Raw genomic sequence first — 288,358 nt, 5'->3', positions numbered from 1 at the left:
TTATACTACAACGGCATAACATAAAGAAATAGGTATCAATAAAAAAATTAAAACAAAAATTATTTTTTATTCAAACTAAATTAACAGTCAAACTTCAAACATATTATACATATTAAATAAACTTATAACTAATATTAATATATTATTTATATTTTATATGAAGGTAATAATTATAAATTATGACTTTTGTGAACGTTGTGAACTCAAAAACTGTTATTAACCTAATCTAATAATGATTAATGATAAACGACAAAACCATATTCGTGTTTTCGCAAAGCCGCAAAGGTAACGAAAGCAAAGTTAACGAAAGCAAAGTTAACGGTCTGTTGACTGTTTACTGATAGTTGATACCTCCCTGATACGGCATATCACGGTACATGCGAGTAAGCCAATAAAGAACGAGCGCCCTCTATACTTCAATAGGAGTAAACATTTTTGTTAACAGTAAACATTTTGACAAAAATTAAAAAATAAAAATATCGCCAAAACGATTTTTAGTAAACTGTTTGCTCATTTATATTTTTAGTTTTTACTCAGCCCAAGGGGGGGGCGGTCCACCTATCGCCCCCCCCGTAAAACCGCCACTGCCATGTAGTAATAATAATATGATACGTCCTACTATCCTAGACTAATCTTATAGGTATTTTTAAAACAGTTATTGGAACAATACGTGCATAGACTTATTTGACTAATTATGTTGGTATCGTCAGTATGACAATAATTAACACTGTTATTGTTTATAGTACCTATTAACCATGGTTATCTTCTACCGTGCTACTAACCTATGTCATTTAAGTTTATTTCAACACGATATGATAAACGAATATACATAATAATCTCGGTAACGATCAATTTTTGTATTTTGTTACAAAAAAAAAGAAAAAGAAATAGAATAATATCTTGTCTGACTTGTCTTATAACTTGTTTGTTACATATATTGTATGTGTAATCTATTATATAGACAGGTGGTATAATTTATGGACATGGAATAATATTATGGTACCAATTTATAAATCTTTATATTTGATCTTTATCAAACGACGTGCCATGTTGAGCTTGCGTATGTGTTATCAGTTATGTATACATTTTAACTAACTTTTCACTGGTGGACTGCAATATTATTTCTATGGACTAGTCCGAACTTTTTTTAGTCTAGTCCAACATTATTAGCACATTTCTGTATGGCAACTTATAAACATAAATTTATCACAAAACCTTAAGAAATCAGAATTACAGTATTTTGTCTGTAAAACGTAATAAAATTTAGGTTAGCGCGAGTCCGTGATAATTGTGTCGTTGTAATATTATAGGTTTTTCCGTACTAACATTATTAATCTTAATATTTTAAAATTAAAATAAATATTAAAATAATGAATAATATTGCGACGCAGAGAATCAAAAGGGAATTTAAAGAAGTCATTAAGAGCGAAGAGGTAATTACTTAATTTACAATTATTTTTGACAAAAATATGTTTTTTTAAATATTTATTAATTTTTAAAACAGTTATATTTAGATCCAACATTATTATTCGATTTTGTTGTGTAGAACGATCTTGTGAAATTATTCTTGCATAACAAAGAACTTATTTTAAATTATAAATTACTTAATTAATCATCATTTTCCATTTGGCATCAGAATATATAATTAATTAATGTTTTATTTATCACATATATTATTTAATTTCTCTATTTTTTTGTCATTTATTTATCTATTTAAGAAAAATATACTCTTTAGTATTATCTGATTTTTATTAGAAACCAAAATATAATAGATTTATATATTTTTATTTAGCTTGCTAAATGTTCAATCAAAGTTGACTTAATTGGTGATAGCTATACTGAATTAAAAGGCGAAATTGCTGGCCCACCTGATACACCATATGAAGGCGGTACATTCTTTTTAGAAATTAAAGTGCCAGAAACGTATCCTTTTAATCCACCTAAAGTAAGTAGATATTTCTTTTAATTTATCATACAGTTATTTGATAAATAATTTATAGGTTCGATTCATGACTAAAATATGGCATCCAAATATTTCATCTGTCACTGGAGCTATCTGTTTAGACATTTTAAAAGATCAATGGTAAGTATAAACATTTTAAAACTTGTTTATTTAAGTAATTTAATTAGCATATACTTCCTATAACTATACTAAATAAATTATGTATCCTAAATCAGATTTACTTATTTTCACAATTTTAAAATTGATTTTTAAATTATCAGTCGTATTTAAAAATGTTTACTTTTGTAAATTAGTTCAATAAATTATTTATTTTAATATACTTTAATAGGGCTGCAGCCATGACTTTACGCACTGTACTGTTGTCTTTACAAGCACTTATGGCTGCTGCTGAACCAGATGACCCACAAGATGCTGTTGTTGCTAAACAATATAAAGAGTATCCAGAAATATTTGCTAAGACAGCTAGCCACTGGACTAATGTTTATGCTGGAGGTATAATATACAGTTTAAGTAAACAACACATTTTTTAGTGATTATGATTTAATATAAAAAAATAAAACTAATCAAAATTATATTTTATAGAACTATATTTATTTAACCTAAAGAATATATTTTTTTACATATAAAATCAATCATGTATTTTTGTCTGTTTTAATAATATGTATAATTTTAGTTGTAATTGGTGTTGTAGGTCCAAATAAAAATTCAGACTTTGATACAAAAATTCAGCGCCTTATAGATATGGGAATAGAACGTGATCAAGCACGTGGAGCATTATCTACTTACAATTGGGATTTGGAACGAGCTACAGAACAACTGTTTAGTTAGAATGGACTAATTGTTTCGGATTATGATTTAAACTTTAAATTTATCATTAAATCAATGTAAAATATTGAAAATTATAAAGAGTTTTTTTAAACACTGTGTTATTTAAAATTTTGTTTTACACAAATTTGGTCGCATAAGTAATATTAATAGTATATTTTTCAATTAATTATTTTTTTATTTATTTTTAGCTAAGATATATTCCTCAATTCATTGTTTCATTTGTATTGTATAATTTGTGTGTTTATATATTCTACACATATATATATATATATATATATATATATATGATATAATATAATATGTATAGGTATCACATATAAGGAATAAAGACACTTAAAGTCATTAATAATACTAAAAATACATAAGATTAATTAGTATTGATTTTTTAAAATGCATGTCTGATACAATAATATGTCTTATATTCTATTGAATTAAAAATAACCGATTTTGAGTTTCATTTATATTTAATTTCTTGTAAGTAGAAATTTGGAATATAGTTACCCAAAAAGTAAAAAAGCATAGTTCAATAATAAATAGTACTCAAAAAATAGTATAGGTTTCTTACACCACTGATAAAATTATTCTTAGCTCGTTATAGATGTTAATAATATTATACTGCCAGTAAACCACAATTGAGGAACAATTTTGTCTGAAATTTTAATTTAATTATTAATAACATTTTCTTTATATTAATTTAACATTATATATTTATGTTCACCGGCAAATTACTTGGAATGATTTTTCCGATTAGCGATAATAATAGACGCCAAATACTTACATCGCAAATTCGCACGTCGTGTATACCATTTCTTTATACAAATCTATTTTGTTTTGATGTTTACAATGTTTACATAACCTGTTATTGTTGTCATTATGAAATATTAACGTAGCTACATTCTAATTTTACTATAAATTTACAATACAAATTTCACTCAAGAACTTTATAATCGTTCACATAACACTTCGACCTCTCGGATATCTTGTTAAGAAATAACAGTGTACTTTTGTACTCTCGATTACCCGCGGAATAGGGTGACAGGGCATCTACGGATAATCTGCAAAATTAAAATTATGAAAATATTTTAAATTTTATAATAAAAAATATATTGGAAATTGATTTTTTTTTTATTTCCATAAATAAAAATTATTATTATTATTAAAAAAAAATACTTGTTTATAATGAAAAATTATTTACATAATATATGCAAAAATCTCTCGTTATCGAGTAATCGGCTATCATAACCCAATTAAACCGATAATGATGTATATTGTATTTCAAAAATCTATTGGGTGCTTATACCAATGTCAAGTAATCGTGAGGGGCTTTTCCCCTCTCACTACCTATATCTATAAATATTTTCAATGGGTGCTCAAGCACCCGAGCACCCATGTACTTGGCGCCTATGCATATAAGCTTACTTACACATTGCTTGATTTCATGAGAGCGGTCTTTCTCATTGTTGAAGATTTGTTCATATTTGTATAAAAATATAATTAGTTCACCCAACGCGAGACGCTGGCTAATTTTTATTATAAAAATTTATTTTTATTTTTTATCTAACCCCCAATTATCAAGTTTTGCCTATATGCCCTTGAGCCTTGGAGCCTTAAGACTTAGATAAAGGGTGGTTAGAACCCTAATATGTGACAAAGATAATGATGTATAAACTATAAACATAAATAATAATATAATTATATAATTCTCTGTATTCTAGTCTTCATGACATTCATGATATTAATATTTGCATTTTGAATATTTCAATATTTGTGATCTATGATCATACACTTGTGACTTTGTGATGGTGTGTTGTGTGCCGTCTGCCCGTCCAAACGCAATTGAAAATGGAAAATAATGATAATATGAAAAATAGATAATAAGGTAATATCAATTATCAGCACATATCAGTCAGCATGTCTTGATAAACTACTATATAACAGTTTTTGTTTAGAAGAGTCAAGTATACAACGAATGTCAACTATCAATTACTACTAATTAATTTGGTGTATTAATCGTGTACCGGTGTACCTATTCTAAAGTTTATAAGAATCATTGATTGGGATTGTAATATATGATATAAGGTAAAATTATTATTTAATATTTATCGTAATTCAACTTGTGTTTAATTGAGTCTTCAGACAAGATGGAAAAGTTTTTTGCTTACCAAAAAGATAGTAGAGTACCATGTAAATATGGGAGAAAATGTTTCCAAACAAATAAAGAGCATACAGATAAATATAAACATCCACCTACCAAAGTAAGACATCTTAAATTTATTTATTTTATATTAAGTATTTATAGTGTGCTCTATGTTTGTAGGATGATATTGAAGAGGACAATAAAAAAACGACAAGAAAAAGAGACTCAAAAGGAAAAGTAAAATCATCTAACAAAACTGATGGAGAATCATCGAATAGCAATCATATGAATAATCCAGATGAAGAAAGTTTCAACAGTGGTGGTATGTATGATCTTTAAATCCTAGACCTAGACCATTCTTTCGAAATAATAATAATTGGTTATACCTACCTATCCTTTAAAGTAGTATCTAATTTTTAAAATGTTTTAAGTACCTAGATGTTTTAAAAATTGGAAATATATATTATTTAATTCTGTAATAATTAATGAACCAAACTTATTTTTAATAAAAAAAATAAAAAAAATAGAAGTTAAAATTTAAAATGCTGTATTGGTAAAATGGTGACACAGTTTTTATTGATTTCTTAAAAGTCAACTTATTTTTATTCAAATTAATTTAATTTTCAAAAGGTTTTATTTTTTTTTTATTTTTGATAGAAATAAATGACATGGAAGTACCTGAACGTCCCGAACAAACAATAAGCACTTCCAGCAGTGAACCTAATAGTATTCCTTCTACAAGTAACCAACAAAACTCAACCGAATATACAGTGCCATCAATGAGACATCATTCTCAACAACAACAACAATTGTTATTTGTAAATAAAAAAAATACTCAGATTAATTTAATTTTTAATATATAATGTTATAGCATTGATTAAATATACTATATTTAATCAATGTTTATAGTAATAAAAGTTTTTGTTTTGTAATTATTTTTTAAATTAAAAATGTATGAAATATGGTTATTGAATATTTTTAGACCAATAGTACATTAGAAGATTGCAGTATTGATGATGGTATTGTTCCATCTACACCAACATTATTTACACCACGACGTTTAGATGGAGAAACTGTTAGTTCACCTCATGTACCATCTAGCAATCAAATACAAAGATTTACATTTGTCGGTGAATCTCAGCCATCTCAAATTCCAGGTAATTTTTTCAAATATAATCGTACAACAATATAAATTAACATAAAATTCAGTTTTTGTATAAAAGTCTTATTATTGATGAACTGATGTTTGATTTTATTAAATTGATTGAAATATTTTTTAATACATATTTAGACTTAAATGATAGAGAACAGCCAGACCCACCTGTACAAAATGTTACTGATTCTGACTATTTGAAAACAAAAATTTCTGAATTATTCCTTGTAGAAGAAATGCCAAAAGAGTTTTATGATCTTTGGTCTTTTTGTAAAAGACAAAGTCCTAGTCATCCGGAAGGTTTGATATTATTATTTACCTAATTAAATTTAACTAATTAAAATTGTAACAATATTATATAAATTTAGATGCATTGTTATCGGTTGGATTGAAATTGGTTGGACCTTATGATGTATTAGCAGGACATATGAATGGGTTTAATGCTAATGATGTTGAAAAGACAGTTTTACATTGGCGTTATTATTATGATCCTCCAGAATTTCAAGTATGTGTGGTTTAACTAAAACGTTACTTGCTTTAAGAAAATAATCTTAAATTGCTTAAATTTATCACATCTGAGTGTTACTGCTGGCCGCTGGGTAGCTACTCTTCTCATGATTTCAGGACATGTATATTATTTATTTTTGTTTACGCTCATATACTTATTGTAACTTTTAATTACGCATTGTATATATTCTAATAAATGTTAAAAAAATATATATTGTTTAAAATACTCTGGTTATTCTGTTGATTGTTTAAATCTTACTTTTTTTTTTTAGACGATTTTAGCTAGTACTGGTTCAGAATTTCATATTGGTTATTTTAGGGATGTGCCATTAGGATCCCCTGTTTTTGTTGTTTCTAATGATTCAAGTGAAAACTGTGTAATTAAAAAATTAGGAAAGAGTTTATTTAAGGCTTTAAGGTAAATTTAAATTAAATGCAATATATTTTGTTTTATGTTAAATCTTTATAACTTTTTCATTTTTTTTTTCAGGAAGCACCTTCATAGCATGGATAGTAAAGAAGCTAATACACTTCAAAAAAAATTACTCGCTTATGAAATACGAAAAGTTACTGAAGTATTAGAAGGTCGAAAATGTCATCCAGTGACAAAAACATTTCATAAAGCTGGAATTGTAGTTCCGTATGATAGTAGAACTGATATTGGTTATCGACCTTTATCAGAAAGTGAATGTATGTTGTTAAAATATTCAAAAATTGTGTTTACTTTGTATATTAAATAATTTACAATATTATTTATTTAGATTGTCTACAACAAATTCTAAAATCCTACCTTGAAGCAAGTGAAAGTAAAAAAATGGAAGCAATGGATAAATTACAACCAATTATAAATTATGCCAATATAGCAAGTGATGAGTGTGATTTTGGTACTGCGTTTGAATTAGGCATTGATTTTTTTTGCAACGGAAATCCTGATCTTCATCGTATTTGTAGACAGCTCTTGGTAACTGCTTACAACTTACTAAGAAGACCTCAATTTGCAACTATTATTAAGGTAATTTAAAAAAATTTAATGAAACTAGTAACTTTTCATACTAAACTTAAGACAACTAAAATTTTTTTTTTAACAAGAAGAAAAATACACGTAGCTCACATTATACAATATGAATTGATATTTTAAAATTAAATTAAACTTTGTTATTTTATTATATTATACAGTTATAAATTTTAATATGTTAAATTATGTCAAAAACTATAAAAATATAAGTAATAGAAGAATCGCTTTCTTTAGTGCCTACTTAAGTAAAAGAGAGTACCACTATACCAGTGCTTATGTCAGTAATCTCTGGTCTAATTAAACTACATTTATTTTAAACCTAATTAAATCTGTTTGTGTTATTTTCAGGCTCATCTCAATAACAGAAGAAAAGGTCCAAACATGAGTATATTATAAATGCTTTAATACCTATTATAAATCCTATTTTACTGTCAAGTTTATATTTTAAGTTTATACAATTATTTTTTTTTACGTGATTTCTCTAATTTAAGTAACACAATAAAACTATACTACAAATTATATAATAAGTTATTCAATTTCTTTTCTTTTTTTTTAATTTAAATTATGTAAATAATCTTCAATTTATACATGTTTAGAATTATAATTTTTAATAATTATTACTTAAAATGTTTATAACTATCTTATTATCTCATATTTATTTCAAAGTATTTCGTATCCAAAGTAAAAATGATAAGTTCAATCTACACTACTATTTTATAATCTTTCCAAGTCTCTATAAGAATCAGCAGATTTTTTTTTTTATGTCAGATACCAATCTTAAAACAGTTAAAACTAGTGTAATGATGTGTTGGAACTTGGAACATCCATCTTGACAATTAAAGTTTGTGGTTCTGGCATGTTACAACTCATTTATACTATTGTATATTTAATCAATGGGTTATTTTAAAAATTATTGGAAATTTTAAATTTTGACTTCTCTTTAGTACAAATTAAACACAATTTTCTATCAGAAATTACCCTTAAAATTGAATTTGAAATATTTTCAATTACCTACTTGTGTATATAAGTACTATATATTATACAAAAAAAATTAACATGTTTATCGCTCCGCTTAAAATCTAATTACAAGAATATGGGGAAAGAGGTCTATAGCACTATAGCAAAGCTTGATTTAGCCATTTAAGTAGAGAGACTGGTGCCAGAATAATGGATAATAATTATCTAGATAATGTTAGTAAATCTTAGGGCAAGATAGAAAATTTGACAATTTGACCTCTATAGTATTTAACAGTAGCATGTCTACGCCCTCGCCCCTCCCTCATGGGTTGAAATGCAAATTTTTATTTTGTAATTGACAACATGGACACATTCAATCTTATTCTAATGCTGAATATTTTTTTGAGAACTAAATAAAAGATAAATTTTAAAGTTCAAACGAAAAGTTTGAGAAGTATAATCTCTTTTCTATGGAGTATGGTCATCGGTCACAGCACAGAACATGACAAAGATCAAAATAGATTTTGTCATGGCATATAAAGAAATCACATGAATTCACGAAGTCCGTGAATGAAATACAATGAATAATAAAATGTATTAAATTTAATCTATTTTGTTCTAAGTTATTACAAAAATATTATTTAAAGACACCAATTCGTGTATTATTATTTAACAGTAACAGAGAAGTATTCAAAATATTATGTAGATTAGTTTTAAGCTATTTATGCCATAAATTTATTAACACCTGCAGTGGCGGCTCGTCATGGGTCTTTGAGATGGCGGACTCACCATAAAAAAAGGTAGTAAAGCAATAAAAAAGTTTGAAGAAAATTGTAGTACCTATAATTTAATATTTTTGCCTATTTGGAAAATAATTATGATGGTTTTCGATATTAATATTGATTATTGATAATATTATAATATTTTTACATTAATAATGAGAAGACGGGTGTCATTCAATAATAATACGGGCTAAAAATATCGATAACAACAACTAATTACTAATTTATGCGATGCCAATGGCAGAAACTTTGAATGAGTCTAGTCTCAATGTCCTGAACAACATCAATACAATCTACCCCGCCCTCCGCTATGTCATGCATATAAAATTTGTATAAGTACACAATTGAGTCTCTCGAACGGCAGATTCCCGAATAAATTTAAATGTCTGGCTAATAATAATATTACAACATAATAATACAGTATACAATCTATGGATATGGATCTATCAAATAATCTATTATCTATGGTAATCATCAATCTTCGCTATTCGTCGGAGACGATTGACGGTTATAATAATTTTAACGGAGAAAAAAATAGACGTACAAATCTTTAAACCGTACTTTAATATATATAACATTTTACACGCAAATGCCGTTCTGTTCAACTTATTTTTATGAAATATCTCAATATCTGCAATTCGAAACGTGGTAAAGACGGACGAGGAAAGATGTTCCTACGTCGGCGATGTGGTTACTGAACATGTGGACATCAAATATGACACAACTAAGTTTCACAAAAAAAATCGATGTTTACGTGAGTTTGATTTTCTATACTTTTAGAGCTTTAATTTACTTTTTTAGACATAAAATAAATACATACTTATTGCACCGGACAATCTGCTACACGCCGGGTGACGTATACGTATGCATATTTTATTTCCGAACGCACGGTGCATAAAATACGTGAGACCAAAAATACATAATCGTCATATTAATATATTACCGGACCCATTTTATATAATAATTTATATTTATATTAATTGTATGAATAGAATTTTTCATTTTTAACTGGCCGAGTACTTGACTATATAATATAAGTTTTTTTTATCCCTAACAAAAATAAAAAGTTTTCTGAAAAGACGCATTAATATTTTTTTATAATTGTCTGAATTTTGAATTTTATGACATTATTAGATATTCATTTCATATTTCTGTGATAACTATTTCTGCTCAACCGATTTTTGTTTTTTTGTAGTAATTTAAAAACGAATAACTGTAGTTATTTGAAAATTTCACCAAATGTTAATGTTTGCATTTCTTATACATATTATAATTTTCAAAATATTTTGACTATACACTTATAGGATAAAATAATAATAGCATAATACCATAAATAGATGCATTTATTATATATATATATATATTAATATCGCAAATTATCTGAACATATTAACATTAGAACCTATATAAATAGTATGAGTAGGTATGTATTATTCCTAAACAGGACGGTACCGAAACGGGAATGATATAGTCACATGTGTATATAACGAGTCGAATGTGAATAACTACTTGTACTTAGAAATTAATTGTATTGATTTTGTAAGTCCTTCTTTATTATACGTAGATCATAATCTAGTAACTATTTAGTATGTAATAATGTAATATTAATTGAATGATTCAACTTTTAAATATTTTTAAAATTATTAATCATTTAGTACAGCCCACCCGTAAACTGCTGTATAGCTACTATAGTAGGTGACTACAATACTACATGTAGACTAGGTTAAGTATGTCACTATAACGAATTTGTATAATTTGAATCCAATTTTCAATGTATATTGCATTAATACATTGTGTACAATGTAAAATTATGCTGGTCGAAGATGGTCTTATTTGTTGGTGAAAAATTTTACCAAACAACTATTGAAATAATAAAATTATAATTTAAAAAAAAATTCAGGATATACAATTATTATGGTTTTACGTATGAAATTAATTAGATACCAAAAGTTTCGTATGCAAGACAGCTGAAATATAAAAATGAATCCTATAATATCACAAAGAGTTCTATAAAAAAAAACATATGATCTATCATATTATTATAATATTTGTCATCCATGGCAAACATCAATCGTCGTCATTTGTAGGAGACGATTAACCATTCTAATATTTTATTGAACAGTCGTCAAACAACAGCCTTCAGTACATGACAAGTGCTCTCATTTTCATAAAAAATTTCAATAATTTCATTCTGAAGCGCAAAGAAGATGAATGAAGAAATAAGAGCTAGCTGTTTCTTCGGTGGCTGATGTACACGTTTAAACTTTAATATGGCACAGCTTGATTTCGTCGAAAAGCGTCGAAGGATACTTACGTAGGTTAATTTTCTTATAATTTTAGGGTAGTAATAAATTAGTTTTTATACTTTAAATAAATATTTATTGACTTGTACAAGCTGCCACCCTGATTACTTGACCTATATTCTATTTCCGATGGTCGGCAACCGGCGGGTTATTGTATACGACCCGTTTTAAATTCTTAAACGATGAAATCTTTTTTTTAATATTTTATTATTTTAAAGTTCTAGATAATATTTTTTTTCATAGTAAATTATTTAAGAATATAAAGTTTTTATTTTTGTCTGGTCCGCAAACTGTTTTTAATTTGTGAATATGGCATGAGAGTTCTAAAAGGTTAAAGTTAAAAAATAGCCAAGAATAAAATAAATTCGTCAATATTACTTTGGATCCTGGACGTAGCAATGAATCTATATTGATTTTAAAATTTTCTATCTGTTATGATTTCTTGTAGCAAATATGATATATTTAGTACTTTGAGTGGTTAATAGTAAAATAACATAAACAATTTTAGATCTTGTCATAATATCGAAAAAACTGGAATCATTACGCTATATACTTGTATAATTTCGACAAAATTAATTAATTTAATAAGTTTTAGTTCAAAAATTCTAATCATAGAATGTTGAAAATTTTACCAACTGTCTACATTATGATTTCCTATACATTGTATGATTATAAAAACATTTTAACAATTTTAAATAATTAAATTTTTTTTTTTAAGCCGATAAAAATTATTGATAGCAAATATGATTTAAAATTTAATACAGTGTTCCTCATCAGTCACTAAATTACTGCAATAAAAAATGTATAGTCACGATATTATATTTTTATAAACGTTTAAAATCAAAATTTTGTCTAAATCTATACAATTTTCAAATTATTTTTTCATCAGATATTTATATAATATTGTCTTTTTATATACAAATTTGATATAGTAATTCTCATTAGTTCTTTTAAATATAACAAATATAAAAGGTTTACTGGAAAGTCACATTATTTTTTACGACTGAAGTTCAATATTTTATGACTTATTGTGTATTAATTTTTCATCCCCAAAAAAAACTATTTCTTGTAAAACGATTTTTATATTGTGTTATAGACTATAATACTATACATAGTTTAAAAACAAATAATCTTATACACCGATAACTTAAAGTCTTAACTAATTTTTTATGAGAGTATTGCTTATTTATGTTATTATTTTAAAAATATTTTCAAACTATATATATATAAACAATGTTCTTTATTTTTTTATTATTACAAATTTTTAAAATTTTTTAAATGTTCAAATTATTTTATTCATTAGTATTCATATAAATATTTTCTTTTTATATCTACAATTTTAAAATGTTTTATAGAAATTCTCATTAGTTTTTTTAATGCAAAAAAAAAAAATTAAATGGTCACTGGAAACTTATATTATGACTGTTTGAAGTTCAATATTATATAATTTATATATAAATTAACAAAATATGCGTTTACATCGATTATATCATCCGGGTAGCGGATTTTTCATAAAAATGAATATATTTTATTTTAAGTTTAAAAAGTAAATTGATTAGCATTGACTAGTGACTAGGTACTATTTGTTACAAGAAACCACAATAAACGAAATGTATGAATTTTTTCTATTATGATAGGTGCCTTCAGACACAATATCTACAGACAGAGGTAATTGCATCTAATGTAATAGATAAGTAAGATTAAGTTAAAACACTGCGCGTGATTAGAATCAAAATAATGCAGAAATAATAACTTAGAAACATAACGATATTGATCATAATTCTTTTTTGTAAATACTTAAAAATATAATTATTTTTATTTAGTTCACTATTTTCATAGATTAAATTAAATAATTTGTTATCATCTTCATTAGAATAAAATATTAATACTTTGCAATATCTATAAAGATTTGGTATAGTTTATATGTTTCAATTTTACGTATGTCAAAGAGCTAAAATATAATAATAAATCCTATAAAATCACAAAGAGTTCTATAAAAAAAAAAAAAATTATAATATTTATCATCCGACATCCATGGCAAACGACATTTGTCATTTGTAGAAAACGATTAACAATTCTAATAATTTTATTGAACAGTCGTCAAACAATAGCCTTCAGTACATCACAAGTACTCTCATTTTCATAAAATATTTCAATAATTCTATTCCGAAACGTAAAGAAGACGAATGAAGAAATAAACTACCTATACAACTATTTCTTCGGTGACGGTGCACGTTTGAACTTTAATATGGCACAGCTTTATTTCGTCGAAAAGCGTCGAAGGATACTTACGTAGGTTAATTTTCTTATAATTTTAGGGTAGTAATAAATTAGTTTTTATACTTTAAATAAATATTTATTGACTTGTACAAGCTGCCACCCCGATTACTTAGACCTATATTCTATTTCCGATAGTCGGCAACCGGCGGGTTATTGTATACGACCCATTTTAAATTCTTAAACGATGAAATCTTTTTTTTAATATTTTATTATTTTAAAGTTCTAGATAATAATTTTTTTCATAGTAAATAATTTAAGAATATAAAATTTTTATTTTTGTCTGGTCCGCAAACTGTTTTTAATTTGTGAATATGGCATGAGAGTTCTAAAAGGTTAAAGTTAAAAAATAGCCAAGAATAAAATAAATTCGTCAATTATACCTTGGATCCTGGACGTAGCAATGAATCTATATTGATTTTAAATTTATTTAGTTTTTTTTTTATCTGTTATGAATTCTTGTAGCAAATATGATATATTTAGTAGTTTGGGTGGTTAATAGTAAAATAACATAAACAATTTTAGATCTTGTCATAATATCGGAAAAACTGGAATCATTACGCTATATATACTTGTATAATTTCGACAAAATTAATTAATTTAATAAGTTTTAGTTCAAATTTCTAACCATAGAATGTTGAAAATTTTACCAACTGTCTACATTATGATTTCCTATACATTGTATAATTATAAAAACATTTTAACAATTTTAAATAATTAATTATTTTTTTTTTTTAAGCCGATAAAAATTATTGATAGCAAATATGATTTAAAATTTAATACAATGTTCCTCATCAGTCACTAAATTACTGCAATAAAAAATGTATAGTCACGGTATTATATTTTTATAAACGTTTAAAATCAAAATTTTGACAAATTTTGTCTAAATCTAAACAATTTTCAAATTATTTTTTCATCAGATATTTATATAATATTGTCTTTTAATATACTAATTCTCATTAAATTTTTTTAACCTAAAACAAAAATAAAATGTTTACTGGAAAGTCACATTATTTTTTATGACTATTTGAAGTTCAGTATTATACATATAACTTATTAAATGTTTATTATACAACCACTCTAAAAATAAATATTTTTTCTCAAATAATTTTTATATTTTGTTATAGTTAAAAACGAATAATCTTAGATACTTAAAACTTTAATTAAATTCTTATGAGAATATTTCTTACAAATAGTATTTTTCCAAAATATTTTGAAATTATGTATATTTACGATATTTTGTTATTATTTAAAACATTATTTGTATAAAAGTTTTTTTTACATGTTATACTATACGGACACTATGACATTTTTGACATACGTATAGATTAATCTTAAGATATTATTTATTTAAATTATTTTACGAAAGGGTTGTACCTATTAACTCAAAAGTATATAACAATAATATAATACGGTATAAATTATATTTATTATTTATACAATATTATAATAATAATTATGATAAATGCAATGTTTTCGGAAAAAATGTAGCTTGTCAAACTTTACACAAAAAAAAAAAATAAAATACTTAGCAATATCAATCAACATATAATATTATATCAAAATTATACTTATTAATGAAGGTTGACTGACTGTCTCTTTCAAATTCAAATTTCACACACTAATTACAGTAATAAACTTAATCACTAATGTATAAAGCAACACTGTAATATAATTACTTCTTTATCTTTAATTTAATGTAATTTTTGATTATTTTGTAAAATGGTACTGAAAATTGAATTCCTCAAAGCATTGACTAGGTACTATTTGTTACATGAAACCATAATAAAGGAAATGTATGAATTTGTTTCTATTATGATAGGTGTCTTTAGATATATATATGTAAGTTTAAATGTAATAATATGTAATATTAAGTTAAAGCACTGCGTGATTAAAACCAAAAGTATGCAGAAATAATAACTCAGAAACATAACTATATTAATCATAAATCATAATTCTTTTTTTTAAATATATATAATAATATAATTATTTTTGTTTAGTTTACTATTTTTATAGATTAAATTAAATAATTTGTAATCATTTTCATTAGAATAAAATATTAATACTTTGCAATATCTACAAAGATTTGGTCTATAGTTTAAATGTTTCAATTTTACGTTCATATGTCAAACAGCTAAAATAGAAAAAAAAAAAAGATCGTATAATATCACAAAGAGTTCTATAAAAGGGGGGACGGGGTGGTCGAGCGGTTTAATTCGTCGGCTGCGGCGCAGCCGGCTCCGGTTCGATCCTCGGCCACTGGGTGGCATTTTTCTCCGGGCAAGTCACGGTGTCCGGAGAACAAGTGCTGCCATCCCCCCACCCCGGGGCATGGCAGAAACCTACGGGTGCCCCATTAAAAATTCTGCCAAATACACTCACGTGTAACACCCCTACTGTTTCAACCCTACTGTACCAACCCTACCAACCTACAGGCTAATGACCTAAGTTGTCGAAGCCTTAAAAAAATAAAAAAAAAAAAAAAAAAAAAGTTCTATAAAAAAAAAAAACCATAGATTTATCATATTATATTATTCGTCATCTGTGGTATACGACAATCGATGACATTCGTCGAAGATGATTAACAATTCTATAATAGTCTTAATGAACAGTACTGAAGTACATGACAAGTACTCTCATTTTAATTTCGTGCTGTTTATTTTCATAAAAATGAATTTTTATTCTCATTTAGAATCACGATTGAAGAACGATATGAAGAAAATTTGCAGTTTCTTCGGCGGCGGTGCACTACTACGTATAGTCTGAAGATTGACACAACTCGGTTTCACGGGAACAGTCGACGCTTAAGTAAGTTTTTTTTTATTTTATTTTTTGGGATTAAAATTATTTTTTAAACTTAAAATAAAATATACAAATTTATATGAACAATCCGCGCTAGTCGGACGATGTAGTTGATGTAGACGCATATTTTATTCTCCAGGGTCCAATGAAAAAATAGTACACAATGCCTACTTATTTTACTCATTAGTTATAGTAGAAAAAAATTGTGAGAAATAACAACCATGTATTATTTGTATTATTCGCGATTATATTATATTAGAATAGTAGTAGAATAGTACACCTTAGATCCTGGACGTGAACGTAGCGAAAAATGTATAATGATCTTACAATTATGTAGTTTATTTTTTGTTTGTCATGAATTCTTGTAGCAAATATGGATCTATTTGGTACTTTGGGTGGTAAATAGTAAAATAAAACAAAAAATTTCAGATCTTGCCATAATATCGGAAAAACAAAAAAAGTGAAATAATTACGCTATAACCCGGAGGACGATTGGCAGTATCATTAAGAAGCTCATCTGAATAACACAAATAAGTGTCGCAAGGCTGTGTTTGTTTAATAATATAATTTTTTGAACAGTAGTACAGTATATTATGAATATTTACTTAAATTATATTTAATTTTTATGGTTTTTTTTTCAGATAATATACTGTACTACGGTTTTAGGTGTTCTTTTTATTTTAATAATACGTTGATAAATTACCAATTTTTTCAATTTTTTTTTCTTATCACAAAGCTAGTTCGTCTTTGTGTATGTTTAAATTTATATTTTTTTATAGTTATTGTGCTGTTTAACTTTCTTACAAAAGAGAGTGAGGAATTAAAAAGGTGGCCACCGAACAGAAAGTTAAACTGCAATATACTATAATCTTTTTAGTTCTTGTTTACATTTTTAACTAATAAATTATGAATATAAAATTTCAAATTAATTTAAATTCAAAAATAAAAGAACACCAACATAGATTTCTTAAACATTAAAATTTTACTATAAGTTTAAATTTAATTTAATTAGCACATTAGTTGAAGTTTTATAGGAACCGAACATTTGGCTGGATCATGGACTATCCACCGACGGAGAATTTGTCATTGAGCTGATGGGAAATGTGTCGGCACTCGGCTTCATTTCAACTTGGAGGAAGATTGGCAGCAGCAAAAAGAAATTCAACTGATAATCAACTGTCCAAAGTATTTGTTTGTATTATATTATAACTTTTAGAACCGTAGTAGGTACAGACGGTACAGTATACTATATATAATTATTTAATATTTATTAGTGAAGAAGAATTTGTCACAAAGCTGATGGGAAATGTGTCAGCACTCGGCTTCGTTTCAAACCGGAGGAAGATTGGCAGCAGCAAAAAGAAATTCAACTGATAATCAACTGTCCAAAGTATTTGTTTGTATTATATTATAACTTTTGGAATCGTAGTAGGTACAGACGGTACAGTATACTATATATAATTATTTAATATTTATTAGTGAAGAAGAATTTGTCACAAAGCTGATGGGAAATGTGTCGGCACTCAGCTTCGTTTCAACCCGGAGGAAGATTGGCAGCATCAATAAGAAGCTCATCTTAATTTAGTTGTCCCCCCTTTACGCATTAGCGCTCATCTCTCATCCACTCATCCAACACATTCACTATCGCCGGCCGGCAACACACATATATTATACACATTACCCGTTTTATATTATATAATTTTATTAATACCTACATAGTTTAAGTTATTGTATATTTTTTTTTTATTATTTGAATGCATTCATATGATCAGTTGTGTATTTAGGAATTTTAGGATAAGGGCAACACATATTTTGCCGCATTCCCCCCATTAAAAAAAAATTAAAAAACTTCTACGCCGCGCAATAGTGGTCAAACTGTTAATACCATAGAATACCATGTTATATAAATACTGTATAGTATTTTATACCTCTATGGCACACATGTGTTGTGAAAATTATTAATGATTGACGTCACTGCGCCAGTACGAAATAAAAATTTACCGCCCCTCTAAATCTTTAAAATTTTGCCGTTCTGGACAACTGAACCCAAAACCCCTACCTAAATACGCACCTGCATATGATGCGTTCTCGTTTACGATGTGGATTAGGCCTACTGGGGACACCACAATAAAAAAACGCGCCTCGTGTAATACCTCATAAAGTTATTAAACAATACGGACAATGTTATTGTACGTCGTTTAATAATAAAGGTGGTGTGGAAAATTACCTAACACTGTTATTCTTATCTTATAGTTACCTTGCATACATTTTTTTTTATTAAATACCAATTAAATAATTATTTATATTAAGAAACGAGAAATATTATAAACTTATAAATAAGTCCAATATAAATTTAACATTAAAGGAATAAGTGGTCATACAATGCTTGTAAATAAGTATAGTCACCCTGTTAGGTTAATGGTTAGGTTTTAATGTACTTACCTATTATAATATGTAGGGATTTGAGCAAGTTCTTTTAAAAATTATATATAAGTTCTACATTAACATAATCGATAATTCATATATCGTGTATATTAGAATATAATGAAACGTTACTACTTATTTAAAACATCGAATCTAATATCATAATTAATGGAATTAGAGATTTTACTAACGCCATGTAACTTCTTATACTTCATACTATTTCATAATATTTTTAAAATTTAAATTGTTATTTAAGTATTTTTTTTAGACAAGTTTTTTAAATTACCGCTGATTTCTGGGTACCTAAATGACGTGGGAGATTATAGTTAATATGAAATCTAAATTGTCTTTGAGGTTCTAAATGTCCAATGGGATCCAGTTGACGTACCTGGATCTACTTGTCGCGGGATCTAGGTGATACGTTACCTATTTATCAATGGGTTGTTCCCCGAATCTGTACCATGGTTGTAGATAGTACCAATAATATTATATTTTTATTTTATGATAATAATATTATCTATCCACGACCGTGATAGTGAGCACAATATTTTAATCCATTTTAAGGTTATTTTAAAGATTCTTCTAATTCTAATCGTAGCGGTAGAGATTTGTGAAACTAAATTTTGCTGGTCGTCTGATTGACGAATTGTATTTAAATATTGTTTTATCGATTTATTTGAAACCTAATATTAAACTTCAACATGTCTGTTTTAATACAGTGCTCTAAGCACATACGTACTGCTTACAATTTAAGCCGTCATAGGATTAGCAACACACTAATATCAAATACGAATTCTCATATTCCTCATAAGAAATTTTCAGAAACCAATAATGCTAGTATTACATATTGCAATACCAATATACTTCCAAATCGGTAAGTTTCCTTCGGTTCTATTCAAAAAATGGAGTATTTTTAAATTTTATATTATTTTATGTACTTAGGTCATTTTTCTCATCAGCTATTCATCAAAATACCTCAACCAACAAAATCGATGATTATATTAAAAAACTTGATTTTGATTTAAGACGAATGGGTCGTATATCGAAAAGAGAAATTGAAGAGATTTTAAATGAAATTCTGATTTCTAGTGAGTTGTTTTATTTTTTTTTTACCTTAAGAATTTTTTCACATATATATCTTTTTTTATAGAAACTGCCACTCCATCGCAGTCATTAATGGTTCTTCGATGTTGTGGTAGCTTGGTGCCTGATGAATTACCTCAAAATCGAACAATACTTGTTCAAAAAATATGGCGAGCTATAAATGATATTGGTATGCACTTATTTGTTTATTACAAATAAATATAAATAATATATTTATTTTATATTTTATTTATAGGTGTTCCTCTGGACATAAGTCATTACAACACATTGCTGAAAGTATATTTGGAAAATAATTATGCATTCTCTCCAACTGAATTTTTAGAAGATTTGGAAAAAAAAGGTATTACACCTAATCGTGTAACTTTTCAACACTTAATAACAGGCTATTGTCAAAATGGTGATATTGCTGGTGCTAGTCGTATATTAGAGTATATGCGTGATAAAGAGCTACCAATAAACAAAATAGTTTTCAATGCCTTAGTCATGGGTCATTCACAAAATAGGTATTTTATAGTGCTCATTATATATAATTTGTTTTATTTTTAATTTTTAACTTTTTACATGTATAAAATATTTATGTTTTATTCATATAATTAACATTAATGTGTAATTACTGTACTGTACACAGTGTATACAATCATGATTTATAACTAATTATTATTCATATTTTAGTGATATGGAGAGTGCTGAAGGTGTTTTAAATGTTATGAAAGAATCAAATCTGGAACCCACATCAGATACATATACATTATTAGCTTCAGGGTATGCCAAAAATGGCGATATTGCTAAAGTAGTCGACGTTTTGGACATTTGTGATAATAAAGAAATCTATTTAAGTGATAAAGAATATCTTGATATTGTATATTCATTGGCTGTCAATGGTCATGGTGATAAAATCGAACAAGTATGCTTATTTTAATATTTTTTTACATTTTTAAAAGTACTTATTTACAAATATTTTCTTATTAACTATAGATAATGACTAGAATTTCAAAATCGTCTGGGTATAATCAAGATGCTATTAATTGTATTTATAAATTAGTGACTACTGGCCAAGAAGAAATTGCATTTAAAATATTTGATACAATGACAAAACCACTAAAGGCTGATGGAACTTCCCCACCAATTGGTCGTTTCTTGATTGGCCATCTTACAAAAGTTAATAGTGTAAGAACAGTTTTAAAATGTTATTTTTTTTTAATTGTAGTCATATATTTCACATGTGATTACATATACTTTATTATTTTATGGTTTATGTGTTATCATAGAATAAGTAATAACCAGAATTAAAACATCCAATAAATCAAAAATCTTAAATTTCTAGGCAAATTAGTGTATCCACTAATTTGTAATAAATAACATTTTCTTTTTACTGAAAAAATTCAAAAATTTATTTTACACATTTTATTACTTACATTTTTTTTAAATTTAGTAATTAGAAGATTAAAATAATGAGAACTATTATTATGATAGCAGTATTGATTTACCAATAGGTGTAACAAGTCTGTTCTTCATAAAAATCTATGTAAAAAATGAAAAGTGTCTTTTCTGGTTATTTTATGGTTTTATATTCAAATGTTTTTTTTAGTCTCTGGATAATGTGATTGGGTTTTGCAAGAAATTAGTATCCGAAGGGTCAAATTCTAAAGCATTTGAAGTTGCAACTGAATTGGCGCTGAAGAATGGATCAATTGATATAGCATTAGGCATGTTCAAGTATCTGAAAGAAAATGATCATCCTATTAGACAACATTATTTTTGGCCAATTTTTGTTGCTAAAAATAAACAAAATGATTTGCAAGGTAATTACTTTTTTTTATATATTAATTTTTAGTCGAGTATCTTAAAAAATTATCATTTAAATTATTTTTTTGTTGTAGGATTAAAAGATGTGCTGAGCATTATGGTTAATGAGTATGAATTAAACCCTAATATTGATACCCTCCGGTTTTATATTTTACCAGCAATGTTTAAAAATGACAATGATGGAGCAAAAATCATTAATGAATTACAAATGTTAGGTATACCAACAGGCACAACTACACATTCAGTAGTTTTGTATTTACTGTCTGAAAAGAAGATTCGTCTAGCAGCAGACATTGGTATATAATTTTTCATAGATTCAATTATAAAATTATAATAATCTTATTAATTTTTATTTATTAACAGCTGCTACCAGTCGTGCATTCTACGTCCCTTCTTTAATTCGTCGTCCATTAGTTAATGCATTTTTGGCTGGTAATGATATAACATCATTCATTGTATTACTCCAACAAATATGCAATGGATTTTCGAGATATTCCCTTGTTACTGCCCCAGAATTGTCAAAACAAGAAAAATTTGATAAAAATTCTATTCATACAGAAGAACAAATAACTGAAATGCGAGAATTCATTAGTCAAGTTCTAATTGACATTGTTCGAAACTTAAAACTGACTCCAGGGGTTGTGGAAATCGTTCATGAATTATTAGAAGTAAATTTTATATAATTATTTAGTTAATTGCGATTGAAATGTATCTATAACAAATTCAATTTTTATTGAAAAAATATTAGAACATGTATGGTAAAGGCTTGGGAATTAATGCTTACGCATCAGAACAAATACAAAATCATCTACAAGGAAAATTAACTTTTGAAATAACAAGTTTATTAGAAAACTTAACAGATTCTAATTTAGTAATTAAATCAGGATTGAGTGTCAAGCCAGGTGGTTATACATCATCTAATGTAGTAAGTGTAAATAATTTATAATTTTTTTATATTAACTCCATTTTTTTTTACAAAATTGGTTTAATATTTTCATATTGAAAAAATGTATTTTTTTTATTGTAGGATGAAAATACATTGGAAAAAATAATTAATAAAGCAGAAGCCTCAGGTGAATCTAAAAACGGAACTAAAAGACAATTGTTAAATTTGTATTGTAAAAATAACAATTTAGAAAAAGCTTCTGCATTTAAAGATGTAAATATTCAGTTCATAATTTAATAATATATGTATCTATATTATATTTTATTATTCAGTTTAAATTTAAATTTATTTTACATTTAGAAATTAGTAGCTGAAGGATTTAGTATTCCACCTGGGTCAATGTTTTTACTGATTGATCTGTATTTAAATCACAATAAACTGGCCGAAGCAAAACAAATTTTTCATGAAATAAAAACTAATAATCCTGAATTTACTCTGGACAAATTTAAGGTTATTAAAATGGCCGAAGTAATAGCTAAATCGGATGGTGTTGAAGGTAAGTCTGTGATTTATATTAAAAGCTTATTATTTTGAATTTTATTAATAAATGAAAATAATATTAAATTTATTGTATTTAGATGCTATAGATTTTCTATCTTCATTTAAACAATTTGATGATAATACTGAATTTACATCATTTCAACATGCCAATATTTGTTGGAAGTTATTAAATACTGTAGCTGAAACTGGCAACGTAGAAAATCTTCAAAAAGTATTTGATTTAATTATCAATAACAACATTATATCTGTATCAAATATACTTTTAGGACCATTAATAAAAGTTCATATTGTCAAGTAATAAGTTTATATTATATTAATTTATGATTTAAATTTAATATTGTATTGTGTATGTGTATGTGTTTAGCAATAATATTAAAGGAGCTTTGGAGAAATTTGAATGGTGTTGTAAAACATACAGATGTACTCCATGGAAAAATGAATTAGCTTTGAAATTTATTCAAGCGGAAGATGCTATTTCCTTGCAAGTGTTAACTGATTTGAGTACTACTGTACACGGTGAAGTAAATTCGTTGTATGATCTTATGTTTGCATTTATTGAATGTGACCGTGTAAAACAAGCTCGTAAAATTTTAGAGGTATGTAATATATTAATATTTAATTTTTTTAATTAATGATTATTGTGGTTTAAGTTAAAGATTATTTTTAAGGATAAATCTCACCAAATCAATATAAAAAAATTAATTTTAAATAATTATTTCTTTAGGTGTTTAATTAAATAAGTTCTTTTATATGTTCTTATTAAAACAGTTTTAAGAGTTACTCTTGTGCACATTTTAAATATTTTTTACTCACATTGGTAAATAAAAATATAAACAATCGAAATTTTTAATTTTTATAGTTCAATATTTTATCTAATTAAATAGAAAATATCCATCTATAATATTTAATTTTGGTTAAAAATAGAAATTTAATATTTTGATAATATTTAAAAAAATTATGCTAAAGAAAATCCTCAATAAACATGAATATTGAATTATATTATTTAGACTCCAGGATTACGAACTAGACAAGATCGTATTAATTCTGCTTGTGCTAAATATGGATCTGAGAATGCCGAAGAATCTCTCATTCGTTTGCTGGAGGTTACAAAAAACATTGGTCAATTTGACAGGACTAATATATTTAATGAACTTCTACAGATGTACAGTTAAGTTGCTTCATTGTAATATATTATGATTAATAATAACAAGTTTTATTTAATATTTGTATTAGGTAAAAATAATAAAGTCGAAGAAGCTATGGCTCTTTGGACTCAAATGCAGGAAGAAGATTGCCAACCATCAGAACATTTCATGTGGTCTTTAAGCGAGCTTTTAAAGAAAAATGAACTTGAAGTTCCTTTCACAGTTAAGAAACCAAAAGAAAAATCTTTAGTTGTCCCTAGTGATGTTAATAAAAGTTTATCTTCTGAACTTGAGTTATGTATAAAAAATAATAACATTACTCAAGCTCTTGAGTTGCGCAAAACTATATATTCTAAAGGATCTAGTATTAACACATCAAGTGAATCTAAAATCATTGAGTTGTTAGTACGTGAAAAAAGATTAAAAGAAGCATTTGAAATTGCAAAAGGCATGTTAGAAAGTAGTAGGCCAATAACAAAAAGTATATTAGCTTTCTTGGTAAAAAACCTTTCAGAAGCTGGCCATATAGAAAGTTTAGAATATCTAAGTTCAAAAGTTACTAAGGTAAAATAATCTTGTTTAATGTGTACTTAAAACTGATCTCAATAATTTACATTAATCCAACAGTACTTATTTATAAAAACATTATGGTTAATGTATAATTATGTTTAAAGTAAATTTTGTTATTTGTTTTATTGAGTTATTGAGATTTTACTGTTTCTAATCAATATATTATACTAATGAATTTAATTAATTTTTTTTAAGGTTATGAGCAATAAATTGAATTTGAATAACAAAATATTTAACGCTTATCAATCAAATGGTAATGTTAACGATCTAATAGCTCGTTTAGAAGCTGGTATTGATGAAAATATAAATGATACAGAAAAATTATCTGAATTTATAAAGAATGTTCCAGGTGGTAATTTAGTGAACATATTAAATAGTGACTCATCATTCATACCAATAAGTTAGTATAATTTATTAAAATCAATACAATTTATTTGTATTGTAAACTGATGATACAATAAAATAAATATTATGTTATGATTTAATTTTTTTTAATTAACATGATTTTATTTTATTTTTAGTTGAAAGATTACATACCAAAGTCTCACCACTTGGTTATAAGGTCTTTGCAAATAGTTTGTGGTCTCATTTCATGTTGAATAAAAAGTTTGATGAAGCTATTACCATTACCAAAGAATTTGAAAATTTGAAGTTTGTTCAGTATCGACAATTATTATCAGATATTCGTACAAATAACAATATTGAGTTGGGTTATAAACTCTTAGAAATATTACCCAATTTTAAGGAAGTCAATCACAGTGCAAATCTTGGAATAGTTTATAGTGCTATTATAGACTCTTATGGTTAGTTGAGAAAAATAAAAGTATTTCAATTTCATAATTTAGCTTATTATTTAATGTTTTAATTTAGTTAATCAAGGCAATGTCATTGAAGCTAGCAAAGTATTAGACAAGGCTTTAGAGAAAATTACACTTGGAGACATTAATAAGTCAGCTATAATTAGAGTTAAAAAAAATCTTGAGTCCCAGGGAGAAACATTTAAATACAATATTGATAATATAGAAAAAAAGGTGAGTGAAATATTAGTTTACAATGTAATGAATATAGTCTATAATTTTTAGTGTGAGAATACCTATTTTGTTATCATTTATATTTGTTATATTTAATATTCATATTAAATTATTATTCTCATTCAACTTAAACATTACTTAAATGTGATGAATCATACAGAACATTATAGCTCTAATGTTACTGTTTGCCAATGTCTTATAGTTTTTCATATAATATAAAAATATGTTAAATATCCAATAAAAAATTTTAATGTCATGGATGTTCCTATTTTTATTTATAGACAAACTTCAAGAATTCAAATATTCATAGTGATGATTCCAGTGATTCATCTGACGATGAAAAAGTAGCAAAAGTCTAAACAAATTATTTTTAAGTTTACAAAGTAGTATATTCCTTCAATATTGTGTTATTGTATTTTTTTTTTATGTAAATATATTTTAATTAAAAATCATAAAATGTGTTATTTTAAATCCTGAACGGAGTGATGAATGTATTGATTTTACTATGATGTGTGTTTTAATTTTTTTTTTGTGTCTGTCATCACTTTTTGGAGTAGTAATAATGTTTCGATTTTTGACTTCAGCCTCTCTTTGAAAAGGAAAAGTACTTTGGGGGGGGGGGGGGGTAAAAAATTTCCAATAGTTTTCAAAAGCGTCGGGAAAAACCCCGAAAAAATTACAGAAAAACGGGAATTTTTACGCATAACCACTTTTTGACAAAATCGATTTTTTGATTTTGCTGTAACTCAAAAACAAATCATTATAAATACTTGAAATTTTCACCAAATGTTTATATTAGCGTTATCTATTTACGATTAAATTTTCAAAATATTTAGAATTTTTTTAAGTTAGTTATAGACAATTGAAATTTTTGAATTTTTTAAGTTTTTTTTCTTAAAATGCCGATAAATAAAATTTGACTATTCAAAAAATCTTTAAAATTTAATACAAGGTTTATTATAAGTTGAACTTATCGTAGTAAAAAAAAATCAAAAATCATGACTAACGATTATTGTTTATAAGCATTTAAAGTTCAAATATTTACAAAATATATCAAAATCGCGAAGATTTACAAGGAATTTTGAAGTTGAAAATTCATAACATTTTTGTGATTTATACTTAAGGTTCAAAAATCCAATACAAGGTTATTCATAAGTTTTCCTTTAAGTAATTGTAAAAAAAATTCTAGCGTCGATAAAGAAAAAATGTTATGAGCTTAAGAAATTTAATTTTTTACGAAATCGCGTAAAATAACGATATATTACAATTTAAATATAGGTAATAATATGATATATCCTGCTAATTACCATTTACTGACAAATCATCTCCGTTCAGAATCGTTTTTCGTATACAATGATATCAGTCGTTGGATTCAAATTTAACACATCTATTATAGTGACCTACTCTGCATCACTACTATACAGCAGAGCGATACCCACTTGCCCACTTTTTTTATTTTGACTTGAATAGACGTCAAATCTATATATTATATATGTATATATACTACAGAGATAGTTTTAGAGACAGTATTACTGTGAACTAAATGTGTAATGTAAGATTTGTGACATAGAAAGATCCCAAATTGGTATGAAATTATGATATAATTTGTGAACCAGTGGCGTGTTTGCAGGGTAGGCCGACTAGGCCCGGGCCTACCCAATTTTTATTCGACTGTTTGGTTTTTTTTTTATCAAAAATAAAAATGTTACTATTAATATTATTAATATAGGTATTTTATTATTGAATATTATTATTATCATACCTATATTCCATATGATAGGACAAATCTTCCCTAGGATAAATCTTAGTTATAAACAATATAAACACGCTTACACGCTACAGAACAAAACTGGGCTAGGTAGGTAACCAATTATTTTGTGCTGGACACGCCACTGGTCTTGGTATGTAATTTGCATTGCCATCATAAATATACCGGTTGTCCGTGCGTCGGCCTCGTGTATTATCGTTTTTTTTTTTGCTTTTTTCAACGGTTTTTTAAAAAGATGCCTGTTTCCAGTTTTTGTGATTATTTTTGATTTTTGACCAGTTTTTCTACTTTTTATAATTTTTTCAGAAAATCCCTCGGAAAATCTATAAACAATAAGGCAAAATGTCTCGAAAGTGAAATTGGATTTTTTATAATATAAAGATTTTTTTACTTCTTTTGATTTTTTAGTTAGAAACTATATAAACTATGTAATTAATATAATACATGAATCTCGTTCAGTACCATCGCAACTTAGTCGTCGTCGTCATTGCACCACTCAAAGATATGCTGACCATTGTTTGTGCGAGTTTCCGTAATCCCGCACACGGGTGCACATGGTTTGCGGACATTTACTAAAATTGCATCTCATTTTCGCACATTTTACAACTCGTTTGCGTACAGATTGTTTCTAGTGCAACCACCCGTTTGCGCACACGTTTTCTTTCCACTTATACAGACTTAAGACTGCAGTCAGTGAATATTTTAACTAATATTATAGCATTTTATTATTGTGTTAATAAGGTTAACGATACGTGCGCAATCGAGTGGTTCCTTCCTACAATATATTATGTTGTGCGCAAACGAGTTACAGGTTTTAACGGGGAAATTTTAAAATTCCCATGGTATTTAATTTATATTTATTTTTTTTTTGCTTTTATAATATCTCGGCGAGACGTCTCCGACACCGACATAGTACGATTTCGTACGATCGCAAAATACCATTTGCGATATATTTGGATCGGCTTCTTTATTATCGGTCGCCATATTATTTTTATGCGTCCCCTGGATTGCGTTAGGCCGTTCGTCAGCCTCTGCTCGCGTTGTGACGCGTAAACGTCGTATACCGGGCCGTTTTTATAACATTGACGTGCGTCCGAGTGCACACTAGGTACTTCATAATGGTAACCCACTCGGTGTAAAACGCTTTAGTACGTTTATAATATTTGTAATATTATAATATTTTCATTGTTGTCCGCGGCTTTTTCGCCGAATGTTCCATCGCCGCATCACGCCAACTTCTCTACCGTTTGTCGTTACCTTTGTACGTGCAACGCAGTATACATGATGCAGTCTCGCTCTAACTATATCGTTATATTATATAATATGACTTTCGTATCCATCGAGCAGTCGCGTCGCATTGTTCCTTAACGATTAATTGTCGACGTCTCGTAAATTAGAAACAAAATTGCCATAAGTGTGCTATTGGTGTCATTAAGGCAGCATCGTTGTTCACTCCGGTACCGCTGGCCACCGTGTCGCCGTCGTCGCCGAGCTGTGCGATGGTAAAAGGCGGGTGTCCGAAGTGCCTCCTCTTTTACGTTTACCCCTAATTTTATTAAAAATATGAGTAATAATAATTTTTTATTAATTTATACAAATACATTTCTTGTTGAGGTGATGTGAAATTTGTGGTGCTCAATGTGCAGTAGCATATTCAGTGTTTGAGATTGTCCGGCAAATGCTGATACAATGCCTAGAGCATGTAAGCTTATTTTGCCCGAGCACATGTCGATGCAAATTAATGTGCCCCATTTAGTCAGTGACACGATATCAGTGATGTAATTATATGTCACTACAATATTTTGATATATAATAAATAAATATTTATCGCCACCATAGCCACAGTCAGGATATATGTATAATATATATGGATCTAAAGTATACCTAGCCACCTAGGGCCATTAAAACCCACTTTTTTGAAAAAAGTTTTTGAGATAAAGGATTTATTTTTGTATTCTAAAACTTTACACGCATCGTTACAATCGTTAGATGTTAAATTTTATTACATATAGCCTAAAGGCATAAAGTATAAAGGTATTACATAATATCTACCTACATATACTATATATAGTAAGTAAGAGTAAATTTAAAGAATTTCAATTTCTAAACATTTAAAATTTGAATTTAGTACATTTCAACATGATAAATTACCGGGAAAAATCCAATGAAATGTACACTCATATAGGTAAACGTTACAGTTGAAAGTTAAATTTAGTTAATTTAAACTGATACTAATTCTTAAATTTACGAATTGAGTTTATAAATTGAAGAATTATTCACAGTTGAAATTCACTAGTTTTTAACTTCTACATTTAACTATTAACCAGTAACTAATATAATTACAAAATACAAATCACAAATGTTGGTAACTTTTAACCCATATTAATAGTTCAATGTACAAATAATAATTCACGCCAAGGAAGGTTTATCAATTCGCCGTATTATAATTAGTGCTTCATTTGGAAAAAAACTAGAAGGGGGACTCAGTGGATGTTGGATGAACGAGCGTTCCACACAAAATTCAATATCACATTACTGTGCGGAGCAAAGCCTCCCTCATCACCTTCAGCCACCCATAATCCCCAAAAATTATTAAATTTATTATATAAAAATATTTTAAAATAAAGAAAATCTTATTTATTTATTACACATCATCCAATGACATTATCATTTAAATTACGATTTATGAAGATATACCTATAACATGTTATTATAATAACTCATCAATACACCTATAAAAAACTTATCATGTATTACATATATACACCAATTACACCCATATACATGAATACAGTATTGTGCGACACAAACGTCGTGTAGTACATAATAGATAATTGTTTAATATTTTAACTTTAAATTTTTTGTCCGAGAGGGGGGATTTTTCCGTTCGGTGTGGGAGGGATGCACGGATAAGGTTCTAGATTCTTCTTTTCCTTTTTATTATTCTTATTCCTAATCTTATTATTATTATTAATATTACTATTTTTATTATTATTATAATTATTTTATTCTTAAAATAACTTTTATTTAAATTGTGCGATTATCGGCGATTGCACTATTGGGGTTTCTACGGTTTCTTGTTATCTATCACAGAACACGATACCGGTCCTGTGTAATCGCTAATGAACCGGGTATAAAAGGCCCAGCGAAACGACCAGCATTGACATTCACTGTCTGTCCTCCGTCGTAGCAAGACCCACCCCGGGCAGACTTGCGCGATGAGGGAAGACATCTGGTATCTATATTTTTTGATCTTTAACATATTATGATGCCTGCACATTACAGTGACTTTATTCATACCTATTCGCAGCTCTAACATTTCCTTAGCTCAAGCTCTGGTATGCAGCACAAACAAAATTCGACCTTGGCTTTGTTCCGTGGCTTATATAAGTCTGGCACAGTTCGGGCGCAAGACTGCCAGTGCTTGGTGAGTTGCGGTTGCGGGAACACTGATCGTCACGTCTGTATTAAATATTTGTGTATTTTATTTATTTATTTTTGTATTCCCGTATCACGCGATAAACAGTCATTTGTAGGAATACATTATTCGTGAGTGTTCAAGTAAGTTTCCCAAACAGAACGTATATTCGTAAAAACCCCGTTTCCCTGTGCGTTATCGACATTTTCGACACGCGCAGAGCTACGGCAGGTTACGTTCCGCAGAAATGACGATTCGCGCGTACGTCGGATCTAGTGAGCAGATGGCACAGTTCCAGTGACTCGTCAGAGTTCCGCGTTACGGGTGTATCGCTCTCGTTTGAGCTGCCCGTCTCGTGTGCCACTGTAATGATCTGACAACGCGTGCGATTCGATTCTGATCCGATTATTCGGTGGCTGCGACGTCGTTGAATGACATACCACTCTGTTCGAAACATTGTACACATTACGAAAACGTTAATTTTTCTTTGGTGTTTGTAAAATTTTAACCTTTAATAATTATCCATTATAAACATTTTTTTTTTTTTAGATATCCCAAGTACATTAATAGAACGGTGGCGATGTACACATGAATCAGTTTGGATTTCCGCGTCTTTTAGATTGGACAATGTTACCATTACGGTTCATGTTGCTATCACGGTGGACAACGCAGCGTGACGGACCAAACAGCGCATATTAGTACTGACGTGGACCACGACTCGGACCCAATAGTGATGACTGCGTTAGCAACGACGTATTGACGGCAAAGACGGTACGGGGTGTGTTGTTTGCAATAAAAATGTCAGCAATGTTGAATCAGCTGCGGTTTCCCGGTACGGAACAGCCGATGCGGGTACGCGAAATAGGCGGTGACAGGATACAGACAGCATTACCGACAGGACGATGATCCGCAGACCAACTGTAACTCTTTTACGTCTTCGAATCCCGACGGTAGAGTCCTATCCACAGTTTTACACACGCATTCGCCTTCGTCGCAAACTATATAGTATATACGTACATCCGTTCGCGTACCTGCACGTTAAGGTCAAAACGCAAGTATAATTAAACTCGCTCGTGGCGATTTTCAGTCAAGGAGAAAAATATATGTATATAATTATATACCAATCTGACAGTGGCAGTATGATTTGAACAAAATCTCATCTGTGTTCCACAATATGTCAATGTCAGGTGATTGTTTTTTTTTTAAAACTATATTATTATTATTCATTTCTGCCACTAAAAACGTTGTAGCGTGTTTATAGGTAAGAAATAATCGAGATTTTTATTTTATATATTTTTTTTTTTTTAAATTAACACGTCCGAGATCTTTCACGTTTATGATATAATAATGTGTATATTAAAATACACATGAGTGAAACAGTTTTTAAAATAAACTTTATATTAAATTATTATTATAATATACTATTTATGTTGAATATCTTGAACGTCGAGAATGTTACGTTCAATTACAAATACTTATTGATTTTCTAAGGTCATAAGATCAATGTAAATTGTTGAATATGAAAAATAATAATTATTAAATATTCTTAAGAAGAGACTAAAATAGTAAAAATCAATAAATTTAATATATTGATAAAATCGTAACTATTTCCGAGTACTAAGATGGACTGTATTATTAAAATTGTAATATTTCTAGTAATAATATACGAATCGGAAAGGTCATTAAATTATTACTATAAATATTTGATGTAATGAATTTATTGATAATATTTAAAATATATATGATATATTATATTATTGTAAACACTAAACATATCACTAATAAGATTTAATAAACAAATAATAATCTAAACAGTTAACAGATAATCAAAAACCTCATACTAATCACATATTCACTTAATCTTATATCTATCAGAATTTAATTAGAAATATGATGTTTAAAGCAATAATCCGTGACCTTCAATTTCTTTAAAAAGTCTCCGGTCAGTCCATCAGTCCATTTATATAATTCTTATTCTTTTTTTTTATAGTGAAGCTTTTTAAAATCACAACTCTTTACAAACCAAAAAATGTTTATAACACAATTTATAATTCAAATCAAATCAATAAGGTGGCGGAGAGGATGTTTAAACTTTGAGCATCCTTAGACCATCCCTTATGTACTCCCTATTCCCTCATATAGTCGTCGTACGTATAATATATATTTATACTGCATGTAAACTAATGAGTAATATAAGGATAAAAAATATGTAAATATACATATTATAGGTTTATAATTTACATGATAATATTATATAGGTATTTATTTATATTTATTAGTGTAGTTCTAATGCGCTATTTAACATATATATTTATCCAACATTACAGTATAGTATATTAATATATTATACATTTTTTTATGATTTATTTTTATTTTTAAACCAAAAAATACAACACGATTTTGGGATAGCTTATGAAAAAAAAAAAAAATAATAATCAATTGTTATAAAATAACAAACAATATTCATAACCAATATTGTATTATCAATACAGACGTTTCGGCATAACCGCAGGAACACAATTATTATTATATTTCGTTAGTACGTTTCTGATATTTAATGTACCTAATGCTTTTTACTCTACAAAAATCATGTATATTCTTTTGTATTTAAGTTGTTTATGTCTTTATTAGTTCCCACAAAATTACATCGCTTTTCATAATAATAATAATAATAATATATATATATTATATATCGTTAAAAAATTACACGAATGACTTTCGTTTTCACTTCAACATGGGTAAAAAGTAATGTAAAACGTAACATTGGTTTAAAATGTTTGCGTTCGAACTTTGGGCTTTTTTTTAACTTATATAATATATTATATGTATGTATATATATATGCATGCATGCATAATAATATATATTATGGTATATATAGTATATTATAATGGCAACATTTTTAAAGCGATGAAAACGTCATTTTGGCTGGTCAATGTTTTACCGTCCCGTTTGGCGAACACCTACACAGGTACTGTCGTACTGATTATAGTGGGCATTATATTATAATATAAAAAATTTCGACGTTTATAGAGAAAAAAATCATAAAGAAAATTGAAATACGTTAGGTATCCTTTTGAAATAGGCAGGCACCGATAATATTATTATTGTTGAACAGTTTACCTATCGCTCTAAAATATAATGTTTTTCGCTACCAATATTAAAATAAGAGGAAATGCGAGCACAGTATAATAATATTATTTTAATAACAGACAAAATCTCGGGCCTTGCGACCGAAACGTAGGTATCTTATTCCCGCTCTACGCGTTTTTATTCTTTTATATAATATAGACTTACTCATTTATTTCGTTTTTAATATATAATATTAATTAAGTACCTAATAATATTATTCGAATATAATACAATATTTTACATAAATAAGTAACAATAACAAGATAAACAGTACATTTCTTTACGAATATAATTTAATAGGTATATTTTGTTTGACTATAATAATATTATGTTGTGTTATTGTTATCATTGGTTTTATTTTTTTTATTTATTATTATTCGAAATAATGATAAATTATAATTTAGAGAATAAGTATAAACGAGATTGACAAGAAACATGCGTCTATTAAAAAATGTCGAAGTAACGTTTTTCTAAGATATAATAATATAATATTATGTAGAATTGTGTTATCGTAATATCGTTTTGACTAGGAATGAGGTTGATGAGGTATTTTTTGTATAGAATATAATTTTTGTTCTGATGATTCATTAATAAACGCATTTCTCCGGTCTTTCTGAGGATAACAATATTATTACAATTAAATAACGAAGACTATTTTATAATAACGTGTTAAATCTATCCGATTAAACAAAACGTAATGATAATAATACAAATAATAATAATAATAATAATAATGGTGGTAAAATAGTATTTACACAGAGAACTTAATATAATTTAATATAATATATATATTTATTAATAATAATAATAATAATAATAATAATACGATGGTATTATTTTCTGAACTAGGTATAGGTAGGTAGGTGTATTAAAACTAAATAATGTTTACATGAAGCGAATAACAGTGGCTTAGTATAGAACAACACCCGCGGAGGGTTAACGAAGATAATATTATAATTTATATAATATAATATATATAATATATTTATTAATGTAATATTATTTTTAATTTTTTTTTTTAAGTAGGTATATAATTTCCGCCAAGACAAGAAGAGAAGAAAAAATAAAACGATAAAAAGATGAGAGTACCTACCTATGTATAATATATTACCTGTTAGGGTGATGATATATAGGCAACATATTATATATTATTATTACCAGCAATATTACTACCTATATAATTATAATAACGCAGAGAAGACATCGGTGTATATTATAATATGACGTATTTTGTAATATTACAGTTATATTGTTAGTTTTTGTTTTTGTTCGGTATCGACAAGAATTTCGTATCGCTCTCAAGTAAAATATTTAATTACACGAAGGATTTGCTAGGATTTTGCTTTTTGAGGAGGGGGGCTGATGATTTGTCGTGTAGGGGATGCTTGACCGGGATATTTTGTGTGCTGATGCCGTGGGTATATGACAATTTTGACTTATGCAATACAAATTACAATTTTAATACTCGGTTACTCGTTATTTTTAGAAAAGCGTTTTAAATTTTCCGGAAATTTTGGGGAGGGATGCAGCGCCCTTAGCCTCCCCTGGCTATGCCACTGAATTATATGTTTTAATAATACGCACTACAACAAGACGGCGTTTTTTATCACGTAGAATAATATCTCTGTAGTCGGTGCCTGAACGATGAACGACGATCATTAAGTGTATTGGGGGTAGCGCGGACGCATGAATTAAAATATACCTACATATACCACATTACCACATACCTGTTACCTATTTAACATTGCATATTAATATACCTTAGTTCATGTTCGGTCTTATAAATTTTGTCTATGTACGTATAATATAGCGATGTAATGTCTACCGGTAAGTGGTATTAGTGGTAAGTGGCGTTTGCAGGTATTACGATTTATTACGAACGGATAACAGTTTTTCGGGGGATCGTGACGACGAGGAAGACGTCGATTGACGAATATTACGGATTGACGACAACTGTAATTATTAAATGATATTTAAATCGCTGTAGTTCATGTGAAAATAAGGAACGACGAGAATATCGATATGCTCACGCGCCGGACACGAAGTAAGTACGTATTATTATATTAATAATGTATGGCACGCCTGCGAAAATATACATAATATGATAATACACGAAATCGCGCGTTTTCTCGTTTAGACAGTCATCTATTTCGATATTATTTTATAGTGTACGCTGTAGTGCTGTACCTATGTTAGGCATGTTATAGGCGTCTGTTTGCAGTATTTCAGATTCCGAATTATTGTGTGTTGTTTTGAGGAATTATTTCTGTTATAATATTATGACGTCCGCGGTTGGGACGAGCGTGGTTAAGCGATGACGGCGACCGTCGGCGATGTTCTGTCGTCCGGTCGGTTCTTGTGTAATGTTCTTTTAGTTTTTCGCGTCGTCGTCCGGATCCTTCAGCGTGTGCCACTGCGCGATCGGACGTCTCGGCGACGCCAGCATGTCGGACCAGTGCCGTAGTTCGGTGCCGGTGGCGTTGTAACCCAACACCACTTTGCCGATGGGCTCAGACGTACCGATGCGATCGTAGTCGACCACCGTCACTACCAGATTGACTTTCTGCAAGTAATCGAAGTAATATTATATGATATATATTTTTACATATTTTATTTTACGATAATATTATATTATATTATATTATCAGAGCTGCGATTTGCGATTTATGTCATGCATGATAGGTATATGTTGTTTCGTGCCGTGTTATTTTTACAGATTTAGTTAGTATCTACCCGAACGTTCGCGGATCTCGCCTTATATTGATGTAAATTATCTAATTTTTATTTTGCATGTTTTTGCATATTTTTAGTATAATGGAAACCATCGAGTATTTTGATCACTGACATGAAAAATATAGGTAGTTTTTATGTATGTTCAAACGAAAATAGTGCAAATGGCTAGATTCGTAATTATTTAAATTTTATAAGACCAGATACTTTTTTTTGTGTTTAACGAAAAAGTGGATTGATGTAGAAGTACCCAAGGATAACAAAACTGAATTAATCTACATAAAAACTTACTTAATTCAATCTATTTTAAAATAATAAGATGCTTCTCGCTCACTCAATTTATAAGTAGACAGTTTGTTGTAAGTTACTATAGTTGGGAAATTATTGATAAATTCGTTGTATATTTCATTATATATACTTATATTGTATGCTCTATGCCGAGGGTGCACGAGTAATCACTAAAAATATTTTAATAAATCAGTAGTAAGCTATAATAGTCCCTTAAACATGATTTAGGGGCCCGTGATTGGCCCATTAAATTTTATTGAACCATTAATTTATCAATTTTTCAATAACATGATACATTATTTTAATAAAATCAAACATATATTTTACTATTTTATGTTGCATATAAATTCTGGTCCTGATTATTATATGATATTATATTATAAAAAAGGCATAATATTATAATAAACAAGTATAAGTAGTATAACCAGCACGAAAACGGTCCTTGCTGAAGAATGAGTTTATATTATAACTATCGATTGCATTCAAAAACGACAGATTTTTAATTTTGACTCCTCCGTGAGACGGTTAACAGACAAAATCCATACACTTTAATGAATTAAGCAATTCGTGGTAATAAGTACAGAAAAATACCACACATTTTTAGTGTTTTCATCTAAATAGGAGTTATCATATAGTTTAATACAATACTATTACTATCACCTAATTTAAAATTATTTACACAGTGCGTGGAATCTATAGAAATTTATATTAATACAGTGAAATATTATGTTGATATGTATTAAAAGGAAACAAATACAAAGTAAAAAAGTATTCATTTCATTAAGATATGAGCAATTTTAACTCAAAATACATATGTCAACTAACTTAACACGGAAAATAATTGCGTTCAATAGCAAATACTTGGACTAGGAAACGAATAATGTGGGATATTTTTATTTATTTTTTTTCATTTAGTTTTTAGGTTTGTCTGCAATCACTATCTTGGATAAAATTAGTGTCAAAAGTTTTTAAGCATAAATCGAGTTTTTTTTTGGTAAGTTACGGAGGTAATTTTATATTTTTAATTGTAAGGTGTTAATGACAGGACTACATGGGTATCTAATAAATTAATATAAATATATTTAAGGTATGATTTTAAGAGGATGTCAACGCACAATTAGTTCTCTGTCTTTGATTCACGCGTCACATAAACAATTTGTGTTAAGATGAACCAATCTTATGTTTTTAGCTTTCATTTATATCAAAATTATTGTAAAGAAGTTCAGATTGTATGTTAGATTTTTTACGATATTACAGTTTTTCTTCGATACATGAGCATTTTTAAATTGCAATATTTTATATACGCATAACGAATTTTTATATAAAAATTGAAGTAGGTATCTAAAAAAGCTAACATACAGATGTAGATGAAGTTTTAAACTTTAAGTTTGATAATAGATTAACTCACTCTAATATTAAATTTAAAAACTCTAAAATACCAAATTAGTTCTACTAAACGCAAATTTGCTGTATTATGCGTGTATTAGAAAGTATGAGATATAAAACAAATAGTGCACTGACGACTTAATGTTTTTTGTTTGCGATGGCTTATCACATTACTTTAAAATTTAATTTAAAAACACAAATGAAACACAAACAACTTAAAAGTCTCGTCTAATTCTTGTATGAATTTATATATTTTTTCCTTTATATTAGTATAGAAATATTCTAGTTGTGATGAATGGATTATGAGACAAAATTTTTATTTTCTAAAAATCAATAATTATTAATAATGTATTGTTTTTATACAGTTTCCGTCAATCAGTATGATAGAAATAATAATTTTGATTTCAAATCTTGAGAGTTAATTTACATTGGTTAAAGGTACTGCAATATTGTAATCAAATCAAGCTACTGTATGTCTGTATGCTGTATGTTAGGTACAACTCGTGCAAATTATCTACAACGGCGAGCGGCGCACACATAAAGTGGAATATAATATAGTCACGTAAAAGAGAAACGAGGAAACTTTTAAAGATGTATAGCCGTATAGGTGTATAATTAAATATTTTTATCATACAACTTTAGTTTATATTAATTAAAATTATAAAAGTTGGCTTACAAAATAATATAAACCACATCAAAATATTGTGTCCGTGACAAGGATAGTGAAACAGACCGTTGCATATATTATAAATTTATAATTTATACAAGATTATTGTTTTAAATGTAAACATCAATTTACTCGAAAAGTTTAACGGTTTTGGATTATTTTTTTTAGATAGATTGAAGTCATTACAAAACAAAATTTTGCTGTTAAAATGATAATTTATTTTTATACCAAAACGTTTTATGTTTTATTTTTTTAAAAGAGCATAAATATATAATTTTATATTCTGTAATATATATTTTTTAATTTCAATGTTTAAAATCCATTTTTGAACGAGTAATTAACATAACAAGTATTTAACGTTTAGATTAGTGGGGTGGAGCGGTCAGAATGGATATTCTGTTTAGGTTACATATAGCTAAAAAAGTTTATTTAATTTGACCTACTCTGCAAAATGTTGATTCACCTCCCTCGACTAAATTTTAAAATTTAAATATTTATAATTTATAAGTAATTAACCATTTGTTTGGTATTTCATTTTTTTATTTATTGAAATTTTCAGAAAAATATTCTGCTTCAGAATATGAAGTTAAAAATATATTACTACCATTAAAAAAATTTAAAAAAATATAACGGTACAACTTTTTTTTAAATGTTTTGTTTACTTTTTTGGGGTTTACAACTTATCTAAACAAGATATTTAAAAATTTTAGAAAATTACTAAATTACTAAATGTATTAATTTCTTACTTAAGAAACATAATACTAGTTTATTTTTATAATTGTATTTATTTGTAACAATTAAAAGATATTAAATTAGTAAGAGAACCCAAGCAGCTCAAAATTACCGATTAATAAAAATAATTGCCCATGTTACGTATTTATAATCTATATCAATACATAATAATTGAATTTTTATTATACTAACATTTTTAAACAATTCAAATAATTCATGGTGAAAACAGGGGTTTAATAAAATTAAGCGTATTACTATGTGTTCAATAAAGTTACATAAAAAAAATACACACGTAGGTACTTATACTTTCCATAATTTAAGAAATAATAAAAATATAATATAAATAATATAAATATGTCGATTTCGGTTTCATACTTTGAATTAAATATAATTGAGCTATTGCCTATTTTTATATAAATTACTAGGTATACAGTTGTATATATACAAACAATTTATGAATTGCTTGGACAGCGTCACCTTGAACTTTAAAAGTGAATTCGGAAATAATTAAAATGTATGCCTGCGTAGTTAAAATTACGATAGCGACTAAGAACGTCAACCGACTGTCACACTTTCTGTTTTTTCGGTTACTACATGATAAATTATTTAAATAACTTATTTTTTCTTTTGCTAAGTTTGAAATAAAAAAGTTTTATTATAAAATCGATTATACCAACAAAGTTTCAACATTTCAAATTAGGGGACAGTTAAAAATGACTGTTTTTAAGTTAGGTTACTGTTTTTTTTTAGCTTATTGAATATTAAATTATGTTGTAGAGCTCTAGACTAATTATCAACAAGATAATAATGTATCGTACAAATATTAACACATGATTTTTGCACGTTTAATTTTTTATACAATTCTAAAATGTAGAGGTATAAATCTATACCTAAAACTATATTACTATAATTTTTAAAAACATAAATTTTATTTACTTGTATCTGTTCGAATGGCACTTCGAATGTGAACGACTCGTTGTAGTATGGATTGAGGGTACACTTTTTTATACTCGTTTTCTTTTTCTTTAATCTTTTCCCGTTTTGCATTAATGCGATCTTCACGTACGGATCTACAATGTAACGATATTATATTATACGCCATGTAATGATTGGCGAATACAACGCGAGTGTAGGAAACGATGGTTTTTGTCGTATTTTTACCTGAGAGTCCACCAACGTCCATTTTCTTTAAGTTCTTAGCTTCCAATATCACTACTGTAAGTTTTCCGGCAGTGGGCACGTAACGCAATGAGAAGCAAATGTCTCCCAGCTTATTATCCTGAAAAAGGGCAAAACAAATAATTTTAATGTCAAGATACGTTTGTAGGCATAATCTTTCGAATCGGTACAAAAAAAAAACAATCCAATTTTCTAAAAAAAAAAACAAATTGATTTTTTACATGGGAACTTGTACTAGGTAATACAGCATGTTCCAAATGATTTGTGCCACTAGATGTGAATTTTGAATCTAATGATGTTATATTATTTTTATTGTAGGTCTTAAATATACGCTTTGGAATATTCAAATTCTAAGTAACCACTATACCTAAGTGTTTTGACATTCTACGCTATATAAGGTCTAGCACCCACTGCTCTATATAATATAATAATAAAAACAGTAATTTTAGTATAACAACAATAAAATGTAATATTTACTATAGGTCAATATAATATGTATTATAGGCTATTCCTTATAGAACATATAATAGTACGTTTATTATACTATCCACCCTTTATTGTGCCTGGGTGTTATGTGTCCAGGTTTTGTCAATATATTATGGTGTTTCGTAATAAAATATTAAGAATGTTTTTAAATTTATTTTAAATTCCGATTAACGATATACGCTGTCGATTTAAAAAATAGATACATAACGTAATATTCTGAAATTGAATTGTTGAAAAAAAATTGTGTTTTAATTTACTTTAAAAATTATTAATTACAGAAGAAATTTGAATTTAATTGGATGTCAAAAATTAATAAATTAAAAATTGATACACCTAGGTTTATTTTTTGGTTCTTTGTATGATTTAATTAATATTTTATCGTTAATGAAAACATCGTATTTATAAAAAATTAGCGTAATATAGTTATTATTATTATATTCAGCGCCAATAAATACCTACAACACAATTATACAAACTATATAATAATATATATGCTAATAATATTATTTATTACATTGATCCTAATTAAATCTAAAATAATATCATACCGTTGTTTTTGTACGTAAATGTTACTCAATGTCTATGTACAAAAACATAACCTTTAGATCATAACAATAATATATACGTGAAAATTTGCATGTTTCCAGAGAACTACTGTATAAAATAGTTTCGCCACACTTGATATTGGTATCAAAGGTCGAACTGTGTCGAAGGAAATAAATACCTTCATATTATAAGTAACACGTTGCACGATGTATAGTTTAAATTATTGGTTTTAATATAAATATTTGTTGGTTTTTGGTGAAAACCAAAAAAATATCGAACTATTGTATAAATTTAAACTTTGTTAATAAGAAATTAATGATTTAAATAAATGATTGATATGCTTGCATGATTCATATGCGTTTTGAATAATATAACAACTGAAATGGAAAATAATTGTTTCGTGTTATGTTGGGACAGAATACCACTGTCAGACGATATAACAGTATTATAATGTATTATTCAATAAGAATATAAGTTAAATAAAAAAAATAGCTAATGAAACTATAATATTCATCTTGTAGTTTAACATTGCAAAACGGTTGAAACGTAATACCATATATGCGTTACGCCAACAAAAATGGTCAAATATCAATATAAAGTTTTATTCATAGATATTAGTAATATTTTATACTTTTGTATGATTATTTAGTAGTTTATTATTAAGTACAATCTTGAGATTTTATTTTGGGTTTTCATTGAAATATTTCAACATATGCCATAACGTTCATAGTGATGCCTATAACTAGATAAGTTAGTAAATTATACAATTTTTATGTAAAAACGAAGAAATAATACAACTTTCTTAAAGATGATATGTTATTTGTTATAAATTAGAAATGCGTATTAATAATAATAATTTTTTTTTTTTAATTAGTACAAAATAATGAAAAAATATAAGTTATTACATCTTAGTTCAATAACTATGTTATCCTAATATATGGCATTATATTTTACTTTTAACCAAAAATATAATGGATATTTATCGTATTAGTGTTTATATGTGTAAAAAAAATATTTACAATTACCTATTCACGTAGATTACTTGTAAATTAAAATATGTGGCAAAACACACAACGGTTCGATAGGAATAATTATATTAACGGTGGCGAGTAGGTATGAATTGTATTAAGTTAATTCGCGTGTAGGAAAGGGGTTGGGGTTATTTAGATTTAGACCATTGATACCAATTCTGCGTCTGCGACACTTGATCACAACAACAATAAAATTAAATATAACGTCAACGCTAGCCGTCGACGAGGGAAAAAACCGTGAAAAAGTCACGTCCATTTTCTTTCAACGAGAAAAACTGTCAAACGCATGAATATCTAAAAAATATTCCTAGAACATCGAAAACAAAGGATTTAAATATAAAACTGATGTATATATATAATATTATATTTATATATAAAAAAAAAAAATCATAATAAATAAAAAATCATAATATTAGCAGAACACCACAAAAACACGAGACACAGCACACATTTTGGTATGACACAGGGCTATATTTCGGCTGAGGAGGCCGTCGTACTTACGTGAGTATATATTTTTTACATTGTTGGTTTTCGTGGTGCACCGTGTTCCAAAAAAATCGGGTCGATTTTTTGTATTCAAACCAAAACAATACAAACAGAAAAAATAACAAAATACAATGCTTGCGAACAACAATAGATAATAATATGAAAAAAATGTAGATGTAAAGAAGAAATAAAATATTGCAACAATATATATAGGTATATATAATGTAAATGTAAGTGTATATATAAATATAGGGTGTTTTTTTAAATAGAACATCACAATTGTATGTATAGTTTGTGAAATACTTGTATCTTAGTTTTATTTTACTGGAAACTTTTAACCATACACTATTCTAGCTTTAGTAGGTACTCTAAAAAAAATAGAATAATGCATAGTATAAAAAAAAAACAATAATAAAACAAAAATTACAAATATTCTTTGAAACACAGCCGGTTCACTTAAAAAAAACCCTATATATATATAAATACTACACACCATACACAGCCACACATATAATATATTATCTAATAAATAATAATTTATATTTGTACATATTATATGTGTGTGTGTGCGTGTAATAATATAATAATATATAGAATAGAAAAGTATTGCATGCTTGTTTTATACGAAAATCACTGATCCCAAAATTAACCAATGAATTAATTAAGTAGATAAAAATAAGGATTAAATTCAAACAATAGTTAAATATAAAATAAACATGAGATAGAGAATAAAACTAATATTATCTATATTATATGAAAATAGCCATGAAATAGTGTTTGTTCCTGTCCGCTGTAGATTTGAGAAATTACACATGAGTTTTACCTACTAGTTGGCTATCATGATCCGATTGACAGTGGAATAAAATATTATCGTAACAATATTATAATTTGTCTTTTAAAATGTTGTAGTTAGAAGTTAGTGTTTTATTCTGAAACGCTCAAAAACGGAGAAATACTTCATAGGATTTCGATGAAGTTTTCTTATCATGAAAAAATTCACAAGTTACTTTTGCGTGTATACAACCAGTACGACAAATTAATAATAATAATAACAATAATAATATGTTACTTATGGACAAGAACAATATAATAATATAGGAAAAGCTTATAATTAAAATATAATATAGACTCCCATAAAAAATTCGCCACGATCGCTTTTTATTACTGACCTGTCCTCCTTCTCCTTCGACCGACTGCAATTCTCTCCATTCTTCAATTGTCTGGGCCAAATCAATCTGACACAAGGGCACTTTCACTTCTCCTATTTGATCGTGCTTGGAGAACCGGTCAAAATCGAAAATTGCAAACACCAAAGTCTTGTTCATCGCATCTGCATAAGGTATCCCCTGTTGGACGATGAAAAGAATACAAATAAATATATGCAACTCAACTATATATGTACGCCATATATCGAACAACACTGTGCGCACTTTTACTATAAGCGGGTAGTAGTAAAAAGCGGAGTATTCTTTTTTTGTAGTTACAAATATAATGGGAGAGGAAGTGAAATTATTCTACCCCTTAAATAATTTACTAATAATATAAATGTATGAATGATAACATTATATAGCAGTCTAAGAATCTAGTACGGAATTGTTAAATTAGTAAAAATATATCAAGTTAGTATTATCATAAATTAGCAACATTTAAAGTTCACCTACCTTTATAATATAAATAATTAAACGATAAATTAATAATTATATACAATTAAAAATGAATATAGAAAAATAATATTAAAGCTCAATAATAACGATTTAAAAAAAGTATTTAATTGTAGTATTCAATAAAATAGAGCTTAAGACAAGATACGGGAGAAACGATATATATAAAATTATAACGGGCACCTTCCCCTTCCCTTCCTTTTCACTATTTTACTCTACAGATTATGTCTATTTAGGTATTTATTATTTGATTTTGAGTACGTTCATACGTGATACGTCATAAACTCATAATTGATAACGTTAAAAATAATAATAATTAAAAATACGTACTTTGAACTGGAATGTTTCGTTAAAGACAGGATTCAGCGTTTTTCTGTGCACTTTAGTTTCGAATTTTTTCTTTTTGTCCGGTAATAAATAAACTTTCACGTATGGATCCGAAGTACCTCCCATGTCCAGGGCCGGTAGGTCTTCCGCTTGGATCACAGTCACAGAGAGAGTATTTCCTTGGAAATCATATTCCATCTGTAACACGTATATAGTTTTTTTTCCCATGCCACACAATTAGAAAAAAAGTTGGATATATAGATATATTGTTACTGAGTAGTTATACCTTGAACTGTAACCTTCCCAATTTTTTCTCGTCCTTCGTACTGTCTCCTTCTTCCGCGATTTCTTCCGCATTATCAGCCAATTCTTCCATGTCTGGTTGTATCTGAAAAACAACAGAAATTGTACTTCCGACGATGTAAAATTCGTTTATTTCAATTAGTTTAAAGTTCTCCTGTTGTATTATGTGCTAACAGTAGAATTTTTATACATTTGTATAGATTAATCTATCTTTAATTATAGAATTCTATAAATAGTTTAATATATGTTTGAATGATTTAATTTTGTATTTCAGAGTATAATTGAATAGAGTTACAGCGTTAAAAATCGATACATTTGTATTTTTTTAAATTATTTTCTATAGACTGTATTAATTAATAGTTTATTTGTTTATTATTCAAATAATAATAATAATAATATATTATAATAAATTTGTTGTTCAACGTTAATTAAACATATAAGACTATAATGTACGTGGTTATTTTGTACAATAGTACCAAAAATAGGACGATTAAATAAAAATCGATTATCAGGATTATGCTGTTTAATTTGTTTAGAAATGCTTACCTTTTCTTTGTAGGCCGAGCCCAATAGTTGGACAGCTTTTAGATCGACAACGCCTTTTCCTTTTTTGCCATCTTTTGTTCTTCGTTTCCTGAAGAATCTGTGTATGCAAAAGCCCACAAATCCAACGGCTAGTAATACTACCGCTATATACATATAATATTATATAAGTTCAAATAATTAAATTATTAAAGTTATTGAACAAAATATGTAATTTTGTTGTAATTAATTTACAGAAAATTGTTGCTGACCTATTATTATAGACCAAGACGCCCATGGCGGCATTTCTGAACTATCCGTTGGAGTCAGAGTGTTTGGCGTGGACGTGATGAATGGTATGCTTGGCGTCCTCAAATCTTTGTCAGAGAGTTTAGTTTCTGCACATAAATACAATTTTAGTGAAATTAGTTAAATATAATATTGTTATTTTATAGCATATCTATTTATATATTCTATTCGTTTCGTCTAATTTACTATCTAACAATGCGATGTATTTTGTCTATTTCGCACTATAGCCACGGTGTCATGGGGGTGTTTGTGTTTGTGTTTGTGCGTGTGTGGAGGATGGTACCCTTAAAATCTCCCTCCCTTGGTTATAAAGGTGGCTTAAGGATCCACCAAGATATCAAGATACGCAATAAAAAATAGTAATTTCCGCAAAGGCCGTTCGTCGTGTATAAATTGACTTCTTCGATTATTGATCCGTCACAAAATGCAAGACATGTGCTTTAGCGACATTTTTAAAAATATTATATATTATGTGCGTGTATTATATAGGTATAACTATAAAACAAGTTCAATTATTTAAAAAATAATGTTTAGTTTTTTTATGGACCAATCGTGAATGAATGGAAGTATAATAAATTATAATATAGAAGGCAGTATACGGTATACGTGCAAGCGACAGGCGCTTTTTGAAAATATCAATAAATCATTTTTTGGTACATTTCTTAAACAGCCGCACATTTTGAAATTTGACGGGGTCGTAATGTAGTAATATAAATAATGCGAGATGAAAAATAACGGCTGAGACATTAGAAGAAATGTTATATTATCATTATTATTTTATTGCATACCAGCACAAATGCTGGTTGCATGGTTTTTTATAGAATGTATCGTGTAGGATGTGTTCGACGTATAGGTTGCTGTGTACTCACTTAAGACGTCTGCATTTTCTAGTTTGGAACTCATTGTCGTCTCGGCGTATCCGGCACCGTCGAGGACGGGCGTGCCCTGCCTGCCTGACTGGTCGAGTCCCTGGCCCGATGTGCCACCAATTGTCTTATTTTCGCCGATCGATGGTGGCGCCGTGCCCGATTTGTCGGCCGAATCGGATCCATCGGTCGACTTGTCAACGGGTGCCATATTTTATCCTGAAACGTAATACTGTTGTAGAAAAAAGAAAGTAAGAAGAATTTATCGTAATAATAACATTTAACTAGTATCCATATAATAAAGATTACACTTATAATATATATATATTATATTATATATTAAAATATATATATAGTAATACACTATATATCGAAAAACAAAAATCTATTTTATTATTGTTATAGTTATTCATAATAATTGTGATATTACGACGATGGTGGCAAGGCATAATCGATATTCGATATATATATACACAGTTTGACAATGATAATACGTATTAAATTTGACCTATATGACATTCTACGTTGAGTATTTACAAAATAAAAAACTTTAAATTATTCCAATAATTTTAATCCATACATTTTCGTCTCGGAGCTAACGATCTTTGGTTCATTAATAATCACGCGCTGCTCTACCACCTTCTCAAAATTCAAATAATACCTACTTATTCTCAAATCTGGTTACTATTAGTTAGTTATTAAAAATGTTCGCAATCCCACAAAATCTGTTATTTCTAATAAAACAAATTAGCAGGAGGCGGGTAATTTTAATCACTAGTTGTCGCAAAAGAAGTTGGCCACATGGTCTTTTCTTCGCAAAATAAAATTTAAACCAAACCCTGAGTACTATATCTGAACTCTGAAATAGTCACACTAGAGTCTCCCTTAATTTATACAACCATGTCTTGTATTTATTTTAACAACAAATGTGCTGCTTATTGTATATTCAAAATACAAATTGGTAGTAAATATATTTTACTTTTAATAAATAAAAACTTTGTGACGCTCAGTGTTTATCGGAGTTTTTTTTGTCAAATATGAAATAACTTATACCAGTTATACTCTCTCTTTTATAATATTTATATTCGATATGATTTATGTATAAAAAAGTATAGAAGATTATTTTTATTATAACCGACAGCTTATAATATGTGAAAGATACAAAAATACAAAAACTTTTAATGTAATAAAGAGATATCTCTATTATCTTAAGAACATTTTGAATATTTTTTACAGTTTATACAGTATAGAGAGCTACACAAAAAATATTAATAATTTCATGAATTAAAAAAACAACGCCTATTATAGAAATCAAGAAAATATTTAACTTCATAAACATAACAAAAAAAAAATTCACAGAAACTCGTTTATATAATTAATTAATTTTTATTTTCTATAAACAAACATTTAACAAGAAATTGAAAGTCACGTAAAATCATAAAAAAAAGAAAAATACAAATAGTGAACCATAAACATTATACATTTCTATAAGTACGTTATTTATTATTGGTTAAAACCTGTCAATCTTCAGAGTTACGTCATTTATGGCTTTCATTACATACACGAGTTCTATGACATTCTTATGACATTTTGTAGAACATATTGAACTTTAATAATGTATAACGGAGTTTACTATACTTTATAAAATAATGAACCAATAAATAACTCAGTAATTTAATTTCAAACACAGCTAAGAGGAGCGGCAGTTTTGCAAATATTTTTAAAATTTCATATTTTTTTTTACTCAGACTTTGTTGTTGAATCTAATCGATAAGTAATGATGATGGTGGCATAAAGTTATTAATAATAATTATACATGGTGTAAATGGTGTAATATATTTTTCGAGCAAATTTAGTATTATTTAATTAATGTATCTTATATTCTTATATACAACTATATAATAATTAATGTATAGTATAATATTATGTATAGTATTTTAACGAAATTTAACAAGCATGCTCCCTGCATTTTTCACTGTAATAATGAATTTATTTAAATGATTGTTTTTGAAATTTTAAAGTATACTTAAAGATCATATTTATAATTTTTTATATTATTTAAAGAGTGCTTCTGGTGATACAAACTTTTTTTTTACGAATGAAAACCATCCTTTTTGTTAATTTAATGATTTTTTTTTGAAAATATTGTTGAATTTAAATCGAAATTTTAACAAATAGTTTCTTAGTTATGTAGATTCAATATGTTTACATTTTATAATTATTTAAAAATATCAGTATTATTAGTAAAATTTAACGTACATTATTCTAATTAGTTAATGTTATTGTATGAAAATGAATTAAAAACATAATCTGTTAACAATAAATACGAGCTAAAATAATAAGATTAATTTATAAAAAAATAATTATAATCATTGACAGTTAGTAAAATAAAAAAAAAATTATGAAAAAAAAAAACAAAAAATTATTGCCGAAACCAGGGATCGAACCAGGGACCTTTAGATCTTCAGTCTAACGCTCTCCCAACTGAGCTATTTCGGCTTCATGCTAAAACATGTTTTTGAGACCCTTTTAACGGTTACACAACAAACAGTACAGTGTAGAATAAAATCGTTATACCTAAGTATTATAAGTGGTATCGAACTATCGTAAGATAGCAATGTAGATATGTAGTAAAGTTAACTTTAAATATACCATAGGGCATAGAATCATACATGAATATACAGGTATTAATAATAATTTATTATTATTTTATAATATTTAGTTAAATATATTAGGTAGGTAATGTACCTATACCGGCTATACCTATTATAATAGGTTTGATAATTAAATGCATAAACGTATTTGATAATTATATAAATAATAATAAAGCTATTCAAATATTATTTAGGTATATATTAAACAAAAGAACATTTAAAATATAATAGTCAATAATTCAGTTTGCTCGTATCTATATGACTATATATATCTGTTTAAATCGATAATTATTAAAATAATAACTAACTTTTTAGAGTTCCATAACGGGAAGTGCATTTTGAAGATTATTTTACCTTGTATGGGTATTATAATTCTTTATATTTACATAATAATAATTTAATAATTATAATAATGTCTTTATCTTGCAATAAAATATAAACAAAAAAAATGTTAAATCAAAGCTCAAAGGTATACCTAACTCATATAACCATATTATTAACTATTTGGTATCTAAAATTTACGTTTTGATGCATATTTTGTACATACATAGGAATAAAATAATAAGTATACCGTATTTACCATGTATAAAAAAATCAAAAAAAAAAAATCAGAAAAATTAAATAGGTAAATTGATGATTTTTCGTGGTTAGTTTAGATTTTTAGAGTATTATAAATCTTTAATATATTTATAAATTATAAATAAACAATATAATATAATATGATATAAATAGTCAATAAGTATATAATATGTATTACAGATACTAAATTTTAATGTAGGTATATAATTTAAAAATTTCTATACTCTATAGTTTGAGATAGAGTATGCATAATGAATAATCTAGTAATATAGGTAGGTATGACCTATTTTGAAGCAATAGTTGAAGCATTAGTATCTACCTAAGTATAATATTGAAATGGTGTCATCTCATAGTATTATTATTTTTATCATTTTAGTATTTTACCAATATATTAATATTAACTAGAGAAATTTAACTACTACTAAGTTACAATTTTTAAAAATCGAACGAATTTTGTTTGAATATATTTTTTATTGTTGATATTAAATTATATCAATAACGTTTGTTTAATTTAAAATTTAAACACTTATTTATTTGATTTTGGAGATTTATTGTAGTGGATGGATCTTGGAAATCTGAGAGTTTATTTTCCATTCATCTGAACATGCCCTTCCTAATCTGTATAATAGAGCCTTATGCCCATATACGTAGTCGGTACTTACTTTGTCATTACATTATTTGATACTATTATAGTATTATACTAACACATGTGATGTGTCACGGAAATAGCAAAGGTGTAGAGATAATTGTTTCATCATTCATATAATATACCTACCTAATACTATTACATACCATTACTGTTATATACTAATACAATATACATTTTATATAGGTCCATCTATTTACCTACGACTATACGAATATTATTTATTAGTGAATACTAAATATACCTATACAATGAATGACATAGCGTATAATATTATTAATATTATAAAATATATACCTGCCAGCTACCTACTATATGATTAAGTTATGATGGTGAAGAGTTTTCGTTGCAATGAAATGTATTGATCCCTGCAGATAACGATACAGTCGATACATATGTAACATGTGTACCTATGAATTATGATTACCATAATATACCTATACCATATATGGCATATATATAAAGTATGGAAGTAAAATGACGAATTAATTCTCATTGATATATTAGTATATTACTATTATGTGTACTTAACAGTTAACAATTTTATTCATCTCCGTGTCATTTCGATGTTATTTTGATTTGCTATGCAAATCTATAATACAATAATAAAAAAAAAAACGTGCGTGCAAATCCAAATTACTATTACCAATCCTGATTGACGGGTATAACGTGACAAATTAACAAAATAATATTACATAATAATACCGTGTTTTGACTGTTTAAATTTCTGCGGCCATTTTTTTCTCGCGGTCGATTATTATTCCAGTTCAACTATGGACTAATACATTTAGTATTGACCATTACAGTTAACACGCATAGCCCTAAATTTCTTGCGGAGGAATGAATCCTAAGATTCTCACACCCCTAAATGACTTTAAATTATGTATAAAATATATTATGTAACGTATGTGCCGAATTTAGAGTCTGACTAAAACTATATTGATATTATGTATTTGCTGACTTTTTACAATTGTGTTTTTGACAACGAAGTCGTTTTTTATATAAATAACATAGTATTTATATGGCTTATTAGTTCGAAACTGCCTTTTCTGAATGAATACATTCCATTATCTTCCTTTAATTACACTAATTGTATAAAATTGACACATTTTCACGGCAATGTCGATAATTTATTAATTATTATAAAAGTCATGAATGTGGATATGCCGCAGTTGATTGAAATTCTGGAACACAAGCAGATAACAAAAGTATCCACCTTAATTTTTGATTTTGATATGTAAAAAATTGTCTTCAGTAATTTAGTCATATAAAACTTAAGTCTTCAGCTGTGACTCTTATAAGTACTAGAATGTTTTTAACTTTATAGATTGGTTTTATACCAACCTAGATTTCTAACTATATGTTATAGATAAATAAGTATTAATTAAAAATACAAAATTAAATGATAAATATATATTGTGTGAAAATAAGTTTAGCAATAATAATATTGTGATTTTACCCATTTATGATAGGTAGATATATAAGTAAATGTTATATAGAAAACAGATCATATAATATACACGACTGTTTTGAATAAATATAAATAGTATCCTTTCGTAAAATTACACGTTTCATAAAACTTTCCATTAAATTGCTGTGTTTTTATATAATATTAGCTTCGTAATGTCGTGCGTAAATTTGAGCGATCCGTTAGTAATTATTTTGGAAAACATAAATGGACCAGTAAATTTACCAGGTTTACGTAAACCTCTAATAATAAATATATAATATATTGTACAACAATAACCTATATAATGTATAATGAAATTACACTAAATTTAATCATCCGGTGTGCATCATAGTTATAAATTTATAATAATAGTAAACACTATATAAATTCTACAGATTATGAGGTGTGAAGATTGTAAATCATTATAACACTGTTAAGGGATCAGAAACGGAACTCTCATTGTCAGGACTCGTCTGCTCGTAATTTTAAAACCAATCTCACAATATCACACAATATCAATATTAGGAATTTGTGATGATGTATCTATCTGCTATAATTCCTATTATAATATTTGAATTTTTTATAGGTACCTACACTAAATGTGTTTCAGTAAGTAATTATATTATGCATTGTCGTGTATAAACACATACACACACGTCACACACACACACACACACACACACACACAACACACATATATATGTATAATGTTAAAATGTAATACAGTTTAATATTTTGTTGTCAGCGATTCACTTTTAGCAATGTTAGTCATTTGTTATTTTTATTTTGATATATGTCGGTTATATTACAATTATTATCAATATTTTATTAGTATTAATGTATTAGTATATCATATATAACTAAGAATTATGTAAATCAATTTTAACGACCGATATTTACATATACTTATTCTATTTTTATTGTTATTTTCGTGTAGATTTACTGTACATTACGTTATTCTCTTGGATGTCACCTACACACTAAATATGTGTTACGGATTTTAAAAAAATGTGACGATTTTAATCAGATCTTTGATTCAGTACATGTTTCAGGCGATATGCACGTAACAATATATCTATTGAAACGTGGCTAAGTATAATATTACCTGTGATAGTACATTGTAGGCACACTTGCATAAATTACGTCTGAGGCGGATGTCCGGAAGATTAATAAAGTCCTATACATGTGTATTGTGTAGAGATAGGGACGTTTCCGGGTGACGTTGAAAAATCGTCCGTATAAACGCCAATTAGATCCAAACGGGCGGGGGATTTACTGCAAGGGTTAGAGAAACTCTTTTCTTCTATGAAATATGTACACGAATATTCTATCGGGACGCGCGTTCATATATTATGCAGCTACTATCGTTTTTTTTGCCGTTTTTAGTTAGTACATATATATTTTATACCTACCTAATATTATGTATAATTGTATACACGCGGGCATACTGCTACATTATATACAAACCGTTTATATATAATGTATAGGTACCTACGTGAGTGTAAAGTGCGTGCTTGTCGTCGTTTGGCGTGGTGGGTCGAAATCGATAAACCTCGTTGTATAATATTATATACCCGTGGCAGGGAGTACCAAAGTGCGTGCGCGTAATTTACGGACTGCAGTATGAATACAACAATGCTCGGGAGAGAGAGAGAAAGCATACAAGTCATAAAATTATAATAGATAGATAGAGGCTTAGTTGGCATTAATATTTTTCAATTGCATGAAGCTTATGTATTACCTACACATTATAAATATTATAATTTATGCACAAATTCACATAATTTGAGAATCGCTGCATTACCATACCCGTTCAGTATAATATTACAAACATATTTTTATTATAGCGAATATATGTGTGCAATGTATACTTGGTATAAAAGAGGGGAAGGAATTGTGAAATCTTAGGATCTGTCAATTGATCTCCTGTGCGATAGTGGTCCGTAGCCTGCTGTTGGTGCTGAGCTTAGATACAAAAGAATATTTATGTGCTTATAGAGGATGCTTTGAAAAATAACTTTCAAATCAACTTTAATTGATACACTATACATACATATCTATTGTGTGTCTGATATTTGTGAATTTGCAACGCTTTTAAATAATTTAGTTTCATGGATCCGGAAAAATATATGTTATAGAGCTTTAGGTTCCTTATAAACAATTAATAAATAAAATAATAGTAAATAGATATCAGTGGTTAGGGGGCTAATTTGAGTCATATAGTCTACCCCAGTGTCTAGTTCAATTTTCATGCTTGATACTTAAAACCACTGAACAAACACTATACTATTATCATATTATCAAATAAGTAAGTGCTATTTAGTGTTAAAACGTGTCTGTTTGTTTTTTTTGTATTTATTGAAAATATTAGGTTAACCAAATTTTTTTTTCAATATTTACGCCACTAAAACCTATCTATTACGCCCAATACACGTAAGACGTAATACATAAGTAGTTCGAAGAATAATCATAATCACAATAATTTAATTTCATATTTTAAAGTCAAATATTCATTTTTAACAGTACGATAATAAGCAGACACGCAACCGGCACGTACTCTCTAGCTCGAGTGTGTGTTGCCACGGCGACGACGGATTGATGGTCGGAAAGTGGTGACGGTGGAGCGGGTGGCTTGCTATTTCGCTCTCTTGGTTATTCTCTTTTTCACTCTCTATCCATCTATCTCTCTCGTAGTTTTACCTCCATTGATAAAAATCCTGACCGGTGGTGGTGTATTTTAAACCTTGACGTCATCCGCAAGCGCACTGAGTATTACACGTTTTGCAAACACGCCCTTCACAGAAGTAGTGACTACCGCCGACGACAATATTATAAATATTATTCGTTCGTAAAGACGACGACAGTTTGTATAATATATCTCGTGTCATCGTTAGTAGGGGATTTATAGAGCTGTATTTTATTTTTGGAACGGGGCGCAAAGGCCTGAACGCAATATTTACCAAGATGTATATTAGGTTTCCTTGGAAATCCCACTAAATCTTACGGCGTCAGTTCTTTTTCTACTCTAAAAAGTGTTTGCGAAAAAACGTTGGTTTTATTTTAACCTATCAGTAATAAAATATAAAACATTTTTTTTCATACGTATTAAATAATTGGTTACGCAATTATTTAAGATATATATTGTACTTGTCAATATCTTATTTAAGGATAATTCAATGAGTGTCAATATTTTTGAAGATTGATAAATTATTATCTTACATTTGCTGTAGGAAATATTTACGTACCAATACAGTTCTAAATTTTTTAAATATAGTTTTAAAGAAGAATATCATATTATTGTATAGAATAATCAGTGGTATTTTGCACAAGTGCACAATTTTTAAGAAATAAAATTATCAATAATTTCATAAATACAATATCAGCGATCATCTGATGATAAATATTATATAAAATAATGGATCCACCAACATGCATTATCGTTTATGGAATATATTATAGACGTATTACTATTTCGGCGATCGATGGTAGAAGCCGAAAAGTTGAACATTAAGTATTGAGGGCTACAACGATGTGGCAACCATATATTTCGGGAACTTTCGAAATATTTAGCAATTAATCAATAACTTATGAAAATAGGTCGTGGTGCAACATTCCTTCCAAACGCTCAATAAACAAGTGTGCCTAATGGTACACGTGTCTCACGAAGAAGTGTATAGTTTGACATTTTATAAACGATGCGCTGTTCTCAAGAATCGATCGCGGCATACGTAAGGAGAAAATTCGGTACAGCCATGTATTTAGTTTTTCATATTTGTCGTTAAAATACGCATACCCAGCTATAGTTTGACATGGTATTAAGTCACGTGCAGTCTTCGTTATAATGTTTAATTTATATTCATAATCAGCAAAACCATAACCTACTACGTATTATAATAATATTAAAATAAAATCATTAATTTTTATTAAGTTTATTCGTATTACCCATTGTGATACGATTTTATACGTTTTATATAATATATTCATGAAACACTCTTGATCAACCATAATGTGTGAATAAAATACAAACACATCGGTATCTACCATCTTCATCAAATATACTCGTATTATAAATAATTATATATTTTTTCAAAACGTTATAGTAGTTTTGCTCACAAAATTCAGGGCAGAAAAACATTAAAATTTCACGTGAAAGATTTTCTATCATTAATAGTTTAAAATACTTTATTATTTTTCAAAACGATAGTGTCTATATTAAGTAAAATATATTAGTGTATTAAAATTTACGTGAGTTTTGAAAATACATTATTTTAATTAGTACACTTTGAACTTTTGATATAATACGCATGTAGGTTATACGGTGACATGGTGTAATTGTCTTAATATAAATTTGTATTATGTAAATCATGATTTGACGAAACCCCGAAAAATGTTCTTTATAAAATTACCTTAAAACTTAAATGAAGTTAAACATGTATATTGGTTAATAGTAGTATAGTGATTTTATGTTAGCGCTTAAAATATCGAAAATTTTGTACCTGTAGAGCTTTAATCCCCACGCCCTTCTCAAATACTACCAGAAACAATTTATTTATCTTTTAAACTTATAAAAAATGTAATAAACATACAAGTCCATCGGGCTTTTAAAGTTTTTATAGAATTATAGACTAGTTAACCAATTTTATCAGTAAGAATTAATATATTTTAAGACAAATAATATACTTATAAGTTATAATTTGTAAGTTAGTTCAATATCGTTTGGGTTTACTATTCATCTTTTGGGATTTTTCTGGAAAAACTTTTCCAATCGATTCTCTACTTCAATCGATACTTTATCCTAGTTTAAACAGATATACTATATTAACATATAACCTAAAATAAACAACAATAATGTAAAGTTATTATTTATTGATCATTAATGATTCGGTATACATCAAAAAACATGATTAACACACCAAAATAGCTTTGGTAAAATGTTTGTCGTATGAAAATCTAATGGGCCTAGACAATTTTTATGTAAACCGAGCTGTGTACATCATCGTTTTTCAATTTATTATTACTCTCAATGGTAAAAATAGTAGATAACAGTTGCTCACTTTCTTGGCTAATTCTATTATAATTTACAGAATTTTAACTTTTTTTATATCTAGAAAATCGAAGTTTATATGATACATTTAAATTGTATTATGCATATTACGCACATTTATTATAACTTGTTATGTGCAGCTATATTATTGTACTGTAATAATTTTGATATTTGAGTATTTATATTTAATTTTTGTGTATAAATATATAGTAGAATAATTATAATAGAGAAAAATTTAGTAACTATGGCATTTTTGCGACTGAAAAAAATCCTTTCAAAAACATTACTTTGTAATGCTATTGTAATATTACACATGACCGAATGTTATAAATAGGTACGTTATGTGTATATTGTATACGCAGTATGGTAATTATTACGCTGTATGAATTAAGTCCACTCGAACGGTCGGGGTAATTACTTGAAAGACACGCTCGATTTCCATTACTGGTGGTGACAATTAATTTTATTTGCACTGCATATCTCGTCTTCAAGGTCAAGTTATGCAATTTTATACGTTTCTCGGATAAAGGGCGATATAAAAATTTATAAAACTTAAGTTATTGACTATATTATACTTATATTTGTATGTTGTGTTTGGATATTAAATAAATACAGTTATATCAATTATCAAGCATTATGCATAGGTTCTCAATTTTAGAAAAGTTTTTTTGTTTGCTACATAATGTTTGTATTAGTAAAAAAAATTAATTTAGATTTGTTATAATATGTTATACGATGGATGATAATCACTAGTGTATCATTTATCTATGAAATGGTGTTATTATGATCTCTCCCTCAATTCTATTGTATATATATAATTTTGTATTTTGTACTATACAAAAAAGGTTTAAAATCATATTTTAATTTGTTATTATTCCCCCCAAAAATATGGCATTATTTCGTAATAAAAATACTGTAACATTCCCCTATAGCTCTCTTTCAAAAATTGATCCCGGATACACGCAGGCTTATAATATCGAATATGTTTATGTCATAATATTTAATTAAAAAAAGTTTTTTTGCATACCATGTATATCATTATAATATATATATGACAATTTATTATGTAGCAATTGTTGAATAAAAGTCACGGTTCCATTTGTTTGAAAAATTGTTGGATTATTTCAATATTTTAACGGAAAACATATTTACTAGTGAACCCATTGTTATGATTTTATACAATATATATAATATACATCGTACCAATTAGTGTGTATAGTATAAAGCATATATTATAATATATAATCTCTTTTTATTTATATGTTTAACTGTGAACTGAGAGAAGATTGTTCTCATATTGTATCCCTTAGATGAATATAATACAACCTAATCAAATGAAATATGGTTTGATAAAAGTTATAATGTATAGACATAATATCATCAATTATTTGGATTCAATTAAGTGACCTATTACAATAAAAATGATATCGCCAATTTGTACTTTAATAAATAAAATTAATTGACTTTAATTTTTAATTTACTATGTGACTATTACATCATTATATATATATTGGTACGTGGGAGAGTGAATAGATGGTTAGGATCCGAAAATAACAAGCATTATTAAAACTAATGAATTTCGATTTTTAAACCATATTTTGAAATTATTGAATTGAATTCCTAAATTGCACTGCAATTTGATATTGACAATATCAAATTACTTTGAAATTCCTCAAGCATGTTATAAAAAATATTAAAATATAAAATAGAGAGGGGAAAATCATAGAAGTAAAATTATTTTTCAGTTAACTTCTAGGAAAACTTGTTAAGTTATACAGTTTTAAGAAAATATTAGAAAATTTCCCAAACAAAGTAATATATTAAATTACAATGTTATCGTACAATAATAAAACATGGATTAACGGTTGTTTGACTTAAGTGTTATTAAAAAAAAAGTAGTATATATGTAGAGCTCGTAAATACTTATGTGTTGTTAATGCACATCATCGAGTAATATGGACGTTAAAGAATTAGTTTGAGTAAATTCAATTTAAGGAAATATACTCAGTGCTTGTTAGTACCTAATAATTTTATAAGTGCCAATTTAAACATTTTATTTAAAGCAATCAAAGTAAGAGAATAATTTGTTGTTTACCTATATATATATACATTTTTTTCTATTGATGTCTTAGAAACACTCCATTAGAGAAAGTATACCTACTATAATTTACCCCTTCATCATCCTCATCTCTCACATCATTTTACCATGTTTAACTCGATTTTATAACCAATTGAGGGTTGAGCAAAGAAAAAATATTAAATTAAAAGGTAATCGTAACATTATTTATTTAGTTATGGAAGTAAAATTACATTATATTTTATACATTTTAATTTTTCTAATTATTATAATGGAAACAATTACTTATATTATCAATTATCCATCGATTCCATCGTAATTTCATGATGCTATATTTTTAAATATTTACTTAAATACAAAAAAAAATCATATAATTATGTAACTATGTAATTCAGAAGTTTGTTTGCGTTTTGAATTTGATGCTTGGAGTTTAATTTAAAGTATAACGTAAGTTCATTAAATATACATAAACTAATCAAATTCACTTATTACAGTTTTACAGTTTATTTAATCGTGTTTTGCATTACTATTAAAGTAAGTTGAAAAATTGATTTTTAGCAAGAAAGTAAAAAAATAATATTTATTTGAAAAGATTTTTTACTGTCAAACGATTAAGGTAGGTAATATATATTATATATAAATTATGTATGAGAATACAAAGTGATCATGAATTATTAACGTTGTGTGGGATCTTAAGTCGATTAAATTGTGTGCTCACTATACAGGAATATATATAAAACTATTCGTTTGTACGTCCAGGAGCGTTGTCGAGTAAAATAACGAAAAGAAACCTTGAGTAATGAGATTGTTGAACAAGTAAAGTATAGTTGCATATTATAAATATGTATAAAGTTCACAATATGTTCACAGCATACTTGCCCCATTTTTTCGTTTAATAAAAAATGTATCGAAATTCTGATTTTTGAAAATTGAATTTATAATATATTTAAGGTATATAGTTTTGAATACTTAAATTTGTTTAATACCATTGTGTCCTGTGGCAATACTATCATTTTTTTTTTATAAACGGGAATCACCTTTTTTTCTGAAAATTGTTAAGTAATTGATTATTATAAACATGTTAATGTATCTAAATCGAAATTCGAACGTATAGTTTTTGAGTTATTTAGTTGTGTACTAAGGATAATCAATAAGAAAAATATTGTGGGTATGCTGATATGTTAAAATTAAAATAATTAATACAAAACTGTTGACATTTTATATTTTATAAAATATGTTGTTTAAGCATATCAAGTACTAGATTATATTACAGTCAAAATGTCGACAAAAAAAATGTTTGCTTTATAATATACAGCAATAAAGGTTGGTACTCATTTGAGAAAAATAAGTTTGTATTATCATAGGACACTCCTTAATATGATAAAAAATATACAATTATAATTTGAAAATATGATCCTTAATTCCAAAGTTTCAGAATTATAAACTTATTAGGTACTTAAGAAAAAAATGAGGTTGAACATGCTTGGTGAATCACTCTGTGTATTATCGAATTGTACCGACATAATTGTAAAACAAATCGATAATACCGTACAGGTGGTATCAATTATATTATTTTATTTTATTGTTGACGGGGGTTTAGTGAAAAAAGAGACCTGTCTTTCAGAATCGTCATGTAAAAATAATACTTGATTTCCTGTTTAATCTCCGACGATTCACCTAAATATCAATCGACGCAGTAAATAGTAAAATATTTAGTTTTTTTTAAATAATAATAATAATAATAATCATATGCGTGCGCAATAATAATAATAATAATGCAGGGTATTATTAAAAATTATTGATTGTTTGAAATTCGATATTGTACATTAGTTCAGTAAGTATTTGGTTGCTTCTCGTAACGATCCTAATAATATTGACTATATCGTATAACGATATTGGAGAAAAATACGATACCGTACGCATAATTTAATTTGTGGAAAATATTATTGTTATACGGTTTATTATACAATAATAATAGCATGTCGAAGTTCTGTCGGATTTTATATAATAATGATAAAACAATAATAACTGTCCATTTCGCATTTCGTTTACACAGCATATATATATATTATAGCGTATCGCATTTCGCGTGGTCGTCGATTTTTTTCAACTGCACTGTTTTTCCTATGACAGACATCACAATAAAAAAATAAAATGTTAAATGGCAATGTATATTAAAAGACGCCTTCGTCGAGATATTAAAAAAAAATCCGTTCGATTTCCTATTATATATATATTTGTTATCATATAGTGCCGACGACTATATTACACGATATTACATGATTAATACGAGTATTATCGTTATTATTGTACACATGCTATACGCAGCAAAAAAACTTCACTAAAACCTAATTTTATTGGTAAAAAAAAATATCACCATCATATACCTCTTGGCTCCCATGTTTAAATTCGTATTAAATAGCAATAAGTAGCTGTTTGGGTGGTGGAAAGTATTGATTGTGTCATTCAAGTGCGCGTAATTCGCCCGGTTATTTTCGGTGGTAACGATTTTTTTTTCACCGAATACCTATAGACTAAGATGTTTTAAATCATTAATTTTTAGATCATCTGAGATTTAAATCTTGTTAATTTGATTTAATGTCATCGGTTATGTAGGATTTAAAAATGAAAGATTTGAGTTTTCAAAATACCTCTTATGACAAATTAGGATTAGTACCGTTTAAAAACCAGTTGTCTAAAGATGTATAGGACAGCTGTAGATACGGATATTTCTATTATATTATAGAGATTATGTACCTACTATACCTATATAAACGATATGTCACGTTGCCAGTGAGCAATGAGGACTTACGTCTCCGTAATTTCTATCCCTTTTTTTTCCTCCTAACACAGAAACGCGCAAATCGACGCACGCACTTTCGTTCTCTGCATCTAATATATATATAATAATATTATAACGGCGATTTTCTCGGTCGATTTTTCAATTAAACTCCCATCTGCAGCATTGCTGATGTAGACGCGCGCGCACGTGCAATACCACGCCCAGGGCCGCAGTAATCGTTCAGTCAAGAAAACGGGCTAGGAAACGACGATGCCGCCACCGGCCATGTGCACATATTATTCGCTTTCATAAACGAACGAATCGAGTAATATTATAATATGAACAGTCTATTGGAACCCTAAGGCGAGTATCTTGTATTTGACGTCTGCACTACCCTCCGTGGCATAAATCGAAATTTGTATAAAATATATTATCGCCATCGAATAATATTATTATAGGTACCTATATAGAGAGATGAATAATAATTATAATCTGACGTTTTAATTATATCTAATTTTGCTGTACATATTCTCACATATACTCTCAGTGCCGAAGGGGCTACCAATTAGTCACGAAATACGCCATATCGCTGTAACACACAAGTAAATACTAAATTTGATGCGTGTTTTTTAAGGGGATGGTATGGTTTGAAGTGTGATAGAATCAGTGTGTGTGTGTTGTTCTCATACCGCATGGTGAATATCACACTTGGACCCTCTTGTTGTAGCAGGCGATGTGAAATCCCATTGTTTTATAAACCTATATGTATTCTATATATTATGTGGTATACTCTCGCTTCGATGAGTGCCCTTTCGGCTTCAGATCCTTTTATCGAGCTGGTATTTATATATATGTCAGCACGTACAATCTGCATTATTCTGGTACTATAGACATTTTCGTATAGTGTGAAAAAAAATTTATCAAATTTTTTAATTTATTATCATGTAATACATAGTCTATCCAAATATCGGTGATTGGTGATTGATTTAAACGGAAATCTCTGAAATATGTTGTTTAGGTACTTATTATAATGCAACTTATTATAGCTGATTTGGCAGCTATCCACGTTTATATAACATTGTAAACTATTAGTGGCATATAAAGAGTAAGGATACGCGTGTCCATTTAAAGGGGTGAACATGTTTAATGTCATTTTAAATTTCGTGTACGCCATGCGTGTAATTCATAATATTTTGATTGCAACCAGCCGATAAAATGGTAATTGCGTATTTTTGTATTATACCGATTTTTGTTCATACCATATAATTAAATATTAAACGTCACATTTTCATCGGAATAATAAATCAGTAATAACATTGGCTTGTGTTTATTTGATCATGTGTCGTCGTATTCGTACTCTACGAATTACTGAACTAGTTAGGTACTGGTATTTTTGAATTTTAATGTACTCCTCATTCTTCGTGAAACATCATTAAATTAGTGCTTTCTTTTATGGATTCCCTCGGTTTTTTATTCAGTATTTTCTTATTTCTCAAATTAAATAATTAATTTTATTTTTTTATTATGCTAATAATATGCCAATTACTACAATCAATCTTAAAATAAATAGAAAAACCTATATATTGAAATTGATATTTCAATAAAAAAAAAGTATATAATTATATAATAATTAGAAATATATTATATATATCAGTACTCAATAATTGTCAATATAATATTATATTATGTATTTCGAATTCTGAGAAGATGATTTCCTAGTATGATAATATTAAAATTTTGCTGTTGCATTAAATTATATAATAATAATTTAAAATTTTAAAAATATCGTATTATTTAATGTACCTATGTATGCCAGCAGTTTGTGATATATTTTGACAATAATTGAAAATTATTGTCAGTTGTTAAATTATTGCTTACTGAATTAATAATTATACATTTCAGAAATGCACTAGATTAATAAGATTTCATATATATTAACAATTAAATACCTATGTATAATGCGGATTTAGTTGTATACACAATCAGTATTGTTAAGAATACTTTTCAAATGTATTCAGAATACGTATTTAAATACTTGGTGTCATTTGTATTTAAAATGCATATTCAAATACATTCTTTTAAAAGTATTTGAATATAAATAAAAATACTTTTATAAGTATTCAAAATACTTAAACAAATACTTTTTTTTAGTTCAATAAATTATATTATATTCAAATATTTATTTTTATTAATAATTAATATTTTATAATTAACATTATTTGCAAATAGATAGGTATTTAAACTTATTTACTAATGGTTGAGTTAATAAATATAATACTTTAATCGGTACAAGATATTAGATAAGTTCACTTCACGATTAAACATAAGATCTTATCTTTAATCGTGGTTCGCTTATACAGTATTTGTCTCAAGACCGTAACTGAAAAAAAAAAATTTGGGGTGGTCCGACATTTTTTAAATATTGGTAATTAGAATTTGAAGTGGAACAATAGAATTAAAAAAGGTATTTAGTATTCTAGAATAAAGATACAAATAAAAAGTAATTTTAAGTATTTAAAAAATACATTGGTCGAAAAGTATTTATAAAGTATTTAAACACATGTATTCGAATACTTAACAAGACTGTATACAATATAATATCTAATACGTTACTACAATACTACCTAGGTATAGACACTGCTCCGATTTTATACAACGCGGTATGCGTACAATATTAGAGGGCTTATAAAATATAAATTATTATAGCTGTGTATAGATACGTCACGCCAGAACACTAAATTATTATTGTTATACCTAAAGTGTACTGTAATATTATATACCTATATATATATATATATATATATATATATATATATATATATATATTATGCCTCGTGGTTACAGTATTTAAACATCACGTAGTGTCAACAACGAGAAACCCGCATAAGTACCGCGGTGTAGCGGTGTAGCCATTTCGTCTTCGGAAAACAAACAGTTTGCACGACCAATTTGTTTGAATCGTGTTTACTTATACTTACACTATATATATATATATATATATATATAATATTATAGGCGTGTGTGTGTGTTGTTCTCGTAATAGTGTACTTAGTATCAGGGCCGGGTTTGGTGAATTTCCGGACTTTGTGAAAAATGTTTTTGTTTTCTTATTCAGTATCGTGTTGAGACGTTACTTAGGCCCATCCATGAATCTTGGACGATTCAATGAAAACCATTCATTCAATAGCCAATTATAAACTAAAACTAAGACTAATTTATTAGTTTTATAATACAACTAAAAGAACACTACAATTAGTATGTTATTAATAATTATTTTGAAAATAAAACGAACGACAAATAATTTGTTATAGTTGACTGACAACGTGGCTTTTAAATACGGTGGGGGGTGATTTTTGCAAGGAAATAGATTCTACTGTCTCTAAGTCGACTCTGTTTATAGTATCTCGCGATCGTATGTCAAACCATGCACGATCGTTTATCTTGCCTCGATAAATTGCATAGGTACCTTACATTATTTTAGATTGATTTTGTACAGCCTAATTTTAGATTATACTATAATCTGACGTACATTTAATTTTCGATTAGTCGATTCTCTGCATCAGTACTCAGATTTAATTACCGTAGTCCGTAGGTTTAGGTTTCATAATTGTGTATATACCGTATGCATGGATTTGAAATATAATTACATTTTGTAAATCTACAACTCCACGTATTATTTAATGTCCGTTGACTTCAAATTTCATAAAAAAAAAAACGATTTTCAACAACGTTTGTCGAACATTATATTATAATATCTTATTAAAGCAGAGCTGGAGACTTAATTAAAATACAATAAAATATGTGCATACCTACATTATCTACTTACTCAAAAATGTAATGTTCTAATAAAATATTAAAACTGATTTTTTTTTATAATATGCATGAATAAGTATTTAGGTAGGGGAGTTTAAGGATTAAAATGTAAGCTACAAATATGCAAAAATATAAAAAATTACCATAATAATCAACATTAATGTATTTAATCTATTTTAGATACCTATTGGATTATGAAATTGATTTATTTTAATCGGTTTTAAAAAATAAAAGATCCTGAAAAAGGGACGAATAAAAAAATTATCAAAAAGTTACATGATGCAACTCCTCTTCACAGATTGATATATGAATATAATATGGTATCTTTAAAGGTTAGCTTATAAATTGTCCAGTAGTTGTGGAGAAGATGATAAAATACAGCAAGAAAAGAAGGTAAATTTTATATGAGTGAGTGTGGACATTTTTCCAGCATAATCATTCAAGTGAGCAACGTAAGCAAAAAATTGTTTTTCGAGTGCATTAAATATGTATGTAAGTATTGTATAGTGGGTATAACGACCGGATCATACTTTTTGTACGTTTTTAATTTATTAATATTAATTCAAATATTTTCGGATTTTTTTTTCTTAATTCATGAACAAAATGCTATAAAAGTATTTAAAAGATATTATAAAATATGCGCAAACGCTTAGAATGAGCGCATTTATGTAACAATATGTATTTGTTTTTATATTATGTATAATGAAATGATTACAAATTAAATTACATTTTGAATAGAAAATATATGTAAATACACCAATCCATGAGTACTGTAGGTAATGAATTATGTACCTAATAACTATTAAATAATAATACATTTGTATGTAGTATGGCGGTTTTGATATAAAGGTATCTACATAATAAAACTGAGTTTTATTTATATTATAATAGAAGAATACCATAATACTGTAATAAACATACTATGGCACTAATTGATGGCCGTGTAATTTAATGAATATTATAACAGTAGTTTGAGTAAAGAGGACTTATATTTGAATATAACTATTATGATAAATGCGTATAGTAAAATTGTGGCCTATTATCATTTGCCTCATTTGTTGTCTTTACGTCTATAATACGAATATATTCTCCTTAAATTTGTGCTTGGTAGTTGTTCGCTAGATATTAATTTTCCCAGGCAAGTTTAAAATTCCCATCTATCCCTGGGTATATATCATACATATTGCCAATAATCGCGGACTTCCGTTAGGTTAGGTAAATATAGTGAGGTTAGGTTTATTAATAGATAGTGTTATCGCAATACACTCATACAAACAGTCGTCTAAGTATAATAATCTATGTAGTATATATTATGTATTACTGTACGTCTGTACTTACTCAGTGGCGTATTTAGGATTTGTTTAAGGGGGAGATATAACTAAAATGTTCGATACAAAACGTCTTAGGATTTTATTAACTATTGATAAAGAGATAAATGGAAAAAATATAACTATAACTATATAAAAATAGCTAAAAAAAGAGGGGTAAAGGGGAGATATATCTTGCTATGTAAATACGCCACTGACTGTACTTAAAAGGCGCAAACCGTCAAAAAAGACGAAAAACCCCACAGTTCATTGGATTCGCGCGTTTACCTTTATATTTCTTAAATTCTTCGTCGCTCGCTCATCCGGTCGGTTTCTGTCAGCAAAAAATCGAATACACGCAGCGCGAAGCTTATCACTATATAATTATTTATATATTTTGCAGGTAAAGTTATTAATTGGTTAGTTTAAGTATGACTTTAATGTCATGTTATTATTAGTATTATTACGTTTATATTATATTTTAACTACTATAATTATGTTATAACGGCAAAACAATTTATAGTTGTATTTCACAGCATCTAATGCGACTAATGTAATAATATGATAATAACCGACCGCGGCGGCACAGCAATACCGACACCGTCTGGAACAACACTTCACTCGGTATATTGTAGCAATGGCAGAGGCGGCAGCGTCGGCGGCGGTAGCGACGACGACGGCGACGACGGCCGATCGATCGACATTTTGTGTTTTGCACACACGCGGCCGAGTCGCGGCGACAACAAACAAAAAAAAAAAGCGAAAAAAGCGAACATCACAATAATATATTATACATATACACTACACGGGCGGGTATATATAATGTATATATAGTATTTTATGCCCAACAGCTATCGCTACTGACTATGTGGCACGTCCATATTAGCGACGACCATAATCCACATATCATTATTATTATATTGTGACACACATATTTTGTAACGTGTTGGCGGAGAGGATTAATATAATTTGAGTGGAGGTTAAACAAAAACATTGTACCGCAGAGTTTAAGTTTTTATAGTTAGGTACCTAAGTACTGGTTTCTTTATAGTATATCAAAATAAAACTCGTCTTGCCTCTTCGTAAAAACATCCAGTACGACAAACGTTTAAAGCAATTTCTGTTTATGTACATTGTACATGTATTGTATAGGCATGAGTTGTGACTAGGCTTCTTCCATAAGAGCAGCGTAGATTTTAATATCAAATTTCATTCAATTTGTGAGCACCTTAACTTTTAAACCAGTTTAAGTGTTATAGTGTTATACCAGTGTTAAAATCACTGGTAGAAAGCGTTAGAAGGGGTTAAAAAGACTGATTTTCTAACTAAATTTTGGGGATACCCAATAGTAATAAGGTTTTTTCATTGACACATTTTCTTTCATTACTATTGTAAATATAATTATACTATTAAGTATATTATGGTCAAGTGTAATCATTTTTGGTGGAGCAATTGTTAGTATTTTTACTTTAATGGTAATACTAAATAAAACTTAATGGTATGCAATTAGAAAAATACGAAAACAGATAGTTGAAATCATTGAATATAGTATGTGTGTGTGTGTGTGTACTCTTAAAGTAGGTAAGAATATATTATTTGTAATAAAAGTGGATATGGTCAAAATAGAAAATTATCACCTAATGCGTTTGGATTTTGTAGCGCCAAATAAAATAATAGTACAGATGTAAAATCACAAATATCATAATGGGCCAGATTACCATAGAGTTAGGATCCTCATTATTAGCGAATAAGCTTAGTCCAAATTAACAGATTACCATATAAAATTTAAGCTAATAAATGAAGAATTAACGGTACAAAAAAAATATATATATACGTTTCAACATGTGGTATAACGTGTACATATATCATAATCATTATCGTCGCCCATTTAGGTTATGCGAATTTCATCGTTTCAACAAAAATGATGACATAAAAACTCGATACACGCAACTGATATTAATTACCTACACATGTATATTATGGTTATTGTGTTTTGACGCGGAAACGTTCTGATCACTACCACCAACACAGATTCAAACGCTCCTCGTGTACACGTATACAACCACTTTTCCACCCTTGCCACTTACGCATCATATCCACCGCCACCTACGCGCTATACCACCACCAAACTTTATAGCGCGTTTGACCCCGTGCGTGACCTACATTCTAGGGGTGTGCCTTACTCTAGCGTGGCGTGGCGCTACGGCATCGGCGGTCATGGTTGTGTCAACTGGACGATATTACACGACAACAATATTAATAAGAAGTAATGTAACAGTAGGTTACATATATCGTTATACGCATAGTATTTGTTAACAAGAGGGAAACTATTCCGTTTTTCTCGTTTATTATATATCGTATACCACTCTCAATGCACTCGTGAAAAATCAATAGATTTCGTCGTTCACTGCTCGCCCCTCCACGCGTCTCGCGTGGTTTCGTCGTCGTGGTCGGGCGACGAGGAAAGCGGTAAATGGGTCATACTCCGCGACTATACATAATATTATATTCGTGAGTAAACACGCGCGTCAGCACGCGCCTCCAAAACGACCATCACACACACACACACACACACACACACACACACATAGGCATACACCACGTCGCAGTATTATATATACGTACACACGATGACTATACATCACGGCAATCGCCGTCGTCGGGATGATGACTTACCCGCGTTGTCGTGTCCGATTTTCAAAAGTCGTGTGCGGCGTCGTCGGCTGAGCCGCTCGCTTCTTCCGCGTCGCGATGGACTCCTCTTCTCCCGAGGGGTCGGCGGTCCCGTGTGACTGTATATATATATATATAATAATATATAGCGGTAGGTTGTGACTCTAAAGTGTGTACGCACGTCGTATCGCCCTATCCGATCCGCACACACACACACACGCACCACCGCGGAACTGTGTCTCAATGACGAACCGCGCGCGCACGGTCCTCGCGAACACCAAAACCACTAACTACTAAATGGGTCCGTCCCTGCAGGACGTGCGCTGTGCACCTCTCTCGGTGTGCGGCGGCGTCCGTGCCGACGGCAATCCGTCCGTAAACCGTGACGACGTGTAGGCGGCGGCGGCGTGATAGCAGCGATGGTGTCTCCGCTCGCTCCGTTTTCAGTCCATTGCCGAGTCCAAGTCGGAGTCGTCGGAGTCGTCGGAGTCGGTGTGTGGCCGTCCACAGGGGTGGGGGGCACGTCGCGGTTTGACGGCGTGTAAAGCTCGTCGCAATATGGCGACGACCGTGAGAGACTGGACCAGCGGAGCGGTCGGCCGCCTGGCGCGCGCGCGATCGATAAAGGAAACGCCGCCGGTGTACGCGCAACGGTCGGCGCACGCGAGCTAGGCCTGCGCGCCCACCGCCGTAGAAAGTTGTACGCCCCCCCTGACCCCCACGCATTTTCACACTCCCGTCCGCCGACCGTCACGTCCCCCCCCTCACGACTACACCGTTCGTAAAACGTACCCCTCGCGGCGATCCACCCCAACCTGCACGCGTTCGCCTACGCATGCCGCCCTCGAGAACTCTGCGTGTGTGTTTGTGTGTGTGTGTGTGTATACGAGTTTTTCTTCTTCCCAGTCATGCCCAACCTCTTCCTCCCCTCGTGGCACGCCGATCCCGGTCCACACCACCGGCAATTGCGAGACGCTTAGTCTCTGGTCGTCGTAGTCGTCTCCCGCCGAGGCAGAGCGTCATCGGATGCGCACTCTCGAGGGGCTGCGAAATATAGCGTAGGTGGCCGATAAATGTCTTTTGCTAGATTCAACATCGAAGCCCAGTATTCCACAAAACACACTATACAAACGAATAAAAAAGGTCGGTTTGATAAAAAACAGACTAATATTTAAAAAAAAAAAAAACTATTTATTTGGATCGATTTCGTAGACCCGAGGTTCGGGGGACCAAATCATATTACGTTTCAGTCGTCATATTTTTGGTTAGATGCTTACTAATAATTTATATATACCATTTATTTGGAAAATTTTAGTTGGAAATCATCTGTGATGAATACTGATGGTCCTGAATAACCATATACTTCAAGTTTTGTGATTAGTTTATAACAACCATTACCTATATTTGATACGCATGCACATCGCACAATATAGGTAATTGGTGAGTAGTATGTACTTATAAACACATACAATTTAGTTAATACAAATATTATTGTTACTCGTTATTGATAATCTATATTGACGTAGTTTGCGTTGTAGAGTTATTCTGGGTGCGTGTCTCATTGATAAATACATTGTGTAACAAGAATACCCAAACATCTTTTAATTTCCATCAGAATACCGAAGACACTAGGTCGTGTATGACCTCTAATTAAATTTTAATGTTCCCAACTCGTTAGTTTCAAAATATTAAAAAATATTAAATTTCACTAATTTATTGATTATAATTAAAATTGTATCCATATAATACTATTGCGATCTGCAGTAATATGAATTTATACGTTTTATACAATTTTAAGGGTTGTACTCGTACATTTATAGTCAACACTGTGATATAATAAAAAATAGCAAATTTGTTTTTTTTATTATGAGATAATAGGTAATATTTTCATGTATTAATAGCTCTATATTCTTCGAGTATTTATACAGAGTATAAATCATTTTCCATTGGAATGAATTATGCTAATCGACTTTTTTTCTTTGGTAAAAATAAAAGAAAGTTTTTTTATTTAAAGTTTTAATTGTCTTTATATTTCAATTTATTTGTTTTTATCGCTTATATATTTATATTCAGTTTACATGTAATATGTATATGTATAACTATAATTAGGTAAAACTCTCGAGGTCGTGAACAACAATAAAAATAAAATAATTATGTGATTGGGAATCTAAATTTTAGTCGGATGTGGGGTAAATGTTTCACATAATATTCACCGACGGAAAATATTATGGTTACTCACTACTCAGTCACCACTAGTACACTCAGTGTACCGTAAACAAAATAGCTAAATAGCTTGCTGCAGTTGCCTCGGCTATTTATTGTTTGTACCGCAGTTGGACTGCATCACGGCTCACTGGTTTTGAAACTTACCAGATTCCGTTAGTAAATGTTTTGATAACCATTTTCTGAAAGTACTTCCTTCCTTGAATTATGTAGAGAGGTTCTAGAAATTCGTGGTGCTCCGTGTGCCATCAACTACGGTAAGCTTGATCGAAGCGGATTTTGTCTACATCGTGGTAAATTTATTAAGCCAAGTTCACAGCTGTCTTCTGTTGTGTTCAAAAGTTAAACTCGTCCTCAATACGGAAAGACTCAGGCACATCACGGTTAATGAATAATTGAATGATACCAAGATTACAAATTTAAAACGTCAATCAGAATACGATAAAATACATATGGGTAGTTGATTCATGTCAATTTTTACCGAACTATTTTCATATCTCACTTGAAATTTTTGTAAAAACTATTTTATTATAATATTATAGTTATAATAAGGCATATTATAAGACTAAACAAAAATATTAAAATATTATAAATTATTACATATTATTTATTATTTATTATGTTATTTCGTTTTTAATAAAAATGATTATTTTCTCAAGTAAATAATTAATTAGATATTCTTAAATCTAATTTTTTCAGTTGACCTAAACGTGTTTTAACTTTAAAATATCATCATCATCATCATCAATTATTGTTGAACCACTATGATTTTATTAAAAATGTAGATACCTATATGCCGTAAGTTATTTTAATTTGTTGGAAAATAAGAATAACCTTGGATCTTAAGTGTTTACACGCAATTTTAAAATGTAAAACTAACAGGAAATCCCAAACCTTTCCCGTTTCTAGTAAAACCATTATTCAATACCTATCATTACAACATAATAACGTACATGCCGTTTTTTACATACGTTTGTAAAATTTATCCATATAATAATTGTACCAACATAAATTAATTCTGGATCTGTTGAATATGTTAAAAAAAATTATTTTACTGTTTTTAGTGTACATAAATTATATGTTTATATTATATAGTTTTTATCTCAATATTTTTTTGTATACAAATAATAATAAAATATAACTGTATTCATAATCATCAAACAAAAAATGAATATGATACCGAAATGTAGAAAAAAATGTACATTAAATACATAGGGTGAATCATCAGGCATGTTTAATTTTTATTTATTCTTTAATGAAGCATTTATTTAGATTTTTGGAATAGTTAAGTTTACTTGAACACCATGTTTTTAAATAATTATTATCGATGCTATTTAAAGAGTGATTTTAATGAGAATTATTCTTTTTTTACTAAAATTTGTTAAATATATGGTTATTTGGGGTTTTTATTTTTGAAAATTGTATGCATCAAAATTGAAATTAGAACAAGTAATTTTTGTGTCATTAAAAATTTATACATGAAGTATAAAATATCTTATAACAGTGGTTTTATATAACATAATGAAATAGGTAGGTATAATATTTACGGAGAATCGCATAAAAAATTGATAAATTTATTATTTCACTAAAATAAAACGAATTGACAGACCATTAAATCATTTTTAAGGGACCATTAGCTGGCTATTTATTCATTAAATGTCCAGTAGTTGTTCATACAACCCAGAAATAGTCTATTAATTATTATACTCGAATGATTTTTCACTAATTATAACATTTTAATTGGTAACTTAACAATTTTCAAAACTTTATAGCCTTCATATTCTTTTAACCTATAGCATGGCCATTATCCATTCAAGTTCATCAACTTAGACAGTTACTGTTTAAATTCCGAATTATATACGTTAACAGAAAAAAAAATTAACTGCTTATTAACTCAATTTGTAATAAACATGGTGTTTTCCATTTGAAAAGTAGAATTTAGTATCACCACATCATGATTACAGGACATTTAAAGTGAATTAAAAATATAAATGTTAAAAAATATGGTTTTTAAGTATACTTGGAAATTTCAAAAATTGGTTTTGGAGTAAGTGGATTTTTAAAGAGAAACAGGAGGGGGGGTGAACATGCTCCACTCTGTATATTATATGATTAGTCTATTGAAAATGGCTCAAATGCTGCCTCTCTTGGGGTTCATTGAAAGTTATAATTTCATAATCATCACTCGTGTTCGTATTCAATGAACAGCCATGTTGACGTTTTTAAAATATCTATTTAGGTCAGACTTTCCGATAAAAAATAATTATCGGTCGATTTTCACCGAAAACTACACTCGATTTGTTGTTATAAATACAATATAGTATATATCAATAATTGTTTGCGTTTTTTACGTATAAACGGTAAAAAAATTTTTCAGGTATTCTCTACCGATTTTTGTTATATAGACGTAAGATTATGATGCAATATAATTCTTGGTATGCCCAGTCACGAGCAGATGGGTCGGCCATTACTTTAATAGCAAATAGTATAGTCGTATAGGTACGTAACTAGGTATAATATGTATATATATATAGATACTCGTATAGTAGTACTTTATTGTGCACGCGATATTTTTATAACACGCGTACGGCATACCTATACGTATATGTGAGCCTATGCGTCTGGCGATCGAAAATATCGTTTGTTCACGCATCTATGTAAATACGTAGGTATACAAATTATGAATACAAATTGTCCGATTATAAATTGCAAGAGAGCTAAGAAATAAACGATTTCACGTACAAAATGTAAAGGATTTATTTTATTGATGTACGTATTACGTATTGTGTGGTGTACGTGTGCGTGACCCATTTTACCAAGGGTGTATTATTTTATACAGTATCTAAATTATAATGGTTTTTTTTCGGCAATGTTATTGTGCGCAAAAAACAAATCATTAAAATATTTTTAAAGGCCTATATCTTGAAATTTGAAACCAGGCGCTCGGTAGATAGCCATCCTATATATATATATATATATAAATGATTATAATATTGATTTAATTTATTATTATTTTTCTAGAAATCGTGTAAAAAATTGAAAGGATTCAAAATCGAGATTTTGTTTGAGCCTTGAAGCATATTACTTGTTACATTTCTTTTTTTTTATAAAAACCATTACATAATACAATATTGACAATAAATAACACAATTGGTTTATATATCTCCTGTAAGCTAAGCTTTTATAAAAGGTAGAGAATCGCGGAGTAAAATATTATTTAGTTTAAATTAATTATTAAATTTATTTATATTAAGTAAAATAATTATACAATATTAATTACATGGTACTAAAAAATAAAAACAATAAAATAATTAACTAACAATATACCATTACTCAATGATAATGTATAAACTATAAACACAGTGAGATAAGTGCCCAATATAAATTATATAGAATATGTATACATGATATATGTTATAAATACTGTCTCCTTATTTTTAGTATATATGAATTGACGAAAATAATGATGTATAGTAATATGTTATAGCGTTTTTCGTTTAAGGTAAAACAAAAAAACATGTTTGGATATACTCTGTTCTGCAAAAACATCTCATTTTTATATTAGAAAGCTAATAAGAGATATATTTCGTTTTATAAATTAAATGTTTACCAATTAAGATTAGTACAAAACAAAAAATAAACAACGACAAAATATCAGTTTTGTGATTTAATGAAAATGTACTAAAATACTACCTTTTTCCACAAGTTAACTCATATATATATATATATACATATTATGTACAAAGAATCTCGGAATGAGGATACAAGAACACAATACACAACTAAAAACAACTTCAACAAGTAAGTTCATCCGTAAAATTCCAAAAACTAAAATTAAATGTAGAAGTAGGAATAAGAAAATACACATTTCACAATAATTGGCAACTTCACTATTGAGTTTAAATACTATATATACTGAAAAAGACAAAGAAACTACACATTTTGTTTTTAATAGAAGTTTTAACTTACAAAGGATGTACAATACAACAATTTAATTGCTCATGATTTTTTTTTGGACTTCTTGTCAATTCGAATTAAAATTTATTTTTAAATTCTACGCCATAAAAATATTTCCAGAGAAAGTAATAATAATAAATTGTATTGAAATTTGTTACGGTGGTGTCAGTCGTTGTCGTTACCATAGTCTTGTTACTTTGTAACTTGTAAAAATTTAAAGAAACACCAAAGAACATTTTATGTTATTTGTAGAAAACTGTAGATACTCGTAATATTGAACTATTTTTATGGAAGAATTTTAACTTGGTAGTTCTGAGGTATTTGATCTAAATTATAAATTATGTATAAAATGTAATTGAATATTTCAAAATAGGTTGGTATTTTTACAAGTTGTACTAACTTATCGATATTTTTATATTTTACTCATCGGTTCTATGTACTTCTTAAATTAGTGATATTTTAATATCAGTCATTTTTCAGAGTAAAATAATTATTAAAAAAGTAGTTTATTTTTTATTTAAAATATATGCTAAGTATTTGTATATCCCTTCAAATTTCAAATTAATACAAAATTTAAAATGACGTATTATTTATTATTATGTACGCAATTAGAATGATTGACGTTTTATAATTGATATTGGTTTAAGGTTTAATATTTAATATGGGTGATAGATACAATGGAATAAATTACTATTTTTATCATTATTTTATATTTTATGAGCAAACATAACATAATTCCCCATTATTTTGATTCGATGTGTGTACTTTTAAAATACTTTGTCTCTATTGCTATTTATTACAATATATTTTGTTACACATTGTTTTTATTTAAAGAAATATTTACAATTTATATTTAAATATGATATAATAAGTAATATTTATAATAGAATTAATATATTAGAAGATACTATACTCATAAATTGCATACTTGCATCTCTGAAAATAGTTGGCTTATACTATTTATTAATTATTACGATTAAATCTTTTTATTTTTTTTTTTAGAATAAAATAGAATAATGCAAAAGGTTTCGTATTGATTTAACGAGTATAAACTATAAAGTTATTTAATGGGTTGAAAAAACAACGAATACTGCGAGTAGCAGTAGGGAATTAAACGAGGTGCTAATGAGGAAAGCAGTTATCTAAATACTTTGAGTTTTTCTTCAAGTAATAATTTCGTGTACAGTCGTACAGAAACATGTAATCAGTTTTCTACTTTATTATATTTTTTTGTCTTCAGGTTGTCATTAAATATTAATACCTATTTAGTATTTTATAAAATAGTAGGTATTCTCTATTTATCGTCTTACATATTATTATTGTATATTATAATATTAATGCATATGTATTATGTGCAAGTGCAATAATAAGCTTACTCGCACAATCCATGTCATAAACATTAGAGTACATTATTTACACTTTAGAAATATTGGAAATTTCAAACTATGCCTATCTAGTTTATAAGTAATTTTGAAAGATGAAGTAGAGGACGTGACAAAAATAACTTGTACCTATATAGTTGTATATCTAAATAATATAATATGTATATACCTACATAGTGATATTTCTATTCGTATAGTAAATATAAATAATATAGAAATTGTATATACTTAATTTCCATATTCTAATATATATTTGGATTTACCGTCGCAAGTAATTGTCAATAAAATCTCTTACTCATGTTCAATTTTATTGGACTAACACAACCACAATGTTTCAAACAATATAAATAATAAAAGTAGTTTGTTCGACTGGCATCATACTATTAAAATATGCATGTACTTTACAATATAAAGTATCTTTAGTACAATTAGTTTTAAAAATAAATTTGAAAATGTTTACATTGAAAACAGAATTTATTTTTCTTTTGGCTTTTGTCACGATTCGTCTAGGCTAACTTTGTAAAGTTGTCTCTATGTCCTCAGTTCTAATTTTCAGAAAGTGTTTCGAGGATTCAAATCTTGCTGTGTTTAAGTAAGTGCGTATACATAAATCTATATAATATTATTAATATGGTTGTATTAAGTATTATAATTTCAAGTAAAATCATAGATTAATCTAAATCATTTAATCAATGATATGAATGCATATTATGTGTGAGTAATATTAGAATATCTTTTCAAAGATTAAGTAATCTTACAGTTTAGTTTCTGATCGATTTTAATGCATATCGAACATAAACTGGATTATTATTTGAATTAATTTAAGTTATAAAATACTTAAAAAATAGCGGAAATTTGAAACTTGTTACACCGTTGGTATTGCAATATTTTATTCAGCGGCATACATAGGAATTAGCAATGCAATTGGATTGTATTAAAGAATATAATATTAAAATAATAGTATTTATATTTTATAATTACATTTTCACGTTTTTGTACAGCGGAAAAAAGCCCTAGTTGAACATTATAACCACCAGGTGATAAAACATATACTAGGTATACTCGAGTAGTATATCCGCATAGGTACACTCCGCCAGTAAGATTGATAAGTGCTAATTATATTATAGGCACTTTTGATGAGATAAAATTTTCCACTTTTTGTTTGAAATACTTTATTACTAATTATGCTGTAATTTATTATACGTTCATTTTATTTTTAAATTATTAATTAGGTATATTATTATATATTCCTATTTTCATCGAACTTATATCAAACTAGGCTATTCGACAAGTTTCAAAAGTTTATTTCACTGAATATAATAATGTTCAGTGAAATAATCACTCAGTGTATTAATATTCAGTGTATAATAATACATAGTTTTAATAGAATTGAAATATGACATAATATTGCATTTTTCTAGACACGAATGAATTATTAAATTATTATTTTCCTAGTTAGACATTTGTATCAGACAAAACTTTATATTATTATTACTCATTGATAAATTAGTCTAAATAATCAACTATATCTATACCTAATATAATATCTATCATATTCTATATAGATTTGTTTTAAATTAATTGTATTACTGTTATGAGTTTTTAAATAATATTTTAATGGAGTCATACTTTAAAAGTTTGTTTATTTGTATAAATAATATATTATTTTATTTTATTTTATTTTATTATTATATAGAAATAACTTTTTAAATAAATCATACCAAATGTAATTTGAAAAATTAAATATTTAATTACAGTTAATGCATTTTATACCAAAGTTACAGTAAGTTGTACTTATAATATTATTAAAAATAATAAATTATTAAATTTTGATAATTTTGAAAATAAGCTTTTATCGTTATTAAATACTAAATATCATTTAACTTTTAAGTTAATTTTATTATTTTGTAAAACTATGATACTATTTCGCGAATTTTCGCCAAACAATATAAGATAAATAATCTTTGTTGAATAAACTTATAATGTGGGTGTATTATATGTAGTTATATACTCGTATATGCAAAAACTATTTCAGAACTATTATTATTTTAAGCAAATTTTAGTTAATAATAATATGTTTAACATGTAAGTTTGCTCTTAATCTGAAATTTATAAACTGTTAAATATTAAAACATAATATATGGTTTTCGAAAAATATAATAATTAAAAAAATAAAAATAAACTACAAGTCAATGTTTTTAAGTCTAATGGTCCAGTTAGGCTTTAACGCTAATGAAAAAAAAAAATATAAATCATTTTGAATCATTTTTTATAAATTTTGATGAGCTATTTGCTAAATATTTGCTTGAAAAAAGAAATAAAGAAAATTTATAATTCTGAGTGTATCAACAATGTTAGAACGATATAATTATTATTGGATCTTTTATGCTTTAAATGCATTTTGTATTTTTTTACCAAAAACATCACATTTATTATACTTAACTAAAATAAATCAAAATACTAATGAGTATTATAATTTATAATAAGCTACCTACATACCTTTGAATTGAAACTATACATTTTTTTTAAACAAATCAATGCATTTTTTAGGGAGTTCATTAAAATGCAATAAATAATTCAGTATAATAAAATTAAATTGTTAACTTTACAAAGCTTAAAATATCTATATAGTAGCCAGTTATTTTCAAATTATGATAATCCAATACTTTTTACTTAATCGTAATTGATTAAGTACTTATATATATATATATATATAGTACTAACTATATTATACAGTAAATAATAATATTATTAGTATTATAAGCTATTCTTAAAAATTAAAATTGTGTTTTATAGTAGTATTTTACACTAATATTATTTTAATGGTTAAAAAAATTTAAAATAAAACGTTTTATAAATCCTTGGAGGGATTATTGATTACCTAATGCATTTGAATAATAACGTGATCTATAATGTGTATAAATCATAATATTTAAAGCGATTAAATATTTTTTAGTGTTGTATATTAACATTTAAAAATATATTTTAATGTAATCCGTATAGTATTTATTATTATAATCTATTATCATGTTATATGTGAATGTAGCTAATATGTTTGAAAAAAACTACGTATGTTTTTAATTGTTTACAAATTTATCAACAACAAATTACGATTTGTTGATAATTTACGTAAGGGTGGGTAGTTTTTTCTGTTTTAATGTTTGAACTTAATAGAAAAAGTCGAAAACCTTAATACACAGTTATTCAATCTGTATTGTATACCTAAATATTTAAATTCTTATAACGTAGATTGTGCTCTGTTTTATTGATCTATATAGAGTTTGTCAGAATTTTAAATTTTGTTGGTACCTACGTTACCTATATACAATTTTAATGTGTAAGTATTTCACTAAGGTAAAAAAATAGAATATATATTTACAATTGGTAACAAATAGTAAATTGTAGAACAATATTATTTATATCTTTGACATATGGTATATAATATAACGAGTATAATAATGTATTAACTCAATTTAAAATTAGAAGGAATTTATTAGAAAAAGCTATGTATTCGTGTTTCATTTAGAAAAAAAATTTTTTGAAGTTAAAATAATTAATTTGAAATGTGAAATTGACAAAAAGAAAATCTTAGTTTATAAAATATTCAAAATTAAATTGAAAAACCATGAGTTTCCTAAATAAGATCAAAAATAAAATATGATTTTGAATAAAATAGAAGAAACAATTTAACAATTAAAAAACAGGTTTAAAGATTTAAAAAAAATTGAATATAATATTTAGTAGTTTTTATGCAAATAAATAGTTGTAAGTGTCTGAAGTGTTGATCAATGTCAGCATTTTAAAGATTGGTTTAAAAACAGTGGGAATTTTCTTTAGTAATATCACCAAATAATATTCATTCATTAGGCTATTAATCAGTGATTGAATTGTAAAAAATACTGAACAATATAATATGATAAATGATAATAGATAGACGATAATAAAATCAGAAAAAATAACTATATCTAATAATACTTAATTTTCCATGTAGAATTTACTACATTATCGAGACTTGCTGTGTTATAGTAATAACTAAAAGGAAGTTTTGTTAAAGACTAAATAAAGAAAAATTCATCTTAATGTATGAATAGGAACTCATGTGTAGATAGCGCAGTTTGATTCAATTCTCACCGATTGTAGTAACATATTAATATTATTTATCTATAATGTTATATTTTAAAGAACTCTATATGGCTATAAGTTGTAGCTATAATCGCTATAGATTTACAAAAATATGTTTAAATATTAATAATAATATTTTTAATGGAATTTCTAAGTGTTAAAATAATCAGAAAAAAAAATTTAAAAAAAAAGGAAAACATTATTATGTATTACGCCAGTTTTAACAAAATTTCGTTTTTATATTGTAATTTAAAAATAAATAACCGTATAGAGATTTGAAATGTTTACCAAATATTCATATTAATAGTATTTACTAGACGTGGTGTACTTGTAAAAAAACTTTAAAACATTTTCGATGATTATCAAGGGTGTTCCACAAATAATGGTCTAATTTTGAATATTTATAAATTTTTATTGGTAAAAGATATTATAAAAATGAAAATAGCACTAGGTTATAGTCTTAAAAGATACTTTTTGACAAAATATGTTCTGTGCCTTACCCCCATATAGGCGGAGACTTATTTGAATTTTAGGAGGTCATAAGCTTTCTCAATCCTCGCCTATGCTCTTTACCAACATATGAAAAATGTCGATTACAGATTTGTAAGCTTGAATTCATGCTCAAAACTAGTTCAAGTTTATGTTGTGTGACAGACGTTACTGTTGTTTCAAGTCACTTTTAAGGTGGAGTGAAAACAAAGTGATAACTGATAAAGTAAATATGATCTTATCAGTTTTTTCTAGAGTCATATTTTGCCATTTGTATGAAAGTGAGACAAGAATAAAACAGGTAATAAGTTTCAGTGTAATAAATTTTGAATAATTTCGGGATAAATTAAGTACAAAATATATGTTCGATAGCTTTAAGTTTATATGTATTTTTTTATTCTCATTATTTATAAATTAAAATAAATGTTAATAAAACCTACCTATATAGTTATGATACTTATTATAATTATTTATATTGCTGCTTTAATTTTTCAGAGTATATATTTAGATTTTAGACTCCTGAGCATTACTTTAATGTTTAATTAAAGCTTATTGGGTAATATGATAAAGCAGTGCACCTAAAAGGTGGATCCTGGGTCTGAAACCACCTGCTATCGGTAAGTGTCGAATGACAAGTTAATCAAAAATTAAAATTTTGGTTTGTTTCTATTATACAGATCACAAGTATATTAGATCTTGAACAATACGTTAAATGTATTGGTATTAAAATAATTGATATGCATTTTTTATTTTTGCGTCTCATCAATTGTTGGAATAGTAAAAATGTTTGCTTTTTTAACTTCAAAGGTGGTATTTGGTTGAAAATTTTAGATTCCCAACCACATATTATAAAATTACTGGTTTTCCATTGTAAAGATTATATGTGATTTCTTTCTCTTATATTATATATTGTTAGTATATTTAAATTATTATAAGTACTAAAGTACATAGATATAAGTAATGAAAACTTTTTATGTTAATCATTATCGGATTATCGCTAACAGTGGTCAGACCCACAAAGGCATTGAACTACTTTGGTAGTTTTCAACATTCTATCTCTTCTAGGTCATCGGTCGATGTATTTAAACATAAATATTTTATACTATGCATAAATATAATAGATATAGGAATCAGCCATAATATCTCAGAACTAAAGTCTTTAAGCTAGGTTGACTAGCAAGATAATACATTTTAAAATCATAATAGTTTTCCCTATACTTTATCAAATCAAATTAAACTATAGAGTACTTATTAGCATTATTGGAATGTAGTATATAAAAAAATATTCCTCTATATTCCAAAAACTATAAAACTCTTTGTGATATTCGTTTGATCAATTAGTTCACTTAATATTACAAAAAAATAATAAATAAATAAATTAAATGTCACTATACTAATAGTATTTTTTTTTATTTATAATAGTTATTAACAAGACTATATTTACATTCTATGAAAATATTATATTATTTTTACATTTATTAGGTAAGATAAGTAATAATTTACATTCATAGGATAATCTTTAATTAAAATAATGATATCGTAATATTAAGTTATTCCGTAACGATTATAGTATTTTTGAAAACATTTAACGTAGGAATAATATTATCTGTTTTTTAACATATAACTATTTAACATTCTAAATAATTATGTATAACAGTATTAACAATAAATTATAACTTAACGTATTATTACATATATTTATTATATAGGCACATAAGATATTGTACCCTCTTGGTTTACTCATGGCTTTTTTAATTTATTTATTCTGATGTTAATAGAGGACATTTGGCATAAATCCACTGGATGGGTCATCCTATACAACCGCATTCGCATATTGTAATAAACAATTCATTTTTGAAATATTTGTTAAAAAAAAAATATTCTTAGAAATATAAAACACATTTTAAATGTATGAGCATCTTTGTTATTATATTATATTTAATTGTTTGGATAACTTATTTATTATTAGTGGTTCAAATTTAAGTGTTACAAATATTATTTTAATGTGTACTAAAAATAATGTTTTCATAATAATATTCAAAAGTCGATTATTGTACTTTTTAAAAATAAATATTTAATTATTATCATTTAAAATGTTTGATAGGTTCATATAATATAAATTCAAAAATGCAAAATTAGAACACTAGTAGGATTTTAATGATTTTTATTGGTTTCAAATTTTTTTTTAAATAATCATTTTTTAGATTTTTTTATAGTTTTTAATAACGGAAATCTTTGAAATAATATTAGTAAAAAAAAAAAACTATTTGCCCTACCACGAAATCGAAATAATATTAATTGAAGCATTGCGAGTGAACAAATATTTATCATTTAATAATTTTGATATAAAATAATAAGTGATAACATAATATTATTATATACACGGCATGATGTTTGTTCACTTTTGTCATTTGAAATGTTATCTTTTCATACGGTTTAATTAAATTAACTCAATATAATTTGTATTAAATATTCAGATAGGTAAGAGAAACAATGTCTCCATATCAAAATATGGATGTTATTGTATTTTCATTTTGGTTTTAACCATTTTACAAACGTCATGGTTGGTTTACTTAACAAACTAATTAATATTTTATATTTTAATTATAAAACGAAACGCTTACAAAAAATGTCCTTTTGAGGACTGGATAAATTAGATCATCGACGGCGTTTTAAACATTGCTATATTATTATATGGGCGACCGTACTTTTTTTTATGTTCTCGCGGACAATTTGTGTTAAGGTCACTTCCGTTCCACCAACAACAAACTAGCTGCGGGCAACGGTAATAATTGTTAATACAATTACTAGGGCTACTCACTGAGTAGACCAGGATTCCTATTTTTTTTCCTTTTTTTTTTTGGGAAGGGTCATGGATGTCAACAGTTTTTGTTAACATGTGTTTGGGGTTAATGAATAAAATCTATACTAAGTGTGTATTATCGTTACAAGGTATAATGTCTGCAGGTTGCAGCCATCCTTCTTCTAGTTGCGCCATTGGAGTTAGAGAGTTAGATATCAACACACAGAAATTCACAAATACATAAACGATTATGTCGGTACAACGCGAGCATAATAATATGGTGTATTATACACGAATTTTATATTTTAACAAGAAAATAATAATAATAATAATATGTATTATAATGTGACGTTGGGCTTTCGGTTTGCCCGGCCAGCAGGACTACGAGGTTAACTCAGGTAAATGTCGTCGGGCGCCGGGTCCAGCTGGTGGTAACTGTTGCGCCGCTCGCCGCCCGACCGGTAGACGTAAGTGGCCTGGTTCTTGTTTTTGAGTATCGACTTGGGCGTGGTCCTCAACGACGAGGGGGCGGGGGCGGCGGACGGTTCCGGTTTGGACCGGTGGTCGACCATCATGTCCGGGACGGCCACCGAAGAGGCCAGCGAGGCGTTGGACAGTCTGAGGGTGTCGCACGTCCGCTGCATCTTGGTCAGCTCCTTCCGGAGGGTCTTGTACTCCTCCAGGAACATGTCCAACTGCGCCGTGTGATAGTCGTACGTGACGGACGCACCGTCGGACAGAGACAGTAGCGAATGGTTGCTGCCGGCCAACTGGTTGTGGTTGTGCATCTGGTTGCCACCGCCTCCGCCGTTGTGGTTGTGGTGATGGTGACCGCCCCCGCTCCCTCCACTGTAAGTTCGCCGCCTGGACGACAGCGGATCGAGTATGGGTGTCTCGGCGGTCGCGGTGGGCAGTCCAGCACCGCGACCCACCGGCGTGGCGGGCAACCGGCGTTCCCGGGCTGGCGACGACGGCAAGCTGGGCGGGGTCCAATAGTAAGAAGAGTGGTGTTGGTAATTATTGTATCCGCCGCCAGAAGACCCGCCGCCACAGCCAGTCGTGGACAGGTTCAAGTAACTGCTCGACTTCTGACCGGCCGTCAGTTGCCTGAAAAACAGTAAGTATGTAAATAGTACAGTATAGTTATAGTACATTCATTAATCGGTGAGATATTAAATTGTATTTTATAATTCATTGGTACGACTCATGTTTTTTTCTAATAAGTATAGTATATTATTGAAATTATTAACCGGTTCCGATCTGCTTCGTCCGTGGTTTGTTTTAAGGCGAGAAATATATTGTGTTTCATACTTTATTTTGTTTTGTATTCACAATTATAATAGGCTCATAAGGACAAGTTCACAATAACTGGGAGTGTTGCTAATTTTGTTAGGGTCCCCGACATAATAATGTCTACTTTGTTGATGACTAGTACGTGAAATATTTTTAATAAACGCCTTTAATCATTTATTTACTATATTTTATCCATTTTCATGAAGTTTAAAAATATAACGTAATAAACCGTGTAAGCTGATGAATTAAGTGGTAGATTTGTAATTGACTATGAAAAAATAACTGCCTTGTTTAAATAAAAACAACACAAGTGATGGCACAACAAAAGTTTACACGATTTCGCGTTCTATACTTTCCATTGAGCACACATACAACGGGTTTACAACGCGGTAGAAACTACAACAAAAAGTTTCAATTTGCTTATACAGCTCACTTCGATCTTGAGATTATGATAAAGTTCGCTTTGTTGAATATCCAAAATCAAACAATCCAACGAACATTGATGTTCGGTTTAGTTTGGCAAAACCACTATTAAACTTTACCGGTGTAAACATGGTATTTAGGAGTGGTGTAATGCAAATGTTGGTGCATAAGCTTGAAACCGCGGACAATAATTTTACTTGTGGCTTATGCATTTTCTTTGTGTAATAATACTTAGGTCGATTTGGTGTAGAATAATTGTATTAAACGTTATATCAAGTATGGTCTTAAAATTTATGATCGTGAGTCATGAAAACAATTTTACATATTTGTAATCTGTTAATTATTTTGCTTATAATGTCTATTTAATTATCGTTGTATATATTATTATGATTATTATTGTTCGGCATGAGATGAACCGTTTTTTGAGAAAACACATTTAGAGTAATTATTTACTTACTTAATTAATTAAATGTATAGTTTTTTTATAGGAACTCGTTTATACCTTTCTAATTTTCTATTTCCATCTTAAAGTACAAAATATGCTATTTGAGCTAAACTGATTAAAATGTAAATACACTTATTATTAATATTCTACCCAATGAAAGTTCAAAAACCTAGGGTTTAAAATAACTAAATGAACAATTGAAAACTGTAAATATGCGTAGAATATTTTATGAAGAGTAAATTAATAATTTTAAATCACCAAATTCGTTAAGTAAATTTTTCAGATCAACTTTTATTCTCAACTATTCTTTAAATTGTAATAATATTCTTAAAATTAATTTAAATTTGAAACAGATGGTATGCAATGTTAATTTTAGAATTTTGATAAAAATCTTAAATTATTATAATACTTATTTTTAGCTCTTTTATAATTATAAACGATTTTATAAAAGTTTCATATTTCACAAAATATTGATCGACGAAGTTTAAATATTTAACATCATTATTGAGTGACAAGTGAGTCAAGAAAATTATAATTATATAAATATATATTTTTTTAAATTTTATTAGAAATACTTGTTAAATATTACCTTGTTCTCTTTTTAATAAAAAATTAACTCAATTACCCTAAGAAGATTAAATTTCACAGTGATTTTAATTGATTTAATAGTTAGTACAAATTTGATACAGTAATTAATATAAAATAATTATACACAAAACAATAGCTTATGAGTGCTAAAAAATTAAAACTGTTAAAATATATTTTTTTAAATTTTAATCACTATCACATAAAAAAAATATAACGACCTAATTATGTACAATAAATCTGTATGGAAATTTATATTATTTCTCATGTTTCGATTTTAATAAATGTATAGCCATAATTTCAAATATAAAAGTTTAAATTAGTGATTTGTGATACTAATAAAAATGATACGTTTATATTCTTTAATTTTTAGTAAGTGTCCAACACTCATATTCAATTAAACTAATACAATTTCGATTTTGTAGATTATTTTATACGCATAATATTAATATTGTAACTTAGTGAATATTTGGGGTGATAATCTGATGAATATAATTATTGGAACAATAAATTATCTTTAATTTTAAACTCACCTTATTTTTAGAATAAATTCTTTTCGTTTTGTAATATTTATTATACACTTAATTAGTGTGTAATTAATATTATAATACAGTATTTTTGTCAATATTGTTATTGCATTTATTGCATTATATTAAAATATTCTATACTAAGTCATGTAGGTATTTTTTTTTTTGGACAATTTTACTAAAATAAAAATTCGTTTAAATTAGAAATACTTATTAAAACTATAGTATTAAAACTGAAACGAAAATTTAGGTCAACATAAATGATTAAAACTCGAATTTATCAAGGATATAATAAAATATTAAATCTACAAATGTAAAATATGCTTAAATACAGGTTCCTATAATATATGCGAACACTATTGTCTGAATGGATTACCTATAACTTATTTTATAGTAATGCATGTAATAGAGGAAAATATCTGATTTTTCAGATATCTTATTGAATTTGTCAATACATAATATATATACCTTGGATGATCAGATGATATGGACGAATCAAAGGATAGCTGGCTTTGACTGGTATTACTGCCACCACTGCCACGACTTCCTAGCAGTAAAGGCGATTGACTCTCAGATGGTCTCGGTGTGTACATGGTGTTCCTTCTGATATTTGAGCTTATACCCGATCTATTATCATGATTTCAAACAAAGAATCATGATAAAAATAAAATAAAACAATTTTTATTATCAAATAATAATATTTAGAATAATTCTTAATGTATACATTATATTTTTTATGAGTCGTGTTCATGTGTTCATCGAGCAAACATGCAGAAATCTTTATTTGTTTACAAAACATACAAAACATTAACACGTAAAAAGGTTTTCAAATTAAATCCTATGACACAAATTGCATTTTTAATAAATTAGTATAGTATAATACTAAATACTTGTAGGTTATAAGTTTATTTATATTACAAGTTACAACTCACCTAGGAAGTGTTTGCGAAATTCGGCGGCTTTTGGTTGGAAGTAATGTGTCCAATAGGTCAGGCACATTTTTCGTATTAAACAATTCCTGCCGCCCTGCTGCAGTAGTGTAAAGGTGGCCGGCGGGAAGAGATTCTTTATGTAGGACATGATGATGTAACGTTACTTCACCCAAGTTACATTCTAAATAAGTTTTTGGTTTTCCATTCGCTGGTTCATCCGGCAAAATACGTGGCCTATTGGGTAAAATAACAAAAGATAAAATATTGTACATTAGATGTTTTCAATAATAGGTAGTACAATACGTATGCAAAAGTAAATAATTATCCATTTGGATTGTATCGGATTTTATCAAATCTTTATTTTAATGTCACTAATATATTTTAATAAAACGTATGCTCCTCAAATTATAATTGAAAGTAGTGTTGATGGACGCTCCCTTCCATCACGTGTCTAGTTTATTCTATGTTATCTTATTTACTTATTATATATCTTGGTTGTAAATATCTTTGATAAATGATAAAAAAATTAAAAATAAAATAAATTGTAAAATTATTATTCTAATAAATAAATCATCAGTTACGTATTATTATCGAACCATTTATCAATAAACCGTTCATTAATTCGTAATAGTATGTTATTGTATATATTTTAAATATGAAAATTATGAATTTTAGATTTGACATTATTGTTATTCACTATTCGAAAATCATTATAGAAAATAGAAAATTAATAACCATATTGTTGATGCCAACAAAATAAACAACATCATTTTTATACGGTTTACTTATTTATTTTTAAAACCATTATTATTTTTTATGTGCCTTTGACCTTGTTATTTAAATAATAATGGACGGTTGTCGTCATTCAAACATGATGGAACCATATTATAATAATAGATAAATACGGTTAAAATCGGTTATAAGGAATTCACAGTATTTTTTTTTATTTTATATTTTGTTAGTTACCGAAACAAGGAAAAAATATAATCTTTAAACGTATGTTATAATTTGACAAACTACTTTTAGTGAATAAATTATTTATGGTAAAATACAAAAATTAACACAATCATATTTATCATTGTTATGAATATAATTAGTATAATATTTATTAAGTATTTAATTAAAATTAATTTTTCTAATAGTTTTTACTTGTGATAGATAGTATAAATGCAATTATATACAATTTACGAATACTACACGAATTTTGGGTTAAATTAAAAAAAAAAGATACGAGTATATTAAAACATTGGAAAACCTAACTTAATATTATTTAACTTCTACAGTAATTATTTTATATATCTACTAAATCAACTATATTTAAATATAATGTATAAAAAACACATTTTTATTGATAAAACAAAATTGATTTAAGAAACTATATTAATAACAGTTAAAAAAAATTGTTTTACTGAGTTATCCTTTTTAGGTGTATTTTTTTCAAATGAAATAATCATTATTGTATTTAATTTATTTTTAAGTTTTTTTTAGTTGAAATAATTAAATAATTTCTTGAATAACATTAATCTAAAATAACATATAACATTTATCTATTATTATATTACCTATATAGATTACAAATGTATAAAAATTGTGACAGTTGGGTAAAGGTACTATAAATAAATGGATTGCTTTAAAAAAAAAAGAATTAAAATGCTACATTTTAAATTCTTAGTGGAGCGATAAATTTTATTGGTCTTACGATAATATGTGTTTTTTTTTGTGTGATTTTATTTATCTTTTAGGAACAGTAATCTAGTTGCTTCTTTGTGCTACTAGTGAACATTTTAATTTGTATTAATACAACAATATTTTGGAATAAAGACGACCATTGATAATTGATGATATACTTGGACAGGTTACACAGATAACATATTATTTAAATTATTGAGTTAATTTTTTTTTTTGTATTTATTATTATAAATTAACAATAACAATAATTAACTACCTAGTAATAATTATATGATATTATTGGATTAATTTTTTCAATCCAGTTAAACGAAGGAATAAGAAGAAATTCTTTGTTGTTCGATTACAGACTCATTTGACTGATATTAGGAAAGAATTTTTCTATTTACTATAATTAAACATTAAATTTAACTATTGTTGGCTGTCCATGAACTATACTCAATTGTTTTATATGAAAGTTTCAATATTTTTTATAATTATTCTTTCCAACCTTAGGAATCGGTATTGCTCAGCACTTTTAAATACATATTTATTAATAAATAACTCATATTTTAATTTTTAATTTGTAATGTATTATTATAAATTTGCCTAATGCCCACATTAGAATAAATTTAATATAATAGAGTACAAAAATTAATTGGTGATGTTATAAAAAATATATTATGACAAACAATTCTGATTTTATTTATCGTCTAAGCATGAATCAGTACTCGTATTTTTGTTGGATTATCACCAGTTAAATATACCTTAGTAATAACCAAAGTTTATTTTGTACCTACGTTTCTTCACTGTCTTATTCTTTGTGTCTTAAACAAGACTTAATGGTAAAGATACGAGAAAACCAATAAGCCAATGGTACATTATCGCGTAAGGGTTTTGATCAAAGCCATATGCGACACATACAATATAAATGGTCGTTTTCTTATACAAATCCACTAAATGCCGTATTTTATCTTAATTAGCTTTTACTTAATTAAATATAACTAAAACTAATTTTTTATTTTAAATAAAAATATTATCCTTCGTGAATCAATAAATATGTACAAATACGTATAAAATACATTTTTTTTTCAACAATACGTAACTTTATGCATTATACAGTGGTCATATTAAGAATGTCTTTATATTACAACATTTAACAAAAATCAAAATTTCATAAAATATTAGTAGAATATAATCAATAATCATAGATGGTTTCTAAATATAATATATTTATATTTTAAACTGTACAAATATTTGCGAAAAATAGTTGTATTATTTTAAATTTTGTAATGTTTTAATTGTTTAATTACTCAAATTCGAAATTAATAAAAAACGATTTAATTTTTGTGAGTATGCTAAACATAAAGGTTAAATTTAAATAGTTGGTTAATATAACTTTTCTAAGAGACTGTTCTTAACTGAAGTAATGTTGAACAAATATTAAAACACGCTATCTGTTTTTGTCAAATCTTAGATTTGCGTGACATTATGAACTGAAATTGTGATTTTTGCATTATAAAAGTTGTCAACCTTGTTAAAGAAAGAAACATAATGTTTAACTTGAAACAAGAATAAGTTATCGATTATACTATAAAAGCTTACTTAAAAATATAATATTTTAGAGAAGATTCACTAAGAATATTTCTAGTCATAAAATAATAAGTACAATTTAAAACAAGTTAATACAACTTTTCACGAGTTATAAGTTTAAAATTAAAGACATTTTGATGTAATACATTATTATCTTGATTGATATACTTACTCAACGATAATGATATTTTAACCGTATAGACAATCGTTTTGTCGTCGTATACGGTATATGACATAATATGAAATGTTTAAAAATTATTCTAATTTATTAACAAATCTAATATTAAATTAATGTTTTATAATTATAAATATTATACTTGTATATAACATATAAGTTAACAGTAATGAGAATATTCGATGGTTTTATCTACAACAATATGGTGATTTTATTATTTACGTCATATTGTATTATTGTTTCTTAATCAAAATATAGCCAAACAGACACGTTGTACCACCAGGCTCCTACGTAAGGCGGTTAGCCTAGGATGGCAAGCTAATAAAAAACCCAGATTATATAATAGCTATCGTACATGGAGTGGGTGACCAATATTATAACAAATAAACTATTAATTTATGTGCACCGTCGTGCTATAAAAAATATATTGTGACACTCGTCATATAAAATACACAGACACAATATTATAATAAAAATACGGGCGCCCAAATAAAATAAATAGAAAAATAATAGAATTGACAATCAATAAATAATAATGAACGTGATCGATATCACTGTTATCACGGATAGTATATAAACAAAATTAACGATACCAATAATCTGCTAATCTCCGCCGACGACTGATACCCTCACAGTGTGACCACCAGACTTGCTGCGTTTAATTACTGGATCCGATATCACTTTATTTTGGGTGACAGGCGCCAGGTCATTGACACACTAATTTGCGAGATATTTTTATGACGTACTTCACGTACTCGTAATGGAGCAAGGGACGAGACGAAAATTAATGACGACGTCCCGCACAACGACACAATAATAATACCTTCTTAGACGATGCAGCGATCTTGCAATTAATAAATAAGTATTAATACGCGGTATCATGCATCAACGGCTCACACGGCCAAAATACGGCTAAATGCGCCCACGCACAACGCACAACAGTGGCGATATCCCGCACGACAGGATATAAAAAAGAGGTATAATTAAAGAAACGGTCCGCAAATGGTTTTTAATAAAACTACGTCAACGATACCGCGAATGACACAAAATGGCACAAAATGGCCCACAATGAAAAACGCCGCACACGCGACAAAGGCGACGTCTCGTACGACGGTCGCGGAAGAACAGTACGTACTGTGTGTAGGTGGATGTCCACGGTTGTCTTATAAGCAAGAGAGGAGGGGACGACTGTTGAACTTGCCGAGCTTAATCTATACAAAGGTCGTCGAACTTGGTCTCGGAATAACGCGATATATAATAAGTATATTATATCTTGAACATCCTCCCCCCTTGGAAGACGTAGGGGCGGCTTCCAAATTGTAGTGTATAGAGATGGTGAAGCAAGTATCGATTGATCAAGGTGGCTGTATGATAAGTTGATTGAAGAGATGACAATCCTATTTATACATAAGTGAAAAGTACATAATCCAAAAAATAAATAAATAAATAAATACATAAACAATATGTTGCCAAATATGACAAATCTATTCAATACAAATAAGGAAAAAATAAATAAAAATAAATTTAGTAAAATAACATAATAAATCATAATGTGAAATAAAAATTTTAATAAATATATTTATATGGTCACCCATGTAACTCTGGCAAAGGGCGCATAGTTTAAAAAATAATAATAGTAAAAAATTACAAAAGGCAATAATAATACACAAATACAATTGTCATGATTTGTGATAAATTCATGAATAAATAAGTTATATACATTTTTTTTTTTTTTTTTTTATACACAAAAATGGTAATAATAAATAATTAGTAGTTTATATCAATATAAAACTCCGTACGCCCCTTACACAAGTTGCCATCCCAGTGGAGCCCGCAGTAATTTCATGGTTCGAGCAAATTTACACGTGGTGATACGATAGTAATAGACAGCTAGGTAGTAAATAAGACATGATGTATTGCAGTCTATAATGATATAATATTATATAAGGTGGTTATAAATTTTAAGCGCTTGGTAATTTTACAATTTTAACGACTGGGCGCTTGAAAGTTCCCGTTGCGGTACGCAAACGAACTACACGCACTACTCCGTCCGCCCCGGGAAACACCTCTTGGACTCGCGCCATACGCCATCGTAACGGGGGAACGTTAGGTTCTTTAACAATAACCATATCGTTGATAGAAATGTTGGGCACATCGGTCGTCCAACGATTCCGTATTTGGAGAGTATTTAAATATTCATTGCGCCAGCGGTGCCAGAAAGACTGTGCGCATTTATTTATCAATTTCCAGCGTTGAGCTAAAGGGAGCGCCATATCAACTATATTCACTTCAGGGATCGAGAGTAGCGGGCGGCCTATTAAAAAATGCCCTGGGGTAAGACAATCGTATTCCGTCGGGTCATTAATCGACGATATATAATCCCAGTGACAGTCGGGTAGTAACGTTGTCACTTTGTGTATACGGTTTGAAACAAAAACCTTAAATTTTTCATGTGGTACCTTCAGCCAACTAAGTACAGTAGTCGAGTCTGACCATGCATATAAGTTAACTATTTTAACTTTGTTGTTTAACGCGGTCTTAATTCGAACCATCCACCGAGCGAGTAAGACCGCCGCACATAGTTCCAACCGTGGAATTGTCGACGCCTTGAGGGGAGCTGTTTTGGTTTTAGCACCTAACAATGACACTAATGGTGGTCCGGATTGGTTAGATAACCTTAAATAAACGACCGCAGAATAGCCCTTCTCGGACGCGTCACAGAAACCACATAGAACACCTTGTACGCTAAGCTGAGTACCAATGAAACGGGGAATAGTTACTTGTTGTAACACGGGGAGATCTGTAACGAACCTATTCCACACGTCGACTATTTCAGGGGGCAACGGGTCATCCCATGAAATACCAAGTTGCCATACTCGTTGCATTAATTGTTTTGCAAAAAATATCACGGGCGCTAATAGACCAAGCGGGTCGAATATGCGGGCAATTAGGGACAGCATACCCCGCTTAGTTGAAACTAAACGTTCAGGTTGAACAATATATAAAAATGTGTCATCGCGTTGTGACCACTGAAGCCCTAGTACCTTGGAACCGCTCCGAGTGTCATCGTCAAAAGACAACATCCCGCCGGCCCTATCTTCAGGGAGTACCCTATCTAACACCGCGACGGTATTGCTTGACCACTTTTTTAAGCTCATTCCTGCCCTTTGTAGTACGTTAATTAAATCGGTTTGGAGTGCGATTACTTCGTCTATTGTGTCTCCCCCAACGCAGATATCATCTACATAAGTGTTGAACATTAAAGCGTCACGGACAGCAGGAACGTCCGCACAATCGGACTCGGCAATTTTTCGAAGCACCCGTATAGCTAAAAACGGGGCACAATTTACCCCATACGTTACAGTGTTTAGTTCGTATGCTTTAAGTTCATCTTGCGGGGACGCACGCCATAGGATGTGTTGATAACAACGATGTTCGGGAACTAATAAAATCTGTCGGTACATTTTATTAATGTCCGCGGTGAATGCGTAACGCGGTAGACGAAACCGCATTAGTACATCAATAACGTCCTGTTGTAATTTTGGACCCGCGAATAAACATTGGTTTAATGATGTACTAGAAAACGATTGGGCGGACGCGTCAAATACGACACGGATTTTATCTTGTGGGTCGGAAGACTTGAACACAGCATGGTGAGGGATAAAATATGAACCTGTAGACGAAGCTGGGGACATGTGTCCTAAAGACAAGTATTCAGCCATAAATTTACAATACGCCTCGCGAAGTCGGCTGTCTGATGTGAGCTTTCGCTCAAGGGACTCGAAACGTTTGACCGCGACAGCGCGTGAGCCAGAAAAGGTATTGTCCGCGACCGTTTGGCGGAACAACAAGGGTACGACAAAACGCCCGGATTCGTCACGTGAACATTTATCACGGAACATCTCTTCACATTTTCCGTCACAAGTAAAGGTCTCTGGAACTGTTTCTGGTTCCTCAATCTGCCAGAACTTATCCATTAAGGATTCGATTGAAGAAACCAAAGAGATGTGATGTGAAGTGGAAACATAACTATTTGAAGAGGGGACGGGCCCGATTATTATCCAACCAAATATTGAACCGAATGCTACAGGATATGAGTCACCCACTGACACACGTTTACCGTTCAGAATACGCGCAAATATGTCTGCGCCGAGTAGTAAATCAACCTTACTTGGTATTGTGAACGAGGGATCTGCTAGGGCTAAATTTTTATACTTATCTGCTACCTGATTGGATATTGACTGGCTAGGCATATTAACGGTAATTGTGGGGAACACCCATGCGGTAAAATTTATAAATGGTTCGTTCGAAAATCGAGGTTGAATATCACAAGTTACCAATCCCTTAACGTTGGGTACCGACGCACCTGATAACCCAGATACAGGGGCGGTCCAACGGGTAACTTTCAAGCCCAATTGAGCGGAGCAATCTGCGGTGATCGCGCTTATTTGCGAAGCGGAGTCGACTAGAGCGCGTACAGTGTGCAACACACCACCACAGTCACGAATGTGGACTAAAACGGTCCCTAAAATAACCGATGACGATTGCTGACAACCACTACCAAGAAGGGACGATTGAGACGGCGGTTCATCGCACGGTACCTGATTGTCAGATGTTGAACCGTTATTTCTATCGCGCGAGTGTAATAACGGATGATGTTTATACGAGCACTTATCACATTGTACCGGTGACTTGCACTCTGGGGCCCAATGACCAGCGCGCAAGCAACGAAAACATCGCCTGTTTTCACGGACCCACGTTTCGCGAGTGCCGGCGGACCACCCGGTAAATTTTTGGCATGACGAAATTGCATGAGACCCTTTACAAATAGGGCACGGCCCTTTTGATTTCGACGATACGGTACTAGACACTAACGAAGTTGGTTGTTGCCGTTTATAGTTACTAGGGGCAGATGTATAACCTTTCGAAGTGTGAGATGACTTTTGCAATGGCTGCTTTACTATTTTATGGACCGCATCATTCGGTATGCATTCTAGAACGTTAACACGTGATTTTACGAACGTCAAAAGTTCCCTAACCGTTGGAAAGCTATTTGACAATTGCGCTTCAAAAAGCTTAACCGTATACGACGGCAAGCAACGCGACGCGACCGAAAATAAAATAAAATCACCAAGATTCGGGAGGTTCATTGAATCTAGTACGGAGACCCCCTCATCAAAAACCAATAAAAATTTATTCAATTCTGTTAGATTTTCGTTCGACGATTTCGGTGCTGTTAATAATTTGTCTAACAATGAAGACGCAACTAAGCGCGGCTTGTCAAAGCGCGCTGTTAACGTGGCCCAAGCGAGTGAATAATTGTCGCCACTTACCGGTATGCCAGCGATTGCCTCTAACGCCCTATCTCGCAAGCAACCCGTTAAATAATAAAATTTGTCGATGTCCGCGATGGTAGAATGTTGATCAACCATGGACATGAAACGATCTCGGAACATAAGCCACTTAAAAATATCACCATTAAATGTGGGTAGTGGTATCTCCGGCAACCGGGCCGGTTTTACGTGAGATGTAGTACGCGTAATTGTATGTCCGCTGCGGACGCTACCTCCCGGGACATTTACACCAAATGCTGTAGAGCTACGCGCCGCCCCGCTCTTAACCGAACCTACCTGACTTTCCCTGTCGTCGTTTATATTTAAATTATGCACCGATACCGGCTCCGGAACAGATATTAGGGATTCTCTACGGACCGACACGTTAATTTGGTCACTTTGAGTGTGACGATTGACTGTTGCACGGGAAATAGAAATCAAGTTACGAAGATCCGCGACCTGACCAATGGAATACTCTGATTCTCTACCTAAATCTATTAAGCAATCAATCACTGTATTACTCTCAGCCGTAAATTCTGACCATATAACGTCGACTTCGTCGACAAGAAATGATAGCTGAGTGATCAAACTTAACTCAGTTTCACATCGCACCGCGAGCTCGTGCATTGCGTTAAAACGCCTAATACATTCATCGCGTCTCATAGTCGCTCTTTTCAATACGCGGTTAATACGTGCTATCTCTTGTACGTCCATGGCGCAAAATTAATAACACAATAAAACTAATTAATTAAATATACGTAAAATAATATAAAATTGCGTATTTTGTGACGTATAAGTATAAACTAATAGAAACGCGTACCTAAATATATCTATATAATATATCAATATACCACGCAAAATAATAGCTGGAACACGTCACACCGATGTACGAACGTTGATATACAAAAAACAAATAAAATACCGTAAAAGCAACCACGCTCTGCTACCAGAAATGTACCACCAGGCTCCTACGTAAGGCGGTTAGCCTAGGATGGCAAGCTAATAAAAAACCCAGATTATATAATAGCTATCGTACATGGAGTGGGTGACCAATATTATAACAAATAAACTATTAATTTATGTGCACCGTCGTGCTATAAAAAATATATTGTGACACTCGTCATATAAAATACACAGACACAATATTATAATAAAAATACGGGCGCCCAAATAAAATAAATAGAAAAATAATAGAATTGACAATCAATAAATAATAATGAACGTGATCGATATCACTGTTATCACGGATAGTATATAAACAAAATTAACGATACCAATAATCTGCTAATCTCCGCCGACGACTGATACCCTCACAGTGTGACCACCAGACTTGCTGCGTTTAATTACTGGATCCGATATCACTTTATTTTGGGTGACAGGCGCCAGGTCATTGACACACTAATTTGCGAGATATTTTTATGACGTACTTCACGTACTCGTAATGGAGCAAGGGACGAGACGAAAATTAATGACGACGTCCCGCACAACGACACAATAATAATACCTTCTTAGACGATGCAGCGATCTTGCAATTAATAAATAAGTATTAATACGCGGTATCATGCATCAACGGCTCACACGGCCAAAATACGGCTAAATGCGCCCACGCACAACGCACAACAGTGGCGATATCCCGCACGACAGGATATAAAAAAGAGGTATAATTAAAGAAACGGTCCGCAAATGGTTTTTAATAAAACTACGTCAACGATACCGCGAATGACACAAAATGGCACAAAATGGCCCACAATGAAAAACGCCGCACACGCGACAAAGGCGACGTCTCGTACGACGGTCGCGGAAGAACAGTACGTACTGTGTGTAGGTGGATGTCCACGGTTGTCTTATAAGCAAGAGAGGAGGGGACGACTGTTGAACTTGCCGAGCTTAATCTATACAAAGGTCGTCGAACTTGGTCTCGGAATAACGCGATATATAATAAGTATATTATATCTTGAACACACGTTATCTTCAATATAACAGTATAACTAGTGTCTATATTAATTAAATATTTTCTAGTGTAATTTTATTGATTCTCGAATTCTCGATATTCATTTTGTATTGATTGTATTTAATATTTAAGGTGACGTTTGATAAAGTTTCATTGTTTATCATCCAAACATAGCAATTGGATTTAGAATCATCATTATATGACCTCGTGTCATTTTAATACATAAATTATTTCATCAATTTTGTAGTATAGATGTCAGATTTTTGAAATGAAAATAATAAAAAGTTTTAAATAAGGGAGATATTGGAACAGGAATTATAATGAATTATTCCATAGATTAACTTTTATTAGATATAGTATTTTTTAATATACATATTTTTACTTGCATTAATATTTTGTGCTTGTGTGCCACTTTTGAGTTGTTTTAGAATATAGTAGTTCTATATTACGAATACTTTAAGTAGTGGTAGTTTTTCATGCTAATATGATTGCTGAGAGTAATAATAATATAAATTAAGATTCAAATTGCATTATTTATAATTGTATTATTTATGAGTATACTCTGTAGTAATTAAGAAAATTAAAGTTTTTCTATTACATCTTAGCTAATCTAACATTCTATAAATATATATACTAATATTAGTAATATTAAAATCGTTGCATTGTTATTTCAGGTTTTTTTATGAAAGTATTTTAATTTATTAGTGTTGTTGTTAGTTTTTAATTAACTGTATGTTCTGTTTTATATAACAAATGGCATTGTAGATATAGTAAAAGCATTTAGTCAATTTAAGATTCTGAGTGGAACAAGAATTTCACAATATTCTATTTATTTTAGTTTTATATTTTTTTAATTTTATGTCTGAAGTCACATTTTTGAGAAAAAAATTTGCATCTATCTTTAATACGGACAGGTTAAAAATAGGAAATTCTCAGTATTTTAGCCTCTATAAAAAAAATACATAAATACTATATTTTTTACAACAAGTTCCATTATTGATAAATTTACGATATTTTAACGAAAATATATGACGATTTTAGTTATTTTGCAGTCATTTAAAAAATATAAATAGTAAAGTGTTAAAATATTTCATTAATAATGTAAATTATTATTATATAATTTTCATGATTAAATTAAAAAAAATATTCTGACTAATTGTATGCTATTTATAGAACAATCTTAATCACATTATTCTACGATATGTAGATATTAGATTGTACGTTATAAAAAACTTAGGTGATGCAATATTTTTAGTAAAAATTAGTTTGCTCTTTTGAATTTATATTGATAATATAAATATAATATAATATAGACATTATATTTAAAAATAAATGCTGATTGATTTGTCTCTTACGTTTAGAATCGTTTTTTATATACTAATAATTATTTATTGAATTTAAATTTAAAACATCCATTATAGTGACCTGTATAACGATGAAGTACACTTGGAAATTAAATTTTTTATACACATTTATTTTATTATATATATAAAAATGTTGGACTAATAGTAAGTAGTTCTATTTTTATTTGTTTCACGTTCTACTTTTTTTACATTTATGAAGGCAAAAAGCAAATTAATAACAATAAATCCATATATTGAATATTATATAAATTATAGTATATAATATCAAAATTAATAAATGAAGGTCAACAACTATCGATAATCAAAATAAATTATTCTTTTTATGTTATTTATAGGTATCTAAAATAACTTGCATCCGTATTTTTTTTACATAATATAATATACGCCATGGTTAACGCTATACCTGACTGTCCACGCAAATCCATGCTGTAAGATCACAAACAGTTTTATCTGTAAATCTCGGGTTTAATAAAAGACTAAGCAGGTATGTGTCACATATAACATGATTAACATTTTATAGAATTGTGGGTCTCATATACGAATTACTTCTAAAATATTACGGTACACTATACACATATTAAACTTTTGCGACTTTTGCGTAGAAGGCTATTAGTTAAATAACATATAGGTATAATATATTTAGGTATACAGAAAAACTTCCTTCATATAACTAAGTGGAAAATAAATTTTATAGTGTAGATATATTATTCTTAAAATTAGAAATTACTAATTAGTTTATACCGGCTTTTAGGGTTTTTATAAAAATGTTTAATTTTATAAATGTCATTAATTTTTTTTAATGTTTGTTGGTTAAAAAGAAGTTTTTTTATGTTAATTAGCATTTTTTTTTAAATAATTATTTTACAATTTTGATAATATTTATTATATTTTTAATTTCAAATCTTACATACTCTTGTCTAGTTAAATAGAAAATGTTGATTTATTAATTTTTTAATGTTAATGTTATATTGGGTAATAATTATATTATAGTACAGCGTTTACCAAACTGTGCGCCGCGGTGCCTAAGGGTATCGCGATCAATTTATGACGGCACCGTAACTTATAAAAAACTATAATTTATCGTAATTTTTTTTTAAATTGTTGTCAATATAATATTATTTTTATTGTTCAATATACTAATACACTTCTTATTAACAAAACAGAACTTGGTTAGCTAATAGCTAACTATCAATATAATTTATATATAAATATAAGTATAAAAGTTAATACTAGTAATTTAGTAATTATATTGACTAATAACCACATTGTAAATAACATGATAGTAAGAAAAAAAAATAGAATAATTATAAGATTTGATTTGATCATTTTATTTACATAGTAAAAAAAAACCTACTATAAATAATAGTAGGAATCTTCAGTCAGAACCGATTTTTGTAAACAAGTGAAAATGATGTATATTTAAATACATTCCACTGAAGTTTTTATGTTATATCCATAAAAGATTTATGTTTACTTATAATCTAATCGAAATTGTAACACGTCTGATCAATATTTTTCACTAATATTATATCATACTTATTGGATTTTAAAATTGTAATAAACTGTAATTTTTTTATACAAATATTCATTGCATATCGTAGATGCTAATATAATTTTAATTTAAAATAGTTAGTCATTAAGCATATGCAAGTGTGTATTAAGAGTCATTTGTCGTAATCAAGGCTGTAGCCAGAAAACAATTTTGGGGGGAGGGGCGGGTTTAGAGTATAAATATAAATAAATATATAATATAAAGTTTTAAATATAATAGGCATTTAAACCTATTCAATCTTATTTAAAGAAAAAATTTCGGGGGGTCCAAACCCTGAAGCCCCTCTGGCTACGCACTTTCACTTTTTGGTGCTCTGTTGAAAAAAGTTGCAAATATTTGATTCAGACCATTACATATAATCAATATGATTAAACTGTATAGATTAAAAATTGTCAATAATAAAAATACTAATACTAGCGTTATGATGTTACGATCATTGGATAAACAATGGGCAATAAACATAAAATAAAATAAAAAATAAATATCTAACATTTTCAATTTGTGTTCTACAACACGTAAGACACTGTTAGAAGTATAGTGTATTGAACACTATTGTAGTTAACGAAAAATGTGCTTAAATTATTGATGTAAGACAATGTTTCTACAATGATATATTGTATCGCTTAAAAAAGAACTTAAAATAATTATTGCAACAATTTTTTTTTTAGTTTATGCATTATTATTGTCTGAATGCAATAAAGTTTTTGCTTTCAGTCATAATAATATGTAGGTATATGTAAAATTATATGTTCAATGTATTGCAACATTTTTTACGGAGCTTCAAGTATTCTTTCGACATATTTGTATTATAAAAAGCTTTTGAAGTAACTTTATTATAAATAATGTTTTCTCATGTATAAAACTACATTAACCTGTCAATTATTTTTCCACGCTAACCCTATGAGTATTAACGATTTAATCTTGACATTATTTTTAAAGTAGGTTGCTATATTCTGGATTGGCATTATATGTTTGAAAAATATATAAACGAAATGCCAATTTGGAATTTAATGTATACATTTTTAAATAAAATATCAATACAGAACGTGTTTACTTTAAAAAAAATGTTAAGATTAAATCGTTAACGTACATAGAGTTAGCATGGGAAAATAATTGACAGGTTTATGTATATTTATATACATGAAAAAACGTAAAACTTTATTTTGGAATAAAAGAACTTGAAAAGCTTGTTCTTATTATTTTATACAGTGAGAGGAAAACTTTGCTGAATAAGATTAAAAATAAGGTACCTTAAGTCACAGGTTGTACTATCGTAAGTATGAAACGAATTTATTTTGTTAGAATTGATCTTGAACAGAAACTTTTGTATTCGTGGATATTTTTAGTAGAAAAAAATCATGACGGTTCACACGGTGAAATGATTATTATTTTTTAATACGTGATTTATATGTTTTCAAATGTTATCATAAATAACTCTGTAATAGAAACTTTGAGTGTATTTTAAAAGATTTGAAGAAAACGGTTACGACTATTTTTTATTGTTTTTTTTTCTACAGACAATGTTGTACTGTTAAATTTAAAAAACCAGGCTAATTTTTATAATAAACTAAAAGATTAAAATAATAATATTTTTGAATAATACATGTAGGGTGATTTGCCAAGCATGCTCATTCCTATATATATTTTAATAATTAAATTTCTGATTTTTAGAAATTTTATAATACTTAAGGACCATATTTTAAAATATTCTTTCAATGTTATTTTTTATGAATAAAGTAATATACAGTGATTATAAAAATTTCATTTTTTCCTGTAAATTATGAAGTAGATGATTTTTTTTTGAAGATGTTGATGTTTATAAATCAAATCCTTAACTAGAGATTTTTAAATTATTTAAATTCGTGCATTATGCACAATATAGGCCATAATAATATGGTTGAAGGTCATATGGGCCTTAAATGAAAATTATACTTATTTATATAATTCATAAACCTTTTTAATTTGTAAAATTGTTTGAATATAATAAGTACTTGACTAAGTATAACATCAATTTTATATCTTATGAAAAACAGTTATTAAGGACCATATCTTTTACCAGATCTTTAAATTTAGGTATGACATCGTATAAAAAAATAAAAGTCATCTGCATAAAAACTTATATAATAAAAAGAACATTTCCATTTATAAAAAAAAATGTAGACATATATATGTTGTAATAGAATATTCCTTATAAAGTTATAAGAAAATTTAAGTATTAGAAAGTATGATCATTAAGGTTTAAATATTTTAATAACTCTGAAAATCAAGTTTTGAATAAATAAAGAGCAATCATACTTATAGTGGATCTTTCTGATAGTACCTTCATATAATTTTAATTGTTCTGGATTCATTTGATATTTTTGATTATTTTCATAACAATTAAAATAAATGGAAATTATATTATCAATATAATAGTGGTTCTATAAGACATATTGATAACGTTCTAGTCATTCTAACGTTGTTCAATGTTTATCTTGTGTCTAAAGTGGAATAAAATAGTTTTGATTAACTATTTTATGGATATTAGCAAGTTTATTTGTTGTTATTATTATTGTATGTAACCATTTTTATTTGCTGCACGAAGAATGCGATTTGTACAAAACATTTTCTGAAAAGGAAAATACATTTTTTTTTTATTTGGTTAAATACATTATAGACATGAATTTGAATTATTAGTCTATAATATTATTTCGATTTTTGGCATAGTTATTACTCTAAATTAGGTGAAAATTTCACATTAATAAATTTAAACTGTAAAATATATAATCTTATTATTATTTTGAATATTAGCTTAACAAATAACCTATTTATGAATGAACAATTTGGTAATGATGTGGTTTTGACGTATTTAAGTGATTTAATCGTTTGGAATTATACTGTTAAATATACATATATATATACTTGTATACATATATTGTTGATATATTCATTAAAGACAATATAAATGTGTACTTAGGTATATTGTAAGATGCATATGGCAACACAAAATACGATAAATATGTAACAAATGATTTATTGATGGATGCAAAAAAAAACTTCGTGTTATTATTGTTCTTAAACAAAGACAATTCGCATAAAAGTTGTTGAGTAAACATAATAGACACGGTGGCGCTGTATTATTAAATACGTGTTTCTGATAAAACATTTTAATTATTATTATTATTATAGGTGCGCACATACTTTATAAGCAAATAAAATGTTCAAGAGAATGCCACTAAATACATAAAACTCGAATTGTGTTACAATAGTTAGATTTACATAAAAAAGCAATTCTGAAAATTCCCCGTTAAATTGACCTATATAATATATTTTAATAGATAAACGCACAATAATGTCTTAAGACTTTATTAAAGGTGAATACTAACCCAATCGAAAATTGATAATGTTAATAAACTCACGGCAGATTTGTTATTGAATCCTAACAGTTAGCACTCCACAGTAGTTGTGGATTAATAACGAGTTAAAAAGCATTTAGAGTAGGTATATTTCGTTTGTCCGTCTAAGATTATGATCATTGTTAATTTTTTTTTTCTTTGATTAACGTATCAGTAATTAATTATATTCTCGACTGTGATACCATCTCGGGGTAGAACGCAATTAAAATATACAATATATAAAAAAGTAATTAGGTAGTATAAATGAATGGAATTGATGACGAATTAGTAACTGTCAAATCCAAATCCGGATAGTCGTATACGAATTTATATCAACCAAAGTGCGCACATAACATAACGATGTAAATATTTTGAAATTCATTCGACAATATTATTGTGACAAGCATTTACCTGTGCGGGACGTTGGTTGTCGGATGGCTAGGACGAGCGGTCGGCCGGTCCGTGATTGACGGTGCCGTCGATGAGGGCGGCTCGTCGATTGGCGGCAGCCCGTCATAGTCCTCGTGCTCTTCGTGACGTCTGTGAAGCAGTCCACCGGAAGTCGTCGCGGACTTTGCGTAACCCGGCGGGTCCGGCCGACCGTTCTTGTCGGACGACGACGCCGGAAGTTGGTGCTGGTGATGCTGTACCGTCTTATTGTTGTCTTCTCGGATCATTTCGATCTTCTCGTACCGGTCGAACGGGTCGATGTCCGCATCCGCGGCGGCTGTGTCGAGTGGACCGGAAACGGGGATACCGTGGGAACCGGCCGGGCTGCCTTTGGACCGGATGGCCAGCCCGCACAGGAATATGAGGCAGAAGGACAGGACCAGTATGACGCCGACGATGAGTCCCGGCAGGGCGTACCGGTCGGCGCCCAGCACAAGTTCCGGCGACCGTTTGACCACGACCACGGTGACGTTGGACCTGGAGCTACCGGACCGGTTCTCCAGCTCGCACGCGTAACTGCCGCCGTCCTGGGCGACCACCGACACGATGGTGAGGTTCGTGTACCGGCCCTCGGTGACCGGCACGCTGCGGCTGGTCTGTCCCAGCGGCCGGTCATTGCGCGTCCACCGGGACGACGGTATGGGCACGCCGTACATGCGGCACGACACGGTGGCGTTGTCGCCCTCGGTGACCACCACCACGGCCGACACGGGCGCCGAGTGCGGTTCGCACGCGAAGTCGTCCAGCTCGAGCTTGTCCCATGGCGTCTGGGCCAGCCGGACGGGCGTCTTGCACACGGGCGGCGCGCCGTACGGCACGTTCCGCCGGGCCATCCACTCCCGCAGCGGCCGCAGCTTGCACGAACAGTTCCACGGGTTATCGTTGAGCTGGACGCCGTGCAGACGGGTCAGCGACACGACCGTGGACGGCTTGACGTCGCGCAGCTGATTGTTGTCCAGCCGGAGCCACTCGAGCGAGTTCTCGAGACCGGCGAACGCGGTGGACTCGAGCAAAGCGACGCGGCACCCGGACACGTCGAGCCGGACCAGCCGCGGGACGTGCGCGAACGCGCCGTTCGGCACCTTCATGATCGGGTTGCCGTTGAGCCGAAGCTCGCGGAGTTCGGGCACGGACTCGAGCACGGCCGACGGCACCACCGGTATGCTGTTGTGGCTCAGGTCCAGCTCGACGAGGTTGTTGAGCTTGCGGAACGCGTACCGGTCCAGCGACTTGATCCGGCACCGGGACATGTACAGCTTCTGCAGGTTGAGCAGGTCGGCGTCCGCGAACGCGTCCTTGCCCAGCCTGTACAGCGGGTTGTCGGTGAGGTCGAGCAGCTGCGTGCCGTAGTCCAAGTGCCGCGGCACGGCCGTCATGTTGGCCGACGCGCAGATGGCCGACTCTTTGCCGCTGCGCCACTTGCACTCGCACGCCGCCGGGCAGTCGGCCCGTGTACCGCACACCGCGCACGCCGACAGCACCAGCAGCACCGCGATCAGTCCGCCGCCGGCCATCGCCGCCGCCGACGACGGCGCCGGTGACGATAGCATTGGGCCGACGGGCGCCGACGGGATACGCCGCACCTCCGCCTCCTCCTCCGCGTCTCGTCGTCGTCGCTTACGACCGGAGTCGCCGCGCCGGTCATAATAACGCGATCCGCACGCCGCAATCGTACCTGCAACACGACAAAACCAAACCCGATGTGTTATTATTGTACCGCGTCACTGTGTAAAACTCGACCGCGATCGTTTTGTTCTGATATTATGTGAATGTGTCATTATTTTGGCCTAACTATATAGTAATGGCCGGCGAACACCGCGGCGAATATTATACGAAAATGATATTTTATTATTTTAGAACTGTCCGCGAGGCAATATCGAATCGTATTTTTTATTGAAATCAGCCGTGTCAGATACTATTTGTACGACACCTATTTTTTATTTTCCGATTCCGAATGACTTATTTTTTGAAAACTGTTGATCGATCAAGTTAGTTTATCATACGCAAACCCAATACGTAGTAGAATTTTTGCCATATTTTTTTGTACACATTATTAATTTTATTTATTGCGTTATTAGTTTATTATCGTGATACTAGATCGTTTAGATTCTTCGTATTCATTAAATTTTGTTTAATTATTCAGTGAACAGCGTTAAAAAAATATTATTTTTTTTATTTTGATTTTATCGAACAAAATTTAACGCGTCATCATCAAAAATTTAATATTTTCCGTATATCTGGCTGTTTATTAAATCAACTGTGTTAAAAATTAAAATTCTATTAATGATTTAATACAATTAATTATTGTAAAACCAAAATATTATATTATATAAATTAATATATTATTTTAAAGTAATTTTGTATTAAAACACTAATGAAAAAAAGATACTGCCTGATAATTGTAGATAAACAATGTAGTATAAAGGTGCAGGTGGGCGTATATATCTTATAGTTTACGTTTTTTTCTCAACTTTGTGTATTATTTCAGCTTAATAACGAAATATTAATAAATATTTTATTTGTTGTTTGTACACTTTGTCGGTAGTTTTCATTCGCTTTGATGAATTATTATATCAGTTTTTTTCGTTATGCGCTTGTATATGTTTCGCATTCTAATTTGATCATACTCCGTCGACAATAACGAAATGCAAAAGAACTATTATATTATAACTCCTCATCGTTAAATCAATATTGAGCTATATATTTTATTATTACGGTGTAGTATAATAATATATTTATGTACCGGTTAAATCAGGCGTGGATTCAGGATTTGTTCAAAGGATGAGGGAGAGGTGTAATTCCCGGGATATTTGAGGACACCCTTAATTTTAACCTTTTTTTTTATGGTATAAGCAATACTTCCTCCTGAAACTATCTGATAATTTTAATTTTTTTAGCATTTTATCACATATCAAAAATTGATTCATTGTTTTCACTATAACAGTTTTTTAAAAGTTATGCAGTAGTGATTATGTTTATTCAATACTAATTTTCACATACATAACATAACTGCAGTAGCTAAGTACTATTTGGTATTATTTTGTACCCCCTATGTCACCTGGGGCTCCAAGCTTGAGTTAAATATGTTATCGTATGCATCCCTTTCTACAAACGAACTCTCGTGTCCGTTAGTTGTCCAACTCGTGTGCGTTTCAGTCGACAACGACAGAGTGATTAAAATGTTAAGACATCGAAAGCTCTAAATGTTCATTCCATCACAAGTTCACCACTTTTAGCTCTTAATTCCTTCCCCCTAACAACGATAAATGAATAAAATGGTTCGTAATGTTTGTACAATGAAAAAGACATAATAAATTGTGTGACATTGAATACATCTCCGTCGATATATTATTATGCTTGGGTTCACACGCAATTGGAATTGTATGAAAGCCAAAATATTACTATCTTCGTTTTAAACAACAGGTTGGTGTTTATAAACGTATTTTAAAAATAGGTCGATGTCTCACAAACGTTAAACGGACAAAATAATATTGTCTACAATATTTTCTAAATAGGGCTTAAAAAAACATTTAATAATAAAAAAATCCTTAAAAATACTAAGACATAACTTAAACTATTCTATAGATATTAGAAATTTTCAAATTTTTTTAGTTTATTATTTTAGTGTTAAACATTTTTTAGTCATGGTCTATGCTTGAAAATCTAATACAACATCACACATAAGTTATTATTATTGTAATTCAGAATTATTAAAAATGTGTAGTCATGACATTTTTCTAGGTTAGGAATTAGGGTTTGAAGATTAAATTTTTAAATAACGTAAAAATAACAAATACTATACAATTATTTTGCACCTAGTTAAAAATCAAGCCATACGTTTGTATTGCTAAGGTTTGAAAATTTGATATACGATTCTTTATACGTTTTTCTTATTGTCATTAAAAAATATAAAATATTTTTAAAGAATTTTTTGAAATTTGAATTATAAATGTTGACGAATTAGAATATTTAAAGGGTGAACAACAGTTTTAGTTATTAGTTATTTAAAAACCACTAATCGTTACAGGGACTTGAAACTTTTTCCATTACGTAATATTATTGTTTTTTAAACACGGAGAAACTTTTAAAATATTTTGACTAATTTTAGGTTATTTATATTACTTAGTTAATTACTGCATTCGTAATTATATTGATTTATAAGACGTTATCATAGTCGATAATAATGATAATATATGATATAAAGTAATTAATTATATAGTATAATTGACTTTTCGAGTAGTTTTGAGTATTATGTAAATTTGTATGACAATATATAGTAACATTTATTTTGCCAAAGCTTAGCGTCAAGTCCATAGGAATGCGTTGAATTTATATATCGATTGCACGGTTTAAATGCATCAAAAGTGAGGATTTTTTTTTTCCAGAAAATTTCTCCTGTTCACATTTATCCCGTATTTTGTAATACAATACATAACATCAGAGGAACAATTTTCGGTCGACAGAACAGCGTATAAGTTTTATAATAATATTGTAGATAATATTGACTACCCAGAATATAAAATAGAATTGAAATCCGTGTTAGTCTGTACATGTGAAAATCACTAGTGTTAGAATTCCGTCGACCATAAAATGTCGAATAAAAGCGAAAAAGAGAGAGAGAGAGAGAGAGAGAGAGAGAGAGAAAGAGAAAGAGAATCTGTAGTATCTTACCTAGAAAAAATCTGAAAGATAAAAACAAAAATTCCGAGCTCAAAATGTAATTCCAGTGGATTGATTATTAAAGAAATCAATTAAGGGATACGCGGAATGGTCACGAGTATAGTCACTGTCACTTAGTAATTTGTCATTAGATTCACTATAAATATTTTCAAGTAGATCATTTGAGGACATTGTCCAGCCAATTTTGAGTATTCACACATTTTGAAATACGAAAATAAAATGTGATTTAGGTCGGAAAAACTTTATAAATATATATAGTTCAGAAATCCCACAATATCATGGATATACTGTTGTAGTTTAGTGTGAAAGTAAATCATGAAGTATTGCGAAAATAAAGAGTGAAGAAGTTTACTTAAAAAAAGAAATACATATTTAATATTTCAAATGATATACATTTAACAACTTCATGTTATTTATTTATATTATATTGTGGATACTGTTTGAGGAATTAAAAAAATTAAATTTTATAAGTACTTTGAAAAGGTTAATTTTTAATTTTATGAGTTGATTTCCTAAAAGTGTAAACTTTCAGTGTGTGTTCACGGTAAGAAGTACCACTAAATATTTTTGTTGAACAGGCATTGAAAAGGTTTTTGGAAAATTAAAGAGAATATACTGAAGTATACAGTACACATTTTTAGCAATTTTTAAATTGTTAATTATTTAGTAGGTACGTCAAAAATTTACTTATTCTTATTTGTAAGATAAGATAAAACATATTTTAAGGTAATGCGAATTATATATAAAAAAAAATTTACTAATTTGTTTATTTAAATTTTTTATTTACTAAGGATGTTTGTTTATTTACCTTTTTTCTACACGAAAACATTAATTAATTAGGATTAAGGATATCTCAAGTATAATAATAAACAAGGTTAAAATGTTATTAAAAAAATAAAAACAGATTATTCATAAACTTATTTTTACTTTGTCAATCTTTTAATTAAATTTTTTTTTACGAATTAGTTGAAAGAAATAGAGTTTACGTATCTAAATCTGTATAAAAAGCTTGACGGTGCTTGTGAAAAAAGTAAGTAAAGTTGTTTGCGTGTATCCAAAGGTTAATGATTTTAAATTGTTTCAGAATGTGTATTTTGAAATACATTAATTACTTTTACTTTCAATTTTAGTTTAATTCCAATATCATCCAGTCGAAATATCTAGCGGTACCTTTAAACCTAAACATGATATATGTTTATTATACGTGTTTTAGAGAAATTAAAAATTTAAAGAAAGCGCGATTTTATTGGATTTTAATTTAAATATAATGATTTATCCTTAAATGTATAATTATTATTAACGAATATTTTGAGTTTAGTCTGACGAATTGAGATGAGAAAGTACGAATTAAATTAATAAATAATTATAACGTGGATAGTAAATAAGGACTGTATTTTTTCGAATATGTATTGCACTGAAAGTGATAAGCGAACATACCTTATATTTTATTCGACCAATGGTATATAATCGATGTAGCCTTTCGGGGTTTGTGTGTAAAGCGATGAGATAACATGCGAAATTAAGTCGATAAACTACACGATCAGGTAAACAAGTATACGTACAATTATTTGGACCGAACGGCAAAGAGCAATTCAAGTGAAAATAATTTATAATACCTACATATACATGCATACAAAGTGATAAACAATTAATATTAAAATATAATATTATATTTACACAACATTTAACATTTTACAATGATAAATTTGATCACGACTCATATTTTATATCAATGTGGTCATATTTATTATTATTTTATTGATAAAATAAGGTAAACAGTATAAAGAATTGTTTGTCATATAAAAATGAAACGGTGCACATGCAACACTCGTCTTAGAGAATTTAATATTATTATTATTGTTTTTTTTTTTTATGAAAATGTTTTTATCTTAACCGATTTAAGTAAAAAACCTCGCACAGGGTTATCATTGTATACAATTGAGCATTGAAAAGATCACATAGATTTATGTTAAACGTCACGGAGTACAATTTATATGGATATGTAGTGTCAGGCATAAATCGTATTGTGATCAATCCACTTGCTACTATTTCTCAAGCGTCCATGTTTGAACGAAATGTCGTTACAGTGCAGGAAAACGGTTTTTCTTTACTCTATGTAAATTAATGTATCATGAACGGATTTGCAACAAGCGAATGGAATCATTCAATCGTTCAAAATAATCACAAATGTAATAAAATCATGTGTTAAAATAATCGTATAATATTTGGAATTCTTCTTTATTTTATTTTGTTGATTTAGAAAAAGTTCTACAAAAACGTAAATCAAAACCTTTTTCAATAAACTTTTCTCGGAAAAATGTAATTGAAATATCTTTAACTGGAATTTATAGTGTTTTAATATTAAGTGTATTTTTTTTTATAGTAATTCCTTAAATTTTTATTGTAATACTTTTAAAAATATTTATCTATATTGCATCTTTTTCCAAAAATACATAATTCAAAATGTTATTTTCCAATATTGAATAATAATAATAATAATAATTATATTTTAACTATGGAAGCCTAATTGTATGATATTTCACAAACTATGTAGAATTGTAGAACCACGTTTATGAAATATAATTAATTAAAAAGTATTTTGAGATACAACGTTACATTAATTTTACCAATGATAATTTAAAATAACAGTGTTTAGATGTAAGACTTTAGTGCTCCTTTTAGTTGTAAATATGATATTGCTTGTAAAATACATTTAATTACTCGTATTGTATTAATTATAGAATAGCAATTTACTTAATAATATCAAGTAGTCGTATTAGAGCAAATAATAACAATGAACAATAAGTTAGTTATAATGCACTTCGAGGTAATTAAATATCAATAAGGTATCTAAAAATAATTTTAATTTATAAACAACTTAAAATTGTATCTGTTTTAGTTCCACAGTAAAATAAACTAGGACTTCTGACAAGGTATACTTATGAATTTTGCAATCTAGATAAAGCGTAGAACCCAATGGTATAATAAAAATGAGTTATTAGTTTATTTGTTTAGGCTGCATTTACATTTTTATGCATACCACTATTTCTTATTCTTTATTGAGTTAAAATTACTAAAATAGTTAACCTATTTTCTATGGATATTTTTGAAAATGTATAGTATTCTCAATAAACTGTTTAAAACTGCGAAAAAACAAAAACTATTTTTAATATCTTATAGTATTTTATAAAATATAATATGCATAAAAATATAGATTTTATAGTACATGTAACATACTTCTGTATTTATTTTATAATCGATAAACACGATTGAATTTTAGTTATATTTAACCAGTTAAAAATAAAATAAAAGTATCTTTATTGGCTATATTGTAAATTGCAATAGATCAATAGTTAAAAAAATATTAATTTTGTTCATTTATTTCTGTTATTATTATTGTGTAACACAAATTATACATTTTATTATCTAGTATAATTTTTAGTATAAAATGTTTATTTTATTAACTGTTTTTAATACACATCATTTTGAATAAAAGTGATCAGCATTGTAACCTTTTTATATATCATTGTAAAAGTAATTTTCTCTATTTTATTACAACAGTATTATTCATGATCAGACATAATGATTGTGGTTTTGTAAATTTATACGTTTTTCAATATCCAAACACAATTTCAGACATTCTCGACAACGGAAAGCTTTTTATTATGGAAATTTAGTATTGTAACATAACATAACGAGATTTATACACTATACAACGTTACAATTTTCACGATTCTCTTAAAATTCAATAATACGAGATTTTCTATACTGATGTATTAAAATAGATAACATCAAGCATTTTTTTATGAAGTTGTTCCAAAATTATAAATTTAAGTATGAATAACAATATTTTTAACCGAACAATATTTATTTGTACAAAAGTATACCTACAGAATATGTAAAATTTTAAAGTAATACAAAGATACAATATACTAAATGCACAATACAAAATACATTCATCATTTTGGAAAAGTTACTATATATTTTATCATTATTATTTTTTTTATCTTTAGTTAATTTAGATATTGTGTGTATATAAGACACACGATTCATTTTATTCATATTATTTAATATGTAAAACCGATAAAATGTAAAATTCATACAAATTATTTATTTAACTTGGTATAGTTATAATTTATATATATTTACTTATAAGTTATAATACTAAAACATGAAGAGACGAGTGACGTTCAGCTTCTAAACGGCCTTACACAATTTACGACATTCTTTGAGTTCATGGTTTAGGTTTTTTTTTATGGTTACAAATTAAAAAACAATTTATTCATTGTTTTATGATTAATTCGATGATTCCGTCAACTAGTTATTGAAATAATATGAAACAAATTAAACTATTTATTTGAATACATTGTCAGTTTGTTTAATTTAATTATAAAAAAATGTACTTTGTATTTAACGAAAATAAAATATACAAGATATAAGGTACATGATGCTCAAAAGAAAAAAATATCTAGATATAACTAACAAGTTTCTAAAGATACAAGCGAGGAAATTTTATCATAGATTTATTTTTAATTTCTTTTTAAGCCTTAAAAATACTCCTTAAATGGTATATAAATCAAAGTACCCATATGAAAATTTGATCTTCAAGTAAATTTGTTAAAAAAGTTAAATCGTATTTAATGAAAAATATATATTTATAAACATGAACTCTACAAATTATATAGTTATCACTTTTTGCCACTAATAAATGTAGATAATAATATGATACATATTATGCTACCTATTGCAGGCTATATTATACACTAAACAGTTCTACTGCAGTGATATTCGTGTTTGTAAAATACACAGCACTAGGGTGTGTAACACAAAATGTATGGACGTTAATGATGGAATAATATTATGATATAAAATAATAATAATAATAATAATCTGGTGCACGACAATGCGACACAAGTAGCCGTTGCACGTGCAAGACAAAAAATACAATAATATTATAGCGTCACTCGTTCATCTATGATGGTCGAATAAAATAAACACTATATATATATATATATATTATGTAATATGACTAAAAATAAGATATTTAGTTTGCAGTGTACACCTTTTGTGTAGTCTAATTTTGATTTTTTATACAACGCACGATATCCTTCACCGACTAATCTCACTAATTTTACCGGCAAACTGGAAGCGTTGTATATATTATAAAATATTGACATGCAAAACATTACACGGAACTAGAATTTTTAAAAAAATAATGGAAATATCGTAAGTTTGTACAATTTTAATTTCATTATGAACACGAATCCTATTAAATATTTAGGTATACGATATATTGATATTATATATATTTTGGAGTTGGAAAACCGTAAAGCGAATTCACATTGCACATTAATAAGCCAAAGAGTGGAATACCCGCGAGGTTGTATAGTCCCGAGTGCAATTGGTGCCTCACCTGTTAGTAATTATTAACCAGTTACAAAACATTAATTATTTTAAATAATGGACTTACTCAGAAGTAATGAATAAGTGAAATAAGAAAAAATATTTTTATTACTGTAGTTGAAAATCATTAGAAATTATATATCATACGTTAGTAACAAATTAAAATTCAAATTCCTATAATCCGATTTACATTTTTATTTTGAAAAATTACGATAGCTACTAAATCTATTTAGTTTTACATATACAAATACATAATAATAGTATATATTTAAATCTGAGAAACGGTTAAAAAAATAAAAGTAACATAAATTATGAATATGGTATAAATTCTTTGAGAGCCATCATATATTGAAATTTTGAATAGCGTTAATTATGTAGACTAGCTGATAATTAAATATGAAGTACAGAATTAAAAATTCACGGAAGAAATTTAATAATCAAATTATCGAAACCTTTAGAATATTCTATCTTGTCCAACAGTCAGATTAGGTTATAATCAATACTTAATAGCGTGTAATGTATTTGAAATGAAAATTGCTGGTGTGTACCTACATAAATTAATATATCGGAAATGATCATCTCTATGTGTCAATTAGTTCGACACATTTTAAAATATTCATTTTACAAACTTAATACGAGAATCGTATATCTAAATAGATGGTCATGTTATATAATCTAACATAAATTTCTTCCTGTCGATTGACAGGTTAACTGCACAATTCTTTTGTTCTGTGTACGATTGAATCAACGAGATATTATGAAATAATTATTTATCAAATATTACGTGTATATTGTAAGTCTATAAAAATACCATAGATTTTTAAAAATTAAATGTCAATTCGTTTTAATCATCGTACTGTTTACAGTATATTTAATAAGTAAAGCGAGTGTCATGGGATCTTATGAGTATTGAGTAAGTTTTTGCTATTTTTTTTTTCTTCAAATTTAATATCGCGGTTTTCTTGAAGAGTTTCACTGCGGTAAAATATAAAAAGAAATAAAGAAAGAACGGAGACAATGAGGCTACAAAACAGACTTATGTGGAACGTATAATTTTTGTGTGGAGTTATAAAGAACAAAAGAGGTGGTGGCCCAATGCCATAGACAATCGAGTGAGAACCACGCTTCCAATGAGATAAGGATGTTCGGATGGACGGGGAAGTAATTGAAGTTTTGCCAAGTAACTATACCTATGTTTAGAGCCAATTTTGGTGGGCGTGAACGGGACCGCATCCCTACCCGTCGTACGGGGAATCCGGATAGCTGTCGCGCGGACAGGGAAAAAAATGTGTCACACACATGCAGCCTATGCGCCAACAAGTATATTATGGTATTCCGCACAGTCGAGAGGACGAGGTGAGGGTCGCAAAAAAAACCTAGCGAGCAATGTTCCGCAAGTTAATGACATGGTCTATCGGTTTCGTAAAAAATTCCTTGTGTGTTTAATTTTGTGGAAATATTTTCCGATAATTTGAAAAAAAACTTCTCGTGATTTTTCGAGTGGAATTTCGTTTGAATAATGAAGTAAATATACAATATATGTATATATATATATATATATATATAAATAAAAGACCATATATAGTATATGTATAATAATCAGAGGATTTTTAATGCCTTTTTCAAACATATTATGTGTAGTATCTGTATAATGCAAGCATATAGAAAATTGTCTATTCCATAATGGGTCACAACTCACAAGTCACTAGAATACGTTAATAAAACGAATGGCTGACAAAATGAAGTTTCATCAAACTAAACTTCAATTTACAAGAAATTATCTTTTATTTTCAAACTCCCTGAATACATTACGACCCTTTACAAAATATATTATACCAGCTGCAACAATGGAAACTTTATGATGATTTTTCTATATCATTGAAAATTAACAAATTAATTAAATTTTAAAACTCAAAATGTGTTCATATTTCACTAAACAACGAGTAACGGTTCTTTATGCCACTGCTGTTGGTCTTAAAGTTACAATATATATTATATATTTGGCTAATATATGCTATATGTCTATATAGTTATAGTATATACCTATATTTTTTGTAATGAAACATCATCGTTGTTTGATGCATAATATGATCGTTTTGACCCACTCTGCTGAAAACTTTTATGAGGTAGCTTTATTTATTTAGTTTAAAATAGTTTTAACATTTTTATCGTTTGATTAATATACGAGTATATTAATAATATTATTATTGATATTTACAAGTACATAACCTATATTTTGGGATTTTTATGAAATAAAAACTGTCACAATTCGTTATTAGCTTTATTTTAAATAGTTACATATTCAAATTTGTTTTGCAACAATCAATCCGTATAATATAAAGTATGTAAAAAAAAAGTAATTATTATTTTGTTTTGTTTCAGTTCTAATAATTGAAGAATTTAAATTGGTTAAATGAAAGCAACAATTATACAATGCCATACTATAATTAAATATATTACTTATTCTAGTGGGCTTGCTGTATACGGTAATTAGAAAACAAGTGGTTACATGTATAAAGGGGCATAAAATACAAGGTTTTGTAGTAGGGTCGAGTGTTGTTCCTTTGCCTTTAAAATTTCATCAAAGGATCGCTATTTTCCAGTGGCTCCTTGAATCTGGAACCACTAAACACAATCGAGCTAGTATAGAATAAGGTAAAGCAATGCTTTTAAAAAGATTATTGCTTCATTGTATGCAATTATAAATGTAAGGTCGTACATTTCACCAGTCATTGTTAACATTTCTACGAACATTGTAAAAAATAATGAATTTTCAGGTGAAAATAAAATATTTCAATACTAAACGTTACTACTTCCAAAGAGAACTGAGCAAAATTCAAAACGACAACGTGTTATTCGTGATATATGTACATGTAGAAATAAATTGAATACGAGCTTTGTCGTTTTATACCTCTGAGATGGCATTTAGATTATTTTAGCTTTGAATGTGATGCCACTTTTTGTATTTTGAGACAATATCTTCTTTTTTTTTCTTCAATTATTAGAAATTTTAATTTCGTATAGTAATGTATATATATATTAATTAGGTATTTAAATGGAGTTTAAGTTTATAAATAGTATTTTTTTTATAGATAAATTGTTAATTTTTAAGCAACTTGTAAGTCGATGTATGTAGATAAAAATTATAAATGTAATTGAACCATTCAAATGACATTCAAGTGTTGGGCATAAATTAATGTTTTATACATTTTTATAATATATTATACATATTATGTTGATATATGTTTACACAAGTGTGCTCTTATATTAGTTTTAAAATATTTCAGTTCTTCGAAATGTTAAAAAATGGCAAGTAGGTACCGCTCTATTATAAAGTAAGTGTAGAATGTATTTCAAAATTGAGTAAGCCACTATAATGGATGTGTTGAATTTAAATTCAATGATAAATACGAGTAATTGCACATGAAAAACAAATCTGAATAGAACGGTATATCAAAGCTATCTTACTAAGTATTTATTTATTATATGTATTTATACTGATATTATACTCGTAAATACGCAGCTCTTGTCGTTTTCATTGAGATTATTCCACATTCTTTTCATATAGTGAACAGTAATATCATAGTATAAATAACCAATACTTTAACATTAATCTAAATATTTTTAAAATTTGTTTTTACTTAGTAAAATATAATAATATTTGTGAGTATTTCAAGTCCTAGACTTGACTATTTATATTACGTTTTTCTTCATTAATTTGAAAAGTACCGAGAATTTTCAATTTTCTTAATCTATAACTTCTAAAAATACTAACAGAATCTCATTTGCTACCAAAAACCACACTCAAAATTTAAGATTGAAGCGAATTTTTTAAACTATAAATACGTACACATGCATAAAAAATAATAAAAAACATCATTGTAGAATATACATCTAAAAAAGTAGAAATAGAATACAGGACTATTGTAATGTTGCAGAGAGGAGGTTCTATTAACAGAGAGCATTTTTACGGGTTTAATTTTTCTTTTTTCTTTGTAACCTAGTGATTATAGTGTATACCTATAATTTAAATCCTACTGCACATTTCAATAGAACACGGAGAAAGATCAATCATATAGATTTGCACAAAAAAAAAAATAACTTTTAAGTAAAATTTAATTTAGCCAATTGCGAAAAACAAGTACAAAATACTTTGAAATAATATCGATTTATAGTAATAATTTTCTTTAATATGATATTATTTACATTCGAACTATTGATTGATAGTATTGTGTAGTGAAAGAACATCCATTGTTGAATGAATGTTATATGAAATACAGAAAAAAAAATATTTGTACATACAAAATATAATGTATGAAAAATCAGATGCAATTACCTAAATAATATATAATAAGTATATATATATATACTTTGAAATGCAATCTTACATCTAAATTAAATATTAAACGTAAATACATTTTTTATAAAATCGTAGATGATATCAATATTTATTTTAAAATACTCCTAGGAGACGACAAGTTATATAATATTATTGTAGGTTCATACAAGGAATTTTATAGAAGATAAATGTCCCTATAGCCATTTTTATAATCCTAATTAATTATTGTACTTTATAGATTGGAGTGTTTTCAATTTTAAATGCACTTATTGTAAGTAGGAAAAAATATAATGATAATCGATAAATTATTTTTGATTTTTTGTATTTTTATATATTTTTCTATTGCGTATGTTAACTAATAACCATGAGAAAAACTTGTTACAGTTTGCCTTAAATTAGGCATTCAAATTGTTATAGTGACCTAAAACAATCATAAATTATAGTATCATTCAATATTTTTCAATACTTACCATTTTAATAATTAAAGTATTTTGCATTAAATGAGTCCTGTATATGAATGTATTTATTTATTTATTTATTTATTTCAGCAAAATCAATATCATTATTTCAATACAATAATCAAATTACAATAGTTAAATTATTACAATAATAGTGATAAGAGCTGATACGTATACCAACTTAGCAAGCTCGTTTCTGGTATGTAACCTTAGTCAATGAAAAAAAAATCAGTTAAAAATCAGTATAAGATTAATAGGTATTTATTATTATTGTAGTTAAAATAAAAATAATTTGTATATAAATAATTAACATTAAAATAATAATTACTTTTAATATACCGAGTAAGTCATATAGTCTCTTAGACGGCCAAATAAATGACAAGATTTATTAACACTAAAAAACGCAGGCGGAATAACATTACGAAAAGTTATGTTCATCAAAGACCAAAGTATAGATAGTATTTACTGATAATATCATCGTTGGGAATACTGTTTTCGAATTCTACGAAGATAAATTAATTTTTAATATTAATAAACTAACAATTCGGCGTATTCAACTAATAGCCATTTTAGAAACTTTGACGTATGTCAACGTATTTAATGTTGGAAAGACTTAACACTAGTGGAGTTTCCACATACCCATTACAGGTAAGAAAATAAAACTGACGGAGTTTACATTAAGACCGTTTCATTACCTTTTATATAGTCACCATACACTGTTTATGAAGACTCCTGAGAGAATATTTCCATGTAGTAAGTAGTAAATGTATTAATGTTAGGTATTATAGTTTTAAATGTAATTCATTTATAGAAACATTTTCAGTGGCTTAACATCTTTGGCCATTTATAAAAAAAAAAAAAAAAAAAAATTGGATATTCTTATATAAATAAAACTTAGAATGTGTTTAAATGTATAAAACACGGGAAAAATCACATTTATTCAGATTTAAAATATATTACATTGTTATTGAGACGGAGGGGGAGCTACGACTTTGCGCGACAAACCTTACAATCAATTTTTCTATACACCCCTCCATTAAAAAATCTTGAGAACGCCGCTGTGTAGGTATATGTGTGTTATCAGTAAATCAGCAAAGAGGTAATACAAAAGCGAAGTGCCGGAGCTGTAAATCATCCCCGGAGTACGGTTCAATACATTTTGCGAACGTTTTCAGTTATGGAATTATATACATAATATATACATACATATAAAAGCGTGTGTATATATATATATACGTTTTGAACAGCGTGCGCCAAAAAGAAATACAGATGTTGATGCATAAAAAGTTTTTCATACCCATTATAATAATAATACATCACTGAACCCACGGCGTTTGCTAATTTAATGTATCAGATGTATCTCGTGTAATATAATAATGTCCCCCGAGTTCCCGATATGTACGGCTGCCGTAGTAGGTACATCGTGCAAAATTCTGTTTATTCTATACATTAATTACTATTGAAACGGTTCGTATCGACCTGTTAAACGAGAACGATGTAATAATAATATTATATAGGCACGCGATACAGTCGAACCGCGTGAAACGTCGATTTTACTTCATACGGAGAACGTATATGATGAGACCCACGACAATAATAACATCGGAGCCGCTCTAAAACATCATGTATTTGTATTTCGGTTTCAAATCGCGTAGCCCGCCGCGAATCTTTATTGAATTTGTGGCCGAAGAAATGATTGCATAACACGTATGCTCGCACGTTAATAGTGATGGATACAGTACAGCATTATAATAATATACTGGAGCATGTAGCCGGCCGTAAACGTCAAAGGTTTTTACCACCGTTGAGTGGCGAAATGTCATGTCATTTCGAGACAGTAAAGTCGATACAACCGAAATTACTATAATACCGCCATGGTACAGCGTGTGGAAAACGGAAACGTTAGTCCGAGCGAAATGTCATCATACAAATCACTAGTAGGTAGGTACCTAAAATACTAGCTCGACGCTGAGAGCAGTAATCGATATACTGTGAAATACTTCAGCCATTAACCATAATATTATTATTTTCCCTTGACTCTTGTTAATAGCGTTTTCTTGACGTTGATAATACAGACATTGTGAACATTTTCCTCTCGGTCGTTTTTCTGTTAAACCCTGGCGGGTGTCGTATTGTGTTCTCGAAAAATAGCAATTTCAAGCACATAACATAAAATCAAACAAGTATTATAATGTACAAACCCCCGACCTTACCTGTTATTATGTTATATTTTATTATCACTGTATCACAATATTTTAATAATTTTGAAAATTTAATAATAATATGTGCAGTTCATCGAATTATCGAAACTTTTGTCCGTTGATATTAAAGTTTTGGTATTTTTTTTCATTAATTACTGCAATATTGATATAATTATTATGTTGTTAACGTTGCATTTTCTGACTGAACAAAGTAATTGATTATTTAACGTTTACTTTGTATACATTAAGCCCATCAACATATCATATAGTTCAACAATTTAAACTCTTAAAACTTTAATACCTACTATGTTTAATTCATTTTTTACCGTACCTATTTTCTCATGTGTAGTGATTAATTATGATTCTTATTAAAATTTATATTTTAATGGGTTTGATTAAAAAAAAAAAATATTAAATTTATGTTCATGGTAATTTTATTATGAAATTTACTGCTAATGAAAATTAAAGTAAAAATTAAAAAATAAGAAAGTATACATATCCAACTGATTTAGAATTGAACCATGATTTTAAAAGTATCAAAATAATATAAAACGCTGAAAGTTTTTCAATCTTTAATTGATTAGGTTTTGATAAACTTACTCTTTTAAAATATTAGAAAAATCTTGTGTATAATTATACTCGTAAATAATTATACCTAAATTTATAATAAAGAGCTTGATTGACGTTTAGAACGCAAGCAATAAGCAAACAAACAAGGTTACTATTAAAGTTCCAATAACTAATTAACACATTTTAGTTGATATGTTAATTAAATACTTACTTGATAAATCTAGTCACTTTTAATAATTATATAGTTTATAATTTTAAATAATCTAATATGATAAATTAAAAATAATAAAATATGATTGAACTAAAGTCTATTTTTTAACAATCTAAAATTCATATTATGTGTTTTTATAAATAAATAAAATAAATAAACATTGATAACAAAAAAAAAAAATTTTTTATTAATTTAAGTTTTAAATTGTAAAATATTTCTTTCCATAATGTATCATATAATATGAAGCTATCAATTATAGTTGTAAACTCTTTATTCTATTCGATATTTTGGCAAGAACAATATAGTAGAGAATAGAGATATTAGAAATAATACAGTATTATACTGTATATACAAGCTTATGATAATATTTAAGTTCCGATTAAGTAAAACGTGTATATTTTATTAATTTTAGTCTATATTTTACACATTTAAATAATTGATTAATTGAATAATTGCATATGGAATTTAAGAAATACACTTTATCTTCGGTTTAATATTTCTACTTTTTTTTCAAATTTATGGGCATTTTGCAATATATTATGACTCAACAGTAAAAAATAACTGCGCTCAATAGATAATCTAAAGGGAAAATATTTTAAAACATTTGAAATACTTTTAATGCGCCGAAAAGTGTTTTAAAAAAAAATACATCATTGTATAGTCAATATACATTGGCTGACTATATTCTATAGTCAATAGCATTCTCGCTTTCTACTTAGAATCTAAAGACAAAAACATATTTTTATAATAGATCGATTATTGTTTTCAAGTTTTCTATAATATGTTTTTAATGTATTTTCACTATAATATGCCTTTGTTTGTATACTATCAGAATGCAAATGACAGATTTATTTTACTATGTGTGTATATATATTCCCTTCAGGTATTCTAATTAAATATGCCAACGTTTCATAATGCGTAGATACTATATTATATTAGTATAGTTATTAATTAAACATTTTTTTTTTTAATAATTTAAATTATGATAAAAGTTTGATCGTAACGGATTAATAAGCTATTTTTATCTTAAGATAATTGAACTAAAATATTTTATTCAATACAATATTATTTTTATTATTGTAATTTTATTTTTTCTGTTAATAAATAAATAGAAGTAATTTAAAATACTTTACAACTCGTACATTTTTAAAAAGGTTATACAATTTTCTATGTATTTTTATGCATAATATACATTTTAATGCATATCCTTTGCATACATATTTTTGAAATTAGTGATGCGTAAAGGTGTACATAATATTGTTGTTGTTATTTTTTTGCATACGCATACGAGTTCTGGCCTTACTTATAAGTCAATAACAGTAATAGCTAGTATATGGTATACTGTTATAGTCAATATTATGTGATACATGCAATTTGTTTTTGGCAAACATCAGTGTTTATGATTGTATCTATAATAGCAAAATTAATTAAGTACTAATATTAATATAAATAAATTATAAAATATCCTTAGACCTAACCTAAGTGTCTCTAGTGTTTTTACTCAGAATCGTTTTTCATATGCAATCGTTATAATTGAATTTAAATTCAACATATCCATGGCTATGGCTTGGAAGATACTAATATCTCAATAATAATGAATATACTTAAAACTATAGGTACTACACAGCAAAATGACTTCCGTGTTTTTTTTTCTGGTTGTACACCCAATATTCTTGTAAATTGATCGCTTCATTCGTAATTAAAAACTAAAAGATACATAAATTAATAAGGTATACGTACAAATAATCAGAAATCAACGTAACTAGTTGATAAGCTACCGATAGTTGTACAATATTATTATTATTATAAAATAATGGCAATTATCGATAAGCATTGCACGATTTAACTTATTTTTAGATCCTATAATACAACATTAAAATTTGACAATAATACTTTCTTTGTGATGGATTGCCATTTACCAAGACTGATAAGACTGTATTTATGTTCATACATTATATTATGTTATATGTCATATCCACTTATTGTAGTTCCTATCTGCTATCTCGTTTCACGAAGTGGCCGTCAAATTCACAAAATTAATCAATATCGTGAAAATAATATTATTTTTTACATTATATGGAGGACAATTATTGTTAAATATTTCATATTCGTAATAAGGATGAAATAATTTTTACTTTCATTTTGTAATTTATTATTATTTATTTTATACATATTTATTCCGTTTATTTCGTAACTGTTTATTACGATAATATTTCTTTTAAATACCACCATTATGATAGTTACAAGTATTGAACCATGACCCATCATAATCTTACCTTAAAACAAAGTCAAACATTTTGCGGTTTGCAGGCAGTTTTGACTTGAAAGAACGAGGACAAGAAAAACATTAACTACTTAATGTTGTAAACTGTGGCTGTTACTGTATTGAAAATACATAGTTAGTTACATAATGTATATATTATCTTAAACTAACCTATAACTTTTGGTCTTAGAAGTTTCATGCACTAGAAATACTTTTAACTGTTTTACGCTTGACTACAGTTATTATCTCATCAACTTAAATGTATACAATAATTTATCTAAAGGTTGTTGTAAAATAATATTTTTTTTCTTTTCGTTTAAATGTCATTAAATGATTAATGTTCCCCGTCGGTTGTACTCTATTTTCGTAATTTATTTTGATAAATTTTATCTTAAATTGCTGGAACCACAATAATAATTCATAGAACATGTATCTTTTATTCATACTATACTTTTGTCGTGCAATCTGTTACTTTATCTCCCGCAAATAAATTAAGTGTAATCTCAAAAAATAACCTAATCATCCGTATATTGTGTGTAAGGTGTAACAAGTATATTTATTTTATATAACAAAATAAATGTCTAAACATTCGCTATTTTTGTGTTTAATTACACTTTATATTATAATAATATACTTTTTGATTAGGTTGTAAGTAATTAATGTATTGTTTTTAAACAACTTTAAATAATACCATATTTATACGCGTTTGTACAAAACTAAAAATACTATATTGTATTCAATTAAATTTTTGGACGAAATCTTATTCTATGTTTAAAAAATATGATAGTTTAGAGAAACAGTAAACGTTTTATTACATTGTTTAATAAACTGTAGGTAAATAATCAAGAATTAAGCCCTTCTTAACAATCTAATTAATTTTAATTAAAAAGAAAAAAAATCGTACTCAACGTTTAATGAGAGAGTTAAGTTATAATTATTTTTAAATACATTTTAATTCTTAAAACAACCTAGTTAAAAAGTATTTATTTTTAATACAAATTTAAATTTTAAACTTGTTTATAAATATGTGAACTATATGTTTGTTCTTAATGTTCTTATTGTTTGTGATAAAATAATAAATAATAATATAGTGATAATTTATTAAAGCTTAAATTGTAAGACTATTAAAGCATTTGTATTTATTATCACGCAACAATAAATTATACATTTATTACAAAATAATAAAAAATTAAATTATTTATTTATTACTTATTCACTTATTGTACGATGATATACTTGCACAATGTAATTAGTATAGTGATTAATGAATAGAATTAATATGTTGGAATTCAGGCGATCATTATATTTATATAATAAAAGTGCGACGCTAATAAATATTATTTATTTTATTAATTCACATTAATGCCATAACAAGTTTTTAAATGTATCTATTTATGTTTTAAATATATTATAATTTATAGAAAAATCTGTTATATTTTCAATATTCAGTGTAGGTATATACTAACATGTCATAATATTAAAATTATTTATATTTTCATATTATATTTTGTTTTTAATAGATATTAGGTGAAAATAATATTATAATACTTTTTATCCTTTTTTTTTAGTTTAGAACGAATTACTTGCTATTTTGATTGTTGATTGTAATATTTAAGATAAAGTATCCGTTTAGGGCGTTTAAATTGGTTATTTATTTGCGTTTATATTTTGTAAAGTTGACTCTTTATTTTAGAAATTCGATATTATTTGGTTTGAAATTGAATGCTTGGTTATTAATGTTGTTAAATTGGTTTCAACGATAACCTATAAAATGTTATTGTGCGAGGCGTGGATGATGTTTTGTCGACGTTGACTAGTACAACGCAAAACTTGATAAAATCCAACAAAATATATTTACAAAATTTACTCTCTTTGATACACAATACAAATTAATACATTTTGAACAACGATGACTATTTTATAAACTAAAAAAAAATAATATTATTTCTAACTTAAAACAATGACAAAAACTCGTAAGCGGCGGTACTAGATTGTATTATATGTATTATAGTACAGCGTACTAGTAAGTAGTTGGCTAGGTTTTTGGACAAGATAAATCGAACAACACTTATATTTCGTATTTACTTTTCGTCGGGATCGACTCGTTTAAACGAACGTGTTTGTCCTCCTCGTTTTCGACTGTCGTCCAAGACCAGTAAATAATATCGGTATTGCTGCGTAGGTATATCAGAGGGCCGATGATCGACGAAAAATAACGAAAACCATCGGCGAGAAGAGTTTTTCGATTCGAACGGACTGTACAAAACAACCGTAAAATCTACCTGTCGCATACTCAAACGACGTATACCTACACCAATTACCTGTACATAAAATATATATATGTTGTAATTCAAATTCGTATATAATGACCATACTATATAATAACATAGTATACTCATAGTAGGTAAACGTATACGTATTATAATCTTATTTTTCTTATTATCGTCGTCGTCATCATCATCATCGTTATTATTGTTGTGTCTTTATAATGTGTCGCCCGGAGATTTTATTATTGTTTGGTTCGCGAGCGTGTTTTCGACAACAAACCGCGGCGGCGGAGAGGAGATCGATCGCGCGAATACACTTGAACGTCTCTCGCAGACCGTATAAAAGCAGTAATAGCACACGGGCAGCCTGCAGCAGTAGAATTAGTATCCACTAGGTAGGTAGTCACAGTAGCAGAAGCATAGAAATTGTAAGCACTAAAGTAGTAGTATATCAGTAATAGTGTAGGGCGACGGTGGCGGTTTCGTTCCCACTGTTATTTCGATACTGCTACGTCACAGACTATTTTTTGCTTGTCGATGCGCGAATAGTACCTACCCGTGTATATAGGTAGGTTCCTGCACGTAAACCGCGAGTATTATAGACGTATAATACCGTACACGGGTACACGTATCATACGACTTACGCGTATTTGTATGATGAGTATATATATTATATTATGTTTACAAACATAGTGCATGCCATGCTTTGGCGCGTGTAAAAATGATATAAATAACGGCTGTCGTCGTAGTCGTCGTAGTCGTAGTCGTAGTCGTCGTTGTTGTTATACGCTGCTTGTGCTGTAGAGTCTCGCGTGCTAAGAGCGGTAAGGGGTGGAAAGTAAAAATAAAAACGACAAGGAAAACGGTCATGGCGGCGAGCAAAAGGTCTGATTTTTAATGATCGCGTCGCGTGTACCCCATAAATTTATACGGAAAGAGAAAAATGCGGGCTCCGGATAGGGCGGTTGTCGTTAATTTTGCAGCAGCCGCCGTCGCCGTTGGTCCAAACTGTCAACTCGTCGAACCGCCGTAGTGTGTGTATACCGCTGCATCGGCGTCGTGCGTCAGTGGCGAGAACGGGTAAGGTGGTAGTGGGGGGGGGGGGGGGGGTAGCGGGGTATAGTGGTTGGTGTGACCCGGCGCGTTAGATTTATGCACGGGCGCCATTAACCTGACGTTTTTTAAAAAAACATTTTTTATTTTTTGTTTTTCCCTCCCTCAAACTGTCCACTAATTCCACGGTCTCTTTTTCTCTCGAATATTTCACCGATCGGAACACACTTTTAGCAAATTTACGGTACACACAACGTGATGGGTTATGTTTAATAATAATATAAGTATGGTGTTGCCGCACTACCGAGTCGTCATCGTCGCGCGCTCACATAAATCATAAACCGGAAAAGTTCAAAGAATATTATTGCTGTTGAGAACATTATACTTATATAGTATACTCTTCTTTAATATTAATCCCTAATATTCCTTCTCCAGCTCTCGACCATTCATAAACCGTCTCCTCTCCACCGCGACCGTTTTAAGAAACTAACAGATAGTATTCTCCACGTGACTCTCGAAAACTACATCAGTTGATCACCCATCATATAACAATAACGTACGATCACCAATACCGTGGACTTTAAAACGTACCAAACGTGATTATATACGCACATCATCTATAACTACTTTTTTATTTCACGATAATGCTGATTTGTTTTTAACATTTTCAGTGTACAGTGTACGGTGTACTCGCAGGGCTAGTAGTACGCGTAGTGCCAATAAAATATCGTCGTCGTCGTCGTCGTTGTCGCTCGTGAGCAGTATACTTACTCCATAAATCGAATGACGGAAGAAGGAAATTATTATTGTTAAGAATATTACTTCTACTTATTCTTCTTTAACATTACCTGACCTACTCCTCCTCCACCACCACCACCTCACCCATCCTTCAAAAACACCATTCCGACATGATTTTCAGAAACGAGCAGTGGTATATTTATTCTGTGCGTGACTCTCGAAAATTACCCTGTTGATTGTCCGTCTCGTTGCCGAACAATGGCGCGCGACGACGGGACCCGCGGACTTTTAAACGTACCAACCGCGATTATATTCGTCTAACTGTTGAAAAACGCTAAGATCTGCAACCACTGGCGATCTGCTTTTGTGTTTGGGCCCCTGGCATTCAGTTTTCGATCCTCTTATGCGCGCGTAATCTTTTTTAATCCTAAACACTCCGGCGTAAATAATGCACTTTGAGTAATACAACCAAACCTCTCCAAGACTATTAATGCCGACCGCGTATTTCTGCGGTTTACTAAATTTTAGATTGAGTTCAGCAGAGATCAATTATTATTATAGGCGTTGGCTGTATCTATGTATTCGTCGGACGAGCGGGTGAAAATACCCTTGGGCGAGAATGGTGATAAAACATCAACAGAAACGCTTTCGCTAAGTACGTACAGTGTTTAAAATAATATATTGTTATACGTTAACTATAATAAGTGTCATAATGAGAATTACTTTTTATTTTTGCAAATACTATAGATAACCGACAGTTACCTTTATAAAGCGTATGGTTTATTAATGGTCAAGCATTTAAGTATTAGACGTTTCTAAATTTTCTTTCAAACCTTAATTTCTAACTGCGTGTTACTAACCAAGCTGATATTGTTTTTTGATAATATTACATTTATTACATTTCGTTAATAAAAATAAAGCGAGACAAATTTCTAATAATGGAGAAATCTTAGTTTGTACAAATTGTGCATTAACTAATATATGATCACCTACACTTCTAAATATTTATTGTTTTTTAATCAAACCCAATCATCAAAGTGTATGAATGGTATTTACTGTTTTTATTGTCTAGTGGTTTTTGAATCTATAAATTATGATCATACACATATATTTAATAATATTAAATCGTTTATAATAATATAATAACTTTAATTTGTTTATGATTTATTGAGCCATATAGTTATAAGTTTATAACTTATAAGTTTATAACAATTGTAAAAGTAGTAATAAAAATAAAACACTTAAAATACTTAAAATATTATTTTACACGGGAAAAAACGTTTTATGTAATGTGTAATAAAATTAAACTTATAATATTTAGAAATACAATAGACTGAACATTATTTTAATATAGTTTGGTACCTAATTAAAAGTAGCTATATAATTCAGGACTATTTTATTTACTTGTATTGATACAATATAAATGTATGTAAATGATTTATACTAAAAATATGTTCTCATACATTTAATGCATTTCGTGTGGTTATTATTAAAAAGTATTTAATTTTTTTTTTCATTTTAGTGTACAAACGTACAACGTACGTATTTATAAAAAAATATTAAATACGTTTTCAATCACTTAGTGCACTGTATATATATATATATTAATGTCTAACTATTTAATAATTGACTTCCTTACTGTTAAAACAAAACGTACATTTAATAATAAAGGAGATATAATCCAATTATATGCATTGTATTAAAAACTATTTTTAGCAAAGTTTAAGTGAATGTTTGATTAAATATTTGTCTTAGTTACCGATTCTAAAAGCACGAAAACGGATACTGTTCTAAGATACCACTTGGTGTATACGTGGAATAGTATTTTAAACGTTTATTGTTAAATTTTACGATTTTTGAATTTAATAATTTGTAGTTTGCATTTTATATTGTGTACAAAGATGAGTATAGTTTTCATGCAATATTAACTCATAATAATTATTACGGTATCTTCGAAGGACGTTTTTTTTTACAGTTAATTTATTTTTATTATTATCGTAATAACAAATAACGTGTTTACTGTTTACAAGCAAATGAACATAATATATTATAATCTATAATAGTTTATTCGACAAAGAGTTTATATACTAAATTAAACATGAACACTTTTAACTATTACTTTATGTGCATGTGCATATATGAAATAAAAGTTTTTATTTTTTTTGTAATCAAAGTATTTTTGAATTTAGACTATAAATATTTAATGTATCGTAAAAAGGTATACTAACGAGTCACTGACCTGCAGTATAATATGAATGTCAATTTTTTAATTAAAGGTGTAATAATTCTTCTATAGTTGCTAAAAATGCTTTAATTATTTTCATTATTATTACTAGAATAAAATTACACGACATCCATATATTATCATATAGATTGATCACACGTACAAAAAATTTAAATTATTTCAAAAATCATTTATGTCTACTATTTTTGAGTTCTATAACATGACCTAGAGTTCAACCGGATACTTATGTAATAAATTATATTTTTCGCATATTCGAGTTTCGTATTGTACAATTTGTGGAAGTCACGCCATGTTTAAATAACTATAGCTCCATTACATAATTTCGATTGTATATTAAATAATATTTGGGATATCTAACTTCTGTAATTATAATTATATCGTTTAAACGATATTTTTGGCGTTAAACTAAGCTTTAAATTTATTGATTTCATTAGTTTAATTGTATAAATAACAATTAATACCCTTTTTGGAACAGAAATCATTGGTAATATTTATATTAATATTGAAAATATGTTTGAATACCATCAGTTTTACCAATGGTTCACGCAATTTAACTTTGAAATAACTTATTAAAAAGTTTTAGCTAAACAAAATCTCAACAAACTATCTTAAGAATTATGATGACGTTGATTTTTTGCAAAAATACTTATTTCGTTTTTAAATAAAAAAAATAGGCACTTTTTACATAAATATAAAATTATCAAACTATTGATGAAGGTAAATTTATATGTTGTAATACATGAAATGGCTAGTGTTTTCGACATGATTTGTAATTTGTACATAGAGAAATATTGACGATTCGGAAAACGATACAGTATATGGATCATGTCGTTATTGATACATCGAATTGTACATTATCTTAGAAGTTAGTTACTATAATTATTGTAAAATATTTTCTAAGCTCAATGTGCAAACAATGTAATGTATTATTTTCATATAAATTAAAACTAGTTCGTTGAAAAAATATAGTATACACCATAATATTATATAATTGAAACGTATAATAGATTTGCCCAATTCTTACAGGCATTGTAAAACGTCTAAAACAATTCGAGAGGTCGTGCAAATCCCAAACAAACAGACTCATTGACGACCTAATTGGAATCGTAACCGAAACCGTTTGTGTTTTTAATCGACGAAAACACAGCGCATCCTGTTGATGGCTGCCCCCTCCCGCCCAGTTAATCGCACTCAGTGGTTTTTCGAGTGGACGAGGGGAACCATGTCGATTTAGGCTCAGAATATGCGGGCGAAGGGCGGAAAACTCCCGCGAGAAAACTGAAACGACAGTGATATAATATCCTAGATACCTACTACATGACTGCGCGACGGCAGCAGGAGTAGATATTTTCCGGTCATCGGCCATTTAAATCGGTTAGGTCTGGTCGCGATTCCGGAAAAGCCATTTGTTACGCCCAACTATGAACTAACAAGACGCACCGTCGAATTTTCTCTCCATCTGGTCGGCATTTTTTCGTCTTTTTACATATTAATATATTGCACACGCATGCCGGTGCACGCTCGACCGCTCGACCATATTATCGATGGACGACCGTGAGGAGTTAAAACGACGGTTTTTTTTTTTTTTTTTTTTATCACGGATATGGGGAAACTAGCAATCGAATTTACGGATAAAACCGAAAAATAATACCTGTGTTCAAAATTTTGGTGAATATAATAATAAACGTAAATAAGAAAAATCGTTTAACAACCAAATAATGCAAATAACGTTTTATAAAAACGTATTTATTTTTTGGTAGGGTATCAGGAAAAGTTTTATGTCCGTTAAGTTTATTACAAACCGGATAAAGAGAACACATAGTTTCAAAGTAAATAAAGATATACGGGCTGTATTTCGGATAAACTATTGAAAGAACATTAGAAACCTTTTGAAATTATAATATAATATAATATAATTATGGTTTTTTAGATTTTATTAAACACATTTTCACATTTATAAGTTAATGTAATATTTTATACACGAATAGTTAAATTTAAATACTTTAGATGTATTCATAAATGTTGTATTCATAAAACACGAGTATATGCACGTATGTTAATTTTTCAAGTCCATAATGATAAACAATCGTGTGTCGATTTGTTCATTAAGCGTGTTAGGGCCAACGATATTTTAAGTTTAATAAAAAACAAAATTTAGAAATTCGTATACCTACATCCTTATAATAATATCATTATCGATGTTTAATACTTATTTTAATTCCACGAAAGCTTGTGATGATTTTTAGTCTATATCAATGCGATTGCGTGCTTACGCGGTAAATACTATTTTTGAGTATTTATTTTTATTTTTTATTTTCGACTTTTTCGACCTGCATTTCTGATTTACGTGCAGGCAAATCATAAATTACTTGTGGGAAGGAATAACGGGATCGAATTTTTTTACAACAGTTTAATGCGCTTATATATCACGTATTCTTATTGGATTTGGCTTTCCTTTATCAGGAGGTTCTTCGAGTGGTTTTTGTACCACTTTTTCCTTTTATTTTTTTTATCCTTGGTTTTTTCTTTCTCTTTTGCATCTCTCGTGTATTGCAAACGGCTTATCTTCATCCTTATTGCCCCACTGTAGATGATATTCCGGGCTATTGACTTCATTATAATGGAAGTGGGTGGGGGATAGATAGTATTTAAATGACAAGACTCCGCAATGGATGAAAACAAATAAGCGAAAAAACTCCAAATAAATTATATGTACATCGAAACAAAATTATACTTAATATTCAAAAATACAATATAATAGTTAGTATATTTTACTTAAATATTAATCTCTATATATACTGTATAATACCGGTACCTACCTACGCTATATCCATTACTATGTTTATTGATATTATTTAATGTATTTATGTATGTATTATTAATTACCTATTATAATATTTGATGTACAGTAGTGTACAACATAACGCTAATGGTATATTTAAGAGCGCGCTAAGCAGGCTAGAGCTTAGGTTTTTTTTTGTAGAATTAAGAGTTATATGGTATTTTTTTTATTTAAAACGTTATATATATATATATTATAATCATAATTAGAAACGTATTTAAAAAAGCTATATGTATACAAGAATTATGATTTTTATTACAAACAGTGGTGTAGCCAGTGGGACTGAGTCGGGCGGTAGTAGCTCTTCCCAAAATTGCATAAAAAATTAAAATTCTTGTAGCGTTTTGTACAGAACGCAATCACTTATTAAAATTTTAATTTTTATAATAATTGCAGCAAAAGTACATGATACCCAATACATCAGAATGTCAAACATAACGAATTTTAGTTAGCCTTTCTTATACAACAATGAACAAATTATCAGCTCTTTTCCCCGAGTAAAATCTTGTTCACGCCACAGATACGTATTATAATATTAGGTGTAGTATTGGATGCAAATACTTAAATCGATGTAACGTATTAGTTATTTTGCTGTGAATGCCAGTATTAATATAAAGTGTAAGAGTAATACTAAAAGTGTTTCGCTCTTTACAATTTATGTTATCTATCGTTTGTAAATCGAATCTATAGTTGATGATCTAAAAAGGTCTATATTTTGGATGTTCAGATTTCCTTACCATTCATCATTTTTATCATGTTTTTTAACGTAACATTTAATCATTTTTTTCAAGTTAATATATTTATATAATATACTCGTATATTCACAAGTTATTATATAGGTACTACTATCTCACGTTGAGGCGTGTGAAGCAAAACGTATGTTTTACAAGTCGCTATACATTTTGTTCATTTTTTTTTTAACCATTATATCACCTATTGGTTATATATTTATTTTAGTTTTTAATGTTGTAATCGTATATTTAATTATTTTTAACGATAAAATGTAATAGCCAATCATCATAAGAGATAGTATGCACTAAAGCCTAAAAATAATATTGGTAACAACTGACAAGAACTTAATTGATAGTTAAACTAAATGTGGGCATGTTGGTGGTTCCGTGTGTACTGCGTGGTTGTGTATATATTATATATTACGAACGAAGAGGATAAAAAAAAAGCCAGCCGAATTTTCTGTACCGGTATTTGCTTCTGAATGTATTCTGATCACGCAGTACGGCACTGGTAACCCCATTTCTTACCGTTCCAACGATGACGTTATAATTTATTGCATTTAATTATTATGTTCATATTTATTACTGTTTTTATTAAAACCACAAGTGAATGAAAATTCTATACACATTTTTATGAAAACCCACTAGTCACTATACACACCTCGATCAAACAGATAATAGGTAGGTATATAACATATTTTACTCACTTTTATATTGAATTTTATAAGTACCAGGTACTTATGCCAATTTAAATTTTATTAATTATTATAATCTTCATAAATTAATAATAATCATTATTTTATATTGATTTTACATGACTTATAATGAAAACATGTACATTATATTATTGTCCTTATTAAAGAATAAATTACTTTGTAATTACGTTTTAACAATTATATGTGTAAAATATTACTACTCAAGAACAAATTAATAAAATTCGTTTTACTACTTATTTATTTTTAAGTAATTTATGAAAGTTTCATTATTCTTAAGAGCCAATAACAAAATATAGTGATGTAAAGTCTCCGTAATTTTTAAAATGATTAAAAAATATAATTATTATTAGCTTAATGGCAAGATAATATTAAAGTAAGTTTTATCAACATTTATTATAAATATATTTTAAATTTAGTAAAATGTATAACATTTAAGAAATATCATAAGTAGATACTGTTTTTTTAAAAAGTATTTATGTGTATTAAAAAACTAAAATTAATTATAATTAAAACATTAATCTTATACTTTAAAATTTTTTATTTGATTATATATTTTACCAATTAGAGAATATGTACTTATTATATACATGATAAAAATATGTCACCTGATAAGATAAGCTTAGTTATCAGTTTATCTTCTTAGAAAATTTAGCAAGTATATAGTCACCTTATATAGAGTCGGACGGAGTGATAAATTTATTGATTTTAGAATGATGTAATTTTTTTCGGTCTGATATCACATTTTTGGTAAGAAAAATGATTTGTTTTTAAAAATTGTTATCTAATTGCTACTTTGGGAAGTAAAATATAATAAAGTTCTTAAAAGTAAATTTTTATAATCGTGAAAAACCAAAATAAAAATATGGAAAAACGTGAATTTTTACGCAAATAAAATTGTCTATAAAAATACCTTTTTTTTTGGTATAACATAAATAACTTGACTCCACTGAATGTTTATACACGTATTAACAGTTTTTATTTACGATAAAATATTTAAAATATATTAACTGTTTTTTTTTTAGTAATTTATTTTATAGGCACGATAAATTTGTATTTGTTTTTAGTTTTAAAATTTTTAACTATAAATGTTGATAAAAAATTATTTGCTAGATAAAAATTGTTGAAAATTTAGTATGCATTAAAATTTTATTTTATATCCATATAAAAACATTAAAAATATATAGACCTAATTTTTTTATATGAGTATGTGGTTAGATTTTTGATTAAATTCGTTAAAACCACCAAAAAGTTGCAGATTATTCATGAGAAATTCATAAAAACTTTTGTTTTTATATCTTAGTTTTGAAAATGTTATACAAGGTTCCTTATAAGTAGTAAACACTGAAACTAAAAAATCTGAAAAATATTTAAGGACAAATATACTTTATAAAAATTTTAAGTTCAAATTTTGACAAAATAAACGATAATTATTTTTTTTTATATATAATTTTAAAACAAACTTTTACGTTTATTACATAATTATGAATTTAACTATATGCAATGCCGTTATTGATTTATTTTAGGATATTAACTATTTATACGATAAACTTTTTTTTATTATTTTACGATATTATTTACTAGAAAAATGTTATTATATGTTAATTTATACGTTTAAGTTATTATATTAATTAAATATTAATAATATAATAAATCTAGTATTTGTAGTAGTTTGGAAAATAAAGTGAAATATAAAATTATTAAAAGCTAAAAAACATATCATGAAATATACTTAGTTACATAGGCTCAGAGTTGTTTTTCTTATACAATGATACATTATTGAATTCAAATTTAAAACACTCATAAAAGTGATCTACTCGACATCTTATATACAACAGAGTAGTCACCGCCTTCTTACCTTTTTAATTATTAAAGTAGAAGTGAAAGTAAAACCTTTTTTTTTTATTAAATATTTTTATTTTTCTCATAAAATGTGTCTTTTTTATAAGATAATATTATAATAAGAATATTTTTAGGAATAATTACGCCATGAATTTTGGATAATAGTATTGCTATTCGTATTATTAAAAAAAAGGAATGGGATTTAAATTTTGATATATATTTCCAGTATAAATAAATATAAATTTAAGTAAATTTTAGTAAGATAAATATTGTGCGAGATTAATTTTTACTTTAATTATTCATCTTCGTTGTTTAAATAACATCAGGGTCAATATAATCACTTCCACTCTGGTAGATTTTCGGAAACCCGATAAGTTCAAATAAACATAATGACAAAAATTTGTATATTCAAAATATAATATAACTCTACTCGTATTTTCTTATTTAATCGATGTAATAAAAGTTTATGATAGTTTTAATAGTGTTCATATAAACACTAATTTGTTCAAATTGTAATGATATTTTATTCAAAAAAGTTTTTTTAATTTACTTAACTTTTAGGAATAGTCAAAATTCTTTGATCTTCGACATTGAGGGTGATTTATGGTAGCGAATGTGATCTAGTTAGCATCTGTGGAGAGGGAGTAAAGCTAGTATTTAGTAACTGAGAAAAATTAACTAGAAACAGTGGAAAAATGGAAATATCTTAGTGACACTTGTTTGACAAAAAATACTTTTATTTTTTGTAACACTTAATTAAAAAATTAATAACTACAGAACTACAGAGACTTGACATTTTCACCGAGCATACATTAGAATATTTAAGACATAAAATAATTTTTTAAATATTTCGATTTTTTTTTTGGTAATTTATAAATATTGGAAATTGTCTAACTGTTAGTGTTTTTTTTTTTTAAATATTATGGGGATAAAATCTTGAACCAGTCAAACAGCTTAAAAATTTAATATAACTGAATTTTTAAGTTGTTACTATGAAAAAATTAAAAATATCAAAAATACATAGAAACATATTTTTTATATACATTTTAAGTTCAATTTGTTACTAAATTAGACAATATTTAAATGAAAAATAAGGTTTTATTTTGTTGAAATTTGAAAAATATTAACCATATAGACTTGAAACTGTTTGCCATTTTGAATGTTATTTTGTTTCTAACAATATACACACAATAGAAAAATAAGAAATATTTAGACTTATTTTAAGCTGTGTATATCACTAATCCATTTATACCGTTAATCATTTTGTAGGACGACAATATTGACTTATATTAAGTGAATTACAATAGTACCTATATGATGATACAATATTATGTTAATTTAAAAATAAAATTAATGAGATGTTTGTAGTAGAATTAAGTTTTAACTACTGTATTATTAATACTAATAAAAATAATTTTTCATTAGAAATAGATGCTGGCATTGCTTTTGTTTCGAATCATATTTTGTACATATTATGTAAATGTCCATTATCAAACTTAAATTTAACACATCTATTACAGCAATACAGTGACATACTGATGAGAAACGTATTACTTGGTTTTACAGCAATTTATTTTTATTATTTGTATTTTATTTTAATAATTTAGGTTTGTTTCGTTTTTCAGTTAAATATTTTGGTGCAAAAGTTTTGTGAGAGTAACGTTGAAATTCAGACACAGATGTTAACACTGTACGGGTGTGAATATTAAAAATGTCTAACAATTCATAATGTAATTGTAGAACAATTAAAATATAAGAATTGAAGAAATAGTATTTAGTGGTTTTATTTTTGGAATTAGCTTTTTGTTTTCAGTCGTATTTCAATTTCAAATAATGATACATCACAATTTTTATATTTCAATATGAGAAAAACCAGACAAGTGTTCAATAAATAAGGATTATGCTTTTTTTTATTGAAAAAAATGTTCTTTTATTCAAATTATTATCAACATCAATGGTCTACATTATTTTCAAGTTACAAATACTCTTATTGTAGAATATGATATTTGGATAATAATATCTTCTATTGTTTAATTGTGTCTGACTTTCAAAGAAAAAATAAAACTGATGGAATTCGCATAAAATCAGCGTCAAATCTAAATAACAGGCCTTGAATTACGATTCACGATTCATAATTCATTGATATGTGTACAATAATTATTTTAAAATCTCAAAATATTTAACAAATTAAATTTTATAAAATTTATTTTATTCAAATTAAAATAGTTAATTGTTTTTTTTTTCAAATGCGTGATTATGAAAAACAACAATATAATACGTATTAAAATATAATTTACTACATTTTAAAGAAAGAATAAGTAAGATATTATATAATATTGTACATATTTCTATGGATTTAGAAATATAATTATTTTTACCTTTATTTTTTTTCTACGCATTAATTTTAACCAAATTGTATAATAATTTAATATAAATAGGTACTCACAGTTTTAGTTACTGTACATTTTTTTTATCAATAAAATCGTTATAAGGTTATTATTTAATTATAAATATATAATATATTATATTATTATAATATTGATACTTATTATTATTTATTTTGTACTTTTTTAATTATACTTATTTTTGAATATTGCAATTTAATTTGGAAATATAGAAAAAAGAAAATCGAAATTAGTTTAAAATGGAATTTTAAAATAAAAATAATTAACTATTAATATTTGTATAATCACGAGACTTTTTTGTTTTAATTATTTTCTTTGCATATTATTTTATTATGTATATTAGTCATTTAATTAATTCTACATATTATAATATTAATAGAAAATGATTATATAATCATAGGACTTCAACTTAAAAATTCTTGTACATATTAATATCGAGTTTTTTCTTAATATTTGTAATACAAATTAATGAGAATAATTTTATTAAATTTTCAATTTTGTTAACTAACAAACATACATATTGTCATAAGAAAAACATTATAAAAATTCTGAAATTTCAAATATCTATAAATAGCAAAAATATTTTGAAAAATGTATTAAAAATATTTGGTGAAAATTTCAAGTTTCTTATGACATTGAATTATATGAAAAGATATTGGTTTTGTCAAAAACTGGTGTTTTTAAATATTGCCGTTTTTACGTAATTTCTTTTCCGTTCATTTTGACCATCCAAATCCAGTTTACTACTAGTAACTACACTAAGATAGAACATATTTTTTAAAATAACAAGTGTCTTTAGATACAAAAAAAAGTTTACACACATAATTGTAAAACTAATACATTCCATTTCCATTCACTACTCAGAATGTAAAACAATAGTATTTTTTTTAGTAAACATCGTTAAACGGCCCCTATTGTTGTACATAAAACTTTATTATTAAACAAAAAAATGTTGTATGATTTTTAACGTGTATTTCCAGTTTCCTTGAAAAGTGTACTTATCCGTTTTCCACTAAATAAAATATTGATTCATTCCTAGGTTAGATAAAAATTCTTATTTCCAAAACAATCTTTTATGTATTTTACGTTATCTTTTCCAATGTCCTCAAATATGTTATGAAATGGCTAATTGTGTTAATAATAGGATTTCATATTAATTCGCCCATATAGTTAAAATATAAATTTCCTAATTATCGCAGGTAACTAAAAAAAATAAGGTTCATAATATGTAATTTTATGTAATAATGGTATAGAACTGATTTTAGTTGAAACGAGAATCGATGGTTTTTAAGATATTGTGATATCACCTACCGATGATTTTAACGAGTGAACCAGCTTTTAATAGTTTTTGATAAATATTGAAATATTGTCGGAGAATAATTATTAATTAAGCAACGTATTAATCCTAACTGCGCAGTATCAGATTTTCAACAATGTAACAATTCCTCCCGAATCCGGTCGAAAACTAATTAAACACACCCGAAAACAAAACCGTTGTACTTGACAAAGTTTGCGCATACCATTTATCTGTAATACACGGCGGATGAAGTCGACAAAGAACTGAACTATATTTGTGTGTGCCCTAAGGAATGAGCGAGACGGGGAAGCACTGTACCGAATGTCACGGTCTATGGTGGCCGCCGGGTGCCATCTCGTTTTTGCACGACTCGAGGAGAAACGCATGAATTATGTATGCGACCGGATGTAGGTGAGGAGACAGTGGAGGTAAATGTTGTATATAATGCGGAAGTGGCCGTTGGGGTATTGTGTGTACTGTGTTTACATACAAATACACACACACACACATACACACACACACACACACACACACACATACACATACCGATGAAACGGCAGCTTCCGGTTTTGGCCAGAGGCTTCAAAAAAGGTACACGCAGAAAAAAATGTAATATAGCAATAACATTTTGAATTCAATTGTGACATAGTAAATGTCCTTTAAAGGTGATTCAGCTATTTACCAGCCGGTAATTATGGTGTAAACGCAAAGATAAAGAAAAGAATAGGGTGTGTAAATAAAATGAGAAAATCGAGTTTATAATTACTTTTAGAAACTAAAAAAAAAAAAAATGATATAGAGTTTTTTATGAATAATTTTTATGTAAAATAATTTTAAAGGAAAGTTTGAATTTTAATATAGAAATATAAATTTTTTAATGTGTCTAATTATTACAAAACCAATTGCCTAAATGTCTAAAAAAGTGAAGTATAAAATCGACGGTTAAATACTGTGCGATTTCTTCTGTATGATATTTCATAATAATATCATATTAAGTAAATTGTAAATTTTAATGTATTAAAAATGGATTTGCAATCAAAAATGAAGAAATTTAATATAATATTTATTTATTTCTAATTCAAATGCTTTTAAATATCTAAATAATATCAGGTAATATTAGGAACCAAATAAATGTGTGGTACTATCTTGGTTATAAATTGTAACAGTTAATAAATAATACAATAACTGAATTATTGATGAGCAAAAGTAACAAAATCTGAATGTTAAAAAATTCAATTTAGTTTTAAATTTTTTTTGTAGAAATAATTTATTTAATAAAAATTTAAACAAATAAAATATTATAAACTTGTTTTATTATTGCGTCCTATTTTTACGCATTATGTAGTTTAATACGTGCCCAGAAGTAGATAACAGTGTATAAACCATGGTTTAAGATATAGTTTATAGGTTTATCTTAAACCGTGGTCTAAACGGATAAACTCAACAACAATATTGCATTATTAACGTTCAGTCTTTTGGCTTGATGATTTTTTTTTTCATAGAACTAACACTCCTCTATTATAAGTACTTAGTATAAGGTCTATATTTTTTTTTTTTAATGTAATTTTTCGTCGTACACTATGAATCAATGACATTTATAGTTACACCATTTGGAGGTCGATATTGTATAATAATATGGTAAGGTCGATTTATATTTTAAATAAAACATTTCATATAGATACAACTTTATTTTTTTACGCAAACCATTATAATAAAGTGAAAATATCAAATGGTCGACAAAAAATACACATTTTTTTTACACCATATATATTTAAAAATCTACTTCTGTATAATCAATAAAATAATTGGGTTTCGTATATTTCTAAATTGCATTTTGTTTCCTTTATATTCTATTATAATAACGTTGACTTCCTCTTACAAAATACCTGTCTAATTAATTTTTTGCAATTCCCGGCGCAGACTCTATATCATTTCATCTATAATATCAGTCAGGTCAATTGTTTTGCTATTGAATGTATATACTATATATGTATAATTATTTTTACCTAAGATAACTTGCTGTTATAGTAAAATATTCGGCACATACTTTATAGTTAGGTATATATTATATAAATAGGTCGAATTAATTGTAATTTAGATGAATTGAAATTAAAAGTTTGGCGATTACTTGCAAAACTCGCCGTATTACTTTGACTTCCGATTTATTATTGTTTTCTAACTTTAGTACAAAAGGACGATTTATCGCTCGTCCCGCAGAATGGAGGTTTGGAGGGCGTTTTATTCCAACGTTGCACCACGTACGTTTGTATAATATTATTATGCTGTGCGGCGTGGAAACGAGGACGACGCGACGTTCTCCGCGAAAATCACGAGTGTGCGTGCGCCCCCGACCGCGGCTTTTTCGGTAACTCTTAGTTTTTGCCGGGTAACGACGCAGTTCTGAGTTTCGAATAAACATCGTGAAACCCGACCGAGAACCGTTTTATTTTCCACGCGCGTCTGCTGCAATGGGTTTGTGTGAACAATATAAAAATGTATATTAATATGCGGTACATGTGTGCATTATTATAGTGCATCACGACTATTATAACACTTATTTCTACGATGATGAAACCGAAGACATCTCGCCAAATAAATAATATTGTTTTAATGTGTCAGCCATCAGAAACGACACTGATACCGCGAGTGCACCTATACCTATATAACATTATATAATATACACTGTATATATAATATATAGTGGTTTATCGAAGCGGTGCGACGCGTAACGGTCTCTGCGCGTGGTGTGTATATTAATGCAATTATAAACGTCCCGTCGTCGCAGTCGCCTCTGCGGACGGATGGGGACCTGCACAAAAACCGTATGTGGTGGAATATTCGGCCCGAAACCTTTTACAACCGACCCCGCCGATCGATATACTGCTAGTCCCAAGGCATCGTTCGGTCTCTCTTGCTCTCTATTTTTCCATCTCTCTCTCTCTCTGTCTCTCTCTCTCTCTCTTGGAGTTTAAATGCACAAGCACTGCACTTACGTATATAATATATACGCGAATGCACGTGTGAGTGCGTATAATATACTCGTACGGTGTACACGAGTGTGCGCCGCGCGCGTGTGTGTGTGTAGTGTACAACGCACATCACATGCCGCCGTCAAACGTCCATTCACGTCATTGAGTTCCGAAACGGCGGTCAAAACCCTTCCGGTCGCACTTACACTCACGCACGCATACACAGCCGTCCACTTACAATTATGTGGGTGGGTGTGATATCCGGTAGTGGTTTGGAGAGGGGTGGAGGTTTCGGCCGACCAGACTAAAGAAACCCCACCGACCCTCGTGTCCTTGTCGCCATCGACGCACATCACGATTAGAACTCGATTCCGTCAGTCAGTCAGTCACCAGTATAAAATAATACACACAGCACATAATAACATTAAATTATACGTATATAGTATAGACGTATTTAGTTCACTCTACTAATTTATGGCTAAAGACAGCATTAGTGGGTTGACCCTCTAATGTGGTCCACTGGACGTTGTTTTTTATTTGCTTGCCGTTCGAAAAACTCAATAAATCTTTGAGTCTATAGCGTACACGCTTTTTAGACGGAAACCGAATGTCTTGTCAGCTACGACGTGTTTGCGATATGCGTTTCTAGAATAATTTTTCCGGTTAGAAACTTTGATCAATACTCACTGCTCATGCATTGCGCGTGCGGTGACAGGTGTCATCGTTCACAGTAATGAAGATAAATTACAATTTTTTGTTGTTTCAAAAACTCATTTTTAATAACAGTATTTTACATTTAATTATTTTTATAACTTTATTGTTTGCGAATAATAAAAATATATCACATCGAACTTTTGAAAGGATAAGATAAAAATATTTCGATCAACAGAAATTCAAAATGGACAACGAAATTCAAAATACCACTATTATATTTTATAATAAATGGTACGGTTTTAAAAAATGTTAACCTTTGATAAAATTGTATGCTCTTTAATTGAAATATTTTTAAACTTCGTCTGTGTTTTTACTTATAATGAAAATAAATAATATACAAATCCAATGGTTTTATTTTTATTTTTATTATTCTTAAAATCTTTATTTGAGATACATTGCACAAGATATAATATATAACTACCGTAAAATATACGTTTTTGCATTAATTTAATTAAAACGCATCAATAATAATATGATTTAAATATATTCTACATCTACAATTTTTGTTATTGTTATTAATATCATACATTTGATTTATTTTATTCTCATAATATTATATAGTGCCATATAATTACGTATAAAATGTTTACAAAATAGTTACATTTCTATTGATAAATTAATTTCTCAAAAAAACATGTTGTCTTGTTACTTTGAGAAATAATATAAACATGAATACGTCATTTATATATTTTAGTTGATCTATTCAAATAAAATGATATAGTTGACTTCATATTACGATTTTTGAACATAGCTAGGATATACGAAACGCTACATTCTAATTATAATGATTTATTGTTCTCAGAAGAACTGTTTCAGCTAGACAGTATATAGTACGTGTGTGTATAACATGTAATAAAAGTTAACATCCGACTGAAATGTCAGAAACTCCAACAAAGATGATGTTAATGAATTGCACGCGTCTGTAACAAAATAATAAATTCCGACAAAGATTTCTTGTTTTTTATTTTTAAATAATAAAAAAAAAAAACAAAAATTTTAAGATTGAATATTCAGTACAAAATTAACCTGATCAAAATCTTTAGTTTTATAACAAAACACTTATTTACATCTAAAATAATTAATTTTTGTTTTTATAATATATACGTTAATAAAATATGATCTATGATCTATCTGTGTTTCATATAGATTTGAATTATTTATTAGTAAGCAAGTTATTAGTTCACGCTTTTTAGTTATGAATCTATTGTTTATGTCGACCAAACATGATTAGCATTTACATACAAAAATAAAAAATTGTAAAATAATAATCAATATTTCCCAAAAGTTTATTGAACAAATATTAAATAATTGTTATGGAAAAATAAATTGTAATTTAAAAAAAAAATCAACATAAAATCGATGAATTTTAATCATTTGACTAATTAAATGGCTTTGGAAAAAAATTAATTAATTTATGGATATTATATGCATATATATATATATTATAAATCAAAGGAAAAAATACAAAATTAAGTACAATAATGACGATTAGTATGTTAAATGAATAATGAAAAGAAAACTATATATTTTAGAAAAGCACCACAATTGAAGTGATATTTGAATATTCCTTTACTGTCAACAGTGTCAACAAAGGAATCAAAATCAATCACGTATTCCATTTCCATTAATGTAAATCCAGTTTATACCATAATGAAATAACTATTTCAAACTGAGTAGAAGTGTCGTTGGGACATAGTAAATGACTTCTTCGTATTATAATTTGTTAAGTGAATAATAATATTCTACTGAGACTCCCTAAAATTATTTATGTGGGTACTTATACCTATCCATGTCGGTACTATTTATAACTGTAAACTATATACTTAAAGTTAATGCACTTAAAGTTTAAATTGTTTATTTCGCTTTATATTTTATAAAACTTAATAAATAAACATTTTGTTGATATTTTAAAAATCTGATAGCTTTCAAAATATATTAAAATAAACTAAAATTAGTCTTAACGAAATAAAATATTAATTTTTCGTGGTAATTTTAATACAAAATTACTAAAAATATTATATTAAATGCTTATAGATATTCACATGTAAAAAAAAATTTTACATTTTATATAAAATATAAAAATATTTCTAAACTAGGTAACTAATTTATCTCAAAATGACGTATTATTAATATTTATTGGATTTATTTTTGAATTTTCAAACTGTTTTGGTATTCTGTAGATTGTATTACTCTCGCCAGTTAGGTTTGTATGATTTGATTAGAAAATAATAATTTAAACTATATATTAGTATATAAATAATATATATATGGGATGTTTTACTAATCATATTCGTCCCTCTTTTAGCCATTAATAATACGTTATTAAAATTCATATATACCTATTGGAATATTTTAATATACCTTAAGTCTTCAAGACCATATTATATATTCTTATACTACATAGATTCTTGTTTATAGAAACTTCGTAATAAAAATGTATTTATTTCTTAAATAAATGGTATTTTTTTTAATTGTAAATTATTTTTTGAAAACGTTGACGGATTCAAAAGGAAATTTTAATAAATGGTTAGTTTTTAGACTTTATATTATATTTAGTATACACGCAATATGGATATATATAATTCTCAATAGTTATTAATGCTTTTACACCAAATATAAACATATAAATAAAGTATTTAAAAATTGCAAGAATTCTATTTTAATATATATTTTTTTAATCTCTATAATTTTTTTAAATAATCACAACGGTAAAAAAATGTAAGTAAAAAGTGGTATTTAAGTTTATATTAAATATTCAAAAATCAGAATTTGAATGAAAATGCATTATCAAAGAAAATATAAATTGTTGATGTATATGCCAGGTGAAACATTCTGTATCATAATATTCATTTTTCTGATAAATAATCGTTTATTTTATAACTTTGACTACTAAATATTGTCAATAAGAGTATTAATTGTTTAATATATTTAACACTAACCAAGATATGTATGCCATATGATGAGTATATTATTATTTAGTTAATGTCTGTCCATCGTAGATTATATGTCACATAGGTAACATGTTCTATGTTATGATTTATGATATAAAAGCTAAATCAATAACAATAATACTAACGTATAATATTCTTGTGTGGTTATATAATAAAATAATTATTGTTCTCTCCCCGGTACAATTACAATTGGTAAAATACATCGATTTTTATTGTGCTTTAAGACGAAAGATACAATGCACTTACATTGAACCATTTATTAATAAACACTTTGGCATGATTACCTAAAGTAATCGCACAGCAATTGAACTGAACTTAAAATCGTATTTTTCACTTTTCGTTCAATTATGCAAGTATGTAGTCTATAATAATGGCACCGCAATGTTCTATACGTGATGGATTATAGAATTCCTAAGGACGACAACGTAATAATACTTGAAATACATTTTTTAGTCAAATATTTGAAATGTTGATAGCAAAAACATAATGAACCTACACATAACCATTATTATATTACATATATGTATTAACAAATGATAGATAGCACTGGAAGAGTCGTTAATCATATTTTCTTTATTAAAAATACCATAAAATCAATTTAGTATATTTATGATTAATATCAACAGGGTGATTTCGGTTAAAATTGTAATGTTTTTAAATGAATGTCAGATATTTTAAATACAGTCAACTCAGTGGAATGTGGAATTAGTTTTTATATATATTTTTTTTTTATTGTAGGAAATGGACATCGAAAAATAAAAATAATACTTTAATTTAAAATGTAATAGTTGTTTTAATTAAATATATAAAGTTAATACAGCTGTAAGAGTAATAGCTACAAAGTTAGGTATTTAATTTAAAACCTAATTATAATTATAATTTATAATAATGGGTAAAATAAATCATAGGTTATTCATATTATATGCATTTTACGACTAGTTTTAATATCATAAAGATATACTTATTAATTTAACATTCCTGATAAATAAATTGATTTATTTTGCTTTAAATAATATTTTAATTTATTGGATGAATTTAAACAGTTAAAATTAATTATTATAATCAATGCATCATAATATTATGTATTATTTATATTATAATTTTCTAAATATTTAAGTGCATTTAAGACATAGAACGAAAAAAATCTATACGTTTTGTAATATATGTAAATATTTATATGATTAACGCATTGCATAATAATACTATGTATGTATATAATATTTTAATGCCTTGTATGGTTTTAGAAACATATTTTAAAAATTAATATTTCAAAAATACTCTGATAAATACTGTTTTAAAGTATAATTATCCATTTTATGGTGTTATTGTAGGTTAGGATCGTTCTACATTTGATTTTTATACACTATTATGTTATACATTTAATCATTTTCAAATATGCTAATTGATAAAGACAATATTAATTAATATTTCTATAGCGACTGATTTAATTACATATTTTTTAAAAATTCATTGATTTAATTTATTTTGTTATTGTAAACATTTTATTTCAAATATAATTTGTATTGATTTTGAATTAATATAAGAGACAGTTATATTGTATTTGTTTGTGATGAATAATGGCCATATAAAAATCAGTTAATTTTTCTGTACACATATTTTATTTTGAAAGCATCGAAATAAAAATAAACTATAGACCATTTAAAAAAGTGATTATTTTTTTCGCCTTACACGCCTTATTAAATTAATGTTAACGTATTACATTAAAATCTATTAATATTTAATATTATGGTAATTTTATTCTACATAAATAATATTTTAGTTCTAACAATAATGTATTTTTTCACTTACTTCTAGGAAAGCTATATTTTGTATTTAATTTAATTTCGAATACATTATTTTACTTTAAGAAAATACTAAAGTGCATATTATATACCTCCTAGTTTTATTTTTTTTTTGTTATATATATATATAATTTAGAAAATGACAAATATTTCTTAGAAGAGCTATTGACATTTAAGCCTAGTGCAGTGCTCGTTCTCTCTATCTCTTTTTTATATAAGCATTTCATTCTCATTGGTTTATGTCACGAGACATTTTATCTTTCAATGAACGCCGTTTGTATTTTTCCGTGGTTTTCTTTAGAAATATATTTTTGACTAGGAAAAGAAAAATACGTGCCAAACTCTACTCTGTATATATTATTATGACCATTGGTTCCTCGGGGGATTCAGTGCTCGGGAAACGATAAAATATAAGAAGAAAAAAGAAATAAAAAGAAAGACATCCCAAGAATGCAATATAACGTTGGCGATCAATCTATTTCCAGGGCTCGTAATAGCAGGACATCCGAAATTAATGGGAATATTCGATTATTTTCGATTATTGTTAATTAATGCGGGGTTCCTCTTCGTTTTCTGCAGAAGTTCGTCCCTTCCGCATAGCTCAGGGACGGGCATTTAATTGGACTGAAGGGGGTAACCACGACCATTTATCAACCGGCTGCACGACGGCCGTGAATCCCCGGGCCACACTGGTAAGTAGTGTCGTTGAGAAAAACCCTTTTCCAGATTCAAACCACTTCTCTTACTCTGTTTTCAGCAGCCGCATTTTGTTCGGTGTACGATGAATCGCATCGTCGTCGTCGTACTGTTATTTTGAAAGCCCGCGAAGAGATTGATTGATGAGCTCTCCAAAGTAGTGTAGTTACCTGTGTATAGGTCGGACTCGACGTACAATCGATACAGAAACGTAAGATTTGCACAAAAGAAACGGACCTACTTACGGCTCTTAATTTTTCCTTTCGTTTTCTTTCTCGATAGAAAAAAAAGTCTGGAATGAATGTGAACAAAAAAAAAAAAAAAAATGCTAACATAGTATACAGCGTGTGCGAAGTGTTAATATCATAGTATCGTACCTAGTTATTTTTGACTTTTATTTTTTAACATAACTAAATCTTCAAAAGTTTGGACACTGATGATTTGCATGGTATATTATAATTTCTTAGTTTTTTCCACCAATACCTTCATACAGATTATAATTTTAATGCAAAGTTAAGAATTCATTAATACGTTTTTAAAACATTGAGATCGTTTCTAAGTTTTGGAATGAAACACAGTCCAATCGCAACGTTTTCAGATAAATTTTGATAAAAAAAAAATAGGTAAACATTTATTTTAGTTATTATCTTGGCATAAACTAAAGGTGTATACTACAAAAAATAAAACATAAATCTAGAACATATAAGTTAAGTACGATGTTTTTTTTTTTTTTTAACAAGGTTAACAAGGTTTTTGAGATATCATTTGTTTATAGACACATAGTTTGGAGAAAAAATGGAAAATTTACGTTTTCCATTCTAAGGAAAATTCTTTAAATTTAGTTGTTTTTAAATTAAACTTTTAACCAGATATATTTGAACTATAAAAATCTAATTTTAAATCTAGTTACAAATTATGAATTAAATTTAACCATATAATGTAATTTTTAATTTCTATATGTAATTACCAAAATAACAATGTTTTCAGACTATATAATTGTTTAATTTTATGTTTTTAAATATATATGTATTTTGATACGAGTTTTAATTTTATTTATTAATAAATATTGATTCCAGACCAACATAATATAGCATTAGCAAAGAATTATTTTTAAATCATCTGGATTTCACAGTTTAAAAGCTTATAAAAATTTAAGTATGATATTCTTTGATTAAATTAACTCGATTTTTTAATAACATAAATTCGGTTAAATATGTAAAAAGTTAGTGTTTTTTTTATTTAAAATAGTTCACTAATTTATTAATATGATTTTTTTTAATACAAACAGGATATAAATAATTTTAATAAAATAACTTAAATTAAGCCTTTGGGTTAATATTATTATATTAAATGAGACAACAAGTAATTTGTTGAAAAATATATTAAAGTTAATAATTTACCAGTATAAAATTAATAATATATAATATATATTTATTAAGTTTAAAAATGTGAGTTTATTTCTTTGATTGTTATATGAAGTAAAAATAAATCATATTTATTTAAAATTAAGATGAGTACACAACTATCTTGGGTTTTAGTTTTCATGACATTAATAAATATAGCTAAAAAATATTGTGATTATGAAAGTTTCTTTAATAATTTATAAGAAACTTGTAATATTTTAAATAAAATGTATTGCATGTTTAATAAAACGGACTTATATTATTGTCGATGAAATTATTTAAAGAATAAACTTTCCTCCGTGCACTTATTCAGTTTGAGAAACATTTAATGGAATAATTTTTAAAATTTTTCTATTTTAATAATTTCTGGAAAGTTTCTAACCGTTATTTATGTATACTTTGTTTAAATACCTTTATTTATAATATTCATAATCGTGAATTATAACGCACTGGTGCACTGTGATAAATACCGATTTAACATTTTATATTCATAATCAATATATTAAATCATACGGTTAATAATCAAAAAAATATTCTTTGAAATTTTATTTTATAAATATTATTTTATGTATATGTTGTAAATAGGGAACTGAGAAAAGTTTAGTTCTGTTTTGTAATACAAATATGGAGTTAATTATTATTTTAAATATAGCCACATATTTAATATTGATATATATTTTATATTATAATAATTTATTAAAATAATTAAAATAAATTTCAGTGTGCTACATCTTTTTTTTTTTTATAAATATATTTTATTATGAATTGTTTCAAATATAAACGTATTCTATATTATATTATTAAACGTTAAACATTTGAACGCGTTGGTGGAAAACTATTGTTATTAGTAAACTAATATATAAATTAACTATGTTATTAATTAGATAATGACATCAAACAATAAACTTATAAATACATTATTATGAGTGCTTACATAATATTGAATTACAACTAATATAAATATCTAAATTTAAATTAAATTGTATTAAAATTGGGCATATTACGTTCTATTAATTAGTACATTTATGACGAACAGAAAACCATTTAATTTAACGTTAAATTAATTTTATGATAAAGTTTGTCATATTAGTACAAAAAAGATAAATGTTTCAGCATTTCCGAGAATTAATCTAACCTAGTTAAATATTGTAAAATACGCTTTAATATAACATAATGTACTTTTATTGTCGTGGGTTTCAAAAATATCGAAACATTTTAAACAAAATAGGCGTAATCATGACAGTTTTAGAAGATTACAATTTATTGGATGTTGCGAGATGTGTTAAAAAAAATTATGGATAATTCCTAATACTACAGTTATTAAGCAATTTAAATGGCAGAACTTTATTATGTATAATCAGACTATTCAAAGACAAAACAAAAAATGTATCTAGAGGGCAAAGAATGTGTTATGATAGGAATTTTCATAAAGTCATAAAAAAAAATGTTTGATAGAATTAAAAACAAAAATTTCAATAATCAACAATAATATACAAATTAATTTTCCATGCGAAAAATGATCAACAATGGGAAATTATAAGCATTCATTCCAGCATGTTTCCAGTGAACCAGATATAATATCGAATATAATTGAATATTTTTCAAAAGTTTGGCGAAATATCAACAAACGTTTTCTATTGTATTCAATACATCAATCCTGTTTTACATTTACAGTACTTACTCGTTATTTTAATAGTTATATACTTACGGCGATTTGAATCATCGATTTTGAACTTGTTGAAAGTTAACTTTGGTACTTTAATTGTTTAATATTAAGTACAAAACATAATATTATAAAATAGAGCTAATAAAAAAAGATTAGAAGTTATAAATTATGGCCATGTTGTGGAAAGATGAATTTTTGAAAAAGAAGCAGCTACAACTAAAAATACATAAATACATTATGTATAATAATAATTTTTTTTTTAAACTATAATTATATTTTTCTTTTTTTTAAAATATTAAGTGTAGGTAATTAACGAAATTGAATCTATGAATGACAAATATACAATTTTGTTAATATTTTAGTTATAATAAGTACCTTATACTTCAATTTTGTTCTCAGAAATCGTTTAAATTTACATACGCAAAAAAAATATAAACCATTTTTGAAATAAATAATGAATTAATAATTATGTAAATATTTTATTATATTTTGTACCAATATATTTCTATATCATAATTTTATCCTAATTAGTTTGCCGCTGTAAAGTGTTAACATATACATTTTATTGTATTACGTACTTGAAATATTTTTAAATAAAGGCTGAAAATGAGAGAATATAAAAAAAAGGTTGCTATAATTACACAGATACAAGACTTATACAATTGCTGTACAGATGAATTTCATATACTTTTTTCTTTAGCTAAACTTATATATATGTATACAGTATACATTTGTTCGACTAGTTAAATTATTGTAGTATAACAATGGTAGGTGAACATAGTTATAAGATGATTTATTTAGTGTTCTATATAATAATTCAAACAAATCAGCTGCGAGAATAAATTATTTTTCATTCAATTATTAATAACCTTATATACACATAATTAGAAGTGCACCATACACCTTTCATGTATTTGTAGTAATCCCCGAGATTTAATAATGAGAAATTTCCATCCATCATCCAAGTAAACGTTCGTGAAATATGTATAAGTTATTTATAAGACAATAGAAATAACAACCGACTTATGATAAATTATACTTTTTAGAGTTAAACTATTTTTGCTATAATATATCATAATAATTCCTTAGATTGTGATAGGAGACATGAATGTATTGATTTCAAAATGATGTGTGTGTCTTTGTTGTAGAAACAATTTTTTAGCGTCTAAAAAAATGTTTTACAATAGAAAAAATGCTTCGATTTTCAAATCAAATATATTTTCTGATAGATAAGTGCGCACCTAGTTGGTTATTTTATGGAGCTAAAAGTTGAAAATTCTCAGTAAATTCCTCATTAGTTGGGAAAGCAAAAAAAAAAAATAGTAAAAGACGATTATCGTTAGCAGTAAATACTCAACTATTTGTATCAAATGTTCATAATATAAGTATTTTATATACAACGTATGATTTTATCAGAATATTATGTCTTTATTTAGATACGTATGATATTTTGGTTTTCTTTTAATTTTAATATTTGATTAAAGTATTATTAAAAATGTTTAAGGCTCGCGTAAAAACTTGAAAATGATATACAATGTTATTCTTAAATATTTATAATTGAAATTTAAAAAAAAAGTTGAACGTATATTGATAATAATTTTGAGCGTTTCAAACTAAAATTTTTATCAAGATCAAAATTACTTAAAATTTGAAATTATATAAGTTTTAATATAATTTTTACTTAAAACAATTATTGAAAAGTTAAAAGCGAATCTACAAATTAATGGATTATTTGGAAAACGGAACATACCCATAATTTTGACATCTTCAGATTTTTTCAGAAATATGATATTTGTATCAAAATACATTATTTGGTGTGCAAACGAAACATCCACGTGTTCCTATACTATGTTATCTTCATTTCATTTTTTTCAAAAAGGGAACATCTACCGTAAAAGCACAATAACTTTTTTGTTTCTCCTATAAAAATTGAATTTTTGGAGATGTTCCCTTTTCCAAATAACCCATTATACTGTTTCTTTAGCATTTTAAATTTAAATAAAAAAAAAAAATACACATGAAATGAATGGTTTTAGTTTTTTTTTTATGTAATTCAAATTATTAACCATAGAACCTTGAAATATTCTACTCTAACATAAATTACTATTTTTATATTAGATGAAGTTTTCAAAATATTTAGAAAAATTTAATTATTTATAACTTTATAAGCATATGAATTTTTTTTATTTCTTTATTTCTTATTTTTAATTAAAATGTTGTTATACATTTTTAGTCTTAATCAATAAACTTAAAAATGTAATATAAAATCTCATATAAGATGCTTTAACTGCAATTAAAATTATTAAAATTACTTTCACAAACATTTTTTTTTTATAGAAGTTCAAAATAATGCAAAATTAGGTACAAAAAATAACGATCTTAGTTATTTTATTGTAATTCAAAAATATTATTCGTAGGGATTTAAAACTTTTCACCACTACATATATTATTATTTACTACTACACTATGCGATTTTCAGAATATTTAGATTCATTTTAAGCTATTTATACCACAAACCTATTCACGCCGTTTTATAGTAAGTCGGTATTAACTCAAAAGTTAATAAAAGTAGTATATGATATAAATATACATTGTATAATATTAAATATTATAAAAAATATGATGTGTTTGGCAAAAATTATTTTTATCAACCGTATTATCTATAGTAAAATAAATTACTATAATAGTTAATAATTAGCATTATAAATATAAAATATACTCAGTAAAAGTTAAAGGATGATGGTCCATCTCTGGTAAAATTAATGTTTGTTTATCAATTATTTTACACATCCATTACAGTGAAATACTCAATAACCAATATTCTACACCTTCTTTACAATAGAGCTTTAATATATTTGTGTTGTTATTTAACTGAACTACTAAAAAATATCTAAGGTAACTACATATTAATAAAACGTGTTATTAATTTAAATTATTAACATAGATGTTTGTATACACCTGAAAATGCACAACAGTTTTTGGTTATTGCTTATTTCTAATATTACATTTTTCCGGTCTGTGTTTTATTCACTTGTATATTATATTTACTATTATAATAGCATTATTAACAACAATTTATAATTTAGAGCGAAACACCCTTGTCTCGTCCCAGCAAGGTCTGTGGTATCAGGTTACCGATAAAGCAAATCCTAACTGAATTCTAAAAGTTCCATAAGCATCAACTCAGTGTCAAAGTTCCCAAATAACTTGACTAAACTCAGATAAAAACAATTTAATTATTAAGTTTATAAAATCAAATGTTAAATTATATAATACAATTCCTGTTCAAATAATATAAAAATCATTCCACTGTTTTAATTTTTTAATTTTTAGTTGTTGAGTATATTTTCCGTAACATGTTTAGCTTTAAATTACAGTAATAATATGGTAGTACAATGTGTAATGTAACTAATGGACATTTCAAAGAAAGTTGTTAATAGAGATCAAAGATTAATAAAAAAATATTATCCACAACATTCTCAGTTTATTTGTTTTAGTTATTTATGTATTGTGTAAATCAAAACGTATTTATATTAACTTAAAAAAACCATTAAATCAACCATTCATATATATACTTATTACTGGAAAATATGAGTTTAAATTATCGACAATTATGTATGAATATAATATGTATATTTTTTAAGTAAGTAATATAATACATATCCAAATTTAATCGTAATAGAATGGGTCGATTAAATATGATCTCGTTACACACATACACGTCAAAAACGTAGCGAAATATAATTATTATATTGTCGTATAGACTAAAGGACTAAAGAGTAAACTAACAATGTAAGATAAAATATTTTTTTTCAACAAGAAACAGTAAGAAAAACTTATCAAAACGAAATTAATATGCACTACAAAAAAAAAATATTTGTAATCGAAATTATAATTTTTATTATCATTGGCGTCTACGTTTTTATTTCTCACGGTATCAAATCGACTTTTGAAAACTGTTCAATCACATTTATAAAGTGATTGGAGAAATGCATACAATTCTTGGATACTATTGTTTCTCTTCGATTAACAAGACTACGCTGCGTTCAAATCGTATAACCTATAATGTTTGACAATGTCTACAGAGAATAATACGTTTTCATGAAAATTGTATTTGTTACGTCGCAGCTTTCATTATTATCGTCCTAATTCGTTTTAAATGTAAAATCCGTGACTCTATACATGTATAGATGCATTTTAAAAGTTGTTATTTATATTTTATTCAACAACAAACTTTAAAACTCACATTGCATTTCGAGCACAAATCGTTATCATCGCACGCTTTTTTTTTCGTGGTTTGCAAAAATATGTGTCCATGTATATGCGTTTATATATATATATGTGTGTGTGTGTGTGTGTGTGTGTGTATAAATATATTATTACATACCTCGTGGTTGTCACAACCAAATTAATGTTTTCGTATTCATTTACACGGGTCAACGATGAGTTTTATGAGGGAAGAGGCCATAAGTTGTCCAGGACGGATGGCAGATGTAATTCATTAAGAAGATGGATGGCCACAGGAGATGGTGGAAATCGTGATAGGCCCTGTATATACACATGCAAGGCGAAATTAAACAGCTGCCTTGTTTTCGCCATCAAATCTGCCAGTCACCGTGTTGAGAGGCAATTTTTTTAAGCCATTTCTGTTGTTTATACAATATTTTTTCCCTCCAAAACGGGTTTCACATTATAAACATCCTAAAACCGAGACCGGACAATTTATCATGGGCAGATCATGATGGCTGGAGAAGGGTAATAGTATAGCGCGAGTTGTTCTCGCGTCTCGTTTGTAACGGTTAATAGCCTAAAAAGGCGTAGTTTTTCGCTTTTCAAATAATTGCCCATTGTACTTTTATGTCGGACCTTGCTTTTATGTCGGATTTTTAAAAACCTTTGCGGCAATTATTATACGACCTTTTTTTGTTTTTATTTTTTATACAGGAGGACGATCGCGCCGCAAGCTTGCGCGCATGTATGATTTTTTTTTTTTTTTGTTTAATGTTCTTCGTACATGAAATTATGCGAAGCTGTATTTAAGTACAGTCATTAACAATACGTGCATATTGTAAATGACGTATACGTAGAGACAAACGTAAACAACACTAATTTTTCTTTATTAAATAGGTACGTTTCTTTTTACACGAACATTTAAACAACATAAACTTTCAAAGACAATATTATATACATATATTATATTCAGTTTGAATTATTATATTCCCTTAATTTCTTAGTTCAAAAACGTTTATTTCGATGACACGTTGTTATTATTTAAAATATGACAGACCATATAACAAGTCCATTGTCCGTTGTAACGGGGTCGAAGGAACCTTGTTACGATATTAGTTATCCTGGCAAGGTTTTCTATTCCTTGTGGATGAGTTTTCCGTAGCTGGGGGTTAGAGCACTGTGTATGAGGTGGTTATCGATAATAAGACAAGTTCGGTTCCTATATCTGTAATGATGATATATCTAAAATATTCTATACAGTTTGGTAGATGGCTGCTAATAATTGTACTGCCGATTTCGCTCGCGTTGATGGCCAATGTCGAACTGGTGCCGTGTGTCATTTTAATATATTAAATAATAATTTGGACGTGTAAAAAGTGTTAAGTGTACTATACTCCTCTTCTATTTTTTTTTTTTTTTTTAAATTGATACGTATAGTATAGGCAGTTACTGGCTTTAAATGAAAATATAGGATATTTTAATTTAATACGAATATTTAGATATATATTATTTTTTTTGTTTTAAATAGGTAATTTTATTTTTTTAAATTTCAGGATTTTTGTTTTTATTCTTTTCAAATATGGTACTAAAATACAATACCTGTCGATATAATCCATTTAAATCCATTTTTTGTATATTAAATAACTAATTTTAATATGATTATCTGTTACGGCGTATAGGTAATAAATCAAATTTGCAGCCACTAAACTGAAAACGCATAATTATCAAAAAACTGATGAAAATAATTTATTAAAATGTATTTAAATTATGATTTAATTTTAAACTGCCTCCGAATGATTATTTTTTCTAACAGCCTTGTGAAACATAAATTATTACTTATTTAAATTATATTTACTGATTTAAAGCGCACAATTTAAGTATAGATATAGAAAAAAAAATGTTTGAGTAACGATGTTATCAGTTATCACTATGCAATGTAATGTTATATATTATATCTTAATATCTTTAGATCAAATATATTCATGTAAGCTTAATAGTCTCCAGTACTAGTATATACTATTATATTAACTGAAAGTAAATTTCAAGATTGCATTTAAAAAATAATGTATTCTGAATGTTCTTACATACCATTCTAAAGATAAAATATAATGTATGCACCATTTTACATGTATACATAATTTTATTTTACATTTTTTGATTCTTAAATGACAATTTTGATCATGATGCATTTTTCTTTTTATTTGTGATTCTTAATATATTTTATGTTAAAAATAAAAAAAAAAAATTACCATAGTTTATTTTCTCAGTCCTGAACAATATTTTAAAAATAAAATAATTTGAAAAATCAAGTTCACTATGATTCAATCATATTTCATGCTACATTTTTGAAATTGAATACGACTCGTGACATTATCTACATCCTTATACATATATATATATTTCTTTTAAAATAATCTTAAGTTAATTTCGATTTAGTATATTATTGAAAAACGGCAACAATAGACTATAAATAGAATATTAAAATATGGATTTGAGATTATTACTTTTATTTTTCTTCTCGGTAAAATATCCGTCATAATAATATTAAATTTATTTAATATATTATATTACCAGGAAAGGCTCTTATTGTTACTAAACTATTGCAAAACTGTTGAATGTTTATCCCGTTCGGACAAAAAATGTTTAAGTACGGTCGATTGTTTATGTCATTATACATGGTGTGAATGCTTTTTCTTTTTCTTCACGCTCGTACACTTAATGTTGACATCCGTTTTCTCGGATTCAACTATACGGGCTTATCCATCAACCGAGCAACTTTACTCTTTTTCACAGCCGCATTTCTGCCTGTAGGTCTACACGTTCTACACGTTTTGCACTACGATTTCCATAATCCCATATACGTAGTATTTTTAACTGTCAACGTCATACAATATTTAAAGCGAACACATCGCGAGTGCCACTATTTCATCGGACATTTTTGACGACACGTGTGTGGATTGGTGACTACGCGAATACCACGCACGACTACGATGCTAACCGTTCGATGTCAAAACCTTGCCATCGTTAGGGTCTAAATTGACACGCACCTGAGCCAATCATAAGACACTGAGAGGCATCAAATAATAAACGATCTGTTCAGACAGCACGTCTGCAAAGTGGTACGTGCTGTAGAAAATTAAAAAGTTATAGGCATATGCGAGTATAGGTGATTTTTGTGAGATGGCATACGAGACATTTCAAAGAAAATTGAATACCGTACGTTTTGCATATGATACCGATTTGTTAGATTGGCCAACAATCAATAATATATATTGTATAAAATACATACAAACATAGCACAGCACATTAAAAAAATTAATAATAATTATTATTATTATTGACATGTTAAAGAACGATACTTTTATGTTTGCAGACGTTTGTAAATGCAAGTTTCTTTGATCATCAAAACATACAACAAAAACTTTTATACCGACAACAAACATACAGTTATAAGTACTTATTCATTTTTAAAATTGAAAATTAATATATGACCAGTTTTGTTTATATGATACGAGAATGGCATATTAATACTAAAATTTGTTTTAATCAAAATGATATGGAAAATTTTTAATTAGCAATGTTTCTTTGTTTTGATACTTGTGTAAACATTATCAAATAACATTATGAGAATGAAAATTGTGGCTTACTCGAAAAAAATACAATCTGAATTTCTATTGTTCTCATGATAATATTATACTGTGAAAATAGATGATTTTTAATACATTTTTGGAAAATACTTTTATGTTGTTCAAATATGTCACATCAGTTCTTATCAAGTATGGAAATCAAAGTTATCTAGATTTTATTCAGCTGTCGTTTCGATTCATCCTTTACATAAAACTCACATCGTTTCAACTAAGTCTTAATGTAATCCGTACATCGATTCATTTCAAAACTTAATATATATAGAAATAAAAACCGAAATAATATATGTTATTTTTTTTAAAACATAAATTAAAAATGTAATTATATCATTCAATGAAATTCAAGTTGTTTTCATTATAATGTTGTTTTATAAAAAAGAAAAACACAAATTATAACGAAGATAAGTCTCTTAGGAAATATGAATATATCATAATATATATAACTAATATTATATAATATATATATATATTTAACAATAGGTACAATAATTGACAACAATTCTCTAGTATAATATTGTTTTGAGCTATTTATAATATTATATAGGTACAAAAAAATTATGATATAATAAAAAAATAGTAACAATTAAAAACTCAATAGAACACAGTTTGTATATATTATATGTTTAAGTTATTAAATTTAATAAATTAATACTTTAATAGTTTTATTGAATAAAAAAAAGTCACAACTTTATAATCACTTATTGTTTTCAATAACTACTAAATTAATAAAATGTAATATTGATCAAGAAGATTATAAGTAGGTACTGTATTTGAACGAAATACAATTTTGATTAATAATTACCATATGTATTGTCGAGCAATAAATTCGGAAGTTTACATAATATTATTTCATCAATGATGAGAAAACGACTGAAATTTAAAAAAAAATATATAGATAATTAGATAATGGTTTAATCGAAATAAATAAAAATAATATTCAAGCAAAAGAAATAGACAGAGCATAATGATGTAATTTTGGACGACTTCTGCATGCAATTAAAATAAAGATTAAAGTGAAGATCTTGAGTTGAAATGCATTAAAAACAATGTTATTCAGAGATCACGGATTAAAAATAAATATTAAAAATAACTACAAAGTTAATTAGTTACTCTTTAATAATAATAAACATAACTGGTGATGAGTACTTATGCAGTACACGATAATCGCTAATGTGTGTTTGTAATCCAATATGAACTAAGCACAGGCGTATTGTACCAGAAGTTATAAAAATAAAAATAAAACATCTTAAATAATATGATTCATATAATTTGAATGCATGTATATAGAATATTATAATAAATGTATATTGTTATATTTTAATTGTAATTAAAAACGTTTCGTATAATTATTGTGGTTCGTTATACATTTCATTTCATTTGAAAACGTTTTACAAGTAGGTTTCTTTAAAATGTTTAATCTGTCATTTAAATTTTTACTGAAACCTGGTTAGATGGTTTTTTATATGATTTTACATCACATATTTGCTAGATATAAAAACAAAAATAACTAATAAGACCATGGTAGCATGTTATATTAAATATATGGAAACCAATATTCAAATGCCAATACTATAATATCCTTGTGTATTTTATTTAAAAGCAATTTCATCGATGAAAAAACCAGACCTATCCATTTGTTTATGCTTACAAAGTAAGTTGGCTTTATATAGTACCTACTGTTTTTCTGGTCTAGACATTTTATTATTAGTAACATGTACATACGTATGAAAATACAGATGGTGAATTGAGTAACTCTTAAAGCCAATAAAGAGTTCACTTTAAATTGGATACATGGGAATAACAACAACGGTAGGACCCAAAGTCATGACAAATGTGTTATCCCAAAATTGTAAAGAAAAAAAAGTGTTATTAATAATAAAAACCTGGCTCACCTCTAAAGGGCCCATAGAGGTTGTTTTTTGATAAAAATAAAAATAAAAAAAACATACTATTTATAGAGAATAACACTTAGTAGACACTGTTGTGAATGTTTGTATGTACACGTCTACACCGTTATTTAATATCGTTCAATGGAACTTATAGCTGTCTAATAAATTTTCATTTTCATCAGAGCTCGTTCTTTTTATCATTTTATTTTTGTTGTGGGAATGAGAGGGTTTCATTAGTTTTTATTAAACAGATATTTAACTACAGTAATATAGGGCTTATGTTTTAATAATTTACTATTAAGTGTTATATAGTTTCATTAAATTAACAACTAGTATATATTTACTTTTTAATGAGTTTATTATTATTATTATTATTATTATTTGTACCAAAATAAAATTAAACATATAATAATCATACAATTTTTGATTAATTTCTTTTTATAGCTTCATATGGATGAAATATAATAATAATTAGAAATGTGAGTGTATTAATTTATAAAAATTACAAATACATTTAAAAAATGACATTTAATTATTATTCTATAATTATATAATATAAGACATGTGTAAGTTAAACCACTCATTAAATCACTCATTAAAAAATCCTCAGTGCGTAATTTTTTTATTTATTGTTTCATTAGCTGTTATTGAATGCGTTTTTGTTTTCCAAAAACCTAAAGGACAAATAGAGCTATAGAACCATCACAATTAGTTTAGTATTATCAATAATTTTGATATATGACAAATTATAGTGTAACTGGTATTATCCGATTATATTAAATTAGTTTCATTTGTTATAAATAAAGCTTATTTGTCGATCACTAACACATTTAAGGCTGTGCAAAGTTTCAACATGCATCTAAGGATCTATGTACTACCAAGTGTTTGGCCCAATGCACCAATATATAAATATTTGGCGTTCTATGAAACAAAATGTACTTTTCACTTTAATTCTTCAGTAAAATTTAGCTTGTATATTTAGTGTTTCGCCAGAGAATAAAATAAAGCCGACCTATAGCAGAAAACTTATTTTATCCAGATTTTAACCCGATATTCAAGATGAAGGATTTTCATTTTTACATTTTCTTTATCTCATATTCCTGGGTTTAACAGATTGGATCGTATTTCCGGTTAGTTAAGCCCAGAAGTTATGATAATATATATATATTTACGTAATCAACAGGATACTTTACAACATGTAATTATCAATTATTTAACCACGATGTATTAATAATTAATAAAACGAATCGAAATAATATAATATGTATTGTATTCATTTAAGTTTTTTTTTTAAAATTATTATCTTAATACCTAATTGAAATTATTGCGAGTTTAATCAATTAATACATACGACATTCTATTAAAAATAGATAAAATTCATATATCAAAAACGGGCCAATCTTCTACTTAATTTTTTGGGTGAATATTCCATTGCTTGGATCTATCAATTTTTTTTTCATACATAGATATTTTATTTAATATTGTATTAAGTGAAAAATATTATATAACTATTGAGGCTTTCACTATATTACGTTTAAAATAATCACAATATATTATTCTTCGATTATTTTTAACCACTTTGGACTGGTATTTGAAACGAAATTAGTGATATTATTTTTTTAAATATTTGTTATAGTTGCAGATAGTAGACAAAAAAACTTAAAAAACTCTTAAATTATTAAATTCCTACGTCATCGTAAGGAAGGGGAAACATATAATAATAATAAAACACACGGACATTGCCATTATCCTTTCGATTTGTCCTCTCTAAGTGTTCCTTTCAATCTATGTCCTGTTGGAGACATATTCGATTGGAAAATACACAATACATAAATATTATACATGCGCATACGCACATACATACATGATATATTTTGCAACCGCAGTTTATTTGGTCGTATAAGAAACCTATGGTCCATTTTCGTTTGATTAATGTAATCGTATTTTGTCATGTGTATTTTGGCCAAATGCTGTATATTAATGGAATACATTATTCATGTCCTGACCCTACGCCTCTTTGACCATTGTGTACGAAGGATTTTTCTTATTTTCCAAAATCACCTCTAGCAAACAACGTCTGGAATCGTCAAAATCGAAAGTTCACCTCCCCGGTCTTTACTGCTAATATGTTTGCATATTCTGACATTGCGTAGTACGTGCACGCTGCAGAATTTATATTATATTTCGCATTCATAAATATATGTTGCTAAAAAATTACAATACATTTTTCTAAATTGATATTAGCCATCGTGTTGTTATTGTAAATAATATAAAAGTACGTAAAATCAATGAATAAGCCGAAGTTTTGGATACACAGTTAATGACAAATGCCAATTGATCTATGAAATTGAGTAGAATCTAATTTTAAACTTAAGTCAAAATCTTATATTATAGATCGTTTTGTATTTATTCATATTATTCCGTGTATATATGAATAAATCGATCTATTACTTATAATTTTTAAAAACTTTCTTCAAATCTCGACTCCGTGAAATATACCTATTGAAATGTCTCTTTACAACAAACAACTATAATATTGGTTATCATTTAAAAACTGAAATAAATATAATATACACAAATGTTTTAAAATAGCATCTTGTAGGTTATTTTTGATTAATTAAATAATTATTTATCGTTTATTAAATTTGACAGAATTATAATGGTGTTTTAATATTGATTTATAGTAAAAGTTGGTAAAATATATTTTATTATGAAATTGAAAAACAAATAATAAGTCCAAATCAATCAATAAAACTTATGATTTATATTAAATAAAAGTTTATTGAAGAAAAAACAAGTTAAAATATTATAAAAAATAATAGCAGTTTTTGCTACTTAACAGTTAATAACACAATTTAAATATACAATAATTTATTAATAGCCATAAAAACATTAATTTCTAATGGCTATAATAATTGAAAAAAAATAATTAAGAAACAGACGACTTTAATTGCGTTCTTCTTTGGTTATTTATTTTGCTTAATTCATAAAATCACAAAATACATAGTGTGATTTGCATAGAATTTTATTGCCAACACAAGGTGTATGTATTGAGGATTATCTTTATAATCTATTTATATTTTGTTTTCTAAGCACTTATAACCGTCACATTAGATATACATAAAACTATATTGAATAATTGTAAAAATTCATATCGTATATTATAAAAGAAAATCATACTTATTAGTACTTAGTAAGTATTTATTACGTGCAATGTTTTTTTCTTAAAAGCTTGTAAACAAAATAGTTTAAAATTTATACCACATTATTTGAACAACAGTAATTATTGTTTAATTTCAGTTTATTTAAAAATTTAAAGCCAACGGAATAATAACTCGTATAAATATTTTATATTTAAGTTGTCAGTTGTATGAGCGAAAGTTTTTATCGAATAATTTAAATTATTTATTTATATATCTATATATGTATATTATATAAAAAAGGCAAATAAATACTTAATGAAGTAATTGTGTTATTTAAACAGTTATTACAATTATTATTGTACCTATTACTTATGTTTATTTATATTTATATACATAAATCATTCGTTATGGAAGGCATACGAAAGGAAAATAATCGCATAATATATAACATAATAATAATATATATTATATAATGTACATACCAAGTACTTACCTATTTTTTGAGTTGTATACAAGTACAACGTGAATAATATATCTTACTCTTATTAATCTAATAAAAGCCCAATATATAAAAGTACATTTATTTTATGGTAGTTTTTAATCGTATTATCGTTCATCAAATATACATGTTGTTGAATTTATTCGTATAAACATTAAATTTCAATTTGCTTTATTCTTATACAATTTGATTCTAAGAACAACACGTGTTATTGTTGTATTATCCACAAAGTTAAATTTTCATAAAGTATAATTTACATATTTTATGTGGCATAGCTATTTGGTGTGTATTTACAGAGTCAATCTTGTCATAATAATATAAATAATAAATACTTTTCAATATTGAGGTTGAAGAAATAGCTGTGGATTTTTCATTTAATACAATAATAGATGAAATCGTAAATGTAAATTCCATTTTTAAAATATACCTAACTATAAAAAAAATATTCAGAACTACAATGTTAATTATTGCTGTAGCAATACACACTATTTCTTTTATGCATTTATAATTTTTATTAATGGATATGAATATGCATAGCTTTATGATTTAGTAACAAAAACACATAACATAAAATACCACCGGTATCGATAAAAATGAATGAATATTTAATTGGTTATTAATATTTTGATTTTAAATTTTGAAAATAATAAAATATAATTGAAAAGTCATAAACTCATAAGTAACATGCGATTTTAGTAAAAAAACTAGAATATACTATTTCAACGTGTATTTAAAATTAACTTGGTATATACATTACACTTTTACATGTAAGTTTTATAGTGTGAGTTATAAAGTTTTTCTATGAAAAGAAAACAGAAAAAATATTGTTACATAATTTTAAATCAAATGTTTTAAAATTATATTTTTATGTAATAAATTTTTACCCCACGCAAATCGAATATGATTTAAATTTACACTTACGAAAATAGATTTTTTTTTTATTTAAAATACAATTTTAAAAAAAATAAAGAAAATGATACATTTTCATAAATATATTACCGTGGAATGTTTTTTAACCAAATGATCTAAGGATGAGAAGACATTAAGCCATAACAGTCTGAATTCATTGCTCAGTAGATCGTTTAGGTCACCAAAAGCATTTTAAATACAACATGAATCCCATAACAATGTAAAGCTACGTAATTTATTTTTTTGTGTGCAAAGAACCAAGTAGTGGTTAATGACTTGGTGGTTTGAAATGTTTGTGTTAAACGAAAGAATAATAATTGGTACTTCAGCATTTAAACAAATATACTTTTTTACTTTAATACGCTGAACAACATAATTGTTTTTTTCAAGACAAATTTTTGAATTTTTCTAGTAATACTGTTCTTTAAATATAATTTCGTGATAATAATGAGAGAAAAAAATAATTACCAGGTATCATAAATTCATATTAAGAGATTTATTAAAATATGTTTTAGATAAATGACATTTTTTAGTATAGATCATTTAAACAGAAGTACGTCATAACAATACAGTATATTCCTAAACATAATAATAGAAAATTATTTATGAATAAACTATTAAATTCCTAAAAAAATAGATAAATTGCATGATGTTTATAATACATTTCTGGTATAAAGTACTTAATCAAATAATTATCATTTGACCTAGTTCATAAAAATTTTAACTCTGTAATAGTTTTTACAATTTATTAATTTTTCATTACTTAAGACAGAAAATATAAATTATTTAAGTTGTAAATTTAGTAAATTAATAATAAATGGATAATTAATTTTAAGCTGAATAATTAAAATTGAGTATTGCATTAAAATAAAAAAAATAATATGCTCAACAATATACTGAATAATATACTGAATGATTTAATTATGTCATTAAAACTATGTTAGTATTTTAGTAATGTATTGGTGTTAACGAAAATAAATTGTTACAATTTTCAAAATTTGAAATACTTATAGAAGTGATTTTCAATGAGTTCGACCTAAAGCAACCTAAAAACTATAATCTCAACCATGTTTTTTTTTAATTAGGTTATCATTTATTATGTTTAAACACAATTTTTATTCTCTCTTAAAACGGAAAAGTACACTTCATATTTATTTTTTTATTAAAATACTAAGTAGGTATTTGAGCGACGTATCGAGGCTTCTCTATTCATTATATGTACTATGCCTGGGACAAGTAAATGTTAAAACGCAATACGGAGCTTTATTTTTAATCACTTGAATATCAGTACTTGCAGTGAAATACATTTATTATATGTCATTTATTTTTACATTATTATGAAAATAATATACATATTTACGTATTATTATTATTCGTTATATATTATGCTTTACAATAAACACACACACTACGGGATTGACCAATACAAAACATACACAATTTTTCGACACAACCAAATCATTACATAATATATTAAAATTACACACAACAGGCAGTTCGATACTAACCATCGACACGAGCGACCTCACCTATAATAACACGCTTATTAATACTAATAATTTTAGTTTTTTTAATTTCAATATATCGATATAAGATTGACAATCAAGTAAAAATAAAATATCTTATTGTTTTAATCATATCGTACACACACATTGTACTAACGAAAAATCTCTATTTATTAACCTACCTAGATCATAGATGATTTTTTGGGAAATAATATTCAACAATTCCTATAAATTACTTCGATATTAATTATTATTATAAAGAGATCACATTAATAGGAAAAAAAATGGATTATTCACGTATTGGAGCTTATAAATAAATTATTATCGGATATTTGAAAATGTTTTTAGATGATTAAGTAGCTATATTGCCTATACATTACTCCGTGTCACATATTCTAAGAAATTTAAACAATCATCAGGTATGAGAATATCAGTCTTATTTTAAATTGATTTAGGATAGAAATATTATATATTTATAAATTTGAAAAGATGATAAAAATTGCATTCATAATCGAATCTATAGTTTATAAAATATGTTTCATAAATTTAATGTCCATGTTGAATTGTTGATTTTTTTTATTTATATTAAAATACTATTTTTCATTTCAATTGTTATGGATACGATAAAGCAACTAAAACTAATAAACGTGTTTTTTTTCACATAATTTAACACATTTTTATTTTAATCTAACGATAAAACAAATATATTTTTATTGCAGATTTAAACGTATAATATTGACGTTATTTTTTTCTATACAATTGCGGCGAACACGAGTTATTGCATATTATTCTTATAACTTTTATTATAAATATAGTTTATAGACTGTTGTGTTATTATTAAATAATAAAAAAATAACTGATAAAAAAATTATTTCGGATATATATATTTTAAGCCGACTGGTCTTGCCTGTCAATAATATATTAGAGAATCAATTTGTAATCAACATATTTATAGTACCTTAAAGTATCAACAGACATCGCTAATATTTTATAATTCATGACTCTTTATCTATGACTGCTATACATTATTCCTAGTGAAAGCATCTAAAAGTTTGTTATACTTAAAAAATATTAAAAACTATCTTTCAGATTGAACCGGGGCAAGGTAAATCATCCGTTATTTGAGTTTATATTTCCTTGCTCATGTTCGTATGTATGTGTAGGCACACCGGAAGTGCGTAGGTGTGAATAACAGTAAACTATTAGCCTATTGTAATTTTCCAACGGCAGAGTAAAATATTTCAAAACAACGCCTAAACGTCACTGGCAGATTTTTCGGGAGGATTATTTGTTTGAAGATGCGAATTGTTTAATGGTTAAACAATAATTTGAATATTTTCTATTTAGGAATTTCTTATAAAAATAATGACTAAATGAGTTGTGGGAGATTTTTTAACTCAAGTATATTTTAGTACTTCGGTGATAAATGATACTACAGTATCAAAAATATATCTCGACATTATGTTGGGAATTTACCGTAATATTTTACTGGTGAGTTCCATTTATAGTTTATACATATAATTTATGCAATATTGTCTAATTATTTTATAACCACTGACATTTTATTTCATTGATATATTTCTTGAATTTTAAATGAAACAAAATGTATGAATATTATAATTATTATAATTAAAATGATGATATTTTTCACATCAGTGAGTTGTGAAATTTAACTTCTGCGCCTTTACTATAATGAAACATTTCTATTCGATATTACTTTTAATGGGATGTTTAAAAATATGAACATACTTATTACGAGTATAAAAGCTGAAAATTGAGAAATGTCTTGGACTCTATTATACATGACTACGAACAACAATAATAATAAAAAATGAACATTTCGGAAGTATATTATACAGTATTATTGTATTAACATTGATTTTAGAAATAAATAATGTGCCGAAACTCTATTATGATAGTATTATTATGACACTGGTTTTGGTGACCAGTTGGTGTAACGACCAGAATAATATGGCCCCATCATTTTACCCTTTATTTCAATAGACAATGCTAAAATACAATGTTAATACGACCATAACATATATTAACCAGACGAATAATACAATCTATATTATTTTAAAATCCCTGTAATATGATGGCTCGGTGTGCACACATAAATGATGTAACGGCTGTATACGTTTAGTAGTTTAATTAATTCGAAAACAAAAGGTAACGGTTTAGTATTATGGTTTAAACCGAACTTATACTTTTGTTGTAATCTTCAGTAATTAAAATCAGGTTTTGGCTGACGTAACATGCCAAGTATTTTGTCATTTTTATCAATGGCGCTTTAGATAATAACTTATTCTGACGACCATTTGTAAATGCATATTACGAGTATTTGTACCATATGATTATATCGTTATTTAATACGGAATAATATAATAATTTGTAAATGGAACCAAAAATTTGTTTCAAAAATAAATTGTTAGATAATACGAATTAAAATATAATATCAAAATGAGATAACAGAATTATACAGATGTAAATATAATAATAATTAACTATGCTGTCATCAAACACATAAAGTGTTTTTTTTTTACGACGGATTTCTCAATAATTTCTATAATGTTATATGCATAGATAATTTATGAATAAAATGTGGTAACATATTAAATTGAACATAAGACTATTAAATTAATAATTCATTAAATATAGTGACCGAAATTAATAAATAAAATTTGCAGAGCAATCTTTCTGATACTTTTTAAACTTTTGCCAACCATATAATAGATTTTCATTATATTTTAGTATTTTACTAAATCTAAAAAATAATGGTTTTGATATATTCATCAAACTATGATTTAAAAAAATTAAATATAAAAATTTACAAACATTTAGGTATGTACTAAATATATTTGTTTATTTACAGTAAGACTAATTTTTATAAATTATAATACTAGATAATGTTATTTGAGTATCAGCATTTATTTGTTGGAATATAATTTTTTGATTAAATTTATTCCTAAAATTAAACATCTTCGATCGCTAAAACATCTTTCTATTATTCTAAATTTTTATTTTCAAGTCGGTCGATTGTTGACAATGGATGAAAGTTAAAAATTTTTCCTTAGTTTATTGTCTTAACACCTTGAGTTGTTTTAAATCAGATCGCATAAACAAATAAAACGAAAAAACAAATAATAACTCTATAAAGTTTGAGTATATATACGTTGGGCACTTTTTAATCATAATGCAAAGAGTTTTATAAACATAAATAAATAACTAAAAGCTAGTCTGTTTCAAATAATAGATTTGATAAAAATGTTTTACATTTTTCATTTAAATTTTTAACTTTTCTTCTAAAATATAGTTAATATTTATATTAAGTGTATTACTTAATAATATACGTGCGACATATTATCTAAACAATTGTCTAGTCTATTGATAAATATTTTTATACCAAAAAAGTTTATTATGATTCATTTATTGATATCAATATTAATAACTATACGTACCTACATTATTATTTAAATTTATTCACAGAATAAAGAAGGTTATTATGTATTCATATTTTTTATTTAATCATCAGATGAATACTTATACTACTATTATATGGATTTTCATTATTTTAATGTAACAGTTATTATTATTTTTATTAGTTTAATATAATATCAAATTAAATTTTAAACAGCAATCTCGTTTTGGGTAGTTATTGAAACCATACGCTTATTTAAATAACTACAACTCCCCTCCCCCCACCAAAAAAAAAAATACAACCAAGACTTCTATGTACTCAAACTATAATTTTTTATTAATCATAAAGTATTTACTGTGTAATCAAACGTGTTAAAAATATGAATTTTTACTTGCCTTCTCTTGCTATTCATCTATATAGACCGCTGTACACAATTATTGAGTGCGGTTATATTATTGTACTAACTACGCTTTGTGTTTTGTACGTGAATGGCCTAGATATAACCCTGGAATTCAAATAAAACATTTTTATTAAAAAAATCAATACAATGTACCTTAAACCTATTTAATTTAAATCAACAAGTTTTTATCAACATGATTTTGAACTTCACTTATTCCAAAATTATCTATTTCAATCGAATTAGTTCATAATTTATATTCTTGTATGCGCATTTAAATTTACCCGATAAAAGTATTGAACAGGTCTAATACACTAAACTAAACGTATATAGCAAAATAATGTTCATTTATTTATTTTATGATAGACGTGTACAACACTATTCTCACTTTGTACGTTTAAAGTAAGTTAATCATATACCATTTATTAGATCAGATCAATCAAAAACTTAAAAAATTGTGAACATTTAACATAAATGCAGTGAGTATAATATGTATATTTATTTTTTATTAAATTTAATATTATATTCAATGAAAATAATACATAAATGGGATTCAATAAGCGTTATTATTTTTAATTTAACATTAGATTTTTTGATATTTTAACTTAAAAATTAGATATATTTTACAAAAATTCAAGCCACTATATTTAATACACGCACCTGATGTATTACAATATTTTAGTTCTTATGGGTTTTGAATACACACAAGTTAATAATTAAATTAGCAGCATTTTAACGCCAATATAAAACATAATAATATAATGGTTACCTAGTGGATTTTATTACAAAGTGCTGCACCTGATCTTCTCGAAAAATGTACACAAGATAAATGTAAATTTATTATAATATCTTGTTTATTTAATATAATTAAAAAACTATAAATTGCCTTAATTTTAAAAATAAATTACATTATCAGATGTTATTAGTTTATAAAAGTAAATAATAATTGTATGAATAATATTTTATTTTAATCAGTTTAAATGGTACTAATTAGAATTTATTTAAATATAGATATTATGATTAATTAAATTATACTGATAACTAATTATACAACTGTATGAATTCAATACAATTAAAAATATATACCTATATAAAAAAAAAACCAATCATCTAAAATTGAATTTAATATTCTAATATTTAATTGGTGTTAATTATATTAAAAAAAATATATATAATACATTGATTTAATTATGTTGAATATGGTATCATTTAAAACACTTGATAAACATGATTTTGATATTTGCGTGATTAAGTTTTAAGTTGCATCTCAGTTTTCAAATTTCAAATTATCATAACGGTCAAATGAATAATACCTCATATTTTTATTATTATTATATTATTATTAACATAAATTAGGTATTTGTTCTAATTTTCTTACTAGGTACTTAAACTATTTTTATGCAAAAATAACGCTTGACGATTTCGTAAGTGTAATATTTCTTAACAAAACAATAATTTCGAAAACATAACATTTTTTAAAGAAAAATTGTTCATAAATTGTTCTAGATTATATAGAAAATATTATTATTAATATATTATTTCATTTTGATATAAGTCATAGTTTTTATAAATTAACTGTTTCTAGTTCATTAAATTTTGTTTTTTCTTCATCAAAGTACATACATCGCTTTGCTAAGTATTTAAAATATATTACACACATAAATTAGCATATTGTATAATATACGTATTTAATAAAACATATTTGTAGGTTGTTTTCTCATATATAATTTTACAAACCAACATAACATGAGATAAACATTAAATACAAAATTCTCGTTTAAACTAAAAAAACTTGATCGATATATCATTTAATTTAACATTTTCAATGAATAAATATAACCGTAAATTGAATTAAAAAGCCATAATTGTCGTTAAATTCCACATGTATTATAAACATTTCGATACTTGAAATCATATTGGATATGATATAAGTATAATTTACATAAAGTATTAAATTAACGATTCATAATTTAATTTGAAGCAGTAACTGAATGTGCCTTATCTGCTTTTTTTCAGGGCATTGGATGTATTATGGCTTCGTAAATAACTGTAATGGAATTTATAGTTCTTCGTGTGTGTTTTTTTTTATTTTCAGTTAAAAATAAGTCTATTCCTGGATAACAACTGGAGTCAATCACCAATAAGCCACATAAAGAGACAAGTTCGTTTGTGTTTTTGCGCAATATTTTTGGACTCCTATTACATGTTATTTATGAAATTTATTTCATTTTCCAAGTATCAATAAAAATCTCGAAATAATCTTTTATTGTTATATATTATATATATTGTTATTCAGAAGTAGTCGGACACTGCGAAATTGGGTCCAAAAACAATATAAAGACGTCCGGCTGCCATATGACGAACTCTTATCGGAAGACTCGGAAAACTCCCACGATCACAATAAATTAGTTTGACATATTATATTTTTAATTTTTATATTTATATTTGTAAGCTATTTATTTAATGTCAATTTTATTTAAAATCAATTCTGTTATTACTACAAAACACATAAAAATGGTTATGATATTTATATAATGTAAACAATTTATCATACATTTAATAACATAAAAATATTATATTTAAAATAATAAATGAAAATAAAATATAATATTTTTATTTAACTTGTGTGTTATATTGTTCTACATACTATTAGCTTTAGATTAAAAGTACCATTTAATAATAATTTGTGTACCGATGTAAAATAATGTTAAGTTTGTATTATATTGTAAGATTGTAAATAGAAATACCGGGAAATTTTGCGGATTATCAAATTAAAATAATTGCAAAGATATTCAAGAGAAATTTTTAAAAATTATGTGGATTTATCATTATTAAATCATGTATGCTATAATATTATATAAGTGTATTTTGTGTAAATATCAATTCCATACTTTTATAAAAATCTATATATTGTATAATATCTGTGAACTAGGGCATTATTAAGTTGAATTGTATGATTATACATTTATACATATTATAATTCTAATTTATAATAATATAATGATGTCGTAACTTGAATTGTTTTTCAAAACGTCTTTTTTTCGTTATTTTGATTAATGTACGTCACGTAATATTTGTCAAGAGAGATTCAATTTTGTAGCTTACACAGCGAATGATATTGATCTCTATAAAATGCCGTTTATAAAATTATATACAAATATTACAATGTTAATATTCCTTACCACAATCCCACTGTGGTGTAATATAAATAATTTAACATAGCTAATAAAAATCTATACGCGTTTACCGAATACCTACGACGTCGAGTCACAAAAGAGCGGAAAAATAAAAACTTTTTTTTTTCAGTGAAACGGGTATGAATCGTTTGCGTTCCAATTGTAGGCATTCCGCAAAGGAGTCGTGAGATAATAATTATTACCGTGTATATTATTTTATAGGTCTGCGCGGTGTTCCAAGTGCGTGTTTCGTATTTTGTAAAGTAATAATGGCAACGGTAATTTTATGCGGTTCGGAGTGAAAAGGTGTGTAATGTTTCTTCTATATTCTTGACGAACCGTAACCATTATAGTGGTCAAATTAAATAATATTAAATCAAGTAGAAGAACGTGAAAATCAAAAGTTAGCAAAAATTATTATTTCTCTTGCATAAAATAATATTAATAATAATATGTAACACGATATAGGTAGTATTCTTTGGTACAATATTTTTCACGAGTAAATTTAAACGAATTTTTGAGACTTTAAAATCGTGTATGATCATTTTGTATTAGTAAATTTATTTTAATAATGTCCACGACTAATATAAATATAAAACGCGTTTTGCCTAAAGAAAGTGATTATTAAGAAATATAATTATAATTTAACACGAACATTTAATACTACAGTCTACGGTAGTTACCGTTATTGTCAAACACTAACACCACGTCACAATCATTTACTTTGCCTACAGCATAATAATCATCACAATAATATACGTTAATGAAATAAAGTATAATTTAGCTATATTATTACATGCAAATGTTCAAAACATGCTACGTAATTTTTCTTAAACAAAAAATCAATAACATTTCAGAAACATTTTGTATATTATAACATATAATATAACATAATATAATGCAATAAGTTTTCCTAAGTACCTGGAAGTTTAAGCTTATATCCTATAGAATATGAGTTCATATTAAGTTACGGAATGAAAAGCAGATTAGTTAATAAGTTCGGTGTGGAGCTCTTGTCTAGTTTCGCTGAGATCCAGTTGGGATTTACTCTTGTAAAAATTACTTTTTGGTAGATTACTTGTGAATGTGTGTAGAAAATGTGCGCTGTCTTTTTAAATTTGAGAACTATTAATCATTTCATTTTAAAACCGATTCTCAGAAAAGCTCAATGTGGTTTTCAAGTTTCATTTCATTTATTTTTCATTTACGATTACCTGAAAATATGATGATTTCTGATTTGTATATTAATATATCACGCAATACGTGTCACGACGTCACGTGTCTGACAGACATATATTAAAAATGATATTTAAACTTCATTTCATATTATACCACAGCAACTTTAACCTTAATTTTCTCATGTACAATTACTATTACTATTCAAAAGCCGTATGTAAAACAACAAAGATTTTGGTGTATGATTTTTGATCATTGTATCGTAATTTTTCGTTACAATTCGTGTGAAATATCGAACTCAAGTATATACATTATACACATATTAATATTATAAATATTTTAAGTGTAATTTATGTGTCAATAATGTAAATCTAAAACGGAAATTGTAATCACTGTAATACGTTTCATTGCATGCACACTGTGCAGGCGATGGTTTTCGACATCAATTATCACGAAATTAACACATACCATCCAATCTATTTACGAAAGTATAAAAGCCTCATCCAAAACTTAACTGTTAAAAAAGACCCAGTTAAAAACCACTTAGCAAAAGTAGTCAGCCTACAAAAGTACCTGTTATCTACATTGTGGCCAAGTCTACTCATTTTTTTTTTTTTTTAGTTCAACACCTCACTTCACTATTAATTTAGTGAGCAACAATGCTCTTTTATTTTATTGCTTAACACTTGGCCAGTTTACTAGCAGAAACCCTAATGAATGGGCGATGAAAATCATAGAACTCAGAAAAAAATAAAAAAAAATTCATGACCTGCCAACTTCTTGATACGGTTTGTTTTTTTTTTTTTTTTTGATATACCTACATCGAGGCTATGTAATGTGGTATACATGTGGTAGATATTTTCTGTTTATCTGGATAAATTTTTCTACAATTTTTCACAGTCACACGTAGTTATTAGTTATTACTCTACTTGCAATTTTAAAAAAATTGCTCTTCCAACTTTTTTGGTATTTACATTAAATCGCGTAGCCACTGCATTTTTTATACGTATTTTATAGCTATATTTCGAAGCGCAATCTTGTCCGACGACTATCAGGCTAAACGGTAAGTACCTTAAATATAATTTACAACAAATTATTGTAATCAAAATATCGAATGATTTAGAATAGACGGGGAAACGGAATTTCACCGTGATTTATTACCTACGTCGTGGTGTAATAAATTTCGACCACTTCCGTAAACCACGACCGTCGTCGTCGTCGTGAAAACCGACGTGCGCCACATACGAGACATACGCGTCTGTCGCATTGCTGCATTAACACGTTGGTACATACACCTGCAGTATCGATGCGTGTCCACTATTATTCATCGCGGTACACATAGTCACCTACGCAAGTAATATTCTATGTGACATGTGTTACATTTATGTGTTTGTAGTATAATATTACAGTGATTTTACGAAAAAATTTAGAAAAATACACGCATCAGCTAATGTTATATTGTATATTCTTCTATGAAATGCGTGTTACACGCACACACACTGATTTTCACCGATTTTGATATTGTAGAAAAAAATTAAAATAGTTCTGTTACAAAAGTAAAGGTTCACGATAAAATGTAATTAAATTACAATTTCCAATGTATATTTCTCCAATGAGATTAAAAACAATAATTAATTTAGTGTCAGAAAATGTAAATGAGTCTAATAATATAAAAGTGTGCACAAAATAAAAAGTATCAAAAATAGAAAATTAGTGTTATAATATGTTGGAAAAAATTCAATTTAACGATAAAAAATACTATAGACAAAAAACTATAATTGTATGCCTGCTAAAGTATTGAACTAAATTTATAGCTATATATCTACTGGTTGCAACTGTAAATTTAATTTAAGATATATTAAATTAAATATCATTAAGTTAATAATAAAGAATGATTAAAAGTTAATAGATAATTATGATAATTATAATTTCTGCAATATATCGACTTATTGTACACGCTCCTGGAGAATTGAGTCTTGTTGTTCCTTTTTATAATATGATATTAGAAACAAACGCGTACAGATAAATGCTCAAAGTTCTTCCAATGAATTCCACACTGTGATTCATATCCTTCTATTTTTTTTTTATTTTTTTTTTGTAATTACATTTGCGTATTGTTCTTCTTGTTATGTGAACACATGGTGTAATAAAACAAATTTAAACATAGACTAATATTATAACGATAATAAAAAGTTTTTTAAATTTCAAAAATTCAAAAATAATTTTTTAATGGTTTATTTTTATAGTGTGTATATAGATAACCTATATGTAGTTGTTCAAACTAAAAGTTTTAGTCATCAATAATGTTATTATACTACGAACAAAAATAACCTAACGAGATATCGTTGAAGTTTTTATTTGAAAACATTATATTTTTCTGTGTATGAAAGTTGTTCGAATGATACCAAAGTAAATAAACGGTCAATGATACCATTTGTTTTCTCTTTACTGAAACCTATAAGATAAGAAACAAGAATAAATAAATAATGATCGAAAAACAAAAAATACGTCGTTATCCAAAGATAAGGAAAAGTATAAACCAATGAATATGAAAACGTTGGATGAAATTATTTTTTTTTAGTACAATAATATACATTGAATTGTTTTGAGCTCAATAAAAATCACATTTATATATACTCCTTAAAATTGTTGTTATAACATTATAACCTAATAATTTATCCTTACACATAATGCACTTAGAAAAACTGTTGAAAATATTAAAGAAATAACTTTATCTTAAATGTGCGTTTTCAAGAATTCTTCGTATATACACACACAAAAAAAAAAACACGAAAAAAATATAATGATACATTTATTATATAACAGTATTATTGAATAATAAAACAATTTCGGATTTCCTAGATAATTAGAAAAAAATCGGTATATGTGTTTAATTTTGAAATCAATACAAGATAACATTTTTAGGGCACTGATTTTATCTTAAACTGTGATATCACGTCCTTAAAAAAAAAAACATACCTACTCAATATATCGCCATAAAATCAATTCGGTATTCTCTACGTATCAAAATTGGTACTTCATATTTAAAACACAAACATAAATACTGGAATATCCATGTACATTTATTTATGGCTAGAATAATAAATCGAACAATATCATAACACAGCGGAACAATCAAATGGAATATTTAATGTAAGATTTATTGTAATCAGTTTCATGGTTTCACAATAATTTAGCACCAAGTTCAATATAATTGAAAAAATGCTCATATCGGTCGTACAATACACTAATATATTATTAAAAGATTTACAGTAAAATTAAGGTAAATTCGAAAACAATGAACATGGGTTTTGGTGTAATTCGTTACAATAAAGTTCTTTATTATGTTGTTTGTATAATTTAATTTTGTTAAATCTAAATGATTTTTAATAAATAAATAACTCATATGTATTATTATTTTAATTTTCAGTTTGTGTTAATGTTTCATTTTTCTGTAATATTTTAGATACCAAGTGGTTAATGCAGTATTGGTTCAACAATTAACCAATGATTACATTTCATAATAATTACATCCATTGTTAAAAATGCATGGATTTTGTTAAATATATAATTATATTTACCTACAGTGGTTAATATAATAATAAAAAACCTAAGAATGTACAGCAATACAAATCATAAAAAATAATCTGATCAAAACTGACTAAGGATAATGATTTAATTATTCATTTTAGAGTGTGTTTTACTTATCAGTAAAAATTTTATGATGGATATTTTCAATAATTTAGTTTTTTTTTTAATATTTGTATTATTGCTTAATTTTACTCAATTAAATAATTATTGAAAACATATGTTTAAAAAATAATTTATTCATTTAAAGATATATATTTTCAACCTAGTATGAAGAATACATTTTGAAACTAGAATATTATTTTATATTATTAAAAGAACTTTAAATAAAATTTGAAATACTTTTTCTTTCTTTCGTTAAAGTTCACCCAGCTACAGCTTGAAACTGGAACTTTAGCGCAAATTCTATTTATGTATATTGATCACAAAAATATAAATACCAATACCATATTAAATCATTATAGGTCCATTGTCTTTAACTTATGCAACTATAATTTTACAAATATATTAGGTATATTTTAAGAGAATTACGATTATTTATTATGAAAATGTATTGTTGTTATATTGATTCTAGAAATATATTTTAATATAAATATAAAATAGTGACTCATATTGCATCATTTGCTTTACGGACGGAGACATTACACAAAATATATTATATTATGTAAATCGCAAACTATTTATATAACAGTGGACCATTCAACTATTGAAGTTAGGTTTTAATCTTATAGTAAGACATATATTACATTATTGTTTACTAGTACTCTTGTGTCCAACTTATTTACACACGTACATCATTCGTCTAGTAGGTACTTTTGCAATTACTTTGTTCATCATGACAGATTCTGTCTGTACTTTACTATTGTACCGTTGTTTATTCTAAACCTTTTGAACAAATGAGGAATCTGTTAATTTAACAAGCCAACCGAATTTTGTGGTAAATCGATCTTTGATCAGTTAATTTCCTAAACATATAAATGAAGCTTATTTGAATCAAATAAAAATAATTAATGCCTAAAATAAGTGGTGTATGTTAAAAACGTTGGATATCGTTTTATTTGTCACACCCTTCATATTGTATCAAACACATTTTAACATTGGAAATGATAACTACGTTTTGTGTATTAATTCAATTTAATTAACTATCACAAAATACAAATTAAACATTCGTTGTGGTTCACGTTTATGAAAAATTCTACCCACATAATTAGATATATGATTTATAATCTATATGGGTAATAAAATAAACATATTTGTATGAAAATTATTTGTAAATTAACATTAAGAAAAGTATTAAATAACTAATAATTTAAAACGAGTACCTATGCACACATATCATGACAATCTAAAACTAATAATTTTATAAGAATTTATATGAGCAAGTACTTTTACACAATACTACTTGAATAATTATAATAACACATGTGAATGGATAAGTAACTTTTGTTATTAAATGTACCTACGGTTTTTTTAAAAAAAATAAAAACAAAATTCTGTGAAATCCTTTGAGAGATTTTAACTTTTACAATTGGAATAAATTCGTGAACGCCGATCGTTTTTGCAACTGAAAACTAGCAATTCGGTTTTATTTTTATTTTAATTTCTCATACCATAACGAACTACCTATATTTTCCTCGACAAGATAACAAAAACATTTTTTTTTCTCATTTTTTTTTTTGCTCCCCTCTATTATGCGTATCGGATTACATTCTTGTTGGCACGTACCGAGCGGCATTTGTGATTCGGGAGATTTTTATTTTTACTTCTTTGAATTATTCCCCTCTCTACCTATGACTACGAAAAAATGGTTCATGCTTTTTAAACCTAACCCTTTAAGGATCCTTAATTCCTAGCTGGTTTTACATACCAATTATAAATTTAATGAACTCCTTCATACTCTGTTTCATTTGTGTTTTCAACACTCTGTGAATATTTTTTGGTAACATACAAAACTAAACATAAACTTCCGCAAACACAAACGTTAATCATCGCACAGATAAAACTTTTTTTTTTTTAAAGTTAAATTGTTTTAAATTTGAACTGGAATCTATCGGAATATTATCTATATAATAACAATGCTTTGTATATAAGTGGTTATCAAATTAATTTCGCACTAATAATGCGGAAATTACATACTATAAAATTAACGTTCATTTTTTTAATACATTTTGTACATTTATTTTGAAATTTACTTGTTTTTTATCAGTTGCTCTACGTAATATTAATTTAATAAGCCACTAAACTGTATTCACAGTTTTTACATTGGTCACGTTGGAAATGTTTTTATAAAAACACATATTATTCCGTCTTATACGTCATATGTTTGATTTTAAATTAAAATCTTGTAAAACGCGGAAGATATAATATGACTCACATCCCGCTTGTTTTTTATATAATTTAAATAAGGTAGGTATCAAAATACAATTGTTCATACGAATTTTTAACTTATAATATTAAAAACAAATATTTTATCTCTTTTACATTATTTATTTGATCTGTTTAAAAAATATTAAAATAATAGTATTAAGCAGAGAATCTAAAATAAAATGATAAAAATAAAAACAGTCAAAATTAGTTAAATTAACTAAGATTATTTTCAATACTACAATACTAAGGCTATGTATAGAAAGATGGTCTTGTTATATATTTACTACCTACCAGCGTAATAATTTAGTTTTTGATCTATTTATTAATTAAGTATAATTATATTATGGTTATAAAATAACTATATTCTGTTTAAAGTTTGAACTAACCTTATAAATTATAATGACCAATTCGAACATTATTTTTTAATTACATATTATCATTAGGTGATATATTTTTTTTAATGAAATAGTATAATTTTTACCATTTATAATTAGTATGCTAAGAAGTATAGGTATGGATTTTTATACTGCACTACTAATGAGATATTTTGCAAAGTTAAAATATGTTTATTGTGTGAAAATTACTATACAACACTACATTTCACAGAAGAATCAGACAACTACAAAAATATAAACTCATGGTTATATAATTATTATTTGTGATGATATTACTTGACAAAATAACTTAAATTAAGCAGTTTATGAATACATACTTCAGAAATAATAAATGCATATTAGAAATGATCAAGTTTTATAGATTTTAAATAAAATTCAAATAGTATTATATGAATAATATCATGTTATATTATATTTTGTATCACTGCTTAACCATTTTACAATACTAAAATAAATAATATATGTTATTTTTATATTTCTAAAATTATTACAAACAAATTTTAATGTCAAAACGTCTTAATTTTAAATGTCTTAAGAATTCAGGGAGAATAATAACATTAAAGTTAGTTATATAATTTTGGAGGTTAAACTTAATAATTTATAAGAATTGAAAAACAAGCAGTTGCCTACATTTTAATGTTATATGTCTATAACAGTCACAATAAATAAAAAAAAATGCTTTGATGACCCACAAGTCAATGCTCCTTAAACATGTTTTAGTAAACATACAGTATAGCATTGATTATAGATAGTATTATTATATAGAAATATTTAGAATGACAGTTGTTCAGGTACTCAACACAAAATTATTTATAAATATGTATTGTGGTACCTTTAAATGTAATTTATTTTAACACTATGCTGAATTGAATTTACTGTGTATATTATTATTATTATTGTGATCGTTTATTGATATCAGAAATATCTGAAGTGAAATAGTATTATCTTTTTCTTAATTAAATTGATTCCTTCATCAATATACTAATAATTGAATCGTAAATAAGAGGACAAAAGTTATCAAAGTGTAAATATCAAAGAATATTTTGTGATTAATAATAATCGACCGAGAAGAGTTATATTTTTTTATATCACTTGAAAATTTGATTTAGTTCTTTGCGCACAATAAGGCCATCAAAATCATATAACTCAATAAAATACATGTCGGCCGCAGGCAATTTTTATACGTGATTGAAAAAATGAGAAAAATCGTAAACAAATTTACTACCCTGTCCGGTGAAAGTCAATTTATAGTACCGATTTTTAGTTCCTTGGTCTCCGTGACCCTGATAAATAATATAATTTTATCTTCATAGATCATACCGCAACAAGCAGAATAAAAAAAAATACATATATATATTTTAGATCATAAATTATTGTTTTTTTTTTTACATCATATTTCAGTGATAAATCTAATATAGTGATGAAAAAATATCGAATATTATAATACTTTTGAATCAAACAAAAAAAAAAAAAATTCTGTATAAACTGTTGTATCAAAATTGTATTTATTATCATAAAACTAAAAAAATATCTATACCGTTCAAAGTTGCTCAAAGTACGTATATATATATTGTGAAGCATAACTATATTTTTTATAACTTAAAATATATTATATATCTATAATTTTTTCAAATACTATATTCGTAGTGTGAATTAAATTATATTTATCTAACGCTATTAAAAGTTTATTTGGAGTAAAATATTTTAATTTATATTTAATTTTATCCAATACTCAAATATGATGTTATCATATTATATTGCCATAATATAATATATATGAATAGTTTCTATATCACAAAATATAAAAATTGAAATAGTATGATACCTAAAATAAATTATATTTTATGAGTTCAATAGAAATACGATATATATAAATATTATATAATATTAAATAATAATTTATTTAGAGAAATAAAAATATCAGATGAATTTCCTTTTTAAATTAATGAATATAATGTTAATGTTTATAGATTTTTACTGATATAATATTATTTATTATGTTTTTTTTTGTTTTGTCATTCATAATGTTTTGGGCCAATAAAAATGTTTGGATTCTCAACTTTAAAAGTGGTTTTTGGTAAAAAATTAGATCTAGTTGAAATTTTTTTTGTGCCCTCCCCCCCAAAAAAAAAAATCTTAAGTGTTTTTCAAAATGACTGAAAAAGAAATTAAAATTAATGAAACACGGAAATTTGTATTCAAAATCAATATATACGCGATGAAATCAATCATGTTTTTTTGGGGTAAAACTCAAAAATAAATACCCATAAATACATGACATTTTGATCAAATGTGTTAATATCATATTTTTTTATATATGAATACTCGAATAGATTTTTTTCAAAATATTTTCATTATATTTAAGCAATTTATATATATTTTAAATTTAAAAAAAATATATCAATTTAATAAAAGGTTCTTTATAATATATTTTTTTTAATATTATTTAAAAATATCATTTCTGTACAGCATCAATCGTATGGGAATAATTTTTATCTTATTTAATTTTAAATATATTTTTCGAAGTAGGTATATGTCATTTTGCAAATATGGTTACAATATATCATACAAAGTTTTAAGTTATATGAATTTGCGTAAAATATGAAAAAACATTTTTTTTTTAAAAAATAAAGAAAAATGAAAAAAATATTGTATAATCCATATAAACATTCTTGAGGCTAATACCGACCGACCCGCAAATTGGTATGTGGTTACAGGCTATTACGCCTTCACGCAATACAGCCTGAAACCTTATAAAATTATAACAAATTCTAAAAATATACGCAATTGTTGTAACTTTTGAGTTTTAAATCCTACGAATACAAAGTTGAAATTTTACCGCATATTGTTCGTTTTTATGAGTTAAGTAATAAAAAAAAAAAATTAAATGCACTTCCGAAATGAATATTTTTTAATCAACAGAGAGTCAATAATAATGTATTCTTTTCTTTTGGCGATGGATATTTTCATATCCCTTGTAACAAGCATACGTTTAAAACTTTAAACTTCACAATATAAATTTTCATAACGTTGACATTGTGTCGTTTAATAGGTTGAAAACAAATTGCAATTTCTCTGCAACAATATTTTTTCTAAACCATAAATCAGATTATAGAGTAGGTACAATTTTATATTTTTATTTTTTTTTTATTAAACAGTATTAATTAGTTTATAAAACAAAAACCAACAGTGAAGCAATATTGAAAAGATTTTTACACAGTTTTCCATTAGCTACTTAATGGTTTTACCTTTCAACACAATTTGAAAGCAAGTAACATATTTTAACAAACACAAACTAAAAAAAAGGCGCTAACAAGGTATTTCTCTATCATATTTCACAAAAAATAAATAAATGTATGTATATTTTTTACCAAAACCATTATGTTTTATTTATAATTACATTAATAATGAACTAAATTAATTTTAAAAAGTTATCCATTTTAAAAATATTAAATCACATTTCTAAAACAAGATAAAAATGAATAGCTACATTAATTTTATGCGACACATTTTATAGTTGTTGACGAAATACGAAACATTATTCTCACAAACAAACATTTATGCCTATTAAATAAAAAGATGTTGGCTATTATTTTTTGAATATTAAAGCACTGTAAAATAAATTGTAAACCCAAATTTGTTTGACGTAAACCAAGCTTTTCTTTGTTGCATATTATAGAAGTCTCCAACAACGCTACCGACGCTTACAATTATTTTACTGAAACCCTTTAATGGAAATGGCGATCGAATTATTTACCAGAAGGTGTGATCGATTTGAGGCGTAAATTTCACATTATACATTTATGTCATCAGCGTACACATAGTACCTACTTTTCAAACATAAATTTATAACGAGAAAAGTCTAAAATTACAATGTTGCTCTCGTCGCTGCATACCGATTTATTTTACAATATCATTAATTAATTAATTACCGCATGCGATTCAATTACAAAACTAATAAGTTAACTTAAGGTCACAATTTTTATTTACAATCACAAAAACATGTTAAAGATGTACTATATATCTATAGTAAAATAGTAAAATAAATCGACAGGACAAAAATAGGTACCGGCCTATGGCACTAATCTCGACTCGTTCATCTTGACACTTCATAAGGAAGTGATTAAAAATAACGATTGAAAATAATTAATATAAATAATATATACGTCATACGAGTATAAATACATTTATACCATATTATTTAATTGTTATTAACGTTTAGTTTAATAGTTTAATACCGCCGTACTTAAAAACAATCTAAATTTATAGAACGAATACATATTATGTTAAAATGAACTTACATATTTTGAAAACAGCATTGTGAATAATAAAACGTATATTATATCCAACATTATGAGTTTTCACAACTATATTGTTGAATTATAACAATTAATTAACATCTGTATTAATTGCGTACAATTTCTTAAACATTTATAAAAAAAAAATAGGTATATGTATATTAAATTTTTCGGTTTCACTATAAACAACTTATGAACCATCTCGTATTTAATTTTCATACCTTAGGAATAAAAATTGAAGATTTTATAAATGTTTACTTAAAAATACTTGTAGCTTATAAATGTTCATAATTTTGACAAATTGTGTAAACATTTAAAATTCAAATGCATATAAAAAAAAAAATTGTTGAGTTAGTATTTTTAATATTTTTTTTATAGATATATTAGAATAACGTACTTACGTACGTGTTTTCAAGAGTTTTAATCGTTGTTTGTTTAAAAAAAAAAAAACTAAAAAAAGTACTATACTTCAAAAAAAAAAATAAATACCCAAAACAGTCAAAATACTCAAAATATTTTGAAATAAAATTATTTATGTATAGAAAATGAAAATAAACATTTGGTTTAAATTTTATACATAAACTATGGATATTCGTTTTTAAGATAAACCAGAAACAAAAAAACATAATCGATTTTTTTTTTGTTATTATTATATAAGGTTTCACGTAAAAATTCCAGTTTTTCCTTTACTTTTTTTATTTTACTTAGTTATTTTGAAAACTATTGGAATTTTTTTTTACTTTTGATCCCCAAAGTAATAACTCTATCCAATTTTTTACACACAAATATGAAAATATAAACATTTTTATGTTCCAAATAGTGTCGAAAGATGCACAAAAAAAGATTAATAAATAATAAGTAAAATAAAAACAAATACACATCATTATAAAATCAATACATTCATAGCTCCATTCAAAATCTAAAACATCATCAATAAATTACACTATAAAATACTTTAAAACAGCAGAGTAGAGAAATCAGTCACTTTAACTTTTATTGTATTATTTAATATATACTTAGGATTTTTTTCATATATAACATTAACACAAACTTGAAAACATTTTTCAATACTTTAAAAAAAAAATAATAATAGTTGTAGTTTTAATAATATTTTTTGCTAATATACATCATTTAATGCCTTATTTTGTATTTTTCATAAATTTAATTTATATTGAATTAAAAATAGTATTTATTTATGCGAATCCATAAGTAAAATTCTCAAATTTTCGTTTCATATTAATAATTTATAAATAATATGATATTTAACATGTTATAATCGCAAGATATAATTTATGTATTCAAGGTAAAATAACATATGTATATCAGTTCATATAATTTTTTTTGAAACTGTAATAGAAGATAGTCTTAGTTTTTTTTATAAATGTATAATTTCATAAAATTATCTAATAAATATAATACAATTTTGACTTGAATTTTTTGCTATTTTTAATGTTTTTAGGGCATATTTATAGAGCATATTTTAAGGTTTTTTTGGTAATATTATAGCGCATATTTTAGTATTTTTGGTGCTATAAAATCCGAACCCTGCTTATGACTTTATGGTGGCCTGGTAAAGATCGGAAAGGATAAACAACATTCTTCAAGTAGCAGCACATATAATAGTTTATCATTGTTAAAACTGGAAAACTAACTGGACAATTTATTAGTTTCCTCTTCCAAATCATTACTTTGGAAATCCTTAATTACTGTTTTACAATTTCTCTAAGTTATTTCAATAATTTTTACTAAGTATTTAAACTTTAAAATGTTCAAATTTTGATTTACATTATATTAATTTGAACAATTAAAAATAATATGTTATTTTTTATAAAACAAAACAATTTTCAAAAAAATCACGGAAAACTGTAATTTAGCTAAGATGATATATATACTAAAGCGTTTAGGATAAATAGCGTGAACAATTTATTATACTGATGGATTTCGAATCAAACATTTAATACTGTATAATTGAATTATGTTTAATACTAATAAAATAAAATTACACAGTATAAATGTTTAAACTTATTTTGTTGGTATTTTTATGGTATAAGGTCAACCCTACTTAATAACTAATAACTAATTAAATATATAAAAACTGATGAATATTTTATATCTACGTAATTAAAGTACATTTTTCCAATGCTCCAAATAAAATACATTATTTAAATTAGGTTTATTTAAAAATCTAAACTATATTTTGTTACATCTAATAGTTTGATAAAGAATACTTATGAACAAAGAAGTTGTATCATAAAGAATTAAGTATTCACATTTTTATAAAAGATAGGTTACTTTTAAAAATAATATCATGTTTAGTTTATAACCAATTTAATGTTGCTAACTATGGAGTTCTGAAAATTTACATTGCATGTAATGACAGTATTATCTATTGAATATCTTATATTAGTTGGTAAATAAAAATATGATAATATATTATAATTTACTTTTTATAAGTTTAGTTTTATGACACAAAATCTATTTAGTAATTTAATAAAAATCCTACCTCACTGTTTTATAAAAAATCTGAAGTAAGTAGGTATACTAATATAATTTGAAATTTAAATTACGTTCAGTCTAAATGATCATATTAATTTAAAAATATATTTATTTTTATTTTTATTTATGATTCACAGCTAAAATAAATAATATATTTGAAATATTACAATACGTTTTTATTTCATTTTATTTTGGATTTCATAGATAATTTGATTAGAAACTCGATACTCGACGAAATAAAGTTTCAAATAATATCTTCGTGAATGCATCAAACACTATATAATTCATTTGAAAACTGATTTACAATGTTTACATAAAATACGTATAAAAACCAATTGCCAATTTCGGGATCCACATAGATACGGAAGGGTCTGATTGGCACTAGTATTCGGTTGGCATGTTTCAATGACACCAATTTTCTTAAATTTAGTGTTTTCCTCTCTTTTCTTACCACCATCGAAACAACACTCATAAATCATATCTGTACGATTTTAGACCTTGACATCGTTGGGTATATTTCATTATCAACAAAACCGAAGACGGCGCCAAAATCGTATTTCCGTTATAACAAAATAGATTTGATTGCCGTCAAATCATAAGTGTCTATACATCACAGCTGATAATAAATGGAAAAAATATAAACATTCCCGGATTATCCGATATCGAAATTAAAAATGAGTGATATTGTTAATACCATTAATTATTATTGGTAACACTTATAAACAAAGAACTCATTCTATTGATAAATAGCAATGCAAATGAAATTCCTATTTTATATGTATAAAATAATATATACGATATGATATAGATAACAATTATTCACAAAATTAATTACTGATAACAATACAACTAAAACTATCGGTTACATAAAATACAAATTAAGACTTTTATTTACACTATTTTATAAAAACGTATCTAAAATGATGATTTAAATGAGCTATTTTTATATTTGAATATTTAAAAAATATTTATTTGCACATTAATATTTAGGTGACTGCTGTTACGTATTACGAGTAGTATCATATAACGCGGATAAGTGTCGTGGTCGAGGTTAATAGTATCGTTATACCAAATAATGTTGTAAAAAATGTATGTTTATTAATCCAAGACCGAACTCCTATTAATGATGTATTATTATATACATGTACATAGCCGTAATGTGTGGTTAGGAGTTTCCGATAACTTCCGTGGCTTCTAAATAGGGTTCTAAACTCGAAATGCGGTAAACTGGTAAAGGACCGAGTAGGAGGGTATTATGACTACACCTATCCAGTGTAATGGCGAGTTGGACGGCCGAGTCCGACAGACCGAATGACACGCCGTTTCACGTCTCGTCGCCCGAATAGCACCATTTAACCGTTTTTAATGGACAGTAAACGCTGGAAAGTTTGGCGTTGGTATTATTATCATCATCAACGCTATTAAGTTTCTTAGTGCGGACGTGGAGTTTTTAAAGGATTCACAGCAAAACGCAACTTGACGATTTGTCTTGGTACGTGGTTAGAAGTTTGAATTCGTCTTGTATTCTGGTCGATTTTTCTTAAGTCATCAGCTGTACAATATAACAGTTGTATTATTGTTATATCTGTGTGTTACTTTTATCATTTTATATTAACATTATAACACGTAGTAAATTTATTGTATCTTACATCTTGTGCAATGATCGTAGAAAATAATTACTTTATTTAATTTAATTATACTTCATTATTTAAATACTGTAAATATGTTTATAAGGGTTATATAGTTATATCTTGTATAGAATTAAGAAAATCTAAAAAAAAAACGCATGAAAAAAACAATATCTTAACCGTAGTATAACACAAAAATCAAATTAATTAATAAACATTGATTTCACGATTTAAAATATAAAATTTAATGAAGAAAATTAGTGATGCTCATAAGAAAAATCTATTTTAAATTCCACGTAACATATGATGTAGGTACTTTAAAATTGAAAGCTGTCATTTCATTTTTGTTTTCTACGCTTTTGTAAACAAACGTTTTACACACGAATCGTGCAACGTGTTCAGAAAGATAACGTTTAACTGATTCAAATTTTTCGTTGGAATTAGAGTAGCATCGTTTACTACACTGGGGTACTTTATTATTATACAAAAAAACAAACTCAGCTCTTAAATTAAATAGTTTTAAAATTGCACTTTGATGTTATACTTAAAGTATTTAAAAATTAAAAATAATTTAGATTAAAGAACCGTGCATTTTTTGTAATATTACAATAAATGTAATAATAATAATACAATTATACAATATGTATTTTTAAATGCATTATAGCACACACTTGTTTTTGATCGTTGTTAAACGAGACATAATATATTATGTATTATGAACAATGCAAGAATAATAAAAACAAAAAAAAACTTTCTAAATTTCCATTTCTGAATATTCTGATTACAAACTGAACTGCATTTTAAACATAAAAGTTTCGTAAACTGTAATCATTCAAAATCTAAAATCATACACATTTTAGACTCCTATTATTTCACAATAAAATAATAAATACATTTATCAAAATATAAATGTTTAAAAAAAATCTAACGTAAATAATATACTTATAATGATAATATTATTATCGTTATACGGTAATTTTTGTCAGTTTAAAAAGTTCAACAGTAACGATTTTTAAGTGTTTCTAAAGATGACTACAAAGATTCTAATAAACAATTATAATGGAAATTTGACAATACATTTTTAAAGACATTTACAATAGTGATTCCATTCAATATTAATTTTAACTGTTGCGTTATTTCTGTTGGGAAAATCTTTTAGAATGCTTTTGAATACAGTCAATATTTTCAAATTAAATATACAATCAATGTATATGGTTTTTTCTTTGTGCAAAATCAATTATTAAAGTCTCGATTTTGCTATAAGAAATATATTTAACGTAAAATGAAAGTAAAACCTTACAAACTGTGTACTAAACAATTAAGCTTTTTTTTCACAAAAAAATTAAAATCCATCACTGAAAATATTAAAAACAACAACTAATTATTGAAATCGTAATAATCCAATATACATAAAATATCAGGTACAATTAATATAAAAAAATGAAATTTTTTACTTGTATAGTATATTATTATGCTGATGGTATAGATATATAAATAATAATTTGAACGTTCTCGCATTTAAGTTAAATTACTAAATCATAATTTTAGAGTATAACATAATAAAATGATTGTATTATCTATAAGAAGTAATAATAGTATATTTATTAGTACCTACCTAATAGTTTTCGTTTAACAGCTCTACTGCAGATTTATACAATATAGGTACACAATAAATATTATGAGTAGAGCAATACCATGTTTAATAAACTAACGCTAAGTTGCATAGACAATCATTAAATATTTAATAAATTTATAGTGAATAATAATAATAAAAATATTAATAATATATTCGTAAATATGATTTAATGCCCTATGAAATTCACGTTTTATGAATATTTTCATATATTCGATATAAAAGATAATACTTAAAACATTTAATTTAACTTACAAACTGATTCACATTAAAATTATCACTATGTGGCTATGAATAATATAATATGATAATGTAAAATATAAATGTATAGGTATGCACTCGCATTAATATACATAATATCATGTGTATAATATAATGAAAACTGTCCACAATGTTACCCGATTAAAAGAAATTGCCTTTAGCTGAAACAATTGCGAATAGGATAGGATTTTATGCGATTTGAATAAAACTAAAAACTGTTCTAAATGGAAAAAAAATCCTTATTGCACTGCCTTTCCAAATGATTTTCACTGGCCTTATGAAAAAAAAAAAAAAAACGTATACGTAAATATACACACGCAGGCATTATAATATACATTTTGTGCTAAACTATTCGATGGATATTAATTCATTTCATATACTTACTCGCCTGCTAAAGTTTTCTTGCCATATGTAAAATCAAACCTGCAATACTACGCAGAATACGTATAATATTTATATTGGGATTTCAGGTTAAAGCTGCGAAAATAATATCGATGGCAAACGGATAGAAAAGTTTTAAAAGAGTTGTTGCAATCGTAATATGTTCCCGACAGATGGTGTACCGATGATTGAGGGCTGCATGTATTTGCAATTTTTACTACGAACCTCGACGTTTTGTAAAGTTTTTAAAAGCACGTACAGTATTCTTTTAGAAGTCGGGTGATCGTTTATTTTCAAGACGGCTAAGAAAATGTATTTTATATGATTGTGAAAGGGAGACAAATAATATTACCAAGATATCCACGTCTGAAAGGAGAAAATGAAAAATAAAACGACAATGCAATAACGTCCAGGTGTACATTTTAGGTGCTTTATTATTTTTTAATTTCATTTATTTACGTAAACGTTCTAAAGTTCCTTTAAAATGTCATCGTGTAATATAATTTCAAGCATGGCCTAGTTCATATTTTATAAGCAATGAATATTCAACAAAACATAGTATATCACAGCGCTATAATTAATTATTAAAAACATATGACACTAAAATCATCAGACATGTAAATATTTATCATTTGAGTAAAATTTTTTATTTTAACGATTCGAATTTATCTACTAAAAGTGAAAATTTGGGCAGAAGATGTGACTAAAATATACAAATAACATAGAATCAAAATATTAAATGTATTTAAAAAATATGAAATTGAATGATAATAACAATATGGTGAGTAGTTAAAACGTAGTATAGTAATAACAAAAAAAATATTATACATGCTAATTTTGATTTTATTTTTTATAGTTAAGTGTTTTTTTTTAAATATTTAAATCACTTCGTGATTAAAATATAGCCTTTGGTGGATAGATCAACGGTTATAACTTAAAGCCTAATTATGATGCCTATAATATACATATTAATAATAATAATGAATTATAGTAATAACGAAATAAATACAAAAATATTTGAATGCATTTAAATATGATACAATTTTAATGTGCAATTGCATTAATAGCGTATTCTATAGTAATATTAATGAAAAAAGATAAATGACAGCAGTTAGGTAGAGTAAGTATATATTTATCGGATTAAAGATAAAAATATTTTTAGGTAGGGGTACATGTCTAAAAACATTATTGAAAATGTTTTAATGATGGATGTAAATATGTTTTTTATGATTCGATATATTAACAATAATACAAATGAAATCGCGACACAAAATTGTATTTAAGGAGTTATATTATTGTGTACCTATATTAAAGTATTTCTGTTTAAAAAGTATAATATTTAAATATAATTATACATTAATATGTCATTGTTATAATAAATAACGTTAACCTTAATTTTAAACTTTATATACAACTAAAATATTATGAATAATTTATAGTTAATTTCTAATAAATTTAATTAAATATATTGTACCTATAAAATATCTACATACACACACACACACACATATATATATATATATATATATTATTTTTTGATTTATCGTTACTTATTTGATTTTTTTGTACACTCATGCTTTAATTAATATTTTCACAACAATCAAAAAATGTAATTAATTTAAAGGTATACATTTAATTAACTTCATAGAATTTTAATTGTTTAGTGATGTTACTTACCAACAATTTTAATAAGTATACTTACTAATTATTATTCTTTATATTATATGAAATAGTGAAAAAATTATTAGTCATAATCATAATTATTATGCATTGTTTATTAAAATAGTTTCAAACTTGATATTTAAAGTCACATATTATGACATTCTGTTGTTAAAAACTAAATACATATTTCCTATTTTGACATATAATTTGACAAGTGTATTCAAACGAAAACCTTGAAACGTGCAAGTGGATTGCTTGCCAACATTCATAGCTTCTCAGTGTGAATATTTTAGCATAATATATTTTATATTTTGTCGAAGATGCTTTACACATTTTTCTAGTACATCAGTAATTTGCTTTTACCTGACTGATAATATTTATCCGGGTATATTATCAAAACAATTTCAATTTATTATCATTTCTAATAGTTTATATTTATTTGTATTTGTATTATTTCTAAAATAATTTTCCAAGTGCTTCGCTCGTTTCCTCATCATTGAAATCAGAACTCATTTTTTCTGGTAGGCATTCAAAGTTTTCATACATCCATTTCTTCGTTTTTCTTTAGCTTAATTTTCGAAGGTTTCGTTGGATTTTTATTATAATTCACTTAATTTAATTTAATAAATTATGGATCTATGTGGTCCTCCCTTATTCAATAGAAGTAGATAATATGTTATTTCTTCCTCGATTTCTCGAAATATATAATATGATGTATTTAACATCACATCAATTTTGAAACCGTACTTATAACACTTTGTAAGTTGTAATTTATTTATTTGATCGAGAATCGCAGGTCTTCTTCTATTTTAAAAGAACGATTTTTCACAACATTAGGAATGTACGTACACGTGCGAGAGTACAAAACTTACAATGTATTCCACGAATTCTAGTGCTTTACTTTAATTTTCAATTGGCTATCCTTAAGATTTTTAAGTAAAATTTTGATTTCCAATTAAAAAAACTGAGGCGAAATCATTGTATGTATAACTTAAATTAATATTTACAGTTCACGATTCAATTAATCATGAAAATACCTATTTTAAGATGGCAACAAAACAATGATTATTTTAAGATTAATAGAAGCTACTGGAAAAAAAACCAAAAAACTTTAAAGTAGGTTCTACCAATATTTAATTGTCCATCGAACAGACTACATGAATTACTAAGTGCACATTTTCAAAAAAATTATTTAGTAGCTTCAATTATTAAAATTATACATGTACTAAAAAAAATAATAGTTTAATAAAGATTTTTTATCAATTACCAATAAACAAAATTTATGATTTTTATTCGAGTGCTGAAATAAATGTTATTCTTTTTTGTTTATTTAAGCCAAAACTAAAAAAAAAATAAAATAAAAATAGCATCTACCTTTTGAATTTATAAATAGTCAATGTTTGATAAACAAAAACAAAACGATTACTTTTGCTCTATTTTCTAAATAAAAATAAAAATTATAAAACAAAATAAATATTTAACTCATTGTATACATAGACCATAGAAAAAAACGTGCTGAAAAAAATGAAAGAATAAAATATCGGTTTTAGGTGGGCTTATGTCGATAATTGATCGAATCTATTCTATTTATGTTCGTCTCGACAGAGTTTACCATTTTTTCGCACAAAGGTGGTTTTCGAAAAACCATTGCTTACGCCAATATTATCCATCTAACCATTGGATTATTTGATCCTGCAGTCGACGTTTACCTGTGATTTACCCGTACTACCATATTATGTATTACAATAGTTATATAGTGTATACAATATTCATTATACATAGAATAAATTTCTGTCCAAAGTTATAAGTTTATAACATATTGGACGATTTTACAGACAGCTCCTCTATTATTCCGTGAAACAACTACGTACAATCGAATAATATGACTGACGTAATGTGTATTATATTAATAAAGTTCGGGTAAATAGCATGTCTCGAAAGAAATCCACCAAATGTATACAACATGCGACACATCGTATAATAATAGTATACATGATGTTGCCTATCTATTGTTTGATCAAAATATTAGTATTGGTTCTCAGGAGACACTAGCAAACAATAGAATTTAAATGTCGTGTCGTTTCTGGAAAACGTCGCAAATGTACTCGCTCGGTATTTTATTCGACTGTTTGAACACATCCGCCGCTGACAACTTACTCCGCTATACGAGTATCGCATACATTGCACGTTAGCATATGCCACTACATGCGAGTACCGTTTATGAAGTACACTAATATATCAGTACAAAATCTATTTCTTCCTCGGTTTATAATTTAACGACTATGAATTAATATTTATAAGCTAGAAAATATTTACGATAAATCTAATTATCTATAAATAATCATAAATATTTTTTGTTCTGTTATTAGCAACAACTGTTAGACCGAAACAAATTGTAAAGATCAAATTATTTAAAAATTAATGTGCATAAAAAACGAAATCTTTAAATTCATTAATTTTGTTTAACAATGATAAAAAAAATGCATTTTTATAAAACTATATCGTTTTGATTTTAATACTATACGGTTTGTATTCCACAAAGATAACAGTTAACAAATATTTTTTTATTCAAACATCTCATTTAAATACCATACAATTTAAAATATACGTTTTTTATGCGTGTATATAATTTTTCTTAAAAGTTTATTATATCGTACTTTTTGGTATAATTTTAAATTAATGTCTATTTTAGTTTCACTGTACATTCATTATGAACCTATCTATACCTAAAATTATATTGAATACATAATTTTGGAGAAAATATTTTACCATCACTATTCATTCTGTACTAAAATATTTCAAAAATGTCAATATATATATATATATATATATAAAAAAAAATTAAATTAAAATGTACGTTATTATGGAATCATAAATATGTTATATCTTAGTTAGAATTAATTTGGAAAGTCAGATAGGTATGTTACCTGTAATAATGATATTTAGTACTTACTGCAGTAACGAATTATGCAAAAACGATAAATTGCTGCTGTTTTGTGCGGATTAATTTTAATCATTAGATTTTATATTCCATTTTATCTAAACTGCAAATATATATAAATTGTAGGTATATCAGTAAATTTAATATTTTAAAATATTATAGCTTCTGTTTTTGTATTATTAACGAGCAGACTGCAGAACGATCTAAGACAAATTACTGTATAGGTACGGTTGGTTGGAATAAATTATCTAGATTTGACAAACCATATTTATTTTGTTGATTGGTAAACGAGAGAGTAAAATCATTTAGTTAATAATAACGATTTTTTTCAATAATAGACGTACCTAAATATTATGACAAAAAATAAAATCATCAGCTAATGATAATATTATTTAAAATTGTGTATAATATATTTCGTAAAATTCAAAATGTAATCAAAATTGTAATTTATTACTTTAACTATTTATTTTACTATAGTTTATTGTTTATAGTATATAAAATCAATTAAATGTATATGAATATGTGTTACGGAACCATATTTCTAAAATGCCATACAGTTATGAATCTCGACGAAATATATGACCATAGGTAGTAGTTACCATATATGAATCAAGCTTTTAATTTACGTATAAAGCCGGGTTAGATTAAACAAGATAGATACATAATAATATTATGTGAGATGAGTTAATTAACAAACAAAATTAATTTAATTTGAATATAGCCACGTGTTGGTCAAATAATTTTCATAATGATGCGTCCATAAATCACATATTAATATTATATTAGTTTAAAAGATATAATCAATAGTGTGTAATTACTAATTTATAAAGGGGATTTAGAAGCCGATGTGCCGAAAAGGTATAATTACTATTATAATATTTAATTTAAGAGTTGTACTTATATAAATTATATAATATTTTATAAAAAAATATTGTAATTTATAACGTATTTATTTTATATTTTTATCAACTCAACATTTTTAAACACATAAAAAACAAACGGCAATTTTCTTAATAAATTAAAAGTGATTCAATGAATTTGTCTAAAAATAATTAATAAATATTTGACTCTTATACAATATAATGATTTACCGAGCATAATTATTATACCCTATTTTTCCTTTTATAATGAATTTATTCAAATTCCTATTTTTAGAATTTTTAAATATAATTAAAAACCTTATTTTAAAATTCTTAAGATTTTTTTCTACTATTTAAGAGATATTCTGTGGTCATACAAACTTTTATTTTTCAAATAAGAACCTCTATTTTTAAATCAATTATTAAGTGGATATATTTTTGAAAATATTGTTGTATCTAATTATGAATTATAATGATTACCTATTAAAATGATTATGATAAGGATAAAAATTATTAAAAATATAAAATACATTTAATGTTTATTATACTTGACCATTTTTTAATAATATTAATATATATTGATAGATTAATATTAATTATTAAGGTAATCCAAACCTATTATCATCATGAACCTATTTTCCTTAGTGCACAAAAGTACTCGTTCAAATTTTAAGAAAAAATATCGAACAAATAAATTATAGTAGAAAAGAGGGAAGGTACTAATTTTAAAAACGGAAATCTTTACCTCGATAGGAAAGTCCTTAAATAGTACAATTTATCTTAAGCATTTTAAAATATGATTCTTTAAATATATTTAAAAATGAAAAAAAATAAATTTTGAATAACTGTGTTATTTAAGAAAAACTTTAGAGTGAGCATACTTGGTGAATCATTATATATAATATAGAATGGATAACTAGATAATATTATTATATAGAATTTAAAAAAAAGCATTAAATATATTCTTTTAAATAATATGTTATAATTAAAAACTAAAAAAAGTAATACAACTCATTATAGAATAATGTAATACAGAATTTGTGTGATACCTAAAAATCAAAAAATATTAGCCCTTATATAAGTATACATTGTCATGCATAAAACAAAAATGAATGTTAATAATAGATTTATTTACTTTTACTATAGTTTTTAAAACATTTTATACAATTTTATAAATTTTAATTTAAATGTATTTAAATACTCCTTAAAATAATATAGTTAATTTGAGATTAAAATAGTTCCTACTTCCTGAGAATTAAAAACTCCTTCTTTAATTTCAAAATAATTTATTAGTAATTTTTTTTTTTAATATTAAATATATTTAATATTTTTTTAAATTAATTTTTTTTTTTTTTCTATTTTCTGAATAGAATATTCAACAAAAGAGTGTTTCGTTTTATATAACAACTAGTATTTAATTATATTTTAATTAAAAACAAAATAAAATTTAAATAACATATATTTCTAAGTGAAAAATGAATTGGTTTTTGTTTTAAATTAATACACATTATATTTGAATATTGTTTTCCATAAAAAATGTATCTAGACTTTTAAAAACATATCAAATCATTGGAACTTTAGAATCTAAACTATTTATTTTTCCCTATAGCTTTTTAACAATAGATATTTTTTATACATTTAAATGCTGCTGATAATTTATTGTTATGTATGTTAAAATATTAGTTTATATTAGATAAATGTGTATAGTTATAGTTTAGCTACGAATATTATAACAATTATCTGCTCCATCACTTTAATATTATTGTAAATGCTTATTATTTGTTATAAAATAGCACTTTGTGAATACTTCATCTTATTAAATGTTCAAAATGTTTCAATATTGTATAAATAGGTACAATTAGGAAATACTATTTTAAAGATAAAGTTCTCGTTTAAAATTTTAAATACCACTATAGCCATCCCTTATTTTAATAAATAAATATTATTTTGTTTTATTTTACCATCATTTAGGAAAGTTATCTCACCAAACGTATAAAAATTAAATTGTTTACATTTCTAAATAACTGGTAAATAGTCACATTATTTCAGTATTTAAAGTGTAAAACTTAAACACTAGCAATATATTCATTGATGTATAAAGCAGTTAGCAGCTATTATTGACATACGCTGAAATGCGTTCATTCACCTTATCATAGTAACATAATATCATTAGAACTCGTACGACAAACTAGAAATGATCACCTAATTTACAACATAAAATAAATTTAATATTATTTATTGTTTACAATTTATAATCGGCTTATTTTTACAAGGATTGATGAAATAATTTTCCTACAATATTAATATGTTATATCATAATCACTAACTTATTTTATTTTAATTAAAATATAGACGGCAAATTTAAATATATATTTAAATGTATTTATACAAATATAATATTGAATATTGTCACTTTGTGTAAATAATTTTTATAGATGACTAAATAAAATAAAACCATGAACTTCTTCAACATATCAACATTTGTAACATTTTATAAGTCTATGATTTTTGTTAAAACTACTAACAAAGTTTTTCAAAAGCCATTAAATCTTTATTGATATCACGTATTTAATTTTTATAATCATCAATTTCAGAAAATACTTTCATTTTTATTATTATTATTATTTTACCAAATAATTATCTATTCATTTACTAAAATTGAACTTAAAATAAAATTATTCGTCGACAAATTTACTTTTTTATTAAATATTATCAATATAATATAGGTATATATAACATTTATTTATATTATGAAATATGAAAGGCATTTTTCATTGGAATAAAACTCAATTAATAACAATTAAATATATCAACATATTATCACACATACTGCCGACGTTAGTTTTTACGCATAATTTTATAAATAATAAGATGCCTTTAGATATTTTGTATACAACACTTGACTAGAAATTATAAATGATTTCTAAATAACATACAATCAGAAGAATTACTTAATATTTTTTACTTGTGTACATTTTTAATATTTCTAATAAATGAATTAAATAATATAAAACAACAAAATAAAGAAATTTCGTTCTTTTAAATAAATTATGTATATTATTTTATTATTTTAAATTGTATATATAAACAATTATATGTTACATAATACATCTTACCTCTATTTAATTTATAGAAACTTTAGGGAAATATTATTCAGTATCTGCCACTTCCAAATCAAGAAAGTTGTAAGTTATGTTAGAATTAACGACTGCTCAAACTAAGTTAGCTTGAGTATCATTAGGATAACCACAACCAAAATGACAACAAGAATTATATAAAGGAATATAAATACATTATAAAAATAGTAAAAACTTTATACGGAGGTTCCTAACAATAAATCAAATTTACAAATCTAACACTGGACTCGTAATAATATTATAATTGTATTGAATAACTATACAATTATGAGTACAATATTATATCAACAGTAATACTATGACGAAAATGTATAATATATTTAAGTATATTATGTATTATATTTGATAAATATTTCGATCTGATAAAATTAGAAGTTAGAACATACTATGTACCATGTCATACAATTTTTTTTTTCAAATACAAAATTAACATAATATGCAATCTGTGTATGCTTCAGCACAATAAACAATAACGAGATAAATTGTTTTTGTATACAATGAATTAACAATGATAAACTATGAAGAGGACGAATATCGAGTGAATGTTTCCGAGTTTTTGCTGATGTGTATTTATAGATATATATATATACTATTCTAGTTTAATATGTCTTGTATTGCAATATTTTCATTTTAATCAATACATAGGATATATAGGTAATGTTTTTGGTGAAATTTGTGATACTAACGTGTTTGAATGAATTTGTTATTTTCAGTTAGATTGTGTATAGCGTTTAACGATCGATCGGTTAATTGATTAGATTTTAAATTCTACAGTGTGGTGGTTGTGGGATATAAACCAATGGACATTGGTTATCATGTGTAGAGCGGTTGATTGGAATATTTGGATTGCTTGTAAAGTACGAACATGCACAGATCACATTTATACAGGTACCAGATAGGTACCAACCAGACAAAAGGAACATATAGGTAAATGTAGTACATTAAAGTCAAAGCTTTAAAAAACCCATCGAAACTATTTTTAAATATATATTGTATGTAAAGTAGACCCTTGTGAGATTTAAAAGTCTATATCTAAATCGTTTGAAACTTTTCATACAGAATTTCTGCATAAGAAATGAATGAATGAATATAGTTTTCGGAATTTCAACGATTGATAAAAGTATTGTAAACTAAAACCTATAGTAGCTTTGTTTCATATGAAAAATGTTATACATATATTGTTCATTAAAATATAGACAGTAAGTCAGCCTAAATATAATAAGCAGCCTTTGTCACCAAAGTCGAAAAAAATATGTAATTATTTCATAAACAAAATAAAAATACACCGTGTACCTACTTTACATGATTTGTTTGTGAATAATGAGTACATTAATGGTGTTCATCATTATAAATCAGATGAATAAAATATTGTTAATACTATTATTATTATTAAAAATATTAAATTAAATTTACAATAATTATAATATTCGTATTTTTTTCTACAATGTCTTTTGTTTTCATATTTTCTTTAATGGTATTTAGCCAACTTTTTCTTTAACATATCTGGTGGACATTTTTTTCTTCAATCTAAAACTCGTTCACTTATTTTCAATCTGCTCGAAAAGAAACTTTTAAATTATATTTTTATTGCTTAAACACAATATTGAAAATAAACTTAAATTAATGTTTTCGAATAAAATAATATTATACATGGTAAAAAAGTAATGCGTTTAAGATTTAATATAGTTTCTACAAACCAAAAAAAAAAAAAATAATTTCTCATTATTTGTCGATTAAACGATAGTAATAATTATCAATTAGATAATGTATTTTGATGGCGAGCTTAATGTGGTCATACATCATATCATATCTTAATTTAAATATTATTAACTAAGAGAATGTTAAAAAGCAAGATAAATATACGAAACGTAACATTTGAATTAGTGAAAAATACTTTGTAGGTGGGGGATTATGTTCATAATTTACTCAGTTCGGAGTATAATATAATAATATATGTATTGATTAAGTTGTTAATTAATTTACAGCTCGCAATATCTATCGTGACATTTTGAACGAAACTACGGTAATGTGAATTCGGAGCTTACGATCAAACAACGGCAAATTTTCTCTCGGCCTCCGGATACTATGGTTATGGATGAGCGAGAGGAGCTTATCTGTACATTTCATGCATCGCCTGGCTTTTCTCTTGGCCGTTTTCTATTAAATGCGCAAACACACTCACCCAGTCATTATTATGATTATGATTATTATTATTATTATTATTATAATACGATGCCAACACACCCTCACGCCGTCGCAGTGTAAACTCGAAAACAACCGCGGTGTGGTTAGGTAGGTTAGGTACTGGTGGCGTGAGCCGGAGGGTCGACGAGGAGAAGATTCGAGGTGCCCGAAAATCAAACCGCAACAAAACAATGAGCGACCCGAGGATTGTGTTTCTGCGGGCAAATCGTTCGGAAAAGCCGAAAAAGCCGAACGAACCACTTATTTTAAACACACGCGAAAATATAAATATATATATATAACATATTATGCACCACCACGGACGTATGTTTAGGTACCTATAACGATCGTTCCCCATTGTTCGTGTACGCACGCAGTTTAACATAATATAATAATCTATAAGCGATATTTTTTTCTTGAGAATATCTGGTAAAACACTGTGGCTATCTTTGACCGTGACCGAGAACCTAAACGAGTCGAAAATTACGTAGCACTGTCGATTGACAATATTTATGCGTGCGAGGTATAAAATAATTTGCGTTTGTTTTATAGTATATTTATTATACTCCGTTGCGAAATATTTTACATGTCGAGGTAATTTGTTTAATAGTAAACACTCGTTTCAAGTATTGACTTCTTTTTATTTTCTATTTAATATTCTTAAGCAGAATATTTTTTATTCGTAAAAAAAAAAACAATATAAAACCGGTAAATAATTAGTTAGTTATTCAGTATACTTTTTTAATTATATTATAGATGTATATCAATATTATAGAAAATTTTCCCGTTCATCTATATATACTTATACTTTAAAAATGTATAAATAATCAACTGTTGTATCGATATATTACATTTTTATATATATATAAGAATCACTATAAAAAAATTTTAATGATAAAAAAATTATAATAATATATAGATATAAGGATAAAAATAAAATATATAAATTTCCATGTGTTCAAGCTTATTCATCGTGAAAAGTTTTAAAAATAAGTAACTGATATACTGTACAATATGACGTGTAAAGTATACTCCGTCATTAAGTAAGTCACTGTAATGTTTTATGTTTATATATATTCAACTTTAATTCAATGATAAATTATTGTATACAATATACGATTCTGAGCGAAGACAGTTTCTCAGCTTCTATTGAAAAATATATTTCATACATTTGTTTATTTATTAAATGCCTCGTATTAAACTTTCAAGCTTTATGACCATACGAATACTTTTCTTTTGACTCCTATAGAAATAAACTTAAAAATATTAAATATCTATAAATGTGTATAAATGCTTAGTCCAAAAATAATATATCTCAATATTTTTAAAACTAGTTTACCTCCTTTTTATTGTTTCAAAAGAGGATAGCAGGTATAGGAAAAAAACAAGTATAATTTTAAAATCAAATCGCGTCAATCAGGATCTAAAAATGTATACTTTTTTAAAAATAATATAAGTGTTAATTAAACTGTTGAAATATTGTGGTAAAGTATAACTTATAAGTAGTGTAATGTTCTTGATATAACTAATATATATTTGTTTGTCATACGAGTTATAGATTATATGTAGGTCTAATGATACATAAATATATTATATACAAAAAGGATAGTAAACAGTGCTTTTGTAATGATTTAGATTTATTGCCTTATTTATAATAATAACCTCATAATAGGTAGATATATACTTGTGATGACGCGATAACTCGAAACAAATATCGACTTGTGCTGAGCTCGTTATAATAAAAACCGTACTGAAACGCCTATACACGAGAAATGCACGTCGCCACTGAGGCATCTTGAAGTAGTGTATAGTGGCCGACCGCATTATTCGCAAACTATTATAAAACATAACCATTTTACAGCGTAATAGGAATAATTACACTGCAGTAGGTAAAATATAATAAACACACACATTGACATTATATTATACACGAGCGGGTGCCTGGCGGCTCTGGTATGCCGTTTGAGCGCAATAACCTTTTTAGTCTAAATAACTTGACGAGAATTGCATTTTTGGGTACTCAACAATTCGCGTGTCTGGCACTCGATCGCAGCGCACGGTCCACTACCCATATTATAAATTACAATGCATTGCTTTCAGCGATATGAAACATAGTTTTACTTGCTATATTATTTACCAAACGCGGCGAGTGCGTTAGGGTAAAGGCAGGTAGGTAGGTAGGTTTTCAGAAAAAAATTAATGTTTTTATTCAATAATCAATAATCTGTGTACATAATATTTAAGCTCTAAAAATTTGATCTGGGAATATCGATTGCTGATCAATATGGTTGTTACATTGGGTATAGCTATTGTAATTATTCTACTGATATATTTTATATAATAATAATAATATTTATAAAAAAGTTTATATTTTTTTTATCTATAGGGTTCTTATTTTCATACGTTTTGAATACATTCCGCAATACTCTGTAGTCAAAATTGATAACGTTACTCATTTAATAAAAAAATAAAATTATACTATCTTATACAAATCATGTTTAAAAAAATTTTTAACTTGTTGTGTATAACAACAAACTAAGTACATACCTAAACAAATATTTGGTTAACTACGATATATGACGGAATTTCGCCATTAAACTTTGTAATATCAAAAGTTTTAAAGATGATGATAATATTATTCATCTAGATTTACATTTTTCTATAATATATGTGGAATTTACGAGCTATCAATCATAAAAAAATGTATGTGATAAGTTCAACGTTAAGATAACATACATTTTTCTTATGTAATTTAGTAACTTGAAGAAAACGTGTTTAAACCGCATATCTTATAATAATTATAAATATTTTCAATTATTTGCTTCAAAATATGTGACTAAGATAAATATTATAAAACTGTACATACAACGATCATGATTAATATGTTTAACAAAAAATAAACACATCATTAAAAATTTAAAAAGGCTTACCTTCAGTAATATAACGAGATTATAATATGACGACAATACTGTTCATTTTTTGCAATTAAACTGGAAATATTAATCAATATTGCGTGTGAATCTATAAAATAAAATGAAAACATTTAGTGAATAATATAATATAATACAATGTTTAAATTACATGAAATAAATAGGTAAATTTGACAATAAATTACAGAAAAATGTCCAAAAGCTGAGATTGTCGTTTAATCTATCATTAATTTTTGACAATATTATAATTATTATAACTATATTATATATAGTCAGTAGTCACGTTTTTTTGAACATATTATATTCTAAAGGTAAAATTGTACACTATACAAACCATTTTATTTTTTATATTATTGTATAATTCAAAAAACGTATACATGAAAACATGTAAATATCTAATAATATTGTACCTATATGAAGTGCAGTGGTAATAAATTTCAGATCCTACGCGAAATAAGATGCAATTGGTTTCACAGTAACATGTTTTTTTTATTACATTTTGTTTCTCAGAACACTTTTAAGAAATATTATCGTGCTCCATTGCTCCAATGTTCTCATAAAAATGTACAGTCAATCGAAAATTCCATTTCGATTTTTCTTTGAATTCGTGAAAAAAAAAATACATAAAGTACTTTCAACAAAAAATTCTGAGGACTATATGAAATTTCATAATAAAGAAACATATAATTGTGTATACAAGCTGAGTTACTCGTGTCAGGTTTTTTTATATTTGGTGCGAAAATCACAATGTATTTCTTTCACATATAAAATAAATATTAGTTACACCATTATAACAATGAATAATAATATTCCTACACCCATCAAAAAGTCCAAAAAAGTATAAGGCATATTTTCAGATTCAAGAAATAAATGGACACCACACCTCAAGTTTATCCGGAAAGACTCGCTTAAAAGAATTAACATACTAAATTATCTTGCTCACAAGGAAGACACGAGGAAGTCACTGTTACGAAGTTTGTTACGAATATAAAAAACACTCATTCTATCTAAACTCGAATATAAATAATTTATATTCATAAAAGCCAAAGCATTAGCACTTAAAATGATCGATATCGTACACGTACATAAGACAGGAGTAAGACTTTACATCGGAGCCTCCTGTCACAGCCCTATTCCCAGTATCCAAATACAGCCAGAGTAGTACCTTTCGATGTTAAAAAAATTCAAAGTTCTGTTACTCACAACTATATGTACACGAAATAATCTCAGGGCAATGAAACAAATCGAAAATCTCTTAAGGACATTCCATTCTTCACGTCGTAAATTTACCGAAATATACATTATAATAATATGGAAAATGGTGTCGGAGCAGCTGTAGTACTCGTATTACAAAATCACGTTTCCATGTCAAGACTTCTAATTTCTGTTCAATCTACACAGCTGAGGCTGTGCAATTTCTTATGCTTTGGACCTAATAAAAACAAAACTCAAAATAGTCATCTTAAGCTACTCAATAGTATTACAAACTTATCCGTTCCAAATGAGATTGTCAGAAAAATCCAAACTCAACTCCACAAACCATAACCTAAAAGTCTCTAGCTTTTCTATTATTTTGATATAAATCTCAAGTCACAATCAAAATGCTCGACAATCAATAACTTCCACAAATGTTATCATAATACCTACTTAATTCTTTTATCTTTTCACGCTATAACAATAGGTAATTAAAACAGTTTTCGAACAAAATATGACTACGGCCAATGGTCATGGTCTCAAGGATCATTTAAATTAAATCAAATTAAAATCACCATTCACTTATGTACCTTACCACTGGGTATCTCAAGAAAAATAGAAACTTCCATAAATATAATGCGAATTTGATACACTTCGATAACACGTCAGTATCTTATCTGTATTACACAACTTAAAGTTCATAAATATATTATTCAAATGTATTATTGAGTCCAATTTAATTAATCGATTGTAATATTTATAAATACAAAATGTAATTTAGATAAAGTTTAAATGCATATCAATCAATTATAGCCAATGGTCACCGAGACTTTATTTAATAAAAAAAAATAACTGTAAATGCGCAAGTCTTTTTTATTATTATAACTCTATAAATTAGTAAACTAATTTATATTCGTCTAATTAACATGAATATTATTAAAAATATTAACAATAATACATTTTAAAACTTTAAAAAAATAGAAATTGAATATCGTATAGCTATGTTAATAGGTTGACATATTTTATTTACCTATTTTATAAAATTGCATGGTATAATTTTAAAGAACTAATAATAATAATCATAGAATTTTTGTTGTAGAGAGACATAGCGATTATTTAAAGTATTAAAATAATAAAAAAATAATGTTAAATTAAAAATCAACGAAAACTCATAAATCATTATTAAAAATATACTTTACAAGCTAATATTAGATTCGATGATTAAACTAATCACTCGTTCAAATCAATTTGAATTTAAATTCAGACTTATCATACTAACAAACTCTTACATTGCTGGAAAATTTTACTACTTATATAATAACTTAATTCTAATTAATTTCTCTTCGATGCACAATTTATACACATCCAGTTTTGGGTACAGATTCTGTAATCTGCTTCTCAATAATCTCTCGTTTAGTGGATTAATAATCTAATGACGAGCTTCTTTAGAAAAAAATATGAATAATATTGTTTTTAATGTAAGACTTTAAATTACAACTTTATTACACAACTTATACCTATATGTTATAACATTTCAGAAAATACAAAATAAAGCCTTTACAATTCTTTGCTCGTCATCAAATTCTAGACTTACAAGATGTCTCATTTTATAATTTTAATTATTATTGTGTATCTTCTTTGACTTAAAATATTACATTTTGTAATTTTATATTCATTTATTTAATAATTATTTTGCTACTCACAACGTTTCTATTAAATGCAATAAGTCTACTATACTTCAAGTATTTTTTTCTCCAGTACAAAATAACACACAATATATTCAACAAAATAAAAATAAAAAATGTATCAATTATTATATTATATTAAACTTTTTTTCAAGAATGTATTATATATATATATACCACATCTAACTCGTAATAACTTCTGACTTCTCAATAATTAAATGAAGAAAAAAATATAACCACTCTCTGAGACGGCCAGAAAGAATCAATATTATAGTAATGTTTTGTCCAAAACCATGTAGTAACAATTTGGTTCCAAGAATAACAAACATTGTATCTACCTTATAGGTCAGGTTCTTAGAAAAAGTATAATCTTAGCTCCACTTTTGATTCAGCTTTTAAAAAACAATTACAGTTTCGGTTTGGTTCAGTACAACTCAATATTTGCTTGGCTAAAGTATCAATTTTCAACTGAGTATCTCTCCAATTTTTATAAGTTGGGACCATAAAACGTACTGAATTTTACCAAACCGATGTTTTATTTATTCCCATTATTATCCCGAAAACATCTTAAATATTTAATTGTTTATACCTTTCAAGATTTATACGGTGATTGCATTATATATTTATATAATTAATTTTATAAAAAATACCAAAATGTATTTATAATTAACCTTACTGTATAAACATAGATTTGTGTTTTTAAAATAATTAAACAAGGGTACCAACATTTTCATAGTTTCGTAGTTAATTATTATTGTTAACTGCTGTAACCATAATTGTTACATTTAATTTTTTTAATTCATGAAAGCTTATCGTCCAATGATAAAACGATGATATTTTATCACGTAAAACGCCAGTTCTACATTTAATCCACTAAGCATGGTATAGTATAATGTAACATTGCATTACAAAATAAATAATGACGATGCTATAATAAACTAAAGTAGGTGTATATACATAATATGCATACTGTATAGTTACTTGTATGGCAACCATACACATATAATTTTAAACAAAAATAATGTGCAGCCACGAAAGTAGTTGCTGTCGTTTGTTTACCCTACGAAGTATACTCGTATACTTATATGCTGAATTCTGATATACGATATACAATCATAATATTATATAAATATATGACAAATAAAAACTAAACTTTTAATTATAATTGAAAAATACAAGTTTAAATGATTGTAATTTACTTTGATGTATGTTCTGTTTAATTTTTATTAACATAGCCACAGTGTAATATTAATACAAATTTAAATTTAAATATTAAAACTATTAAAAATTATTATACTTTTAATATTTAAAAATATGTTGTAGTAACTATTCGTCTGTTTTTAGTATGTGAATAATATGTTTAATTGTGTTACCTTAATTACTTAACATTTTTTGGAAAATCCAATAATTAATAATCTGTAAATATAAGTAAGTATATAAATAGACGCACTTATACTGAAAAACACATTTTGTATTTGATATGACATTTTCAAATTGTTTTTAATTACTTTCCTGGAACTTTGGAACTTAAAATATTTTATCAATCGTTATTCTGCTGAATTATTATTATCATTCTAAATGTTAATTTTTTTTTTTTTTTGTTACATGCTAACGTATTATAATATTGTAACATATAAAAAAGTTCATCATCATTTATTTTATTAATTTATAAATATATAAATATAAATTATGTATAATCATTATAAACATTATTAATATGAGTAATAAATATTATTCTATTATAAAAATTATAGGTATAATTAAATGTAATATCAATAAAAAAATCACATTCTATAAATCACCTAAATTTATATAAATTATAAATGGTGGTACTGACATTAATATAATAGTATACATATGTTTTGTAGGCGGGTTTATTAAAGGGGATGGACGTTTGAGACTTTGAGTAATTTATAGTATAATTTCGCATTGGTGATTACAGTTCTAACAAACTAAATGTATTATCTTAAATACTGTTAATTACAAACTCGTCATTTTTCCATGTCCCGGACCCTTTAAAAAACCTCAAGTAGATACGTCACTGATGTACAAATAATAGATATTGACCCCAGTAATAGGCGAGTGATGATAAATGCTGACCAATATTAAAACCCTTAGCGTAACTCATATAGTCATATATACTGACTAACCTAACAGTACATAACTTTTTCTCTCTACATTTAGTCGCACGCAACCTCGACAATGGATTAAGCTTGTAAAGGATCTTATCGGGTTTCCTCCTCGTTTTGCCTTCTTGTAATCGACTTTATCCTTAATTTGCCATTACTGCGTCGTCGACGTCCGTTGAACCCTTGTTCCGATAATTATTGTCAACCGGACATTTCTACAACAATTGTACGGTACTGCTCTTTTTTTTATTTTCGATTATCTTCATCCCCGACCAATGATAAAATTATATACCAGTGTACATCGAAAATATGTGTACTTCTACTTCATACGTATGATATCGTCAAAAATGTTAGGAATATATTTATAGTAGGCAGCTGGTACTCGAAAAAATACAATTTCATATTTAACAACGATATTTTAAATAAGTTAATTTGAAATTAAGATTTCGATTATTTCCATAATTACCCATATTATAATATTAAAACTAAGAACGAGATTAATAACTGAAGTCACTCAGACTATTGTTATATAATATCATTGATAAATTGACAATAATTTGTTATGTCTTAAGTTACCAAAATTAAATAATTATTTCATGGTTCTATACACAAATATCAAAATGTAAACAGGTTAGAAAATCCAACATAATTTTACGTAGAACAAAATCTTATAAATCAATTTCGTTTGAATACAAGAAGCACGTTTTCGAGAATAAATAAAAATCAATAATTTTAAAATACATTTTTAAAATTAAGCAATAATTTTTCAATATTCATCGTATGAAAAATACATTTTAAGTATTAAACATTTTATAAACTGTATTTTCAAAAAACTATTATTTTTACCTACAGTTTATGACTTAAAATACCTAGGTCCCAGAGGTTATATTGTCATTAACCTGTAATATTTTCTATTCATTTTGATAACAGTATTTTAAATGAATATATAATAAATTATACTTTTCTGAAATAATATTTTACTATTATACTTTTGAACTTAATAACTTGCATGAATAATTTTAGTTAACTAAGAGTTAGGTTAAGTTTAGTTAAGTTGGTCTTATTTACTAAAATAAAAATTAAATTGACAACAATGTTATACAGTTATTGCAATCAGTTATCAAAAGTGTACAATCGTTTAAATACAAACCTTGTCACAAGCATTTCAAATAAAATTTGATAAAAAAAATATTACAATACAGTCTCGATAAGAAAAAAAAATATATAATATGAAATAGTTTTATTGACATCGGCTTAAAGAAAACATCGTACCCACTACGAAGTAATGCTTGCGAAACACGTTCTAGTACATATTGTGTGCAACTACTATGGACTACATGAACGAATCGCCAGAATACAATGGTTGGTATGGAACGAAAATGGAAGAGATACAATTGTGCAAAGCGCTGTACACATGAAAGTAACCATAAGAGCGTTCTAAATCAACCGATCTATCTACGGCGGTATACGACGGACGTTTAATACTAGCTATTTTTTTTTTTACCCTTCTCCGGCTATTAAGTTCTTTATTTTTGTATATATATATTTTTTTTTTTTTTATAGTACGAGTAAAACTCTCGAGTAATCCATTACACTGATTGTTTTCCTTTTTATTCGTCTTATGAACACGTAATTGTCAAGAATCGAATGAGACATTTTCTTACGTACTAATACATAACAGTGGCGGTAGACATCGATCTGAACGAGTAATTTATTTGATTTTATAGCGCTACGTATTTCGGAAAACTATTTTCCAATATGTATGACCGATGGCAATGACCAACATCGTTGGTATACAACGCGTGTTTTATTTTGTGTAACTTGACCGGCCAATGATTTCTAGATTTATACTTGTCCTCTGTCTCGTGGAAAAATCGATTTGAAATAAAAAAAAATATATATAAGAGAACACTCAGCACCTAATATAAAAAGAAACCTAATAAAGTATCCCTGAAAAGTTTTACATTAGTTTAGATTACATTTTAGTCTACTATTTATATCTAAAAATACGGTATTAATATTAAAGTAACTGTGATTTAAAAAAAAAAATCATGAAATACATCAGAAAGCAAGTTTACAATATCATAACACATTACATACTTTGTTTATACCATTCGCAATACTTTCTTAAAAAAAAAAAAATATGATGGGAATGACATAACAGGACTTGGAACACAATAACGTGCAGAATAAAGTGTCATTGTTAAAATATAATTCACATTTGTCTACGAATTATTGAAAATATTAAGTAATAATATGTACGCGTTTTAACGTATATTAAAATTAAAAAATATATCCTCTGTGTGAAAATTATATCACTAAAATATACATAACTAAGTATTAATTAAACGGATGTATCAGCAAGAATACCGAACGATATACCGTACACGAATGCGTCTCTGCCTGGACTTGGGAATAATAATTATACAAAATATAATATCCACTATAATACCATGCCATAATAATTTTGTATCCGTACAATATGTACGTTGCGTCATTTATATTTTATCATTTTTTTTCCTTCAAGTCTTGGCAGCAATTCTGTAAATGACATGGCCCTGCGCTTATACTTACACATAAGTACGTCCGCTTATTTCACCGTGAATAATACATAGGTGCACGTCCGCCGACCGATATATGATAATATTATGGTCTCTTGACAAAAAAAAAAAAAAAAAAAATTACCTTTACGGCGAAGTCATTTGTACGACGAGATAATATACCAACAATATTGCTGTACGATAAAAATGTTAATTTACTACACGCGTTATATGCGAGACGCTCAGACACACTCACGCAAATCGCAGTGCCAGGCACAACGCGTATATGTCGGGAATCTTATTTCAGTCGCAAGAACAAAAACTGCTATAATGTTGACAAAACATACGAGCATAATGTATTAAATGCTCCCGATTGAATTTATAGTAATTGTTTAACTACTATATACTGTCCGTCGGCAATGCTACGGTGTTTATAATAATTATTTATAAATTGTGAATAAGAAACGTTTTTTTTCCTTACTAATAAATACAAACAACTTTAGATAACGTTAAAATAAAACCTTCAAAGCTAAAAAAGTTTTTTCATTATTTATTATTATCAGAGGACTGCGTTGTTATTAATATCGACGATATAGGATCTTATCGGTTATGTTATATAATGGTTATTAATATAGATTTCTACATTCCAGTTAAATAATAATGAATAATATTTCTAAAGTACCCCATACTATAGTTCCGAGTAAAATAGTTGATACTTTTAAATAAATATTATTATTACTTAATTAAAAAACAATCTTGGTTGTAAAAGATAATAAGTAATATTAATATAATAAGCTTAATTTATTTTTGCCAACAATTTTACTATCGTAAATAATCTTAAAATTAAGCACAATAAAAATCATACATGTACCTAATTAAAGCTTACATTATTCAATCTCATGAAGTAAAAAAAAGCAATACATAAACAGTATTATATTTAAACTCCTTTATGAAAACCATCTAAAACTACAATGCAATTCTAAACTAATACCTCAAAATTCGAAATAAACCTAAACTCAAAAATATACTACAAATTCAAAATGTATTGCATTTACACAAAAAAAAACTGGTCAATAAAAAAATAACTTAAATACAAACAATTTAAACAATCAAATTAATAAGCACAATACAATTTAATTGGTTCATGCTGATTGAGTTTAAAGTAAAACTTTTAAAAAAAATTTCATCAGTGTTATTATGTATAAAGTTTGTAAAAACGGTTCTTAAAAATATGTAGTTCGTAGATAATGGACTTTTTGAAATTGTGAACCCACTTTCTAATTTTCTTTCAAATAATCATTTCTTTTTTTACAAAATATTTCATGTTATTATAATCAATATTTTAGTATTTATTTTATTTTAACGATTATATAAGCAAATATAAATGGCTTATTTTAGATTTGATAATAAAACAACTATTATATTCGACAGAACAAAATATCGAAGTAAGTTTAAATCATTATAAGACTCAATATAATTACAAATTTCCAATTACGCAGCAAGAAAATCAATATATAAACAACATGGCAGATGTAGTGTGTATACTACATCATTTTATTCCAATAAGTATGTCCTAAAAAAAAATATATAACCAGAAAATTGCATTTCATATAATAGGTACACATCCTGCAGAGGAATCAAATTAGAGGAAATAAAACATACTGCAAACCAATGGAAAAACCTAATTTATCACAATATAAAATAAGATGTTATTTTAAACTGGATGAGAAACATATGCACCTGGTCACCTGGATCACACACAAACACCAATGAAAAGAAAACTCACGAAAACTTTGAGATGTATAGAATCGAACTCTTTGTTGTAAATACATTATATATTTAGTATTAGATAAACTTACTTGAACATAATAAATTCTAAGATTTTTTTTTTTATTATTATTATAATTACTGCCTCGTAAATTGGGGCAATTGGCTACAAGAAATTTCATTTACATTGGGAGTTAGATTCTTACATCAGGTTTAACGGTTTCAGACTATATTGTAAATTTATGGTATCGGTATATTTCTAAATGTTCGTATGGAGTTCTGTATTCTTGAGTTTTAAGAGAATTATAAATAATCTATTGAAATAATTCCAAATTCCAAACACAGATCATTTCAAATATCATTCTAAATATAGTAAAAGAAATATAAATTATTACTATGGTAGTATGATAAAATGATTTTTAGTTTATAAAACAAAATTCCGTTCGTGTTTATATTCATTTATTTTTTAAATAATAAATGATCTACCTATAATTTAATTTGTTCAATAAGCATTACTTTTGAACTTTTGTTAATTTTGAAAAAAGAAGTCACTCATAAACGAAACTTTTATCTGTAGCCTACGGGAAAAATTCTCAAGTATATTAGATTTGCGACGATAACTCGACGATACAAAGGTAAAGTAAGTGATGTAATTTACAAAATTGAAATTTTTTAAGAGCGAATACAATTTTAATAATGTATAGACGTCACATGCAAAGTGGTAGAGATACCTTTTGCACTTAGAGATCGGAAAGAATAGTATAGTTTGTGAAATTATAAGGGGCGTTTATATAATTTTAAATATTAAAACTACTTATTCTGAAATCCGGACCATATCTATGCTTATTTACTATAGAAAAACATTAAATTAAAATACAAAAATATATTTATAAATTTACAATATTATATAGGTAGATTACTTATCAATAATTATTACATACAAAAAGTATGCAAAGTGTATATTTGAAACTAAACACATTATTCAAATACAATATAATGTGTAAACTTTACTTATAGACTACTTATAATATAATTACGATCATAAAATGATCGTCAGGCGTAGTATAGTCCCTACTCGCTATAAGTTTTAGTCTGAAAACAGAAACCAAAGTTATAGGTTAAAGGAGCTGTTAGTTTGTTCAACATTACTACATAGGGCCGCGGAAGATGACATCTTTCACATAAATTGTACGCACGTTGTTAAGTGGTTTTATAAAACGGCGAAATGACGATATAATAATTTTTCTTACGTAAAACGAGTGACCAAATTCTTATTTTTGGTGAAAATAAAAATACATGTATACAATGAAAATATATACATTTTCTTGGTTGGCCAGTAAGCAGATTTTAAGTCTTTCGAAAATTAAACTAACATGTAGGTACGTATATTTTTAGTTAAATCTTAATTGAATATAATGCAATAAATTATGTTAAATGAGTTACCTCTGTAACGCCATATTAAAGATTTAAACTAAAACGACAAGTACGTGGCATTGCCATAAAACAAAGTGACTAACAACTGGATGGGTAATTGCAATTGATTTTTAATTGAAGCTTAAGTTCAGTAAATCTTAAGAATCCTCATGTTTCACCTTGGTTTACGGTATGTGGGTACCTACTTTATTATATACACATATAATTTGATTTAACTGGCACCTCTACCCGGTCTGTTGAAATTATATTATTTGAGTAACCGTACTATTATACGTGTTACGAAGTCATTAATACCAAAATACCTACAACTAAAGCTCCATCACGAACTGATATTATAAAATAAAATATATTGAATCCCAGTATGCGTCCTAAATTAATTCAACACAATGATTTGTATAATTATTTGTATTTGGAATTTAAATATTCTAAAATATCTACTCATTCCAAGAATCTTGGAGGGTTTCGTAAATAGTCCGCGTGGGTAAGCATAAGTATAAATAGTCAATACAGTGTATACACTTTAAATCAATATCCAAATCAAAATTTTCGGGGGTAATAAACGTATAAATCATTGGCCACTGCGCGTTTCCGTCTTGGTAGGTACACGAACATCAATTTATCAAATTATGAAAACATGGATTTTTTTTTTTTACGTCATAAAATAACAGAGCCGAAAAACCTAAAGTGTTTTATTACTGTAGTGCGAGCATTCGAGTGCCCATATAACATATATTATATACAAGAGGGTGGGTGACACCCCCGTGCCCCCTTCGTGTACCCATACGCGTTCGGTTTACGTATACGTATATCGTCCACAAACGATACGATCATTATACGTAATATGGCAACGGCACCGTAAATACCCCACGAACATCGTATCATATCATATCATAATACAATATAATATATTATGCGTATAATATATATATATATATATAACGTAAAACGTAATCAATTGTCATTATCATTGTTATCGTTATTATTATTATTAGAGTATATTATTAATTAATACATTTTACTCGGGTAAAATACGCGCGTATATTATATATTATATAATAGGTACATCGTACATAATAATACGTGTGCGCTGTACCGGCCGGGACGACGGCGAAATTAATTCGTCCCCAGACTTTTGGGTTCCCGGGGCGAAACGGTTCGCAGTGCCGGTCGGCGTGCCGAAGTGGCGGTGTCGGTGGCAGAGGATACGCGCACCTCCTAACCACGTGCGCCGCGCGATGGGATTCGTCGTCGTCGTCGTACCAAAGATTATTTCACAACATCTACGCCGCGTGTGCATATACGTATATACATGTACTACAGTAACACTGTGCGCAAAGACCCTCGCACGAGTCGGCCACCCTCCCCCCGAGCGCCGCTACGGCAAAGCGACGGGATCACCCTGTACGACGATATTATTATGCCCGTTGGCTTAATTTGTTTTAATTTCGTCCGTCGGTGTGCGGTTTTCCTTCGCCGGTTCGCTAATTATTATTCCGCGCCGACGTTTCGGCGCTGGCCCGGCAGTCTCGCGAGCGACATTACACCGCGCGATACACTATTACTGCTGCTGCATATATCAGCTGTGTAGTTGTAATAATATTATATACACACCGACACGACGAACCATTACGACTACCGCGATGACCGCTTCCATCTATATATTAATACATTGTAATGCGTTCTGTACATAGTTACGATATTATATATTATATAATACAATATAGTTAATATAAAGCAAACAATCCGACCCGTCGACGTCTGCTGTGCTAGCGCGCGCGCAACAACACATCACAAACTCGTAATAATAATATAACAATAAGCACACGCGAAATAATATTACGTACATAATACGGTGTGTCTATAATATTATGTCTGTGGAGCTAATATCGCATCGAATTACAGGTTTACACCACATTTGGACATTGTTATTATATAGTTATTATTATATTATTGCGCAGAGTACATTTTCCCGTTACCCACTCCATGTAATGCTAAAAATACTTCCAATACGCTTTTTATCGTGATTAGCAGTACACGAATTGCAGTTATACCCCCCCCCCCCCAAGGGGCTAGATATTTTGTCTCCGACGCACACCTTCCAGATCGGGCCAATGAGCGTAAATACTCGGCGGTAGCTCGCGCTATGGGGCACACATACAAACCCGAAGGAAATATGACATTTATTGAAGAATTTGAAAAATGTATATCAAATTAAAACCGAATAGGTATTACTTCCATCATAATAATAATATAGTTGGTGTACTTGCTACCTAAATTATTTGAAAATATTACCAAAAAAAAAAAATCAAATGTGGACGCTACTAGCATGTTTGTGTCCCACTTCCAATGAACCTCACGAGCCACCACTGGGTTAGGTATTATTCAACCACATAGAGACATAGAGCAAACATCAACCTGGGACTGTTTATGACTGTATGAAACGATGTTGTTTACGGCTGAAGACAAAAACATTTTAACTTTAAATTTAAAGTACTAATTTTGAAAAGTTTAGATTTCAGGTTTTTTTTTACAATAATTAAATTAAAACATAATATTTAAAAAAAAATGAATAGTTAATTTGTAATATACAATCACTATCATAGCAATCTTTTTAATTTTGTGATAGAAACTTCGTATTACTCAAAGCTGGTTGTATACACACAATTTTAGTATCTGCGACTTTTCCAAAAATAGAATTAGTGTATTCGTTTTGACGAGCTTCTTGTTGGAATTGTCAAAAGGGCCATCGGTTGAGTTCACGTTTGTGGAGGGTGTTTTAAGGATTCGAAGTCAGCCGTGCAAAAACATCGAGGTCGACGATAAGTCAAACGTATTATATAACAAATAAAATGTCTAAATGTCATTTTATAAATGCTCTTTTAGCTCATACTGATGTAAATGTTTGTATAAACTGACTGATTTAACATCAAAAACGATATGTAAATATAATGTTTTTATGATTGCAATCATACATTAATTTGTTTTTATTTTACCACGTTAATTAGTAATTTTATTTGATCGTGAATACTGTAAAAATGTATACTAAAATGTAATGGATGCAATAGATTATAATTATACATAATATTTATATCAAATTATGTGTTTTTAAATGTAACTAGTGAAATGTCGAAAAACAAGCAGTAGTATTTGAAATAATTTTTTGGAGTTGAAAAATCGATATTTTTTTTAGAACTTTAAAATATGTATCATACATATTTACATATAATTATATATTATGCTATGTATAGGAACACGCGCGTTTTTTATTCATTCTCATAAACGTTTCATGTGTCTAAAAATGTATATCTATTATATATGTTACGTATAGATCGTATACGCATTCTGACTTGGACGATTGTAAATATTGTAATACAGAAAGGTACAAGTATATTATATGCACCAGTACCAATGTCAAAACAAATATTAATATATAAACACGCACACAACACATTTTTCATATGATTGTTTTTATCACCCAATGATATTGTTCTAGTGGAATGTACAATTTTAGTAAATTAAATACCTCATAAGCTGCAATTAATTTTTGAAAATGTTTTGTTATTAAACATGAAAACTATATAACATGTATTTAGAATATACAATTGCTATTTTTAAAATACACCATAATAATATATAATAACTATTGAGCCGTATTTGTTCTTACTTATTAATCAATACCTATTATATATATATATATATATATATATATATACATGCAATGATTATGTCAAACATATCAATGCAATTTAAATATTTTATAAAGTAAAAACGATAATATTTATAAGAGAAGGTTCATTATTTTCTGGGCACATGAATTAATACATTAATAATATTGAATTTTTACGTTGAACAAATTCGATATTCGCATGTGATGTATAGTTTCTTCAGTTAAATACCATTAATTTTGACAATTATGTATCATAATATTAATATTTTTTTTTATTCAGAGTTGAATAAAAAGCTATAATTTTAAGTTGATTATTGAATAGGTCTGGACTACTTTCTGAAAAATTAAAAATATATAAGTAACAAGCATAAAATAACAATCCATCGATTATTAACAATATTTTTTTTGTTGAATAGTATAATATATACCTTTATAATATGAATTATCAGAAAAAACTTTGGGCTTCAAGGTTTTTCATATTTTATTTCAATAAAATACAATCATAACCAAAAGCGACCCAATTAAATAAAAATATCAATTTAATTTGTGTGTGGGTGAAGTAAGTTAACAATGCAACACGTATATTTTATAAAACAGTAACTATTATAATTTGTAGCTAAGAGAATTGTTTATTTCTTTTTATAAAGTAACACACTTTGTGCTTGTCGAACTCAAATGTTGCAATAATATAATGAATGAAATAAAAAAATATTATAGTTTTGTTCAAATAAGTTATTGTACTTTATGTAGCCGCTGAATAATAATTACCAAGACATTTAAACTGTTCATATAGCTTATTCAAATATCACTTTGGAAAATAAATTGATTATGTATGCAGAATAAAAATATTATTTTCGGAAATATTTTCAATATAATTTATAACTATTCCGGAAGAGACTGACAGCTTCAAAAAATAAAAAATGATATCAAGTCCTTAACGGAGAACTTTCGTATTTTGATATTGCTTCCGTCATAAATTATCAGAGTAAAATTATGTTTAAAGTAAGAAGCGCTTAAAACAATTGCGGCACTTTTTAATGCACTGCAGCGAAATACTGCAGTTGTTTACGTACTCAGTCCAAAGTTTAAAATGTTCATACATTATTAGCAAGTTATATTAGCATAATATCTAATATAATATACGTTAATGTATTCAGTCATATTTACTTAAAATTTCAAATATATACATTTACATATTTTATACGCAGTTAATAAAAAAAAAAAAATTATTTTAGTATTAATATTTTATACATATTTCATCGTAGGTGCCTATACGAAAAATGGATAAAAACGATATTGATGCTAGTCTTATAGAATATATGTTCTGATAACTTCTGTGTAGTATACCAATTACCAATGTAGAAAATTTAAGTGGTACATAGAAGAGGGCATTGTAGGTATAGTAACACTCCCTTCGTCGACCGTATTTCTTAATTAAATGCATATTTCAAAATGATGAAAAATATATAATGTTAGCTGACCCACTGCGGCTCCGCACAGTAACAGTTATGTTACTGTTTAGATTTAATGTAAATTACAAATTTTAGATATTTTTAAGATAATTGCACAAAAATAAAACTCGTTTACCATTGAAATCTACCGTAATATAAACATCATAAGCACCAGTTAACTTCATCTACATCATCGCGCCGAGATATCAACGTATTATTGATAATATATAAATTATTATTTCGTAAAATATAACTAATTCGCACACACAAAATAAATACATTTTCATATTGGTTAAAAGTTTTTGAATGAAGTTTCGTTTCGTTAACAAAAACTGTTTACAGTGGCAACAATATGTTGCAAAGCGTCTATATGCTGTAATAGTAATTTATAGTTTATATGATATGACATGTATACAACAAAAATATATAAATAAAATTGTTCAGCGAAGTTATCGGACGAAGTGAACAGACTCTAAATGTACCTGCATCTCTAAGAACAAATACTGAAATTCTGATTAATCGGCCGAGTAATTTTTTAGACTATGAACCATAACCACATATTGCCTTTTAAGTATATACCATGTAAATTACCATATTATTATAGCAATCATAAAATTTAAATTGACTTTCTAACTATAAGTATTAGTATTGACAATTATAAGAAGGTAATACATTTTATTTTGTCTATTAAAAATAAAATATTCTCTTTCGAATTTTCTAGCTATGCACCTGTGAAAATTTAATTAATATATTATGTCTTAGTTATCTAAATTTTAGAGGCAAACGTTATTATTTTAGTTGTGAAACAGTTTTGTTCTTACCAATATATAAGATAAGTAAGTAACAAAAGGAAAACTTTTACAAAAAGGCAGTCAACTTTCATACCTAAATTACAATTACAATTATTAAAGGAATTGTCTTTGTGCTACTGTTTAAATACAATTGGAAAAATGCCTGTAGTTACATTTCTAATCACCGCATACTTAAAAAAAAAACCTAAACTTTTATCGGATTATAACTTGAGTGGTAAGTATAGTGAGTTTTATAGAACATTTTATGTGTTAGCTTGCATTGATTTGCAGTGTGCACGAATCCAGTATCGTGACCAAGCCCTAAGGACTTGACAAATGTTTTTAAAGTATTTAATCCACAATATTATAAAGGTTGTTATAGGTTATCATAAATAAATAATAATAACTGAAGCTATTTTGTGAACAAAATGTCTGGCTATAACATTACACTTAACTCGTTAGTAATACTAGTATCTATAATCAATGCTACTACAGATATATTTTAAATTTTAAAATATTTATTTAAATATTTAGTTTTATTTATGAGAAATGCATGTAAATAAACAGAGGTCACCATTATAAATATTCAAATTCTATTATACACCATTACACTATAATATACGCCATAAATATTTTAAGTGCTCTGTCATTGATTTCAGACAGCATTGTGTATTTAAAATGTTTATAATATTATTGAATTGTATCAAATAATTTTGAAAAATGTATATTTATTAAGATGGACAATAGTCTATTAATAGTATTATTTTGAATGAGCATTAATTATTATTTGTCAGTTTACATTGTGAAACATTGAATACAAGTGTCATAAATGCATTCTCTTTGTACGTTCCAATTTAGTAGCTGTCGTAAATGTATACAATTTGACAACACCAAAAGAATTACAGTATTTGTCTAAAAAGTTTTTCAATTTTTTACACAAAACAATAAAAAAGTACAATAAATTAGAGTGAGAAATTTTGAAGGAATTAGTCAAAATTATTCCCAAGTGCCAGTTAATTAAAATCAATTAACTACCAGTAAATGGGATTTGTCAATACTTGAGCGGTTCAACAAGTCATCAGCCCATCAGTGTTTTTAAAAGGTATACATTATAAGTATTCAGTATATATTTGGCATGGTTTAAATTTTAAAATTAACATTACGACAATTAACGTAGTACTCGAATAACCTTGCACATGATCCTGTTAATTTAAATAACGATTAAAGTTTACCACGTTAAGAGTTTTGATATTTAATTAGAAAACTAGCACGCGATGTGCCACGAATTATTAGAAATTTGTTATTCATTAAAATATCCATATTCCATATAGATAGTATGTTTTCCATAAAATTATATTTAAACCAGGGTGACTTTAAATGAGATTTAAAAGTATAAAGTAAATCTGTATAGTTTGAATTTGATGGTAATATTATCAATGATATATTTTTTAGTAATAGTCAGTTTTGTCAGCTGTAATATTTGAATAGTTATTTAAAGTATTAATTGAGTTATTAATACCTATATTTGTGCAAAAAAGAACCCAAGGATACAGGATTTTGCTTAGAGTGGATTTCACTAATCAGAACCAAATATTTAATGGTAAATTATTATTATTATTAATTCAAATTCAAGATAGATTATTCGTGATATTTAAAAAAAAAAAACAATTCTGATTTTAATTATTAGACTACTTTTAAAATTGAGATTAATTAATTGAAATAAATAATAATTGATGCTTATAGAAAAATATTTAATGAATATAAAAATTAAAAATATATAAATGTCTTTGTATTTATATGTTTAATCTCATTATCCAAACATACGAAATATAGGAAAAAAAATAACATTTACATATTCAAAATTTAAACAAAAAATAAATCGTATCTTTCTTGATGTTTTGAAAACAAGAATATTTAGATTGTCTTTGTCATGAGTTTTATTTTTTAGTCAAAATTCTTATTATAGTTTCTATGACAACCATAGTTAAAATTATTTTATGTTATTATTAACCTGGATTTATACCCCCATTTATCTCGATTTGTCAATTATTTTCTTTAATACTTAAGGAAACTAATAAGAAAATAATAATACGTACTATCAACATTTTAAAGTACCAATTAAGATACGAACAATTTAAATCAATACATATAATTAATTGCATTTTTGAGAATTCTTTTGACTCAAAAAAATGAGAAAAAATAACATTCGTAAACCAAAAAAAAAAACTAAATTATTTCTAGGTATCAAAGAAATATGATCCTTATCATTTGGTTCAGAATATAATAAGTATAAATTACATTATTTTATTCAAATTATTTATAATAAAATTACTAAGGTCTCGGTGTATATATTTTAAACAATAATAATTTGTTACAATTATTGAATATTATGAATTATTTATTTAAATAACGTTAATATCGTGAAAACGTGAATAAAAATAATTATACTTATTGAATTTTATAAATAATTATATACATTTGTGCATTTTCAATAAAACAGAAGACCTTATGGAATCATTTTATAATTATTTTTTCTCTTTGATCATCTACTACAGTAATTGTTGAATTGATAAAATTTATCTTTTCAATATAATTCATTATGTACCTATTTCTATAAATCGCTTGATTCTGGTATACATGCATACAATTATATGTATAGCTTTTACTCGTATATACAATTATCCTGAACATTTTCGTTCGGAGACATTTGTATACCATTCAATAAAAGTAATATAAAATTTAAGTTACAATTGATCAGATTTCGTTTAAATAGAAATAACAGAAAAGAGTTCATTATAGTTATTTTACCAGAAAATTATAAGGATTGAATAGTATAAATAATAATATAAGTAATATAACTATGGTGATTTCATACTATGTTCTTGTAAGACCATTGTAACTTCAAGAATTAGTGACTTATCAATAGTTACTATTTATTTTGTGAGTTTATAGTAATCATTATATATATGTACAACAACAACTACGAGCAGAATATTATGGAAGTCAGTATACCACAGCGGACGATAGTATATTGACCTAAGTATTGTATTATAATAAATTTTAAAACAATCAAAATGCAATACAAAAAATGATTTCTAATCTAATTTTGTTTACTATTTACTATTTAGCGTTTAATAATCTAAGTGCCCATTATAATGTGATGAAAAATAATGAGAAAAAGTTTTTTTTTATACCTTGTACAACAGCATACGAATATACGATATTAATATTGTAATGATGAAATAAAAAACATCAAAATATGATAAAATATATTGACTTACATTTTTTAAGTCACAGTGGATTTTAAAACTGTGTCCACGAACCTGTTGGTTAATATCGGTCATGGACGATTGGTAAGGATAACATTAGATTTCTTGTAAAAAAATGAATAAAAATGATAAAAGTTTATTTGTATGAAAATTAAAAAGGGGCCTGTGGTTTGAAAAAGTATTTCAACAAGGGTCCTCGCACCTCAGGAATTTAAAATACATTGATTTTAGGCTTTAAAATTAATATTTCAATATTTTATCGTGAAACTACAGCAGTAAAACTTTTATAAAGTTTGACGAACATAATATAATTTACGCACAATGATGTTTGACATTTACACAATTATAGTCAATTTATGTAATCTGACAATGACACTCATAAATAAATCGACAGCATATTCCAGGTTCCACCCGAAACTTGATAGAAAATTGATCAATTATATAGATACTAAACAACACAATATCCTTAGCTGGAAGCACAAATAACACTTTTTACAATATTTCGAAATTGTTATCCCAACAGCATTCAGTGTTTATATAGTTAAATATAAATAAATTATTATAAATTAAATATTGTTTTAATGAATTACAATTTTTTGAATGTTGTTCGATACAATTTAATATACGTCTTCACGTAAATGCTCACAATTTACTTAAAAAAAATACAAACATTTTAACATATTCAATAACTTATAAAGAAGCGTTTTTAATACCTCAAATATATATATAACTACACGTCTACACCGTTGTTTTCAAAGTTAAAATTATAAAATAAAATGAATAAACACGTCAGTATACAAATTATTTAGAAATATACCATAATATTACTGGTGGCATAGTTATTTTTTTCAGTAAATGGTAACATTCACATTTCACTTCTGGAAAACGAACTAGGGTGACCTATTCTGTACTTCTGAATTTTGTATGATCTGAAAAGACATAATCATTATACGTTTGTTGTGAAAATTCAAATGACTAGACGAGAAGTTCAAGTCCAGAAGTGGTTCCGGATGACATGATAGACGGTGAAAGACAAACAGACATTATGTTATAATATTGTAGAAGAGACAGTCATCGTTCACGTGAACCAATATCATTACACTCAAAAGCAGGAGTCACTTCCAAGTCAGTTGCTTTTGTAATATCAATAACAACTCAACTCTATCAATTTCAATGCAGTTTTATTCGTTTTAATATTATTACAAATAAATGAAAACAAGAACAAATATTTATTTGATATTGGTAATATTAGCAATAATTATTACCAATTATAATATAAGTAATATATTAATTATTATTTATTAGTCGGTGTTATTTCTATAATTTAAATAGATAACTAAACGATAAATAACTAATATATTTGTATTACATGTACAATAAGGTTATGTATTATAATAGGATGTCAAATTGTAGTACATTATCTTAGAGGTAAAATATTGAATTTAAGCGCCTTTTTAAATATGTTTGCTTGTTTAAAAAAAATATTTGTTTGATTCTAAATCGCTATAATATATATTAAGGTCAAGTCCTGAATTCTAAATTTAACACTATAAATAGGTGCAAACTTCATATTATATATATATTATGGAATTTGGTATTAGTTAAAAGTATATTATTTAATACCACGAAAAAAATAAATATATAAATTATATTTCTAATAAGTTAACAAAAATTCACGACACTTCAATTTTCAATAAAAGAAAAAATTTGTTATTAAGTACACAAGTTAAAAATATAATATGTGTACCTTATCACGATTGAATTTAATCCTCTAAATGGATATAGCGATACCGGTGGATGTAAATTTACGTTACCTAGGTAAATTATGTTTGATGTCAAAATGATAGGTAATATATAATTGAATTATAACGCACACGATAATATATTTAAAAAATATTAAATTATTATATCGACAAGAGGGTTACCTCAGTTGTGAACTGGACCGTGGTTTTTACTATAGCTTCTATATTATTATAAAAGTGACATATTATGTTCAGCCAAAATAATTTATACTATCACTGCTTTATTTTAAGAGAAAGATCATTTAAATACTAAATACAGTAAATATAACACATGACAAAATTAAAAGTTCAAATTTAATTTATAAACACACGTCTTTTCCTAATAAATATAGCAAAATGCTGGAACAAATAATACGTCGACATGATGTTATAATTTATTAACTTCTTCAACGTGACTTAAGGTACTGAAAATAATTTTAACGTTGAGCACCACAGTTTTATGTTTTGGGTAACTGATTCAGTGAATCGTATTCTCGTAGTCACGTAGTCACGGTACTTGGAAAGTATTTGACTCGAACATGGTTGTGTTACACTATAAATAATGTAAGTTAATTAAAACGGGTCATATTGATGGATGGCGTTCGGAATAAAGCTATTCTAATAATCATACTCGTATTTCGTGCTCGCCAAAATGTTTATTTTGTAAACAGTAGCACATAGAAACGTCTGATTCGGTTTCAAGAAATTGTTCGTCAGTCCGTATTGGATATGTATATATTGTAGTTGTAATCCATTTAATGAATGTGCTATGCCATTTCCGAATCGAAAATGAAACGGAAAAACAATTTTATTTCACTACCTATACGTTGCAGTCAATCTGTGTAGCAAATAACATGTACGTTAACGTCTTATTCGGTACATTTCTAGATGATTCAAACGTCTCTGACACAATATCCGAGTTAATGCGACGATTGATTTTACATACCGCGATACTGTAACTGGCCCATACATTTTTCTGAAAAATTATACCGCTCTAATTTTTACTGCCGACAATTCCCCGGAGACAATTATTCTAATACCACTTGATTATGTGCCATATATAATATACTATTTGATGTGTTGTACAACAGAAGCGATTACGAGAAAAGTAATTAATACGAGTAGAATGACTTGCGTTTAAAACCATTAGAGATGAATTGAGCCACACAATTGTCACTTGTCGGGGATTATAAATAATGTATAAGTTCTTACCTTGTAATATTCCTTTCGTCGACACCCACCACGATGATACCTCTAAAGAGCGTGATCGTCTTGGCAACGCTCTAGTTCCGACCACTATAATGGTCGATGTACCAAACATCATTGAACTTTTTAGAAATACATGGGAAAAATATATGTTTTTTACTTTTGCTAATTGAAACTTTTATAAAATATATGAACTATTCAATGTAATAAAATTAATCATTTAAGGCAGCATCAATGTTGCTAGTGATTTCTTCATGATAAAATAAAATATAATATATCACTCCCCCCCCCTTTTTTTTAATTAAATAAACGTGCATTTTTATTGCCAATCGACACAACAACAGTAAATAAATATTTCAGCTACCATCGCATAAGAATAAGTTCTCACATTTAATACAATAATGTTTACAATGTTATATACCGATTAATATGCCTCTAAACAATAGGGAAATTAATTTAATAATGGTATTTTTCTTTTAAAATAATATATTAAGTGTTGATATAATTACATTTTTAAATTAATACATTTTAAACAGTAAGTATTTCCAACAAAACACATACATTTATATAAATTTCTTTTTACAGCAACTTATGGATACGATACTTATTGCTTAATATTACAAAATGTTGAAAATAATGTACAATAATAATATAATAGAGTACACGATGATGTTATGCCGTTAAGTGTTTCGCCTAAAAATACATTGATAATAGAAATATCATTACTAAAGTAACATGTGAGTATTCTCCATTATGGTAATATATCAGAATATTATATATGACAATATGAGTTGTTTTTTTTTAAATGAGCAAATTTATATTATTGTTGTTAATACCTAAATTTTTTCTCTCTAAAAAGGACCAACTGATTATTGATTTTATATTTTTATTTTTACGAACTAAATTAATTTTATTTTTTCAATAATCAAAAATATAAGAATAATCGTGAACTCTTTATATTTATTTATATTGTGATAATTAATTTTTAATCGAATAACGTTATGCATAACCTTTATTATTATATTTCACTGTTTGTTTAACAGGACGTTTGTATAATGTATAATTGATATTATATTGTCAATCGCCCACTGAGAATTAAATCAACAAAGATTTATTAAATATGCAACGATATACTCTAAACAATAATAACAATTCAAAAATCGACCGTCTACTTATGTATTATGCTAACTATTCACAAGGAGAAGTTACTAGCTTTCAAAACTTTTATTCCAATGCACGTTACTTTTTATAAACATTAAAATACATCTGTTTTCCCCTTTATTATATATATTGTTATTTATGGTTGAATCGCGTTATTGGGCTGGGCGTGTCTTCAAACCTAATTTACATTCTTTACGATATTATTATTATTGTTATTATATTATTATACTGTTTATCGTTACATGTTATCGTTCGGATAATCAATGATTTAGCCTTATGCAATTATAATGGCAAAAATATATCTATAATTTGTTATTATTGCCCATGCGCAACGTAAATTATTATACATAATCAGAAAAGGTGTATGTGCTATATTATTGCATTATTATTATACCGATTAGTATTCAGATTTCTATTTTCCATATGGCATTTTCATCAAATGTCATTAAACATAAGTCTAGATAAGATATTACACATCTTCACATTTCTAATTTCCTCAGATGTACAATTACTTTTAGCAAAATGTTCATTAAACTACTTTGAAAAACTTATTATTATTTTGGTATTAGTTTTTCTCACGTTTTGGCACTCCATATATATATAAAATTGGCTCAAACTCCAGCTGACCTTTCATTTGTCTCCAAAAGTAATCGTGCGGTTCAATTGCCAAAGTTTTAATAGCTGCCATCCTGACTCTTTATGAACAACCCCGGTTGCCGATTAATATGATTAGGACGGAAAATAGAGAACAATTTCTTGTACCTATTTGTACCTAACACGTTTAATTGAATTTAATATTAAATTTAGTCGATATTTTTTTATTTTAATTGTGTTATCCATATAAGTGTATTTACCTACCTAGTGGATAGTATACAAACGTACCTAAATTCTAAATGAACCACATTTTTTCAATTAAAAACTACGATTTAAAAGCATAAAAATAAATTGCATAGAATATTGGCAATTAAAAATAATAGTCAATGACTAGATCACTTTAAATACATTTAAAGTATTCGATGTACATTATTAATAGGTATTTTAAATATCAAATTACAAATAAAAATGAAAACTTTTTTTCTAGAACTTGGATAGAAAATTAAACACACATATTATTTCTTAAATGGTATATAATGTATTGAATTTTTTTATTAATTTTCGAGTGAAAAAAAAAGTTGTTAAGCAATGTTTGTTTTTAATAAAAAAACATTTCATGTTTAGGTAAACCAAAAATCTAGGTACGCTATTAATAATCGAAATCAATGTATTACAGATACTTTTAATCTACATATTAATAGGGTAACTTAAATTTATTAGATTGTTATAATATTATTTATATACTTAAAAATCATTTTGTAACAACTAAGTTATTAAGATGAAAGCCGAGTACGAAAAAAAATAACTTTAACGAACTCACATTACGGTCACTGTACATAACTATGTTACATGTACGTATAACTGTATACGTATTTCATCTACGTATATTATTATAATAAGATATTACACATTTGACTTACTCCGCTATATAATATGCACATTTCAGACACGTTTATGTATATATGTATAATGTATATATGATAAATAACATTATGGATTCACAGACGAAAGTAAAGAATAGTAATAAAAAATAAATAAACAAAAATCTTAGGACTGCTATCCCCCTGATGGACCGGTACCACTTTATTTATACATACGGCTGAGCTACCCCCGATATGACTACAATACTACACACACACACACACACACACACACACACACAAAATGTTGTTTCCTCTTCGTGGTGGTGCGCGCTGATTAAAAGTCTTTTGCCGTTCATACGAATACAGTCGTGTTGTATACGTATACTCGTCTGTGTATGTGTGTGTGTTTGTAGGATACCCGGCTAGCGTCGCGGACTTTGTTTGCACTTGAAGGACCCATTAGGTGGGCGCGACTCGGGGGTCGGCATAGTAGAGGTCACTGTTTTAGAAGGTTAAATTACACCGACAACAACAAAACTACTGCCACTATATGTATATAATATACAGCTGCCCATTAACAAAGTATATACACGCCGATCTCTGTGCCCACCGCCGCCGTCGCGTATATAGGCCTCGCGTGTCGAGTGTATACAGCAGATACAGAGAGTGACTGAGCGAACGAAAGCAACAGAGACAGAGTGAAAGCACAAGAGAGACGGGGCGAGAGCTTATAAACAATCGATCATTATATTCATATATATATATATATATCGCAGTCGTTACTCTTTCGCCATCGCCGACGTTAATCCCACAGCAAACCGTCCGGCTGTTCTCATCCTTTATCCGCGCACCTCCGCCCGTCTCGCATTATTTATATATACACGTCGTTTACTTTCAATCCGTATCGCGCAAAAGTACCCCGTACGGTATATATATATATATATATATATATATATATATTTATTTATATGCGTCCGCCGCTGCGGCGACAGATGTTGTTTACCTCCACGGACAATACGACGAACGGATCTCCCGATAACGCGCGGTCTGACAACGGATCACAATAATATTTAATAACAACAACAGCATAATATCGTATTGATCCTGCCCGTGTAATCACCGCGCCACTTGACTGTAGGTGCCGCGCAAGACTTAATCTATAATTTATTCTTTTTTTTTTTAAAAAGAGAGGACGTCAAAAACCGTTATAGTTTTAGTCTGATATATACAGACCACGGTGTGTGTTATTCCAGCGTTTCTCAACCGGAAGGTCGCGATTGCCTTGACTGGGGGTCACGTAGGTCAAAAACGGTATAAAACACTGATTTACAATACAAACCTTTTCGTTCAAAATTTGGCATTCCCATGATACAAATGTATACTTGATATAGATAGGGAGGAGGTCGCGAAGTGATTGACCATATTATTTTATACCTATTTTAGGGGTCACGAGACTAAAAAGGTTGAGAAACGCTGTGTTATACTGTATATTGTGTATATTACGCATGCATAATATCTATGTAATTTTACCAACGAGGACAGATCCGAAGACATTAGAATAATCAATGGTTTAATCGACTTTTGTCAGAATTTCCGTAGTGTTCATCAATAGGCTGCAATGATATTGTAATATAGTTTGTATTTTGTATAGTTATATCTATTGCAATAACTTGCATATTCGAATGTCCGAAGTCAAAGAGGAATTCTATAATAAAACACACAAGTCACGAGTCAATGTATGTCATAAATTATATTTTTACGTATTATTTCTATTACGCTAATATTTTCTAAATAATTTTATAGTCTATACTTTTCGTTATCATAAATTATTGGAAAAATGTCGGTTGACCAACGTGATGGAGGCTTATATAATATTTTGGAAAATAATAATCGATACGAAAATGGGATATGGTATATTTTCTGAAGTATAATTACATTTATTTGTAGGCATTGAAAATGGATTTCTGAAACACGTGTACACGAGATCAAAAATAAATCCTCGCAAAGCAAAATTACTGGATCTGGCTTCTGTTTTAGAATCAGCAGGTCACGCAGAAAAACCAATTTCACTTTTAGAGGCAACGGCTGCCGGCTACAAAATAGTATTTCAGGAGTACAAGGATAATAATATACCCGATATCATTGTAAAACAAAATACAAGAGAAGCAGATGTGCTCGCAGATAAGCATCCCGAATTTGTAATTTTAAATATCACAGAAGTTTACCATGTAAAACTAAAAATGAATAATCCTATTTAATACCCATATCATAATTCATTTTTATGCTAAACGATATGAATTTTCATTAAATTTTAACATTAATTACAAATTTAGATACCTATATGTATAATAATCGTAATACTAATATTAGCCAATGGTATTCTCACTGCACTGTATTTCTACATCTTCGATATCTTCTTACAGTCGTCGTGTACCAATCTAATAATCTAAATAAAAGTTTGCGTGAGTTGTTTCAGAGTTATTAATATGTTTATTGTATATGTTAAGGTATTATAGTCATTAAATACATGTTTTATAAAAACTTGTAATTTATGCAGTATTGAATCTAACATTAATTATACTTAAACATTTTTACAAATTATAAAATGTTGATAAATTTATATTTATCACTTAAGTTAGTGAAGTTTTCAAATCATCGCGGGTCACGGTCCTCGTTATATCTTATTTTCCTCAATTTACAAGTACATAGTGTAGTTATTTTTTGAAAAAAAAAATTTGGTATCGCCACCTTACACTTCTTAGATGATCTAAAAAATCCAAGAACTTAAAAATATAACCTTTAAGTATGAAAATAGTTTTATACTATATCAGAATTTGAATTAACTAATAATTAAAGGTAACTAAAGGAAAATTATAAGTGAGCATACTTAGTGAATTGCTCTGTATTTAATCTATCACGTATGCATGACAAAAATAATGTATAAGATGGATGTTTAGACTTAGACTCCGAGGACTCTCCAGACTCCAATATTGAAATGGCCTTGGTCGGTGTATAGTGGTTGTATAAGTACACAATGTAATATGTCGTACATATTTGTATATGTAGTAAATTAATGTTTGTAATGTAATGCATAATAATAACACGTCCTATTATGTTTTCAATATGTTATAATAATATTGTTTATATTACCTGATATATTATTACGGGCTGACGCAGTTTCGACGCTCTACAACGTAGTGCCTATGACATTTCTGGTGTATTGCCGATTTAATTATATATTATATTATGTACTAACATTATCATCCGTAGGGCAGAACATAACATGACAGATATTACTGTGTACGGTTATTTTTTTTAAATACAAATATGGTACAATAATGTTCAAATACCTATAAATCATCGGATTCCATATAGTAGCGCGTGTGGATATTTGTATGAAATTAATAATTATAATATAATACTCAATTTACCGTCCTCGTATACCTAATTATTGCGATTAATAATAATATTATTATCTTGGTTTTAAGAAATAAGTCATCTGCTTAATAAAAAAATTGAATACATCTTTGTCTACCGACTACACAAATCTCATATTAAATGTTTAAAAAGTTTCTATAGATTTTTACACAGACTAATTATTAATCAAATGTTGTAAATTTGTTAACTTTTTTTATTACCAGCTGTTCTGCGCTTGTGCAATAAGACTAATGAAACTTATTTAAAATAAAAATAAAAATACCTTAATATTAATAAAAAAAAAAAACCGAGGAAGTCACTCTACTTCTATTGGTAGGCAATAGGTATAGTAGGTTTCAAGTATATCTTGTCAATCAGTAAGTTCTTTGAAATGGATATCGATGAACCATTAAATAATAAAACGATTCTATGAACGGACATATACAGAGTATCAACCACAATTTCTGGGAGTATATATCATATAATGAATTACTATAACTAGGTTTTATTATTTTATTGTTCTAATGGTGTAGCGTAGTACAGCGTATATTGAACTATTTTTTTTCTAAAATCAACGCACATATTTTTGTTATTGGCTCATTAATTCAAACCGTTAACAATTAAACATTTTGTTGAACTTAAAACGTTTGTATAAAAGGTTGTGTCAATATTTTATGTTTTATACGGTTACGATTTATTCCGATTAACAAAAAAAATACGGTAGGGACTTGTTACTTTATACACATAAAATTAAATACCAAAACCAAATAGATCCATTTTTCCACCACAAATAAACCACAAAGGAAGCATTTTTACTGCTCCGAAAGGTGATGATAGACACAAATACAATGTCAACATTCCCTAACTCCGCTTAGAATATAAAACAAAAATTAATTTTTCTGATTAATTATTTAAATAAGTAGTGTTTAAAAATTATATACTATTCTCGGGGTGTATTTCTAAAAAAATATTTTGTAGACTAAATATCAACGATACAGCTTTATTATTTTTGACATTAATATATTGAATTTCTTGTCTTATTACCTAGTTAGTTCTTAAAGAATCCATAATTGGCCAATCAATTTGGAATTTTCGTGAGTTATTTGTCTAATTTTACAAAATTATAATATTGATTTACTTCACATAAATAACGTGCCTCCTTTTCTGAAATAATGAATTTCATAAATTACAATACTTGTTTGGATTTGTTATGAAAGAAATGTGATTAAACTTCATTCAGTATTATTGTTATCTTTTCGTTGAGTGAAAAATACTTTGAGTTTAATATCAATAATAACTAAGCCACATGGTTTAACAAAAGGATTTTTATCGAGAGAAAACATTTTTTTTTTTTTTTTTGTTTGTTTGTTTTATAATACTAACGTTGAAATATATGAACTAAAAATCTTAAAATTTTCTGTGAAAATGTCTATATAGAAAAATGTTGAAAACTAAGTCATCATCATGAAAAAAAAAAAAATGGTTTATTATATTCCAATTACAACATATACCACGCCGCGGGAGATCACGCATAGTGATTTATAAAGTGTTAACTTCCGTGTGAAAATCGTAACTCTGTGACTGTATATAGCAACGGAAAATAGTTGTTCACAATACAGAACGGCTTATACCGTTTGAATTTATCGCAGGCATTTGAAGTATGGCACGGCCGAACGCATTACTGTACAGCAAACAACACACGATCTATAAACGTTAGATGTATAGATATATTTTATATATTTTCAACCAGAAAAGTGTAATAGAAAATGGTAAGAGATTTTTTATTATTATTATTATTATTAATATTGTCGTTTTTCGTAAGGTATGGCAGACCCTGTACGCAATTCCATAAGACAGATATAACTCTTTAAGGGAGATGATAACATTTAAGACATTTTTTTGTTCTTCGACATTCTTTTCGTGTTTAAACTGCAATAACTATATTTTATATATTTTTTTTTCAATCATGACACTTTACGGGAAAACCGTGCGAGGAACATTAGTGTATTTACGATTTATATATATAGTATCACAGCACTATCCCGTAATAAATTCATATTTTATTGTGAAACGTTCGACGTTATAGTTCAAAAACAATAACAAATAACTAATATATATACTCGTATAATATTGAAATTGCTGGGCGTAGGGGAATATGTAAGAATAAGGTAATGAATGTAAAATGTGCCCGAGACACGAACCATGTTCAATGGCGCTTTTTAACTTCATAAAGAATAAATAAACGTATAAAATATACCTACTCGCATCCGATACGAAAATAACAAGGTTAATATAATAGAATATAAGTAAGAAGTCAACGGCGTAGGTTACAGCTGTTTGTATCGACGATCGGTTTACCTTAATAAAAACAAATGTTTGAAGTCGTATATTATATGCATGCACGCGCACACGAATCGTCGATCGCCAAGCATTTTTATACCTATGCATATATTGATGCGTGAATAATGAACATATTATAAGCGAAGATCGCCAAGTTTGTGTGGAATTAATAAATTATACAACGGGGAAGTCGGGAAAAAATAATTATTACGATACAATTTTCAACCGAGGTCCTGGTTTGTGTATTGAAATGTGATTCCTTTAAACGCAATTTTAGTCACATTTCATAAAAGCATGTCACGTTTTAAACCGTGACGTTTAGTAACTCGTGCAAACGTTAAATTTCATTTCAAACTCTGTAAAACTGTCACAAAAATGCATGAAATGCTTTTAACTGCTCACGGATAACGTATTGTAATCAAATAAATAAATACATTCATCGCTTCTTTGCAACATATTATAATAAATATATAGTTTTTAGGATGTTCTAAAAAATGTTGTTTTTTTGCAAATCATTTAATACAATTTGGCAAAATAATAATAATATTATGATGAATAAATTATTTTAATGTTTGAATCTGTGTACTTTGATATAACAAATAAGAATATAAGTGCAAAAACATAATGTATTAGAAATGTTAGTACTTAATTATCACTCTTAAAATTATATTATTATTCAATTATGTTGTATAAAAATGTTTCTTATGCGTTCAATACATATTTTTTTCGATATAATCATTTTATTTTTGTATCAACAATTTTTAAAACTAAAATATATTGTCTTAATATAAAAAGAACTTTTACGGTTTTTTATTGATTTTATTTTTGAGATTTTTTTTTCTGTACTTCAATAATTAATGTTACATTATAATGTAAAAATATTAGTTCTTGTTATGCTTTTAAATTTAAGAAATTAACTTTAGTTTTCAAATTTTCATTATTCTAAAATAATTAAACATATAAATAAAAAACATTACATATTGATTATAAAAATGTCTATTTTTGATAGAGTTTAATTAATTTGTTGTTAGTTACGTAAATGATGTATTTTTCTTACCATAAATTAATGGAAAAATATTGAAACACTAATACAATTTATCTTATAATATCTATACAGGTATATGAAGAAATGTTTAGTCTCCTTTTTATAATATCTTATTTGCGCTTGTCGCGCGTTTTTCACGCTTGAATCGCCGACTAAAAAAAAACGAGCGACAAGCGCAAAAATTATGTAACGTCTCGATTTGTAGGAGAATTTTGCAAAAAAATATAACTAGAGTGTTTATTTTTACATTTAAGATAATATTCTAAAAATAATTTGAATAAACTCAGACTTTTAGGATAGGAAAAAATTCCAAAAAATCTTCATTGGACATTTACAGTTAGTACATATAATACTAGTGACTTCATCCATTTCAGAAATACTTTGTATAATGTATGTATATATGCAATTTACATTATACATTTATTTAAGTCATACTGCTAAAGAATATAATATTACTGTACATCATTATGTAGGTATAAAAAATATATCATCATAATATATTAATGCAATAACAATATAACTGGAGCTTAAGCAATTACAATTTAAACTGATGCTTTAGGTATGTTAATTTCACACACTAAATATATTTTAATTACGTCTACAGCTATTATTAATTTTAAACGTCTTATATGCAGAGCAGCACATGTACCACAAACCAAAGTTTTATATCATCCTAAAACTTAGATAATAATTTAAATAACGCATAATTTTAGATGAAATTGCACACCACACTATACATCTACACAACATATTTCGATGTTTCGATTACTTACTAAAAAAGCTCAACAACTTAAATTGTTTTCATTTCCCTCGTGTAATAAAAGTTGCACCATAGTTTTGTTTTTACTCGAGCAGTTTATACGATAAACATTTTAAAAATTAACTAAAGGTTAGCTATTTGTCAGGTATAATATTCTACATCATAATAATATATGATACATGTATATATTATACATCTTTTCTACAAAAATTAAGTTTATACATAACATATTTATAAAAAAAGTTTACTGGATTTTCACTCGAAACTTCGAGAAGAAATCACAATATGTGTATTGAACCCAAACTTTATTTATTTTTTATACTCCTTAAACCATTCATAAATAAAAAAAATGTATTCTTAAAATAAATTGTTATTTATTGTTATCAGTTTTGTCGAGAAAGTCAAATCACTCCAACGATTCATCGATAACGTATTGTAGAAACGTATACACAAAAATCATCAAATAATGATAATGCGTCAATGATGCGAAATGTATGTAAAAAAAAAAAAAAAAAAACAACTCACCTAAACACGATTTTTCCTCACTTAACACACTTCCTTGAAACTCTTCTATAAGGTGTGATCGCAACAACGGACGAGGACAAAAATTAATCAGACGACGACGATGTTCGACATCGAATTAAAACGCACTGTTGTTCCCACCGTATTAAACCTATACAATATACTACTTATATCGTATTATCGCGAACTTATGTGTATGGAATTTCTCAGACGGTTCAGTATTCGCGCAATACTCTACGCCTTCGCGTCCAAACACCCTAACGGCCACTGATTTTCAAATGCCCGTAGCGAGCACACACATCGCATAACCAAATGCAAGCATGCGCGTCGACACCGAACTCGTGGCGTCATATTATAATAAATACGAGAATAACGCAAACGACTATGCATTGCGGTAGTACAAGCGAGTTAAGGACGAATATCTAAGTCATCAAAACGCTATATGGGTAATACTGTGTAGTGTGTATGTATAGCCGTATAGGTAAACTATTAATATTAATAATATATAGTTCGTTTTTAATAATAAATTATTACGCATACGTAGACCATAATATATTATTGTGGTGCATATAAAAATCGAAACGAACGGACAGATAATAATAATATAATATTATTGATGTATTTCATTTTAACGATAGGCGCGTGTTCTGTCTAACATGAAATCCAATACTGCGACACCCCTGCTGTGAGGCATTATGTTTCCAAGTAGGTACCTATACATATGATATAGAAACGTTTTAACCGTACGCGTACACATTTTGGTTTCTGTTTAAGTTGTCTGAAGGTAAGTGTAAAATTATGTTCATGTATTATTATAATACACAGTACACACCTTATATACAAACATTTGTGTGGTCTCAAAGATGATTTTGAATTTTTATCCGAAAAAAATGGTTCTTAGGTGGTGCAGTTAATGCGAAAATAATACTGTTCACTTTTCAATTAATAATTCGATTCTCTTTAGATGTTCGGCACAATATCAATGTTATTACACTGTGGCTTATATCATAATTGAAAATAACAAATTAAAACGTATAGTTAAGATATAATTTTGTTTAGGATTGTTCACAAATCGAATACAAATTTGTGTTAAATGTCGACTAAAAGTATATATTAACTATATATATTAAGCTATTTAAATTGACGATATATTAATAAAAGTGATTTATTGCAGACTACAAAAAAACAAATTTTACAAGAAAGGTAAAACAAATATTATTGCATGATTATTCATTCAAATATTTTTTTGTCTTTTTTTGAAACTTATTTATTTACAATTTATGATACATTATACTATATGATTAATATAAGGGCTGAAATAAAAATGAAAACTTAAAAACTATTTTAACAAAGGATTTAATAGTTTACCATCAACTGAAAAAAAATATGATAAACAATTAATTTAGAGGGTAAATATAATAATGACTATAATAATAGTCTATTATAAGTCCACTATTTTATGGAAAACATCCATACTGTTGACAATGAAAGCATACAAACTGTTGATAGTGTGCCATTTATATTTTTGTTAGACGTAAACTATTATACATTGACTTACGATTGTGTGATTTAATGATATAAATTTGTATGACTATATTCTGAATATTATTCAGTGTTTTTATAAAAATTAGACTAGACATAATAATATATGCTCTTAACTATACTGCTACTATTAAACAGCATAAGACTTATGCCGGTACATGCTTCTTGATATCTATGGATTTACGTTACTTACCTAAATTGAAATTGGGTTAATTACCTTGGAAAATAAATATATAACAAAAATAATATTCCGATTATGGACCTATCTCATTACTTGGAAAAAAAATACTTGTGTTACTTTACTTCTTACAAATATTAACACGATATTTTTGTCATTCAAATAACATTACAACAGAATCTGATTCGAACGCTTTCGACGCATTTTCTAAATCCCGAGCGTTATAATGCGCATTACTATGGATTCCGGGGTTTGTTAGACATTGTTAGATATCGATACATTATGTATGTATATAAAATTGCATACACAGTGTGTCAGTGTTTCGCATACGATTTGTTCGATCGTATACTATTGCCACCGCCGCGGCGATACGCGCGTATATATTTTGTAAAACCATAACGCACGCGCGAATGAGTTTGGTTCGTGCCGATGTGTTTTTTTTTTCCCAACAATAGATATTTCACTCTCGAGAGTCAACAACGTTTCTTCGTACATTATCGATACGGTGACGGTGGCGCGTCTGTCGCAAACATAAAATCAGAGGCGTTATTTTGATTTTTTTCCCCGTGACAAAAAATCGATATTCAATACACTCGCGCGCTACAAAATATACACAATATAAAAAAGTATACACATAGATACGCGTATATAATATTAAAGTGTATATCCAAAAGTTTGAATCGTATTGTCGACGCGCAAACGGAGAGGAAAATGACCAAAGTTTATTACAGCAATCGTACTCGCCGTATACGTCATCGACTCGCGCCCGCCTATTTGTTCCGTACGTACCAATAATTTGTATTTATCCTTTTTATTTTTGTCGATATTATAGATTGACTTACGTGATGTATGTTTGGAGAACAATAATGAATTATTTTTCATTGAATTAAAATATGATCGATAATATAGTGTATAAGACAAGGGAAGGATTTACAATATATACTATTGTAGAAAATTAGATTTTGAAAAGGGGTTGTTTTTTTTTAGTTCTGAAATGTTTTTTGAACGGGAAATGCGTACGGAAAACGTATTTCAAGTTAAATTTCTTATGTTGTGATAGTAATCTATAGTCGGAACGTTAAAAATAGAAGCGTAGTGATAAGTGAAACGCTCATAAATTGGGGATGGCGGGAGGGTGTTGTTGAGCTAGGTATGTTGAGAGCACTCGACGCGGCAGCGAAGGTGAATATTGATGCAACGCCCCACTTCGTACGCAGTATCCCCTAACAGTGGAATGGGCATAGTGTGTTTCTATATTTGTTACGTTCTCACAGTCTCCGGAAATCGTTGTAAATACTCATCTTCATTCTTTATTAAGAAAGTCTAGGAATATTTTTATTTATATTACTGAACTGCTAATGAACGACTTGCTTAAATTTGACCACCAAACGTTGCCAAAAAAAATATTCATTAATTTCATAAATTATTTATCAATTGAGTTTTTGGCCAATATTTGTACTAAGTAAATTGACTATTTAATTAGTATGCAATATATTACATAATAATATAATATACTATATGTTATTATGTATATATTATTTAAAATTCGATGTTTGATTTATTTGTGTTTTTGTTAATTTAATGAGTTATTATAACGATTTTTAGTCATAATCAAAGACACTATTAACTATACTCAAATGTATTTTTTGATAATAAAATTCGAATATTTTCATGGTACAAATCAAGAAACTAGATGACTATTGTTTAACAAATTGGATGTGAAAATCAAATTTACTATTTTTTAATAACAAGTATAATACAATTAATTATGACAAACTATAATTTTTATATTTAAGCATAATTTAAACTATACAGTCAATTGCTATATAATTTTAGCCTATTAATATCCACTAACTATAGTGAGATTTCTAACATATGTGGTAACTACCTATTATTCGCAATGAATTTTTTTTCTACACTGAAATTTTGTCCAAACATTATAACTCGGTAGTTAACAGACCACGCATATCATAGCCATAAGTTATGTAGGGTATATAACCATTAAAAAAAACTTATTCTATATAATTATGAAAACGAATCGAGTTATTGGATTTTAGTTCAATTCAATCCCGACTAATGAAAAAATTAATAACGTTCGACAGCAAAAGAAGAAAACCATAAACCCTAAACGGCTCGTATTTCATGTGTTGTCTAACTGTATCAATACGCGTTATTACTATACACTACACACACTCGAAAAATACAACTATAGTCACTGGATAATAATGAATTATTGCGATAATTATAATTATTGTCACCGCTGTTATATATATATATAACGTTGGGATCCTGGTAACAACCCATAATTGCCGAGTCCATCGATCCGAACTCGGAAACGATGAAAGGTCGTCGATTGTCGTTAGTGCCTATATATTATAACCACGAAAATATTATATATATATATATATTTATAAAGTGTCACTTGAAACGCAATAGGTCTATGTGGGTTTGTACAGGTTTAACCATATTACCATAATATAAATAATATCACTATATATATACTGTATAGTATTCGTGAAAAACGAAAAAGGAAAGAAAAAATTCGATATATCCCATTCGAACCGTTCCCGTCGTCCATGCCAACTGATAAAACGAAACGTTAATTTGAATGTCTATTTACGTTTCACAAAGCACGGAACAAAAACAAACGACTATTAATTAATACACGTTAAACTTCTAGGAACGAAACTCGCGTTGTGAAGACCCGGTATGCACGGAATAATTATCGTAGACAATTTACCGGTTCCGAAATGGAAAACTACCCTTATTTATTATTAGTTATTACTCGCGATATAATATTAATATTACAAATAACATTAATACCCCGCCGTGGTTTGATATTAAATCGGATATTATCGACGATCCGGAATACGATAAATATTTTTAATTTTGTATTTTAAACAACTAATATACGTGTATAACGGAAGACACGAAGTTAAGATATGATAATATTGCCTACGACTTGATTTAACAGATTTTGGCGGTTTTTATTCCAAACGATTTATTTATTGTTCTTATTATTATATAATATTACTTATATTAAATATCAATCCATCGTCTGTCATTGAGCGTCTTTACCTTAAAGCTTTTTAAAAATTTCTTGTTTGTTATATTATTTATATTATTAAGAAAAATACTATACGCATGATTAATGCGTATATACATACTAATTACTAATAAGTTTAATGGTTACATTTTAATGAATTTATATTTTATTTTGTTATCTTCTTATACCTATGTGGTTACATTTTTTTATTCATAACCTATTAAAAGGATGACATACCCATGTATGGTCTCTAATGCATAATATAATTTATAAATTTTTTTTTTTTTTTTTTTGAACGGTCTAATTTTCTTTTCTTTTCATTCTGGACTAAAATTTAACAACTCATAAAGTTTCGACAGTGTGAACCAAAAACAATGAAAAAGTTTTGTACTGTTATACTTACATCAATTATTCACTAAAATCCTAATTTTTAATGATAACTAATGATTGGTAACATGGAATTGAAAAAAATTATATTTTTATATGTGCGTATTTGCCGATTATTTAAAAAATTAATAACTTGATTTTTCATCAACTTATAGAATAAAAAATAGGCTTAAAATCTGCTCCACTATGTACTTTTTTCAGTCATTAAAAAAAAAAAATCAAGATTTGAATGAGTAGTTTCAAAGAACATGCGTTACAAAGATTTATATTTTTACATTTATATAGATAAAAACTTAAAACTATAATATTTTAAACCTTCAGTTTTCGTCCCCACACAAATGGGTCTAGGGACGCCCCAGAATATGTCAGTATTATAAGTAGAACTTTACAATGTTGGTTTGGTAAGTTACCTATATTATATGTAACAATCACGAGAAAATATAACATTATACTGTACAGCAATTTGTGGTGATTGTATATAAAACGTATTATAAATTTAACCAACTATGAAACATGTAACATAATATTATAACATTATTATGTCATATGGAATATTAGTTTAATTATGTTTTATACATAATTATTAGGTATACAAAAGTGACTTTTACAATTCATTGCATGCAAATACAATTTAAAAAAAATAAGGACATGAATATAAAAAGCTTGCAATGCAAAAACCCCGTAAAGAAGGATTACTTCGTAGAATTTCAGCAGAACCGTGTAATGTCGTGGTTTGTGACACGGGAAGGATAAGTTAAAGTTTAATAATAAAAATAATAATAAAAAAACTGAATCAGCATTTTTGTCTTTGAACCTTTCATTTTTCGTCTGCTGATAAATATACTACTATCTTTGAATGACGTCGAAGAAAACAATTTCTCTTAACTGAGACATATAAGAATAAAAACAAAAACTGTACCAAAGTTACACAACTTACCACACACACTGTCACGGTCGTCTAGCAAAACAATAAAAACATGCTTATTGGATTTATAAAACAATACAACTACCAATTCTATAAACTCTGAATGCGTGCATAATTAAATTATCAAATAAAAAGCGATCAATTGCATAAATTAAAATATGGATGCAAACCTTATTGATTTTAAGTGTATTTTGGTAAGAAAATATGATCAAAAATACCTTATGTAACCTTATTAGAAACAATTATATTTTTTTAATTATCATTTATACCTAATAAGTGAAACTAATAGTCTCTGCAAATTATCTATTTTTCAATTTTTTTTATGTTATAGAACTTTTATTAGTTATTAATTTATACCATAAGTATATTTTATATTAAAACTAAACGATAATATAATAGTTATTAAATTATTTCGAGAATGATTGGTAAAAAAAAATAATTAGAATAACAAATATGGAAAAATAAAAAATAAATAGTGAAGAGTGCCTTAATACAATAAAAAAAAGTAATTTATGGAGAAAAGTATAAACGAAAAATCATATATAAATGTTACTTGAGAAATGGTGATAGCAAAAGAAATGAGAAGTGAAAAATATTTTTAACGGGTTAGAGGTGTATTGATAATTGATAATTAGTTATAAAGGGTGTTTTAAGAGCTTCAAGAAAAATGTGATGTCAGATAGAACTTAGTGCAACGGCTCTTTTAAGTCATGGTAACATTTTTATATTTAATAACTATTTATTAAATAATTGTTAAAAAGTATTTATTTTTTATCATATTATTTGATATTTAAATAGGTAAGTTAGGTAGGTATGTATTATAGGTACTATCACAATTTTACAATATAAAATATAATGCGTTAATGGTTATTAAATTATATATTTTTTATTTTGTTTAATAAAAAATGTATATATAATTAACAATTCCGAGCAACCTCGCGGAACGCTGACTACCAATTTACAAAATTTTGGTTAAAAATATTAGAGGTTTGCTGGCTTGCCAAATAATATTATCTTCAATATATACAATAATAGAAGGTCTACTAAATTCACATACGTAGGGACCATCGCATATAAGCTATAAGGTAATGTTTAAATATGCATATATTTGTCACATGTAACATGTTTAGCAATATTTACGTTGAAAGTTGACATAATATGCAATAAAGTTGAATTTAAGGACATTTTGATGTTATAATACTTTATCATGCCTCATATGTTTGAAAACGTTATAACTTATATGAAAATAAAATTGTAATTACTATAACGTCTATAACTATATGAGTTAATTAGTCAAGTATAATATATTTTATAGTGTCTAAAAATTTAATAAGTTCTAAGCGAATTTTAGATGAATGATTTTATATTTTCCTCTAAATAAGGGTTAGAACCAATTTTCTAAAGCATATTAAATACATTTTTAGTAACGGTATAATCCCTTATTTACTTCTCGTATATAATACCGAATTATTTACCTACTATTTTCTATTAAAGCTTTAAAGTAGAAAATCGAGTATTACCAAGCTTGCATATGGGTATTGAATTTATATTAAATATATATAAAAACTTTTTGTGCTGTTATCAGTTTTTTTTTAACTTTTTCTTAAGTCTCAATAAAATAAAAATATGTCTTTTTTTTTTCTAATACATGAACTAAGAATACAAATATTTTATTGTTGTTACAGCTTGAGGTTAAATGCGAATTATGTACTTTAAAGTTATAACTTTAAACTAATAAATGACAAAAATGTAATAACTGTAAAAGTCGTTAAATATAAAATCAAGTTTGTTCAAATTGCTAAATAACTTCTGATGATTCACAAAGTCAAACGATATGAGCATAAAGCTGGAATATGCTCGTTTTAATAAATTAGCATACTACCGGTTTTAATGGTGACACAATTTATGAATATTTTTGGTTGTTATATTGTCTTCAATTTAGTTTTTTGAAACTTCTTTTATAATAACATACTTATATACTTAAATATATTACAAAAGTCTGTTTTTTTAGGTTTTCATGATAATAGCAATGTCATCATCTGCTTACGTTGTACCAACATGACAAGGTCTGAATTTCGTAGGTAAAACAATTTTTTTTTTTAACTTCATATCTCGCAAAATTAGTTTTGGTACAACTTCAGTTTCCGAAGTTTTTTCTACTTAATTAAATTACTTTATGAAATTCACGTATGAGATTGTACAAGATGTGGTTACATAAAATAGAGCACAAAATATTTATTTAATATTTATACATTATACGTAACTTATTTTTGTAAACAAATGGTTAACTATAGGTACATGCATATTAATAACAAAGGTTCAAGAAAATGTCCTTGTTCACCAGAAATAATGTTATGGTCATTATTTTTGAAATACCACTATATTGCTTCTACGAACTTGGATCCACTTGGTTGTACGATATTAACAACATTCAGCTTGCAGGTCATCATAAATAAATAAATATATTATAAAAACTATTTTATTTTTTAAACGACACATCATTATTATTACTGCACAAAATGTTATGTTCGTCATTAAATATTTGCCTACTAGTACATTATGATGTTATCATCATCGATTCCTAAAATTATAATCCGCCAAATGCAGTTAATAACTATATTAGTCAAAATTCGTAGATGAAAATGAACATTAAAGCGGGTTCCTTGCAATGATGATATAATTGTGACATTTCATATCGTTGATAATGTTTTATCGATATTTCAAGACACCAAATTATATATAATATATAGTCAGGATTTTGACACGTAAATGACCATCTGGAACGCAAAAAAAAGCGTACCGTGTTGAGGATTGTATGTTTTTTTTTTTCTGTACGCCCGTACGACCAATAAAACAGTCAAGCATGCGGTGTAATGATATAATATTTCCTTTAAAAAAACTCAAAAAACTCAATAACTTATACTGAAATAAATTATATAGCATTTACGTCGTGCTACTATGACACAATTTCTAATACACTAAGAGAGGGTATACGCGTGTACCTCTAAAAGTTTAAAAAAAACATTCCATAGTAATTTCATGCGTGAATATTATATGATTCACGAGATCATACGACATGCCTACACATGCTGAATTAAAATTAGGTACTAATACTATTTTATTTTCGTACTGAAGAACATACGAATTAAATTGTATTATATTATTATGATTAGACCTAGTTTAATATATTTATATGGTCTTCAAATATCAAGTATAACAAAATATAATTATCCATCAAATAATATAATAAAATTAATGACTAAATAAATACTAAATATTAAGCCTTATATTATAGTTACCACATAAATGTATTATAGAAATATGTCATTAATAATATTTATTGTAGTATATAAACAGATGGGTTATTCAACAATCATACCCACTCCCATTAGGGTATTTAATAATTAATATATTTAAAGACTATATTTTAAAATACTTAGATTTCATGTACCATGTAGAGTAGTCATTCTCAAAATGCGGGATAGTGCTCGCCTATCGGTGTTGATAGTCTTCAGGGAGACGGTATAAAACCCAAAGACTACTGTTTTTAAAATACACTACAGATGGTAAGCTTAAAATATTTTGGAGACTGGAAAATTTTAATGATTCTCAGAACGACCGGTAGATAAAATAAGTTTGAGAACCTGCTATGATGTAGAACATGTCTAATGGTAATAATAATTTAATTTTTTTAAATGATTTTCAACCTTATTTACTTTTTTATTGTAAATTATAAGCAGATGATTTTTTTTGAAAATTATGGTGTATCAAAATCAAAATTTGAGCAATTAGTTTCTGAGTTATTCAAATATATAGTTTATTATGTTTTATACAAAAATATATAAAAAAATATTGAATCTTATAGTACCTACTTATTATAATTTTCTAAAAATAAAGATGATTCTTAATTGATAAAAAAAAAGATAGTATTTTTACAGCTCACATGATAGTCTTAAAACTAACCTCTAATTCCTTGAATAATATAAGAAATCTAAGCATTAGATAATACAATCCTAATTATCCCGAGTAAAAAAAAAATCAAAAAATCAAAATGTCGGTAAACTAAAGTAAATTATATATTAAAATAAATAATAAATAAGGGGCATACTTGTCTTTGTGAACAATTTTGCATATTAATATAGTTATCTCAATATACAATATTATAATGAGAAGACATACGGAATGGCAGAAAACTGAAAAGTATGTTTTTGTAGCCATACAATATTAACTATATTATATTCCTACCGTTTCATCTTATTTTCAGTTAACTTAAATACATACATTTAGATAATAATATAGCATCAACGTATAGTTCAAATAAAATTTAAGTATATTATGAATATTATTATATTATTTTTATAGTGAACTTTAATAAAAGGTATATAGGTATATTTAAATGAGATATATAATTAGATTGTTATTATAATTTTTATTATTGGATTAAATAATACAAATTTGACTTTCGTGATCGTGGTACACAGCACACTAATAATAAGGCTTAAATAATTTAAATTATAAACATATATATACAATAATAATAATAATAATAATAATGTATCATGGAATCTTAATAATTTATTTTAAACGACAGTCGATGGAGATATTGAGTATGTGCTACATAATTATTTAAATGGCGTCATACCATCACCACTTACAATTAGTAAATCCTTGTGGACCACTTTATACTTACATAGATTTTAATATTTATGTTTAATACAAATGGTACCTACTACTTACGTTGAAAATTTTAAAAACTGTAGACATATCTTTCTTGACTCAATTTAATATTGTTATTAATTACTCATTAATAATAAAAATAAATTGGTTGATTTTATCAAGAAAAACAATACGTGCACAATTGTTTTAAATATCTTTCGAATAAAAGTTGATCGAGTATCCATCATATTAGTTTTAAATTTTATCAGAAAATTCAAAATACTATTAATAACAGAATTTTAAATTCTGAGTGGAGCAATACATGTGTTAATTTTACAATAATATAAATTTTCTTAAAATATAGGTACAATATGCAAATTGGGAAAACAGAAATAAAATTAGGAAAAAACTGGAATTATTAGGTATAAAACCACTGTATTTTTTTTTTTTTTGAAATGTTATTTAAATTTTTAAATATTTTTATTAACATACAGAGTGCCCATTTCACATTTGTGTCCACCTTTTTTATTATTATCATCATTAGATAGTTTAAAATCAAATATAGATATAATGATATACGGATCATGGATGTTAAATGTATAACGTTTTATTGCCCAGATAGCGTATGATGCTTATAGTCATATGTACAACGAACTTTAAAGGAGATTGTACCTATTGCATTTTCTCCACTAGGGTGCGTAAAAAAACTAAAAATATATACATAAATGTATGTATTTATTCTATAAATGGATGCAAACATACTACCAAAATGTTTGTGAACACTTAACAGTGCCTTTTATTGAAATAGATACATGTAATAAAATGTGTGTAGTTATTGGTGTTTTAAATATTTTATTACATTTTTGAATAATGAATTAAGTGGGTGGGTGGATGGGGTTCAGTAAAAATTGAACCACCTTTTTTAACTGAACTTGGCTTCACTGATAAATATCACTTATCGTTTATTTTATAAAATATTTACTCACATAAATATATTTATTTGATTTAGTAAAATCCTACTCGTTATATATATATAAGAACTGTTATATATACTGTTATATATATTGAGAGAAAATATTGGAACGGAAGATGCTCTAGCACATCTTTCTAGAAACTTATATACAAATATTGAAGAAAATAAAAAAAAAGCTTAAGTATCTTTATGGACTTAAATAAAGCTTTTAATAGTATCTCCCATGATCAACCACTAAATATTTTCCAATCAATAGGCATAGTTAATACATCATTTAATCTACTTAAATCATATTTACAACATAGAAAACAACAAGTCAAAATTGCAAATACTCTAAGCAATGAACTGCAAATTAATATTGGTGTTCCACAAGGCACAGTACTATCTCCGATTCTGTATATTATTTATATAGCTGCACTAAACTACACGGTAAATTATTTTCTTACGCTGATGATACGGCTTTAATTACATCTGATACTAACTGGGAAAAAACTACTCAAAATGCAGAGTCTGACATGTATAAAATAAATGAATGGTTTCTAAAACATAATTTGAGATTAAACTTTAGCAAAACCAAGTACATAGCTATCTCTCAAAACAAAAGAACACAACCTAATAAAAACACTCCAAAAATTCATAAAAAAAAATTGTAATTCTAATAATAACGATACATGTGAGATGATTAATAGGACCGACAAAACCAAATACCTGGGAGTCACTATTGACCAACATTTCAAGTGGGATATTCATGTAAATAACTTAATAATCAAAATGCGTAAGCTCAATTACTTTTACTTAAATTCCAGAAAAATACTCGACAAACAAACACTACGAATAGTTTACTTCGCCATGACTCAGTCTTTACTATAATACGGTATAACAGCTTGTGGTGGTTTAGGGATAGTAGCAAGTAATAAACTAATAACAGCTCAGAAAAGCATAATAAAAATAATCCTTAACAAACCAAAAACTTACCCTTCTGAAAACCTATTCAAAGATTTCAAAGTCTTCAATGTTCAACAGTTATTCCAACGAAATTCATTATATACTACGTTTTCAAATTAAACCAAATTAACATTAAACCGAAAACTCACAATACACACGTCAGGAAAAAAATATAATAATACAAACTTATAAAACTTTAAAGGCATGTCGATACTTTGTTAAAGTAGGTATTGACTTACTAACTAATATTCCACAATCTATAGTAAACTGCAAAGATTATACTAAATATAAACAACTTATTAATATATGGTTGATAAGACATACCTACGATTCCTCTACTATGTTCTACTCCAATATTTTATTATGTTCAGTTTTGTTCTATTTTGTTTGTTTGTTTTGTTTATTTGTTTATTTCTCTGATTTCTCTTCTCTACATTGTGTTGTATTTCTTACTATTCATTATATACCATCATACTATAAGTAAATAATATAAGGTACATCAAAAATTAGGCAGATAACTACTTATGATATTTGTAATTAGGTACATGATTGATTTATAAAATATGCATTTTATATCAATCTTTTTGGCCAATAAATATTATTATTATTATATGCTTAATAATTGTTTATACATTATATTTCATTCAATACTTTTGAATTTGTAGAATATTCTAGAGTTTCCACTTTTCCGTTATTACTGTTGTCACGAATCCGCTACGTAGGTATGTATATAAAGTATATACTATATATAGCCATATGAGTACTATATAATATGTATTATTATTTGAGTTGTCTTTGACCAAATTTTTCAAACACCTTGAGAGTGAGACTATAGGGAGAACGTCATGTTTCCTATGGAAAACATGTTCTGCAATAATACATAATTAATATTATATTTATCTAAAGGTTTCCAACAGCGTTATCACAAACTCGTCGTATATTTAGATGTACCTACTCAAACTCCCTCGTTGTTGTCATCGTAGTGATGTCAATATAACAGATATCATCAATTGTGTTTAACATTTGTGTCTAATTTTTGATCAATATTCCACCATGTCTTATCAGTATAAATAGTATACCATATACTTATTTCGAGGTTTGACATTGACAGTATTGCTATTCGTTGTAGGGACAGATCTAAAGCGAATATCTGAAAGAAAGGAAATTCATTTTAATATATGCTATTTTACTACACATACCTAATAAGTAATATGCATATTTACCTTGTACATTTATATATATATATTTTAACATATGTATCAAATCTATCACTTGCACTGATATTTATCATTTAGAAATATTGTAATATAATATACAGAAAATAAATTTTAAAAAGGTAGTCAAGTGGATACCACTTTGCAGTATATAATAAGTATCGTGTGGGTCATCACTGTTATGGATATGCTCAATTTTAATTCAATGATATCATTGTATGTATATGAAAAATGATTCTGAGCTAAGACGGTCGACAAACCTACAAATATACAAACTAGGAAATTTCACTAGCAGACTTTTCGCCGTGAAGAGTTAATCTCCCCACGAGATATCAATAATATAGGTCTTAATAATGTATTTATCATTAATATATAACAATACTAAGATTATGACCATATATTATTATTTAGGTACTATACATATACACATTATTTAGTAATTGTTTTGTATAGATTTTAGATTTTTTAGTTTCAGTATGTAATACTATATATTTACTATATACGGTATTATTAATACATTTTGTATTACATTTTCAAAACTTAGATAATATACATTTTTTTATAAATTTCTAACTACAAAATATTTTGCCATTTTTTGCTATTTTTCAAAATAAACCTATATAAAATTTATTTAAATTTAAAACAACGATAAAATATCAAATACCATGCTAAGCAAGCATATACGAAATTGATATACATAACAGTATAATACACGATAATAAATAGATTTTCGCGAAGGACAAAGTCCCGTGGATTAACGTGGTATTGTAGGTACTAATTCCTTCCTCTGCTAAAATATAAATAAAATGAAAAACTACCAACGTTCTTGCCGTTCTCGGCGATGATACGTCTGACAGTAGACTGTATAATACTACAAGTAATATAGATAACTAGTAATATAAAAACTCTTCCGTTCGCGCATAATACAGGCGTAAGGCGAACAACCCCTTTTACATTTCGGAGAAAAACTACGCTACTGCTACAAATCTCGGTTATTCTATTTATATTATTATACTTTAACTAGATATTGTAAACTATCTATAATTCTATGTAGTTGTTATATACAGTTACAATTTAATTTTGATACCAGTTAAAGTAGGTAATATATATTTTAATACGTACCTACGTCCTACTACAAATAGTAGTTACCTACATTGCAAGTCGTGCTCAATAGTAAAACAATAACAAATACCTAGGTATCTATTTTACAAGTTTAAAATCTGGTATTTTACGAGATTTATTCGAGGTTCCAGATGTAAAATTGTGGAACGATAATAATAATAACATCATTGATTATAGATTTACTATTTATACTCAATGATAATATTAATATTATTTGATGTAAGAGATGTTATATAAAAGCGAATGTTGAATATATTAGGTATATCCGATTTTACGTCACTGTGATAAGTTTTGTGAAGTATTATTGAATAAAATTAGTAAATTATCAATCGTCTCATGAGTAGAGCGCGGATTTCTATGCAATTGCATATTTTTTTCCTTTTAATATTTTTGGATTTTTGTCAGTTATCTTCACGAATCATCATAATTTTAAGCTAATGGTGAAGTTTTTTTTTGCATATTTCTGCATATTTAAATGTTATTGCATATTTTGGCAAAATTCAAAATTTATTGCATATTGAAGCGAAAATTTAAAAAAATGTATAAAATATTATTTTGTCAAGTAGAGAAATTAAAAGTAAATTTCGAAAACATTCAGCTCGAAGATCTTTATCAAGACCCGACAATACTAAGTTGCTTCAAATATGCCCCAATAACTTCGGTTGACGTCAAACGTTCGTTCTCAGTCTTTAAAAATACGTAAACCGATAAATGACACAGCTTCACAAAAGAAAAACTTGAAATGCATATGATTATTCATTTTAAAAATAAATTAAGTTCAGAAAATTCCCTAAATTTTTTTTTATTAATTATTATAAGTTTTATTGTAAAATTTAAATAAATAAAAATTTTTTACATATTTCCATAATTTTGACTGCATATTTTCATGATTTAGACTGCATATTGTTTGCATATTTTCATGATTTTTACTGCATATTATATGGCATATTTCGATAGTTTTAAGTGCATAAAAATCCGCGTTCTACTCATGAGTACGTGACAAGCAGAAAACTATTTGGCAATATCAACTAGATAAATTATAATTATGTATATTTTATAGATGAGATAAAAACAGCTAATGTATATTGCGGATATCTTTGTTCTGAAAAGTCAGACGTAATTATTGAAAAAGAATGAACAATATGTATTATGTTGTATGTTTAAAACACGGTAGACTATAATCTACCGTGGTTTAAAAAAAATGTTCGTTAATCGTTCTACTATATTAAAATTAAAACGTATTTCGGATACAAAAACTATAAAGATAGGAATATTGCTGGCTGCTACTATGTGGATAGTGTTGAAATACATAATATCTATTTCTGTCGCACAGTTATTCATTACTGTAGTGTTATTGTTACAAAGAACGAGTCGTCTAACATATTATGTTCCTACTTCCTTTCCTTTTTATTTATCATACAACTATATCAACGAATATTATACAGCGTTATCATGCAAAAGAATGTCATTACATTCGACGGCGAGACCTGATCGCCGTCTGCTCCGGCAGAGCATCAGGCGATGCTGCCGGTTTTAGCTGTTTAGCTGAACCACCCGCGAATGGCCAGCCAGCACTAGTATATCGCAAGGTTTCTGGTCTGCAGATGACAAGTCCATATAGTTCAATGCCCAACATAATGGTGATGTGTGGTACAAACGGTCAGTCAGAAAAATTATATAGCGATTTTTCTGGTCTGACGACGAGGCAATATTTATCAATGCCCAACATCGCCGTGATGTATGGTGCAGGCGATGCAATTCAGATGCAATCGCCATCTTTGATATCAACGCGACCAGTTTCGGTGGGTCCGGCCGAACGGCGACTTGAACGGTCCGCCGACGAAATCGTGTAATTTGATGCCGAACATTCACGTGACATTTAGCGAAACTGAAGTGATCGGATTTCAGTTCGTTCCTGTACGAGCTTCGGCCGAAGTCCAAAACGGATTAACAAAACCGGCCGATGTGCAAACTTCTTTGGGTTCAACAGCCAGCAACGATGGTGAAATAGAGTTAACGGTAACTACGACTCGACGAGGGCGCCGTACCTACTTGGTGGAAACGCATCAAAAAATTTATCCGTCGGTTGTTTTGTTGTGTGTAACATAGGCATAATATATAGCACATATTATACAGAGTATAGTTATTGAAAATAGTATATTGTTTTACACAGATTAATATGTCTTTGTTATATTATTTAATTGGTTTTTATATATTATGTATTTTATTTGATGTATTATTATTAAACAAGACTAACACACATTTGTAAAAATGTTGACTTTGCCTTTATAATAAAACAGGTAGGTACTTTCGGTATTTTTGTAACCAGTGTAAAAAAAACGCGAGGTTAGAGGTTAGGTATTGAATATTTTCAAGCTTTTCGACAAGTTATCATACTTATAGATTTGGTAGGCACAAAGAAATTACATTTTACAACTTAACAATTTTTTCTTCAGATCACCTTCACCCATAAAAAAGGACCGTCTGGTATCTAGATTTATTTTTCTACCAGAAAAAATAATGAAGTTGAATGTCGAAGCATTTTTACTGTTTCAAAAGGCGATGACAACAAACAAATAAAATACAACACTGGTAATAACTGTAAGGTCAATAGAGGTACATTACTAGTCTAAGAATTTTAAATGGAAATCTTTTTTTATGATTTATGAAAATAATTTTAAACGATTTGGAATAGATATATGTAATATATTAATATAAATATATAATATATACTTAATTTACGTGTTTTGTTGTATTTCTAACGGTTTTATAGATACGTTAATACCTACGTTGCCAAATACAGTGATTGTCAACTTCATAATATTAGATAAACATACTGAGTGAACTTACTCACTCACTGTACCTATCTACTATTGTAGACTTTAGTAAGATTAAAGTAAATTATTAATAATTGTACTTATAGGTATACAATAAGGTTAAGGTACCTACCTATTGTGTTTTCATTTTCCTTTAATGTAAAGGAGTGGCCGGGGTGAGGTACTTCGTAGTTCGTTTATAAACGATTGATTGACTAATGAATAATGATTATGTGTATGTCCTTATACGTTGGTAAATAATATTTAAATTTTAAACAGAAAATATCAGAAAATATTATAAACTATTATAATTTCCAAAGACAATAATAAAAATATACATTCGTTGAAGCGTTATCTCCAAACGGTTAACGCTTCAAGTGATAACACGATTGTTTTGTTCCTCATCCTCAGTGACCATGCGAGTTGCGACCAGTATTTCCTATTCCGGTGTCTCAGTGTAGCGTTATCGTGCTCTTTTATACTTGAGTTGTGTAATTAAATAATTTTCACTTTTGGTGTTCTACTATTCTATTGTATTATTATCGGCGTTTGTCGATCACGGTTGTTTCATCATTCATAGTACACTGAATCAGTAGCATCGCGGTTTTTATCATTATGTTGAATTATCGACATTATAATTTTAAACCTGTTTACCCGATGAATTAGCTTCAATGTTTATTTTGTTTCTATAAATAATAATTGATAAGTATGTTGGTTATACAGAGTATTCTGTTGCGTTACTGCAATGACTCATTGGGATATATCAAGTTTTTTATTAATCGTTATTTATGCAATGGTGAGATGTCTGATTCGGAGGTAAACAATATTATGTGTATATAAATAATCATTTTTTTAACGATTAGAATATTCACTTAAGTAGAATTCATCAGAATTACATTATAAATAAGTTTACTTTTATACAGATGTTATGGTTAATTGATTTTTATTTTTTATTTTTACTTATTTTGATAATAATAAAAACAATTTCTAATGATATAATTAATCAGATGCGGTAGGTAATTGGCTTTTTAATTCACAATTCAGTATTAAATTTATTTACCAAACGTTAAATCTTGAGCTGTTAAGAATCTCTTGACATCGAGTTCCTGGTACAATCAGGTAATAGGTTTTTGGTATTTACAGTGCTTGTGTGACTGAATGCTTTAATTGTTAGTTGTTCCACAGTTTACACTGTCGCTAAGCCCCTTTTACTTTTTACCATTCAATATTATGTAATAGTATTTTATTTAAATTTGTTAATACATAAATACGCATGATTTAATTAACTATTAATGATTATTTTCTTTTTGCATTTCAGAGTAGTTAGAATTGTCATTTTATTAGATAAAAGAATTAATGTTGAAATTATTGATTATAAATTTATAATGTTTGTGTGAATATTGAAAAATTGAAAAATTGCTTATACAAAAGAAAATATTAATTTTAATAACTTGTATATATATTTTAAAATATAAATGTATTAACAATTTTAGGAAGACAAAATAATAGAAATTATCAGTCAACAATCATATGCGTGTACACTGGACGAAAATGGCTTAAAATTTTGGCCACCATTATATATTCAAAGATACATGGCTATACAAGAAATTATTGAACATCCTATTTGGAATGGTTCAATAAAAAAAGTATGATAATTAGAAACTGTAAATTTGTCATAATAAATATGTTTTGTCTACTATTTATTAATACTTTTTAAATGTATTTATAGGTTGTTGATTTTGGTTGTGCTGAGTTTGGTTTATTTAAATATATAACACCGATACCGGGACTCAACAACATTATGCTTGTTGATGTGGATTTTGAAACATTGGATCTAAATAAGTATAAAGTGTTACCAACTAATTATGATCATATATTGATGCATGAACGTAAAGAGCCTTTGACAGTAGACATTTATAATGGGAGTATAGCTGACCAAGATGACAGGATTTTAGGCGTTGATGCAGTTATATGTATTGAATTGTAAATTTTTGTTATAGATTTAAGTAAAATGGGTTATTAATGTATTATTTTTTGGTTAATAGAATTGAACATTTATATTTGGACGTTCTGGATGCATTACCCTATACTGTGTTTGAATTTATTAAACCTAAATTAGCGGTATTCACTACACCAAATGTGGAATTCAATATTCTATTTCCAAATTTTACAACACAGTTTAGACATGATGACCACAAATTTGAATGGACTAGAAAACAATTCAAAGAATGGTAATCATTCTCAAGAATATACATTTATTTAACAATTGTATTTATACCAATTTTTTTTTATAGGGCTAAAAAAATAACTACCCGTTATCCAGAGTACGCTGTACAATTTGATGGTATTGGAGCTGGTCCTTCTGGTACAGAAAATATTGGTTGTTGTAGTCAAATGGCTATTTTTTACAGAAAGGATATGACAACATCTCCTGTTAAACCTATTGTAAGATATTAGTGTAATTACCTACTTTTAATTGTTTAAGTACTCATGTGTAATTAAAAATTGATATAAATTAAAACAGTTAATTCAAACTTAAAATATCAATATCCTTTTGAATGAAATGTGATAAAATTATTAAACATAATATATAAAGTAGAACCCTTTTAAGATGCCCTCCTCATTAGTTTTACATCTATTAAAATATTGTTTTAAGAAGGAAATCGTATTAGGCTATAATAGTTACTAATACATGACAACAAAATTGTTTATTACATTATCTAGCTAGTATTATACATTTTTGATAATTTTAGGTGATGGAATTTTTTGCTGAATTTCTGTTATCTATATTCTTATTATTGTAGAACAATTTCTTTTGGTATTTTTGTATCAAAATTAACAATTCTTTGAATTAGTAATTAGTAATTTAAGCGTCTGGTCCTGTAACATACGCTTAATATCCTGTATCAATTATATTTTAAACATTTTAAAAATTTAGGGTCTTCTGAAAATAAATGTACTAAATGAGGAATTCTCTTAAGTGAAAACGTCTTTTATGGGTTTTACTGTACGTGATTGATAATAATATTATCTACAAGTATTCAGAGTAAATAATTAGTTTTTTTAATTATTATTTATGCATATTTTATTTCTAAATTATAAACTAATGTACATACTTTCATATGTCTACCGGAAAATAAGTTTTAATTAGTGAATGCAGAGGCAGATTTAATTATTTTATGGATATAGGCACTAAAAATGTGTCCCCATAATAAGTAAATAAGTTATAACACCACTTCCAAAATATTCAAAATATTAAATTTGAAGTACCTAAATCCATTTGAATTTTTAGACTATTTTTTCTCGCTTTTAATTATTATTTAGCCTGCTTTAGATAATGTTGATTGATGTCTACTATATTTTAATGAAAACCTACAATGATGATTTTTATGAACCACAAAATTTAAACCATTGCTTGGAAAATTAAGTAATACATTACAACATTTTTTTTATAATAATAGAAATATAAAAGAGATTTTCTAATCATTTTATTTTTTGCATACCAATAAATTTAACTTAACCATTTTAATTTTAGAAGTTGACATCATGCTTTTTGATTAGGATTCAATTGTTAGAATTGCCTTACTTCAGTTCACAATAACAGCAATATATCTGGTATTGCCAAATTAAATTTTAAACATGAATTTATTCTTAAATATTATATCAACACTACTGACATCCAGTATCTAGTTTTAGTTGCCCGCATAGTCTATTTTTATATTTATTATCAAAACTGTTTTTAATACAATGTTCATAAGACTTGTGGACTATTTTTATGAACTTATTATGACTAATAAATTATAATAAAACAAAATAGATATACCGTGTGTCCATGTAAGCCAGGCCTCTGTCTGTTGATAAATCTACCTCTGAGTCTATGTTCTACATATTTATTACCTTTTTACATTAAATATACAATCAAATTATATTTATTTTATAAAAAAAATAATAGAAAATATTTTTTATAAAAGTTAAAACTTAAAATGTAGGTATAGTATTTAATACATTTTTAATGAATAATAAAAAAAAAAATTAATATCAATTTACATTGTAAATATTGCAATCATCTATATATATGAAAATATCAAAGGTTGTTTAATATGTAGAATCCTTTTTTTGATTAATCAAAATATGTTTATTTTTTTGATACCATTTCTTATATCATTTTCTAAATTCTGTTTCTTTTAAATTTTTCAATTGTTTTTTGAATACTATGTTTTATATTAAATTCTGGCTATGGTCTTGAGACTCTTGACAATGGTGCTAATATTTAAAATCATAGAAGTTATGTATAATGTGTCCTGTGATTCCTTTCCTTTTCAAGATTAATTTATAATACGTATATTACATATTTTAACTTATAATTATATATAATTTATATTTATATTATATTACTTATTTTTTCAAAATTTAAATTTTATCAACTATAATATAATAATATCTCATTTTGACTAAGAACTATTAATATATTTAATAGAAAAAAGATTGAAATATTGTTGTGTTACAGAGTGATTTTTATTTAATATGGAATACATTTTTTATTTAAACATGATAAATTAAAATGTGTTTAAATTCCGCAAACGTTTTTGAATCAGTGTAAGATTTTATTCTAATGAACAATTTAATTGTTTTGAATAAAAATTAGTCTATTTCCATTAAGTTAATAGAAATATGTTAATAATGTAATATCTATCTATATTTTCTATATATAAAAACAATTGTCCATTTGTTAGTATTCATTAATCTCACACAAAAACTATAGTTAGGTGCTACCAATTAAAAAAATTTAGGAGCAAACAAAGTTCTCAGGTTCAGCTTGTAAAATAAATATAATTAGTAATCAAATCCAGCTAAGGTTTTATAAATAAAAATTATACTATTCTATAATGTTTTCATACATTATTACAAATTATTTGTATAAATTATTAACATAATATTTTATTTTCAGGGTTCTACTCCTTACAAATTGCTGAGACGTGTTGATTTTCCATATGAACTTGATGATGAAAATTATTGGAAACGGTCCATGTATGAAAAGCTAAGAAAATTTATTTCAGAAGTTTCGTGTAGCAAGAAATATATAGTTGGTGATAATATGGAAATACCGTTAAGTGATATTATGCCATTTGTATCAGATTGCTGTTCATCTATAGATAAACTAGAGTTTGTACCTATTACATTATATTATATTTAACATAAATAATTTTCTATAGTTTTTAAATCTAGTATTGTTAATTCAAACAATTAATCACAAATTAAATTAGGATTGTATATGTTGATCAGGTTATTGAATAATTAAAAAAATGTTTAGAGTTAGATTAGATATTAATTTAATCGTAACAGTGTCATAAACCATTTACATATAGCTCAATGGTATTGTAAATGATCTACCATAATTTTTATTAATTTTTCTAATCAATTTATTGGGCTAACCATTAACAATAAAGGCCATATAAACTGGAACCCAAATCGTTGAATATGTATATTATAGTCTACTTATATCATTATATTCTATTCATGTCAATGGAGCTTCCTTTGGAAGAATGGTTAAGATCTATGTATCTATCAAAGAATTTAATTGTCAATGTTTATCTAAATGAATCAAAAAGCAAAAAAGTTTAATTAATATAGCAATTGTAATAATAATATTTAAATAATTTTTATACATCAACTATTTTTATAAATTATTTGCTTATATTATTTTGTTTTTTTTTTCTAATAATAATACATTTTTATGTAATATGCTTTTTTATAAATTTATATTTTTTTAGTAAAATTTACTTTAATAATTAGTACAAACTATTTGCTCATATTTTTTAAGTTAACACTAAGCTGACACTAGTGAGCTATATTATGTAGATAGCAACAATTATGGTAGATCTCTTGCACTGTTGCTAATTTAATAAAATAATAAATAAAATAAATTAATCTAAGTTTAAATCATTACTACTACACATATTTAGGCAGAGGTCGTATTGATATTTAGTTTGAACTAACATTTTCCTATACTAAATGAGCTGTTAATAAAATAAAAATACAATTTTCATTTTATGGGGGCAGATGCCTCTCCTATAAATGTCTATAAACTCATATTATACACAAAATCATAAAACTCCATTTCGGTCATTCCCATTAACTTCACATAATACATGATACATCTTGTAACAATCTTGATATATTATTGAATTTTTGAATATTGACTCATTCCAATATTACATTTTGTTGCTTATTTATAATTTATTTACTGCACTTATGAAAAAAAAAATTTTATGTTTTGAATACTTATACAAATACTTTTTTGCTATTTAATATATATCTTAGTTTTATATAAGGTATTATGAAGTATTTATTAGTATGTTTGATGCTATAATTTCTAAGATTACTTAATATTATGTTATATTTTAATTAATTATATTTTTTTTTATATAGAGATGTTATCAACAAAGTCTACTTTACTACAAAAAATAATCATGGAGAATGGTTATTGATAAAAGCTTTGCCAGGATTCAGTTCTGATGAATATGAATCAGATTCAGAGTCTTCTTCAAACAATAGCGGACAGGAGTACAATTTATTGGAAAATACAGTAAACATTGACAATGATAATGAGGATTGGAATGTATCAGCAGTGGTCGGTTCTGACATGTCAAAATTATGCTATTCTACTCCAATGACTAAAATTTCAGAATTCAAATCCTATTTAAGTAATGTGGACAGCTTCAGTACAGTGCATTCAAATTCAGATTTGTATAAAACAGCAGTTGATTACAATAAGAGTGAAGATACTGAAGATATGGAAATCTCTTCTAGTTGCAACGGTAGCTTTATTGTTGAAGACTGTAAAGTTTATCAGGAGTTCAGAAAAGGTCGTGATAATTCTGTAATCAATGAAGAAGATATCAATGAAACAGAAAATACATTAACATGTGTTATAAAAAGTCATGAATTTTCCAATGATGACGATAAACTAAATGGCAACACATCCAACGATAACACTATTATTCAGAATAATAGTAATGTATCTTTAAAAATAAATTGTAGTTCTGATACTACTCATAAACTTGAATCAAATAATTCTGATGAAGAAATTGATGACCAACTAACAGTATGCTTCAATAGAACATTGTTAGATGAAAATGATTATACAGAAAACTTGTTGCTTACTTCAGATAAAGAATTGTCAAAAAAATGAAAATGTACAATTCAAAATTTAAATTATTTTAATAAATTAATAATTCATAATACAACATAATCTTAAACAAATGCTACAATACTTAATAATTGTTAAAGCATGATTTTGTTTATCATTTAATAGACGTGATGAACAGTTTTTTATTTTATAAATTGTAATGATTAAATATTTAAATTATCTAATTTTTAATATTATGTGTAAACGACTTACTGCAAACACAAGACTGCTTTTAATTTAATAGTTATGAAATTTTAAATAAGTGAAGGGTAATAATATGTGTTCCTTTTATTTTAAATATTTTACACCTGTTTTAAAGAAAATGAGCTTAATTTGTTATTCCATATTACTTATTTATATTGAGTAATGTTTGAGTAACGTTGATATAAACTGAAAAATATTCTGTTGTTTTGTTTACATGTTTTTCTTGAAAAAAATAAATTATTTTTTTACATTTTTTACTGGCCTAATAACAGTATTGAATTTAAATAATGATATTAGTATGTGAAGTTTATTTTGTATTTTATATGTAGCGTCTATAGTGATTTACTCAATAACAAGATCTGCTCAACACTTAATGTACAGTAAAGCGGTACCCCAATTATCTACCTTTTTTTTTTTACTTGTAGACATTTTTATGCTTAGTAAAAATGCTTAAATATATAAGCTCCCTTCTTTAGTTGCTCTTAAATATATTTAAGCATATCAATAAGACGTAGGCACACTCTTTTTTTATAAGTAAAGTTCAAATGTTGTTAAAATTTGTTGAAATTCACATACTGCATTCCCGAATTGTTTTGTTAAATTTTTATAGTTATGGCTTGAAAATGTAATTTAAGATTTATCAAAAGTTCTTTCAAAAACCTACAAATCTTAAAAATACATATATAATAATAATAATAATAATATAACATAATTTTTTTTTTTTACAATAATTTCAAGTTCAAATTATGACACAATTTGTTATTTAAAAGAAAAATAACTATATAAGTTATTTTGTTCCAATCCTAATAATATATGAGCAAAATGGAGAAAGATAGAAAAAAAATAGACATAGACCCTACAAAACGTTGGTTTACTACTCCGGTTAACTAAACATTAAATACTTTTAATTATATAAATAAATATTAATATATTACTTATCCAAAATTAAATTCATATAGACCGAAATACTTTGAACAATTGAACAATAATCTGCTTTGAAATATAAAATTAAAAATGTATGGTATTGTCGTTTAAAAAAGTAAAAACTTTAAAAAAAATATAATTTGTACACAAAAATGACGTTTATTATCGCTTGATGATTTAACAGTGCCATGTATGTACCTACATTTATTTATTATTAACTTTTGGGAGTTACCGCTTGCAATAAAATAGTCATGGACATAATATGACATGGGACATACCAATTCCCGAAATGTACGCCGTCGTGTAAATCGTATTCGTTTAATGTTATCCCACAGTCCCACTCTACTATAGGAGCTAGTATAGGTAGACATGGAGCACTACAGGAACAGGTCTTTCCTTCCCACACCACTCATAGGGAACACTGCGATACATTTTTAACGCGTTGCTTAGAGTTATAAGTTTATAATTGTGAAAATATGTAAAAAAAAATTATATATAGGTATTCAAGAGAATTAGTGTTTTCTAAAATAAAAATTGTCTTACATTTAAGCATTCAACGGATTACATTGCCGTATAGGTACCTATATTAACCTATAAGGTATATGAAGTTGGTTTAGGTAAACAGATAAATAAATAATATTATAAATGTTGTAATTTTTAAATATATTTTTTTCGTTTACAAAATGGTATTGGTATATTGATTAAAATATGTTGTGTCATATGCAACGTATGTGTTTTAGGTAGCTTACTTCAATTTAATTAATAAAGATGTTATATACCTACCTAATGCATTATAATCAATATATTATGATACTTTAGATTTTGGTACATACGATTGATATAGGTAGAACTCTGCAGTTGTTCATCGGCATGTATTTAATATTTTCTTAATCTTATTGTAGTGATAGATCTATAATCCCTATACATCCTTATTATCATCCCCTACATCCTGATAAGTACACTCTTGGTGGTTAGCTATGACGATTGGCATAATTATGCTAGCTACATTTACCATTATGGATAAACGAGACATCCTCATCCACGACGACGTAGAACAGAAACGACCAGAAATCATCATAAAGCGACCGAGAGGAAGGCGGGGGGAAGGGCATCTGACGATATACAGTGGGATTAATAATTGAACAGTGCAGTATATCAAACGACTTAATCAGATGGATCGCGGAGTGTACCGGAGCAACCGACGTATAACCACAGCCGGACCACGACGAAACGAACGCAAATCCTTCTCGTGCGGGCATGTAGACCTATAGGTTGGTTGACTTCACCGAACTAAATCACCGTTATAGCGGAACTTATACAGCAGCTACAGAAACAGAATATACTTCCTTAAACGATATCTTCTACCTATTTAATCATAGTCGTGACGAGAAGAAGGGGCGGGCGTGGGGATAACGAATTTAATACGACGAGAGTAGTGAGACCCTTTTTGAAATTAATTATAGTAGAATATAGGATTAAAAAATTTGAACTTTAGATGCTCAAAAAAAAAAAAAAAAATTGTTGCTATATATTTTCAAAAAGTTCTCAAAATATCAAATTTTAATATTATTGCAATTTTGAATTCAATTTGGAAATTTTTTGACCAAGCGAAAAACATTTTACTAAAAATTGATGGAAATTATTTTATCATTAAAAATAGTTGTAATTTGAAACGTTACCTATTATAAAAAAAAAATGTATTATTTTATTATGTCATTCAACTTTATAAATGCTATACCTTACTTTTGCAAATAATAATCTTTCTTCTAATTTTCTATATTAAGTTTTCATCTTTTGTGACGGATTGAAGTGTATTCGTGTTATGACGTCAAGCTTAAGGTTTGTTTGTTTTAAAAAAAATTATTTATGTATTTTGCGAAACAACGACTTGTCGGCGAATTGGAACTCTTTCCATTTTTATCGGAGACCGGTTTCGACGTCGGCTAATTATTGGGAGTCGGCGAATCGGGCCTGAATCACTGTAATACTAATTTATTTGTCTCAAATGTAAATCCTGTATAGCCAAATAAAAATAAACTAATGTAGATTTTATTATAGGTAAAAAAAAAAAAACTGGAATTTACATTTTTTTCCGGTAGTAAACAATTACCGGTGGAACACGAAAAAAGGTCTAAAAAGGTTGCGATCGGAGGAATTTACACGCGCATAAGTGAATATACAAACATAAGTGTTTAAGTTTTAGATTGCGTCCGTTGGCTGATGGAACAGGAAAACATTTATAATACTGTATGAGAAATAAAACAGTTAACATTTTTCGATTGCCGTAGCGTAAAAATTTATTATGTTTTTTTTTACAATTATTAAGCCATCCTTTCCATAGTCGCATACGCACGTTAAAGACTATATTATAATTAAAGTCATGTTCAGAAATAACAATTTTTCGTTACATCAATTTTCACAACTTTAATTCACACTGCAGTCAGTGGCTATATTGGCAATGGCATTTTAAATTAGATATCCATCTGCCTATACTACATAATATTATAATATTTACCATTAATAATAATTATTCATTAAATGTATGTAATACAACGAGTTTCTCAATTGGTTTTAATTTTCAACTAAACAGGAGTAGATATACGACAATGGAAAAGCGCTATAGATATTATATATTTGTTTAAACAAACTAAAAAGTTGTTTATTAAATTATTATTGTTTGTCTGTTATTTCGTTTAATATATACTCTGGCACGGTTAGGAATTTTTTTCCGCGAGAAAGGGCTATTATATTTCAATAACATTATATTACATGCATCTAAATATTTGATTTAAATAATACAAACATCAAAGATAAACATTATTATGTATCTAACATCGAAGTTCATAGAAGTAAAACGATTCGCAACGATTTATTGTCAAACATAGGTAGATGTACAACTGTAAAAATGACAAAAATATTTCAAAGTGTTTTTTTAAATAAAAAATTCGACTAAATCCAAATGACAATATTTTGATGTAGACTGGCGTGAAGGTGCTTGCGCAAACTCTTGTGATATCACTCTGTCGTAGTCCTCTCCGGGGCCCCCTTATTATATACCTATAGTAGGTTTCCCTAGTCCTACTTCTCATGTCCCTTCTGGCCTACGATATGCGTCATATATCCTCACGCTATTACGCCTTTCAGGATTCAGGGCCGGACGTGCGATGATCCCATCACAGTACGACGTCCTGATGACACTCTGCCCACACGCGTGGGCTTGTCAATAATTTTCCAGAAATGCTCTTCTATCGTCGTTACCGATTATAGACACATAAACAATCTACTAATGTACGTAGGTAATATGCTAGTTGCTTTCCCTATTCAGGTGGGGTGACTAGGGACGTACGCAGAAAAAAAGTTTTTTTTTTTTTTGGGGTGGGGGGGGGGGGTGTTTTTGAAAATAAGTTATTGAAAAGTAAATTTTTTTTTAATAAATATACAAAAACATGTTATGAAAATAAGGTATACTTAAAATACTTTTTTTAATACAAACATTGATATAACAAAATTAACATTAAAATTGAATAAGTAAATAATCATGGATTGCATGCATGCAAAAACCCAAGTATTTCGGGAGGTGTTTGAACACTCAAAACACCCCCCTGTGTACGTCCCTGGGTGTGACTCCTTAGCTATTATTATTTGTATGACTACCGGCGTAATTCACGGCGTTATGATTGCTCGTTTAGTAATTAATGGTTTTAGTTTAATTGTTTTATTACTATACCAGCGTCTGACCCGGTGCAGTGGATGTCTTCCGTCCATTATATATTTAAACGTTTATTTCTTCATCGTAGTTTCCCTGTTGTGTGTTATATTATAATATATATATATCAGTGATCATTATCTTAATAGTAGTTATACATAATATGGTCTTATACCTATTACAGCATGCCGATATTCGCATAAGCAGAATAAATAATATATCACATATTTATTTACAAATTATAAATCTACATATACTTGATTTACATATTTTCGTTTATTGTTTATATAAGTCCATGCGTATAGAGGTTAATTAATGACAATATCTATTATTATTTATTATGTACAATAATAGGTTAAAGTAGGTATTGTACTTAAACAAATATCGGCATCATATTGTAACCTTATACTGACCTACTCGGCTATTCAATATAAAATGTAAAATATTAGAAACCTACTGTATAGCAAACAGACTATCCTGATTTTTTTTTTACAATTTGTAGATAATTTTGATAATTTTAAGTAAAACATAATCTCTTTAAATTACTTATCAGAAATAGAAATTATTTAAATATCATTTTTTTTTTATTTTGTCTTGTGTCTTGTGATTATTTAAATTTTAATATTCTCTATGATGGTGACTGTAGTAGAGAGGGTATTAAAAAAACCTTTCTCGATACGTACAATTATATTTTTGTTTTTGATTTAAGTTATACTTTAGTTTAAAGAACAAAACGCTGTATTTGATACGTTGTATTAAAATAGATTTATTCTTTTTTGTTTTTTTTTTTTTTATCCAAATTCATAAAATATTCGTAATGCGCAACTGATACAGACATATTAGAATAGTGAATGGACATAGAAATTATTCTTAACGTAGCAGTGTGGATTAAACGTACCGTGTATTGTATTTTTTTTTGAATTCACCGAATCTTGTTTACTCTCTTTTTAATTTGTTCTGTCTGGTGAAAATTTAAAATTTTTATTTTGTTCTATCCAAGTATTAGTCACCTATCTAGAAGTTAAAAAAAAGATTTAAATATAAATATCATAGAATATATAGATGCAAATACCTATGTCTATTAATTTATATAATAAAAATGATTAAATCTATACTTAGCTATTTAACTAATTTAATGAAAAGCTCAATACGCTTAACGTAAAATATGAATACCGACTGTCTACAGTAATGAATTCAAAAGGCAGTGAGGCAGCAATTAAACATAATATTTTATAACATGAGTGGCCAACACCAATAGATTCATGATGAGTCACACGGATAAATATTAAATACGATATTATCAAGAGCCAAAATATTTATAAATACATTTTATAGAACAATCATTTTTATGAGCATACCAAAAAAAAATTAAAATTCATAATAATAATAGGTAAATTTTGATTTTATAAATAAAAACGCTAGCCGAAAGTTGGCCACTATTGTAATATAAAATACAAAACCTTTGATTTTATATTTCTTATGGAAAACGTCCTATAATTATTGTATTGTTAGGAATTTGTCTATAATCTTTCCACGCTCGTAAAATTTAGTTGTCCTCACTTTTGTTTCATTTGATAAATACGGGTGAAATACGTGTTGTTCGAATAATGTGTTTTATTAATGTAAATTTTGAGTTGAAGTTCGAATGTTATGATTTTTTTTTAAAGACATTTTTCATAATTTAGTTCAAAAAATATTTTATGTTTTATCATGATATCGATATTATTTAACTTTAAATTACTAGACCCGATTAATATTAATTAATTATTAATTATTACATTTATGTATGGTATATTATATTATAGGTAAAAATATTAGCACATATTACATATCGAGCATAAATTATTTAATGAATATTTTTTTCTAATGTTATCAATTTAAAATAATATTTCATAAAAATAAAATAATTCTGACTACGTCATGTTGGCATACAATAACTGGATTGCTACAGAGGGAAACGTTCTAGATTTGTTGGAGGCGTATTGTCATTTTAAATTTAAAAGCGATGATAAATATTCGTGACGCAAACACAATTCTGTATGAAACTCATATTTTATAGGTGAATAAATCACACTGTGTCTAAACACTTTAAAGCTTATTGAATAAAAAGAGTAACTAATGGTTTTGGAAATAGTTTTATTTGTAGGCAGGATTAAAATATTATCCTGTTGGTTATAATTATAATAATATAAGCTAACCTCTTTATTGTTAAAGTATTGATGAAAAATAAATATTCAGCTTTTACGTATCACACTGTGATATATTAAAGAAAACAAAATTCCTAGAATATTGAGCATTGGACTTGTTTAAAAATACAAATTGTGATAGCTGCGTACGAAATAAACTTGCAACTTTGTGATGATTGATGTTGTGTTCGACAGAAAGTGCATTGTGACGATGGTCGGAATATTGGATATCAGATTTTACCGTAAATCGAGGGAATGGGGAATGTGAAAATATATCTAGAAAGAATTTAAAAACGTATACTACTTGGTAAATACATCTCGTTTGACACAATAATACTATTTTTTCACGTGGATCGCGCATACTTTAAACGTCAATATAACATATATGATATTATATTTTTTTAGCAATATTCAAAAATCCGTTTTTAGATTTTCTTTATATAAATGAAAAAAATATAGTATAATAATCCAACTTTCAGGATCATTTCATTCGTATTTGATGATCATTACTCGATTAAATTACTTATCAACGGGGTTTTTTTTTACTTCAATTACTATTTATCAAAACTACAAGTTTGATACGTGTGTTTGTACGATATTTGCAGAATTATTCTAATTAGTCGGTCTAAAATGCATAATTATGTTATTGTTTTTCGTTTAAATAAATTATTATGTTCTCAATATTTTTACTGATATGAATACATTATTGTCTGTTGGTCGGCGCGATGTATAGGCAATTTCAGTACATAACGGTGTAGCCGGCTTTTTAACAGTATACTCGTACAATAATACTATACAAACGAATAATATTTAATAAATTATAATGGTTATTTAATCATATTATTATTATTATATATTTTGTTGTGTCGAAAAAAGCGTGCCAACTATCCTTGTAAAAAGTGGATGATTTAAAAACCACCACAACGGAATGTACTGTCTGTTTTAATTGTACTTACGATTATCCACAGTTATTTTCATAATGCTGTAATTATTCAGTTATAAGTTTAGTTGTGTATACACTATACATAATTTAAAAAGCCATTTTAAAGTTTAACGACTTGTACTTAAAATAAATTACATAATATGAACAAGTAATTAAAATTCGTATTTTAATGATTTTATCTATCGTAAAAAAATTAAGTATTTCATTTATTTCGAATATTGAATTTATGTATTTTTTTCAAATTAATTAGGTGGCGAGGAGGATATACATATTATTTTTTTTTACTCTCTATCTCTGTAGTATCAACAAAATTCACTTTTCTACCAGAAAATATGTTTAAATTGAAATCTGAGCATTTTTAGTGTTTCAAAAGGTGACGAGTGATCACTGATTACAGGCATGTACACACATATTTAAAAAAAAAACATACAAACTTCATTGTAAAGTCAATGTATTCATCGTTTTTCTCGGAATCTAAAAATAAATTAACCACAATAATTCAGTTTACAAAAATACTATACTGTATAATCGCAATGTTATCCCTTCTAATGTATTTGTTGGTCGTTATATCATCAAAATTACATCTAATCATCGTGCGATATTGTCGCTATTACATTTTTTTTTTTTTACAATATATACAGACATCCAGTTAAGGATGAAACGACTGATATAGACAATGGGGGTAATAACGCCATAATTGAAACTTTTAAGGATTTCGAGCATTTCTGCAAAGTGAATATATTTAGGGTTCAAGGTATTATTCAAACATATCATATACAAAGAACTTGATTGTGAATACTGGTTTTGTTACATAATATTATATGTATATATATGTTTAAATCTATATTATGTATATATATATATTATATATGTATAAATTAAATATCCCACATATTTTTAAAAATAGATTTTGATTAAATGTTATTAATGTTATCTACAAATTCGATTTACGGAAATCGAGATCAGAGAATCCGCAAAAATATTACACAATATTATTATTAATGTATATATTTTATAACATTTTGTTAATATATAACCATTTTATAAATATCATAGAAATGTATTGCCATACATCATGAAAGTACAATAACCACATTGAACTACGATTACTGTTTTACAACATTTATAGCATTGGAAAAAATAAATAAATACAAATACTTTAACTTAATCATACTAAACAAATTACAAAAACAAATTTAAAATGTCGTCTGTCAATTGTATTGTTTGTTAATTGTTGTAAAATTGTATTAATAATATAGTTTTAAACGATTAATTGAATAATTATATATATTATCATATTATCTCTGATAGCTTTACTTATTTATAAATAAAATGCAGAGTTATATAATTTAAACCATATTTTTCATTATATTTTAATTAATATGGAAAAAAATATTCCTAAAAAGTAGCTTTTTATAATTCTTGATTTACTAAACGGAATATAATATATAATATATATTATGTATAACGTTTATTATTATGTGTTATATAAATTTATTCACTGTGTATTATTTTAATGTTAAAAAAAAACCTATGTACTCATATTTAGTTTTTATATTATATTAAAATAACTCAATGAGAATAATATAATAAATATGGTGTAATTAAAAATAAAATAAAATATAATATGTATCATGTAAACTGTTTTTAAAATTAATTAAAATATAATCATTTGTTTTATAAATATGTATATAAAAGCATATTTTTAAAATATCCATTAAACCCCACTTTTAAAAAAAACTGCACATTAAATAGGTTTTTTTTCCTATTCCTTTCTTTTAACATTCTATAAATTCATCAACTAATATAGAGAATGCATACGGTTATTTTTGGTTATTTTCCAAATATTTGTCATTGGTATATACTTATCATGGTGTAAGAATGGTATATAATTGTATACTTATACAATTACTGTTTTTCACGTGTATTGTTATTATTAATGCCGTGGGTACTTCTTAATAATAAATATTGAATATCCACCACGAATAAAAATATAATTAAAACTATTCCAACTTAATACATACAAAAAATTAACCATGTAAATACAACTACAATAATATGTACTTGCGTTTTGTGTATACGAATTATTTATTGGACTTGTTTTTAATTTATTATTGGTTTTAATTCAATATTTTAAATTATGTGCGTGAAATAATTATTTCAAAATGCGTTTTATTACTATTATTATATTTTATAATATCTATAACGTTTTAATAGTAATTTACTAATACCCTAAAAACGTCATATTTTTTTCTCCCATAGTTAATAGGTTAGGAGTTTTCCATATCTTTGAATTTCCTATCGAATACTTCTTAAAAAAGGCATGCTTCTAACCTCTTATTAATGTTATTAATTGGGTATTTATATCCTAACTATCTTGCACTAAATCATTTAAGAAACGTTATTAATGGTCTCCTACATTTTCACTATACCTTTTTATTACGAATACTTGAATATTTAGCATACCGTCATATTTATCAAGATTAATTATAAACTTATTTAGAATTAATAATAAGATCATGATGATATTAAAGCCTAATAGAAGACTGGACGAAACGTGCCCGGCCCGATAGGTAGTCTATTTTTTTGATTTACTACAGTAACTATCGTTGGTCTATTTGCTGTTATTGCATAATTATTATTTATTTTTTTAAAACGTATTTTAATTTTGAACTATTTAAGGCGATTGATTATCATAGTAAATTTGGAACTGGAATTATGCGTAAGAACACCGATGTTTTTTCAAAAAAGCATCATACATATAATCATACAAGTTGTAAATACGTTTTAAATTTCTAGAAATATAATTTTCGTGTTGATATTGTAACAATATTTTATATTATACAGTCAAAGTTGCATAACTATTCAATGCGTTATCAAAATATCAAATACGAATTTATGATTCATATCGTTTTTGTGTCGGTACCTATATATTATGTCAATATTACGTGGCAGATAATAAATTATTAATTAATGAAAAAACATATTGTCAGCGTTTTTGTTTCAGCAAACATATAAACACAGTAAAAGTTCAATATTTTATTTAGTTTTCAATTACTTATTATTTACATACCTATTGTACATTTTGTGTTGTTATTAATTAAAAATGAATACACACATAACTCGTTTCTAGTCGTTTCTGTTTAATGTAATGCAATAATGTATTTCATATACCTATGATCTGATTCCGTGTTTATAAATTAATTGGACAAAAATCTAATTTTTGATTGGCAAACGATGAACCGTATAAAACCACAAATGGATATATTTTGTAAAATAATATTATTATAATATAAAACGATATACTCTACTTGTATATTGCGTTAATGATGTGTAATGATTAAAATGTTAAGGTGATCTGAAGCGATATGGAATATTATTATGTGATACGTATTCTTAACATATATATTATGTACAACAGGTGGGTAACTTATACGCTGTGCAATCTTGAGGGATCATTATACAGTTTAACGATCTGAATATCCAATGAAAAGGTTTGTTATTATACCGTATGGTGAAATGTTACCGAGCGTATATAAAAGAGCATCGATCGGTGGCGGTGGATAAGTATAAACCAGTGGGTTGGTATAATACTCGAATATATAGAGAGAGACACTATAAGACACTAAAAAAAAAAAATAAAAAATAAAAAAAAGGAAAAATAAACTACTGTAATATAACTAAAATCTCAAAGAATGCGTACCGATATTATATAGACCATACAAGGTATATATACTTAACTTTAAGTCATAAAGTTTGAGCCAATGAATACATCTTTGGGATTTGGTATCAGATTATGACGTAAATTGTGTTTCATTATTAAAGTATATTAATAATGCTTAATATATTTCATTTTTTTTTTTTTTTTTTTTGAGTAACTTATGAGCGTTTATGGTCACTAGAAATTATATTGTTCATACTTTCAGCAACAATATATTATATTTATACCTATATATTCTCGGTTAGGTAAATATTTGTTCACAAAAAATAAAGCAATTTTGTTAGGTATTTCGACAGAGATATCAACATAATATCATCTATTGTAGTGTTGTACTTAAAATTGTATTCGCAGCTAAACGTTTAAATTTTAAAAAATGTCGTTATGATTACACTAATATATATCGTTTTGATTAACTCTTCATCGGTAAAAACCATTGGAGTCTGATTATTTTTGAATTTAATTGCACAATGTCACGTTTATCTACATAGGGATAAGTATGATCGAATTATTGATCGATACTGCCCATACGGGAGTCATAGTGAATAGTATATAATATATATTTTATTTTAATCAATTCTGTTTAGTATATTGTTTCCTCCCGGGTGTGTATAAACCGACTTCAAGGTCGCGCTCGGCTTTCGGGTTATTTTCACATTTTATTTTGCCGTTTATTGCGTCTCTGTATTTTAATGCATTTATCTCGTTTGTTTTTAATGTTTAATTTGTTTTTATCATGTTTACTCGATCTTTATTCACGCGTGAAATAAATTTAATATAAGAAATACCAGACACCGTGTTGACGATTGCAGTGATAATTATTATTTAAGACATTTAACGTTTATTATAATTTTCATTTGAACCAAAATATTTTTTTCTGAAAATGTTGATTATTTACTCAGGAGAGTGTGAATTTGGAAAGTTTAGATTAACGTCAAGAAGTAATGCGTAAACATTCCGCAGAGTTTTTCCTGTACCACATACCGCGCGTCACCGCACTCTGTAGGTCACAGTTCGCCGTATCATAACAAAACAATATGATCGACATGTGTTTACATAATATTATACTGCGGTAGGAATACCTATGAGTAGGTGCTATAGTAGCGGTGATGGGTATATTATCGCGTAAACATTAAAAGATAAAATGAATTCTGAGTAACAGCTCAAACAAATTCAAATAATTAATTATAAGTACTGTATGAAATGTATTCTTAAAACATTCTTTTCTCTATTTATTTTTGGAGAAAAGTCGATTGTATGCTGTGCAGGTTTGTCGGGAAAACGTACGTGCTTTCCGACACGATACGATTGCAGCTTGCAGCAGATTTTATATTGGCATATTATGTGACGAGTAAAAACTAAAAAAAATTGTTTATTTTATTTCCACACGACTCCCCCCCCCCCCCACACACACACACACCAACGTCGCTCGTCGTGTGTGTTATACGCATATTTGTAAAGCGTGCGAAACTAATGCCATACATTAATAATAACAGCAACGGTTTGGCGGTGGCGCGGAGAATATTATATCAATTCGACCGTTTCATAAATATTACGGTAAGCGATGAATACTACTGTGCCGACACACGCGCGGTGTGTACCCAAACTATTTTTCCGGCATGGCAACGAAATTACGTATTAATAATATTGTAAATACGATGTAGATAGACCACGCACGGCGATCGATCCCAAGTCATTACTGCCCTCCAGAGGAGTGCGTCGGCTTGTCGTTCGTCTCGGTTTTTTAATTTCCTCCCTTTGAACGTATCTCGTGTGAATCGACAGTTTCGAAATAGCAGCGTGGGTATACGCGTATTATATTATTGTTGTTGTTATATGTACCGTGTAAAATAAAACTGACGGGTTTTCCCAGTGTCCCATTATAATATTATACTGTATTTTATTATTATATAATAGTATGTAGGTATATATAAACAGCGATTCCTTTTAGACTCCGAGCGAATGTGCATTTATTTATTTATTTTTTCTGATTTTATTTTTCTCTGTGTTTGAGACCTCTTTTTTATACCAGGAAAAAATCTTTAGTATCTAGAGTTATACCAACGAATTGGATCCAATTTGCAAAACTTACTGTGAGGAGGTCGCGGATAAAATATTTTCATTACTTATCTATATCATAATTATCGGAAAAAAAAATTAAAAATAAATGATGTAAATATCATTGTTCGTAGAAACTATTAATTAAATCGAAATAAAATGTAAATAACTTGTCTAAAGTACCGATTAAACCCAAGACGAAAGCCGTACTTTTCGTACTTGAAATGTAGTAATCGTGTACCCGAAAAATAACAACGAAACCTACGCTTTTCTAATTTAGAAAAACAGAAAAAAATAAGTCGGCGTTCACGCGAAATAAATGACAATAACTGATAAGATACTTATTATTTGTTCAACAATTGAGATTTACCGTGTTTTTAGAGGTCGAACGACGAAATTCGCTTTTACTCTGCGTTACTCTAAATCTCACGCACTCGCATTATCAGAATATAAATGTTTACTCGCTTTTATGGTAAATTGGATTCATTTATATATCATGCGTAAATTTCAACTAGTAGACTATACAGTCGGGAGGCGTAAATAAAATGTACACACTTTTTTTTTTTGTTTACGGCGTAATACACACGCAGTCCGCCGGAATGGTTTGGTTTTTATTTACTTTTATTCGACGGCGAACAATCGTTAGTAGCTCGGTTTATTCTTGTGTCCGCGTGGTCAATTTACGGTGTTTCGTTGCGTTGATTCCTAAAAAAATAAATTCAACCGGCTTTTCGGTAGGTACTCAAATACAGTCATATTATATTAATCGCTCACGTCAAATGCGTGTCACCGGCTAACGGAATGAAAACAATATTTGGACATTCGGTAAACATTATATGCGGTCTTTCGCAGAGATCGACCACGTAAACATTGTCACCAATATAATTTGCGAGTCGTGTGTGTGCTTATTTTATACGTATACACGATTGTCGCGTCGCAGATTGAATGAATTAATATTGTACACGGTGCGAATATATGTAATTATGTGTACGTACGAGTTAAATACGACTCTGTAGGTTAAACGGCACACCATCGAAATCGCGTGCTCGTAGAAAAGCTTTCAACAATTATGTTTATCACCGTTCACCACGCACTTGTAAATCGAAAAACTTCGATGAGAAAGGTTTCGATGTAAATTAAAGTATTTCCGACATTACGTATATTATGATAAAAAATAATTTCTAAAATATATTATTATATAGCTACAATAATATAAATCGTGATCTTTCCACGATTTCAAAAAAAAAATCTATTTACGTTTATTACTTTGTCAGCCCACTCGATATTATTTGTGACTCAACATCGACTAGTTCAGCTTATTAAAATACCACAATATATTCATTTTCAGCATACGTGTAACGTGTTATGTATACAATTTATGTACTTTATGTATTTATGTATTGCATACACCGGCCATCTATACGAGATAATTATACTAAGGCTTTCGAACCATTATTTTTGCGTTTAACCATTCGTTTAATGAGCATATTATTATAGTATCCAAAGTTTATTTATGTATTGGAAGTTTAGAACTCTGTACGTAAGTGATGATTTTTATTTATCAGAATATCTAGACGAGTATTGCTTGGTCTCTCAAAAAAAACATATTTTGTTATTTATGCATGTAAGTATAAACGATTAGATTTGCCCCTCATGTTTTAACTTGAATAGAGCAACTTTTGATGAAATTCAACCCTAAAAATGTACATCTCCTTTCTGTCCCTTAGTAACCCTTTAGGGTAACTTTCAAAAACGTCTAGCCTAATGTAGCAGAAGTAACCGTTTGATTTGTTGCTCTGAAAGAGTAGTTGATTAGGAGAAGATTACAGTAGAATTCCTGTTTAAAATAGATCAAAAATATAATTTTCTGTTAGTACCCAACATTATAAGGTAGCAATAATCGACTCAGTAATTTTTATATGACACAACAAATTTATATTTTACAAACATACATAAAAATGTCACTGAAATTAGATTTAGACGTAAAATTATTAGCATGAAATTCACTTATTTTATTTTGATAGTTTTATTTGAGTAATATATCTTAATAAAAGAAACAGGTAGAGATTACCTAATATTATTCTTAAGTCTCATTCTAGACTTTTTTTTAAAGTATTGTCTATAATATCGAATAATAAGATTTCTATAAATAATTTAAAACTAGAAAGATATACTTACTTCAATTATATTTTAATATCAAGTAAGAGATTTTCATTTTTCATAGAATAATTTTTTTTTGAATATTATTCAAACAAACTTATTTCGTTTTTTGAAATTAGATGGTTGCACCTAAATAACTTTCATATATATAATTAGTTATACATCGTTAAGTTCCAATAGTTTGTTATTTTTTTATTAAAAGGTTTAAGAAAAAGCAGTTTTATTTTACAATTGTGTATACCTAAGTAATTATATATAGAAGTTATGAGCAGTTTGTTAACAAATATTTTTAAAATGTCTGTGTAGATTTTTACACAGATAATTTAATTTATATAGTCATGAACAAGTATAATTAAATTATAAATATCGAGTGTTTATAAAAAAAAAAAGAATTTATACTGCGCATGCACTAAACTAAATTACAAAAAATAAGAATTAGTTAAAATATGAGTAAATATTAAATATTTAATATCATAATGAACAAAATAAACCTGCTAAATATTGAAAAACTCTACGCTGAAAAATTGAGCGTTTCATACTATTGTGAACACGCCATAAAATACAATACTTAAAATATTTCAGCAATTTTGATCGCTCTAGATTTAAATTTACGTAATACTGGGTTTAGGGTTAGATAATGACCATGCCGTTAGTGTTATAAGCATGAATATTTGCATCTCATTCATGTTTTTTATGCATTTCAACTACAAATTATAAAATCATAAATATATGTTTCTTTGAGCTATAAACAAATATGTAGCATAAAATTGTAACGTTGCTATCGGTTACAATATAATACTAAGCTAGGTACATACTTTTTTTATCAGATTAGTGATTTTTTGAATTTGTCCATTATTTTTTTATTTATAAAAAATTTAAAAAAATATATGATAATTGCGTACCGTAGTAATTTAAAATGAAACCTTTATTAGTATTCCCAAGAAAAAGTACAAATCATAATTAACTTTGAAGAAGGTTGACTATAGTGTGACATTTAAAATTTCACGTAAACTATATGAGCAATGTTAAAATATTTATTTTAGTTAATACGATTTTCCGGAATATTCATAAGTTCCAAAAGCATTTTAATATTTTCGATATATTACGTTTTTGTTATTTATGGGATCATTAATCAAAGTTTGCCAACACGTTAATACATTGTAATTACTGCATTTTTCAGACATCATATTATAATTCAATAAATCAACAAACACACATAGCTATTGCGTATTTTTTTGGGAGAAATAAAATTTGAATCTTATTAGTTCAGTTTTTATGATATATTAATTAGTGTCAAAGGTTATGTACGTGGTAAGAAGAATTTCCTAAGTTATTGCTGCTGCAGGTAAAATAAAATCTTTCTTAAATATTTAAAAATAGTAAATTTTAATTTGAAGCACTCACAAAGCCATCGCGATTACTTCTTATATTCATTATTAGCCATATTTATTCTCAGTGAAGATTATTTATCGCGATACGGTTTTAACAATATAACCTGATAAACTTAATATACCTTTACAATAACATATAAATTATACATGTATAGTTGTTGCCTGTTAGTAATATGTATACTTAATACTTAAATATAAAATAATTGTAAACAATTAAAAATCAATATTTTATTGTGTCATGTATACACTTATGAATATATATATGTGTGTGTGTATAATAACAGATATTAATCTGTGTTGATTATTAGTTATTATAATAATTGTGATGAGGTTTAAAAGAAAATCGAATATATTTTGTAAGACCATCAAACTTTTCTGAGCTTAGCAGATTTTTACTGCACTTTGTGTGTATGTTCTTTGAACTCATCGCTTTATAAAACTGTATTATAGACTTTAAGTTTTTTCTTATCGCCTTTCTCAGGGTTTTCAATGTCGTTTCTGTATTAAAATTGTTAGGTCCGAAAAGCTTGAATAAAACAATACTATACTTAACGAATTTCTCAGTAGAACCTGCCATTGTTATACATTTTTAATGACATTGTATAACAAGTATAAATATAAAACTTTTAAGTTCTAATATATTCGTAATCCTAAAATAATCATTTTTGTTTTTTACTTCTAAGTTTTTATTATTATTTTTTTGTAATATTTTAATATTTTCAACAATTAATTTCCTAGTAAGTAATTAAATACTTTACTAATCCTAATATTTTTTTCATCATTACATTTACACATCTTATTATTTGCTTACAACATTACTGTACATTAAAATAACTATGTATATAGTTCTTAGAATATGAGGGGAAAATGTTAAAAATATCAAAAAAATATTCATAATATAATGTGTAGAAACTAGAATACACGTTTATTATATTAATTTATCTTATTTTTACTTATGATAAAATATGTAAATTTGTGTAGTTTTGCGTTTTGCTCAATTAGTTATAGTTCTTAAAAATTCTATAAGTTAAGTAGATAACTACAAAATAATTAGTTTATTCACTGGTTATTAAAAATAAATAATAACAAAATTCTAAATAACTATGAAAATTCAATATTTCCAAAAAAACAAAAAAAAATTAAGTAAATAAGTGTGATTACTGTAATTAAAAGCTCAAATCTTATCAAAACTTAATCATTTTTTGCAAAACATACAGAACAGGTGGGAACGTACTTTAAATTCATATCTTAACAACAATACTTGAGTGTTTTAAACTAAAACATGAGTTATGTACCTAGTTAAAATTTATAGCTGAATCTCTAATTGTAGACAGTTTCGACTACACATAAGTCATCATGGCAAGTAAACCAGTCCTCTTGGCATATTCTAAACATTAGAAACATATTTTGTAATTTCCATAATACACGGTATATAACATATCAACGTGAATAACTTTTTGACATCGGCTCCGAATCTGTTTGTTTGAAACTAGTAAAATTTGAG

General features: G+C 27.1%; 6 protein-coding genes, 1 long non-coding RNA gene and 1 other non-coding gene across 15 annotated transcripts; 5 read left to right on the top strand and 3 right to left on the bottom strand.

Annotated features, from left to right (window-relative positions):
• The first annotated feature begins 947 nt into the window (after nucleotides 1-947).
• LOC132929632 (ubiquitin-conjugating enzyme E2-22 kDa) lies at nucleotides 948-2,882 on the top strand. Its single transcript, XM_060995120.1, has 5 exons — nucleotides 948-1,433; nucleotides 1,793-1,945; nucleotides 2,001-2,083; nucleotides 2,292-2,455; nucleotides 2,655-2,882. Exons 1-5 carry the CDS (start codon nucleotides 1,371-1,373, stop codon nucleotides 2,789-2,791), a joined length of 600 nt encoding a protein of 199 aa, XP_060851103.1. The 5' UTR covers nucleotides 948-1,370; the 3' UTR covers nucleotides 2,792-2,882.
• Nucleotides 2,883-4,653: 1,771 nt separating this feature from the next.
• On the top strand, nucleotides 4,654-8,307 carry LOC132929631 (histone PARylation factor 1). Of its 2 annotated transcripts, XM_060995118.1 has the most exons (12): nucleotides 4,654-4,670; nucleotides 4,741-4,870; nucleotides 4,928-5,046; nucleotides 5,109-5,250; nucleotides 5,586-5,746; nucleotides 5,911-6,085; nucleotides 6,220-6,381; nucleotides 6,450-6,586; nucleotides 6,861-7,006; nucleotides 7,079-7,278; nucleotides 7,350-7,600; nucleotides 7,952-8,307. In XM_060995118.1, exons 3-12 carry the CDS (start codon nucleotides 4,933-4,935, stop codon nucleotides 7,997-7,999), a joined length of 1,536 nt encoding a protein of 511 aa, XP_060851101.1. In that variant the 5' UTR covers nucleotides 4,654-4,670; nucleotides 4,741-4,870; nucleotides 4,928-4,932; the 3' UTR covers nucleotides 8,000-8,307. The 2 variants fall into 2 exon arrangements, with proteins under 2 accessions (XP_060851101.1, XP_060851100.1); XM_060995117.1 differs by lacking the exon at nucleotides 4,654-4,670 and having other exon boundaries at nucleotides 4,706-4,870.
• Nucleotides 8,308-16,090: 7,783 nt separating this feature from the next.
• On the top strand, nucleotides 16,091-18,601 carry LOC132930963 (uncharacterized). Of its 2 annotated transcripts, none has more exons than XR_009662307.1 (5): nucleotides 16,091-16,552; nucleotides 16,615-16,730; nucleotides 17,154-17,909; nucleotides 17,999-18,114; nucleotides 18,204-18,601. It is a non-coding gene; the product is annotated as an uncharacterized LOC132930963 (long non-coding RNA). The 2 variants fall into 2 exon arrangements; XR_009662308.1 differs by having other exon boundaries at nucleotides 17,999-18,120.
• A 1,094-nt stretch (nucleotides 18,602-19,695) lies between these two features.
• Nucleotides 19,696-26,760, top strand: LOC132929252 (leucine-rich PPR motif-containing protein, mitochondrial). Its single transcript, XM_060994460.1, has 20 exons — nucleotides 19,696-20,022; nucleotides 20,091-20,236; nucleotides 20,299-20,421; nucleotides 20,488-20,755; nucleotides 20,925-21,156; nucleotides 21,228-21,419; nucleotides 21,841-22,054; nucleotides 22,133-22,354; nucleotides 22,422-22,726; nucleotides 22,807-22,983; nucleotides 23,086-23,217; nucleotides 23,305-23,500; nucleotides 23,583-23,799; nucleotides 23,870-24,101; nucleotides 24,513-24,672; nucleotides 24,739-25,214; nucleotides 25,416-25,620; nucleotides 25,742-26,023; nucleotides 26,091-26,251; nucleotides 26,533-26,760. Exons 1-20 carry the CDS (start codon nucleotides 19,850-19,852, stop codon nucleotides 26,608-26,610), a joined length of 4,191 nt encoding a protein of 1,396 aa, XP_060850443.1. The 5' UTR covers nucleotides 19,696-19,849; the 3' UTR covers nucleotides 26,611-26,760.
• Nucleotides 26,761-33,682: 6,922 nt separating this feature from the next.
• Nucleotides 33,683-71,702, bottom strand: LOC132928305 (synaptotagmin 1-like). 4 transcript variants are annotated; one of them, XM_060992882.1, is made up of 10 exons: nucleotides 71,115-71,702; nucleotides 48,090-48,318; nucleotides 47,184-47,309; nucleotides 46,936-47,078; nucleotides 46,373-46,474; nucleotides 46,090-46,284; nucleotides 45,268-45,444; nucleotides 41,532-41,649; nucleotides 41,307-41,440; nucleotides 33,683-37,130 (listed from the first exon to the last, which is right to left on the bottom strand). In XM_060992882.1, exons 2-10 carry the CDS (start codon nucleotides 48,295-48,297, stop codon nucleotides 36,939-36,941), a joined length of 1,395 nt encoding a protein of 464 aa, XP_060848865.1. In that variant the 5' UTR covers nucleotides 48,298-48,318; nucleotides 71,115-71,702; the 3' UTR covers nucleotides 33,683-36,938. The 4 variants fall into 4 exon arrangements, with proteins under 4 accessions (XP_060848865.1, XP_060848866.1, XP_060848862.1 ...); XM_060992883.1 differs by having other exon boundaries at nucleotides 41,532-41,640; nucleotides 48,090-48,305; XM_060992879.1 differs by having other exon boundaries at nucleotides 48,090-48,305; nucleotides 71,115-71,701.
• Trnaf-gaa (transfer RNA phenylalanine (anticodon GAA)) lies at nucleotides 50,513-50,585 on the bottom strand. Its single transcript has one exon. It is a non-coding gene; the product is annotated as a tRNA-Phe (tRNA).
• A 12,960-nt stretch (nucleotides 71,703-84,662) lies between the features above and the next one.
• LOC132929489 (uncharacterized) lies at nucleotides 84,663-244,853 on the bottom strand. 2 transcript variants are annotated; one of them, XM_060994871.1, is made up of 7 exons: nucleotides 244,575-244,853; nucleotides 210,956-211,046; nucleotides 175,841-175,950; nucleotides 107,711-109,424; nucleotides 90,293-90,526; nucleotides 89,829-89,987; nucleotides 84,663-87,194 (listed from the first exon to the last, which is right to left on the bottom strand). In XM_060994871.1, exons 4-7 carry the CDS (start codon nucleotides 109,297-109,299, stop codon nucleotides 86,477-86,479), a joined length of 2,700 nt encoding a protein of 899 aa, XP_060850854.1. In that variant the 5' UTR covers nucleotides 109,300-109,424; nucleotides 175,841-175,950; nucleotides 210,956-211,046; nucleotides 244,575-244,853; the 3' UTR covers nucleotides 84,663-86,476. The 2 variants fall into 2 exon arrangements, with proteins under 2 accessions (XP_060850854.1, XP_060850855.1); XM_060994872.1 differs by lacking the exon at nucleotides 210,956-211,046.
• Nucleotides 244,854-262,781: 17,928 nt separating this feature from the next.
• Nucleotides 262,782-270,025, top strand: LOC132930225 (small RNA 2'-O-methyltransferase). 2 transcript variants are annotated; one of them, XM_060995971.1, is made up of 8 exons: nucleotides 263,060-263,191; nucleotides 263,383-263,494; nucleotides 263,869-264,021; nucleotides 264,105-264,358; nucleotides 264,421-264,606; nucleotides 264,670-264,820; nucleotides 267,324-267,538; nucleotides 268,805-270,025. In XM_060995971.1, the coding sequence occupies exons 3-8, from the start codon at nucleotides 263,968-263,970 to the stop codon at nucleotides 269,565-269,567; spliced, it is 1,623 nt and encodes a 540-aa protein (XP_060851954.1). In that variant the 5' UTR covers nucleotides 263,060-263,191; nucleotides 263,383-263,494; nucleotides 263,869-263,967; the 3' UTR covers nucleotides 269,568-270,025. The 2 variants fall into 2 exon arrangements, with proteins under 2 accessions (XP_060851953.1, XP_060851954.1); XM_060995970.1 differs by lacking the exon at nucleotides 263,383-263,494 and having other exon boundaries at nucleotides 262,782-263,191.
• The last annotated feature ends 18,333 nt before the right edge of the window (nucleotides 270,026-288,358 follow it).

The sequence above is a fragment of the Rhopalosiphum padi genome, chromosome 4 (assembly GCF_020882245.1).
Source record: "Rhopalosiphum padi isolate XX-2018 chromosome 4, ASM2088224v1, whole genome shotgun sequence".
Taxonomy (NCBI): domain Eukaryota; kingdom Metazoa; phylum Arthropoda; class Insecta; order Hemiptera; family Aphididae; genus Rhopalosiphum; species Rhopalosiphum padi.
The sequence above is the reverse complement of the archived record's forward strand: the minus strand, read 5'-3'. Positions and strand labels throughout refer to the sequence as shown.

Coding starts and splice junctions, on each gene's coding strand:
- LOC132929252 (XM_060994460.1), top strand. CDS start 19,850: ATGTCTGTTTTAATACAGTGCTCTAAGCACATACGTACTGCTTACAAT. Junction 20,756..20,924: donor ATGGGTCATTCACAAAATAG/GTATTTTATAGT, acceptor TTCATATTTTAG/TGATATGGAGAGTGCTGAAG. Junction 26,252..26,532: donor TTGATAATATAGAAAAAAAG/GTGAGTGAAATA, acceptor TTTTATTTATAG/ACAAACTTCAAGAATTCAAA.
- LOC132930225 (XM_060995970.1), top strand. CDS start 263,084: ATGTTGGTTATACAGAGTATTCTGTTGCGTTACTGCAATGACTCATTG. Junction 264,022..264,104: donor GGAATGGTTCAATAAAAAAA/GTATGATAATTA, acceptor ATGTATTTATAG/GTTGTTGATTTTGGTTGTGC. Junction 264,359..264,420: donor GCAGTTATATGTATTGAATT/GTAAATTTTTGT, acceptor TTTGGTTAATAG/AATTGAACATTTATATTTGG.
- LOC132929489 (XM_060994871.1), bottom strand. CDS start 109,299: ATGCTATCGTCACCGGCGCCGTCGTCGGCGGCGGCGATGGCCGGCGGC. Junction 89,988..90,292: donor ATTTCGCAAACACTTCCTAG/GTGAGTTGTAAC, acceptor TCATGATAATAG/ATCGGGTATAAGCTCAAATA. Junction 87,195..89,828: donor ATATCATCTGATCATCCAAG/GTATATATATTA, acceptor ACTGTTTTTCAG/GCAACTGACGGCCGGTCAGA.
- LOC132929631 (XM_060995118.1), top strand. CDS start 4,933: ATGGAAAAGTTTTTTGCTTACCAAAAAGATAGTAGAGTACCATGTAAA. Junction 5,747..5,910: donor AACAACAACAATTGTTATTT/GTAAATAAAAAA, acceptor GAATATTTTTAG/ACCAATAGTACATTAGAAGA. Junction 7,601..7,951: donor AATTTGCAACTATTATTAAG/GTAATTTAAAAA, acceptor TGTTATTTTCAG/GCTCATCTCAATAACAGAAG.
- LOC132929632 (XM_060995120.1), top strand. CDS start 1,371: ATGAATAATATTGCGACGCAGAGAATCAAAAGGGAATTTAAAGAAGTC. Junction 1,946..2,000: donor ATCCTTTTAATCCACCTAAA/GTAAGTAGATAT, acceptor AATAATTTATAG/GTTCGATTCATGACTAAAAT. Junction 2,456..2,654: donor GACTAATGTTTATGCTGGAG/GTATAATATACA, acceptor TTGGTGTTGTAG/GTCCAAATAAAAATTCAGAC.
- LOC132928305 (XM_060992882.1), bottom strand. CDS start 48,297: ATGGCACCCGTTGACAAGTCGACCGATGGATCCGATTCGGCCGACAAA. Junction 46,475..46,935: donor GCTCGGCCTACAAAGAAAAG/GTAAGCATTTCT, acceptor GTTGTTTTTCAG/ATACAACCAGACATGGAAGA. Junction 37,131..41,306: donor TGCCATTCGAACAGATACAA/GTAAATAAAATT, acceptor GATTACTTGCAG/AAAGTCAATCTGGTAGTGAC.